The sequence below is a fragment of the Leopardus geoffroyi genome, chromosome A3 (assembly GCF_018350155.1).
Source record: "Leopardus geoffroyi isolate Oge1 chromosome A3, O.geoffroyi_Oge1_pat1.0, whole genome shotgun sequence".
Classification (NCBI taxonomy): domain Eukaryota; kingdom Metazoa; phylum Chordata; class Mammalia; order Carnivora; family Felidae; genus Leopardus; species Leopardus geoffroyi.
In genome coordinates this window covers 25,316,689-25,552,293 of record NC_059336.1, presented here as the reverse complement: position 1 = coordinate 25,552,293, position 235,605 = coordinate 25,316,689, and the positions used below count along the sequence as shown (strand labels likewise).

General features: G+C 43.8%; 5 protein-coding genes and 1 non-coding gene across 16 annotated transcripts; 3 read left to right on the top strand and 3 right to left on the bottom strand.

Moving 5' to 3' along the window:
* The first annotated feature begins 26,447 nt into the window (after positions 1-26,447).
* CBFA2T2 (CBFA2/RUNX1 partner transcriptional co-repressor 2) lies at positions 26,448-168,463 on the top strand. Of its 4 annotated transcripts, none has more exons than XM_045444873.1 (11): positions 26,448-26,645; positions 126,873-127,016; positions 131,720-131,961; positions 137,340-137,429; positions 141,918-142,099; positions 142,760-143,013; positions 144,024-144,109; positions 145,597-145,792; positions 154,647-154,715; positions 158,281-158,468; positions 163,601-168,463. In XM_045444873.1, exons 1-11 carry the CDS (start codon positions 26,612-26,614, stop codon positions 163,898-163,900), a joined length of 1,785 nt encoding a protein of 594 aa, XP_045300829.1. In that variant the 5' UTR covers positions 26,448-26,611; the 3' UTR covers positions 163,901-168,463. The 4 variants fall into 4 exon arrangements, with proteins under 4 accessions (XP_045300829.1, XP_045300828.1, XP_045300832.1 ...); XM_045444872.1 differs by having other exon boundaries at positions 26,458-26,645; positions 158,278-158,468; XM_045444874.1 differs by lacking the exon at positions 26,448-26,645 and adding an exon at positions 29,858-29,947 and having other exon boundaries at positions 158,278-158,468.
* Positions 168,464-174,597: 6,134 nt separating this feature from the next.
* On the bottom strand, positions 174,598-190,919 carry NECAB3 (N-terminal EF-hand calcium binding protein 3). 2 transcript variants are annotated; one of them, XM_045444869.1, is made up of 13 exons: positions 190,688-190,919; positions 188,688-188,712; positions 187,081-187,189; positions 186,060-186,085; positions 185,743-185,840; positions 177,711-177,847; positions 177,332-177,450; positions 177,147-177,226; positions 176,989-177,042; positions 176,362-176,474; positions 176,115-176,192; positions 175,529-175,620; positions 174,598-175,439 (listed from the first exon to the last, which is right to left on the bottom strand). In XM_045444869.1, exons 1-13 carry the CDS (start codon positions 190,802-190,804, stop codon positions 175,411-175,413), a joined length of 1,077 nt encoding a protein of 358 aa, XP_045300825.1. In that variant the 5' UTR covers positions 190,805-190,919; the 3' UTR covers positions 174,598-175,410. The 2 variants fall into 2 exon arrangements, with proteins under 2 accessions (XP_045300825.1, XP_045300826.1); XM_045444870.1 differs by lacking the exon at positions 176,115-176,192 and having other exon boundaries at positions 190,688-190,912.
* Positions 183,796-184,635, top strand: ACTL10 (actin like 10). Its single transcript, XM_045444871.1, has one exon. It carries the CDS (start codon positions 183,796-183,798, stop codon positions 184,531-184,533), a length of 738 nt encoding a protein of 245 aa, XP_045300827.1. The 3' UTR covers positions 184,534-184,635.
* A 1,356-nt stretch (positions 190,920-192,275) lies between the features above and the next one.
* E2F1 (E2F transcription factor 1) lies at positions 192,276-202,391 on the bottom strand. Its single transcript, XM_045444861.1, has 7 exons — positions 202,005-202,391; positions 196,592-196,682; positions 195,997-196,216; positions 195,022-195,174; positions 194,036-194,150; positions 193,719-193,941; positions 192,276-193,588 (listed from the first exon to the last, which is right to left on the bottom strand). The coding sequence occupies exons 1-7, from the start codon at positions 202,263-202,265 to the stop codon at positions 193,341-193,343; spliced, it is 1,311 nt and encodes a 436-aa protein (XP_045300817.1). The 5' UTR covers positions 202,266-202,391; the 3' UTR covers positions 192,276-193,340.
* On the bottom strand, positions 196,202-230,784 carry PXMP4 (peroxisomal membrane protein 4). Of its 7 annotated transcripts, none has more exons than XR_006703237.1 (5): positions 230,608-230,784; positions 223,517-223,579; positions 215,871-215,950; positions 196,592-196,682; positions 196,202-196,216 (listed from the first exon to the last, which is right to left on the bottom strand). XR_006703237.1 is itself a non-coding variant. In XM_045444863.1 (5 exons), the coding sequence occupies exons 1-5, from the start codon at positions 230,718-230,720 to the stop codon at positions 207,686-207,688; spliced, it is 537 nt and encodes a 178-aa protein (XP_045300819.1). In that variant the 5' UTR covers positions 230,721-230,784; the 3' UTR covers positions 207,479-207,685. The 7 variants fall into 7 exon arrangements, 6 of the variants coding, with proteins under 6 accessions (XP_045300821.1, XP_045300819.1, XP_045300823.1 ...); XM_045444863.1 differs by lacking the exons at positions 196,202-196,216; positions 196,592-196,682 and adding exons at positions 207,479-207,767; positions 220,232-220,430; XM_045444865.1 differs by lacking the exons at positions 196,202-196,216; positions 196,592-196,682 and adding an exon at positions 205,518-207,767.
* Positions 219,877-219,979, top strand: LOC123581724. The gene has a single exon (XR_006703965.1). It is a non-coding gene; the product is annotated as a U6 spliceosomal RNA (small nuclear RNA).
* Positions 230,785-235,605: the final 4,821 nt, after the last annotated feature.

Here is a 235,605-nt window from a genome sequence, read left to right as displayed (position 1 = left end):
AGGTGCCCCAAGTTGTTCTTACTTCTATGACTACTATTACCATGCTATCTTCCATGCCCACACTGTCATCAATTCCTACGGAGTCAACCTCCTAAAAACCTCTCAAAGCGGTCCTCACGCTCCATTTCCCAGGTCTGGCCCTGCCTGTCATCTCACACCCCTATTCTGGGCTTGTTAAAACACAGATTGCCGGGGCCCCATCCCAGAGGTTGAGATAGCAGGTCTGCAAGTTCCCAGCTGATGACCACACTGTGGTTCAAGAGTCACACTTTGACAACCTCTGCTTCTAAGCTCTTCCTAGCCTCTCTGACTCAGGGGTCATCCGCCTAACCCTTCTCCAGGCAGAGGGCTCGGAACTGAGGTGACTGGGGGGCTGGATTTCACTCACAGAGTCAGAGGCTACAGGCAGGGGAATGAAAAGGAGATTGGTTTCTAGCTCCAGGCTCAGACCTTCACCCTGGACTCTGCAAGGGTAATTTTAGGGCTTGGAAATCCTACATGCATCCCCTCCCCCGAGGGCTCTCCTCCACCCTGTTCCTCTTCCAATCCTCACCTGCAACACACACACGCACGCACACACGCACACTCTCTTCCACTCACTCCCTGCAGGAGTACCAACCAAGCTGTAGAGTGCAGAGGGAGCTCCCACTGGGCCCCGAGCCTGACACCCTCATGCTCCATCCAGAACAATCCTTCATCTTTTCCTCACAGATGTTTCACTCACCCTTCTCTCTGCTATAAAATTCCCTCAAAAGCATTCACTAGTAATTTTCCCAAATCACAGTAATTACCTTATTACTTTGATATTAATAGACTTCACTTGGCATCAGGGACCCAGTTGGAACCTGCCTGGACCCCGTGTGTGGGGAGAGATTCCTGGAGGCAGCCTGGCATCAGGGCCGGTCTGGCTGCATCTCTGTGGCTAGCCCCTGCTAGCTCCCTCCCCACTCATCTTCCCTCCCTCATGCGCTTGCCCAGGTCAGAGAACCCTGGAACCAGACTCCTGAGGAACAGTGGGGGTCAAATCATCCACTCTTCAGAAACCTAGAGTCACCCAGCAAAATAGAGGCAGCACCCAGAAGGGAGCCCAGGGCCCCTGGATCCTCAGGCCTGCCTTTCCTCCTTCCTCCCCTTTGCTATGCCCCAAGACAGATCTGACTTGGAGACCTTCCAAACCCTAGCCTGGATGAGGGGAGTCAGAGATGACTCCTTGTCTCCCAGTAATAACTAATACTGATTGACTACGGTCCATAAGCTCTCCAGGTGAAAACTGACTTAAACCTTACAGCCTATGAGGTCACTACTGTCATTTAACCCATTTTACAGATAAGGAAACAGAGTCCTGGTCAAGAAGGTTACACATGGTACCTGGGGAAGTCCTCAGGTGGATCTCAGGTGAACCAATCAACTACAGATGCCCTAGGTTCCTCCTCTCCTCACTCTGAGGACTTCCTGTCTCTAGCAGTATCTGCACCCTCTTTCTGAATCCCAGGATAATAATGAGATTAGCTCATATGTCCTGGGGGCTAACTCTGTACCAGATGATTTCCAGGTATTATCTTACCTCTCCCTCAGGACAGTTTTCTCTGATAAAGATTTAATTTAGCCCCGTTTCAGATGAGGAATGAGAGCTTCAGTGATCCCAAGAACTCACTCTCAGCAGCAGATCTGGAATTAATTGGGGTGAGGCCTGACTCCCAAGTCTATTCCCCTAACCATGAGACTCTTCTGCAAGCACCCTCCTCTCCAAGCTTTAGTTCCCCCATTGTAACAATGGCAGGGACCATTGACGAGGGCTCACTGAGTGCCAGGCACCAATTTGCCATAATCCCTACCTGGCCGGTTGCACTTGATCTTATTAGTGCATTTGAATCTGTGACCTGGCATAACCACGGGACAACACTGCCTTGGTCATACCTGCCCACTCTCAGGTGGACAATGAGTGGGTTTCCAAGTCCAAGGCTCTCCAGAAACATTGCTTGGGAAACTTCCCCCACAATTGGGATGGGGGAAGGGACCTTCTAGGCAGAAAGACTGCCCAGGGCAAGGCAGGCCAGGGCTGAGAGTGATTGGCAGTCAGACTAGGCCAACCACACCAGTCAGGGTGGGGGAGCAGTACAGAGGCTCCTTTGTCCGGCCAGAAGCTGCAAGGCTGCCCCATCCCCACCATCTGGCTCCAGCTCCAGCCCAGTGATGCATGATGGGGAAATGGGGGTGGGGGTGCTGAGGGCTGCCCACCTGCTCTGCCTCCTGGGATAAGCCAACCCAAGACCTCCCAGGCCCATCTGGCCAACACATCCCCAAGCCCTAACCACCCCTGGGGACTCCATTCGACAGGCTGAAATTGGCCGGGAGTGTGGCCAGCCTGTCAGGGTCACAGGTCACCGTTAATCTGCCAGAACAAGGGAAGGCAGGCGGGTGGGCACGCAGCCGGTGTGGGCAAAGCCCTGGCAGTTCCTGCCGTCTGTTCTGGTGGCTGTGGAGGGAGATTTTCCTCTTCTGGGAGTCACGGAGATGGGCTAGAGAGAACATCTAGGAAAATTGCGGATGCTCACATCTTGCTAGCTACCAATTGCGCTTCTGTGTGGGGACCCCAGAGAAACTCTCACAACGTGCTTAAGGTGTCATTGCAGCACTGGATGTGATAACAAAATATTTGCAATAACCTAAATGCCCAGCAATCGGGGACTGGATAAAATACAAGAACCTAGACAACCTTCCTCAATGTTACTCAACTGACAGGGACCGAGAAACGAAGCCCCCGATATCAACATGACTTGACGATCTGTTCCAGGAAATTCTTGCCTGGAAAGATAGGACTGTAAACCAATAAATAACTTTACTATTTGCCCCAGGAAATTATTGCAAACGGATTTGTTTGGGCAAACAGTTTGCTCACCTTGACAAATACCTCTCTTTGACAACAAACAGATGAAATGTGGTCTGTTTATACAAAGGAAAACTCTGTAGCAGGTAAAGGGAATTAACTCAAAATGGATGGATCTTGCAAACATAAGGTTAAGTGGAAAAAAAAAACCAATTTGCAGGAAGATGTGGGAAAAATATGATGAAATATGTGATGTTTTTAAAACACACAAATAATATTATATAGGACTGTAGTGCAATGTAAGTACACTCATAAAAGCAAGTGCAAGTGTAAAAACATTCATGGGATTTATGGAAACCCAAAATCTGAAGCTTTTGTGAAAACCACCAAACTCCCCTATGGGGAGGCAGGAAAAGCAGTGGGATAGAGGAGGAGTAAAGAGAAGGTTTCAATTGAAGCCATGTTTTACCGTTTTTGTTGAAAAGGAAAACAAAAAAGATCTGAAGTAACTTGATTAAAATGGTAGGACAGTATTTGATTATTTGGGGAAATAGGTACCCAGAGGATTTTTTTTTAATTTCCTAAAATTTTTTTAACTTCCTTTTTTTTTTTTTTTTTTTTTTTTTTTTTTTTTTTTACTTATCTATTTATTTAGAGAGAGAGAGAGCACAAGGAGAGGAGGGGTAGGCAGAGAGAGAGAGAGAGAAAGAGAGAGAGAGAGAGAGACAGAGAGAATCCCAAGCAGGCTCCAAGCTGTCAGCACAGAGCCTGACGCAAGGCTTGATCTCACAAACTGTGAGCTCGTACCCTGAGCTGAAATCAAGAGCTTGATGCCCGATCGACCGAGTTACCCAGGTGCCCCATACTTTTGTTGTTTTTAAGTAATTTCCATGCCCAATATGGGGCTCGGGCTCATGACCTAAAGATCAAGAGTCCCATACTCTACTGACTGAGCCAGCCAGGCACCCCAGAGTTCCTACTTTTAATTCTTTTGAATATATATCTGTAAGTGAGATTGCTGGATCATGTGGTAATTCGACATTTAATTTTTTTGAAAAATTGCCATACCGTTTTCCATAGTACCATTTTATATTCCCATCAGCAGTGCTCAAGGGTTTCAATTCCACATCCCTAGCAACACTTGTTAGTTTCTGTTTGGAGCGGGTAATAGCCATCCTTATGGGTGTGTGAAGTGTGTTTTTTTTTTTAATGCTAATTCCTTAATGCAAATAATCTTATGATTTTCTGTATTTAAAAAAATAAATGGAATTTAAGAAACAAAACAGATGAACATATGGGAAGGGGGAAAAAAGAGAGAGGGAAACAAACCATAAGAGACTCTATAAGAACAGTGTTGATGGAGGGAGGTGAGTGGGGGATGGGCTAAATGGGTGATGGGTATTAAGAAGGGCACTTGACTGACGTGGTGAGCACTGGGTGTTATATGTAAGTGATGAATCACTACATTCCACTCCTGAAAACAATATTACACTGTATGTTAACTAACTAGAATTTAAATAAAAAATCAAATTAAATTAAAAAAAGAAAACATTTCCAGAGCTAAAGGAAGAAAGGAAGGTCAGGCTCAGGTCCATGATCCAGGAGTTAAGTCTGTGTGGCATTAGACAAGTCCCTTCATCTGTCTGAACCCCCAATTTTGCCACCCAAGAAAAGGGAGGAGGAATAATCTCATTCCCAGAATTAAGGAAATAACCATTTTTCAGATGTTTGTGCAAAGAAAAAAATTTGGTCAGAAGGTCAACCGGTCAGCCTACACAAGTCGGGGAGCAGCATCTGGATGAAGACAATGGAAGCCCACTAACCCTCCACTGAGGACTAAGCATTTCCAAATTTTAAAGCCCTACCCATTATGCAAAAAAGGAAGTAGAGGCTCAGAGGGTCCAGGAACCTGCCTGTGGTCACACAAGGCAGAACTGGGATCTTTCCCCAGAGCTGAAACTCTAGGCCCCTACCATTCACTACCTTCTATGTGACCTTATCTTGATCCCAACAGTTCAATAGATTAGGACACTGCAGATCAGAAAGTCTGAGTAACTCCATAATAACAATAACCAAGATTTGATGAGCACTTGCCATGTGCTGGGTCTACCACACTACCCTTGGGGTCCTCACACCCTAGTGAGTAGGTATACATCCTGCTCACTGATTTGAAAATGGAGTCTCAGGTAAGTCAGGGCTTTTGCCCAAAGTCACAAAGCTAATAATGCTGGCCAAATATTGGTGTTTCGTCTGTCTGGCTACAGAGCTGGAACTCCCCATCCACGTGCAGAGGACTCAGAATTCGAAACCATAACACATTAGGACTCGAAGCCAGTGCACATTCTTGGCACCCTCTGCCTCCCAGGGAATAAAGGAGTTCCTCAGACCACTTTTCTGCTGTCCTTCCTTGTGTCTTTTTCTCCCTCCAAGCTGTGGGCACAGCCCAGGGAGGGGCCTCCCACGTTACTTGGAGTCTGACCTGCTACAGGTCCTTCTGGCATCGTGTGGGGGGCTCGCAGGGCCACAGTTTCTACACTATCTCTGAGCTTCACCAGTGGCACCTTCTTCCCAGGCTGCAGATGCTTCTACAGCTGTGTGAGCTTCATCTTGGTCTCCAGGGACCCCCAAAGCCTCCTCTCGGGACCAACCAGCCCCAAGCCAGGTAGGCTCTTGCTCAGTCACCAGGCATTCACACTTGCTTGTGGGTCCCGGAAAGAGCTAAGTCAGCCCACACATATACACATACCAAGGGGTGGCCCTGGAAGGGAGGCGGGTGGGGGGTGGGCGAAACAGGAGAAGAGGATTAAGAATACCTATACCATATCGTGATGAGCACTGAGTAATGTATAGAATTGTTGAAATCACTCTATTGTACACCTGAAACTAATATAACACTGTATGTTAATGAAACTGAATTTAAAATTAAAAGAAAAAAGAAGAAGAGATGCCTGGTTGCCTGGCTGGCTCAGTAGGTGGAGCGTGCTACTCTTGATCTCAGGGTTGTGAGTTCAAGCCCCACGTTGCATGTAGAGATCACTTAACGATAAAACATCTTTAGGGGTGCATGGGTGATTCAGTAGGCTGAGCGTCAACTCTTTTTTTTTTTAACTTTATTTTTTATTTTTTAAAATTTACATCCAAATTAGCATATAGTGCAACAATCATTTCAGGAGTAGATCCCTTAGTGCCCCTTACCCATTTAGCCCATCCCCCTTCCCCCAACCCCTCCCATAACCCTCAGTTTGTTTTCCATATTTATGAGTCTCTTCTGTTTTGTCCCCCTCCCTGTTTTTATATGATTTTTGTTTCCCTCCCCTTATGTGCATCTGTTTTGTCTCTTAAAGTCCTCATATGAGTGAAGTCATCTGATTTTTGTCTTTCTCTAATTTCACTTAGCATAATACCCTCCAGTTCCATCCACATAGTTGCAAATGGCAAGATTTCATTCTTTTTGACTGCCGAGTAATACTCCATTGTATATATATACCACATCTTCTTTATCCATTCATCCATCGATGGACATTTGGGCTCTTTCCATACTTTGGCTATTGTCGATAGTGCTGCTATAAACATGGGGGTGCATGTGTCCCTTCAAAACAGCACACCTGTATCCTGTGGATAAATGCCTAGTAGCTCAATTGCTGGGTTGTAGGGTAGTTCTATTTTTAGTTTTTTGAGGAACCTCCATACTGTTTTCCAGAGTGGCTGCACCAGCTTGCATTCCCAGAGCATCAACTCTTGATTTCGGCTCAGGTCATGATCCCAGGGTCATGGGATAGAGTCCCTTGTAAGTGTGGAGTCTGCTTGGGATTCTCTCTCTCTCTCTTTGTGCCTCTCCCTCCGTTTGAGCGCACACTCTCTCTCTCATTAAAAATAAAATAAAAAATAAAGTTATAAAATAAAATCAAATCTTAAAAAAAAAAAAGAGGTGGCTCTGGGTCATTCTGGCCTCCAGATTCCCAGCACTCGTTCCTGTGTGTGCCCTGCCCTTTTATCACCTCCTCCTTCCAGTAATCAGCTTAGACTTCTGGCATTCAGAGAGGGGGATAGAAACCAGCCTATGTTTTGGAGTCAGGCCTCAGGACACAAACCATTCTTTAAAGGCAGGGGAAAGAGGCCTGGGCTGGAATAATTATGAATAATAATCATTATTATAGTTAAACTAATTACAGTAACAAGAGAGCAACAACAGCAATAGCTAACCTTGAGAGCTTAGCTGACCTTGAGAGCTTGTCAGTATGCTAAACACACATTGTCTCACTCATTTATCTTAAGAATGCTGAGGTAAGATTGATTTCTTTCCATTTTGAAAAAGGGAAAAACCAAGCTCAGAGAGGTTAAGGAACTTGCTCAAGGTCACACAGCTGCCAGGTGGTAGAAACTAAAGAATGAAGAGACTTGGTAACCTAGACTTTACCCTGCCAGATGCTTCCTGGGGGGCTTTGAGAAAAGTTAAACCCTTTTAGAGCCTCAGTTTGTGCAGATGCAGAGGGGAAGAAAAGACGAGAGGACAGAATAGGAGCCGAGAAGTGTGGAGCTGAGACTCTGAAGGCCGTACACAAGTTGTGTTTCCACAATGTCAGCTTTATTCGGTCATAAAACAAGATTAACATAATTGTAAAGCAGGTTCAGTATTTCAAATTCAATGACATTTCACTATGCATTTAACTTGGCTTCATACAAGTCACACAAAATAAAGTACAATACAAAGTCATCCAACAAACATGATACAACATGGGTATGACACTTTTTGTAAAATATATATGAAATGAATTACTGAAAAAATAGTCACATGCTTGGATATCATAGCAATATCAAATTATCATAAAGGTATTTATTTATTATTTTTAAGTAAGCTCCATGGCTAATGTGGGGCTTGAACTCAGGACCCTGAGATTACAAATTGCATCTATGCATGTTATTTTTACCAGCTTCCCTGCTGCTGAAACTCTGATGTCATGGCTCAAAGGTAGAGACACATACCTTTGTGACTGTTTGTCTTACCAATTGGCTGGGTAAGGAGCAGGTTCCAGCTCCCAACCTCTACCTTCCTGCCACAGGACCCTTGTACATGCTATTTGTTCCCTCCTCCTAGGCATTATTCCTCCCTTCACTTGGTTAACTCCCACTGATCACCGAGATTTTTGCTCCCTATCTGCTTTCACATGTAGGTTTCCAGACTGAATGATTGATTTTTAAGTAAGCCCTACACCCAACGTGGGGATTGAACTCAGGACCCCAAGCTCATGGGTCACATGTTCTGCTGACTGAGCCAGCCAGGCACCCTGGGGAGATTTCCTAATTGATTAGAATTTCATGGCTTCAGAGTTTTATTAGTTAGAATTTCACAACCAGAGAATGCTATTGATTAGAATTTTATGGCACCAGAGAAGTATTGATTAGCCCCAGAATTCTATTACTTAGAATTTCATGACTTGAGAATGCTATTGATTCGAATTTTATGGCAGGCGTCTTGATGTTCCATCAATGCATGCTCCCCCCTAGACACCCACACAGATCCTCAGCTCTCTGCTCAAACTGTTACCTTCTCAGGAAGGCCTTCTCTTATCTTCCTATTTCAAATGGTCTGCCACCTGCTCCTGCTTTATTTTTCTCCATGGTGATGGTCACCACTTAACACATCCAATACATTATTTACTGCCTCCTGTACTAGAATGTCAGAAGCTCCACCAGGGCAGGGATTTTTATCTGTCTTGTTTACGGCTGTATCCCTAAGACCTAGAACAGTGCCTGGCACATAGCAGATGTTTGGTAAGTATTTGCTGAATGTTTACAAATGAATCAATTATATTCAATAACATAATGAATAAACTGTTGTAATTATTACATAAAGGTACCATGCAATCATAAAAAAAAAAAAAGTGACTGCCTCCCTTCTGTGCCTGACTCAATACTTCAACTCATGATGGAGAGGGGAATGTCTCGTCTCTCTCTAGTTACACCCCTCTTCCTAAGTCAGGGATCTCATCTGAGTCAAGATCTAGACTCCTAGGAAAGGAAAAGGAATCGAAATTAGTAGGTAGGTCTAAAAGGGGATACCTATAATCTAGAACCCCACTAACTTTTCAGACCTCAAATGTTACCATCACCTTTTCTAGGAAGATCTCCCTGATGGCCAGATTAACCTGGCTCCCTTGTCAAATGCTCTCCAACTTCCATACACCTGTTCACAGCACTCTGTACTGTTTGTATTTAGGAATAGCTAGGTGACTCTTGATATCTGTAGATAAGGATCACATCTGCTTTGTAACTTCTGCCTAGACCAGTGCCTGGTACACAGCAGGTGCTCCAGATCTGTTTGTGGAATGAATGCATGAATACCATAACACACTCTTGCTAGGATGGAAAGGGATCTGCTAAGGTCAATAGCAGCCAAGGGTCGGAGAAGGCCAGAAGGACCCTGAGGGGACTCTGAGTTTGGGTCCCCAGCCTCCCTCTGAGGCCATCTCCAGGGTAAGGGGTAGGGTAGGAGTGGGTAAACCTTTTCTATACACGGATAGTAAAACATAGGCTGCTGCTGTTGTAGCAATTAGTCATAGACAATATGCAAACAAAAAGTCAGCTGTGTTAAAAAAAAAAAAAAAAACCTTCACTTACTGGGGTGCCTGGCTGGCTCCTTTGGTAGAGCATCTGACTCAGGGCCGCTGAGTTCAAGCCCCACCTTGGGCTTGGGCGTGGAGCCTACTTTAAAACAAACAGACCAACAAAAAAACCCTTCACTTACAGACCTAAAATTTGAACTTCATATTAAGTTTCACATGTCACAAACAACATTCTTACTTTGGTCTTCTCAATAGTTAAAAGGTGTAAACACTTCATAAACAGTAAAAAACAGTGGGGCAGGCAAGGGGTATAATTTGCAAAACCCCAAAATAAAACTTTAAGTGGAAAGTAAGGGTGAGAGACTAAGATGAAAGAGGGAAGTTTTCTAAGTCCTCCATGCTGCACGAGTCTCTTAACCACTCAGAGCCTCAGGCTCCTCCTTTGGAAAAGGGAGAGAATAAAAATCCTTGGTTCCCTAGGTGGCCCTGAGGATTAACGGAGGTAACGCCTTGCCTCCGTTCCAAACAGGCGGCGGGTTGGGCCACTAGGTCACTACAGTTACTAATAATCATTATTATTATTACCACAGGGACTGTGGGAGGAGCAAATGGGAGGACGCTTGCAAATCCCCCAGCAAAAAAGTCTGGCATGAACGAGACCTCCATAGAACCTCCTAATTTCCTGTTTTCCACTCCCGCCTCTCATGCCACTTCTAGGTCCCTCAGGATAGACCTCTCCAGCATCCTCCACCGGCCGCCCAGGCTCTCCTGCTCCCCACAGGCCTTGCCCAAGATTGGAGAAGGTGCCCACAGCAGCTGGCCAGGGTATGGGAGAGGGCCGAGTGTGGAGGGAGGAGGGTTCTGACCAGGTCCCCCGCCCATTGTCTGAGCCAGCCCGCCCGCCGGCCAGCCCGCCAGCCAGCTGATGTCCCCAGTCTCCGACACCAGCTGGCTGGCCCCACCCCAACTCCCCCTCCTCCCAGGCCCTCCTTGTCACTCAGCCTCCGCCTGCCCCCACCCACCCACCCACAGCCTCGAAAGATGCTGGGTGTGACCAAAGGATCTGAGCTTTGTCCCCCAAATGGTAGGCTGATTTGCATTCCTTTGGCAATTTGCACACTCCATTCATTTGTAGAGAGCTAGAAGTTGCAAAGCCTGCAGGGGTCTTTGGGTTTATCTGAGTGGGGTTTGAAAATGTGATTTTGGGTGTTCCCTTTCAGCCTTCAGCACTTCCTTATTCTGGAGCATTGGCCAAATGATGTTGCCATTCTGATCCTCAGTTTCCTCATCTGTAAAATAGGGACAATAACACCTTTCCTACAGAGTAGTAGTGGGGTGTAAATAGGAGAACGCATGCAATGTACCTGGCACAAAGTGTATGCTCAACAGATGTTACTTGCTATATATCATCATATATATGTATAATAGAGCCAACTGTTAAACCTGTGCTGTCCAATAAGGCAACCACTAGGCACAGGTGGCTATTTAAACTTAAACTGGCACTTTAGTTCATCAGTCACACCCGTCACAGTTCCCTCTATAGCCACAAGTTCTGGTGGCTGTCGTACCTAGCAGCGTAGATATAGAACATTCTCATTACCAAAGAAAGCTGTATTAAACTGTGCAGATGCAAACCTTTCTAATTCTGGAGCTTTTCTCCCTTTCCCAAATAGGGCTCTCCCTAAGGCAGTCTTTCTCCCCGCCCCCTTCAAGGTAATAACCTTGGTGAGTGGGTGTTCTTTTGTTCTCTGCACCTGGGCAGGAGGGTGGAGAACAGGTGTGGAGCTGTGCCCTGGAGCACTAAGGGGGTGGGCGCAATTGTCCGAGTTGTAAAGCAAACAGCTGCACCCAATTCTGCCCTAGCCACCAGCAGGAGCCTCCTAGGGCCCGGATGTGGATGAGGGAGGGGAGACACTGGGAGTTTCGGCCCCTGTCCCTTCCACCTCCCAGAGGCGGCTTAAGGTCACACAACATGTCTGAGCCTGGGATGAGCAGTTTCCAGCACAGCTGACACCTGGGGAAGGTGTACCAGATGGGAGGCCCAGAGTGGGGGGGGGGGGGGGGGGGGAGGATTAGCAACCTCTCAACGCCAAGGCTCAGCTGCACCAGGGGCTGAAAGGCATAAATAGGTCACATTCAGACTATTTCAAACGATATGCATCCTCTGTGGTCCCACCTCACTTCAGGAGTTTAACAACCCATAGCCAGACATATATATTTCCATGTGACTGTCCACTGGCATCCCAAAGTCAACATCCTTGAACCTGAATTCTTGCTTTTGCCTCCAGGATGTGTCTGTTCATCCCGCAGCTGTCTCCACCCCAGGAGATGGCTGCCGCATCCTTTCAGTTGTCTGACTCAAAACCTTAGAATCATCCTTTACCTTTCTCTTTCCCATACCCTACAAAGGAACTATCGGTAAATCCTGTTGGTTCCACCTTTATTTTTTTTATTTTTTTTTTTTTAACGTTTATTTATTTTTGGGACAGAGAGAGACAGAGCATGAACGGGGGAGGGGCAGAGAGAGAGGGAGACACAGAATCAGAAACAGGCTCCAGGCTCTGAGCCATCAGCCCAGAGCCCGACGCGGGGCTCGAACTCACGGGCCGCGAGATCGTGACCTGACCGAAGTCGGACGCTTAACCGACTGCGCCACCCAGGCGCCCCGGTTCCACCTTTAAAATATGTCTTGAGGGGCGCCTGACTGGCTCAGTTGGTGGAGCATGTGACTCTTGATCTCTTGACCTTGGGGTTGTAAGTTTGAGCCCCACGTTGGGTACAGAGATTACTTAAAATTTTTTTTAATCTTAAAACTATAATATGTACATATATGATATGAGATATATGTATTTCATATATATATATATTGAATCCAACCCCTCCTCACCAACAGCCTGCTGTCACCTTGGTCTGAGCCACCATTGTCTCCCTCCCAGATGGCTGTGGCAGCTTCCCACCTTTGCCTCCTCCAGTATACCCTTCACCCCAGGGGCATGGAAATCGCTTCACTCCTGAGCTCCAAACTATTTAGTGGCTCTGAAATTCACCTGCAACAAAGTCAATTTCCTTACTGCTGCCTACTGAGCCCCATTTATAGGGCCCTGAACCCCTTGCCCAGACACATAGTTCGGTGTTCTTTCTGTGCCTTGCACACTCCTGCCTCAGGACCTTTGCTGCTGCTACCCTCTATCAGGAGCCCACTTTTTTTTTTTTTTTTTTAATTTTAATGTTTATTTATTTTTGAGAGAGAGAGACACACACACACAGAATCCGAAGCAGGCTCCAGGCTCTGAGCTGTCAGCACAGAGCCCGACGCTGGGCTTGAACTCACAAACTGTGAGATCATGACCTGAGCCGAAGTCGGACGCTTAACCTACTGAGCCACCCAGGTGCCCCTACCAGGGGGCCCACTCTTACCTCAAACAACTTCTAGCAGCTTTCTCACCTTCCTTTTTTTTTTTTTTTTTTTTTTTTTTTTTTTTTCCCTTCTTACCCTCTTACAGTCTTAGGAATGGAAATACCCTCTTCAGAGAAGGCTTTGTCACCTTATATAAAACAAACAGCACTCAGTGGGTCCTCATGCCTTTGTCTTTTATTTTTCGTCAGAGCACCTATCATAGTATTTATTGACTTGCTCACTGCCCGTCCATTGTCTGTGTCCTCTCACAAGAAGAGTGGCTCCATGGGGCAGAGATTTTCGCTATCTTGTTCACCGCTATATCCCCAGTACTCTGCACATAGTAGGAGTTGAGTCAAGGAAGGAAGGAAGCACAAGCCTTGTGCTAAGAACCATGTCAAGCACCTAATATGGCTATCTCATCTAATACCCATGACCCCTAAGGCAGGCACTGTTATTATCTGGCTGTGCAGATGGGGAAATGAGGCTCAGAGGTAATGACTGGTCCCAAATTAGCAACAGACTAAAGTGTGTCTCTTGTACCACTCCCTCACATACAATCGGAATTGACAGTCAGGGAGCTGTAGGAGACTGAATTTTGAGTGCCCCAGGTCATTTAGTTGCATCAGCACGACGTCTGAAACCTTCTACTCTACGAGTGGGCAACTCTTAATAGATGAGTCTTTTACATGTTCTTAGAGGGAGCTCTAAATCTCTGGGTTTTTCTTCTCTTTTAGTGTAGCTTGTGGTCAATTGTTTAAAGGAAAAAAAAAAGCAGCAGCAAGTCAGAGCTCTCTAGGGAATACTTGAAACCTTTCATATATGCTCCCTTCCTTCTGGCTGTCACATCCTTTCCCTGGTCTCCAAGTGGCAGCCCACTGAAAGGGTAGTGTGGCTGAGGTCTGAAAAGCTTAAGGGGACAGGTAAAGAAGAGGTGAGAGGGATGGGGCGGGAAGGGGGTCTGAGATACAAATAAGGGCCAGTCAATATAGGACTTTGTAGGTCCTGGTGGGCAGTTGGAATTTTATTCCCGAGACATAGAGGAGTCTTCGAAGTAGTTATTTTCTTTTTTGATTTCTTAGTGAGGGACAACATATAGAGCACAAATCCTAAGTGTGAATTTTCTCAAGCGCAGCACACCTATGTGAAGGTGAGCACGCAGATCAAGAATCAGAATTATCATCAGCCCCCAGAACCTTCCTGGAAGGCCAGTCTCGTCACTATCCTTCCCCCATCCTAAAGGTCTCCACTATCCTGATTGTAACAGCACAGATTAATTTTACTTATTTTTGAAATTGTATATGTAAATGGAATCACACAGTAGCTACTATTTTTGTGTCTGGCTTCTTAAACTCAACATTACGTGAGATTAATTTCTGTTGTGTGTATAGCAATAATTTATTCACTGTCATTGCTATGTAGTATTCCATTGCGGGAATATAGCACAATTTGCTTATCCTTATTCTCCTGTTGACAATCACTTGGGAACTTTCTCGTCTGGGTTCCTGTAAATAATGGTCCTATAATTGTGTATGGGTCTCTCATGAACAGATGTAAGCATTCCTCTCCACTAGCTACCTAGGAGGTATCATTACAGGGCAGGCATATGTTTAGCTTTTTTAGATACAGTTTCCTAAGTGGTTCTACTACTTATAGTCCCACCACCTGAGTATGAGAGTTCATGAGAGCTTCAGGTAGAGAGTGACACAATCTGTGTCCTAGTCCAACATCTATGGACTAGATGGCACTGTCTATGGCACTGTTTCATCGGATACCATCAGACACTGGCCCAAGGACCAACCATAAACAAGACCTCTGCCCCTAAGGAGTTCACAGCCTACATAGAGGGTTTAAAACTGTGCTCCAGGGGCTCTTGGCTGGCTCAGTCGGTAAAGACTTTTGATCTCAGGGTCATGAGTTGAAGCCCCACGTTGGGCATGGAGCCTACTTAAAAAAAAAAAAATTTAAAAAACAAACCTGTGCTCCAGTGGGATTTATGGGACCCTGTACAAGGGACCCTGTATTGTCTGGAAGGACCAGGGTACCCGGAGAAATAAATGGCAATGGAAGAAAATGACAACAGTTAGACAAGGACTTTAAGATTAGTTTACCTCTAGGCCTAAAGAAATTCCAGGGACCAATATGGGCAAAGGCCTGGAAGACAGTGCCATCTGGAGAAGACCAAGTATGGTGACCTGGAGTGAAAACATAGGTTCTGGGATCAGTCACCAGTTGTGTGTACTGAGACAAATCACTTGATCCTTGTGGGCCTCAGTCTTCTCATCTGATAAAAAGGATAATATGACAGCACTCAACCCAGCAGGACTGTGAACTGCGGCTTGAACTTTGCACATAGTACCTGACACGTAGGAAACATTCAATCAATGTAGCTGCTCTGAGTATTTCTGTGTGGCTGGAGAGGAAAGCAGGGAGGCAGAAGATAAGCGTAAGCGAGATTGGAGTGTGCATGTACAGCCTCGCATAGTTCCTGTTGGGCAATGAGCATCCAGTTAGCATTTAAAGGAGGCTGGAGAATGGGCAGGGAAACTACATCAGAGGTGAGTTGTGGTCAGATCCTCCAGCTGCAGAGGACAGTTAATGAAGGGAGAACCTTAGAGGCAGGAAAACCAATTAGGAGGCCTTTGTAATAAGCAGTGTACAAGTCTGCAGGTATGACATATTTTGCAATAAAATGTCTAAAGGGAGACCAAAAAAATAAAGAAGTGATGAGAACCTCCACCTGGACAGAGGAAAAAGACATGGATTCTGTGAAGTCAATGGGATGAAGCGCAGTATGGAAGGTGAGAGAAGCCAGCTTCTGTATCAGTGCCCCCAAGGCAGGAGATGCACTCCTTTGGGGTGGCATCCACTTCTCTTCTTGGGCACTTCTGAGTCTCATGAATTTACTTACCCTTCAGGGAGCAAAACTGGCCATTAGCAATGTATCACATTTTCATCCACAAATTTGGAAATGTTCTACAATAATTTTCATAGCCATTGTTAAGGTGTTGTGAGATGCGCATCCTCAAATACTGATGGAAACAGGATTTGGTAAAACTGTAAGCGTTGCCACTACTTGATCCAATAATTCCATTTTGAAAAATCTGTTCCTAGAATCAGAAAATAGGTATGACTGGGGGTGCCTGGGTGGCTCAGTTGGTTAAGTGGCCGACTTCGGCTCAGGTCATGATCTCAAGGTCCGTGAGTTTGAGCCCCGCGTCGGGCTCTGTGCTGACAGCTCGGAGCCTGGAGCCTGTTTCAGATTCTGTGTCTCCCTCTCTCTGACCCTCCCCCATTCATGCTCTGTTTCTCTCTGTCTCAAAAATAAACAAATGTTTAAAAAAATTAAAAAAAAAAGAAAATAGGTATGACTGATGCATAACGATGCTCAGTGAGGCATTATTTATAATAGAAAAAAATAAAAGAGCAGCAGCCTTAATGATTATGGGGGTCAGATTCTACCAAAAGCAGAGTATCCTATGACCATCCATTAAAGTAACATTTATGAATAATTTTTAGTGACATGGAGAAATGCTGTGTATAGAATAGCGAAAAAAGGCAGGATGCAGAAATGTGTTAACAGCATGACCTCAATTATGAAAATATACTCAAGAATAGAAAACAATTGAGAAGGCTGTACAGTAAAATGGTGAGAGCATTTACTTTTCAGTGTTAAGAATTAACACTTTCATTTGCTTCCTAATCTCATTATAGCACACGAACTCCTCACCATGAGTATGCTCACATTCCTCTTGTGATCATAAATAATAATGAATTTTAATAATACAACTCAGCTGGTTCGTCTTTCCTCCTGGGGGTTCTTGGACTCTTCAGCCTTCTACGGAGAAAAGGTCTTGCTTATTAGAAAAGCCGCAGCCATACCAAATATTTCTCCAGTGCACAGATAGGCTTTCTAAAGTGCCACGGACATTTCAGGCTCCTGTTTATCCAACAAGGATCATATACCTTTAAAGCGCTTCCCCTCACTGACTGTCATCTGGCCAGGCCTTGTGTTTATCATACATTAGCACAAGGGGCATGGCCAGTGCAGATGGCAGGCAGCATGCCTGTCTCCCTGCCACCCATCTTTATCCTCTTAATCACTAAAGAAAAACAATCACTTGGTTTGGACAAGAAACAGCCAGAGCCACGAGCAAATTTCCTTAGGTCTATCAAATCTATGATTCCTTCAGAAAGTTGCAAGAAAATGTCAGAATTCTGTTGTTGTTGTTGTTGTTGTTGTTGTTGTTGTTGTTGTTTTAATTTTAATTTTTAAAAAAGTAATATCTACACCCAACGTGGGGCTCAAACTCACAATCCTGAGATCAAGAGTCACATCCTCCACCAACTGAGCCAGCCAAGTGCCCCAAGAATGTCAGAATTGAATTCTGTCACCTAAGACTAGGCTTCTGACTCAGGCAAATTTTTCGGTAAGTCTCTTAACCTTTCTGAGATTCAGTTCCTTTGGATGGAAAACGGAGCTGTTACAAAGGTGAAATCAAATTCAGTTTATAAGGCTCCTGGCCCTGGGGCGCCCGGCGGTCTCAATCCGTGGAGCCTGAGACTTTTGGTCTCAGGCTTGTGAGTTTAAGCCCCATGTTGGATGTGGAAATTACTTTTAAAAATTTAAAGAAATTTTTAAAAAGAAAACTTATAAGGCACCTGGCCCTGACTCTAACTCCGAAATGTTAGTGTCCCTGAGGCCTTAGGTAACAAAATCAAGGAATTGGTACCTTAGGTAACCAATCAACCACAGGCTGATGCTCTGTGTCTCTGATGTTTCCAGAGGGCCTCTCTTCCCCACCTTCAACACACATACACACCCTACCATTTTTTAAGCAAAAATGATGAAGTAGTGAACCTGTGGAGACTAATTCATTTTCTCTACGTCTGAAATCAGACAGAACTTGGGAAAGGTATAGATTTGAAGTCAGGCCTACCCAGGTCTTTAGCAAGAAAATTTTATTTTCAAAAACAGTGGAATGTGGTATATCCAAACAGTGGAATACTACCTGGCAACAGAAAGGAAGGAAAATTACTGCTAGATACAACAACACAGGTAAATCTCAAAATCATTATGTTGGATGACAGAAGCCAGAAAAAAGAGTACCTGCTGTAGGAGTTCATTTACATGCAAGTCTAGAAAATGCAAACCAGCGCATAGTGACAGAAAGTCGATCAGTGGTTCCCTGGGTCCAGGTGCAGATGGAAGGATGGATTACAGCAGAACAGGAGGAATCTTACAGGGGTGATGGAAATGTTCTGTATCTGGATAGTGCTGGTGATTTCACAGATATATACAACTGTCAAAATTCATCAAATTGAGCCCTTTAAATTGATGTGGCTCGTTGTACATAAACAGTATGCCCCAATAAAGTTTTTGTTTCTTTTTTCCTTTCCTTTTTTTTTTTTCTAAGTAAGTTTCATGCCTAGCACAGAGCCCAACGCAGGGCTTGAAGTCATGACCCTAAGATCAAGAGCCACATGCTCTACTGACTGAGCCACCCAGGCACCCTTCAATAAAGATAAAGGTTTAAAAAAGCAACCATGGGGGAGCACTTGGCTGGCTTAGCTGGTAAGAGCATGCAACCCTTGATCTTGGGGTTGTGTGTTCGAGTCCCACATTGAGTATAGAGATTACTAAAAATAAATAAATAAACTTAAAAAATAAAAAAAAAAACAATCACAAGAGTTGGGGACGGGCAGAATGGGGAATAACTGCTAATGAGTATGGGGTTTCTGGTGCTGGTTACACAACTCTGTGACTACTAAAAACTACCATATTATATACTTTAAATGGGTGAGTGTATGGTATATGAGTCATATCTCAATAGAGCTGTTAAACAAAAATCAATCATATAGCTATAATGATAGAGATCAGAGTAGTGGTAACCTTTAGGTCGGGTATTGACTGGAAAGGGAAACTAGGGAGCCTGTTAGGGTGGTGGAAAATGATATAAGTGGTAGTTACAGGTGTTAAGCCTGAAATAATTCATTGAGCTGTATGCTTGAGGTTTGTGCATCTTGCCATACCTACACATTATACTTCAAATTGTCACTTTTACTTATTTTTTTAGCTTTAATTTAGTTTTTAAAGATTTTATTTACTTATTTTAAAAAAAATAAACTCTTTGGGGCTCCTGGGTGGCTCAGTCAGTTAAGCAACTGACTCTTGGTTTTGGCTCAGGGCATGATCTCACAGTTCACACATCGGGCTCTGTGCTGACAGTATGGAGCCTGCTTGGGATTCTCTCTCTGCCTCTCTGTCCCTCCCCTGGTCGCTCTCTTTCTCTCAAAATAAATAAATAAACTTTAAAAAAATTATAAATAAATAAACAAACAATTTGCCCAATGTGGGGCTCGAACTTATGATCCTGAGATCAAGAGTTGCATGCTCTACCAACCAAGCCAGCCAGGCATCCCTCAATTTTTCACTTTTATATTATTTTATTTTATTTTTTACATTTATTTATTTATTTTGAGAGACAGAAAGCACGAGCAGGTGAGGGGCAGAGAGAGGAAGACAGAGAATTCCAAGCAGGCTCTGGGCCGTCAGCTCAGGGCCCAGGACAGGGCTCGAAGCCAGAACCCTGAGATCATGACCTGAGCTGAAACCAAGTCAAATGCCTAACCAAGTGAGCCACCCAGTCACCCCAATTTTTCACTTTTAAATTTACTTTTGAAAAATTTACATAAAATTCCTTGGAACTTTAAAAAATGTACAGTTCTACGAGTTTTGATAAATGCATACAATCCTATAACCATCATGATAAACAAGATGTAGAACAGCTCCATCAGCCCCAGAATTTCCCTGTGCCCTTTTATAGTCATAATTTACCCCTACCATAAGTGTCTGATGACACAGATCTATTTTCTGTTCCCATAATTTTGCCTTTTAAAAAAATCCTGTAAGTGGAATTACAGAATATGTAACCTTTTGAGTCTGGCCTCTTTCTTTCTTTTAAGTACTCTCTACACTCAACCTGGGGCTTGAACCCCGAGATCAAGAGTCACATGTTCTACTGACTGAACCAGCCAGGTACCCTGAGTCTGGCTTCTTTGAAATTCATCCATATTATTTTGAGTATCAGAAATTTGTTTCTTTTGATCTCTACATAGTGTTCATTTGTATGACGAACGTACCACAGTCTGTTTATCCATTCACTAGTTGAGGGACATTTAAATTATTTCCAGTTTTTGGTAATTTTGAATAAGGCTGCTATAAACAGTCATGCACAGGTTTTTGTGTAAACATAAGTTTTTAGGGGCACCTAGCTGGCTCAGTCTGTGGAACCTGCAATTCTTGATCTCAGGGTCATAAATTCAAGCCCCATATGGGGTATAGAAATTACCTAAAAATAAAATCTTAAACAAACAAACAAACAAACAAACAAAAACCAGGGGCAGCCAGGTGGCTCAGTTGGTTAAGTGACCAACTCTCAATCTTGGCTCAGGTTACATTCTCATGGTTCCTGAGATCAAGACCTGTGTTGGGCTCTGGGCTGACGGCCTGGAGCCTACTAGGGATTCTCTCTCTCCCTTTCTGCCACTCCCTGCTCATGCATGCACATACCCTCTCCTGCTCTCTCTCAAAATAAATAAATAAACTTAAAAAACAAACAAACAAACAAAGTTTTGGGCACCTCAGTTGGTAGAGCATCCAACTTTGGTCCAGGTCGTGATCTCACGGTTCATGAGTTCAAGCCCCACATTGGGCTTTGCACTGACAGCTCAGAGTCTGCTTGGGATCCTCTGTCTCCCTCTCTGCCCCTCCCCTGCTGACACACGCTCTTGTACATGTTCTCTTTCTCTGAAAAATAAACATTTAAAAATATATAAAAAATAAGTTTTTAAACCAGGCTTGCATCCCCAGGATAATCCCAATTTGACCATGATGCACTTTTTTTTGATACTATCTTTTTAAAAATTTTATTTATTTATTTTTTAATTTATTATTATTTTTTTTTTTACATTTATTTAACTTTGAGACACAGCACAAGTGGGGGAGGGGCAGAGAGAGAATGGGACACAGAATCCAAAGCAGGCTCTGGGCTCCGAACTGTCAGCACAGAGCCCGATGCAGGGCTCAAACTCACAAACTGTGATATCATGACCTGAGCCGAAGTTGGATGCTTAACCGACTGAGCCACCCAGGAGTCCCTAAAAAATTTTTTTCAATGTTTATTTCTTTTGAGAGATGGAGGTGGGGAGAGAGAGAAAGAACCCCAAGCAGGCTCCATGCTGTCAGCACAAAGCCTGACATAGGACTCGATCCCATGAACTGTGAGATCATGACCTGAGCTGAAATCAAGAGTTCAATGCTTAAAGAAAAAAAAATGTTAAAAAAAACAACAACAAAAAAGAGTCCAATGCTTAACTAACTGAGCCACCCAGGCCCCTCTGCACTATCTTTGTTATATACTGTTTAATTCAATTTGTTACTGTTTTGTTGAAGATTTTTGCTTGTATATGTCTTCATCAGACATATTAGTCTCTAGTTTTCTTTTTTTGTAATATGTTAGCATGGTATTGCTATCAGGGTAATCTTGGCTTCATAAAATGAGTCGAAAATGCTTCCTCCTTGTTTATTTTCTGGAAGATATCATGTAAAATTGGCATTATTTCTTCTTAAATATTTGGTAGAATAAACCAGTGAAACCTTTTGGGTCTGGAGTTTTCTTGGCTAGGAAATCTTTAACTATAAATTTAATTCATTTAACAAATACTGAATCTGAATACCCCCCCACCCCACCAAAAAAATAAAAAATAATAAAAAATAAATATTGGAGTATTCACATTATCAATTTTTTAAAAAAAAAAATTTTTTTTTTCAACGTTTATTTATTTTTGGGACAGAGAGAGACAGAGCATGAACGGGGGAGGGGCAGAGAGAGAGGGAGACACAGAATCGGAAACAGGCTCCAGGCTCTGAGCCATCAGCCCAGAGCCCGACGCGGGGCTCGAACTCACGGACCGCGAGATCGTGACCTGGCTGAAGTCGGACGCTTAACCGACTGCGCCACCCAGGCGCCCCACATTATCAATTTTTTGAGTGAGTTTTAGTGGGTTGAGTCTTTTAAGAAGTTGGTCAATCTCATCTGAGTTACCAAATTTACAGGCATAAAACTTTTATTTATTACCCTTTCACTATTGGTGAAGTCTATACTAACATTCCTTCTTTCATTCTTTTTTTTTTTCCCTTCCATCATTTTTAAAATTGATGTTACATTGTTTTATATATATATATATATATATATATATATATATATATATAACAAATTGATATATTTGTTAGTCTTGTTAAAGGTTTATCGACTTTATTAATCTTTTCAAAGAACTAGAAATTTTGGTTTCATTGATTTTTATTCTTTTCTCACTTCAGTTGAGTTCTGCTTTTATCATTATTATTTCTTATCATCAGCTTGCTCTGGGTTTAATTTGCTTTCTCTTTCCAGGTTTGTTGTTGTTGTTGTCTATTTATTTATTTTGAAAGAGAAACAGAGAGAGGAGGAGGAGGGGCAGAGAAAGAGGAGAGGGAGTCCCAAGCAGCCTCTGCGTTATTAGAGCAGAGCTGACGCAGGGCTCAAACCCAGGAACAGTGAGATCATGACCTGAGCCAAAATCAAATGTCAGATGCTCAACTGACAGAGCCACCCTGCCCGCCCCCTGCCCCCCACCCTTTTTAAAAATAAGCTCTACACCCAACGTGGGGTTTAGACTCACGACCCTGAGATCAAGAGTCCCATGCTCTACCAAGTGAACCAGCCAGGTGCCCCACCACTGGACATCTTAACCCTCAGCCTTCTAACCCTATAATCTATTCTCCCCACAGGAGGTAGAAGCATATTTTCAAAATGTCATCAGGTTAGGCCACTAACCTGCTCCAAACCCTGCAAAATGTCCTGCTGGTCTTACAATGAAATTCACATGCTTTTCCGTGGGTGCCAAAGCCCTGCAATATCTGGTTCTGCCTCCGCTCCTGGACTCATTTCCCACTATTCCTCTCATCCACACAGCTTCAATCATATTGACCACTTTGTGCCTTACGTCCGGGAAGTTTATTTCCTACTCAGGGCCTTTGCATTTGCTGTCCTCCCTACCTAGAACACAATCGCTCAGATATTCTTATGATCTGATACTTCATTTCACTATGGTCTCATTTAATGTATCATTTCAGAGCTACTTTCCTGCCTACCACTATAAAATGATAATCCTCATACTTCTTGAACCATCTCTCTCTCCCTTACTCTGTTTTTGACATTAAGTTATACTTCCACTTGTCTGTTTCCATAGACTAAGCTGCATGTGGGTAGCAGCAGTACCTTATTGATTACTTTATCCTAGCACAAGGCTTAGCACAAGATAGGTACTTGATAAATATTTTTCAATGAATAAATTAATTCTTTCCTTTCTTGAATATACTTCTATGACCCCCAACAGTACGTGATGGGAGGGATCAAAGGGGAGACTAGAAAGACTGTTATTTGCAGTCTCACGGCCCCTTGTGTCTATCTCTACTTTAATATTTCCCTTATTTATTTAACAGATACTTATGGAGTTCCAACTCTGTCCCAGACACTGGAGATACAATGGTGAAAAAAGCAAAGTTTTTACAGTTCTCGTGGTCTACAGAGAATGATGTATAATAATTCAGAAATGGAGAAAATAATAGGTTATATGCCATGGAGAAGAGGTGCATGGTATTGTAGGAGTGGATATAAGGAGTTCTGACAAGTCTGGAGGGTTAGAGGGGGCTTCTCTGAGGGAGTACCAGATGAGCGGATACCTCAAGAGTATGTAGGAGTGAAGTGGGGGGTGGTTGTGTGGAAGGAGGAACATGGTTCCCACAGTTGAGGCTCAGAGTTCTGGTATACACTGGGTCTCAATAGGCCTGTCTGGTCAGCATGAGGGTGATGGAGATGTGGTCACAGAAGTAAGCCAGGTCTGGCTAGGCAAGGCAGGACAAGGGAGTCTTCTGGAAGTAGAAGGCATTGTTCTTTTCCTCCACCTCTAGAGGGCAGCCCACTTACTGTTCCAGGCCTGGAATCTTCCTGATCATGGGTTTCTAAATCAGTTTTTTGCTTCAAATGATTTTGAGAAGCACTGAATTAGGGACTAATTTCTCACTAAATGTTTGACAAATGAATTCATGCTTGTTGGGCTGAACATGGTGGCAAAACATTCTTTGTGCAGCCTCTCTGGGCAACCAATTTATAGTATATGATCTTGGGCAGTTAATTATCTTCCCTTCTTCCTTGCTTCCTCCCAGACTTAATTCAGCAAACATTTCTTAAATGTCTGTGTCATAAAAATATTTAAAATGTTGCACAGTCATTATATCCCAGATAGCCAAGTGCTAAGTGAAGGCAAGGCATTATACAGCAGGATTCAAATGGTAATGGAGTTAAAAAAAATTTTTGGGGGGCGCGAGGGGGGTGCCTGGATGGCTCAGTCGGTTAAGCGTTGTACTCCTGATTTCAGCTCAGGTCATAATCTCATGGTTCTTGAGTTCAAGCCCCACATTGGGCTCTGCGCTGACAGTGTAGACCTTGCTTGGGATTCTCTCCCTCTCTCTCTGCCTCCCTCAAAAAATCTTTTTAAAAGTAGTTTCCACATCCAACGTGGGGCTTGAATTTATGACCACGAGATTAAGAGTCACATGCTCTGCCAAATGAACCAGCCAAGTACCCCAATAATGGAATTTTTTTGAGCACCTACTATATACTAGCAACCTCAAAACATGAAGGATAGAGACTGGGAGTGGGGTGGGGGTGAGACAGTGGGTAGGAAGAGAAATTTTTTAAAAAGTGCATATAATAATAATTGCAACATTTAAAAAATGTACCAGGCACTGTGTTTTTCATGCAACAATCTTGTAAGCTATCATGAGCCACTTGCTGAGGCTCAGAAAGATGAAATGACTTGTCTGAGGTTGTATAGATGGTAAATGTGGAGCCATGATGTATATCCAGGCTCTGGTATGTGGGCTCTTCGATTTAACACCATTTTAGAGTAAATATAATATATAGGTGTTGAAAATTATCCAATTATCCCAAACTTGGAGTAAAGCAAAAGAATAAATTCATGGAACTCCAATTTGCTTTTCCAGTTCACAATATGTGTTGGAAACCCTTTCTTATTACCACAAGCAGACCTACTTTTTACATGTTGCACATTATTTTCTACAGTTTATTTCACTAATTCTCCATGTAGGACACTCAAGCCAATTTTTATTTTTGTTCTTATAAATAATTCTGATATAAACTTCCTTCCTATGCATCTTTTTGTGCACATAAGCAAGTGTTTCTTTGGGATGGGGACCCACAAATGGAATTTCCAACTCTAATGCATGAAATAGGGCAACTCATTGTTTTCCTGACTATAAGAGAGGTTGAACATCTATTTTTTTTTTTACACAACTTTTTTTTTTAAAGTTCATTTTTGAGAGAGAGACAGCATGAGTGGGGGAAGGGCAGAGAGAGAGAGAGGGAGAGAGAGAATCCTAAGCAGGCTCTGTGCTGTCAGAACAGAGCCTAATGTGGGGCTCGAGCTCTGGAAACCATGAGACCATGACCTGAGCCAAAACCAAGATTTGGATACTTAACCCACGGAGCCACCCAGGTGTCCCTGAACATCAATTTTAATGTTTATTAGCCATTCACATTTTCTTTTCTGTGTATTGTCTATTCATCCTCTTTGTTCATTTTTCTTTATTTTTAAGTAATCTCTATGCCCAACGTGGGGCTCAAACTCATAACCCTGACATCAAGAGTTGCATGCTCTACTGACTGAGACATCTAGGCATCCTAACCATTTTTCTATTGAATTATCTTTTTCTTCTTAATGTTTTATAGTTCTTTATTCTGAATATTGATTCGTTGTTGAATATGTTGCAAATATTTTATCCCAGTCTTTTGCTTGTAAAAGAAACCAAACTTTACTTATGGTGTCTTTGTACATGGAGGAATTTGGAATTTTTAATATTTTAATTTTAATTCCTGTTTTTGATTCTTTGGGAGGCAGCTCAAAGAATTGGGTCTGAAGTCAAAGTTTTGAGGATCCAACCCCATCTCTGCTTTATGTTAACAGTAACCCGTGGGCAAGTTGGTCGGTGGAAAAGCCCTTTCTGCATATATAGAAAAGGGAAAATAATACCTCTCTCCCTCATTGTGAGGATTGACTGGATGAGTGTATAAAAGTAGCACCTGAAGATGATGAAGTAATACAACGGTTATTATAGCTAACGGTTATTAATATTGTGATGACATTTTAGACATTTATAACAGAGTAGGCCAAAAGGGGGTAAGTGACTTACCCCATGACTTGTTCAGGGCGACAAGGCCTTAACCTGGAGAACTCAGGTGTGGCGCTGTCCCCTCCCCCCTAAGCTCCACCCCCTAGGCCCTTGCCTCCACCTCCCGGCCTGGGTCGCCGCCCAGGCCACAGCCGGAAGCCCAGTGCCAGACGAGTGGGCCTTGCGCGTGACAGGCGCGCGTGACACAGGGGAGGCGGGCTTGAGAAGCTGGATGCGCCGGGATAGGGCGGTAGGTTCGCGCGGAAGGGGCGGGGCTTAGCTGGAGCGGGTCTTGGGGCCGGGCTTCCGTGTGCGTTGGTCGGGCGGGCGCGCGGCGGGGGCGTGCCCGGGGGGCGGGGCGGAGCCAACCAGGGGGGCGGGGCGGCGCGCGGCCTAACGGCAGCGTTGGCGGCAGCGGCAGCGGCGGAGCTGGGGCTGGCGAGCTTTGCTGCTCCAGGTCTCGCGGCGGCGCCTCCGAGGGACCCGGGCCGCGGGTGGAGGCGGGAGGCGCACGGCGGAGGCGTGCGGCGATGGTGGGCGTCCCTGGAGCGGCCGCCTTCCAGCGTAAGCAGGGCGGGAAGGCGGGAGGCTGAGGGGGGCGTGTGAGGGGCCTGCTGCTCCACAGGCGCCAGCTCCCGAGAGGCCCCCGGCTCCAGGCCAGATTGGGGAAACTGAGGCCCGAAGCAGGGCGGTGGATCCAAGGTCACGCGGCGGGCCGGGCCTTCCCGGGTTCTCGAGGCCGCCCGGGCGCTTCCTGCGCGGCCCGGAGGGCTCGGAGCTCGCGATGCGAATGAAGCTGTGGGGACCGCGGCCTCGGAGCCCAGGCCGGGCCGGCGTCCATCGGACTTACTCGCGGACAAGGATTGTTTTGTCCTCCCGGTGCTGAGGCCACTGAGTGTTGTTTCTGGGGGAGTATTCCACACGCCCAATTTCGAGGGGTGTGCGGCGGGTGGGGGGGGAGGCGAGGATGGCCTCTTTGAGGGGGCCTGTTGAGTGCAGGCTCGGGGATCAGACTGCCTGGGTTCACATCCTGGCTCCCCGGCTCAGGGGATGTGACCTTGGGTCTTTCCTAACCTCAGTTCCATTCTGCAAAATGGGGGTGTAGAGAGCATTTCCACATCCCCACCCCCATCCCCTCCGCCACGGTTCTTGGGTTTGTGAGGCCAGTAGAATGCTTGGCACAGACTGGGACATACACAAGCGTGAAAGCTGTTATTACTGTAATCGCTGATAAATCTCATCCAGGGTGAACCTCACTCGGAAAAGCCCGAAATTGGGCTCTAGTTGTGTATTTGTTTTACGATTTTTGTCTTAGGTTAGTCCTGCTTTATGATCCAGTTGTTTTTCTTACCTCCATTTCTCCATTCCAGCATTTATCTAGTGTTCCTCCTAGAATTTTGAGATCCTGGTGTCTCTTAATAACAACAATAAAATTTTAATTGTTTCTCGTTACAATAGCAGTGATAGTCAACATTTTTTCAGCAGCAGGCATTTTGCATTCTATTCATTCAGTGTTTCTTAAATCATCTATTAAGTAAAAAGTGCCATTCTCAGCCATGGGAATATGACAACAAACTAGATGGACCAAACTCAGTCTTTAAGTTAGTTTGGGGAAGGGGAAGACAGGTAAATGAGGAAAGCAATAAATCCATTTTGCATGTTTTCTCTTCATTTAATCCTGGTGACAGTGTAAATAAGAGTTAAGAATTTCAATATGACCATTTTGCAGAGGATGAAACTGAGGAACAGAAGGAACCCTGTGATCTAGCCCCAGAGCCCACGTCCTTCACAAAAAAGGGAGACTTTACACAGCCTCTCTTCTTTGACACTCCTTAGATACTGGATTGAAGAAATGCAAAGTAGATGCATCCAGCAATGCCTCTTCATAATCAAGCCCAAAATCGCTGCTTTTCGTAGTTTGATCTGTTCTTCTTGGAGCTTATAACAAAAGAGAGGCAGAGCTGACCCTTTAGGTCTAAGATGCACCATCTCTGTGAAATGAAGGGAGTTTTAATCTGAACTTAAATGTTTTATGTCCAAATCTCTTTCATGCAATTTTTAGTTTAAAATATGTCCCCAAAGTACAATTTTAGTTCTATTATGTAACAAAGTTTTATATGTTTGTTTATTTTAGTGTTCCTAAGACAATTCTATATTATATTCTTAGCATACTTAATACACACTTTCTTTTAATCTGGAAGCATATAGTAAACTGAATTAAAATATTGAGAGGATTTTTTCTGTGAGGTTCCCGTGATACAGTTAGATTCAGCATTGACCATCTGCTAAGCTCCAGGCCCTGTGCTGGTGTAGGGCTTACAAAGATGAATAAAAGCAGACTCTTGCCTCTAGGAGCTTACCTATAGGCTTGATTGGCTAATGTTTTTAACGGAAGTGCCGGGCAGAGAATGTAGGAGCTCTGAGTCCTTGGAGGGGGGCGGGGGAGTAGTCTAGAGCATTGGCCTTAAATGTTTCTCCATGTTCTTTGTATTAGTAGATAGGGTTGAGTATGCACATACATGTGAATGTTTTAAGTTACAATTACATTGCTAACTAACTGTAGTCTATGTTAGGTACATTTTATAACATGCAAAAATAGACCTTTTTTGCAAAAGGATGATCTAAAATGTGAGTAGAAGTTCCAATTATTGTTTTTTCACATGTTGGTGAATAATAACTGGGTATCTTAGGGGTGGGGACCTTTGGTCTTGTGGTAGGACCTTCTTCTTAACCTCCGAGGTTGGTTGAAATTCAGTTCTGGAGTTGTGCTGAGGTTGAAATCTTGGGGTCCAAAATCCTATTAGCTTTGAGACTTTGGGCACGTTATTTAACCTTTTTGCGCGCTTTATTTTCCTCATCTGTAAAACTGAGTTGATGAGAGCCCCTGCCACATTTACAGTTTTGTGATGATCAGTAATATGTATGTGGTATGCATATGATAATATATGGGAGTACTCATACTGTGCTTGACATAGTGTTCTGTGTGCAGTTTGTGCCTGAGGGTATAAAGAAGACTTAGGATCTCACAGGCTAGTAGGGGCCCTGCACCTGTACGTGGATAATGATAGTGCTCAAAGCAAAGTCTTTTGAGAATACAGGGTTGGCATAACTAATGGTTCTTTGAGGGTCCAAGTAAGTTTCAGATAAGGAGTTAACATTTGGACCAGCCTAAGAAAAAGAGGGGCTTTTTTTCAGGAGGAGGAGGGGTGGACCTCTTGTGTGCTTGGTGAGTTGTTCTCCAGATCTGGACCTGCAGGGAACCTGATTGAAGCTTTTGTGTACCTTGTTGATAGGATAACAGTGAGTTCTGGCTGGACTTGTTCTGGCAGGGGCCAGATGGCAAGGAAGCCCATTCCAGAACTTTCCACAATACCGCAGCTCTTTTCTCTCTGGTGACACTTGACCTCATTCTGCCTTCTTAGTTATCTAAGAATATAAACTCCTAAATGTAAGCTCCTGCATTTTTGTGATCTTATTTTGCCTAACAAGGTAAGTGGAAAGTCCCTACGGCTGGAGAAAGGTCTGTAAATTATTGGACTTTCAAAGAATTGTGAAATTACAAGTAGAATGGTAAATGACCACACTTGCTAGTGAACAAACTTGATTACAAATATGGTAGACAGGCCCTGTGCCTTACCTAATTCAAAAGGGGTGAGAATTGTCGTGTTCAGTAACCCTTTCCTTATCTGGCATTTGTCCATTAGCATGAAAGAAGAGATGGGAAAGTTTACCTGAAAGACTTCCTGGAGGTTGAATTAGGTACCTTCCATTTGCTCTTCTAGGTCCTACTTTCCATCTGTTGCCTTTTCTCTGCCCTGGAAGGCTGACTTATGCGAACTACATCAAGAGCTTCCTTCTCATCTAAGGTTAGGGAATTTTAATTTCCTTTCTCCCTTCCTATGGGTGTTGCCTCTGGCTGGCTATTCCTTGATTGAAGATTGCTATTCCTCGAAAGGAGGGTTCTTTCTGCGACTCACTCCTTTGGATTTGTGAAGTTTTAATTTTCTTTATTCCTCAGGCTTAGAAGTGCTCTCACTAGTCCCAGGATACTACAGCTATTCCTTGTGATTATTACCTATTTGGTCCTGTTATTAAACCCTCCTTACTCTGGAGTGTGTTATCTTTCTTGCTGGGACCATGACTATGATTAAAACTTGTATACCTAGTTAATAGCATAACACCTCAGACTTTCACTTAGAGCTCACTCGTATTCTGCACATTCTCTAAACAAAGATACCTGTCTGAGCCCAGCTCATAAGCAGATTTTAAAGTTTATTTATGTGTTTAAGTAATCTCTATACCCAACCTGGGGCTCAGACTGAGGACCCCAGGATCAAGCATTTGCATGCTCTTCCAGTTGAGCCAGCCAGATGCCCCTTCACAAGCAGATTTAAAAAGCCACAAATCAGATGGAGAGATGGGAGGCTATCCCAGGTAAGCATACTGACAATGAGAGACAGGGTCTCATCCTCTCCTGTGGTCCTTAAGTACTATGCCACATTGATGCATTTAGTCCTTTTCGCCTAAACTATTGGATAAGAAAAAAAAAAAAAAAAAGAATACAATTAAAAGCACCATAATGTGTGACCACACAATCAAGACCTGTTAAATTTCAGTTAGTAGCCTATTTAAAAAGGCAGAGATAGGGGGCCTGGGTGGATCAGTCAGTTAAGTGTCCAACTTCAGCTCAGGTCATGGTCTCACAGTTCATGGGTTTGAGCCCTGCATCGGGCTCTGTGCTGATGGCTCAGAGACACTTCAGATTCTGTGTCTCCCTCTCTCTCTGCCCTTCCCCAGCTTGCACTCTGTGTCTCCCAAAAGTAAACAAAAAAACAAAAAAAGGCAAAGATGTGCATGATCGCATATCATCATACCTTGTCGATCCGTAATGGAAAAGCAAAATTTGGAGGCAGACTTTGGGTTTGAGGCCCAGTTCTGGGAAGTTTTTTAACTTCTGAGACTCCATTTGTTTAATCTATAAATGAGGATAATTCTTGCCTAAGAATAATAATAATAATCCCTAATAGTCCATGTTTATTTTGGGCCAGATGTCATAAACTTTTTGCCTTTTAATCCTCCACTCTTTTAGGTAGGTATATGTCCTCATTTTACAAATCAAGAAATTGACTCATTATAGAACTAATAAGTGACCAAGCCCAGATTAAAATCTAGATCTTTCTGACTGCAGAGGCTAAGTTGTTGACATTAAAGTAACTATTATTTAAAAATGTGTTAACTGGGGCACCTCACTGACTCAGTCCATGGAGTTTGCAACTCTTGATCTTGGGACTGTGAGTTCAGGTCCCATACTGGTGTAGAGATTACTTAAAAAAAAAAAAAAGTGGGCATCTGGGTGGCTCACTTGGTTAAGCATCTGACTTTAGCTCAGGTCATGATTTCATGGTTTGTGAGTTTGAGCCCCGTGTTGAGCTCTGTGCTGACAGTGTAGAGCCTGCTTGGGATTCAGACTCTCCCTCTCTCTCTCTGCCCCTCCCCTGCTCTCTCGCTCTCTCTCTCTCAAAATAAATAAATAAACTTAAAAAAAAATGTGTTGGGGTGCCGGGGTGGCTCAGTCAGTTAAGCATCCAACTTCGGTTCAGGTCATGATCTCACAACCTGCGAGTTTGAGCCCCACATCGGGGCTCCATGCTGACAGCTCAGAGTCTGCTTCAAATTCTGTGTCTTCCTCTCTCTCTCTCTCTGCCCCTCCCCTGCTCACGCTCCGTCACTCAAAAATAAGTAAACAGGGGCGCCTAGGTGGCTCAGTCGGTTAAGCGGCCGACTTCGGCTCAGGTCATGATCTCGCGGTCCGTGAGTTCGAGCCCCGCGTCGGGCTCTGTGCTGACAGCTCAGAGCCTGGAGCCTGTTTCGGATTCTGTGTCTCCCTCTCTCTGACCCTCCCCTGTTCATGCTCTGTCTCTCCCTGTCTCAAAAATAAATAAAACGTTAAAAAAAAAAAATTGAAAAACAGTTTAAAAAAAAAAATAAGTAAACATTAAAAAAAATGTTTTAAAAATGTGTTGGCCTTCAGAGTATCTGGCTAGCTCAGTTGATAGAGCATGTGACTTTTGAGTTGTGAGTTCCAGCCTCACTTTGGATGTAGAGAGTACCTTAAAAAAAAAACGTGTTGACCATCAATGAATGGGAAAAGCAAACCCCTGTTCCTACACTCGGTCACTGTGAAGTTCCTACATTTGAAAAGTCATTTAAGGGATACCTGGGGCGTTTTGTTGGTTAAGTGTCCAACTCTTGGTTTTGGCTCAGGTCATGATCTCACAGTCTTGAGATCAAGCCCTGAGTCCATCAGGCTGAGAATATAGCATTTATAAGGGAAGGGAAGCAGTACTTACAGATAGCTAAATATTACTGCACTACAGAACTTTTTCTGGTTGTTTCTCCCCTTTTTGAGAGTGATGTTCAGAACCTTTGTTGCCTCATTTCTCACCTCTATCCCATGGCAGAGTCAAAGTGAGCTGAAGGCGTTTAGAGTAATAATATTGCTACAAAACTTTACTTAGTTACTTGCTATCTGGATGTTAATTTAGAGTTGATATTTCAGTGAGTCCTTGTGTGGAATTTCAGTGAGTCCTAGTGTTAGAATTGGGTATAGGTTTTCCTATTAGGGACAAAGTTATCCTTTGATTTCAGTTGTTTTGAGAGGGTTATTGACTTTGGTTAATTGAAGAGTTGGGACTTCTTCACTTGATTTCTGTCTTCATCTTTGACTGTTGAATGCATTTGTGCTGGTTTGGAACCTGTTGGCTTTCCTACATACAAATAGATTCTAAAAGTAAGCAAATATCGACTTTAAGCTTGTTCTTGAGCCTGTCGTGGGACATGCAAATCTAGACTTTATGATTAGTTATTTGAATTAAAAAATGCTTTTAGGCAGAAAAGATCATTTAAAAGATAGTGTCCAATGAACGAATGCAGCACTAGGAACAAGATGGGTTAATATACTAATAAGTTCCAGGCTAAGGAAAGGAAAAAAAAGGAGGAAAGAGGTGTAAAAAAAAGATTTCTCACCTGCCAGTTTTATCCTCTTTCCTTAGTGTTAGAGTACTGTTTTGAGCCTCATATTATAGAAAGCAGTCACTGAATTGTAAAGATTTACTTCAATTCCTGAAAGCTTGAATAATGAGGGACAATCTCTCCCTGGTTATTTTTTCTACTCTGGTAAGATTACCAAGAAGAGGGGCCTCACTGTCGCTATACTAACTGGCCCCATGTGCAATATGAGCCAGTATATGTACATGTGACAGATCCTGTCTCTGGGTTTTATTATGGCTGGTTAAGTAGCTTTTTGCCTTTGTCTCTGGTTTCTGTCTCTGGCCCCTTGAAGGCCTTGAGGCTATCTGAAATTATAGGGGCTAGGGTACCATAAATTAAACTTGTGAAATGAGTCCATTGCAGATATATTGACTGAATGAATCTGACTTTTTTTTTTAAGTTTATTTATTTATTTTTGAGAGACAGAGCGAGCGTGTGCGCATGCAAGCGGGGGAGGGTCAGAGAGAGAGGGAGACACAGAATCCGAAGCAGGCTCTAGGCTCTGAGCTGTCAGCACAGAGCCTGATGCAGGGCTTGAACCCACGAACCGTGAGATCATGACCTGATCTGAAGTCTGACGCTAAACTGAGCCACCCAGGTGCCCCTGAATCTGACTTTTTTTTTTTTTTTTTAACGTTTATTTATTTTTGAGAGACAGAGACAGAGCATGAGTGGGGGAGTGTCAGAGAGAGAGAGAGGGAGACACAGAATCTGAAGCAGACTCCAGGCTCTGAGATGTCAGCACAGAGCCTGACGCAGGGCTTGAAACCATGAACCTTGAGATAATGACCTGAGTGGAAGTCAGGCACATAACTAGCTGAGCTACTCAGGCGCCCCTGAATCTGACTTTTAAGTCTTCTTTTGAAAAGGGTTCTTTGCTAAATTTTCTGCTGGGTGCTTTTCACTTAAGTCATCTCATGTAATTCTTGGAACAACCTTGGGAGGGAGTCAATATCTCTGTTTCACAGATAAGGAAATAAGACTCAGAGAACTTAAATAAATTGCCCAAGGTCACACAGTTAATCAGTAGCAGATGCACTGTTCAAACTTAGTTCAATCCTGGTGTTGAGTTTACTCATTTTACATTGAGATCTGAGTCCAAAATCCACTGTTTTTTACTATCACATGGCTTCTGCTTTTTGCCAACTAGACTAGAGGTTTTTAAACATGTGTTCCTTGGACCCCAGTGTTCCCTGAAAATGATTTCCCATCGTCTATCTTCAGCAACTTTCTTTGTCTACCATCTTCTCTTATTTAAAAATGCCCTAGGAATTGGAATGTGATTTAAAGACTACTACTGTACTAGGTCTTGGTCTTGTTCAGAGGTATCCTGATTGAAAGAAAAAAAAAAAAGCAACAGAAACTCTCAGCATCCTTTACCAATTCATCCCATATGTTTCCTGGTCTTAGCAGCGAAACAGATGATGGCAGTGAACATCAAAAGCCCAAGAAATGTCTATAGTAATTTTGCATGGCCCTGTGAGGAGCTGTCAAATGTGGATCATCCAATATAGTTCATGGATTTATGCAGTGAACCTTTTCTTTGGAACGTGTCCCCTTAAGATTTGACTCTGTCCTTCTATTTTGTATTGCCATAATTAAATGCAGAAACCAAAGTAAAATTTAGAATAACCCAGAGCTAGGTATCCTTCTGTCTGAATTTATAGCCTTGGAGTCGGCTAGACCTTTCAATTAAATTAGCTGATGGCGACAAATATGTAATCTGACCTCTCCAGCAGCTCAAGTGAAATGTTAATACCAGGCATAGCACAGCTCCCTTGACACACTACTTTGACCTTTTCCTCTCTTACAAATGTTTCTCTTATTCCTTTGTTAACTTAGCCATCTCCTTGCAGAGGTCATGCCTGCTTTTAATTTTTCAAAGCCACGTGAGAACAGACATTCACCAGCAGAAATTTATTCATTTTTACCTTAAATCCCTAGAGCTACACTAATTATACAGTTTCCTCTAATTCCCATGTATTTTTTAGCTAGTTTACAGTCTCCTTATCACTACCTGTTCTCTGCCTCCCCTCTCTATAAAATCTAAAATACCAGTGACATTTTTCTCTACCAAAAATATGACTAGGTTTTTTGGTCCTTAATTTTGAGAAAGTGATTATGTCTTTGATTTTTGTGTCTTTCTAGAGAAGTGGAGCCAATCTTGCAGGGAAAAGGCAGGCATAAAGCAAGCCCTCTTTGTGGCTGAGATTAAAGGTAGAGATGGTTTAGGAGAGGGAAGTTCTGAGTGGTGAGGTAACAGGAAGGGAAGAGGTGATGTTTTAGTTCCTCAGGCATTCATTCTCTAGCCTCCTAGAACTGCTTAGAGTTCAGTAGCTCCAGATTTTGTAAGCTTCACCTCAGTTTTCTCTTGGTGGGTTGGTCTGGCTAAGTGATTGTTGTTGTTGTCTTGTCTTATTTTATTTTATTTTATTTTATTTATTTTTGAGATTTTATTTTTAAGTAATCTCTGTACCCAGTATGAGGCTTGAAATCACAACCCCTAGATCAAGAGTTGTATGCTCTATTGGCTAAGCCAACCAAATGCCCCATTTTATTTATTTATTTATTTATTTATTTATTTATCCGGTATTTTTATTTAATTTATTTTTTAAATTTATATCCAAGTTAGTTAGCATATAGTGCAACAATGATTTCAGGAGTAGATTCTTTAATGCCCCTTACCTATTTAGCCCCTCCCCCTTCTCACAACCCCTCCAATAACCCTCTGTTTATTTTCCATACTTAAGAGTTTCCTCTGTTTTTGTCACCCTCCCTGTTATATTATTTTTGCTCCCCTTCCCTTATGTTCATCTGTTCTGTTTCTTAAAGTCCTCATATGAGTGAAGTCAAAGGATATTTGTCTTTCTCTGAGTGACTAATTTCGCTTAGCATAATACCCTCTAGTTCCATCCACATAGTTGCAAATGGCAAGATTTCATTCTTTTTGATTGCCGAGTAATACTCCATTGTATGTATATACCGCATCTTTATCCATTCATGGATGGACATTTGGGCTTTTTCCATACTTTGGCTATTGTTGACAGTGCTGCTATAAACATTGGGGTGCATGTGTCGCTTGGAAACAGCATACCTGTATCCCTGGGATAAATACCTAGTAGTGCAATTGCTGGGTCGTAGGGTAGTTCTATTTTTAATTTTGTTGGGAACCTCCGTACTGTTTTCCAGAGTGGCTGCACCAGTTTGCATTCCCACCAGCAGTGCAAAGAGATCATGTTTCTCTGCATCCTTGCCAACATCTGTTGTTGCCCGAGTTGTTAATGTTAGCCATTCTGACAGGTGTGAGGTGGTATCTCATCGTGGTTTTGATTTGTATTTCCCTGATGATGAGTGATATTGAGTATTTTTTCATGTGTTGGTTGGCTGTCTAGATGTCTTCTTTGGAGAGGTGTCTATTCATGTCTTTTGCTCATTTCTTCATTGCATCGTTTGTTTTTTGGGTGTTGAGTTTGATAAGTTCTTTATAGATTTTGGGTACTAACCCTTCATCTGATATGTCGTTTGCAAATATCTTCTCATATTCTGTCTGTTTTCTTTTAGTTTTGCTTATTGTTTCCTTCACTGTGCAGAAGCTTTTTTTTTTTTTTTTTAACTTTTATTTATTTTTGAGACAGAGAGACAGAGTGTGAATGGGGGAGGGTCAGAGAGAGAGGGAGACACAAAATTGGAAACAAGCTCCAGGATCTGAGCTGTCAGCACAGAGCCCGATGCGGGGCTCGAACTCACGGACCGCAAGATCATGACCTGAGCTGAAGTCAGACCCTTGACCAACTGAGCCACCCAGGTGCCCCAAGAAGCTTTTTATTTTGAGGAGGTCCCAATAGTTCATTTTTGCTTTGGTTTCCCTTGACTCCGGAGACATGTTGAGTAAGAAGTTGCTGCGGCCAAGGTCAAAGAGGTTTTTGTCTGCTTTCTCCTTGAGGGTTTTGATGGCTTCTTGTCTTACATTTAGGTCTTTTATCCATTTTGAGTTTATTTTTATGTATGGTGTAAGAAAGTGGTCCAGGTTCATTTTTCTGCATGTCGCTGTCCAGTTTTCCCAGCACCATTTGCTGAAAAGACTGTCTTTATTCCATTGGCTATTCTTTCTTGCTTTGTCAAAGATTAGTTGGCCATATGTTTGTGGGCCCATTTCTGGATTCCCTATTCTCTTTCAGTGATCTGAGTGTCTGTTTTTGTGCCAGTACCATACTGTCTTGATGATTGCAGCTTTGTAATACAGCTTGAAGTCTGGGATTGTGATGCCTTCAGCTTTGGTTTTCTTTTTCAAGATTGCTTTGTCTATTCGGGGTCTTTTCTGGTTCCATATAAATTTTAGGATTGTTTGTTGTATCTCTTTGAAGAATGCTGGTGTTATTTTGATAGGGATTGCATCGAATATGTAGATTGCTTTGGGTAGTATTGACATTTTAACAATATTTCTTCTTCCTATCGAGGAGCATGGAATCTTTTTCCATTTTTTTGTGCCTTCTTCAATTTCTTTCATAAGTTTTCTATAGTTTTCAGTGTATAGATTTTTCACCTGTTTGGTTAGATTTATTCCTAGGTATTTTATGGCTTTTGGTGCAATTGTAAGTGGGATTGATTCCTTGATTTCTCTTTCTGTTGCTTCATTATTGGTGTATAGGAATGCAACCGATTTCTTTGCATTGATTTTATTTTCTGCAAGTTTCCTGAATTCATGGATCCTAGCAGTTTTTTGGTGGAATCTTTTGGGTTTTCCATATAGAGTATCATGTTGTCTGCGAAGAGGGAAAGTTTGACCTCCTCCTGGCTGCATTTTATTTTATTTTTAAGAAAACTCTATACCCAGCATGGAGCTTGAACTCACAACCCTCAGTTCAACAGTCCACATGCTCTACCCACTGAGTCAGCCAGGCGCCTCTAACTTCGTATTTTGACATAGTTTCAAACTTATGAAAAAGTGCAAGAGTAATATTAACGTTCCTATATGCTCTTCACCCTGATTCTCCAGATGTCAATGTTTTACTACTTTTCTATATTATGATTCCATTTATATTGCATAATACTTTACCCCAAATAACATAATGTATATTTCCAGTAAACTAGGACATTCTTACATAACTACAATACACGTATCAAATCAAGAAATAATTAAAAAAATTTTTTTTAATGTTTGTTTATTTTTGAAAGACAGAGAGAGAGAGAGAGAGAACACACGCATGCATGAGTGGGGGAAGTGCAGAGAGGCAGACAGAGGTTCCTAAGTGGACTCTATGCTGACAGCAAACTGAGATGTCACAAACTGTGAGATCATGACCTGAGCTGAAACTGGCTGCTCAGTTGACTGAGGCACCTGTGTACCCCCATGATTATCTATTCCTGTTAGTTTTTCTTCAGTTACTATTTAATATTCTACATAGTATTTTCTTTTTTTTTTTTTTCGAGTTTATTTATTTATTTTTTTAACATTTTTTATTTATTTTTGAGACGGGGAGACAGCATGAACAGGGGAGGGTCAGAGAGAGGGAGACACAGAATCTGAAACAGGCCCCAGGTTCTGAGCTGTCAGCACAGAGCCCGACGCGGGGCTTGAACTCACAGACCGTGAGATCATGACCTGAGCCGAAGTCAGCCGCTTAACCGACTGAGCCACCCAGGCGCCCCTAAGTTTATTTTTTTTGAGAGAGAAAGAAGTACACACAAACCCTGTGAGTGGGGGAGGGGCAGAGAGAGAGAGGAGGAGAGAGAATCCCAAGCAGGCTCTGCAGGCTCTGCACTATCAGTGCAGAGCCTGACACAGGGCTTGAACCCACAAACTGAGATTGTGACGTGAGCTGAAATAAAGAGCCAGTCGCTTAACCAACAGCCACCCAGGCGCCCCCAGAGCATTTTCTTAGCCATACTTCCTTATATATATTGATAAAGATTCTTATTTTATTCAGTAGGTTATAATCTGTTGTTTATTGTGGTGTTCACATTATCCCAGTAGGAGCCCCTTCAAGCTAGTTCTTGTATCCTTTGGACAGGTTTCTAACATTCTTGGGCTACTACTTTACTTTCTGGCACAAAAAGGTAATCTAGGCTTATCTTCTTTCCTTTCTTTGAAAAAAAAAATATATATATATATGTATTATTTAAAAATATATATTTATTATTATTATTATTATTATCTTCTCTTTCTACCTGAGCCTTGGAATCAGCTATTTCTCCAAGATGTTTCTCTCATAATTCCTGTTAATGGAGAAAATTATTTTGAAATCAAGATCTGGGTGCTATGTGTGCTTATTGCTATGTGATAGGATTGCTTCTAGATTCTTTTAATGGGCAGAGCTAGGAAATGTATTCGTATACATACATATGCATATACATATACACACCCACCTCACTTTGTCTCTACTTATATCTATATATAATAAAAGTCATGAGTTTATACTCATGCCTCCAATACCAAAAGTTCAGTTGTTCTTTTTTTTTTTTAATGTTTATTTATTTATTTTTGAGAGAAAGATAGAGAGTGAGCAGGGGAGGGGCAGAGAGAGAGGGAGACAGAATCCCAAGCAGGCTTCGTGCCATCAGCACACAGCCCGATGTGGGGCTCGAACCCGTGAACCATGAGATCATGACCTGAGCCGAAACCAAGAGTTGATGCTCAACCAACTGAGCCACCCAGGCACCCCTAAAAGTTCATTTATTCTTTCTCTTTTTTGTATTTTTAAGTCTCTTCTCTTGCTAAGGGATAATAAACCTGACTCACACAATCTACAACATTACTTATTCCCCAATTTAGAATATACAGAAAGTGGCTTCAGAATTGTTAATCCATGTTTCTGTGAAATACCAACCAAGTGGAGTTCAGTTGGTAAATCTGTTTGTTTCCAGATTGTTGTCGTCTGTATAGTGGGGGTATATGGTTGTGTATTGTATTGAAAAGTTACTCTGGGGTAGCTCTTCAATCTTTTAAAATGCAATTCAATGTAATAGAAATGAGATGTGTACTTTTAGGAACAAACTTATCATTTAATGCCAGACGTAGGTGAAAAAACAATTTATGTTGTATGGTTTCATTGTTTTCTTGGTGCTTCTGTCTTAGTAAAATTTCAGAATAACTTGAATTTCTTAGTTTCAAATAAATTTCAGTATTTTTGTTCACCTTTTGGGAGAATATTTGATTGATTCTCAGCAATGGAGTGTTTTCCTGACTCTAGATGAATAGTTTTTAATTTTTAATTTTATTTTTTTTCAGGTAAATAGTTCTTAAATTTCATCTGGACCTAGTAATTTGCAGATGCTGACTTGTTGGTTTTGGCAGGTAGTGAAAATTCATTTTTTTTTTTTTTAAAGGCAGAGTGATTTGCTACTGAGTGATTTGCTTTTGAAACTTCAAAGAAGGAATTTTGGTGTTCCAATTTTTCAAATATGTTTGTAGGAGAGAGCTATAGTTGCCCTTCTGGAGGGTTTGGTATGGAGAGAAGAGAAGGAAGGAACTAGATGAATGAAAATCAAGTAACAGTGACTACAGGAGTGAGCACTGTCAACTGCTATTGGTTCCTTAGGAAGAGAAGCCCCTGCCTTGTGACCATAGCAGCAAAGTTCTCCAATACTGAGAGAAGAGAAAGAATGGTTTCTGTGAACACATGCCGTCTCTGGTAAAACCTCCATAGAGTGGTTTAAACCCAGCAGTTGTTGGGGCACCTGGGTGGCTCAGTCGGTTGAGCGTCTGACTTCGGCTCAGGTCACGATCTCGAGGTTCGTGAGTTCAAGCCCCACGTCGGGCTCCGTGCTGACAGCTCAGAACCTGGAGCCTGCTTCGGATTCTGTGTCTGCCTCTCTCTCTGCCCCTCCCCTGCTCATGCTTTGTGTCTCTCTGTCTCAAAAATAAATAAAAAACATTAAAAAAAAATAATAAACCCAGCAGTTGTTAGGTTTCACTGAAATGTCTTGATTTGAAGAAGTGCTGAACCACATTGAGAGTAAATATTGAGGTAATTAAATTCCTCTCCCCTTTTTCCCGCCAGATGTGTAAATGGGGTGGTTTATTTATTTATTTAATTAATTTTTTTTTATTTTAGAGAGAGGGAGAGCACATGAGCAAAGGGCAGAAGGAGAGAGAGTCTCTAGTAGATTGCATGCCCAGCACAGAGCCAGACACAGAGTCAGGCACGTGGCTCAATCCCACATCCCTGAGACCATGACTTGAAGTGCTGAAATCAAGAGTTGGGGGGCGCCTGGGTGGCTCGGTCGGTTGGGCGTCTGACTTAGGCTCAGGTCATGATCTCACAGTCCGTGAGTTCAAGCCCCACGTTGGGCTCTGTGCTGACTGCTCAGAGCCTGGAGCCTGTTTCAGATTCTATGTCTCCCTCTCTCTCTGCCCCTCCCCTGTTCATGCTCTGTCTCTCTCTGTCTCAATAAATAAACGTTTAAAAAAAAAAAAAAAGAGTTGGAAACTCAACCTACTGAGCCACCCAGGTGCCCCTGCCTTTTGTTTTTTTGTTTTTTTTTTGTAGAGTAAGCTGCTTTATGCCCAGTGTGGGGCTTGAAGTTAGGACCCTGTGATCAAGAGTCACATGCTCTACCCATTGAGACAACCAGACTGCTGCTCTTTTTTAAAATTTTTTTTATTTTTTAGAGAGTGAGCACAAGAGGGTTGGGGGCGGGGGTGGGGGGAGAGAGAGAAAGAATGAATCTTAAGCGGGCTCCACACTCAGCCTAACAAGGGGCTCCATCCCTCAGCCCAGAGATCATGACTTAAGCAGAAATCAAGAGTCGCACACTTAACCAGCTGAGCCACCCATCCACCCCCACTTTGTGTAATTTTGATGGATGTTGCTAAATTACTCTCTGGAGATAGTATACACTTTTTGTACTCACGTGAAGGTGTAGGAGATGGGGGAAGTTAGGAATGGACTGGGTTTCGGGGGGGTACTAAAAGCAGTTACGTTATTGGAAAATAAAGTACTAGGGGAAGAATAGCAGAAGATAAGATTAGAGAAGCAGGGAGGGGTCAGGGTTTTATGCTGGGATTTTATTCTATAGCTAGTGGAGAGCAATAGAAAGGATGAGGGAATGACATGGGTAATATAGCGTTCTAGAGTATTCTGGTGGTCGTAAGAAGATGGATTCAAAGGAGCAAGACAGGAAGCACCAAATAATTAGGCTAATGCAGTAGCCTTCTTGTCAGACCTTTTCATCTGTATTTTGGGTTTGGAAACCAGCCCTGTAATTCCAAGAGAGATACCTTATGCTAAGGGAGGTAGAGGAGATAACTTTAAAAGAGGAAGAGCATGTATCATTGAAGGTGTAGCAAGAAAGGCTTCACTAAATAGCTGCATTTTGATGGATCTTGGATTGGTAGATATGGAGAAATGGGATAAAGGAAATCATTTCAGGTCCTGAGAGATGGAATAAGCCAGGAGTTGGCAAACTTTCTATAAAGGGCCGAATAAATATGTTAGGCTTTATGGAGCATATGGTCTCTGTCACATATCCTCCTTCTTATTTATTTATTTTAATGTTTAATGTTTACTTTTGAGAGAGATAGAGTGCAAGCAGGAGAGGGGCAGAGAGAGAGGGAGACACAGAATCCGAAGCAGGCTCCAAGCTGTCAGCACAGAACCTGATGGGGGGCTTGAACCCAGGAACTATGAGGTCATGACCTGAGCCAAAGTCAGACACTTTAACAACTGACCGAGCAACCCAGGCGCCCATTCCTCCTTTTTTTAGTGTAGAACTTGTCAGCGACAGCCTTTACTCAAACAGGCTATGGGCAGGGTTTGAAGGGGGTGGGGTGGCAGATTGCTTTAGTTATCAACTCTTGGAATAAGAAAAGGCATCCAGCCTGGACAGTGCAAGATACTTAATGAGTAAAGGAGAGGAGTGTAGGCAGGTTGAGGCAGAACTGTGGAAAACTGAATGTTAGGCTAAAGAATTTATCCCTAGGTTAGGGGCATTAAAGAGTCACCTGTTACATTGACACTGATGGCGACATCTTGCTTAGTGCTGTAAACTTACTGTATTAACAGCTACAAAAAGTCTGTCTGGGAGAATTGCTATAGATGGTTGTACTGCACATTAATACTGCCACAGATTGCCATTAGCATGAAATACTGAGGTCTGACCTACTCACTAGGATGTTGAGTGGTTTAGTGAGTGGTTTAACATAAAAGAAGTTAAGGAGGCTGCAAGTTAGGCTGCTCCTAGCTGGTTCAGTCCATAGAGCATGTGATGCTGGATCTGGGGGTCGTTAGTTCAAGCTCCACATTGTGGGTAGAGGTTACTTAAAGAAAAAAGAAAGACTCAAGGAAGAAGAAAAAGAATAGTACAGCTCAGAATTTCAGGAATTATATAGCTGTTGCTAAACCTTTCAGTTTTTTGTTTTGTTTACTTCTGTTTTTTTTTTTTTTTTTTTTCAACGTTTATTTATTTTTGGGACAGAGAGAGACACAGCATGAACGGGGGAGGGGCAGAGAGAGAGGGAGACACAGAATCGGAAACAGGCTCCAGGCTCTGAGCCATCAGCCCAGAGCCCGACGCGGGGCTCGAACTCACAGACCGCAAGATCGTGACCTGGCTGAAGTCGGACGCTTAACCGACTGCGCCACCCAGGCGCCCTACTTCTGGTTTTAAAGAATAGGAAATAAATTGTACAACAGTTTGGCTGACTGATTAAACAGTTTCTTCAACTCTATACAGACTCTTGTAAGCTTTTGTTTTAAGCCTCTGGTTCTAGATCACTGGGACACTGGTTTTCTTTGGGGTGAGAGTCAGGATGGGTGGATTGGTGGTGTGATCAGAATTACTATGGGAGTTATTAGAATATCAATAGGGCACTCATATCTTGATCCATTCTTTGGGAGGATGTCCTGGAGGTTTTTGGAAATAGCCTCCCAGGGGATTCTCCACCATTTCTTCCTGGTTAACAGCCATCGTTTGGAACAATTTCTTTTTTTTTCTTTTCTTTTTTTAATGTTTATTTATTTTTGAGAGAAGGGGGGTGGGGAGGGACAGAGAGAGATGGAGACACAGAATCCAAAGCAGGCCCCAGGCTCCGAGCTGTCAGCACAGAGCCCAATGTGGGGCTCAAACTCACAAACTGTGAGATCGTGACCTGAGCCGAAGTCGGGTGCTCAATCAACTGAGCCACCCAGGCGCCCCAACCCCCTCCCTGTATTTATATTATTTTTGCTTCCCTTCAGTTGTGTTCATCTGTTCTGTGTCTTTTTAATTTTTTTTTTATGTTTTTATTTATTTTTGAAGGAGAGACAGAGAGAGAGACAGAGAGAGAGACAGAGCATGAGCGGGGGAGGAGCAGAGAGAGAGGGAGACACAGAATCCAAAGCAGGCTCCAGGCTCCAAGCTGTCTGCGCAGAGCCCGATGCGGGGCTCGAGCCCACGAACCGTGAGATCATGGACCTGAGCTGAAGTTGGACGCTTAACTGACTGAGCCACCCAGGCACCCCCCATCTGTTCTGTGCCCTCATATGAGTGAAGTCATATGATGTTTGTCTTTCTCTGACTAATTTCACTTAGCATAATACCCTCTAGTTCCATCCACATAGTTGCAAATGGCAAGATTTCATTCTTTTTGATTGCCGAGTAATACTCCATTGTGTATATATATACCACATCTTCTTTATCCATTCATCCATTGATGGACATTTGGGCTCTTTCCATACTTTGGTTATTGTGGATAGTGCTGCTATAAACATGGGGGTGCATGTGTCGCTTGGAAACAGCACACCTGTATCCCTTGGATAAATACCTAGTAGTGTAATTGCTGGGTCATAGGGTAGTTCTATTTTTAATTTTGTTGAGGAACCTCCATACTGTTTTCCAGAGTGGCTGCACCAGTTTGCATTCCCACCAGCAATGCAAAAGAGATCCTCTTTCTCCGCATCCTCTCCAACGTCTGTTGTTGCCTGAGTTGTTAATGTTAGCCATTCTGACAGGTGTGAGGTGGTATCTCCCTCATTTCTATTTTTTAAAGCAATTGAAATTCTAGAGTTTTTAAAAATTCTTAAGATTTTATTTATTTTTTTTTTTTAATTTTTTTTTTCAACGTTTATTTATTTTTGGGACAGAGAGAGACAGAGCATGAACGGGGGAGGGGCAGAGAGAGAGGGAGACACAGAATCGGAAACAGGCTCCAGGCTCTGAGCCATCAGCCCAGAGCCCGACGCGGGGCTCGAACTCACGGACCGCGAGATCGTGACCTGGGTGAAGTCGGACCCTTAACCGACTGCGCCACCCAGGCGCCCCAAGATTTTATTTTTTTTAAGTAATCTCTACACCCACCATGGGGCTCGAACTCACAACCCCAAGATCAAGAATTCCATGCTCTAGTGCCTGAGCCAGCCAGGCACCCCAAGATTCCCCAATTTTTATTTATTTATTTATTAAAAAAATTTTTTAATGTTTATTTATTTTTGAGATAGAGACACAGCATGAACAGGGGAGAGTCAGAGAGAGGGAGACACAGAATCCAAAGCGGGCTACAGGCTCCGAGCTGTCAGCACAGAGCCCGACGCGGGGCTCGAACTCACAGACTGTGAGATCATGACCTGAGCTGAAGTCGGATGCTTGACCGACTGAGCCACCCAGGCGCCCCTTAAAATTCCCCAATTTTTAAAAGTACATGTTGGTTGTGGCAGTGAAAGCTATAATACGCAGTGATCAAAGCCTTTTTGATTATAGCCCATATTCATAAATGCCAATTTGTAACTAAATGTGACAGGATTATCTGGATGGTTGATAGGGGTTTATAAACCAAGAGGGGTTTATTTAAACTTCTATCAAAAATGGAAAATGGGTATCCCATTAGGGTTGAATTGGTTGACTAGCTTTTAAGCTTGGATGCTGCTGAAGTTAATTTATTGTGTGAGAGATTAGCTGAGTGTGGAGTACAAACTTGTTTTAGGAAAAGGATCTCTTTGTAGGTTTATTCATTTGCCAGATCAATCCTGTTTATATGTGAACCTTCTTGATTCCAGGGAAAACAGGCAGACAATCCATGCCAATTAAATATTAGAACATGACAGATTGATTTTGATCCCACAGATTAAGGAGGAAAAGAAGGCTTCAGGTTTTATTAAATTTATCCTGAATGATGATATTTTAAAAAAGAAACTTTTATGGAAAGATCTGTCAGTAACAGATGAGTAAATTTTTCTTATTTAAATAGGTTCTTGTATTCAAATAGACGGTATGGCATATTGAGAAAGCATCTTTGGGTTTGTTTTCTCAACACGTGGATTCTAGTTTATAGGTGACTGAAGATGTGGCTTTATAATTCACTTAATCATGAGTTATATTTTATTTTTTTATTTTTTATTTTTTATTTAAAAAAAATTTTTTTTTTCTTCCAACGTTTATTTATTTTTGGGACAGAGAGAGACAGAGCATGAATGGGGGAGGGGCAGAGAGAGAGGGAGACGCAGAATCGGAAACAGGCTCCAGGCTCCGAGCCATCAGCCCAGAGCCCGACGTGGGGCTCGAACTCACGGACCGCGAGATCGTGACCTGGCTGAAGTCGGACGCTTAACCGACTGCGCCACCCAGGCGCCCATGAGTTATATTTTAAATGAAAATTATTTTTTTAAGTTTATTCATTTTAGGGGCACCTGGGTGACTCAGTTGGTTGAGCATCCGACTCTTGATTTTGGCTCAGGTCATGATCTCATGGTAAGATCGAGTCCTGCGTTGGGCTCTGTGCTGATAGGGCAGAACCTGCTTGGGATTCTCTCCCCAGTCCCTCCCCCACTTTCTCCCTCACTGCCTCGCTCAAAATAAGTACACTTAAAAAAAAAAAAAATAAAGGGGTGCCTGGGTGGCTCAGTCGGCTAAGCATCTGACTTCAACTCAGGTCATGATCTCGTGCTTCCTGGGTTCGTGCCTCACATTGGGCTCTGTGCTGACAGTTCAGAGCCTGGAGCCTGCTTTCAGATTCTGTGTCTCCCTCTCTCTCTGCCCCTCCCCTGCTCGTGCTCTGTTTCTGTCTCAAAAATGAATAAACGTTAAAAAAAATTAAAAATAATTAAAGTTTATTCATTTTTGAGAGAGCGCTTGAGTGGGGAGGGGCAGAAGGAGAATCCCAAGTTGGCTGAACTGTCAGCTCAGAACTGGACACAGGGTTCAATCTCATGACCTGAGCTGAAATCAAGAGTCAGACATGTAACTGACAGCCACCCAGGCACCCTGAAAATAATTTTTTAATAAAAAAATAATTTTGCTGTAGCTATTAATAGAAGGATGTTTAAAAGATAAATGAAATATTAGTTGAAATAGCTGTTTAGAAGATTGCTTGACAGTGTTAATCTTTTCCTGTAATTTTTCTCTCTTTATGCAAAATTTCTAAATAATTTTTTAAAGTTTATTTATTTATTTTGAGAGAAAGGGAGAGAGAGATCAGGGGAGGGCCAGAGGGAGGGAGAGGGAGAGAGAGAATCCCAAGCAGGCTCTGCACTATCAGCATGGAGCCTGATGTGGGGCTCGAACCTGTGAACCATAAGATCATGAACTGAGCCAAAACCAAGGGTTTGGATGCTTGACTGACTGAGCCACAGTGAGTGCCCCTATGCAAGGTTTTTATTAAAAAAAAAAAAAAAAAATCATATGGGGCGCCTGGGTGGCTCAGTCGGTTAAGCGTCCGACTTCAGCTCAGGTCATGATCTCATGGTCTGTGAGTTCGAGCCCCGCGTCGGGCTCTGTGCTGACAGCTCAGAGCCTGGAGCCTGCTTCAGATTCTGTGTCTCCCTCTCTCTCTGCTCCCTCCCCTGCTCATGCTCTGTCTGTCTCAAAAATAAATAAAAACATTTAAAAAAATTAAAAAAAATCATAAATGTACAGCTCAATGAATTTTCACAAACTGATCATACTTATGTAAGTGCTATCCAGATCAAGAAATAGAACATTAACACTATATGCTAACTAACTTGGATGTAAATTTAAAAAAAAAGTTTCAAAAGACTTTCACACACATTAAAAATATTTCACTCATCAAACCTATTAAAAAAAAAAAAAGAAATAGAACATTAACAGCAACTACTTGAGAAGCTCATCTCTCACCTGCAAGTTACTGTCCTTCCCTCTCCCCCAGAGTAACCAATATCCTGACCTCTTCACCATTCATTATTTTTAATTAATTAATCTATTTATTTTTATGCAATATTTTTATGTTTCTGTTCTACTGATTGTTTAATTTATTATTATTTTTTTTGATTTAGAGAAAGAGCTCGCACAAGTTGGGGAGAGGGTGAGGGAGAGAATCCCAAGCAGGCTGTGCTGTTAGCACAGAGCCTGACATGGGCCTCGATCTCATGAACCATGACATCATGACCTGAGCTGAAATCAAGTATCAGATGCTTAACTGACTGAGTCATCCAGGCACCCCAGTTCTGTTTTTTGAAAAAATGAACATGATATATAAATAATCACATACTGTGTTTTCTTCTCTATCTGGCTTCATTTGCTCAACAATAATGACACATGTTCTTGTGTTTATAATTCCTTCTCATTGCTGTGTAGAATTCCACTGTAAAAATAGACCACAGTTTGTCCATCCTGTTGTTGATAGATATTTTGATTGTTTCCAGTTTGGGGTTATTAAGAATACTGTTGCAGGAACATTCTTCTATATCTGGGTATATGTATGTATGTCTTTCTGTTGGGAGTGGAATTGGAGGGTCACTGATTATGTGTATGTTTAGCTTTAGTAGATAACTGCCAAAAAGTTTTCCAGAGTTGTGGTATCAGTTTATACTTGCATCAGCAGTCTGTAAGAATTCCATTTGTTCTACATTTTCACCAGTCTTTTTTTTTTTTTTAAGTTTATTTATTTATTTTGAGAGAGCAAGTGGGAGAGGGGCAGAGAGAAAGGGGGGGAGACAGAGATTCCCAAGCAGGCTCCGCACTGTCAGTAAGGTTCTCCACGTGGGTCTCAACCCCATGAACCGTGAGATCATGACCTGAGCTGAAACGGAGAATCAGATGCTTAATTGACTGAGCCACTCAGGTGCCCCCTCACCAGTCTTTTAACATTTGCCGTGCCTCTTCTTTGTACGAGGTCCGAGGGAAGCAGTAGTGAACAAAGTGAAGCCATCACAGATCTTGAAATTTAATGTGATTAAAAATATATCTTATACCCACTTGTTTAGTATAGTTAGGTAGCAGTAAAGTATTAAAAGGTGTGTTAGATAGAAGAGGGTGATGGGGAGTGCTATCAGTGGTTGAGAAAGACTTCTGATGAAGTGCCATTTGAGCAAAAATCTGAAGGAAATGAAGGAAGTAAGCTAGCCATGTGGACATCTGGGAGAGGAGGAGTCTGGACAAAGGGAATAGCAAGTGTCAGTACCCTGAGGTGAGAGCATGCTTGATGCATTCACAAAACAGCAAGGAGGCTAGTAAGACTGGAGCACATTGAATAGGGGTGACAGTGGTAGCAGCTGATCTCGGGGAGGTAAACAGGGCCAGACCATAGAGAACCTTAAGAGTCATAAAAGGATTTTGGATTTTCTAAATGAGACGGGAAGCCTTTGAGGGGTTTTGAACAGTGACAGCCCCTTTACCTTTTAAAGAGATCACTCTGCTCTTGGGGAAAACATTCTCCACACAGCAAGAGCGGAAGCAAGAATGTGAATTAAGAAATTACTGCTGTAGGCCAAGAGAAGGGAGGTTGGTGGGTTTGGACTAGAATGTTAACAGTTGAAGTAAGAAGAGATAGTTGGATTCAGGATATTTTGACGGTATGGCTGATATGATTTGCCTCAGTGGATTGGACATGGGGGGAGGTTGTGTGTCAGTGGTGACTCCCAAGATTATTGGCTTAAGTTGCTAATTTGCTGATTTAAAGAAGATTGGGGCAATGTTAGGAACCCCAGGTAGGTTTGGGATAGGATGGTGAACCAAGAATTTGTTGGGACATTTTGTATGTGAGATATCTGTTAACTATCCAACTAAAGATGTTGAGTAGGCAATAGGATATGTAAACAACATGGTGAATGAAAATAGAGATTGGATCTAACATGGCCTTTGGAGTGATGTAGAGGGAACAGATAAATTCTCTTTGTCAGTTGAATACTTATAAAGCTCCTTATTTAGCATTTAGATTGTACAGACTTCTATTTTTGTGAGACTTATTCGACAAGGAAGTAAAATATTAGGAATTTATTTATTGAGAAAGTTCCTGGGTATTTTTTTGAAAGATTTATGATTGAAATTTATTAGACTTTGTATAGATTTACTCTAGTCTACCACAGTTTCTGTGTCTGTTACTCTGTGTAAAATGATCGTAGCTATAATGACCTTAGAAGGTCGATGACTTGTATACAGTAATTTATACATATATTTCGTATAAAGTACATTGTGAATATCTGAAGAAAGCTTTAACCATATAGTATTTTGCATTGTATTTTAGAGCATACTTGTAATACATACAGAAATTGAAAAATCATAGTAATTTTTAAAAAATTTATTTACTTATTTTAGTTTTTTATTTTTTTAAATTTTATTTAATGTTTATTTATTTTGAGAGAGACAGAGTGCAAGCAGGGGAGTGGCAGCGAGAGAGGGAGACACAGAATCCAAAGCAGGCTCCAGGCTCTCAGCTGTCAGCACAGAGCCTGATGCAGGGCTCGAACCCATGAACTGAGAGATCATGACCTGAGCCAAAGTCAGACGTTCAACCAACTGAGCCACCCAGGTGCCCCTAAAAATTTATTTTAGAGGGAGTGTGCGAGTGGGAGAGAGAATCTCAAGCAGGCTCCATAGTCAATGTGGAGCCCTACGTGGGACTTGATCCCATGACCCTGGGATTATGATCTAAGCCAAAATCAAGAGTTGGGACACTCAACCAAATGAGCCACCCAGGCACCCCGAAAAATCATAGTTTATATGGGGATTTCACATACATTATTCAGTGCTCAAAACATCCTGTGAATTGAGTGGTATTACCATCTACAGTTTATAGTTGAGGAAAAAAGACTGAATGGATGATGAATTGACTCACTCAGGGCCTGTCTTCTCTGATTATGTAGAAGAGACAAGACCTGAACCCAAGTCCTAACTCCACAGCCATATGTAAACTGACACAGTTTCTCAGCTATGTTGGATGAATGATCATTTTATAGTATTCTGCTTTGACGGTAAAATTTTTGAAAAGTATTCTACAAAAGTAATACAAGACATTCTTACAAGAAATTTGTATCAAATAGAGTAAAAAGTAAAAATTCCCTTTCACCTCATCACTGAAAGTTTGTGGGTATTTCCAGACTTTTTTGGATACCTTTACATATACATCTGTAATACATAAGTGTACAGTGTTTGGCACAAATGGAATCATACTATATGTAATATTTTGCAGAGTCTTTATAAATTTCTGGTCAGACCGGAAGTCCACAAAATTGTTTTGTCAGATCTTTGCTTTAAACAAGACCAAAGATATTTATCTCTTCAGGTGTTTTTGAATGTTGGAATAAATTTTATGAACAACAGCAACATTCAGTATTTATTTGTTCAGCGTTAATAGATGCCTTTAAAGTGATCACACCTTTCATTTCAGTGAACTTTCCAAATGCTCTATAAAAAGGCAGATACATGAGGGGCGCCTGGGTGGCGCAGTCGGTTAAGCGTCCGACTTCAGCCAGGTCACGATCTTGCGGCCCGTGAGTTCGAGCCCCGCGTCAGGCTCTGGGCTGATGGCTCAGAGCCTGGAGCCTGTTTCCGATTCTGTGTCTCCCCCTCTCTCTGCCCCTCCCCCGTTCATGCTCTGTCTCTCTCTGTCCCAAAAATAAATAAACGTTGAAAAAAAGGCAGATACATGATTGTTTCATGAGGTGGCCAACCACCATTCAAACCTTTTTCCCTTTCTTAGAAAGTGCAGGCTTGTCCATTTTGGGGCAGTTGCGTCTTGCAGATCCACCTATTACCTGTGTTTGTAGATGAGCTTATAACTAGACAGAAATGTACTGGAAATGTAAAAAATAGGTCCCTTATGTTATTGGTGACAAAGAGGGTGAAAAGCTTCAGGTGGATCAAACTCTCCAGGCTGCTTATAGAAGCTTTGCCAGTTTTCATCTCATCGCTACCACAAAGATATTTTGGGGATTCCCCCCCGACCACCATTTTTTTTTTTTTTTTAATGTTTGTTTATTTTTGAGAGAGAGCGAGAGTGGGCATGTGTATGCAGGTGCGCGTGCAAGTGGGGGAGGGGCAGAGAGAGGGACAGAGAATCCCAAGCAGGCTCCTTGCTGTCAGCTGTCAGCGCAGAGCCTGTCGCTTAACCAACTGAGATACCCAGGTGCCCCTTATCCCCCACCATTGTAAACTAATACATATGACAGATTATGCATTTTGCTTTAAAAATCTAACTTAAAAATCTAACTTAATGATGCATTCATCAAATTGTAATCAGATTCCCATGCTGTTCATATTTTTCTCAGAAGGAAAAAGAAATCGAACTCCCATTGTGGGATAAGTTCAACATTTGCACAAGACCTGCTTTGGGCCAGTCAGGGAATCAAGGAGGCAAATTGGGGAGATAACGAAGTAGGCTCTTGCTGGAGACTGGACAGACCAAACAGGAAATGAATTTGTATGTGTTTCAGAATTCCAGAGTAATGAAGCTGAAAAATGTCAAGCAACTGGTAAATGTATGCTTATAGTAAAATATAAGGAGGGATGGGTACCTGGGTGGCTCAGTCAGTTAAGCGTCCGACTTCAGCTCAGGTCATGATCTTGCGGTTTGTGAATTTGAGCCCTACATCGGTCTCTGTGCTGACAGGTCAGAGCCCGGAGCCTGCTTCAGATTCTGTGTCTCCCTCTCTCCTTGTTCCACCCTCACTCTGTCTCTCTCTCTCTCAAAAGTAAATAAAGATAAAAAAAAAAATGACTAAATAAAACATGAGGGAAAAATTACTATATGCAGTATACACTTTGGTGTGCATCTCAAGCATCTGGAAGACTTGTTAAATGTAACATCTGGGACTTCACCTCCCAGAGAGTTAAATACTGGAGGTTGGGACAGGGCCCAGGAATCTGCATTTTCACCAGGCTACCTAAGTAAGTCTCATAAAGGTAGTCTAAAGACTACTTTGGGAACCATTGCCTTAGAGGGTCTAAATCTGACAAAAAGACCATCTAAATCTTGATGGAAGAAGCATTACAAGGAAGGAAAACTTATAGGACACTTTGTGGTAAAGCGATAAATGAGAAAGTATTAGGGAGAGAGATTAGTTAATACTGACTGAGGTAGGGAGGAGGAGGGACTGATGTTTCGTTTTTTCCTCCAGCGCATATATCTTTATTTTTATTTATTTATTTAAAAACTTTAATCTGTATACCCAACGTGGAGCTCAAACTCATGACCCCAAGAGTGAAGAGTCACATGCCCTTCCAACTGAGCCAGCCAGATACCCCCAAGGCATATGTCTTTGATTGCTTTTTATATACCAGATAATGCTATGTTGGCTTTAGGTAACCAAGCTCTCATGTATTCTTGGGTTATCCCTAATTTCTAATATTTCACACCATTTTCTCCATAAGCATCAAATATCCTAAAAGATACAACTTTGCAACATTCAAACTAACTCATGGACTATGGCATGAAATCATTGATCGTCTCATGAGTGTTTTTATTTGCTCAGGAAATGATCACTGCTTTTAGTTTACCAATAGTAGTGAATCTTCTTCAATGGGGAGAAAATAATTCTGAGGATTTAAGTAGAAGTTAATTTAAGGTCCAAGGTTAGTTGTAAAGTTTCTTTTCTTTTTTTAATTTTTTTTTTTTTTTTACATTTATTTATTTTTGAGCAACAGAGAGAGACAGCACAAGTGGGGGAGGGGTAGAAAGAGAAGGAGACACAGAATCTGAAGCAGGCTCCAGGCTCTGAGCTGTCAGCAAAGAGCCCGATGCGGGGCTCCAACCCACAAACCGCAAGATCATGACCGGAGCTGAAGTTGGACTCTCAAGCGACTGAGCCACCCAGGCACCCCGGTTGTAGAGTTTCATTTCTCACATGATTTTTATTTAGCATTATCCATTCATTTACTCTAGTGACACTATTTTTTTTTTTTCTGACACTATTCTTAAAAAGTACTGGCTGCTGGTGGTTAATGAGCTCGTGTTACTAGGATTATCTTACTATAAATGTTCTAAATTAAGGAGTTTGGGCAGTGGCTAATGACTACATTTGTAATCTAGGATTATCACACTTTATAACAATTCTTTGACATTATTATTTGTTTATTTTTAAATTCTTTGATGTTATTGTAGTTTCTTTAACTTTGTTATATTTTTATTTTGGGAATGAGAGGCATTTTAGCATGCTATAGTTTAAAATGATGTTGATCTTAATCTGGGCAATAAATGAAAATGCTGACCTGGGCTTGCCTGATCTGCAGCTAGCATTGTTCTAGCAAACTGCATGGAATGGATGTATAGAACCAGGTGTTTTACTTAAGCTGCAGCTGTACCATCTGTGGGAGCAGGTGGGCAGAATCAGTGTCATCAGGAAAACACAGCTGGTAAGACTTAGGAGAAGAGCTAATTGATTGCTTTTCCTCAGCTACAGCTCTTTCCAGTCACATACACCTAAGGATAGCTTTTTTTTTTTTTTTTTTTTTTTTTTTACCTGCATACAGGTGTTGACTCTGGTCGGGATAACAACAAAAGTGAACAAAAAAAGTGTACATTGGCTGTGTTTTAATTGGATTGGCACTGAGAAAAATAAACTTACAGATTATTTTTTTTTTAATTTTATTTATCTTAAGTAATATCTACACAAAACGTGAGGCTCAAACTCATGGCCCCGAGACCAAGAGTTGCATGTTCACCTGACTGTGCCAGTCAAACATCCCACCTCGGTTTTTTTAAACCTTAGTTTTAATTTTTTTTTTTTTCCTGAGAGAAAAAGCATGAACGGGGGAGGAGTAGAGAGGGAGAAAGAGAGTAAGAGAGGGAGAGAGAGTCCCAAGCAGCCTCTGTACTGTCAGTGCAGAGCCTGATGCAGGGCTCAAACTCACGAACTATAAGATCATGACCTGAGTCGAAATCAGGATCGGATGCTTAACCGACTGAGCAACCCAGGCACCCCTAACTTTAGTTTAAACTTTTGACTTTAGTTACTTCGGCATATTTCCAGCTCATTTTATGAACTTCTCTGAGAGAGTTCCTTGTAAGGACAGCTAAATGTATGAATAATGTATATATACTTTATGGCAGGCTCTTCTCTCTGGAGAACTGAGAAGTAAGCAAAGGGCTTTTTATTAGTCAAAAAAGAGCAAAATAAAGGTCACAGATCACATGCAGTTTGAAAGGAACAATAAGAGGGAAATACAGGCTCTAGAGTCATAGATTCTTGAAAGTGAGACTAGAGAGCAATCATGACCTTTGTCCCTAACTATTCACTGATGAGAAAGATCTATTCATAGATCTAGAGAAAATACTTCTCAGTACCAGGGCTTGATTCCTTAGAGAACTGGGTTAAAGTTCAAAGTAACTTCAATTCTCAAATCCAGTGATATTTAACAAAGAAATAGCAGCATGAGTAAGCCTGTTTAAATAGGGGAGCAACCGGTTATGTACATAATTTCAGATCGTCTGGGACTACAAACTAAAATGAATCTGGGGACACCTGGGTGGCTCAGTCAGTTAAGCATCCAACTTCGGCTCAGGTTATAATCTCATGGTCTTGTGAGTTCGAGCCCTGAGTGAGGCTCTGTGCTGACAGCTCAGAGCCTGGAGCCTGCTTTCAGATTCTGTGTCTCCCTCTCTCTCAGTCCCTCCCCTGCTCAAACTCTCTCTCAAAAATAAACAAACATAAAAAAAAATAAAATGAATCTGCATTACATTGTTGTTTCAGAAACAGTCATACCATTAGGTTGCATGAAGGGAAAACTTAAGGTTTAACTTCATATTTACATACCTCAGTTTAAGAGACACACGTCGCCAGCATTTGAGACCGTTCAAAGAAGATCCCTGGTTAGGATTAACAAAAACAGTTGAAAGATTCAAGAAGCCATGTCTGATGAACAGAAAGCACAGAGGATGGATGAGCCTGTAAGGGTCTTTTTTTTTTTTTTTTTTTAATGTTTATTTGTTTTTGAGAGAAAGCACAAGTGGGGGAGGGGCAGAGAGAGGGAGAGAGGATCTGAAGCAGCCTCTGTGGTGACACCAGAGGGCTCAGCAGAGAGCCTGAGCCCAATGTGGGGCTTGAACTCAGGAACCGCGAGATCTTGACTTGAACTGAAGTCAGATGCTTAACCGACTGAGTCACCCAGGCGCCCCGAGCCTTTAAGCATTGTTTTGCAGCAGTTGCCTGATTGTATACTTACTTTCTTTAGAACTAGACAGGAAGGAGCAGGCATCATCAAATTTACCTTAGCCATGAGAAAGTAGACAGACATTATGTATCCTGGGAACTAGCAGCATCACCTGGGAGCTTGTTAAAAATGCAGAATCTCTGGGCATCTGGCTGGTTCAGCTGGTAGAGCAGGCAGCTCCTGATCTAGGGTTGTGAATTTGAGCCTCATGTTGGTGTAGATTACTAAATAAATAAATAAACAAACAAACTTAAAGAAATTTTTTAAAGATGTATTGGGTTAAACCATAGACTTTATACTGAATTAAGATGACTAATTACCATTTGCCAAGAGCATATTTTAAAAATGGGATGAAAGAAGTTTTACTTTTTTTTTTTTTTTTTTTTTAATATTTACACTCTTCTTGAGAAGAAGTAAGTAGTAGACTGAGGATAAAGGGAAATGATATCAATCAGCCTGAGCAAAAGCATAGTAACTAAATATGAAGCTAATGAGGTTCCAAGCAAGGAAGGTAAAATGGGAACCACCATGAAAAGTATGGGTTATACCAATGTATAGCTTCCTTTTCTTTATTTTTTTGAGTTTTATTTATTTAAGTAATCTTTACACCAAATGTGGGGCTTGAACTCACAACCCAGAGGTCGAGAGTCACATGTTCTTCTGACTGAGCCAGCCAGGCACCCCAGTGCATGGTTGTTTCTTATTTCTGCCTCTTATGTGCAAGGTTAAAGTGAAGTTTTATAAAAATTATTCTGCAGGGAAGCCAGAGAAAAACATCTGAGTATTTGACTTCATCCACAAATATAATTTATTCACTCAACTCAAATATTTATTGAGTCCCTCCTATGTGCCAGGTACAGTTTTGGGTTTTAGAGATTCTAGAGCAGTGATCAGAATGAAGGGCCTTGCTCCCCTCAGGTTCAGTCTAGTGAGGGGACCACTGATAACAAGCAGACAAATATGTATGGTGCTAAAGCCCCAGCTGGAGATGTATGCTATAAAGAAAAAGCAGGCAAAGGGAAGACGGTGGGAAAGGAAAGTTATGGTGAAGTGTGTTGCTTTTAACATGGAGTTAACTTTGAGTATCTTTTGGTTTACGAGCTAATTTAGTTCTCTAGTCTTTTTTTTTTTCTTTCTTTTTTTCCCCCATGTTATCACCTGTCTCAGGTTTGGGAGCCAGCTTTGGTTTTAAGGCCACTAAAATATTTATAGGTATTTTTACTTTTTGGGGGGGAGCGCGTGTTATTTTTACTTTTTGATTCAGAGGATTAGGTGTAATTCAGTGCCTGGCACATAATTGGCATTTAATAAAAATTGGAATGTTTCCTAGTAAACCTCAAGTAAGATCTTTTATTAAGAAAATAAAAATTATCCTGCCGTGAGTCACACGGGCTAAATTCTTGGTTGGGTAGGAAAGGATGTGGAACCTAGGTAGATTAGGTGACCTTTACATGACTTTTTAAATTTATTTTCTTTTGTTCCCTTTTTCATATTATTGTGACTCTTGAATCTTTGAAAAGGTTGCTGGAATCCAGAATCTGAAAGTTTGAACAGAGAAGTGGTTTCCTCCCACTGCTGCTTACGTAACCAGCAGCTAGATGGGTATGGCTTTGGAAAAGCTAAGGGGTTTTCAGACTGTGGGTTCTTGAGTGATTGGTAACATTTCTCTCCCTTTGTTGTTGTTGTTTTCTTCTGAACTTGCCTAGGTGGGCATGCTACATACTTGTAAACGTTCTCTTTTTCAAATAAAAGAATTTTGTTGCAAATTAATTTTAATTTTAATTTTTTATTCCAGTGTTCGGTTACATCCTTAGAAATACCAGGATCAATTTTAATAGAGCAGTGTGGGCTTGGAGGAGGGTTAACTGTATGCTTTCTGTGCTAGAAATTAGCTGATTAAGTTACACATAGGTAACAAAGTATGATAAGGTACAATATATACATATTTATATATATATTTTTTCGGTATTAATTTGAAAAAGTCATATGTGGGGTGCATGTGTATAAGTCAGGAAATAATGTGGAAGGTAGGGATTTTTTGGTAAGCAGCTTTATTGAGATATAATTCACATATCATGTTCTTATGAAGTATACAGTTTAATGGGTTTAGTATATATGTAAGGTTATGCCACCATCACCACTGTATACCAGAATATTTTCATCATCCCTGAAAGAAACCACATGCCCATTAATAATCACTCCACTGTACCCCAATGTTTATAGCAGCACTCTCAACAATAGCCAAATTATGGAAAGAGCCTAAATGTCCATCGACTGATGAATGGATAAAGAAATTGTGGTTCATATACACAATGGAGTATTATGTGGCAATGAGAAAGAATGAAATCTGGCCCTTTGTAGCAACGTGGATGGAACTGGAGAGTGTGATGCTAAGTGAAATAAGCCATACAGAGAAAGACAGATACCATATGGTTTCACTCTTATGTGGATCCTGAGAAACTTAACAGAAACCCATGGGGGAGGGGAAGGAAAAAAGAAAAAAGAGGTTAGAGTGGAAGAGAGCCAAAGCATAAGAGACTGTTAAAAACTGAGAACAAACTGAGGGTTGATGGGGGGTGGGAGGGAGGGGAGGGTGGGTGATGGGTATTGAGGAGGGCACCTTTTGGGATGAGCACTGGGTGTTGTATGGAAACCAATTTGACAATAAATTTCATATATTAAAAATAAATAAATAAATAAAATAAAATTGAAAAAAAAAAATCACTCCACATCTTTCCCTTTCCCAGTGCCTAATCTACTTCTGTCTCTAGATTTTCCTGTTCTGGATATTTCATATAAAGTATTAGAAACATTCTTTGTTTGGCTTGAATTATATTTAAACTCTCCTGAATTAATTGTCATTATTTAAAATTGGGGGAACAATGCAACATGTGGCCTTTTGTGACTGATTTCTTTCATTTGGCAAGTTTTAAGGTTATCCATCTTGTAGCATGAATCAGTACTTCGTTCCTTTTTTTTATACTACATTCCTTCTTATGGCTAAATCATATTCATTGTATGATACACAATTATCATTATAATCAGAATCAGTTTACAGATTCTATATTTGCAAATTTGCCTACTTTATAAAATGTATTTGTAATCCCCGAGCTAATATTTAATTGTCACTTAGTGGTCATTTGTGGACATAATCAGGGTAGCAAAAATTTTTGAGTCCCTGAACACTTATCGACAGCTGAAGCTGAAGAAGGTGATGCTCTGCCTTTTGCTTCAGCTCTCATACTCTAAATCAGTCTTTTTAATGGTCTATTTAGTGCTGTTTTCATTTCACATTTTTGTGCTTTTTGTTGGTGGTTTTGCTCTTTAAAATGGTACCCAAGTGTAGTGCTAAGTGCTGTCTAGTGTTCCTGAGTGGAGGAAGGCTGTGATAAGCCTTAAGGAGAAAAAATGTGTGTTAAATAAGCTTTTTTCAGGCAGGAATTCTATTGTTATTGGCTCTGAGTTCAACGTTAACAAGTTAACGGTATATATTAAATAAAGTATCTTTAAAAAATATATATACATTAAAATTTTTTTTAATGTTTATTTTTGAGAGAGCGTGAATGGGGAAGGGGCAGACAGACATAGAATCTGAAGCAGGCTCCAGGCTCTGAGCTGTCAGCATAGAGCCTGATACGGGGCACGAACCCACGAACCATGAGATCATGAGCTGAGCTAAAGTCAGTTACTCAAACGACAGAGCCACCCAGGAGCCCCTTTTAACTTTTTCTTTTCCCCACTAGGAATTTGCACTGTGCCAACAGCTCAGTTATTTTCACATGACATTTCTTGCTCTTTTTAATAACTAACCTTCTATTCCTCTTTCAACTCTAGTTTAATAACTGTAGAAGATCTTCCCATCCCTTTCCGTTTTACTTTGTTCTCTTTGTGAATGACGGAAACACAAAACAAAACAAAACAGGCTTAAGATTACTCCCAGTACCTTTGTGTGAAGAAAGCAGTAATACTTAAAAAAGTGTTGTTGTTTTTTTTTAATGAAAATAGAGATTTGGATATCACTTAGGCCACTGTTGCAGGGGCAGAAGAGGATATTAAGCAAAGACTTAGAGGTGGGAAAGCACAAGATATGCTTACAAAATGGCAAATACTCTCATTTTTGCCAGAATGCATCTCACATACTGTTACTATATATCCTCCTTATCTTGTGTCTGGGGATTTTGAAAATGCATTTTTGTTGGATTATTGCCCTACTAGAAAAAATTCTGATCTGTTGCAATTCCACATTTGAAATTGCTTCCTTTTGGATTCCTTATCCTTAGATCTTCTTAATAATTTCTGTGGTTACACTGGGTCTGATCCATTCCTGTGCTAAACGAAAGCTCACAATCACAAAACTGTGTAGGCATAAATGAGAGTCATATGGGAGTGGTGTAAAAGGACCTCTAGGAGTCTTCATATGCCTGGGTGGGCGAGCTGAACTAATAGCTCCCAGCAGTCCTTCTGAATCAGACATTGTGGAGCCAAGAGTCTAGCATTTGGAATTCCACTGCCCGTGCGAAGGGTCTGTCTTTTATCCTCCAGACCACCATTTGTTAAATGGCTAATGACCCAGTGGACCTGTTGACAACAAGGGGGGAGGCTGGCAAAGATCACATTTAAAAAGGAAAGGAAAGTTCAAAGGTAGGAAAGTAAGAACAAAAAGGGTTTGATCATATCTTCACCTACCTTTTATTTTTTAAGAATTTACTGTGGAGAATTTTGAATATACACAAAGTAGAATACTGTAGTGAACCCCCATGTACCCATCCTCTTAGACCAGTAAGCTTGCGGTTTCCACACTTAATCAAGGGAAACCAGAACTCTGGTGAGCCTTGGGTTTGCTCTAGGCCTCTTTAGGTCTTGTCACCTTTGGCTTTATATCATCAACCTCTTCTTGGTTTTAGCACCTGTTATATACAGAATACTGTGTTTCGGCTTTGTGATGAGTAGGACATCTATTAACCTCTAATAACTTAAGGAACTAAGTGCTGTTGTTCAAGTATAGTTATGAGGGCAGAAAAGTGTAATTAATTCTATCAAGGGAGCACAGTGAGGAGGGGACTTAGGAAGGCTTTATTGAGAAGGTGGCATTTGGGTTTACTGCAGAAGGGTGGGGCACAGGGTTAGGGACTGGATCCCTGATCCAGACAGCAGTGTAAGCAGTCAGTTAGCTCTTTTCACTGGACTATTTAGAACATGACATTTGTGTTACATTTATGACAAGAAAACTTTGGATAAACTTACCCTCCTTGTTTTAAGCAATTTAGTTTCAGATATTTTCTCCTAAACTGTGTGTCTCCTTGAATGCTTATCATCAAGATGAATTATACAAGGTGTGTTTGATTCTTTTGAGAAATACCATTGCAGAGCAAGCTGAGCCAAGTTTGATTGTCTGGACGGGACCCATATGAGAATATGCGCTTTGTCTGGATCTCTTATTTCAGTTGTATTTATCAGTGAAATAAGGCAGGAGAGCAGTCTGACTTTTGCATTTTCAAAAACTGACTGGCCAAGGGGAATGTACATACCATGAATAGTGTGTTATAGATTAATGAGGTATTGAGCCAACCTGGCATCTTTCTCTGCCTTACGTTCTGTCCTCTGCTCTTTCTCAAGGAACGATTCCTCTTTGTGTTTCAGACCCATGTTTCTGACTGCCTACAGATGATGTTTGGCTTATTTCAGTATCTTATATCCAGATGTTTGAGACTGCATGGAATCCTCAGGGATCTATCCACTTGTCTCTGAACAAACAGTACTTCTTCCTGACTCTTCTTAAACCTTTATCCCTTTTTTTCTCTTCCGTATACTTCTTTGTTCTTTGAGTTTTTGAGGAATTGAGATATAATGGACACACAATAAACTGTACTAAACCTTTTAAAATGTACAGTTTGATAACATGTATACACCTGTGTGAAACCATCACCACAATCAAGATAGTGAACATGTCAGTCACTCCCAGAGTTTCCTCGTTCCCCTTAGTAATCCCTTTCATCATGCTCCTGTGCACCATTTCTTTTTTTTTTTTTTTTTTTTTTTTTTTTTTTTACTTTTTAAATTTATTTTTGAGACAGAGACAGAGCATGAACGGGGGAGGGGCAGAGAGAGAGGGAGACACAGAATCGGAAGCAGGCATCCAGGCTCTGAGCCATCAGCCCAGAGCCCGACGCTGGGCTCGTACTCACAGACTGCGAGATCGTGACCTGAGCTAGAGTCAGCCGCTTAACCGACTGAGCCACCCAGGCACCCCTCCCGTGCACCATTTCTAAACACTGATCTGTTTTCAGTTATTGGAGATTAGTTTGCATTTTCTAGAATTTTATGTATATACATATTTACCTTTTATATAAATGGAGTACTGACTGTATTCCCTCCTTCCTTCCCTTCCTTTTTCCTTCTGGCTTCTTTCAACATAACATTTTAAGATGTTGTTGTATGTATCAGTTGTTCATTCCTTTTTATTGTGGTATTCCTTTGCATGGATATGTCACATTTATTTATTTTTGATTCATCTCTTGATAGATGCTTAAGTTTCCAGTTTTTGGTTATTACAAATGAAGATACCTTTTAAATACATAGGAGTGGCATGGCTGGACTGTTTGGTAGATGTAGAACTTTTTAATTGCCAAAATATTTTTCCAGATTTTTTTTTTTTTTTTTTTGAGAGAGAGAGAGAGAGAATATGCCCATGAGCTGAGAAGGAGCAGAGAGAGAGGGACAGAGCATCTGAAGCAGGCTTTGCGCTGACAGCAGAGAGCCCGATGTGGGGCTCGAACTCACAAACTGAGATCATGACCTGAGCCAAAGTTGGATGCTTCATCAACTGAGCCATCCAGGCACCCCTCAAATATTTTCAAGTACTTACCATCCATGTATCTTATGTGGAGGGTGAAATGTCTATTTAAAACCATTTACCCATTAAAAGAAATTGACTCTTGGGGCACCTGTGTGACTCAGTAGGTTGAGCGTCCAACATCAGCTCAGGTCATGATCTATTTCATGGCTCGTGAGCTCAAGCCCTGTGTTGGGCTCTGTGCTAACAGCTCAGAGCTTGGAGGCCTGCTTCAGATTCTGTGTCTCCCTCTCTCTGTGCCCCTCCCTGCTTGCTCTCTGTCTCTCTCAAAAGTAAACATTGAAAAAAATAAAAAATAAATAAATAAAGAAGTTGAGTTCTTTATTTTCTTATTACTGAGGTTTGAGAGTTCTTTGTATATTTTGGGTATAACTCCTTTATTGGGTACATGGCTTGCAGATATTTTCTCCCAATCTGTGGATTGTGTTGTATTCTCTTAGTGTTTGTTTGTTTGCTTATTTTTGAGAGAGACAGTGAGCATGAGAGGCGGGGGTGGGGGGACAGAGAGAGGGAGAGACGGAGAATCCTAAGCAGGCTCTGAGCTGTCAGTGCAGAGCCTGATGTGGGGCTGGAATCCATGAACTGTAAGTTCATGACCAAGCCAAAGTCAGACGCTCAACTGACTGAGCCACACAGGTGTCCATCTCTTAGTGCTTTTGAAGAGTAGAATCTTTAAAAAATTTTTTTGAAGTACAGTTTATTTATTTTCTTTTACATGCTGGCTGTTCTTTTGGTTTTGTATCTAAGAAATACTTCTTAACCAAAGTTTGCAAAGATTTTCTTTTATGCTTTTTTCCAGCAGTTGTATAGTTTTTGGTTTTACATTTAGGTCTGTTACCATTTTAAGCTCATTTTACATATGGTGTGAAGTATTTATCAAAGTTTACTATTATTATTTTTTTGCAATGAATATACAGTTGTTTTAGCAGCAGTTTTTGAAAAGACTATCCTTTCTCCATTGGATTGCCTTTATACTTTTGTCAAAAATCAGTTGTCCATATATGTGTGGGTCTATTTCTAGACTCTATTCCATTGATATGTTTGTCTTCTTTGTATGCCTGTACCACACAGTTTGATTTACTATAACTTAAAATTGGGTAGTGTTAGTCCTCCAACTGTATTCTTCTTTTTCAAAGTTGTTTTGCCTAATTCTAGGTTCTTTGCATTTCCAAATAAATTTTAGGACCAACTTATTGATCTCTACAGAAAAAGCATGCTGGGATTTTGATTATGATTTTCTTTTCTTTTCTTTTTTTTTTTTTTTTTTACATTTATTTAGTTTTGAGACAGAGAGAGACAGAGCATGAACGGGGGAGGGTCAGAGAGAGAGAGGGAGACACAGAATCGGAAGCAGACTCCAGGCTCTGAGCCATCAGCCCAGAGCCGGACGCCGGGCTCAAACTCACAGACCGCGAGATCTTGACCTGAGCTGAAGTCGACGCTTAACCGACTGAGCCACCCAGGCGCCCCTCTTTTTTTTTTTTTTTTTAACGTTTATTTATTTTTGAGACAGAGGGAGACAGAGCATGAACGGGGGAGGGCCAGAGAGAGAGCGGGAGGTACAGAATCTGAAACAGGCTCCAGGCTCCGAGCTTTTAGCACAGAGCCCGACGCAGGGCTTGAACTCACGAACTGCGAGATCATGACCTGAGCCGAAGTCGGACGCCTAACCGACTGAGCCACCCAGGCGCCCCTGATTATGATTTTCAAAAGCATTGAATGTTGGGTGGTGGGGAGAATTGACTTCCTGAACAATACTGAATCTTCTCATCTATGAACTTCATAGATCTCTACATTTATCTAGGTCTTCACTAGTTTTTCCTAACCGTGTGTGTGTGTGTGTGTGTGTGTGTGTGTGTGTGTGTGTGTGTTTAAGTAGGCTTCATGCCCAGGACAGAACCCAAAATGGGGCTTGAACTCACAACCCTGTGATTAAGACCTAAGCTGAGATCAAGAGTCAGACACTTAACTGAGCAACCCAGGTGCTCCTTTCCCCGGAATGATTTAAAGTACAGGTTTTAAACATCTTTGTCAAATTTATCTCTTAAGTATCTCACAATTTTTGATACCACTGTAATTGTCTTTTTTTTTTTTTTATTTTTTTTTTTAACGTTTATTTATTTTTGAGACAGAGAGAGACAGAGCATGAATGGGGGAGGGTCAGAGAGAGGGAGACACAGAATCTGAAACAGGCTCCAGGTTCTGAGCTGTCAGCACAGAGCCTGACGTGGGGCTCGAACTCACAGACTGAGAGATCATGACCTGAGCCGAAGTCGGCCGCTCAACCGACTGAGCCACCCAGGCGCCCCAATTGTCTTTGTTTTTAATTTCAACTTTTGTTTGTTCATTGCTACTATGCAAGAATACACTTGTTTTTTGTTTTTGTTTTTGTTTTTTTAATTTTTTTTTTTTTTTCAACGTTTATTTATTTTTGGGACAGAGAGAGACAGAGCATGAACGGGGGAGGGGCAGAGAGAGAGGGAGACACAGAATCGGAAACAGGCTCCAGGCTCTGAGCCATCAGCCCAGAGCCCGACGCGGGGCTCGAACTCCCGGACCGTGAGATCGTGACCTGGCTGAAGTCGGACGCTTAACCGACTGCGCCACCCAGGCGCCCCTACACTTGTTTTTTGTATATTGACCTTGCATCCTGCAACTTTGCTAAGTTCACCTAAATAGCTTTTTTGAGGATTCCATTGAATTATCTACACTATCTGTAAGTAAAGACAGTTTTTAATTTTTTTAAAAAGATTTAAGTAATCTCTACACCCAACGTGGGGCTCAACACTGAGAGTTGCACACTCTATCGACTGAGCCAGCCAGGTGCTCCGACAGTTTTACTTCCTTTCAGTTATCACTTATTTTACTTATTTACTTCGTACCAATGTTTTCTGTGTTGTCACTGCTTCAGAAATTCTGTCCTTTTCCATCCCTTCTTGTTATCTTCTTGGTCCTAGGCATTATCATATTGTATTTTTTGTTTTTGTTTTTAATCACTTAATGCAAGTCTAATGCCAGACATTCTTCTTGCAGAGTGGCTTTGAAAACTTGCCTTCAGAAAACGCTGGTTTCTTTCTGTTCAAGGCCATATCATGGTTCCCAGGTATCACTTACATGAAGTCCTAATATATTTATCCCTCCACTTTGGGATTTTTTTCTTTCCCTTCTTGGTAATAATTGACATCTATGTTCCCCAGTCCAACTTATTACAGGCTGGTCCCCACCCAAAAAGCATATAAGGGGTGTGTGAGCATCAGAGTTGAGATTGAGAGATTTGGTTTGAATTCCTGCTTTGCCACTTAATATTCTTGTAATCTTGGGTCTTTAACCTCTGGTTACTGTGTACTCATCTGTAGGAATAGAATAACATGAGAAGTTCCTCACAATATGTTGTGAGGGTTAAAAGAAAGAACATAGGGGTGCCTGGGTGGCGCAGTCGGTTAAGCGTCCGACTTCAGCCAGGTCACGATCTCGCGGTCCGGGAGTTCGAGCCCCGCGTCAGGCTCTGGGCTGATGGCTCAGAGCCTGGAGCCTGTTTCCGATTCTGTGTCTCCCTCTCTCTCTGCCCCTCCCCCGTTCATGCTCTGTCTCTCTCTGTCCCAAAGATGAATAAACGTTGGAAAAAAAAAAATTAAAAAAAAAATAAAAAAAGAAAGAAAGAACATAGTAATGCTAGCTGTGTGTCTGGAACATAGTGTGTGGGTAGTCAGTAAATATTTAGCCTGGCACTAATGTGAGTACTGATTGAGAGAATGAATGCTTGCTTGCTTATCTTATTTCTATATTGTCATTTAAGCTGTTAACCTATCTCAATGTACCCTCTTTGCTTTTCAGATTTTCTGAATTCTGAACTCATATTTCAGGATCAGTGAAATCTATTTCAGTTACTCATTTCCCTGCATTCTTTTTGTTTCCTCTGCATTCTTTTAAAAAAAATTTATTATTATTATTTTTTTATTTGAGAGAGTGCGCAAGCAGGGGAGGGCAGAGGGGGAGAGAGAGAATCTTAAGCAGGCTCCAGGCTCAGTTCAGAGCCCAATACAGGGCTTGATCCCATGACCCTGGGATTGGGACCTGAGCTGAAATCAAGAGGCAGAGGCTCAAACAGCTGAGCCACCCAAGCGCCCCCTTCTCTGATTCTTTACAATCCCTGTTGAATTGACATCTTACTAAATTTAGGATTGGGACCTTGTGAACATCTTTGCATTCATCAAAGAGCCTAGCACAGATATGTCATAGATGCTAAAATAATTAGTTGATTCTACACCTAATTTAGGAGCAGTGCAACAAAATACTTTGTAAACTTTGTTGGTCTTTTGGATGAGATTAAAATTTTAGGGGGAAATACATTGAATTTTATATGATATAATGGAAATGGTAGAAATATTTTTATCTGATTAAAGGTAGCTTTAGGGGTACCTGGCTGGCTCAGTTGTTAGAGCATGTGATGACTGTTGATCTCAGGGTCCAAGGATCGTAAGCTCCACGTTGGGCCTAGAGCATACCTAAAATAAAAATTCAGGGTGCCTGGTGGCTCCGTTGAGCATCAATGACTCAGGTCATGATCTTGCAGTTTTGTGAGTTTGAGCCCCACATGGGGCTCTGTACACTGACCACATGAAGCCTGCTTGGGATTCTCCCTGTCTCCCTCTCTACCTCTCCACTGCTTACGCTCTCTCTCTCAAAATAAATAAATAAAAACTGTAAAAAATTCTATAACAATAAATTGAAAGAAAAAAAGTATAATGGTAGCTTTAAAAGAATAGTAATTAACATGTATGTATATATTTTAAATATTTATTTTGAGAGAGAGAAAGAGAGTGCCCCTGCACTAGCAGGTGAAGGACAGAAAGAGGGGGAGAAAGAGAATCCCAAGCAGGCTCTGAGCTGTGGGGCCCATTCTTACAAACCATGAGATCATGACCTGAACTGAAAGGAAGAGTCTGAAGCTTAACCAACTGAGCCACACAGGCGACTCTAATATAATGAGCTTTAAACCGGAAGATGATACAGGTTACTTTTACTCGTTGTGTTAAATATCCACAGCAGTTATTCAAAGCTGTTAGAACTTTCCTTAGTACTTTGAAAAGAAAGTATGTTATTAAATTCTTGACAACCAGGATACTTGCTGAAACACCTAACTGGCATATGGCTGGCTGTCCAGTAAGTCCTGATCACCATTCACATTGTATTCTGGAGTTGTGCTCTAGGGGGTGCTATTCACATAGAATATAATGTGAAATGGAACCGTAGAGTTGTAGAAATAGGAGGTACTAACTTCTTGCGTTTAGCTCCAATATGTCAGTACAGCAACCTGAAGATTGCTGAGAGCTAGAGTTTCAGATGCACTATGGGACACTAGAAAGAGATCTGGGTTCTGGAACCCTTTGCCAACTGACACCTCAACTTCCCCCTGTGATCAGATGTCTTTTGATTAATATTTTTTAATTTAGGTGATAGGCTGAAGTCAGAAATGTGGCCCAGCACTGAGGATACTAAAGGTGGCAGAGTTATGAGGTTGTTGAGAGGTCAAGTAAAAAGCAGTTTAGGCCAAGATTACAGTCCTGATTTTCGTTTAGAATGCAAAAGAAAATCCACACACCTGCCCCATCTCCATTGGCTGGAGGTTGACTGGTCATCATTCTTAAGCTGTACTGTGGATATGTGGAAGGGACTTGTAATTGATGATTCACATAGCTGAGAAAGGAAAGAAAAGAAGTAGTTCAGTTCCTTAGATGTAGGCCTTCCTAGGGCTGAGGGTTTGTTCCTGCTCTTGTCCATTGCTAAGTAGTAGCTTGATTGTGGTGGACAAAATGGCCTATACATTCTATTCTAGGCTGATGCCCTGCCACTTTGATATGCTGTCTGCATGAAACCGTTTGGTTTTTTTTTTCTTGTCGTAGTTTTTTTTCCATTTTCCTTGGTTATAGGTGCATTTCTCCACAAATCATTTCATGTTCTTTGCTTAGCTGGAAGAGACTTTCTCTGTCTTTTTGGTACTTTTTACTTTATATCTCAAATTACTAATGTAGTGCTATAGGTACATTTATACCCTACTATATTACAAGCATATCAAAGGCAAGGACTTTGTTTTAATTATCTTTGCATCTCTTAGCCCCATGATTTCTCAGATTAAATTTTTTTTAATGTTTATTTTCGTTTTGAGAGAGAGAGAGACAGAGCATTAGCAGGGGAGGGGCAGAGAGAGAGGGAGACACAGAATCTAAAGCAGGCTCCAGGTTATGAGCTGTCATCACAGAGCCCGACAGGGGGCTAGAACCCACGAACCGCAAGATCATGACCTGAGCCAAAGTCGGAGGCTTAACCAACTCAGCCACCCAGACGCCCCAATAAATGAATAGAACGGAAGCAAGGTAGAGACACATGGTCCCTGTTCTCGTGAAGTTTACAGTTTGTGGTTTGCTTTCTACAAATAAATGAAATTAACCATATTTTCCATATTTTTTATTCAGTTTAAATACATGTAATTAAAAATCTTTGTAAAATAATAGACATTTACATGTTGAGAAACGGTATTTATTAAAAAGAATGGACTCTTGAGTTGTGCTTTAGAATCAAATGAAAACTTATAAAACATTAAAATAGAAAAGCCATATACCAGAAAAGGTGATGACATGAACAATCTTTGAAAAATACTATTAGGTCACTTTGGTTCTTAATTCAGTGCAGTAGAACATTTAATTACAAAAATGTTCTATGTCCTTGCAATAAAGAGAAATGTTTTGGCTTATAAGTGGGATTCACAAATCAAATGATTTTAGTTCTCATCGAGGGTTCTTTTATTCCTTTATCCTTTGTAATCTACCATAAAAAAATTTCTAAATTTCATTTAAACCCCAAATTCTGTGGTAAAAATCAAATATGGAAGACTTTTGAACAAATATCCAGTGTTGAAGGAAACGTAAATAGTAGATATATTGATGCCAACTGAGGAAATATGATTAGACTTAGTCAATAAATAAATCTGTTAACATAATCTGCCATGTGCCAATTTAAATAATGAAAGCATTACTGTAGGAGGAAGTTTTGTTAAATGTCCTACAAGGCCTGAGTCTTCTGTGCATGCCTACCATGTAATAGACTCTTAATAATTGGGAAATAATAAGACTGAATTTTCTGCCTCTTAAATTGTTTATCTGAGGGAGAAGGTAGTTACTCATACATAAAATGTTAATGGGACTGCTAACATATCTTTTCTATTAGTGACTGACACTTTTTCCTCAATATTTGCAGTGATATCATAATAGAATAAGCATTTCTGTGATGGTTTTTATATTTAAAAAACTAGGATAATTAGCACAGGTTATGAAACTTGACCTTAGTGGCCATACTCTAAAAACTAAAGGAAAAGCAATTTTCACTTGGTGTCTATTTTGAATTTGTTTACTCCAAAAAGTTACTTTAGCACACCAAGCCTTGTTTGGATGTATGTTCTTTTCAATTAAATTTTATCACTTCTAACAGCAAAGAAAAACAAGTTGATATTGCCTCTCTGTTTTAGAGCCAGAATTTGTTAAAAGTGTGAAATATTAATGTTAAATGCAGGAGAATAATTACAATGATCTGAAAATTTTATAGGGATTTTCCAGTAGGATGTATGAATTGTATATTTATCTGGATGTTCAATAGTTATTTTACAAAAGTAGAAAACTATTAACCTTACTATTTGTGTCTCCAACAGAGATGTTGACTGTGTGCTTCAACTACTGAATGGTTTAAATTTTCATGTGTTTCGTTTTTCCTGTTCTATCAAAAGACAAGAAATAAAAAGTCAGTTTGGCAGAAAGTTAATTTAGGTGCATAAAACACTCTGTATAGGCACTCCTACTGTTGAAATGAAGGAATTCTGACAAAAGTAGTTGTAAAAATCTCTCTGAATATTTTCCTACTAACTTTTGTTAATAAAGCCAGAAACACTTTCCTGAAGATATAAAAAGAAGAAATAATCCCAATAGACAAAGTGGGAAATTTATAAGTAAAGTAGCATCTCTGGATTATTCTGGCTGTTGTATAAATACTAGGCCTGTTGTGTGTTTTAATCTTCATCTGTAGGTGTGCTTTTATCTTGAGAACTGGGAATTTGGGTTACTTAACCACTTGTCATGGTCTTTGGACTTTGGTTTCTTCTGGGTAATAGGCTTCAGTAATAGATATACTTACTAAGTTATTCTAGGTTTTTCAGTTACAAACCCTATATATAAAATTCTATTTCAACTTAAGGATGAATTAGGAAAATGACACCATGAGAACACTAGAAGAACATATGTAGGTGTATGTTTTTATAATCTTCCTAACATGACACAAAATCAGACAAAATACTGATAAGAACATAATATCAAAACAATCAGGAGAAATTATCACTTAAATAAACTTGGTTAGAGTCGCACTTCCAGAATGGTAGGGGGGTAAGGAACTTGGCAAATTCCCTCCCTCCAAGACAGATTAAAATTAGGCAAAATTGTTTAAAACAAACATTTTAAACTTGTACTGGACTGTTCCCAGCAGTGTTATTCAGTAACCAAAAATGGAAACAATCCGAATGTCCATCAGCCCTGCAATAGAGTATATAGAGTGTGGAATATCCATCAATAGAATACTGCCCAGCAATAAAAAGAATATTGGTACATGCTACAACATTGATGCATGCTACAACATGAACTTGGGAAACATACTAAATTAAAGAATTCAGACACAAAAGACAACATCTTATATGATTCTACTTATGTGAAATGTCCAGGAATGGCTAAATTAGTTGTTACCTTGTATTGTGGGTTTTAAATAGGGTTTCCTATAAAGAGACATAAGGAAAAAAAAAAAAAGAGAGAGAGACATGAGGGATCTCTGGGGTGACGGAAATGTTCTAAAATGGGATTGTCGTGATGGTTGTATAGTTATATAAATTTACTAGAAAGCATTAAATTGTGCATTTAAAACAGATGAATTTGGGGGCATATTGGGTGGTGAGCCCAATATGGTTAAGCAGCCCAGCTCTTGATTTCAGGTCAGGTCATGATCTCATGGTTGTGAGATCAAGCCCCACGAGGAGCTTGCCTAAGATTCTTTTTCTCTCTCTCCCTCTTACCCTTCTCCCAAGCTTGTACGCTCTGTCTCTAAAAAACAAAACTGGTGAATTTTATGGTATATATTATGCCTCAATAAAACTCTTATTTTAAAATGTTTTTTTTCTTCCCCCACCCCAGAATGGCCCTGCAGATGGCATTCACCTAGATGGCTGTTGCTTTCAGCTTATTTAGTTTAGGTGTTTGAGAGCTTGGTGCAAGCAGGACATAGAATACTGGCTTTGTTGTTTAGGGTTCTTGTTGTGATCTTAGGCACATCAAAGATGCCAACCTTATTTGTTTTTAAGTTTATAGAATAGAAATCAAGAAATACCTAACTTAAAATCTTATAGGAACTTTTGCTCTTCACATAAAACCTTCTGAAACATAGTAAGAGCCGTGCTCCTAGTAACTTTATAAGTGTAATGCTCTATATAGTCTTTGCAAATAGGAATATGCCTCTAGGATGAATGATACCTTATTTGAGACAGCTGGGGCAGCAAAAATGGTCACAGTGTTTAGGAAAACCAGTACTGGGCTAGTAATGTTTAATAGTTGTTAGCAAAGTAGTCTTAAGATTATTAAAATGTTTTGCCATTTCAAAAACCAATAGCTGTCCCATAATAATTCTTAAAAGAGAACATAGTTTGATATGAATACACTGTAACTATAGGAATCTAATTCAACTATTTCAGAACTTATTCTCCCTCTGCCCTATTTTAATTAAATAAAAGAGCTAGATTCAGTTCTTTCTAAAGCTTCATATTCAGTGGTTTGATCCTCGAATTTGTGTTTTAAAGTTTATTTATTTTTGACAGAGAGAGAGTGTGCAAGCGTGAGCTAGGGAGAGGCAGAGAGAGAGAGGGAGACACAGAATCCAAAGCAGGCTCCAGGCTCTGAACTGTCAGCACAGAGCCTGATGCGGGGCTCAAACTCATGAACTGTGAGATCATGACCTGGGCCAAAGTCAGATGCTTAACCAACTGAGCCACCCAGGTGCCCCTTGAATTTGTGTTTTAAACAAATGGGATCTTTTACTTTATTTTTCCAACAAGTAAGCATTGAATATGTTGATCAAGACATACCCCTGCCCTCAGAATAGTAATGGAGATTCTGGGCAACCAATAACTGAAAATCTTATGTACTGATGTGGTATGATGTACTGTTCAGCTTCTCGGATAGCACTAGGTGGGGCGACCGTCAACTCCGCTTGCTTGCTTTGGAAATCATCTCCCCCAAAGGGAAAACCCTTGAGATAAGTCTTTAAAGATGAATAGTTTCCCAAACGTGTAGAGAAAAGCTTGATAGAAGTGTACATAGTGAAGGAAATTGGTTGGTAAACTGATTTGGGTAGAATAACTGGTTGTGATCCCTTATGCCTTAGAATATAGGGGTATGTGTTGATTTATTCCAGCAAATGAAAATTTCGGCTTCATTTATTTGCTGTGCTTCTGATTCATCAACTTTTAAAAATCTGCTGTCACAAATTGAACTCTTGATTTTAAGTGATGACCCACAGCTGCCGCAGTCTGTCTTGTGTCCCATAAGGGCTTGTGACTCAGACATTAAGAGAACTGCTTTTCAGTTTTGTTTTCAAGATCACTTGTGAATTTGACTGCTTCTCACTTTTTTTTTTAAGTTGACGCAGGATTCTTCTAAGCTTCGTAATGTTAAGTGTATAAAGCAAATAATCAGCAAATTATCAAGTTCTTAATAACTAATAAAACAGAAATCTGTATGTTGTCATATAAATTGGAAAGTTAGCATACCTTATTTCTGGAGAGCCCCAAACCTCTTTTATTTTCCGATTATTTAACTTAATGATATTATACACCACATGGTCAATCAGTTTAAATAAGACAAAGAAACAAGTTTAAGCAGGAAAGAAACAAAGCTGTACAGGACCTCATAACACCTCATCCTCACCTGTGATTTGACAGATGAATGGGTTAGTGATTTAGATCATTCATTTATAGCTGAATCTGAACAGGTACTCTTTCTATTGAATGATGAGAGAAAATCAGTGTCTCCTAAAATGTTTGCTGTAAATGACCTAAAAAGCAAGACACTCCATTTTCTGATAAGCCATATATTTCAAACTTTAAACATTTGTTACCAAGCCCTGTGGAACTGAAAGGTGAGTGTGACAGCCTTTGACCTTGGAGGAGTTTGCAAGATTATCTGACATGTAGAAACTGAGACAAATTGGTCTATGTTGTCTGCCTGCCCCCCTCGACAGTGTTCTATGTGGTCTGTCCCCTTGCTTGTCATTCCTCTTCATCTTCCTTCTACAGGTTTAATGCTGTCTAGTCATACTCCTTCCATTTCCTCACTCTAGCCATGCCACTTCCCAGACATTCTGTTCCCTCTGCCTGAAATACTCTTCATCTCCTTTAAAAACAAAAACAAACAAAAAAACCTAGTTCATGGCACAAAAACAGACACATAGACCAATGGAATAGAATAGAAACCCCAGAACTAGACCCACAAACGTATGGCCAACTCATCTTTGACAAAGCAGGAAAGAACATCCAATGGAAAAAAGACAGCCTCTTTAACAAATGGTGCTGGGAGAACTGGACAGCAACATGCAGAAGGTTGAAACTAGACCACTTTCTCACACCATTCACAAAAATAAACTCAAAATGGATAAAGGACCTGAATGTGAGACAGGAAACCATCAAAACCTTAGAGGAGAAAGCAGGAAAAGACCTCTCTGACCTCAGCCGTAGCAATCTCTTACTCGACACATCCCCAAAGGCAAGGGAATTAAAAGCAAAAGTGAATTACTGGGACCTTATGAAGATAAAAAGCTTCTGCACAGCAAAGGAAACAACCAACAAAACTAAAAGGCAACCAACGGAATGGGAAAAGATATTTGCAAATGACATATCGGACAAAGGGCTAGTATCCAAAATCTATAAAGAGCTCACCAAACTCCACACCCGAAAAACAAATAACCCAGTGAAGAAATGGGCAGAAAACATGAATAGACACCTCTCTAAAGAAGACATCCGGATGGCCAACAGGCACATGAAAAGATGTTCAACGTCGCTCCTCATCAGGGAAATACAAATCAAAACCACACTCAGGTATCACCTCACGCCAGTCAGAGTGGCCAAAATGAACAAATCAGGAGACTATAGATGCTGGAGAGGATGTGGAGAAACGGGAACCCTCTTGCACTGTTGGTGGGAATGCAAATTGGTGCAGCCGCTCGGGAAAGCAGTGTGGAGGTTCCTCAGAAAATTAAAAATAGACCTACCCTATGACCCAGCAATAGCACTGCTAGGAATTTACCCAAGGGATACAGGAGTACTGATGCATAGGGGCACTTGTACCCCAATGTTTATAGCAGCACTCTCAACAATAGCCAAATTATGGAAAGAGCCTAAATGTCCATCAACTGATGAATGGATAAAGAAATTGTGGTTTATATACACAATGGAATACTACGTGGCAATGAGAAAAAATGAAATATGGCCTTTTGTAGCAACGTGGATGGAACTGGAGAGTGTGATGCTAAGTGAAATAAGCCATACAGAGAAAGACAGATACCATATGGTTTCACTCTTATGTGGATCCTGAGAAACTTAACAGAAACCCATGGGGGAGGGGAAGGAAAAAAAAAAAAAGAGGTTAGAGTGGGAGAGAGCCAAAGCATAAGAGACTGTTAAAAACTGAGAACAAACTGAGGGTTGATGGGGGGTGGGAGGGAGGGAGGGTGGGTGATGGGTATTGAGGAGGGCACCTTTTGGGATGAGCACTGGGTGTTGTATGGAAACCAATTTGACAATAAATTTCATATATTAAAAAAAAAATTTCTAAACAACAACAACAAAAAAAACCTAGTTCAGTTTTCAAGTTTCACTTCATCCAAATGTACTCATATAATACACCTTTCACTAACCCTCCCTGTACCCCCTGATGTGAGGCCAATGTTTCCATTTCCTTGTGTTTTTTTCCTTTATCTCCAGTGCTTCGAATAATGCCTGGCCCACAATAGGTGTGTGAATCTTTCTAAAGCTACCCTATTGGTATAAGTCAGAGTTCAACATAGTTTTTTATAAAGGGCCAGATAGTAAACATTTTTGGCTTTGTGGGCTATATGATCTCGGTCCCAACTGCTGTTGTCATGGGAAAACAGCTACAGAAAGACAGTATGTATGGGCATAGTCTTGTTCCAGTAAAACTTTATTTACCAAAACAGTAAGCAGGCTATAGGTTGCTGATCTCTGCTATAAATAATCATCTCTTTTTATTATTTTTTAAAAAACTTTTAAAAAGTTTCTTTATTTTGAGAGAGAGAGAGAGAGCATGAGCAGGGGAAGGGCAGAGAAAGGAGAGAGAATCTGAAGTAGGCTCCATGCTCAGCAGGGAGCCTGATGTGGGGCTCGAAATTACAAACCTTGAGATCATGACCTGAGCCAAAATCAAGAGTTGGACACCCAGCCAGCTGAGCCACCTAAGCACCCTTGATTCATTTTTAAAAATGGAGTTTTTAATTTACATGTTATGCTTCATTCCATTACTGTCATTTCTTGTGATGCTCAAATTGTCCCATAATTGACCATAGCAGCTCCTTCTAACTGGCTTCAGTATCTTTTTGACTTATCTCCATCATTTCTGAGTAGTCCTTTACTTTCTTGGACAAGTTGTTGGAAGCTTCTCTTGTACTTTCTCTTGCCGCCCCCCCCCCCTCCAGTATCAGCCATTTCTCCAAGGAGCTGTTGGGGTTTACTAGAAAACGTAGCTTAGAAATCAAAATCTGGATATAATATGTGTTCATTGCTACAAAGTGTAGTTGTTGCTTTTAGACAGACTCAGCAGACAGCTAGGAAGTGGAGGAATGTGTTTGTGTTTCTGTGTATTTTTTTAAAACTATTTATGTATTTTGCGAGGTGGGGGAGGGGCAGAGCTGGAAAGAGAGAATCACAAGCAAGCTCCGTGTTGTCAGCGCAGAGCCCGACAACAGGGCTCAATCCCATGAACTGTGCAAGATCGTGACCTGAGCTGAAATCAAGAGTCAGACACTCAACTGACTGAGCTACCCAGGTTCCTCTCTATGTATACTTTTAATGTGGAAATATAAATATAACAAAAATCCAGTACCCCCGGTATATCCCAGTTTTCTCATAGGAGGACATTAAAATAAAAAAAAAAAAAATAACCCCTTTACGAATTCTGTTGTAAAGCAACCAGTGTAGCAGTTGCATTTACTATTCTGGATGTATTGCACCATCGGCTTCTCATCTTTTATTTATTTGTTTGTTTGTTTGTTTGTTTTATTTTTTTAAGTAGGCTCCATGCCCTGCATGGGGCTTGAACTCACAACCTTGAGATCAAGAGTTGGAGGCCTATCACCTGAGCCAGCCAGGTGCCCCTCATCTCTTATTTTTAAAAGTTGGTGTATCAGGGCGCCTGGGTGGCTCAGTTGGTTGAGCTTCTGATTTCAGCTCAGGTCATGATCTCTCATCATTTGTGAGTTTGAGTCCTGCATCGGGCTCGGGGCTGTCAGCACAGAGCTGGATTTAGATCCTCTGTCCTCCTCTCTCTCTGCCACTCCCCTGCTTTCTCTCTCTCTCTCTCTTTCTCTCTCTCTCTCAAAAATAAGCAAACATTAAAAAAAAAAAAAGTTGATGGTGTATCAACTCATGATGTGGTCAGTGAGGTAAATGAATATTTTGGTACCACATTAAACCTCATGTCAGACTTCAATTCCTTTTGTCTGAGTTACTTTAAAAAAATTGTCCCATCCATCTGCCAACCTCACCCATAATTTGGCATACTGCTTAAAGAAATCCAGTCTTTCTTTTTTTTTTTAAAACTTTATATTGTGGAATATCAAACTGCTCTTAAAATGGACCCTCATGTGCTTTTGGCTCCTCTTGAAATCTTAGACCACGTATAAACTTTTTAGTAAACGTTTCTGTATGTATCTCTTAAAAGATAAGGACTTTTCTTAAAAATAGTAGCAAATCTATTATCATAGCTAAAAGAAATTTTAAACAATTCCTTAATATAATTAAATATCTAATGAGTTTTAAATTTTTCCCAGTTATATCAGGTTATTTTTTTATAGTTGGTTTGTTCAAATTGGAATCCAAATGATGTTCACACATTGCATTTTAAGTCTTTTCTCTTTTAATGTATAGCTTCTACTCCAACTTCGTTCCCCAACTTCCCCCTTTTTTCCTACAAATCTGGGTTGTTTGCACGATAGATTTTCTCACATTTTGGATTTTCCTAATTGCATTCCCATGGTGTCATTAACATGTTCCTATGTCTCCTCAGTGTTCTATAAGCTGGTTATTAGATCTAGAGGCTCAATCAGACTCAGATTTACCTTTTTTTCAAGAATGCTTCATTAGTGGTATGCTTCCATTAGGCACCTTAATGTCCATATATTTCTCCTCATATTTGTGGGAATTGATCATGACCTACATTAATGGTTTTCATTAGAGATTAGCAAAATGATTTTGCAAATATAGAATTTTTTCATTTTCGTTGAATTATTTCAATAGGGTTTAGTTTTCACCAACTATGTATTTACCTAGAGGTACAATTCACATTAGAAAGGTAGGTATAATCAATTCACAAGTTTCAGAATAATGAATTGGTTTTCTAGTATCCTTCAAACAGTGATCAGTTTTTTATAAGCACTATTATGAACTCATGAATTCTGACATTTTGCCATGTTTTGATCCATTGCAATTATTATTTTTTATTGATACTCAAATTATCCCATCTTAGTTAGTGGGAGCCTTTTCAAGTTGGCTCCTGAGTCCCATGGACACAACTCCAGAAGTCTTTGGTAACTTAATTGCTTTCTGACATGACAAGTTTTATACGTTTCCTACCCCATACCTGGAGTCAACTATTTTTCTAAAGAGCCTGGCTTCCTTGTAGAGGGAAATGGTATTCAAAGTCTATATCTGGTGCTAGAAGCAAGAGAACCATTTTTTTTTTTTTTTTAACAACAATAAATATTTACACTCATGTAGTTCCTATGGGCCAGAATTCCTAGGCAATTTAGCTGGTTGGTAGTGGCTAGGTATGTGAGCAAGTTGATGCTGGCATTGACAAGAGATTTCAATTCCTTACCATATGGACCTCTTTAACTTAGGGCTGCATGAGTGTCTTCATGACATGGTGGCTGGTTTCTCCCAGAACCAGTGATCCAGGAAAGCCGGTGGCATCCTTTGATTCATTTTCCTATTAAAAAGTAGAGTTTAGTGTTCTGGCTTTGGATCCAGACCACCTGGTGGGGGGTTAAATAACTAAGTTACTTAACTCTTTTTGTGCCTTATTTCCTTAGCTATAGCATTAAGATAATGATAATACCTAACTTAGAGGCCCGATAATACAAGGTTTTTGTGAAGATTCTGACAATTAAAACAGTTTCTGACACTTAGCACTTTTGGGAAGCACTTAGCCCACTGCTATTGCTGCTGTTACTACTACCACCACTGGGATGAACTAAAGACCCAAAACCTAGTCAGTAAATTGCCCTTGACAGAAATAGTCTTTCTTCCTATTTGCCAGCAATTGCCATGACAGAAAAATCGTTTACAGATTCCAGATATTCGAAGTATGATTGAAGATTAAGGGTTAGAGTATTATAGCCACAACCTGTTTGATTATGTGTATGGAGGATGTTTCATTCCTAATCTGTGTTCGCAGAGATTTTTAGTGCAGGATATGTGTTCATATAATGTGACCCAGGAAGCAGCCAAGTTACCTGCCCCCTCCCCCACCCCCCGCGCCCCTTAAAACTTTTTATTTTAAAGTACGGATTTGTAGGAGGTTGCAAGAAAAAAAAATGTACAGGGAGGTCCAGTGGACCCTTCACCCAATTTATATCCCAGTGGTAACTATAGTTGAACTATATAGTACAGTATCACTTTTCAGTGATAAATTTTCACTCACTAGAAATTGAGCAGCTATATACTAGGTATTTCAAGGTATTAAGTGATTAAAACTGACCTTGAGCAGTTCAGTCCTTCTTCTCTGGGTTCTCATTATTTTATTTCTAAAAATGTTTTTTAGTTTGGCTCTTCATTGTTGACACTTGCATTAGCAGTTTCTTTAATGCCAAACATTGTTATTTTTCACATTCCTATTTGCCTTGTTTTAAAACAATTTTTGCATTGTGTCCCCATCTTGCATTTATAATCTTTACAGCATCAGAACCATGTTGCCTGCATTGTCTTATTTTAATCACGTGCCAGTTTTGCAGTGCTACCAAGTCTGGATCTGAGAGGCAGCTTGTGTGAATCATTTACATACATTTCTGTTTATATTCCCCAGATTAATTTGCAACCTTACATTTTTTTTATCCAATTGCATGGTTAAAGCAGAGTTTTAATCATTCATTTTAAGAAGAAATTTGTCATAAGTAGGATTTTAAAACTGGCTCAAAGAGCAGAAGCTATTAAACAATAGCAGAAACCAGACAATATGTAGGACTTTAAATAGTAATTGTTAAGCATTTGAATGTTCCCAAAAATATGAGTCTGTGTATCTATGTGTGTCTCTACATGTTATTCCACTAGGGACTTGCACAGATAGGTTTTGCACAATATCCTTGCTGTTATTGTCAGCCATAAACAAATTACACGTATTTAACAAGTTAATGTCAGATTGGCCAGGAGCCACTGGGAGGTGTGTACTTAGTGACATCAGCTGGCAAAGAGCCCTAGTAACAGGGAGGGTTGGAAGGATAGTGAAGGGAGAGGGAGCAGGAGGGAGGGAGAAAAAGAGAGAGACAGAGAGACTGACTGTATCTGGGGATTCTGGCAAGGTGAAGAGCTGGTCTGTTTGGCAGGACCTTCCCATCTGGGATCCATCTGTGTTTCCCTGGAATGGGACAGGCAGCTCTAGTCAGTGAGAAATCGCAGATGTGAGAGAGCTGACACATGTCCAGCTAATGAAAGAAGGAGGAAGGCTGGTCTCAGATTGGGCTTTGAAGATTAGGAGGAGGAAAAGAAGAGCTTTTTTTATATTTATTTTGAATAAATTTGGTATATTAAGAATCTGGATTGTTATAATCTGGTCATTTGGGGTAAGTACCTTTTAATTCAGTTTTAGGGGCTAATGTGGGCAATTCTCTGCCTTTCAGAGCTTTTTACTTATTTCAGATTAATGTCATGAATTGTTTTATATTTGTTTAGCTCCTCAGTGTTGATTTGATGCTTCATTTGGTCATATTTCTGTATCCTTTTTCAGTTGCCACCTTTATATTTGAATGCCATGCTATTTTGAATGGAAACTTGAATCAGATATAATATGAATTCTATGGCTAGGAAAGTAGTCTCACAAATATTTCTGTAAAGTATTCTACATAGAGTCTGTGATATGTTGAGGGAAATTTTTTCTCCCTTAGTATGCATAATACAAATAGGCAGTGTTAAAAAGATGGCTCATAAAATACTCTTCCTTATTGTCAGATTTTATTTCACTGTATACAGGTAAATTACAACTAAAAGAATGACAGAAAAACTTAGCAGTATCTTTTAATTGTAATGTAGTTGGCTTTTTTTCTTCATTACATTTTACCCCATACTGATTTCTTCTATTTACTTCCTACGTTCAAAATAAACAAGTAACATCACAAATCTGACTTGAATTGTGAGTTTGGAGTAGTTTTGTCATAAAATAAATTCACATGTACATAGCTACTGTATTCTATAGTGCTTGTTATTTGTGCAGCATAATTTAGCTTTTTGCTATTTCTGTACATTGTATGCATGTCTTCCAGGCCTCCAAATGCAGATAGCTAAGGGAAGAGCATGGGTTTGGGAGTTACACATACTGTACAGCCATTTTTTACTAGGCTTTTGGTCTCAAGCAAGCTACTTACTCTCTTTAAGCCTCTATTTTGTGCACTTCCTGCCTGTTGTCATTATTGGGTAAATTTGGCACATAGAAGGCATTCAAGTTAGTTTCAGAAGTTTCTAGATATTCATTATTTTCCTGTGATTCGTTCCTAAACCCTTTGCATTTTTTTTTAACATTTTATTTTTCAAATAAAAATACCCATACCCAACGTGGGACTTGAACTCAAACCCCCAAGATCACGAGTCCCACGCTCCACCTATTGAGCCAGCCAGGTGCCCCATAAACCTTTGCATCTTTAACTTCAAACTCTCAGGCTAAGAATGAATCTTGCTTAGGACTCTAGTTTTCAGGGTACCTTCCTCTCACTGTACCTACCTCCCAGATCATCTGTATCTGTTATAAATGTTATATGCTTTCTTTGTTAAGCCTTGCTATGATTATAAATGATTTGGAAAGCATTTTAAGTATTGTAATGTAAATAAGCCTGTTATATCAGAATAGAACTTCCGAAAAAGTCAACAGGAGTGAGATACTGAATTATATTGCTTTGTTACAACACTGTTCAAATTGTATTTTTTATTGTTGAAAATTCTACTAGTTCTCAAATAGGGACTTAAGAAAATACATTTATTCCTTAAAGTTCTTCAACATTCACTTACGTCATTTAGGTAATTATTTTAAGAGGACAGTACAATTCAGTTTTTTCTTTCAATTTTACAGTCACATTTCTTGAGGTGGGGGAGACTTTTTAAAGGAATCTTTTTATATAAGTATTCTGTTTTACCAGATTGGCTAAATGATTTAGTAAGAATATTCAAGCTTTGGGGTGCCTGAGTGGCTCAGTCAGTGAGCGTCCTCCAACTTTAGCTCAGGTCATGATCTCACGGCTCATGGGTTTGAGCCCTGCATCAGGCTCTGTGCTGACAGCTCAGAGCCTGGAGCCTGCTTTGGAGTCTGTCTCTGTCTGTCTCTGCCCCTGCCCTGCTTGTGCTGTGTCTCTCTCAAATATAAACATTAAAAAAAAAAAGAAAAGAATATTCGAGTTTCTGTTTTGATAAGTGAAGGGTTCACCATCTTGTTGGACTTGTCTAAATATTTGAGAGGATATATGGAATTTACATGATAGTCCTTCAGTGAGCAAGCACTTCTGGGCGCCCTGGGAGATGTGCTCCTTGTTTCACTGCTGAAGTATAGCATAGGCTGGGTCTACTATGAAGCGCTTACCAAAGAGATTTCCATATGCTGTATGTCCATACTAGGAATACTTTTGATGCTAGAGTTTCAAGAAGCATTAAAAAATGGTAAATGATATACATTATAATATGTGCAGATCCACTGATTGCAAGTAAAGGTGGTGGATTAAAAGTCCTTGCAGGACCCACACAGTTCAGGAGAGTAGCTGCTTGTTACTGAGGTAGTAACCAAGATAATCTTTGAATTGAATACTAAGGAAAATCATAGTACTTTCTGAAGACCATGAAAGCATTGTGAGAAGCTTTACTGCTGTGAAAAGAAGAAACTTCCTAAATTGGCTTCCAGGAATGACCCAACCAAGGATTTTTTCATATCAAGGGTCCATGTTGGACTGAAGTTATATAATACAGTAATGTCAGTAAACTGGAGTTGGGGATAATGACATTTAAATTGCATCTTTGAAATATCAAGGAAGGATGCATTTTGAGTTTGAATGAACATCTTTTATACACAACTGGAAGAATTCAAGTGAATCTGAAAGATTGGTTGAGTCAGTTCATTGAAGGTTATTTTAAGGCCACACTAGAAGTGTTCATAAGCCCCCAATGATGACCTATAAAAAGTGTTAGGATTGAAGAGGATCTTAAGGACAATCTAATCACAAAATGCATTATTTTATAGGTAAGGAAAATTGATGGAAGGGTAGTAGAGTTGTAAAAAGTCTGCTTGGCCTAGTTTAATTACCCTACTTGGTTGTTGAGCTTGGACTGGAATTGTCTTCTGAGTTTTCAGGACATTGATTTTACAAACATTTTTTTTCTTTTAAAAAAAGTTGTTTGTTTTTTAAATGTTTGTTTCTTTTTGAGAGAGAGAGCAAGGGGGGGATGGGCAGAGAGAGAAGAGGACAGAGGATCCCAAGCCAACTCTGCGCTGACAGCAGCAAGCCCGATGTGGGGCTTGAACCTATGAACTGTGAGATCATGACCTGAGCTGAAGTCTGATGCTCAACCGACTGAGCCACCTAGGTGCCCCTACAAACATTTTTTTGACTGTCGTATGTGATGATATGGTAAGGGATAAAAAATGTCACATAGAGGAGATAGAATGTACATGAATGCAAAAAAGTGGGTAAGTCCTGACGATTAACTCAGGCAATCAGGGAACTTTCACGAGGGACAGTATTTGATCAGAACTTAGGACAGAAGCATTTAGACTTCTTGTCCAAAGAAGCTTGGTGGGTGCATGGAAAGGTTCACTCACTTTCCATTAGACCCCGGTGCCTTAAACAAGACTCTGTCAAATGCATAGCTACACAGTGTTAATTTCTACTGTTCTTTCCATTATGCCTGGCTGTTGTTATGTTTCCAAATCCAAAAGTAATTGCATGGTTCTGAGATATTTATCTGTCTATATCTATGTCTATATCTGTATTTCTATCTATTTCTATCTACCTATCTATAGATAGATATACACATATCCCCCACCTCTTTTTTAAACCAGGAAGATCTAATTTAAAATTTCTTTTTAATGTTTATTTATTTTTGAGAAAGGGACAGAGCGTGAGTGGGGGAGGGGCAGAGAGAGAGGGAGACACAGAATCTGAAGCAGGCTCCAGACTCCGAGCTGAGGTGTCAGCGCAGAGTCCGATGCAGGCTTGAACCCACAAACCACGCGATCATGACCTGAGATGCAGTTGGATGCTCAACCGACTGAGCCACCCAGGCACCCACAGGAAGGTCTAATTTAAAAGGTTTCTACTCTGGACTGTATGGGTTAATTTTCCCTCCAAGTTGAAGTCAGTAAATATAGGAATTGGTGATGAGTGTATCTTGCAGAAGAACAACCCACTGTAACTGGCTTTTATATTTTCACTGGTTGATGGGCTTTCCAAACAGTGTTTAACTTTTAAGACTTATGTGGCATCACATTTATTCTGGGAAACTTAAAATGCACATGGATTTGCTTTTCTAAAGCATGCCTAAACCTGCAAAAGCCACTTTTTGTGCTTTGTTTAAAGCAACTACTGGAAATCCTGATATTATCCAATCCTGAGCTGCTTGTTGGAGATGCCTACCTAGCTAGGTGGGGCGCAAGTCTGTATAGAGTACATATGTACATGTGTCTGCACTTGCTTCTCATAGCTGGAGTTCTGAAGTAAATACAGTATGTATTTTCATTTGGTTGTGGTAGGGCTGGTGGAGGAAAGGCAGTGAATAGATTGCATATAGACTTTGGCTTTAGGCTATGTAACCATGAGCTGATTTAACCTCTAAGCCCTAATTTCCTCACCTGTAAAACAGGTAAAAATACATGTTATTGTGATTTAACAATAATTAAATTAAGAATAAAATTAGAAAGTAGTAAGCATGATGCCCGCTGCATGAATACTGAATAAGATTTATCTTTCCATATGATTTTTCTTAGTTCCCCTTAAACATCAAAGTAAACCAAAGACTTAGTTAAAATGTGTTTTTTGCACATTTTCAGTAAGTCTCTCTTCAGACTGACGAGGAACCAACCCTGCTTCCTTAACTAATTCTTAGTCATGGGAGAAGGGTGCGTGTAGAGAATGCAGCAGCCTTAAAAACTCAAACCTGTTGCTGTGTGGCAAGCTGTTAATGTTTAGGGACCTTGCGTTACTTACCCTGCTGGAAGAGCTGGGGGATGGGCCGCTTGGAGGGTGACAGATGTGCCCTCTGCTGCCGGCGGGCGCGTGCCGGCTCTGTCCCTCTGCTCCCAGCACCAGGTGCAGCCATTGTTCTGGCTGGTCTCTCTTCATCCGGCCTCGTCTGTTACTCTGCTCTTTCTAGCTCATTGTTTCTGTAGGAAATTAGCATTAAAAACCCATCTGAAACCCCCATGTCCCTCAACTGCAGGTGACTGTTATTGGCCCCAGCTGCCACCCTTGCGCTTGATTACTTCCATATGGGTCTGTGCAAAGAAGTAGTAGCCATTTATTGATTTCCACCACAACCCCCACCTCTATTACTCAAACTATAATACCCTGAAATCTATTAGACCCCCAATAGGCTGTATAGCTCAGTTGGCACTACAACTGTGATGAACGTTTTACAAGCAAAACTAATTACACCCTCTTTCTCCCCCTTTACCACCTCCTACCTAAATATTAAACGTAAAAAAACCAGAGTGTTGTAAGTGGAATAGTAAATCTTCTAAATGTCTGGAGATGAATCTGTTTCTGAGTGGTAAAGCTTTTTAGACTTTGGATGGGCTTTTATGGAAAATTTTAGTCATTGGTTTAAATATTTCATACTACACTCATAACATTCAAGCAAACCATGCCCAGTAAGCTTCTAGGGTGGGGGTGGGGGACACAGAAGTTTTGGTCATTTGCTTTTCAGTTTATTAAATTTAATTGGGGTGGGCAGTATGTTAGGAAAGGGGCCTAGTTTAAAATGATAATATGTTTTGTGGGAAAACTGCACGCAGTTAGAATTAGTTAAATCCTTTAATTTTGCATTTTGTTGCTTGACTTCTATGTTTGCACAAATGGTTGTTCCAGGTTATTTATTAGGATAAATACCACAGCGAGGAATTTGATGTCCTAGACTTCTTTTCTCCTTCATCTGTAAACAAATTTAAGTGTTCTATTTTGGTTATATTGGTCTAAATCAAGATTGTAATCTCAAACAGGTTACCAGGCTTAAAACCCTAAATTGAAATTGTTATTGACTCCTGATTGTGACCTTGACAAAGTCACTACCGAATCTGTCAGTGAACAGAATCTGGTACTGGTAGCTTTTACAAGTAAATAGCCCAGAAAATCACAGGGGAGGTAATTGACTAAGATCTTTTGACTGCTCAATGTTTAGCTGTGCAACCTGGTCTTAAGGTAAAATCTTGAGTTTACAACTTTTCAAATTAAGTTTTTTAATAATTCTGACATTTAAAGTAACAATTTCAGTATTTTAAACTAAAATTAATACCACAGTATTAGCTCTGTGGTACTTATATCATAATTAATTATAGAATTTAAAGCCATTTCTGTTAGGAAAATGTCTTTTTGCCTTTCTTCTCCTCCTCCTCCTCCTCCGTTTTTTTTCTTTTACTTTCTCTTTGGGATTTTGAGTTTTAAAAGGTCCTAGAATTTGAAGAGCCCCTGGCAGCCAGCATTGTATCTGACAGCTCCTAGGAAGGCAAGCCTCTAGGTAAGGTGGTGTGATTACAGTTAGAACAGATTAGGATCTGTAGTTTTTGAGAGTTTTTGAGAGATTTTAAATTTGCTGCCTCATTTAAGCAGTGGAGATAATGGAAGGTTAGAGAGGTCAAGAAAGGGGAGAGTTGAGATTTGAAATAGTCTCCTGACTCCCAATTAAGTGCTTTCTTTTGAAGTTTGGAGCTAGTAAAAGTTGGGACTGATTGTGGTAGGCATGATATTGCATCAGATATTACTGTCTCAAGGTGTGTGCAAGTGGTCTTGAAAGTTTTTTCTTTTTGTTGCTCATAAAGAATGGGGTTTTCTTTTAGTGGCCTGGCGAAAGAGAAATAGAGCTCTTTTATTCGTTCATAGGAAAAGGAATCTGCAGTCTAGTGTGAGACTGATTTTCTCTTCATCCCATTTAATGAGATAAGTTGTCCATACCCTTCCTGGGTCTAATGCCATGATGAAGCTGACAGTAGCTTTTTTTGTTTTTGAATGGGAACTGTATATTCAAAAGCACAGCATACTTCTGTTGCCCCAAGAAGGGAAGCATGGCAGATAGCCACCTGGACTTTGATTGCCCAAAGAACAATAGTAGAAACTCTTCAACAGAACTGGGACTGGTGAGGCAAATGAGGTTCCCCAACAAAGTTTGAGGCACTCATTCCCAGGGTTGGCTCTGCACTGAAATTTTGGGCCCGAGGAAGCTCACTTGCCACCACCCTCCCATCCTGGTTCTGCTTTTCAATAATGTCTAAAGTAGGAAGAAGATGCCAGGCTTAGTAATTGATACAGAAATGTTTTCTGTCTTTATTTTGTTTTGAATTTTTCTTCCAATGTTAATTTTTGAGAGACAGAAAGTGTGAGCAGGGGAGAGGCAGAGAGAGAGGGAAACACAGAATCCGAAGCAGGCTCCAGGCTCTGAGCTGTCAGGACAGCTCAGCTTAACCAACTGAGTCACCCAGGTGCCCCATCCGCCTTTATTTTGGAAAGTGAATAAAATTAGAAGTGTATCTGGGGCAGTGCTCAAGCTCACCTGATGTGGTGCTCGAGCTCACCCAGTGTGGGACTTGAACTCACAAACCATGAGATCATGACCTGAGCCAAAGTCAGATGCTTAACAGCTGAGCCACCCAGACGCCCTTCTGGAATCACTTCCAAACACTTCAGTACAAGTATTTGAAGGTCCTTCAACTTTTTGGTTTGTTTCTTTTTAGTGTGTCACTTTATTCTATTTTCATGCATTTTGCATATACACGTCAATATATACACTTAGCTGGACAAATGAAAATAGTGGGTGAGTTTGAAGATAGACTTTAAGAGGCTATTCCATACTCCATATTTTCTGCTCTTTTGAGGGTGCCTGCTCAATACCTTTTAAGTATACTCTACAATCTCATCTTCCTATGGCTTTATCCACACCTATATGCTCATGACTTTTAAATTTATGTCATTTTTGGTTTTTTGTATTTTTATTTAAAAAATGTTTAATTTATTTGAAAAGAGACACAAAGAGGGGGAGAGAAAGAGTCCCAAGCAGGCTCCACACTGTCAGTGTAGAGCCCAGTGAGGGTCTCGATCTCATGAACTGTGAGATCATGACTTGAGCCAAAATGAAGAGTTGTATGCTCAACCAACAGAGCCATCCAGTCGCCCCTAATTTTTTTTTTAAATTTGTTTTTAATGTTTATTTATTTTTAAGAGAGAGAGAGGGCGCCTGAGCAGGGGAAGGGCAGAGAGAGGGGGAGACACAGAATCTAAAGCAGGCTCCAGGCTCGAACTCACGTCAGGAACTGTGAGATCATGACCTGAGCCAAAGTTGGACGCTTAACCGACTGAGCCACCCAGGTGACCCTGCCCCTAAATTTATCTTTAAACTATATTTGTATTCAAAAAAAAATTTTTTTTAATGTTTATTTACTTTTGAGGGGTGTGGGAAGGGGCAGAGAGAGGGAGACACAGAATCTGAAGCAGGCTCCAGGCTCTGAGCTGTCAGCACAGAGCCCAGCGTGGGGCTCGAACCCATGAGCCTGAGATCATGACCTGAGCCGAAGTCAGACATCCAACCGAGTCACCCAGGTGCCCAAATCATATTTGTCTTTTGAGCTGTGATATCATCTTACTGCCTAATGAACATTTCCATTTGTCAAACTTGTGTTGTTCATATATGTTGTTCTTATGCTAATTTTTCAATCTTACTGGTTTTTAAGAAGATGTATTAAAACTTTCCACTGTGATTGTGTATTGTTCATTTCTCTTTGCAATTCTATCAAAATTTTGTTTTTGAACGTGTGTTGTTGAGTACATACTTTGTTCAGGATTATTATATTTTCCTTGTGAATCATTCCTTTATCATTGGGATAATGACCTTTTTTGGGGGGTCTGCAATCATGCTTTTTGGATTGAAGCCTATTTTCTCTAATATTAACATTTAATACCTGCTAATCCATTTGCCTTTTTTCATCATTTTTTTAACCTTTCAGTATTGCTAGGGTTTAGACATGAGTTATATCAAATGAGTCTTATATCAAATATTTGGATTTTGTTTGTTTGAATTCAGACTAGAAATATTCTTTTACTTGGTAACTGATCTATTTATATTTAGTAGGTTACTACTATATTTACACTTCTTAGTATCATTTTAGATTTTATTTTCCTTTTAATTCCTTTCCTCTTTTCCTTGGAGATTGCAAAATACTTTCTGTATTTTTTGTTTGGATGTTACCTTTCCATTATTTTGATGGTTACTCTTAAAACTTTGATGTGTATACACTACTTAAAAGTCTAAAATGTCAATTAACATACTCATCTGTTTTTTTGTCTTTTTCTTTTTTTTTTTTAACAGAGATCTTAGAACACTTCAATTATCTGCTCATTATTTCATGTTTATTATAATTTTTCCTTCTTGGTTAATTTTCCTTTCTGTCAAACTACCTCTGTTAATAGTTCTTGAAGAAACAGTCTATGAGTAATAAACTCTTTTTGTTGGTCTGAAAATATCTTTATTTCACTTTTATTTGAATGATGATTAACGCAATTAGAGAGTAAGGACTTACAGTTGTTTTCCGTCAGCACTTGAGAGTGGTGATTTCTGTTGTTCTGGAGATGTGAAGTTTCTTCCAGTTAAGCTGGTTTTTGTTCCTTTGTTGGGTTATATTTTTCTCTGTGGCTACTTTTAAGATTTTCTTCTTTGGCTTTGGTGTTCTGCAGTTCTATCATGGTGAGGTTAAGTTGTGGATTTGTGTTACTCAGGACTTGGGGTACTCCTTTAATCTGAGGATTTGGGTCTTCAATTCTGGAAAATTCTTGTCTATGATCTCTTTGAATAATACCTCCTTTCCCCCAATCATTTGCTTGTTTATGTCTTTCTAGAATTTTCCTACATATATGTTGGATCCTCTTATGTTATTCTGTTTCCTCTTTTGTATTTTTTTACCTTATGTCTTTATACTGCATTCTAAGTGATTTCCTCTGCTCTGTCTTCTACTCCACTTTTTATTTTATTATTTTTTTCAAGTTTATTTGAGAGAGAGAGAGAGAGCACACACATGCAGAAGGGCAGAAAGAAGTCCAGGCAGGCTCCTCGTTGTCAGCACAGAGCCAGAATGGGAGTGTGGGACATGTCCTAAACTGAAATCAAGAGTCAACCAATTGAGCCACCTAGCGCCCCTACTGTTCCACTTTTAAACTCTGTCTGACATACTCTTCAAAATGTTCATTCGGCATTTCATTTCTAGATATTTATTAAATTCTCTTACAAATAGGCTTTTAAAGAAGCCCATGTCCAGTTCACTCATTATATTCTTTATCTCCTTAATGATTAAAAAAAAATTTTTTTAACGTTTATTTATTATCGAGAAACAGAGAAACAGAGCATGAGCATGGGAGGGGTGGAGAGAGGGAGAGACACAGAATCTGAAGCAGTCTCCAGGCTCTGAGCTGTCAGCACAGAGCCCAATGCGGGGCTCAAACTCACAAACCGCAAGATCATGATCTGAGCTGAAGTCAGACACTTAACCGAGTGAGCCATCCAGGCGCCCGATCTCCTTAATAATTTTTTAAAAGATTAAGTGAAGTGTAATTTATATAAAATTCGTTTTTTTTTTTTTTAAGTTTATTGAGAGAGAGAGAGAGAGAGAGAGAGTGAAGAATCCCAAGCAGGCTCTGCACTGTCAGGATGGAGCCCAGTGTGGGGCTCCATCTTGGAACCATGAGATCATGACCTGAGCCAAAATCAAGAGTCAGATGCTTAACCCACTGAGCCACCCAGGTACCCCTAAAATTCATTCTTTTAAGGGTATAGTTTTATGAATTCTGACAAACACAATCATATGGCTACTACCAGAGTTGGAGTAAAGAATATTTCCATCACCCTCAAAAAACTTTCTTGTTCCCCTTTTGTAGTCAGTCCCCCTGCCTTAAGTTCCCTCCAGCCTCTGGCAAATACTTATCTGTTTTCTGCCCTTTTTTAAAAAAAATTTTTTAAATGTTTTTTGTTTATTTTTGAGAGAGAGAGAGAGAGCGTGTGCACAAGCAGGAGGGGGCAGAGAGAGAGGGAGACAGGATCTGAAGCAGGCTCTGGGCTCTGAGCTGTCAGCACAGAGCCTGATGCAGGCTCACACTCGTGAACTGCGAGATCATGACCTGATCCAAAGTCAGACACTTAATTGAGCCACCCAGGCACTCCTGTTTTCTGTCCTAGTTTTACCTTTTCCAGAATATCATATAAATGGAATCATAGGGTATGTAGCCTTTTGTGTCTGGCTTCTTTCACTTAGCCTAATGCATTTAGGATTCATGCATGTTACTGCATGTATCAATAGTTTGTTTTTAGGGCTGAGTAGTATTTCATTGTGCAATAAAGTGACCAACTTTCCCACCTTGTCCTGGTCCTCAGAGACCCCTTAAACTTGCTTTTCTGTATGGATTTTAGATAAGGTCTATAGATTAGAGAGTGCTACGTTATTAATGTCAGTTATTTTGGTCACATACTGTGGTTATATAAGCAGATATCCTAGCTCTTAGCAATTATGCTATGAAATATTTATGTTTATTTATTTTTGAGAGAGAGACAGTGTGAGCCAGGGAGGGGCAGAGAGAGAGGGAGACACAGAATCTGAAGCAGGCTCCAGGCTCTGAGCTGTCAGCACAGAGCCCGATGCAGGGCTCGAACTCACAAACTGTGAGATCATGACCTGAGCTGAAGTTGGACGCCCAACAAACTGAGCCACCCAGGTGCCCCTCTGCCCTGAAATATTTAAAGGGTAGGGGTTATGATGTCCGCTTACTTTCAGACAGTTGAGACAAAAAACTGTAGAATGAGTGGTAGAGTGAGTAGATGGGTAGATAGGTAGGTAGGTAAACAGATAACGATAAACAGAAATAGGTAAGTTAATTAGTGAAATTGGGTGAATGGTATGAAAAGGTTTCTTTGTACTTTTCGTAAAAGTTTGAGATTTTTTTAAGAAATACTTCTAAGTTCAGATAAAAGAAATAGATACAGTTAAAAATAGAGGGTATTGATAGTTTAGAGCTGCCTAACGAAGTAAACTGAGCTATTGTCTGAATAGCATAAACAAGTTAGCCTAGGGGATACCAGATGTAATACTATTCCAGACCGAGGAAAGCAGTGCAGAGGTCTTCTGGTGGGAATGAGCTTGATATGGGTCAATGGGTAGAACAATGGCTAGTATAGCTACAGGGTAGTAGATGAAGAGAAGGTAGGAAGTTAGATAGGAAACAGTTCCTGTAGACTTTTGTAAGCCAGGGTGAGGAATTTGGATTTTATTCTAAGCATGATGGGTAGCCATTGAAGGGGAAGTAACATGACCTCGTTCATATTTTATAAAGATCACGCTTCCTGTGGTATAGAGAGAATTGTATGGGGGCATGGCTGAAAGCAACACAACCAGAAGTAAAAAAAAAAATGACAAGTTTGGATTAGGTTCATGGTGGTGGAGGATAGCTGGTTTGGTATGTTTTGGGGGTAGGTTGAGTTTTCTGAACTTGTTGATGGAATGAATGTTGAGAGAGAGAGAAGAGTGCTTTCAAATAATTATCACATCGGCCCTCATTGGTATTCACCCATTCATTTAAATACTTACGTGCTCATTCCCCTGTGTGCCAGGCACTGCTGTAAGGCATTGAAGTTACATTAGTAAGTAAAGCAAAGCCCCTGCCTTCATGGAGATTAAATTCTATGGGAAAGACAGTTAATAAAGATGATTAATAAGTAATAGATATGTAGTCTACAATATATATGTTTTATGTATTTTTTAAATGTTTGATATGTATGTTACAGAAATGAAGTGCTAAGGAGAAAGGGAAAGGGCTTAAGAATGAAGATCCAGGTTAAGTTGAGGAAAGTATAGAAAGGGTAAGGATAGTCCCACCTTTTAGGTGGTGATTTTGAGAATGCAAAGAGATGATGGATATACAAGGTTCAGCACTTTATGTGACACTGTGCTTCTCATCTTTTGAGTCAATACTATGATGAAGATTGAGGATGATAGTTCCTTGTGCGGTACAATCTTGACTCTACTGGTGATGTTGCATTTATCTTTTTGAGCGTAGGCAGTAAATCACCAAGTGAGAGGCTCAAGAATTTGGGGTAAGGTTGAAAGAAGTATAGCTGTCAGTGAGGCCTGGAAAGGGACATGTGAAACATAGAGTAGAAGACTAATTTGATAACAAAAATCTGCTCTTCTCTACAAATAATGTACAAGGTCTTTTTACTTCAACATTCACCTGTATCCACATGGGTTTTGAGGTGGTATGTGATAAAAGATATAAAAGCCCTTAAAACCAGCAGAGGTTCAAAGCCAAGGAATTTGGGGAAGGATCCTTAGTGAAATGGAGCTATTGCCACTCAACCATACACTAACCTTTTAGCTAAAACAAAAAGTAAGAACACCTATCTAGAAGAGTCTTTTATCCTAGCTTAGTGAATCAGGAAAGATATGCCGTGAAGAGGTGATATCCAGGCCAGCCGTACATGTATGAATGAAGATTAAGAAGATTAAGAGAAGAGTTCCACAAAATATGAGGTCAAAAGTGGAGAATAATAAGCCTATGGAGGTAGTGAGTGTCTTAATTATACAGTATATTCTATGCTGTGTCCAGGAGCCTCAATTTAGGAACAATGTAGAAAGCAGGATTAAGACTCTTAGAGTCTGTTTTTTTTGTGTGTGTTTTTTTTAAGTGGGCTCCACACCCAGCATGGGGGGCTTGAACTCACCACGCTGATACCAAGAGTTGCATGCTCTCTGGATTAAGCTAGCCAAGTGGCCCTGTTTTTGTTTTTAATCAGGGAAGTGTGACTTGATTGACATTTTTGATGATGGAAGCTTCTGGGCAAAAAGTGAATTTTATAGGTGTTGTTTTAGAATCAGGGAGACCATTTTGAGATGATTACTATAATCTAGGCAAGAGATGGTGACAGTCGGAATTTTGTCTGTTGAAGGTTGAATAGAGGGCCAAAGGGTTTTTTTTTTTAATGTATTTTATTATGTTTTGAGTATTTATTTTTGAGAGAGAGAGAGAGAGAGAGAGAGAGAGAGAACAGAGCATGAGTGTGCAGGGGTACAGAGAGAGGGAGACACAGAATCTGAAGCAGGCTCCAGGCTCTGAGCTGTCAGCATAGAGCCTGATGTGGGGCTCAAACCCCTGAGCCATGAGATCATGACCTGAGCAGAAGCAGGATGCTTAACCCACTGAGCCACCCAGGCACCCTGAGGGTCAGAGGGTTTGAACTGGATTGGGGGAAGGGTGTGATTCAAAGTAATGATTGGTTTTAAAATACAAATGAAAATGAAAAGACTGAGCTGATCAGTTGTTGGTTTTAATGTGGCCTGTAAAGAGTTTTTGTGCTTGCTTTCAAGGGGAGGTTTAAAAAGGACAAATAAGCTTGAGTGCTGTATGTATTTTATTAGACATCTGGGGGTGGCAAAATAATTTCTGAAATATTTCTAGCAACTTTATTTTCATTTTTTATCTGCAGGACAAAAAAGTAAATTCTGGGGTTCTTTTTGATTAAATTAGCAAACCATATGGTGTTTACACAGACTGACTGCTCTGCGAGGTGGCTGTGTTATTTTTCTCTTTCAGGATATGATGCTTTACCTGATGCCAGTGTTCTGAAACATTTATTTTCTAATGAACAGTATGTGAAACAGTTATTCTAGTCATATTCTTTCTTTATTTCATTTATATTTTAAAATTTAATTCCAGTGTAGTTAATATACAGTGTTCTGTTCGTTTCAGGTGTACATTATAGTTTCCATATATTAATCAGTGTTCCTTATGTTAAGTGTACTCTTAATAATCTTTACCTATTTCACCATTACCACCCCCCCCCCCCCCCCCCACCCTCTGGTAACCATCTGTTTGTTCTCTATGGTTAAGAGTCTGGGTTTTTTTGGTTTCTCCCTCCTCCCCCCCCCCCCTCCTTCTTTCTTTTTTTCCTCTGTTCATTTGTTTTGTTTCTTAAATTCCACATGAGTAAAATCATGGTATTTGCCTTTCTCTGACTGGCTTATTTCACTTAGTGTTACACTCTGTAGCTCCATCAATGTTGCAAATGGCAAGATTTCATTCTTTTTTATGGCTATATAATATTCCAGTGTATGTGTGTTTGTATACACGTAGAGATAGATATATATATTTATCTATGTATATATCTATCTATCTATACACACACACACACACACATATATGTATAAAGATGTGGTGTACATATACGTAGATATATATAGATATCTACATATATATATATATCTACGTATATATCTACATACACATATATACATATATGTAGATATGTATATATATACCACATCTTTTTTCTTCATCTAACGATGAACACTTAGGTTGCTTCCATAATTCAGCTATTATAAATACTGCTGCAGTAAACATAGGGGTAACATGTATCCTTTTTATCTTAATGATTTTTTTTTGGACAGAGAGCACATGGGCACACTCACAAGTGGGGGAGGGGCAGAGAGGGGACGGGAACAGAGGTTCCCAATCAGGCTCCTCACTGACAGCAGAGAGCTGCATGTGGGGCTCAAGCTCATGAACCCCAAGATCATGACCTGAGCTAAAGTCGGACATTAAACTGATGAAACCACCCAGCACCCCCATGAGCGCACCCATGTATCCTTTTTAGTTAGTGTTTTTGCATTCTTTGGGTAAGTACCCAGCAGTAGAATTACTGGATGATAAAGTAGTTTTATTTTTATTTTGTTTGAGGAACCTCTGTACTGTCTTCCACAGTGGCTGTTCAGATTGAATTCCTAGCAATAGTGCATGAGGGTTCCTATTTCTCCACATCCTCGCCAACAGTTATCGTTTCTTATGTTTTTGATTTTAGCCATTCTGACCCATGTGTGGTGGTATCTCATTGTGGTTTTGATTTGCGTTTCCCCAATGATGAATGATGTTGAACGGCTTTTCATGTGTCTGTTGGCCATATGTATGCTGTTGTCGTCGTCGTCTTCTTTTTTGAGAGAGAGAGAGAGAGAGAGAGAGAGAGGATACAAGTGAGTGATGGGCAGAGAGAGAGAGAATCCCATGAGGGGCGGAAAGAGGGAGAGAGAGAGAGACAGAAGTGGGGCTTGAGCTCATCCAAAGCGGGGCTCGAGCTCATGAACAGTGAGATCATGACTTAACCCAAAGTCAGATGCTTAACCGACTGAGCCACCCAGGTGCCCCTGTATGTCTTCTTTGGAGAAATTTCTGTTCATGTCTTCTGCCCATTTTTATTTGGATTATTTGGATTTTTTTTTCTTGTGTAGAGTTATGTAAGTTCTTTATATAATTTGGGTTTTTGTTTTTAAGTAATCTCTGTGCTGAACGTGAGGCTTGATCTCAACTCTGAGATCAGGAGTTGCATGCTCTACTGACTGAACCAAACAGGTGCCTCATCTTTATATATTTTGGACACTAACCTTTTATTGGATATGTCATTTGCAAACATATCCCATTCCTTAGGTTGTGTTTTAGTTTTGTAGATTGTTTCCTTTGCTGTGCAGAAGCTTGTTATTTTGATGTAATCCAGATAGTTTATTTTTGCTGTTGTTTCCTTTGCCTCAGGAAACATACCTAGAAAGTTGTTATGGCCAGTGTCAGTTCCTGTGCTCTCTTCTGGGATTTTTATGATTTCAGGTCTCACATTTAGGTCCTTAATCCACTTTGAATTTATTTTTGTGAATGGTGAAAAAAGTGGTCCAGTTTCTTCTTTTGCACATAGCTGTCTAGTTTTTCCCAGAACCATTTGTCGAAGAGTCTCTAGTCATGTTCTTTCTGGATGCCTCAGTTGATGTCACCATTTGTGTAGTGTTTAACTCTACTTTTCTATTAGTTTAATATTTTATAAAAATTAAATCTGCACTATGGGTTTATACAGGGCTTTTCAACCTTTTCCCATCACAGCATACCGAAAAATTGGTAAGTTCTGATTGGCCATCCCAGGCTGAGGAAATCAATACTTCAGTATACCCAATCATTCACACCTCTTCACTGTTTCTTGGATTATAGTTTGGGAAGTTCTGCTGTAATAGAAGAGGTATAGAAACCTTTCTGTATTACATTTTAGTTAACTGGAATTAGGAAAAGAGTTCTAGGCTATACTGTGTATCAGATATGCTAGGTAGTTTCCAAGTGAAGAGCTCAAGGAACCCTGTGGGCTAGTGGAGAGAGACAGGCACAAAAAATGGTGGTACAGTTTGACAAATGACATCGCACAGACATTTGTAAGGAGCTGCGAGAGTGCAGATGTGGGAAAGTTTAATTCTGTCAGAGTGCAGTTGAGGAGTCTCTAGGTGGGCTAATGAGATGAGGTTTGAGTTGGGCCTTAAAGTAAAAGTTTCGAAAGTGCCTGAGACAAGGAAGGCAGGGCAATTTGTGGAGAGGGAACAGTCTGTTTTATAGATTGTATGCCTGTTTAATTTCTATTGGAGATCTCCTAATAATCTATAAGTAGATGTTGGAACTTAGAAGTTTACTGTGATGGCAGATACGGTTATTCACCCTGCCAAAGTGCCCATCTACTTTCCATTTATGTTGTTTGGATTCAGTCCCCACTATAATAATAGCCTTGTATTTGCATTGTGCTTTTAATTTTGAAGGCTTTTTATCTTCATAATAGCCCCCCCAAGGGACGGGGAAATAAAAACCAGGTGGTAGTATTTTTATTTTCATGGAGGAAAAAAGTAGGACATTGTCATCATATCAGCAATTTTTCCCCAAGCTTGTTCATTAAGAGGCAAGGATATAAAATCTTGAAGAGAAATTTCTATGACGAATATCATTTCCCAGATAAGTTGTTTTTCTTTTGCTTGATTCCAAAGGGTGCTGCCTAACAGGAAGAACCTCTCACAATTCTCTGGGCACAGTCATAGTGCTGACTGATGGGGCGGTGACCTGGAGGGAGCCAGCAACGCGTATAGCATGGCTGCTGATCACAGAGCTAACAGCCTGACATCTGCAAGGTGCAGCTGTAGCCTTTAGCGGCAGCATATTCATATCTGTCTTCCTACTTGCTGAAGAAGCATGGGGTTTGGAGGAAGAATGCAAGATAAACCATTCCAAACATAGAGCGTGCTTCATCCCTAGAACTTACATTCTGTATTGGGTGGAGTTGTTCATGAGATCCCATAGTTGGTACTTTTCCCAGTTCATTTATTGCCATGTTTATTCCATCTTTCCCATACCAATTTTAGTTTAATGCCAAAATAAGATTGGGCGATCTGAACAGATGAATTGAGTGGGTGCTAATTGCACTACTAAAATGTTTGCCAAAGAGATCTTATTTTCTAGCTGGTTTTGACTTGTTTCTATCCTTCAGCCTCTCTTGGGAAACACAGTAGAATACCTGGTTATATTTTAGGGTGTCATCATGAAAATGGTAATTGTAATGAGCAGTGATGGCTATTGACCCTTTATATTTGTGCCTATATGCCTCTAGGTAGTATTTATCTCTTTTTCTAAAGGTATCTGCATTTTTGGAAATACTGAAGGAAGAAACTTTTTAGGTCATTGATTTTGAGGATCTATACTGAGAAGAAAAGGATGATCTTGGTGTGGAGCCAACATTTTCAAAATTGTGGTTTAATTTTTCTTACTCCTTGAGCCCATTCATTCGACAGACTGGGCCTGCTTTGTCAGAAGCCTCTCTGATTGTCAGTGGAGGTCATAAATGGGTGCCTACGTGATAACTTCTGCTTCCGTGTTCTAACTTTACCTGGGCCTACATTAGCTATAGACTCTACATTTACCTTCACACATTTTTGAAGAAAGAAACTGTATAAGAATATGAAGTCTCTTTGCACTAAGATCAATGTTCATTTCTTTTCTCTTATTAAATCCTTGGCCACAGTGTACAAACTTGATGGAATTCTATAATAATTTACTCTTTCAGCATCATTCAGTGTAGATTTCTTTTGGTATAGTTATGGGCTCTGGAGTCCAACAGAGCTATCACCTCTTAGCTATATGACCTTGGGCATGATTTAATTTCCCTGAGCCTTATTTTTCGGCTGAGTAAAGTGTTAATCATGATGGTATGTCCCATTGTTTTGCTGTTGTGTAAATAAAATATTAACAGTGTTTAGCACCAATCTTTGCACATAATAAATTAATGTTATTTGCAAAGAATAAATGGAAATGGAGAGTAATGGTAGCTGTTATTATTATTGTAGTTGCTTCCTGACTTCTGTTATCTTTCCACGCAAGAAGGTTGCCCTACTCAAATATTAGGTACATTGGAAATTTGCTTCATTATCAGTATGGATTAAGAAAAAGTGTATTGTGGGGTGCCTGGGTGGCTTAGTCGGTTGAGCGTCTGACTTTGGCTCAGGGCATGATCTCGCAGTCAGTGAGTTCGAGTCCCGCATCGGGCTCTGTGCTGACAGCTTAGAGCCTGGAGCCTGCTTCAGATTTTGTGTCTCCCTCTCTCTCTGTTCCTCCCCCAATCACACTCTGTCTCTCTCTGTCTCTCAAAGATGAATGAATGTTAAAAATAAAAATTAAATTAAAAAAAAAAGTGTATTGTGTTCATTAGTATCTGAAGAAAGGCTTTTAAATCAGTTTTCCTTTGTTATCAATTGGTCACTGTTTACTGCTCTAGAATAGACTAGATGGCTGCATAATACAAATAACATCAAAATGTCACACCTTAATATAAGCCTAATTCAGACAGTTGCAGGAACAACGTAAAACCAAAAATAAATGGCTCCCTGCCAACACACATACACCTGACTTTTTTCCTTTACAGCTAATTACTTTGGTGTTTGTACATCAATTCAGATTTTATAAAAGCAAATTTTTACACATCTCTAAAATTTTGTAATGCTTTCTAAGGCAATTTGTATGATTGAATTGATTTACACTGAGTGTTAGTTTCCTTGGAAGTATTAGGTTTTTTTTCTGTTTGCTTCGTTTTAAGTTTTTTCCGTTTTATTTATTTGAGAGAAAGCATGAGTGGGGGAGGAGCAGAGAGGGAGAGAGACAATCCCAAGCAGGCTCTGTACTAACATCACAGAGATGGATGTGGGGCTTGATCTCACGACACTGGGAGCATGACCTGAGCCAAAATCAAGAGTCGGATGCTTGACCAAGCAACCCACCCCGGTGCCCAGAAGTGTTAGTTTTTTTTTTTAAATAGATCCATGGAAAATGGTAGAGTTGAAAAGTCAAGGCTATGAGTAGATAGAAAATTGGGACCTAAGTTGAATATGGAAGTGAAGTAGACAATTACTGTTTGTTTGGGAAAAGAATGATAACCAAGGAAAATGAACTTCTGCTTGCAACCATTTGCTACTACTTTCCCTTCAATCATGTCTTTCGTACTTTTTGTATTAGCAGGTTGTGGAGTTGCTGTACTGTCGTGTCCCACGAGGCTGGCACAGCAACCCTCTGCTTGCAATGCCTACAGCTATCATCCACAGGGACCAAGCACATGGCGTTGTAGTGTATTTCCAGATGTCCTTCTGTCTGGTTGGATGACTTAGAGCCTAAGCAGGGTGTTTGCCCTAGAATAGGAGAAGAATTGTTACTTTGGCATAAGGCCCTTCCTGGCAGCATTCCCACATCTGTTATTGATTAGAAGTGAATGCTGGTCAGTCAGGATGCAGGAGTGCTGGTCTGATTATCAAGCTTACCCTTCAGGATGAAAAACTGCAGGAAATTTGAAGGATGGCATAAGCTGGCTCTAAAGAAGTGCTGAAAGAAGACCCTTTCATAGCTATTGTACCGAGACCTGATGTGCAGCCTGAGTGATTTCCACATGCCAAGGAGATATCCTACCGTCAGAAGCTTCCCTTAGACGAGGGCAGCAGAACAGGTGGTGGATAGCCTTTGGAGCTGATTTTTCTTAAATGTATATCATTCAAATAAAATGCACAGATACTATGTTCTAATAAGTTTTTTTTATAGTTACTTTTGTGTAACCATAGTGTTAACTAAAATTTAAAACACTTAGATTTACCAGAAAATTAACCTCCTGCAACTAATATCTCATTTTTCTCCCTGTATTTCCGTTTCTTTAAATACAATTTGTTTGTTTGTTTGTTTGTTTGTTTGTTTAGAGAGGGAGTGCATGCGAGCAGGGGAGGGGCAGAGGGTGAGGGAGACAGAGAATCTTAAGCAGGCTCTACATTCTGCATGGAGCCTGACGCAGGGCTGATCTCAGGATCCTGAGATCATGACCTGAGCTGAAATCAAGAGTTGGATGCTTAACTGAGCCACCCAGGTGCCCCATCCCCCTATATTTCCATTTCATGTCAAAGGAATCATGTAGTGTGTATTCCTTTGTGTCTGGTGCTTGTGTTTTTGAGTTTTATACAATATAATTATATGAATGAGTGGCTTGTTCCTTTTTAATGTTCTTGGTATTCCATTGTATGGATGTACATCAGTTTATCCATTTACCTGTTGCTGGACATTTGGGTTGTTTCCAGTTTTTTGCTAATATGAATAAGACTGCTATAAACATTTTTGTAGTTTTTGTGAACATTTGTTTTAATTTCTCTTGGTAGAATTATTCAGTCATTGGGTAGATATGTGTTTACTTTTATAGAAAACATCTAGGCAGTTCTCCAACAGTCCAAAATGGTTGTACCTTTTACACTCCTCTATCAGTAATGTATGAGAATTCCATACGCTTCATATCCTCCTTAACATTTTTTATTTTAACTATTTTAGTGATTGTGTGATGGTAGCTCATTATGATTATAACATGCATTTTCTTGATGATTAGTGATGTTGACTACCTGTATGTATTGGACATTGCTTTATCTTCCTTTCTGAAGATACATTTGTTCCATCTAAATATTATCTATTCAAATCTCACTTTCAAAAATTAGGTATTTAAGTTTTTATTGTTGTTGTTTATTGTCAGAATTCTATATACATTCTAGATAAGAGTCATTTGTTAGATATATGAGCTGTGAGTAATTTTTTTTTTAATCTATGGCCCATCTGTCCATTTAAAAAAAAAATTATTTTTTATTCTTTATTTATTTTTGAGGGAGAGACAGAGTGTGAGCAGGGGAGGAGCAGAGAGAGAGGGAGACACAGAATCTGAAGCAGGCTCCAGGCCCTGAACTGTCAGCACAGAGCTGGACACAGGGCTTGAACTCACGAACCGTGAGATCATGACCTGAGCTGAAGTCAGATGCTCAACCGACTGAGCCACCCAGGCACCCCGCATCTGTCCATTTTCTTAATGGTATCTGCTGATGAGCAGAAAGTCTTAATGTTCATAAAGCCTAATTTATCAATTAAAAAAATTTTTATGGCTTGCATTTTTGTTGTGTAACCATCCAGGTTTTGTGTGACCATCCAGGCTTTGCTTACCATAAGGTCATGAAGATACTCTTCTGCTCTGTTTCTAGAAACTTTCTTCATATTAGTCTGTAATCCATGTTGAAACAGTTTTTGTAGATGGAATAACAGTATCGAGACTAGTTTTTTTCTATTTGAATAACCAGTTTCAACAATACTTGTTATAAAAAGACTTTTCTTTCCTCGTTGAATTGATTTGGCACTTTTACTAAAAATCAGTTGCCATTGAGTAGTTTGTTCTCTAAGTTTGTTCTTTTTTGACATTGTTTGACTGTTCTGTACCCTTAACATTATCACATAAATTAGCTTATTGGTGTGTTTTTCTCTCTTTTTTGCTTTTTAATGCAGAGATAGTCTGGAATTTCTAAAACTTTTACAAAATCAGGAATATACATTTTATGCAATTTCAATAAAAAATTGCAGAGTAATATTACTGTACAGTATAATTTCTCTGTTATGTTTAAAATACATATTTATAAAAGTATGGAACAAAGTATTAAAATAGAAGAGGGCTTTGTGTTATCCCCCAATGGAAGCAAGTCCAACATTTACCTTGTTTTTATTTGGATTTAAATCAAGGCTGAAGTTCTGGTCCTAATTTCCCATCCTAATTGGTTTTTAATCTAATAGTCTTATTATTGAAAAAACTTGTATAGCCCACTAAGAAATACCGAAGAGTTGACTTAAACAAATTAAAAAAAATTAAATAAAGATCAAGTGTGTACTATGTTCTGGCCTTTGGACTTGGCACTGGAATACAGCAGTGATCAAGAGGCTCCAAATCTCAAGGGGCTTACAACATGAGAGGCAGAGGCTGGCCTCTTCTGAAACAGAAATGAACAAATTATAAATCAAGCATTTGGGATCTTTTTTTTTTTTTTAAAGTCTGGGTATTCTCTCTCTCTCTTTTTTTTTTTTTAATTTTTTTTAACGTTTGTTTATTTTTGAGACAGAGAGACACAGAGCATGAACAGGGGAGGGTCAGAGAGAGAGGGAGACACAGCATCTGAAACAGGCTCCAGGCTCTGAACTGTCAGCACAGAGCCCAACGCGGGGCTCGAACTCACGGACCGCGAGATCATGACCTGAGCCAAAGTCAGACACTTAATCGGCTGAGCCACCCAGGCGCCCCCAAGCATTTGGGATCTTGTGATATGAATGAAAGTTTCTTGATGTTCTTTATTATGTTACAGCTGATAGATGTGTTAAAAATATCACCCCCCCCAAAAATATCACCCAAGTGATATACCTTGGGTAGGACTCATCTGCAGCATACAGCTACCCTTGCTAACTTTTGTATTTTCTTTTGTTTGTTTGTTTTTAATTTTAATTTTTTAATGTTTGTTTATTTTTGAGAGAAAGAGACAGAGCACAAGCAGGGGAGGGGCAGAGAGAGAGGGAGACACAGAATACCAAGCAGGCTCCACACTGTCAGCACAGAGCCCCATGCAGAGCTCGAACTCACAAACTGTGAGATCATGACCTGAGCTGCAGTCGGACCATTAACCTACTGAGCCACTAGGCGCCCCTGTTTTTGTTTTTTAATGAAAATATGTCCTGAGGCCTTACTATATAGTATGAACATTGGGATGACTGAGTATGTATATCCATGGTTTTGTCAGGTATGTAGTTACCTTCTAAAATTTTCGTGGCAAAGATTTGTTTTGTACCTGTGATCAGTATTGTGACTCAGGTTCTTTGTTTTTGTTTTGGGTTTTTTTTGGAGGGAGGGGTGTTTTATTTTAATCCAGAGGAACCAGAGGTGTTAGCCTATGTTTTAAAACTCACATTTGATAGTGGTACAAACAGCTGTCACACTGAATAATTGTCAAGTCATTATGAGGGTTTCTGTTGCTCACTAATCTAGGTATAAATCTGGATTTTTAACCACATGTGATGGGTAAAAATTAGTTCTTGGGAGAGTTTATGCTGTGTAGGCCATCTGTTCCTACAGATGAACAGAATGAAATGTTAGCCTTAAAATTTGCAAGCCAGTGAACTAAGATGTATGATAAGGTGGGCTGAGTGAAGTTTCTAGAGAAGACACTTGAAACTTGGCATCTGTGTGCAGATGACCATGGAATTGGTTGCAAAAGGAGTAGTGTATGTGGCTAATACCCTTTATTTGATGGACAGGAGTCTTTGTTTTTAACTGATTCTCCATGATGGCCATCAACCTGTTTTATCATCTAACACAGTATGATTTGATTGTTTTTTTAGAAGATTCAGGTAAATTTTCCCTTTTCTGTGTGCCTCCACTCCCAGTCTACTTGAGGTCCCCTCCTTTAATTCTTATCACCTAGCTATATCATTAACTCCTTTGAGGGTTGGAATTGTAGCTTCATCTTTGCATTACATGCACTTAGTACAGTGCTTGGGTCATGTTAGTCTTTCAGTGATGATTGATAAAATGAATCATCATTGCAACTTCTTGCTTTAGGAATGACAACAACTTATTTTTTCCACATTCCCTTTCAGTTTTGCCTATGAATATATATGCTTTTTACGTGTTATTTCCATGAGTTTTTTATCTCTTGTGCCTCCTGTCAAGGCGTTTTCTACGTTGCCGTTTATTTATCTGTCATGATTTCAGTGAAGAAATAGACCCAGACTGTGCATTGTTTTCGTCATGTAACATTTGTAATTAGATTACAATTTTTTTGTAATTTGTAGTTATAATTAGATTGTTGATTAATTAGATTGTATTGCCATTTACCAATCCTCTATATATATAAGAGCACTGTTGCATGTATTTGAGCAATCTGTTGTTTCAGTTTAGCCATTACTGTAAAATAGTCACAAGATAATGGGCCTATTCCCAGGGCCACAGCCCAAGCCCCTTATCCTTGTTTGGTCTCCTTTTCTTTGGACAGAGTAACCCGTATGGTTTTATAGTTTAACGTTCTTCAACTAATTGGGGAGATCCAATTATTTCTCTGAACCAGTATTTTGATCTAATGTTTGATTAGGTTTTAGAGAGTATCTTCTTTTTTTTTTTTTTCAACGTTTATTTATTTTTGGGACAGAGAGAGACAGAGCATGAACGGGGGAGGGGCAGAGAGAGAGGGAGACACAGAATCGGAAACAGGCTCCAGGCTCTGAGCCATCAGCCCAGAGCCCGACGCGGGGCTCGAACTCACGGACCGCGAGATGGTGACCTGGCTGAAGTCGGACGCTTAACCGACTGCGCCACCCAGGCGCCCCTGAGAGTATCTTCTTTATTTCTGAGTTATGTGTACATGAAAAGTCTTAGTATTTTATTTTAAGTAAATTGTATTTAGTAAATATTTTTAAATCACCTTGTTTCTGAAAAAGATAAAATCACACACGCTTGAATGAGTTATTTGTTGAATTAAAATAATAAATCCTAGAGGGATGTTGGTTAAATATATTTCAGTCCTAAGTCACCTTGTTTGGATTTAGGTGGTAACCAAGTCTCTGCTAGCAGTGTATTTAGAAACCATTTCATCAGATATATTTTTCTGCAGGGAGTTCTGTTGTAGTATGCATTCATTTTCAGTACTAGAACACTCAGAGGACAACTGTCTCAAGGTGATAGGAGCACTTTCTTGTACCCCCTCTTGTACCAACTGTATCATGCATTTCATTGTGGACTTGCTCTCTATATTCCTTCTTGATTGTGTGCTCTTATCTTTATCATTAGGTTTAAGTGACATTTTAGGTTTAGATTTTTTCCTCAGCCCATTAGGTAAACTCTAGCCAACTTCTACAGCTGGCTTCCAGGTAGGTGTAATAGAAGTAATAATAAGAATAATAGTAGATGATGGTGGTGATGGTATGTTTTGTAAGTGGTTTGCAGTTTAGAACAGGATTATTAACTTTATTTCCTGATGACAAAACAGGTTGGACAGAGAGGCCCGCTTAACTGCCTATTTTACTTAGATGTGAACCACTGTTTTAGATGTACTTACTTGTTTAAGCATTTACTGGGTACCCCCCCCCCCTCAAAAAAAAAGGTAGCCTTTAAACTCACAATGAGATTTTGACAAGTTAACTGACATGCCTTTGGTCATACAACCAAGTTACTGGGATTGTATCCTAGGACAGTTGGGTTAACTAAGAGCATGTTTTTACCTATTTATGCCTCAGGAAGAGTAGGACTGGGGTCTAGGGCTTCTGACTCTCAAATTTTGGTTTTTCTGTCATGCTTCCTATTTCAAATAATTTGTCCCATTGTTCCTGACCCTAACTGCTTGTCAAAATTTTGGTTTCAAAAATGAAGTCATGGTAACTAGATCATATTGCTTCTGTGTGAAGAAAGACTTCACATGTTAGGAATGCTTGGCAGCCCAGAGGATGTCTTATAATTCTCCTGTAGAAAAGGAAGTTTAGTGAGAGAGCAAATGAGAATATTTTATAAGCAGTGTTCCAAAAGGATTCGAGGAAATTGGTATTTACCCATTATTCCCACATGTTCTCAATTCCATTTTTGTGTTCCTTTCCATACTCTGACTACATGTATTTGTTTTTTTTAAATAAATAATTGTAATTGTATTGTACATATAATTTTTGTAGGAGGCTTACCCACACAGTTTTGTGTTGTATGCATTTCCCCAAGTGTTGAATGATTTTCATAATTATAATTTTTAATGCTTTCACAGTTCACATTGACATGCGGTTCCGCCATTTAATTAACCATTTCTCTGTGGTATAAATTGCTTTTTCCCTTGAGTTATTTTCTAAGGACATATTCCCAGGAGTGAGGTCACATAGTCAAAGTGTATGAAACATTTTTCTGGCTGAGAAATCATTTTTTAACCACACTAATTGAATGTCGGTACTTTAACATACATTTATTTCTGCGCTTTTTCTTCCTAGTACATTAGTAATCGGATACTGTAACTAATGGAAGGTAACAGGCATATAGATAAAGCCTTACAGTTTGAACTGGAAATACATCATAATTTTCTCCCAAAATTCACTATCCCATTTCGTTATGCTTTGCCAGAGTGATGGAGGACTGGCTGAGGAAATGTGGAGAAATTGCTATTAAAACCTTGGCCATGGTAAATTGAAAGTAAACTTCAGGAGAAAAGATTAGCTATAGAAGAAAAGCATGATTGCTCTTTGTGGTTGGCTATTGAAATAAGAGTTTAATCCTTTTGTCCTTTGCACACCAGTCTCTATTTGATATGTGATATTTGCCCACTCCCCTAAAAATGTAGCTAATTAATGGGTATGGTACTTTATGTTGTAATTCTGTCAATACTGCAATTAATTGTTATCATTTTTCACTTATTTTAAAAATGAGTAAATGAAGGTTCCTGTTAATGTTCCTTCTTTATTTACTCAAAACAGTGGTATTTGCTCATCCTATCTTCTATGAAAGTTTTTTTTTCTTCTATGAAAGTTTTAAGCAGAGATGGGATTCATGAAAACCATTTATATTCTGTAATAGATTCTTGCATTGAGTTTGAGTTCAGAATAGATAAAATCTTGAGATCCTTCACAGTCAAGAGTTTCTAAGTAATCAAAAGTACTTTGTGGAGCGTAGAGGGCCAAGGGGACTCATAATCAGGAAGTAAAGATAGAAAGGCAGCTCTGAATCAGGATAAAGTCCTGTGATCCTATAGAGGTATGTATTTGACTATTAATTTTTTTTCCTTAGAAGATTCATGATTAGGGCACAGAAATTCAAGATTATTCTAGTTTGAAGCTGGAAACTGGATTGCTAGCTTTCTCAAAGTACATAGGAGAGTCTACCAAGAATTGTCTTTACCAGATCTAAACTTCTCTACTTAAATGTAATATTCTTTGCCTTTGCTGATTGAAATTAGTTTTAATTACATTCCCTTAGATAAGTATGGAAAACATTTTGGATGTTTCCAAGACCAAAGTTTAAATCATTTTACATGTACTTCGTTTTAACTTGTTATGTCTGGGCTGTTTTGGCATTTAAAGCCATTAATCTTAACTCACAATTTCTGTCCCAAGACAAATGAGAGGCAGATGCTCACATCTGGACCATTTGTTCCAAACATTGTTTCATTCACATAGTTTAAATTGCATTAGAAATTTTGATAGTGATGAAATCAGGAATTTAGAGTGAATCATTGGGTCTTTCCATTGAATGGGGAAGATCGTAACTTCCAACTTAATATAGACCTATAGACTTAAATATTTTTTGTGGATATTATAATTTACAATATGCATTGTTAGTCTGTTTTAGCTTTCTTAAAGTGTTATTTAAAATGATAAACTTTTAGGGGCTCCTGGGTGGCTCAGTCAGTTAAGCGTCAGGCTCTTGATTTCAGCTCAGGTCATGATCTCATGGTCTGTGGGATCGAGACCCACATCAGAGCGTGCTTGGGATTTCCTCTCCTTCTCTCTGTGCCTGCTTGCATGCGCATATGCATGTGCTCTCTCTCAAAAATAAATAACATTAAAAAAATTAAAATGATAAACTTTTAGAGGGAAAAGTGAACACTTGAAGTATTGTCTATAATTAGAATAGAAAGTTAGGTGTAAATAAATAAATGTATATGTATTTAAACCCAAAAAGTACCATTGCTATTCAGCTCACTGTATTTCTTTCTTGCCCTTTCATTTCTGGCCAGTTTGAAAGACTTAAACTGCATTATCGTTTCTTTTATTCCTTGGTTTGTTATAAAGAACAATACTGTATGTAAGAGTAACACAGCATAATCAAACAAGATGATCCCATAATGCAGGGATAGTTCAACATTTAAGGACCTATAAGGAGAAATAAACTATCATTTTAATAAATAGATCCCTTCTCCTTATAGAAAAGCTTTCAGCTTAATCAAAACTGAAGACCTATTTTCAGTAAAAACAAGTAAAAGGCCCCAAGTTTTTGGTAGATGGAAACTTCAAGGATATAAATGCAAAACATACTCTTTAAATTAGAGCTCACACTTAAAGATGGTGAAAGGCAGTAGAGTTTGGTTTGGGCTGTGGGAGATGCACAAATGAGAGAACCCGACCTACAGTTTGGGGGTTGGAAGTCCAGCCAGACACAAAGAACACAAGGAGGCTGTGGCAACACCTCCCCTGGTCTTTATCTGATGTGGACATAAAGACCACATCAGATCACTTCTCCCAGATTCATTGTAATAAAGCATCTCAGCAACATATGCATCTTACATTCCTCAAAGATTGAGATCAATAAAATGATTAGTTAATTGAGTTCTCTTTACATTTACCTTACTTTCTGGAAAGGAAGAATAAAGCAAAACTATCCTGCCCTTAATTGCTCAACCTTAATTGTGTGAGGTCATCATTGTCCAAATTTCCCTTGAAAATGACAAAAAGATGAATTTGTTACTGTGGCTTGGGGTCTCTGCTAGGTTGTTCTATTTTTATTTAATTTGATTGTCAACAGCAACCCTGGCAGCTAGACAGTATTGACTGCATGTTACAAGCAAGAAAACAGACTTTGAGAAGGAACTATTCCTGCTATCAAAGAGCTAGACAAGGGGCACCTGAGTGGCTCAGTTGGTAAAGTGTCCAACTTCAGCTCAGGTCATGATCTCACGGTTGTCTCCCTCTCTATCTGCTGCTCCCCTGCTCGCTCACTTGCTCTCTCACTCACTCTCCAAAAAAAATAAAAAAATAAACATTAAAAAAAAAAAAAAAGCTAGACAAGTAGCAGAGCCTCAATTTGAATCCTGATCATCTGCCCGAATCTAGAGACCGTGTATTTTTTATCAGTATATCATATTCCTCTAAAAGAGCTGTCCAAGAAAATATAATGCAGTCCACAAATAGGGGCCACATATGTAAATTTTCTAGTAGCTTTATTTAGCGAAACAGATGAAATTAATAATATAGGTCTAAAATATTTCAACAGGGGCGCTGGGTGGCTCAGTCTATTGAGTGTCCAGCTTCGTCTCAGGCTATGATCTCACTATTGGTGGGTTCGAGTCCCGTGTTGGGTTCTGTGCTGACAGCTGGGAGCCTGGAACCTGCTACGGATTCTGTGTCTTCCTCTCTCTCTGCCCCTCCCCCTGCTCATGCGCTCTCTCTCTCTCTCTCTCTCTCTCTCTCAAAAATAAACATTAAATTTTTTTTAATATTTCAACATATAATCAGTATTAAAACTTGAGATGTTTTACATTCCTTTTCTTTAGTACTAAATTTTGAAACTTGATGTTATTGTACTCAGTATATTTCAATCTAGACTAGCCACATTTCAAGTGTTCATTAGCCATTTATGGGTAATGGCTACCATATTGAGCAATGCAGCTCTATATTGTGAAATCCTCTGCAAAAATCTGTACCTTGAAAACGTGAATTTGTGTAATATTATAGAACGAATCTTTGCATTACACATGGATTTGCCAGAAACTTTTTCTGAATAACCAGAATTTGGAGGATATTTGTTGACATGACTCGAGGACATCTACTCATATACTCAAAAATGTCTATAATCCCATTGTCCTGTCAGAGAACTTCCAGAAAGTAGTTAAAAGAAACCATCAAACCTTTAACTAGTTTTTGTTATTTTTTTAAAGGACTTGTTTTCCAGAAAGGGGGTTTAATAAATAAACTGTTAGAAACCAGGTTGAATCAAATACATAGAATTTCCCCCCCTTCTTGGCATCCTGTGGCTGTAGGTGCCATAGGAATATATAGTTTGGAGGTTTTGCACAACTATTTGCTTTTGATTACTCATGATGAGATAGTTTTCTTCAAATATTTGACAATGTTAAGACCCCTGGAAACAGAACTATTAGTGACCATTGCCCAGAACTACTTCTTAGCTGTCTAGCAGTGGCATGTGCTATTTTTGTAGTAAGGCAAACTGCTCAGTGCCCAGAGTTCCTTAACAGAAGCTGGTATCAGCCATTCAGGGAGGTTGTCCAGACCTTCCCATTTTGGAAGACAGCTTGATCTTTGGTCTCTGATATACTCCTGGCTCCACAGTTCTGTTTTTTGTTTGTTTGTTTATTCTTGAGAGAGAAGATGGAGTGTGAGCAGGGGAGATGCATAGAGAGAGGGAGACACAGAATCTGAAGCAGGCTCCAGGCTCCAAGCTGTCAGCACAGAGCCTGACACGGGGCTCGAACTCATGAACCACAAGATCATGACCTGATCCAAAGTCGAACACTCACCCGACTGAGCCATGCAGGCGCCCCACTGCAGTTCCGTTTGTATGGTTATCCACCCTAAGGCCGAAATTGACAGCCTTCATCATCATACTTCAGACTGGAAAAACATTTGAATCAGCTCTTCAAATATTAAAGGGATATGGATCCAATTTGGAACCCTAGCACTGGCAAGCTGTTTATAAAGTTTGAGGAATAACTGTGTACAGAAAATAAAAACATTTGTACATCCAAGTTAACGGAGCATGGTCCTGTGATTTAGAAAAACAATTTTTTTTTACGATTTATTTTGAGAAAGAGAAAGTACGAGCAGGGGAGGGGCAGAGAGAGAGGAGAGGGAGAATCCCAAGCAGATTCCACACTGCCGGTGCAGAGCCCAACACAGGGCTCTAACTCACAAACCATGAGATCATGACTTGAGCTGAAGTGAGACACTTACCTGACTGAGCCACCCAGGCGCCCCAGAAAAAGTTTTTTTAAGTTACAGTTAACTTGGTGGTTACCTTACTAATATTTGAAAGATAGGGCTGGGTACATATGCCTTTGCATTGGATAAACGTTTTTACTTACTAGAATATAATTAAAATAGTGAAAGTTAATAGCCTTTACAATTTAATATTTTCAATCTGAAAGGATAACAGCCGTGCACGCGCGCGCGCGCACACACACACACACACACACACACGTATATACAGGGGAGGATGGGTATTGAGGTAAATTTAGCATCTTTGGGATGTAAAAGGCTATTGAGAGAGTTCATATGAACAAAAGATTTGAAGTCTGGGAGGATATTCCCCAGCAGTTTAAAAACAGATATTCAACTTCTCTATCGTTAATAGAATTAATTGCTTATGATTTATATAACATTATACTGCTTTCATTTATGTGTAATAATGCTTTAGTAGTATGTATATTTTTGAGGGGTGATTTTTAAGTGGTACTGATGGAATCATATAATTTTATCTTCATACTTAGTCTCCCTATTGTTGAGTTAAACTATATGAAATTTTAAGATAAATGGAATAGTTTGTGCTCTAGAATTAGAGTAAGCATAACTTGCTTATACTTGTGCTATTAATACTGACATCATGCTTCAACAGAACCAATAGCATAATTACCTCTTATGGGTCCCCCCCCCCCCCATTCAACCAACAATTGTTATGAAACCACTATTCTTGAGCTTGTAATATCCTAGGCATGGTGACAGATGATGAAAATAAGGACCAACAAATTGGAACAAAAGTATCGGGGAAGATTTAAGTGTAACTAGAGAAAGGAGATGGAAGAAGTTCTAGGAAATAGAGATGGTATGACCAGAGAACGACCATGACCTAATAGGAGACCAACCTAACTGGGATGTAGAACTGTTCATGAAAATGGATGTGGGCAAGTATTGGAGTTTAGTGACTGGGAACCATGAAGGCCAGTCTAAGGAACAAAAGACACAGAGATTCTTGAAGAAATGGCTGCTGTTAGGAGAGTGCATAATAGTCTGAAACCCGGAGAGAGTCTAGTTAGAGGTAAAAGGGACTAATCTAAGGCAGTGGTTCTGAGAAAAGAGAGAGGTTGAGAATGAAAAGGTAGAAGTGACAAGTCTGTACTGACTCAATGGAAATAGGGAGGTGTGAGAGAGAAGAGAATTCAAGTCTAGCCAAACTTGAATGTGCTACTTTGGATCATTGTGATTCAGTACTGCCTATTCTAAGTACTGAGGGTATTGTAAAGAAATAGATGGGGCATTTATTTCCCCCAAAATGGGCATGAGTCAAGCAAACAAATGCTTGATTGGTACAATGATAATAAATGTAATGAAGAGAATAAATTACAAGGACATGGGATGGTCTGGTAGGGAGAATGGAAAGCAGCTTCAGATAGGGAAGCTCTCCCTGAGAAAAGTGACATTAGTTTTGACTTCTGAGTGATAAGGAGTGCAACAACTTGGGGGAAGCCAAATCTAGGCCAGAGGGATAGCCTGAGTTAAGTCACTGGAGCACAGATGCATCAGTAGATGGAACCAGAGGGACCAGCTGTGTGAGAAATTTTTATCAATTTTCCTGCTCTCCGGAAAAACAAGTAAGACAGATTTTTATTTAACCAGGACTGCAGTTAGCTTATCCTTTGACTGTCTCAGATCTCTCAGTTACCTGATTTGGACTATATGTGTTTGGCCAGAATAATAATGTTTCACAATGTTCAGAGGTCAATACTCAGTAGGTTTAGATTGTGGTAGGGGTAACCTCCACGGGAAGGCGAGATGCAAATCAAATGTAGTTTTAAGTCCTTTCTGTTCATGTGAGAAATATTAACTTGGTGGAGACTTGAAACAGATGGTGTGCAGTTAGAGTAGATAACTGTATTATTCCAAATAAACCATTGCTGAAGCTGGGAAGCAAAAATCCATATTTCACTTTTTCCTATTGACATTATCAAGTCAGCTGTGTTGCTGCTGCGTTTAACTTGCATTAAGCTTATCAACAGGGTTTGATGTTGGCAGGCAATTCCAACATATCTTTAAATATTAAAGTTATTAGCTTCAGAGGAGACCTGTTAGTTACTTTCAATATATAGTTACATAATGATTGTTAATACATTACTGATGGATAGCTGTCTAGTAGTATCTTGTACTTAGTGTAACAGCACTTCTCAGTGGTTACTGTAGGGCCTTTCCTAATCTCTCTTTCCTCTCGGTTACAGAGAAGGAAAGCAGGATTGTGGAGTGACTTGCCCAAGATCCCACAGCTGATTAATTGTGAGAACAATCAGGATTCAAAGTCCTATCTCCCAGTTGTATTCTAGCCTTCTTTCTTCTCCATCAGAGGCGTCAGGAAAGCAATTGTGGCCAATACTGAACTCATCATCTCTCCTCTCCAATGTACTGTCCCTCTTGTGGCCTCTGTCTTGGTCACTTGTCTTATCTTCCACATCTAATGAGTCAACAAATCCTATTTATTGTAACTCTAAATATCTTTGAAATCCAATCCCATTTCCCCATTCCTGTTGCTACTCCAGTCTCAGGCCATAATCATCTCTCATTATAACAACCGTGTAAGTGGTCTCTTCCGGCATTATGATCTTACTATTTTTCCTATTGCAACGAGTGATTTTTCTTTTCTTGTGAAATAGTTCAAGCTTACAAAGTAAGAAAAAAAGCACAGCATAAAAAACACTCATGTAACCACTCTTAGCTTTATCAAATTTTACTGATTTTTCTTACTTATGTTTTGCTTCTAGTATTTCAAAGAATTAAGCCATTAGGAGATGCCTGGGTGGTTCAGTTGTTGAGCATACACCTCTTGATTTTGGCTCAGGTCGTTATCTCAAAGTCATAAGATTGAATCCCCTTTGGGATCCGAGCTCAGTGTAGAACCTGCTTGAGATTCTCCTTCTCTTTCTCTGTCCTCCCCCCACTTGCACACACTTTCTCTCTCTCCAAAAAAATAAATAAACCATTGGAACTACAGTTTGTACCACCTGATTCATGCCCTTTTCTTCCCTTTGCAGTAGTCATCATCCTGGATTTGATGTTTTATTTTTATTTTTTTGTATTTCCCCTGCCCCGGGGATCATGACCTGAGCTTAAATTGGTATCTAGAGTCAGCAGCTCAGCCAACTGAGCCACCCAGCCACCTCTTAAATTTGATGTTTATTATTCCCTTGTTTTAAAAAAGATTTTACTATGTATACATATGTAAATGTACCATATGTAGATTGATCTATTACCATACGTAAATTTTTATGGTTTTAGGCTTTTATTAAATTTAAAAAAATTTTTTAATGCTTTATTTATTTTTGAGAGCGAGAGAGAGACAGTGTGAGTGGGGAGGGGCAGAGAGAGAGGGAGACACAGAATCTGAAGCAGGCTCCAGCCTCTGAGCTGTCAGCACAGAGCCCGACGTGGGGCTCAAACCCATGAACTGTGAGATCATGACCTGAGCCGAAGTTTGACACCCAACCGGCGAGCCACCCAGGCGCCCCGAGGCTTTTATTAAAGTATTCCTCTATCCGTATTTTTCTTGCAGTCTGTTCTTTTTACCTAATAATACTACATTGTTTGGGGATTTATCCTTTTAATACATAAGATCTAGTTCACTTATTCAGTAGTACTATTTCATTTGTGAATATGCCTCAGTTTTGTTGCTGGACATTTAACATGTTAACTTTTGTACCTAGATTTTAGTATTTGCTCATCAAGTTACACTAAAAATCTTGCATGTAATTAGAATTGCATTGAATTTATACATTAAAATGAAGAGAAAATAATGGGGACAAGTCTTCCCATCCATAAGCATGATAGATGTAACTATTCTTTTTAAGAAGGAGACTTTTTTCTCTTTAAGTTTATTTGGAGAGCGAGTGCATGTGGGTGTGCACAGGAAGGGGCGGAGAGAGAGAGAGAGAGAGAGAGAAAGAGAGAGAGAGAGAGAAAATCCCAGGCCAACCCCACACTGTCAGTGCAGAGCCCCCACAATGGGCACAAACCCATGAACTGTGAGATCATGACCTGATCCGAAATCAAGAGTCAGATACTTAACCAATTGAGCCACCCAGGGGCCCCTTAAATCTCCTTTTATGTCTTTTCAGTCAACTTATCTTCTTCATAAAGGGCTTATGTATTTTGTGTTAGGCTTATTTCTGCGTTGTTTATAATTTTTATTGTAATTCGTATCTTTTTGAAATTAGTGTTTGTTTGCCAGGATATAGGAATGCAGTTCATTTTTAAAATATTGGACTTCTATCTAACAATCTCGCTGAACCTGCATAATCTAATAATTGGATGGTTAGATTCTCTTGGTTTTCCTTATAGAAGGTCATCTAGTGTGTATAAAATGACAGTTCCATTTCTTCCTTTCCTATACGTATTATTTCTTCTTAACTGTTCTGCTGTGGCTTGACTGGTGAAAAATGTTGAATACAGAAGCATTGATTTATCTTCTTTCTGAGCTGAAAGACATTGCTTTTAATGTTTCATCAAAAAGTATGACATTTTATAAGGATTTTTGGAAGAGAACCTTTGTCAAGTTAAGGAACTGCTGTTCTATTTCTAGTTTTGTTCATATTGAGTGGAAATTGGGTCTTATCAAATGCTTTTTCTGTAATTATTGACATGATTTTAAGGTGTTTCTTTTAATCTGTTAATATGGCGAATTTTTCTGTATTTAAAAAAAAATTTTAATGTTTATTTAATTTTGAGAGAGAGAGACACACACAGAGCATGATCAGGGGAGGGGCAGAGACAGAGGGAGACACAGAATCTGAAGCAGGCTCCAGGCTCTGAGCTGTCAGCACAGAGCCTGACGCGGGGTTCGAACTCATGGACTGGGAGATATGACCTGAGCTGAAGTCAGACACTTAACTGACTGAGCCACCCAGGCACCCCTCTGTATTTTTTTTTTTAACTTTTTTTAAGTTTATTTGTTTTGAGAGAGAGAGTGCACATGAAGGGCGGAGAGAGAGAAACCAAAGCAGACTCACACTGTGACATTGTGGAGTCTGATGTGGGGCTCGAACTCATGAACCATGAGATAGATCATGACCTGAGCTGAAATTGAGTCAGTCACTTAACTGACTGAGCCACCCCGGCACCCCTGTATTTTTTTTTTTTATGTTTATTTTTGAAGGAGAGAGAGAGAGAGAGAGAGACCAAGCATGAGCAGGGGAGGGGCAGAAAGAGAGGGGGAGACCCAGAATCCAAAGCAGGCTTCAGGCTCCAACCTATCAGCACAGAGCCCGATACGGGGCTCGAACTCATGAACCATGAGATCATGACCTGAGCCACCCAGGTGCCCCTTACTGTATTTTAAATATATAAAATTATGCTTGCATTCTTGGATAAACTCAACTTGATTGTGATTATAGAAAAATACACTTCCATATTTGGTTTGCTAACTTTTACTCACCTTTATTGTGGTATAATTTAGATAGAATTAGCATATTACAGTCATAATGTAAAATATTTCCATCACCATAAAAAGATTTATCATGGGGGTGCCTGGGTAGCTCTGTTGGTTATGCGTCCATGCCTTAATTCCAGCTCATGTCATGAACTTACCATTCGTGTATGGAGCCCCCAGTCAGGCTCTGCGCTAGAGCCTGCTTGGGATTCTTTCTCCCTCTGTGCCCTGACCCGAGTGTGTTCTCTCTCTCTCAAAATAAATACAAATTTTAAAAAATTAAAGAGAGGATGTATCTCGCCCCCCTAATGTGCCTTGTTGTAGTCTGTTTCTTTCCATCGGTCCCAGACAGCCACTTGGCTGCTTTTTGTCCCTAATTTTGTCTTGTCACAAAGTTTTATATAAAGAGGGTAATATGGTGTGTAGTTGTGTTGTGTGTCTGGCATCTTTCACTTAGTCAAATGCTCTTGACATTCATCTATATTGTTGGATATGTGTGTCCATAGTGTTCCTTTCTGTTGCAGTATTATAATTTGTGTTTCTTTGATGACTGGTATGCTGAGCATCTTTTTACGCCCTTATCAGCCATTTGTAGATTTTCTTTTGGGAATTGTCTCTTTAAATCTCTTCTGTTCATTCTGAGTTGCTTGTTATTATCAAGTTATTAGGGTTATTTGTATAGTCTTCATGTCTCTGTGTCTGGGATCAGAGGGCACTTATAGAAGATAGAGAAAGGAGGGATGACTAGGGGAGAAATTAGCATCCTCATGAAGCAAGTGATCCTTCACAGTTAGGTAGTCATCTTTGAGGTTCTTCTCTTAGTTATAGGTCTGTCTGTTTTTGGAAGAACATCAAATAACTAGCATCATTTTTGTAACTCCTCAGCTAGCTCTGACCTCAGTTGTTAGTATTCTGTCTTTAAATAACGTTTTCTTTAAAAAATAATTTTCCCTGTTTTTAAATAAACTTTTCTATGTTATTTTTCTTGGAGGTCAGTACGTAAATTGTCTTTATATCCAGTCTTAAGAGAATAAAAATGTTATTCAGATGAACCACTTCAGTGGAAGCTGCAAAATAGATTTTATACGCATAGAAATAAACTAAGAATTAGAAATTTAATTTGTCAGTTTTTTAATCAGCCTTTGCAGAGGTCAGTAAACTATGGCCACTGGTATTTTTGTAAATAAAGTTTTATTGGAGCACAGCCACACCTGTTCCTTTTTGCATTGTCTAGAGTGTGCTGTAACAGCAAAGTTGAATACTTGTGACACACCATATATCGTCCACAAAGCCAGAAATATTTACTGTCTTGGCCTTTGCAGAAAAAATTTACTGATCCCTGAACTATAAGAATGTATTCGATAAATTAACTTTATGTATTTAAAAATGTGGAATGGAAAAAAAATATTTTCCAATCTATTTTTAGTATACAGTAAAGTATTAATTTTGTTTTAATGGATCTCTCTGTCTTCAAGATCCCTTGTAAAGCGTCATTTGGTCATTTCTTACTTGAGTCCTTATGCCTCAATTTTTGTTGAATGATAAATTATCTGTCATTGTAAACAGTTATTCCTGGCTGTCTCTGCATGTGAAGCCTGCATGTTATTAGAAAGTTGGATGTGTTGTCAGGTTCATGGCAGAGCTACATGGATGAGAAATGTTCATCCTTAAGCAGGTGCTATGCGCACAATTTAGCCAGCCTTACAAGCCTACAAGTGCAACAGTAATTTCGATGTTCTTTCCTCTAACTTTAGCAGATTAGAATTGTCAATCTTGGAAATGTTTCTCATCTGACAGTTATGCATTCAGAATATTTCCCTATTTTTGGCAATGGTTAAAGAGAGACTGTAGACAAGGAAATCTTTTTTTTTCTTATGTTTTCCTTGGTTCTGATCCCAACTTTAGGGGCACTATTTAAACCATATCTTTCATGATTTTGTCCTTAAGTGCTACCTGCCAAGCTCATGTAGCCTTCCCACTGAACTGCTTATTGCTCTGTAAAGACGTCCTTGGCCTTCACACATGGTAATGTTTCTACTTTTTATTTTCTTAGTACTTTGCAAACGTTTCAATATATATGTTTACCTTAATCAAGGCCCTATCTTCTATTGTCTCTTTCCCAAAGCCTGGCAAATACAGGATAGTCAGTAGCATGGGATCTAGAGAGCCTCAAAATTCAGCTACAAATGATAACACATAATCCAATTATTTCTCAATAGAGGATTGTTTAAATAAACTGTGGTACTTCCACACAGTGGAATATCACGCATCTGTTAGCAACAAAAGGTTGTGGAATTAAGCATTGCAGGACATATTTTGAAATTGTAAAACAAAACAAAAGAAAAACAAAAAAACCAAGGAGCAGTACAGTTTGTGGTATAGATCCGTTGCCTACTAGTCTACTGCTCTGCAACAAACCACACTAAAACCTAGTGGTCTAGAACAGTGTTGATTTTTTTGCTCATGACTGTGAGTCAGGCAGTTGTTCTGCTTTTGGTTGTTCTTACTTATTCGTATGTCTGCAGTCATCTAGCTGCAGACCAGACTCCCTAGGATAGGCTCTCATGTGTTTGGGGTCAGCTGGCCTTAGCTCAGACAACTCATCTCTGTTCCATGTGGTGTCATCCTACAGCAGAGGAGTCTGGATTTGCCTTCATGGCTGGGTCAGGATTCCAAGAGAGGCTCAGAACTGGTACTCTGTCACTTCTATCGCATTATGTTGGTCAAAGCAAGTCAGAGGCTCTAGCCAGATTCTGGGAATAGGGAAATAGATCCCACTTCTGGATACATTGCAAATGGGGTGGATGCAGAGAGGCCATTACTGGGGACATTCAATTTAACATCATTATGCTTTCTTTTTATAAACAGGGGTGGGATAGGAATTTATATTCGTGTTTACTCATTTGTGCATGGAGAAAGAATGGAAAGATACACAAGAAATTAATTAAAATGGTTACGTGTGGGGCTCCTGGGTGGCTCAGTCATTTGGGCTTCCGACTTCGGCTCGGGTCATGATCCCGTGCTTCGTGGGTTCGAGCCCCATGTTGGGCTCTGTGCTGGCAGCTCAGAACCTGGAGCCTGCTTCAGATTCTCTCTCCCTCCCCTCCAAAATAAATAAACATTAAAAAAAATTTTTTTTTTGACGAAAATAAAATGGTTACCTTTGAGGTGGGGTAGGTAGGGACAGGAGCAACAGATACTTCTTTTTTTTCTTTTTTTTTTTTCTTTTTTCAAAGTTTATTTATTTTTGGGACAGAGAGAGACAGAGCATGAACGGGGGAGGGGCAGAGAGAGAGGGAGACACAGAATCGGAAACAGGCTCCAGGCTCTGAGCCATCAGCCCAGAGCCCGACGCGGGGCTCGAACTCACGGACCGCGAGATCGTGACCTGGCTGAAGTCGGACGCTTAACCGACTGCGCCACCCAGGCGCCCCCAGATATTTCTTTTTATATCATGCTGATTTCTGAACCATATAAATATATAGAAAAGAAAATTAGGTGGTTTTGCCTCTGCCCCCAAAGATTTAGAGGTTTAAAAGGTTTAAACCTTCCCATAGTTTCTTAGTAAGGAGTCTTTTTTTTTTTTTTTTTTAAGAAATAGAATGACTTCCTTGGTCAACATGTTTGAAGTGATCAGTATTCCTGTTCTATTGATCTGAAAGATCTATATTCACCTCATTTTTCTCAGTGATGATAATCAGGAGCACTTGACCATATCTTCTACCCAAAACTCAGCATACATAAACATCTCAATGGTCAAATAAAATTATTTATTTTAATAGATTTGTAATCTAATTCAAGTAAGTACGTACTGTATGGCCATTATTATATATGTTATGGTACCCCTCACAGAACCTTGTTTTTGATGTGTTATCCTAGGAACACATGAGGAAAATCATTACCACACAAAACTAGTAAGTGATAAAGCATTTTTCACATCAAGTTCACCTTCTTTTACCTAAACATACTTTTTCCTTGTAGCCCTGGGAGTTTCTCTTCTTTCCAGTAGTCTAGGAAGTCCTTCTCCTGACATAATTGCATTTTTCTTATCTCATATTTATACCTCTTCTATTTCTTTTCTGTTTTCTGCTTTAAAGTAATTTTTTAGAACTTTTTAAAAGCAGTTTAGGGGCACCTGGGTGACTCAGACGGTTAAGCCTCTCCAACTGTTGATTTTGGCTCAGATCATGATTTCACGTTTCAGGGGTCCGAGGCCCTGCATCAGGCTCCTCGCTGATGGTGCAGAACGTCCTTAAGATTCTCTCTTTCTCTGCCCCTACCTGGCTTGCGCTGTCTCACAATAAGTAAATAAACTTTAAAAAAAAAAAAAAGTAAAAGCAGTTTATAATGCTTTGTAAATACTTTTGTTTATGGGCGGTTTAACATACAGGATTCTTCTCAAGTAATATTTATCTGGGATGTTTGTGTTTGTGTTCTGTATTACTTCTCTTATAGAAGTGTTCTGCTCTTTAGTTTCATGTCTGATTCTTCAAATTCCTGTGTGAGGAACAAAAGCTCTGCTGTCACACAGAGAACTGTTCATTACTGTGTTCTCTGTCTCATCAGTTTTCTGTTTTCATGACATCCACATCGTATTGCACGATGGAGACCTAAAATCATCATCCAGACACACTTTTTCATGTTTGCTCTTCTTTTAGTTCCACTAGTGATATTGGAAATGCATGTGGTCATGCATTATTATTATTAATTTTTTAATGTTTCATTTTGAGAGAGAGCACATGTGCCTGCTCGAGCAGGGGTGGGGCAGAGAGAGAGGGAGGCAGAGGATCCGAAGCAGGCTTCAGGCTCTGCACTGACAGCAGAGAGCCTGATTTAGGGCTCGAACCCACAAACTGCGGGATCATGATCTGAGCTGAAGTCAGATACTTAACCGACTGAGCCACCCAGGCGCCCCTCGAGTTTTATTTTTTAAGCCATATATACCTAAGTCTTCAAAATAACCAAAGCACAGACTCAGAGTGACTAAATGAGTTACGCTGAATCTTAAAATCTATGTTTAGAATCAAGTTGAACCTTTATGACAAAAGTAAGGGTTATTTTGATTTTCTTGGACTGAAGACTTTATTTCTTTTTGATATTCCAAGCAGTGGTGTTTATGGGTTCAGAGTGTCACTTGAGAGAAAGGAATTTCTTCTCTTTGCACTATATCTAAGGTTCTCTGGCATTGAAAAGATCTCAAGATATGGTTGGTTTTTTCAAAGAATTCAGCTAGAATATAAAACATGAGTATCTGTTCCAAAAAAATTCAGAAATGAAGTCACTGTAACAGTGATGACATAAAGGCATGGCACAGCCAACAATCAGAGGGTTAAAATGCCTACTTTGGAATGTACCCCTTATCCACCATTTGAGCAGCTGCTGTATTGTCATGTTGTAAACCACTTGGATAGATCTCACACCATGAAGTGCCTTCATGCCACCCAGCCTCCAATAAAAATACCCCCTTACATGGTACTTGGTGCTTTTGCAGCTGTTAATTCTTGAATCATTCCATGTAATCTCGCTGAGGTTAGATGGATTAGCTGTTGATAGTGTACCCATTTTCTATGGAAATATTAACTCGGTCATGGTCACATAGCTAGTTAGGTGGTATATCCAGAACTTGACACTAGGCTTCCTGTTTCCTAATCATCATTTCTGTTTACTGAGTACCTTCTCCAGCCAGCACTAGTTGAGGCATTGTTTTTTACCCTCACCTGTTTCCTACCAGGTAGGTCTTATTACCTCTTACTTTACATTTGTTAGAAATGACCCAGAAAGGTGAAATGATTTAATAAAAGTAATGTAGGTTCTAACAGAATGAGAATTCACATGAAATTTCTCAGCCTCCATACCCCATGTTTTTTCTACTAGTCGATGTTATTGAAACATGAGCTACAACACTAGTGTTGCAGATTTATGAGTAGTGATGTGAACAAGAGATGTGGGTAGTTTCAATCTGTAAACGGTACACTGCGGGGTGGGTTTTGCCCAGTATCTAAGCTTTCACTTGGTGTATAATTCAGTGTTCTGCAGTTGGGCTCCTCTCAGTTTTTCATTCTGCCAAGTGCTGAATGTTAAAACACATCTTGCTGTTACGTCCTCCTCGGGCCTTTGGCGCCCTTGCTGTAAAGGCAGGTGGTCTGAAGAAAGGCTCCCTCTAGGTTGTTGCACACTATACACAACACATTATAGTGCGAGACAACTGTCAGTTCCTTCCTTCCCCTCTCCCCCCACCCTCCAGAAAGCTGGGCCCCAGATGGGAGAGCTGGAAACATGTCAACCATTCTCTGAAGGGCATTGAGAAAAATACTGTCAAGAAGAAAAAGGCAAACGCAACAGCTCATTAGTCCACTAATCAGACAGGACGACCATCAATTTCACAAAGAAAATGTCCTGGACAGAGAGATGGGAAGAGCTGGCAGAGTGCTGCCCACATGGCTCTCAGAGAGCCGCACATTTTTGTCAGGGGTTTTGTAACTTGAGGACATTACTTGATAGACTTTATGTATTCATTAGATCTCTTTCCAAAATATGACCAATGCAATCTGAAGCATAAAAATAATATTTGGTGATATTTTCCTCATTAAAACATGCTCATAAATGTGCAGAGATGGGCTTTTTTGCCAGTGTCATGAATGTATTGTGTCTACAGCTATGATCTCACAGAAAGAAATCTTTGGTTTAACATTCTCATTTGAACCTTTGGTGTATCCGTGTCTTGTTCTTTAAATTGAATTCAACAGTTATTGGAGAATAAATACATGGCACTTACATGAAAAGCCTGGAGTTACCGAGAGGAACACAGTTCAGTTTAAAGATGATTATGGTGACCCTGGTCCTATTATTAACCAAGTATGTAACATGTTCTTTTTAATGGGGGAAAGTAACTGAAGCTGTTTTAGAGTATTGCTCCAGTCCTGTTGATACTAGTCCAGACCTATTTCTCATGTCATTAAGTTTAATCTGTCAAATTTCTTTTTCTGGAATTTGTTGTTCCCTACCGTTATCAAACAGCTGCTTATGAATTGTCCCCATGGTGAACTAGCCTGTACTTTGTTTAGATTCAGCTCTACTTTTCATCTTTTTAGATATTGTACATCATAAATGACATTTGCATGATTGATGTCAGGGATGTTGACTCCCACCTCTTTTTCCCTGCTTATCCCTAGTTAATATATATAAAAATTTAGTACTTTGTCATTTGTGGTAATTTATATACAACTGATTATGATTCTGTTTCCCTGCTGTGCAATTGATGCCTACTGGTCTAGACAGTCCCACGTTAGCTTTTTTCCCCCTATTATTTGATGAATTTATAAAAAAGTTAAAAAAACAGTGCATTTGAGACAGGCTGAATATGCAACCTGGTTTCTTCCTTTCTCAGCCACTATCTTCACTGTTTTAGTTTCCTATGATTGCCATAACAGAGGTCACAAATTGGGTGGCTTAAGACAACAATAATCTCTCACTGTTCTGGGGGCTAGAAGTCCAAAATCAAGGTGTAAGCAGGGTTGGTTCTTTCTTGGGACCTCTGAAGAAGAATCTAGTCCATACCTGTCTCCCAGCTTCTGCTGGTTGCTGACAGTCCTTGGCATTCCTTGGCATATGGATGCATCACTCCCGTCTCTGCCATCATGGTCACGTTGCCCTTGCATTGTGCAACTACGTCCATCTTCATGTCATCTTCCCTCTGTGTATGTGCCCCTTCAGCTCTTCTTAGGAGGGTATCATTCATAATGGGTTTAGAGCCCCCCTCAATAATCCAGGATGATCTCCTTCCAAGATCCTTAGCTACATCTTCCAAGACCCTTTTTCCAAATGAGCATATGTTCACAGTTCAAGGTAGTCAGAGGTACAGTCGTCCTGCTCCCCCAGCCTTTAACCACAGGAGATACATTCTAAGACCCCAATGGATACCTGGAACTGCAGATAGTACCAAATCCTAAATACATATTATGTGTTTTCCTATACACATAACCTGTAATAAAACTTAATTTATAAGTTAAGCACAGTAAGGGATTAACAATAAATGAAAATAAAATAGAACAATTATAACAACATACTATAAGTTATGTGACTGTGGTTTCCCCCTGTCTCACCCCCTCTATCAGAATATCTTATTGTACCGTACTTACCCTTCTTTTTGTGATGATGTGAGACAATAAAATGCCTGCACGATGAGGCGAATGACCCAGGCATGATGACCTTATGTTAGGCTACTCTTGCCCTTCTGACTCTCTACCCATCAGGATGATCATGTGTTTCCAGACCATGGTTGGCCACAGGTAACTGAAACTGTGGAAAGTGAAACTGGCTGAAAGGGAACTACTGTAGATACCTTTCCATACAGCCTACTCAGATATGCATCTTCTTAACTTCTCAGTCCTCTAGGAAAATATACTGGTATTTCATATTTCATATTTCAAATTACTGTTACGATTTTTATTACCTTGTGGACAACTCTGACTTCCATTCCTTTTATTCTCTCTAGTTGGTGCTGAGAAAAGAGTGCCAGCAATGCCTGGATCGCCTGTGGAAGTGAAGATACAGTCAAGATCCTCACCTCCCACCATGCCACCCCTCCCACCAATAAATCCTGGGGGACCCAGGCCAGTGTCATTTACTCCAACAGCATGTGAGACCTCTTAATTTATTTGGGTTTGTGGTTCAGGGTGACGTTTAGATCTAAGTGACTGGCTGCTATGAAGCCTTCTGCGTATGCTATTCAACATTTTCAAAATAGCTGTAAGGTATTTTATATCTACACACACACATATGTACATATACATGTTACACACACATGGTTACTTCTTTTATAAATTGCTTTTGCCCTCTGAGAATAGTACTTAGCTAATTTAGGCATTTGAAAATTTAGTGGTATAGATACTTTGTTTTCATACTCTGGCTATTAAGTAGCTATTTTAATTTCTTGGCTCTAAAATGAATTTAAATTATTATATTGCTTTATAGGAATCAATGTAAATTTCATATAATTACCAAACAACTTCTAAAACTATTCCAGGACTACCATGGTAAGGCTCTTGACAAAAGAGAATGAATATTGTATTAGTTTGCTAGGGCTGTCACAACAAAATACCACAGACGGGTTGGCTGAAACTCACAGTTCTAGAGGATAGAAGTCCAGGATCACGGCGTCAGCAGGTTTGGTTTCTTCTGAGGCCCCTCTCCTTGGCTGCAGATGGCCACCCTTCCTGCTGTGTCCTCCCATGTCCTTGCCTCTGTGCATGTGCATACCTGCTGTCCTTTCCTCTTATAAGGACAATAATCATAGTGGATTACGGACCACCCACATTACCTCATGTAACCTTTAAAGGCTGTGTCTCCAAATACAGTCACATTCTGAGATGCAGGGGATTAGAACTACAACATAGGAATTTGTGGGGGGGCATAATTCAGTCCATAAGAATTACATTAGCCAGGGGCGCCTGGGTGGTTCAGTCAGCTAAATGTCCAACTCTTGATTTCAGTTCAGGTCATGATCTCACAGTCATGGGATCAGGGCCCACATACAGCTTTTGTACTCAGTGTGAAGCCTGCTGGGAATCTCTCTCTCTCTCTCTCTCTCTCAAAATAAATAAACACTTAAAAAAAAAGAATTACATTAGCCAATAAATACATAATAGATGTTCAACTTTGCATCAAGTTAATGCAAACTAAAACCCAATGTAATACAAGAATGTTCAAAATGGAAAGTAATATCAAGCTTTGGTGAGCATATGGTGAGCTACCTGAACACTCCTACATTGTTTGAATGTGAGAAAATTATTTGGTAGTATTTTGTAAAGTTGAATTTTTACAAAGCCTGTGTAACTCAACAATCAGTCCTATATGTATAGTTAAACACACAAACAAAAGTCAAAAGAAGACCCAATTTAAAATCTAGACTTACATGCATACATACTAACTTGTGTGGATTGTTTTTTAATATTCTTTTAATGTTTATTTATTTTTGAGAGAGAGAGAAACAGGTCATGAGCGAGGTTGGGAGAGAGAGAGAGAGAGAGGGAGGTAGAAGATCCTGAGCTGTCAGCACAGAGCCCGATGCAGGGCTCAAACCCATGAGCCACAAGATCATGATGTGAGCCAAAGTCGGACACTTAACCAACTGAGCCACCCAGGTGCACCTTTACGTGTCTAGATTTTAATCTGAATTTTTCTGCCTTTCTGTGCCTGTGCATGTTGACTCTCACAGATACTGTGCCTCATAGAGCAGAGGACACTCAGTGTTTATGGAGTACCCACAATGCATTAGAGCACTCTGCTAGGCACTATATGCATTTTCTTATTTAAATGCCTTTACATAAGCTTACACACTATCGTTGCTCAAACATGTACGTTTTTTGTGTTTATTATTTTAAAAGGCAAGAGAGTCTAAGCGGTACGGCTTTAATAGAAATTTTAATTATTATATTTTAAAACATTTGAAATTGAGTAAGTGGCAACTGTAGCAGTCTGGAACTAGAAATGAAATGAAGTTTAATATCCTTTTTAAAATCCTATTTTCGGGGCGCCTGGGTGGCTCGGTCGGTAAAGCGTCCAACTTCAGCTCAGGTCATGATCTTGCGGTCCGTGAGTTCGAGCCCCGCGTTGGGCTCTGGGCTGATGACTCAGAGCCTGGATCCTACTTCCGATTCTGTGTCTCCCTCTCTCTCTGCCCCTCCCCCGTTCATGCTCTGTCTCTGTCTCAAAAATAAATAAACGTTAAAAAAAAAAAAATTAAAATTCTATTTTCTATTTCAAAGTTCTACATCCTTAGATATAGGTGCTGTCTTGAAATGAAGACATTTAAACCTAGGCTGTCATTCAGATTTCAAGATACAGACAATAGGAATAGATATATCTGCACGTAAATTCAGCCCTTTTTACCTCCATATTTGACTACTTCATTTTACTTCAGAAAATGTGCTCATATGCTTTCACTGAAGAGGTCGTGAAAAAGCAGCGTGGCTAAAAGCACAGTAATATATTCCATTTATGGATTGCTTCAAAAGGGGCAGCTCTCCAATGGCAATTGACCTTTCTGTGAACACAAAGAAACAGCAGACCATTGCAACTAATTTTCTGGATTGCTGAGGTTGAGTATTGAGCTTTCCTTTCCAGTAGTTCTAGTGATCTCTTTTAATGAAAGATACAGAGGACAATTCGCCCTTTCTTTCTTAGCCTGTTAGTCTTTTATGTAGTGAATCATTCAGCAGCTTTTTCCTCAACACTTACACTTTGCTAGCTAATGAACAAAGCCAATCTATTTATGTATGGTATATACAGTCTACAAAACTTAGTATAGTATATACAGATATAGAACATAGTGTTCATTAAGAAGTGCACAGTCTTGGGGCACCTAGGTGGTTCAGTCGGTTGAGTGGCCGACTTTGGCCCAGGTCAATCTCATGGTTTGTGGCTTCAAGCCCCATGTTGGGCTCTGAGCTGACAGCTCAGAGCCTGGAGCCTGCCTCAGATTCTCTGTTTCCCCCTCTCTCTGTCCCTCCCCTGCTCATGCTCTCTCTAAAATAAACGTTTAAAAAAAAAAGTGCACAGTCTGTTAAGACAGTGCAAATCTAGAAAAAGTAAGTAGGTACCATAATGGAAGTATCTGTAGGCAGCACAGAGAAGAGTTATTAAATCTATCAGGGTTTACCTTAATGTGCAGCCACAGAATCTGTTAAAGAATGTTTCTTGATACAGGTGATACCTGAGCATGTATAGGATGAGGAAAAGTTTGCCAGATCAAATTTGAATCTGGATCAGTCAAGTAGTAGGAACAGTATGGCTGACCAACTATGACCGGCATGAAGGCAGAAGGAGGGACTTGGAAGATTTTTCATGATTAATGACTTGGTGTTAAGCCCAATATAAGTAAATGGTCAGTTTTCTAAGTTAGGTAAAGATTAAATAATTGGGCTCTTTTCTTATGTTTTTTAGACATACGTTTTTTTTTCAACATTTATTTATTTTTGGGACAGAGAGAGACAGAGCATGAACGGGGGAGGGGCAGAGAGAGAGGGAGACACAGAATCGGAAACAGGCTCCAGGCTCTGAGCCATCAGCCCAGAGCCTGACGCGGGGCTCGAACTCACGGACCGCGAGATCGTGACCTGGCTGAAGTCGGACGCTTAACCGACTGCGCCACCCAGGCGCCCCTAGACATACGTTTTAATTTCATCTTCCTAGATGTTCAAGCCTGGGTATGATTAAGTGAAAATCTATTGACGCTTAGTCACCAGGTAATTTTATTTCACCATTCAGTGAAGAAGGAGAACTTAGTTCTAGGGTGGTGTTGCAAATTGAAACTAGCAAGAAATGAGTAAGAACGATGGGGAAACAGTAATTAAACTCTCATTAATCAATCACATGTATTATAATTTGAGCAGAAATTGGTGTGTTTTCCTGGGTAGTGTCTAGAAAATGCTTTATTGAATGATCAAGAATTCGGCACTGTTAATATCACACTGTTGGAGCAGAGAGAAACTGTGATGGGCATGAATATTCTGAATGGTCCAAGAGATGTGTACCTTATATACCTTTTTGCAGCAATAGGTCATTAAATCTATAGCCTAGAAAACATTTCTCACTTCAACAGAACTCTCTTTTCTTTTTTTTTTTTTTTTTTTTTTTTTTTTAAATTGTTTTTTTCAACGTTTATTTATTTTTGGGACAGAGAGAGACAGAGCATGAACGGGGGAGGGGCAGAGAGAGAGGGAGACACAGAATCGGAAACAGGCTCCAGGCTCTGAGCCATCAGCCCAGAGCCCGACGCGGGGCTCGAACTCACAGACCGCGAGATCGTGACCTGGCTGAAGTCGGACGCTTAACCGACTGCGCCACCCAGGCTCCCCAACAGAACTCTCTTTTCTGATTGTCTGTTCACATGCTACATTGTAACTGATTGCTTAACTTCTTTGGAACCCTACGATCAGGAAGGAGATGTCACATGAAAGGTGTGCATTTGTGCGCGTAAGTGTCCAGTACACTGGAAACACGTATCCTACCAGACTCAGCTTCTGCAGTACCTGTTGCAGGAAATCTTTACCTACCCCGGCCCCATAGCAACTATAGTTAGATAGCCTTTCTCCAAGCTCTTACAGCACTCCGTACTCTTATTTTAACATGTCTGTGTTATTCTGTTAAGATTTTTGACCTGGTAGTCTGTCTTCCTATGTAGTAGTCTCACTGAGGGCAGAAACAGTTTCTTGTATATTCTTAATATGTGCTTTACAAAATTCAAATGAATAAACGAAGGTTAATGCAAACAGGAAGAAATTAACAAAGATCTGTGTGTTTTACACTTAAACAGAGTCTTTCATTTTGGCTTTCTTTTAGTAAGCAATGGCATCAACCATTCTCCTCCTACCCTGAATGGTGCCCCATCACCACCACAGAGATTCAGCAATGGTCCTGCCTCTTCCACATCATCTGCACTAACAAATCAACAGTTGCCAGCCACTTGTGGTGCTCGGCAGCTCAGCAAGTTGAAACGCTTCCTTACCACACTGCAACAGTTTGGCAATGACATCTCACCTGAGATTGGGGAGAAGGTGCGGACTCTTGTTCTAGCACTGGTGGTAAGTACGGCATCACTGTCCACAGCTATCTGAGTACGTGGCTCAGAGCCAAAGCCAGCAAACCTGGAGCAACATGGCAAAATATGCAGACTAGATTAGTTATTATATAACTCATATAAACCTGTAGAATTGTGGATTTCAATTATGGGTAACAATACTTATTAAGGAAACAAATCTATAATGTTTACCTTATTATTTCTTATTACGTTGATTTAATTCCAAGAAACAGCTTTGAATTCGTCGTCAACTGAATTTCAACAGGCTACTGAGGTTCAACCAAGCTAATGCAAGGTTTTGTTACTTAATATATTCAGTGCCTGGTGCATTGTTTCCAAACCTGAGAGGAAAGAAAAACAGGGAGTTTAAGTTTCAGGATAATAGTTTGTAAAATTGTAAGTCTCGTGGTTTAAATAGTGTCAAAGGGATTACATTCTTCAGCTCTTCATGCAAATATAGTTTCTGTAGAATTTTCAAACCACACATAATTTTTCTTTGTACAAGGAGTATGGTGAACCCATGATGGTATAAGGCAGTAATTTCTGACATAGACAGCTGGGTGGGGTTTGCGTATCACTGTATATAAGGAAAGTACTGACAGTTCCCTGTGTTTGTAAATTGAATTCTACAAGATTTACCTCTTGAAAAAGCACCTCATGGTTCTGCATGTTAGGCTCTACCTATGTAAAAGTGAATCACGTTACTAAGCCTTAATGCTGTAGTTCTCAAAGTGTAATCAGGGACCCTTGAGATTCCCCCAGACCCTTCCTGGAACTTCTGAAGGCGAAAATTATTTTCATAATAACATTAAGATGTTCCTTGCATTTTCATTCTTACTCTCTAAGGAGCATACAGTAGAATTTTCTTGAAGCTGCATGATACAGGCTGTTGAAATGGATTCAATGCAGAAGCAGATAAGAGAACCCAGTTGTCTTTTAATAACCCAGATACCAAAAAGATTTGCAAAACTGTAATTACAGTGCCATTCTTCCTACTACATTTTTGGGGAAAATACAATTATTTTGAAATGGGTTAATAATAAATGGTTTCCAAATTCTGAAGTTAATTATTAATATTGGGATTATTGATAGATATAACCCACATAAATTAGAGGAGTCCGAGGCTAAAAAGTTGAATAACTTAACAGATTTCTCAGTCTAGTGTAGAAGAAACAACTTTCATACAAGGCAGAAGGTGATAAATGACTTTTTCATCATGTCAGATTTAATCCCTTTTGCTTTTTAGAGCTGTTAGGTTGTTCTTTTTTTTTTTTTTTTTTTTTTTAAGGTTGTTCATTTTCATTGCTACATTATATAGTATTTTATTGTAGGAATACAATTTGTACTTTTTGCTCTTGATGGGCATTTGAGTTGTTTGCATGTTGAGGCATAGTCAAAGAACCTAATACAACCCCCAAGTTCTGAAATTTCTTAAAAGAATTCACAGGACTTGGCATATAGCTGTGCTCACAACTAAGATTTATTACAGAGGCATAAGGTTACACAGCTGGATCATAAAGGAAAGAGATACTGTTGGAATCTAGTGGAATCCATGTGCAGGCTTCCTTATGCTCTTCTCTTGTATAAATAGTCACACAGAGCTCACTCTTCCCCCAGCAGTGAAAATGTAGTGACATATGTGTGATGCTTCTGCCCAGGAAAGCCTATTCGAGACTCCATGCCCAAGGTTTTTACTTGAGTCTGGGTACATAGGCAGTCTTTGCCAGCACCTGCTGAAATTCCAAATTCCCAGAAGGAAAAATCAATGTTCAGCAGAAACCGCAATGTTTGCAAAAACACTGTCTGGGCACAGTGAGCCACCCTTATCAGTTAGAAAGGTTTTTTTAATTTTTGTTTTTAGGGGAAAAATGTTTTTGGTCAAATTTTATGCTACTAGATCTAGAGTAATAAAATTGGGCTTTAAATGTCAAAATGAGTTTGAACATAATTGTAAGCAAAGCAGACATCAGAATGTCATACCAATTCTAGCAACAGATTTAGGCACAACTCTGTATATATATTTTTAAGTTTATTTATTTTGAGAGAGAGAGAGCACAGGCAGGTGAGGGGCAGAGAGAGAGGGAGAGACAGAATCCCAAGTAGGCTCTGCACCATCTGTGCAGAGCCCGATGTGGGGCTCAAACTCTCAAACTGTGAGATCGTGACCTGGGCCGAGATCAAGAGTCGGATGCTTTACTGACTGAGTCACACAGGCGCCCCAGCTTTAAGTGGAGTCTAAGGTTGAAGATAATTTCAAGAGTAAAAGAAAAAATGATAGCCCTCATTTGCAAAAAAAAAAAAAAAAAAAAAAAAAAAAAAAAAAAAGAAAGAAAGAAAAACAAAAGAAGTCCATTTTTTTTTTAAACTTCGTTTTTTTGTTTTTTGTTTTTTTTTGTTTTTTTTTGGTTTTTTTTTTTTTAAATTTTTTTTCAACGTTTATTTATTTTTGGGACAGAGAGAGACAGAGCATGAACAGGGGAGGGGCAGAGAGAGAGGGAGACACAGAATCGGAAACAGGCTCCAGGCTCTGAGCCATCAGCCCAGAGCCTGACGCGGGGCTCGAACTCACGGACCATGAGATCGTGACCTGGCTGAAGTCGGACGCTTAACCAACTGCGCCACCCAGGCGCCCCATGTTTTTTTTTTTTTTTTAATGTCTTATTTATTCTTAAGAGAGAGAGAGAGACAGAACAGGAGCAGGTGAGCGGCAGAGCGAGGGAGGGACACAGAATCTGAAGTAGGCTCCAGGCTCTAAGTTGTCAGGACAGAGCCCGATGTGGGGCTTGAACTCCTAGACTGTGAGATCATGACCTGAGCCGAAGTTGGACACTTAACCAACTGAGTCACCCAGGCGCCCCGTCAAAATTTTTTTTATAGCTGAAGAAGTATTTGTATGTACATGTAACCAATTGTGTCCTTTAAATGGCCATTCTCAGGTTAATTTTTTTTTTCCCAATGATAATCATCAGTAGGTGGTAAAAATACGCATAACAACCAACTTACCCAGTTTTAAGTGTATAATTCAATGATTTACGTGTATTGTTGTGCAACCATCACCACTATCCACCTCAGGAACTCTTTAAATCATGCAAAACTGAAACTTTGTGCCATTAAACAATAACTCCCCATCCCTTACTTACCCTTCAGTTCCTGTCAACCACCATTCTACTTGACTACTCTAGCTACCTCATATAAGTAGAATCATACAGTATTTGTCTTTCTGTTGCTTATTTTGCCTAGTGTAATTATCCTCAAGGTTCATCCCTGTTATAGTATTTATCATATTTTTCTCCTTTTTTTGGCTGAAAAGATTCCATTGCATGTATATACCACATTTTGCTTTCATCTTTTGATGAAATTGGTATTTCATCAGCAATTGGTATTGAAACTATGAATTTAATTTGATATACTCTTTTCTCTAAAAGGAAATATTTTTAATTTTTACCGAATATTAGTGTGATTATATTTGGAAAATCCAACATAATTTCATATCCAGAAATAAGTGCTGTTGTACTTGTCTTTTTAGGCACTTAAGATACTATATAAGTGTGTGTGTGTAATTTCCATAAATGGCTTATAGGAAAGCATGCTGCTCTTTTTCTGGTTTTTCATTTCACAGTATATTGTAAACACCTTTCCTTATTAATGCATATAGTCTTTCCTGTTCCCTTAGTGTTCTGATGTATGACTGTACCATCATTCTTTTTTTTTTTAATTAATTAATTAATTTTTCTTCCTCTAAAAAATTTTTTTTTATTTTATTTTTGAGAGAGAGAGAGAAACAGAGTGTGAGCAGGGGAGGGACAGAGAGAGGGAGTCACAGAATCCGAAGCAGGCTCCAGGCTCCGAGCTGTCAGCACAGAGCCCAACGCGGGGCTTGTACTCACAAACCGTGAGATCATTACCTGAGCCGAAGTCAGATACTTAACTGACTGAGCCACCCAGGCGCCCCATGTACCATCATTCTTTTTGAATATTTGAATATTTATGTTTTTTTTTTTTTTTGAGAGAGAGAGAGAGAGAGAGAGAGAGAGAGGCAGGTGTGAGTGGGGGAGGGCAGAGAGAGAGGGAGCCCAGAATCCAAAGCAGGCTCTGGCTCTGAGCTGTCAGCAGGGAGCCCCATGTGGGGCTTAAACTCATGAGACATGAGATCATGACCTGAGCTGAAGTCGGATACTTAACTGACTGAGCCACCCAGGTGCCCCTTCTGTACCATCATTTTTTTTTTTTTTTAATTTATTTATTTTTTTCAACGTTTATTTATTTTTGGGACAGAGAGAGACAGAGCATGAACGGGGGAGGGGCAGAGAGAGAGGGAGACACAGAATCGGAAACAGGCTCCAGGCTCTGAGCCATCAGCCCAGAGCCCGACGCGGGGCTCGAACTCACGGACCGCGAGATTGTGACCTGGCTGAAGTCGGACGCTCAACCGACTGCGCCACCCAGGCGCCCCATGTACCATCATTTTTAATGCAACTTCCTGGTAGTGGACCTTAATGTTTTCTGTTCCTTATTGTCAAGAAGCAGTATTGTGTTGATAAATAATCTGTATGGTACTTGTTACAGCTTTGAACCATTGATGATTTTATAAAATAAAATCCCTAGAAGTGGTACTTGTTCTCTCAGGGAAGCAAGAATAATGCCCAGTTTTGTTCTTTAACTTGGTATTATACTATGTTTTAGGGAATTGAATAAAAATATTTTGTGAACTTTGAGGAAAATATTTTTATTTGTACATTCACCTGAGCAGAGGAGCTAAGAACCCTATTTAAAGCTAGACTTTTGAAAAAATACATGGGAAGTGCTAATAACCTTACGGGAAATAACTGCAACCTTCCCAGTGGTTGTGTGCCTGTTTCCAGGTTCTCTCATATGCAGGCAGACCACTTGAAGGTAGAAGACACTGATTGTTTTGCCTTGGTTTTTTCATTTGTTTTTAAATTTCTTTAGAATATTTGGGGAACTGATGCTAGGAGGAGGGCACGATCTATGAAGAAGTGAACTTCAGAAGTTGATATCCTGGACTCATTCAGGATTGTTCCATCTGGGAACATTGTAGGTTTGGTTTCTGGTACCCAAGGTGGCTTGCCATGAGCTCCTTGATACGAGAGACCTGAGTGCCTTCTTCACAAATGCTGAGGAAAGCAGTAGCTGAGTACAGAGAACAGTTTAGGTTTAGGGTATTAAAGAAAAGAAAATCAATGAGGCCACACTTTATTCCTAAAGGAAACAATTTGTTTAACCTTTGAGAGGGATCTGAGTTTACAGTGGCGTTCTTGGGATTATCCTTTTCCTTGATTTAAAAAGAGTTAGCACTATTAGATTTGTATTGGGGAGACAGTATCCAGTTTTGGAAATTGACAGTGTTATTTGTCTTTTCAGAACTCAACAGTAACAATTGAAGAATTCCATTGCAAGCTCCAAGAGGCTACAAACTTTCCTCTTCGTCCTTTTGTGATTCCATTCCTCAAGGTAATTTTTATAATTACTGAATGTAATTTATCTTCAGCATTTCCTCAAGTTTTCCTGCTGCTGATCCCTGTTCTGTGATCTAAGCCAGGGTAGCTTGCCACACATTTTCATATCTTTATTTTATTTGAGTCTCCTAAGAGGAATGGGAGTGTGGTCTGCAGGTATGCCTTATTCACACTTGGTAGGATGGGAATTACAGAAGCCTTGAGTTGTGGTCCATATGCAGATACTGCTGATAACACATAATAGCAGGTGGGGAGCAGGAGGTGAGTGGGCTGAAGGTGAGTGTGTGGATGGTTTGGAGGCTGGGCTTTTAGCAGAGAAAGTAACTGAACATTAAATCTTTTGTTTGTGGCCAGTGGGGAAAGTGTGTGTGTTTTCTGAGAAGGCTGTCAGACAAAGGAGAGGCCTTGCACTTCCCACTTATCCTAAGAACAGAAGAGCATACAGAAAGACAATGTTGCTGTCTCCCCAACCCCAGTTAGTCTAGCTTCTGATTAGGTCCTCTGGAATTAATGTTCCCTAGAACATAACTTTTGGGAGATGTTGTTCAGAATTGTACTTACCTGAGAAGTAAGGCAGTATTAAATTTATATGTAATATGCCCTTTAAAAAAAGTGTTTTATTTCAAAATAATTTCATACTCCTAGAAAAGTTGCAATATGGTACAGTAAACTTCCTGTATACTGTACCACCGTCTCTTTAGTCACATTCTCTACATGTTACTATTTTGTCACATCTCTATTATTATTTTGTCTTGTAATTATTTTTTCCCTCATATATTTGAGGGGTGCCTGGCTGGTTCAGTCAATAGAACATATATATGACTCTTTATCTCAGGTGTGCAAGTTGGAGCCCCCAAGTTGGGTATAGAGATTACTTAAAAAATAAAATCTTTTGGGGCACCTGGGTGGTTCAGTCAGTCGAGCATCTGACTTCGGCTCAGATCATGATCTCAAGGCTTGTGAGTTCGAGCCCCACATTGGGCTCTGTGCTGACAGCTCAGAGCCTGTAGCGTACTTCAGATTCTGTCTCTTTTTGTGCCCCTCCCCTGCTCACGCACTCTCTCCCTCTCTCTCTCTCTCTCAAATATAAATAAACATTAAAAATATTAAAAAATAAATAAATTTTTTTTAAAAAAAGAAATATTTAAGAATAAGCTGCAGACATGATACATCTCAATACTTTTTAGTATAATTAACAAATCAAGAAATTAACATTGATAAAGCACTATTATCCACAGCCCTTATTCGTGTTTCACCAAATGTCCCGCTAATGTCTCTTACAGTGAAAGAAAAGCTTTTTTGTGTGGTCCTATATCTGATACAGGATCACATCTTGCATTTCATTGTCATGTTTCTCTAGTCCACTTTAATCTGAAATAGCTTCTCAGACTTTTATGACTTTGACAGTTTGAATGTTTCAGGATAGTTATTTTATGGAAGGTACTTCACTTTGGATTTTTCTGAAGCTTCCTCATGATGAGGAACGGGTTATGCATCTTAGGCAGCAAGAGCAGGTTAAGTGGTATCACTGCATTCTCTTTGTAGACGTAGATGTTAATCTGTCTTCTAATTGGTGATGTTGACTTTGATCACTTGGTGAAGGCAGTGTCTATCTACCATGCTTTCCCATGGTAAAGTTACTGCCTTTTCCCTTTTATACAATAATGTTTAAAAACAACAAACAGCAACAAAACAGGTAACATTCTGACTAGTACCAATAAAAGATGAACCTGTGTCAAAGATTTTCGTTAACTCATTAATGAAGGAATCAATAACATGTTACAACCAGTTCAGGGGAGAATCCAAAGAACAGACACATTTATATAGGTCAGGATTATTGATATGAATGTGCAACCAGAAGTAAAATTGGCTTCTATAGAGAGCACAAGGGAAGTCATTTGAACCTCTATTGGACATAATTTTATTCATGTCCATAGATAGTAATTATTTTGCATTGGTATCATTTATCTATAACTTGCCAAAGTATAAAGTAGCTCCCCAGCAGTGAAAGACTAGAGTCAAATACCAGGGTGTTCTAGACCAAGCATAGTTTGGAAACCTGTGACCCCCAGACCAGCTCACCAAATGGTTTCATACAGCCCTAGAGAGAAGAATTTGCTTGTTTGTTTGTCTGTTTGTTTGTTTTTATACTCTACACCCATGTGGGGTTCAAACTCACCACCTTGAGATCAAGAGTTGAATGCTCTACTGACTGAGCCAGCCAGGTGCCCCAAGAAGAATAATTTTTACAGGTGCACGTTTATAATCGATTTGTAATAGGAAACACTGACTCTGAGCCCCAGTTACGCTAAATGTTATCCTCAATCCAGCCCCCAACAAAATGCATTCCATTCTTTTCATTAGTAGGAGACTGATACTACAAAAAATTATACTCTGTTTGTTATCTGACCTTTTTTATACACTGTTTGAGACCCACATGATATCTTCACTTTTGCATCTTGACTCACAAAGTCTAATACACCCGGCCAAATAAATATGCCCCTTTTACCTGTATTTCTGCCTTCACTTCCTAAAAAAAAAATAATAGCATCAGAGAGATGGGTCAACTTATTGAGGTATTGTTACCAGTTTTTTAAATCTTTTAAAATGAGAGTAGAGCAAACAAATAGGAAAATGCTTTAGGTGTCAGGGGCCCAGGCTGTGTGTGGCTCTGTTTTGATAGCATTGAAGCTTTGCCTCAGTCTGTGGTGCCTTTGTAGCCCCGAAACAGCTGTGCTGCTTCTATCTTGGTCTCTTTGCTGTATGTCAGAGCCAACAGACAATTATTTCCCCTAAGACTCCGGAACCAAGATTTGTGAAATTTGTGTTAATAGGAAATAATTAGCATTAAAAAAAAAATTCATCAAAGGGCACATGTCACAGATGTAAAAGATATTTTACACAGTATTTTTTTCAGTTAAGATTTTTTTTTTTTAACAGTTGTTATAAGATGGAGGCTATAGAACAGACTTAAAAAGTATTTTATATTGTCACATTCCCTATTCTTAACTCTGTTGTTTTGAAAAACAGCATGAGATAGGTCGTTATGGCAGTTTTTTGGCTAACGTTTGGGTTTTCTCAATTTATTTCTGCTTTAAGAGAGTCACTAATTATGGTGCCTGCTAAATTAACCCTTGGTAAAGGGGTGACTACTCACATCTATTAAAACTCTCCATTTACTTGTTCATCTGTTTCCCTTGAGATAAAGACATCATTTATGTGCTCAGTCTGAATTGTTCTTAAATTTGGGAAGAAAAGTATAATTCTTTATTTTCTTTTAATAAAAGGAATATAGGAAAAGTACATTTTACATATGAAGAGTGAAGTTTAGAGATATATAGGGTTTGTTTTATGATTTGTCCCCATTAAAGATTTCTAATTTTGAGAAGGAAATATAATAAGTACATAGTTAATTATCCTTTTACAAAATAAGGAAAAAGAGACCCCTGGGTGGCTCAGTCAATTGGGCGTCTGACTTCAGCCCAGGTCATGATCTTGCGGTTCGTGAGATCGAGCCCCGCATCGGGTCACTGCTGTCAGCGTAGAACCCACTTTGGATCCTGTATCTCTCTGTCTCTCTCTCTCTCTCTCTCTCTCTCTCCCTCCCTCCCTCCCTCTCTCTCTCTCTCTCCCTCTCTGCTCCTCCCCTGGTTGTGCTCTCTCAAAAATAAATAAACATAAAAAAAATAATAATAATAAGGAAATAGATCCAGCTAGGGTACCACAATAAGAAATCGATTTTGCCCCTGGGTTACCTGTGTGTCGTCTGAGCTTAGTCTAAGGCTTGTTGCTATCATTTACATCACTCCTGATACTTTCTTCGAAACCCCATGTTCCTACCAAGCCAAAGTAATTACCACTTCCAGAATTCCATGACAGCTGTCATAGAGAACACGAAAAAAAAAAGTTGAGCAGTCCTGTCAGAGACGAGTTGGAATTTGACAGAGAGAATCCACGACTTACTGATAATCATAGAGGAAAGAGTGAATTTCTTCTACCCCTGTGTACATGATACTAATTCTCTAACTGGCCAAAGTCTTGAAAAATGTATAAATTTAAAAAAATTTTTTTTTTTTTTTAGTTTTAAGTAGACTCCACGCCCAGCGTGGGGTTTGAACTCACAACCCTGATATCAAAAGTCGTATGCTCTACCCACTGAGCCAGACAGATGCCCAAAAAAATGTATAAAGTTTTAACTTCTTACATTCAACACCTTCACTGAGCTTTGACTCTACACTAGGCCACAAAGGTAAATAAAGCACAGGCTTCCTGTTGAGGGGATTTACACCTTGTGGGGGCAAGAGACAAGGTAGCCAGTAATTCAAGTTCAGTATTTTAGATGTCACTTTACTCTTAGAGAGGCATATAAAAATCAGGCTGATGAGAAGGGCTTTTGTCTTGTGTCGTCATGTTTGTGAAAGTCTGTTGTGTGGGGCCCAACACCTAGAAAACTGCCTTCCAGCCCCTACCTCTTTTTTTCAAGGCCAATCTGCCCCTGCTGCAGCGAGAACTGCTGCACTGTGCTCGAGCCGCCAAGCAGACCCCGTCCCAATACCTGGCTCAACACGAACACCTTCTGCTCAACACAAGTATTGCGTCACCTGCTGACTCTTCTGAGCTGCTCATGGAAGTACATGGAAACGGAAAGAGGCCCAGTCCGGAGAGGTGAGCAGAGAAGTGCTTTGTTGTCCTTGCTTTTCTGGAATTACTCTAAGCTTCCTCTTTGCTTGTGAAAGAAAGAGAATTTAATTACTGTGGTTATATATAGGTATGGACTCAGAATTTCTAAGGTTGGCTTTGTGCTGTCCCAATATCAGAGACCAGAATGTTTCTCAAATCTATAGGTGTGGCTCCCAGATACAAATATTTTCCAGAAATTCTTCAGATGACTCTGTATACCCCTGGTGAGAGATTCTGCTCTAGGGCATTCTATGGGTGCACTGCTCCAGAACCATCAGAAATAGAATTTGTCCAAAGCATTTTTTCTGATGTGTGAAGTCTAATAATAAGTATAACAATTAGTAATTGTTACTTGGTAATGAGTCACCTTTACTTTGAAGATTGAAATTGTGTTAATTTATTCTGGAAATTTCAGTATGAGTGAAAGTATTAGTCAAGGAAGCAATATTTTAACAGTGTTGAAAAATTTGTTTTCTGCCTGGCCTCTGGAGACATTTCGTTCATGCCTCATGTCAGACCTTTCCTTATCATCTTCCTGTTTGGGAAAGTACATAGCACAATACATAACACAGAGTAGGTACTCAGGACATGTTTGTATGAACACTTGTGTATGGGCTAAGATATGTACTTCCGGTTCTTCTAAAGGAGGGAAGAAAGCGGTTTTGAAAGAGATACAATTCCTCCCGAGCCTCCTGCCAAGAGAGTGTGCACCATCAGCCCTGCTCCCCGGCACAGTCCTGCCCTCACTGTGCCCCTCATGAATCCTGGGGGCCAGTTCCATCCTACTCCTCCACCTCTTCAGCACTACACGTTAGAAGATATTGCAAGTTCACACCTGTATCGTGAGCCCAATAAGATGCTAGAACATCGAGAAGTTCGTGATAGACACCACAATCTTAGTAAGTGACATGAACAGCATGGTAATGGTTGAAATTCAGATTGAATCTTTGCGTTTCTTTCCTACTCGGTTATAAAGCAAAATAATACAATCATCGCTTTTTTCCACTGATAGATAAAACAATATTATACATAAAAGGGAATGTTAGAGTTGTATTGATTTCATTTGAAATTGATCTCCCTTCATACTTTGTTACTGTTATTCTTATATTATAGAAGTGGGACTCGGTAAATTTTAGGAAATACACAGTGAAATTTTTTTTTTAATTTTTTTTTTTCAACGTTTATTTATTTTTGGGACAGAGAGAGACAGAGCATGAACGGGGGAGGGGCAGAGAGAGAGGGAGACACAGAATCGGAAACAGGCTCCAGGCTCTGAGCCATCAGCCCAGAGCCTGACGCAGGGCTCGAACTCACGGACCGCGAGATCGTGACCTGGCTGAAGTCGGACACTTAACCGACTGCGCCACCCAGGCGCCCCCACAGTGAAATATTTAAGGATAAGGAGATACCACTTTTTCTTAAATGGTGCAGAAAACTAGAGAATGATGAAACAAATCAACTAAAATATTAACATTTTGGAAACTGGGTGAAGGATATATGAGAATTCTTTTACTATTCTTGCAGTGTTTCTCTAAGTCTGGATTTATTTCAGAGTAAAGTGTTTTTATCTTTTTTTTTAACTGATCCATTTTGAGAGAGAGAGTGCAAGCAGGGGAGAGACAGAGAGAATCACAAGCAGGCTCCACCCTGTCAGCACAGAGCCTGACATGGGGCTCCATCCCACAAACCATGAGATCATGACCTGAGCCAAAGTCGGACGCTTAACCTACTGAGCGTAACTTTTTGTTGGTTTTATGTCATTTTGTGGGTTCCACACTCCCTTCCTTGTGAATTGTTGCCCTGGTAGAGTGCTCATAGGTGGTATGGATGTGTTCTGTATTTACTTGGTGGAATTCTGTATATTATATTCTTCCTTCTATCTTCACATCTAATCTCTAATTTCTACTAGGTCTAAATGGAGGCTATCAAGATGAGTTGGTAGACCACCGTTTGACAGAAAGGGAATGGGCTGATGAATGGAAACATCTCGATCATGTAAGGATCTTACAGTGTATAATTTTCCTATTACATTTAATTCTTATTACCAATAATAATAATAGAGTATATATGCCTGAAGTGAATTTAACCAGAGCCACAGTGTCTTTGCCATAAAAACTTGATTTATCAGGGCACCTGGTTGACTGAGTCAGTATAATGTTCCACTCTTGATCTCAGGGTCATGAGTTCAAGCCCTTCAAGCCCCATGTTGGACCTAGAGCTTACTTAAAAAACAATAATAAAACAAAATTGAAAACTTGTTTTATCTACTACTCCCCTAGCTAAAGAGCTAAGAGTAACTCTCAAATCTTTTTGGTGGGTTAATCACTTCAGGATATAACCAAGTTAAGTCATATAGTATAAGGGTTAAAAGCAGAAGTTTGGGAGTTCAGGTCTCAGCTTTGCTACTTCCTACTTTGTATGATGGATGAGTTGTTTTACCATTTCTAGCCTTAATTTCTGTATCTTAAAAAATAAAGAATACTGTTGTTGTTGTTGTTGTTGTTTAATGTTTATTTGTTTTGAGAGAGAGAGAGAGAGAGAGAGAGAGAGATTCCCAAGCAGGCTCCACACTGTCAGTGCAGAGCCCGATGCAGGGTTCCATCCCACGATCCATGAGATCATGACCTCAGCTGAAATCGAGATTCAGACGTTCAACCAACTGAGTCACCCAGGCACCTCAAGAATACTGTATTATTTGAATTCGTAGGGTTGTTCTAATATGTAAGGTGCTTACATAGGATCTAATATATAGGAAATGCTAAATAAATGGTGCTTCTCTAAAAACAAATGAGAATTCATGTCCTAAAAGGGAAGAAAAGACATACCTGCTTGAAATATACATACAATAGTTTTTCCTACTTGAGTGAAATTGTCTCTGAATATTGTTTCTCTGATTGCATTCTTAGGCAAATCTCCAGCTTATCAGATAACCTGATGTGTTTAGGCAGAGATATAATGTGGTTTCACCATACATAGTGTTTAAACGACTATATTATGGTGAGATTCTGGCTGAGATTCAACCTGGAAGAATCCAAAAAGGATTATCTTGTTGTTGTTGTTTTTTTTTAATTTGTTTTTAATGTTTATTTATTTTTGAGACAGAGACAGAGCATGAACAGGGGAGGGTCAGAGAGAGGGAGACACAGAATCTGAAACAGGCTCCAGGCTCTGAGCTGTCAGTACAGAGCCCGATGCGGGGCTTGAACTCACAGACCACGAGATCACGACCTGAGCCAAAGTCAGACGCTTAACCGACTGAGCCACCCAGGTGCCCCAGAAAGGATTATTTTGAAATCCAAAAAAAATTATTTGCGTCTACATATTTAAAAAGAAGCTGTTAAGAATGGCTTTCATGTGTTGACTTGATATTGCTGATCTGTAAGATACTTAAACCTTCCTTCTTTACATTTTACCTATCCTTAAATTTCAGTATTGGTTGTTTCAAAGTCCTAATCTTATCTCTGACTTCCTCTCTGGCTTAGGCTCTGAACTGCATTATGGAAATGGTAGAGAAGACAAGGCGCTCCATGGCAGTCCTGCGGCGCTGTCAGGAATCTGATCGTGAAGAACTCAATTACTGGAAAAGACGATATAACGAAAACACAGAGATGAGGAAGACAGGGAGCGAGTTGGTCTCTAGGCAGCACAGTCCTGGGAGTGCAGATTCTCTCAGCAATGGTAAGGGGAGGGTCTCACCTAAGATGGCAGAAAGACGGTGCTAGATGGTGGAGTTAGAAAGACTCAGGTGATTGTGAAGAGAATGATAAAATATGTCGAGGACTCAGTACCTGGAATGTTCAAGAAATACTGTTTTTCACATGGATAATGGGAATATTTGTCATTTTGTTCTGTTTGTAACTCCCTCTATATGTACTAGGTGGTGATCAAAGAGTGGTTGTTAAAGTCAGCCTCGTTGAGTGTCCCAGGTACTCACATACATCACATTTACTCCTCAACAGTAGCCCTGAAAATCTAAAAATGTTCACCTCACCTTCCCTCCTCTGTTTCCCACTCCCCAGTCAGGAAGACACCATTTATCAACCTCTGTCTGGAGGCCTTTAGAAAAGTTTTACCATACCTTTACTATACCAAGCTGGGTTAGCCCATCTTGTCTTTTCTCAACCTGAAGCAGCAGAGATAAGAACAACTGTTCTGTCAGTCCAGGGTACATCCAGGACACCACAGCCGTTTCCCCAAAAATGTTCCATCACAATCATCTAGTAACTGAAAAAGTGCCCTATCCAAAGACACAGACAAACGAGGGGCTGTCTGTGATCAGACTTTCCCCCAACTACCCACTTCAAGCTCCCTCTTCTCATCACGGAGAATGAATCACTTATCATGACAGACCTAGCATGTTCCACAGAAGACAGCTGTTAGTCTAAAAAAGGCTTCAAGGGGCTCCTGGATGGCTGAGTCGGTTTAAGCATCTGACTCTTGGTTTCAGCTCAGGTCATAATCTCAGTTTGTGGGTTCGAGCCCCGCATCTGGCTCTGCACTGACAGTATGGAGCCTGCTTAGGATTCTCTCCCTCTCTCTCTGCATCTCCCTTGCTCACTCCCTCTCCCTCTCTCTCTCTCTCTCAGAATAAATACGTAAACATTTTTTAAATAATAAATACAAAAGATTTGAGCAAAAATGGGGCAAAGACATTGGTAACCAAAGGATCCCATTCCCACCGAGATGACTCTTAGGGCAACCATTGATTAGCAGTGTTGTATGGAATATCACAGCAAGACATCAAAGAATACTTGTAGCTACACTGTGATTACTTTCATAAAGACTTAAGAGCTCAGGACACCTGACTGGCTTAGAAGAGCATGTGACTCTCTTGATCTCAGGTCATGAATTTGAGCCTCATGTTGGGTATAGAGATTACAATCAATCCATCCATCAATCAGTACATACATACAAACAACTTCAGGGCTCATCCTCAAGTATCCCTCACCATCTAAGCCTTCATGAATAGTTCCTATAACAATTTATAGAAACATCCGAAGTTCACCATCCAAATCACAAACCTTCCACCAGTCAGTCTGCATGTGTTTAGCTAGGAGGCATCCAGTGCAGAGTGAACTGTGGTCCTGAGGCGGCTCTTCTCCAGCCAGATGGCAGGTCTTGCTGGGTCATTTAAATATTGTTTTGCATTACTCTCTACTCATCCTTTTTTTTCTTTCTTTTCCTTAGAGCACACAAGTGTGTGCACGAGTGGGGGAGGGGCAGAGAGAGGGGGGTACAGAGGATCTGAAGTGGGCTGTGCACTGACAACAACAAATGCAATGCAGGGCTCAAACTCACGAACCATGAGATCATGACCTGAGCTAAAGTTGGATGCTCAACTGACTGAGCCACCCAGACGCCCCTCTACTCATCTTTTTCACGCCTTACTTGAGGGTTTAGCTTGAGTGACTGCATGTTCTAATTTGCCTGGGACAGCCCCAGTTTATTTCAGTTCTCCGGTCCTGATTATTACTAGCACATCCCTCACTCTCAAACATGCGGACAGTTGGGGTGTGAAATTATTTTGTCACTGTAGGTTTAGCTCTCCATGGGTCCCAGTTTCCTTCTCTCTGGTGTTTCAGGCTGACTTAAATAATATCTTTCAGTATGTGCATTTATGCATAGTATACATATTTCATATTTTTATTTCACTGTTTATTTCTCTCATAGCACATTTGTTGCAGCGTAGAGAGAAAGCATAATTCATATCCTGAATAATCCTGCTGTTCAAAATGTGGACCAAAACCATTCCAAAAATGAATTGTTACTGGACCATGATGACCTCAGGAGCTTGCCACAGCACATGCTGGGCACGGTTGCTGACTTTGAGAGAAGTCCTCTACGTTACGCAGTGTGCTTAGAGACATGGTGCTTATGCATATCTCTTTATGGACCATAGAGGTTTATAGACTAGCATTTAGAGCAACACTGTTCCACACTGGGCAGTACTCTTGGGCATATTATACAGACATACCTATGACTTTTAAATAATTAGACAATTTGTGGTTTGTGGGTTTGTTTTGAGTTTTTTGTTTGTTTTAATAATTCGTGTTTTAAATGCTTAGGGTGTTGTAGAAATCCCTGACGGATTATTTGCTTAGGATTTAAGTGTTTTGGTGGTTTGGAGAGAAATTGATTGGAGACTGGATAGCATTATTAGTTTTCCCATTGAAAATAATATAGGTTCCCTCTATCTGAACATTGGTGATTCACAATATATTCAGAGATAGATTTGGTTCAGACGATAAGGGATGCATTTTGGTATCTTATTTAAGGATGCATAAATAGTTAGGAAAAGCATAGGGAAAAATCAGAAAATCATTATCACAGAGTTCAAGAGAATGGTTTTCTCTGGGGGTGTGAGGCGGAGGCTGTAGGTGATGGGGAGTATAGAGTGAGCGCTCATCATCTCTACCACTGGCTCTTCTGAGGACAGGATTGTAGGTCTGGCTAGTATCATTTAAAAAGGACTGTGGTTTACCACTACTCACCTCTTAGGGATTTGGGGTTGCTGGAATTGTCTTTCTTGACCTGTAGGTTTATAGTATTCACTTTATCATTTTTCACCAAATCATGCATTAATATTTTTATGAACTTGTTAGTCATCTAATCCAAATCAGATGAGTTCCAGAAATTGTGAACAGAAAGTGAAGATAAAGTAGTTACTGAAATAATTCAAAAAAATTATCTAGAACTGAAAGGCAGTACTCCGGCTTGAACCAGTCTGCCAAGTAAACAACACTGGAAAAAACAAGCATCAGTTATTATCATAGAATGTTCGAAGATGACTCTGAAGTTATTTTAACTTAGACTTCTGTGCTAGACCAAAACAGTTAAATGTGTAACAACCTACAATTTTTCAAAAAATGCACCTCCTATCTACCCTTTATCAGGGTGTCTACCACAGTTGAGCAGGCTATGCCCTAACACAGGGAAGTAAACCAGAAAGTGGAAGACATGGAATTGATTACACTAGATCCGACCTGAGAAGGAGAACAGAAGGCAATCCCTAGGCTAGTGAGGGAGGGTCCCGAGCAACAGGGTACAGCAAGCCGAGAAAGCAGTTGAGGCTGGAATCGGCCAAAAGCTTGCTGGAGATTTCTTCTAGAAAATGAAATTTATAAAATGTCTACACAATAGAAAGAGAAGGTGAGATTGAATTAGAAACAATTACATGGGAAACTTAGCATATGACTAAATAAGGCAATTATTACCTTTTTTTTTAATGTTTATTTGTTTTTGAGAGAGAGTTGGAACATGAGCAGGAGAGGGGCAGAGAGAGACAGGGAGATACAGAACCTGAAGCAGGCTCCGGGCTCCAAGCTCTCAGCACAGAGCCTGATGCAGGGCTCAAACCCACAAACCACGAGATCATGAACTGAGCCGAAGTCAGATGCTCAACTGACTGAGCCACCCAGGCGCCCCTCAATTATTAACTCTTAAAAAAATAAAAACTTGTTCAGGAAGATATAAAGATTCATAGAACCTGAACCACATGACCCACCTGTGATTAGTATTTACATTAAGTATTGTAAATGTTGACTACGGGTATAACAGAATTTGAGTAGATCTCTGTTGCGGGGAATAGAAGAGGAAGGAATTGTGATGGAGTGGCGGTGGGGGTTAAAAGAGAGTGAAATGTCTGGTCAATCTGTAATGCCCACAACTGAAAAATCAGAATGTAGCAATACTGGAAGAATCAGCTAAATAAAGACACTTTACCTTTGTACAAGAGAAAATGTATCTGACTGACAGAGAGGTAGTGCTCCTGCTGTGGTTTGGAAAACCTTAACCATGAGCACCAGCTTCTAAGTCAGGCACTTTTCTTTAATGGTTAACCCTCAGTGCCCATTAGATCCCACCTGGGGACTTTTGGAAAAAATTCCTGATGCCCTGGCCCCACCTCAAGATTCTGATTTAATTGGACTAAAGTGGGACCAGGGCTCCCAGAATTGGGAACCATTCCTTTATGTATGTTACCATTTAATTCCCAGAACAGTCTTTCAGAGTAAGTATCATTTTTTAGTTGAAACTACATGGCTCATTGTAGAAAATACAGGAACTTATGAAGAATTTATTGGCTCATCATCCCACACTGAAGAATTTTGAAATGTATCTGAGAATCCTGTTACAACTTTGTATTATTTCCTTGAAAACATAAGTTCATATTAAGCATGTTCTCACTTCATTAAAGATTTTATAAACATAATTTTAATCACTATACAGTATTCTAACATGTATATACCTCATAATTTCCTTATGCCGTTTTTGTTGTTGAACATTACATATTGTTTCCTTGTTTTATTTTTGTTTTTCAGTGTGTAATCCAATATTTACAATTTTTCATATGTAAGGATTTTCAAACATCTTGCATTTCTCTCATAGGATATATTCTCAGCTATAAAATTAATGGGCTGTGAATATAGGCATTCTTGTATTTGATCTTGGTTTTGTTTTTGTTTTCTCCCCCACCCCACCTTGGTTTGTTTTTGATCGATGGGATAGCTAATATTTATGGAATCAAATTCATCATTTCCCTTTATAGTTTGTTACTTGACCTTGATCCCTATCCAAGGTACAACAAATTTCATCTATGTTATATGCACGTTTGTGTGTTTGGAATTAGCTCACTTAAAATTTCCCAAATTGTTTAAATTTTCCTATTGATTAACTGATGCCTATCCTTTAAATATTGAAATGACGTAATTATCTGACGCTACATTTTGTTAAATACTTCAGTCTGTTTTCTTCATTAATCTTTCTCTTAAAATTTATTTGAGAGAGAGAGAGCCGTGTGTACAAGAGGGGGAGAGGTGGATAGAGAGAATCCCAAACACGCTCTTCAGTGTAAGCACAGAGCCCGACAAGGGGCTCAAACTCAAATTGTGAGATCATGACCTGAGCCAAAATCAAGAGTCAGACACTTAACCAACTGAGCCACCTCAGCATCCCCTTCATTAATCTTTCTGACTATATCACTTATCAGTTATAGTTTATCTGGGCTCTATACTGTGTTCTAGCCATGCTAAACCTGTCACGTGTATTTTCAAAACTACCTATTGAGATATAGGAACTATTATATTCTTTTACAGATGACAAAACTGAGGCTTAAATAAATTAAAAAGTTGGCCAAAATGGTCATATTATAGTTAAGTCAGGATTGTAAGTTTGGCATTCCGGAACTGGCACACACTCTTAGCCATTATGTTATACCACTTCCCAATATAATATCAAACTTTTAATTAGTATGGCATTAGGTTGTGTTTTGATATCTGGTAATGCTGGATCCACTTCATTTTCTTGGATATTTTGTTTATTATCTAAAATGAATTTTTTTTAATGGATTGCATTGTATAAAAGTCAAGCAATATAGAACATATAAATTGTGAAAATCCTGCCGCCACCCAGTTTTTCTCTCCTGTTCCCATAAGTTCACTTATTAACAAATTAGTCTGTTCATACAGAATTTTCTATGCATATACTTAAAAGAACATTTTTCCCAGTTTTTTATTTTGAAGTTACCCAAACACAAAAATGTTAAAAGTGAGCACTCATATATATGCCCTATACCTAAGCCATTTTCCACATTGGCCATATTTGCTTTACCCCATTATAGATTGGCAGATAGGTACAATCTCCCCCAAATATTCATGACACTAGCCTTAAATGTTTTGTTCTACTTCTTCTAAGAACTAGAGCATTCTGGGGGCACCTGGGTGGCTCATTTGGTTGAGTGTACGACTTCAGCTCAGGTCATGATCTCACAGCTCATGAATTCGAGCCGCACGTTGGGCTCTGTGATGACAGCTCGGAGCCTGGAGCCTGCTTCAGATTCTGTGTCTCCCTCTCTCTCTCTCCCCCTAACCAAGTCACATTCTGTCTCTGTCTTTCTCAAAAATAAATGAACATTAAGAAAAAAAATTTAGAACTAGAGCATTCTCCTACATGACCACAATACCATTAGTTGCCCATTTCTGACCCAATTTACTTGCATTATCTGTCTGGCCTTTGATTACAATAGCCTTTGAGACTATAGAGGTTTTTATTTTTTATGTTTGTTTTGTTATTATTTTCTTAATTTTTAATGTTTATTTATTTCTGAGAGAGACAGAGTGTGAGCAGGGGAGGGTCAGAGAGAGAGGGAGACAGAATTCAAAGCAGTCTCCAGGCTCTGAGCTGTCAGCACAGAACCCAACGCAGGGCTCGAACTCACAGACTGCGAGATCGTGACCTGAGCTGAAGTCGGACACTTAACAGAGTGAGCCACCCAGGCGCCCCCATATTTATTTTTTTTGAGAGAGAGAGAGAAAAAGAGCATGAGTAGGGGAGGGATAGAGAAAGAATCTCAAGCAGGCTCCATGCTGTCAGCATGGAGCCCAACATGGGGCTCAGACTCACCAACTGTGAGATCATAACCTGAGCTGAAATCAAGGGTCAGACACTTAAGCGACTGAGGTACCCCAGGTGCCTCTGACACTCTAGTTTTTTTAGTGAACCAGCTGAAAATACTGATTTCTGTTCCTTTCTGGGTTAGAGATACAAAAACAGTTCCTCTGGCTTCTGGAAATGTCATGAAAATGTCCCTAGTTTCCAGCTATGTCCTGAGTAAGCTGAGAAGTTCCTTTAGGGTCAAGTGCATCTCACCTTTTTCATCTGTTAGAGAAATAAAATGCTGGGACCAGGCAGATATAAAGGATATGACCAAGGCATATTGCTAACCGAAGTGAAGTGGCTTTTCTTTTGTTTGGTCAAGACTTCCCCCATAGCCCCACAAGTAAACAAGTGTTTCTTCTGTTATTTAATACCAACGGCAGCTTGTCTATATACTCAGACCTTTTTTCTCACTGATTTTCCTTATTGAAGATTCTGTTGAAAATGACCTAGTGCCTTCTCTAGCTTGTGCCACTTTGATTCTTCTGATCCTAGATTTTTCCCTGTATTTATTTCATGAATCTCATCCTTGAGTTTCTAGGTATGTGACAAATGGCTGCATGAAACAGGCACCTAACCTGTGTTGAAGAGAGCCCTTCCATTTGTATTTTATTGACAGTGCTGGTAGCTCTTCTAGAGACCTCAGTGTCACAAAAAAGTATTAGTCCTATCAATATTTTAAACTTCTGGGATTGCTTCTTGTGGTGATAGAAATGTTCTGAAACTAGATAGTGAGGATGGTTGCACAACATTGTGAATATACTATGGGGCACCCGGGTGGCTCAGTTGGTTAAGCGTCCGACTCTTGGTTTCAGCTCAGGTCATGATCTCGTGGTTGGTGGGATTGAGCCCCAAATCGGGCTCTGTGCTGACAGCACTAGAGCCTGCTTGAGATTCTGTCTCTCCCTCTCTCCCAGTGTGCGCTCTTGTGCTCTCTCCCTCTCTCAAAATAAATAAACTTAAAAGATTGTACTGGATGTCTCTGAATTATATTGAAAATGGTAATTTTATTTGTATTTTACACGATTTAGAAAAAGCCTCCCTATCCCCTCCTATCTCTGTAGGAGATATAGATGTAGGTTCTTTGTGCTGATAGCCCCTGGAATGGGAGAGATCCTTTCCCTACCCCAGGGAGTTTCCTGCCTCACAGCCAGTTCCTAGACATTCCCGTGAGGACTAACCGTTTTAGAAAGCTCCTTTGGCAAACATTTCATGCCGGGCCACCCTCCCCTGTCAACTGACTGGTCCCCTGATTCCTCTTTGCATCATGGTTTGGTGTGTATTCAGAGCATAAAATTGTATATTAGCCTCAGTAAAACATAAGGAAATGGAGAAGTCTTCTGGGATTGACTCCTTAAAAAATTTTTTTAACTCAGTGGAACCACTTCTTATAAAACACTATATCTTAAAAATCATGATAAAAAAATATATATACATATATATAAGTCACTCTCCACCCTTAGGTCCTTCACAGCAACCCTGTAGGTCGCCTCCTTGGGCTACATTTGAAATGCACTGTTCCAGATCAGAATATTTTCTTTACTACTTGCTTTTTATTTGTTTGTAAGCATTTTAAGAAACTTTGAAGGAAACTGCCTTAAATCACATGTAAAAACTCAGAGTTGCCAAGAAACAAAAGCCATATTCTCTGACATATCTACAGAGCCGCTGAGAGAGACCTGTGCATGATGGGAAGTTAAAATGGATATGATATGCACACATACATATGCATAAGTATCTGTAGTTATTTTTTAGGGAGTATCATAAAAATGCATACATGTTCATAGGGAAAAGATAAGAACATATAGATAAGAGAAGGAAGTGAAAATCACTTTTAATCTTACTCCTTTGAATTGGAATACTGTTACTATTTGAGGCACGCACACACGTGCATGCATGTATGTGTTTTACAACTAAATATTAAGTATACTTTACTATCTGATTTTATCCCTTATCAGAATAATTTTTGCACTAAGTGAACATGTATCTTCGAATCTATGTGGTGAGTGAGAGGCGCTATTTTTCATTAAAAATTTTCATAAAAATAAAACATGTTGGTTATAGACAGCTTCTAACCCTGTGCTATTTATCTCTTCTGTAGATTCTCAGCGAGAATTCAACAGTAGGCCAGGAACAGGATATGTACCTGTGGAGTTTTGGAAAAAAACTGGTACGTGTCTGTCTGGTTCTAGATCACATATACGCACTAATTTGTGCGAGCATGGAGCACAAATTTGGGGGCTCCCGCCTCTCCTTCCCCAGCTTTCCCATACATCTGGACTGCCTCTCACGTTACTTTGCAGGTCAAGAATTTGGAATGACTCCCTACAGTCTGTCCAAGTCCTTTGCACACCCTTCTGCACCACCCTGAGGCATTAAGTAACCAACTTTTCCTTCCCTGTTTATATGCCTTATTTCTGAACATATAGCTCAGTTCATTTCTGCCTGTTTTCACTCAAATCTACACACACTATGTCCACGCACTACCACATTTCATTCATTCTGGTCTTGGAACAGCCCCCTGCTTTTCCTTTCACCTCCATTGTCCCTAACTTTGTCAAGACTGTTCTTGGTGGACCTTATTTTCTAGAAGACTAGAGGAGGGTAGGTCTGCCTATTGTGATAAGATGGGGCGGTTAACACCATGTCCCTAATCCTGCCCTTGTCCAGGTATGAGCCTTCCTCTCCTTTTTTTAAAATTAATTAATTAGTTAATTCATGTGAGTGTAGAAGGGGCAGAGAGGGGGAGAGAGAATCTTAAGCTCTATGCTCAGTGTGGAGCCCAACATGGGGCTCGATCCCACAACCTAGGATCATTACTTGAGCCAAAAACAAGAATCGGATGCTCAACTGAGCCACCCAGGTGCCCCGAGCCACCTTTTCCTTCTAGCCTCCCTTTTCCAGTACCATTTTTTTAATTGAGGATTTTCTTTTTATGTTTATTTATTTTTGAGAGAGAGAGAGGGAGACACAGAATCTGAAGCAGTCTCCAGGCTCTGACCTCTTAGCCCAGAGCCTGATGCAGTGCACGAACCCACAAAATGCGAGATCACGAACTGAGCCAATGTCAGACGCTTAACCTACTAAGCCATCCAGGTGCCCCAGATAAAATTTACTTCTACAAAAGTTAATACCTGACCTTCACAAGACTCTTCTAGAAGCATCAAGACCGTAATAAACAAACAGACAAAAGATAGGAACAAATTGTGGAAAATAAGAATAGACATACTATAGATTATTGTTCTTACTGGCAATCAGGAAGGTACAAGATGGGGGCACCTGGGTGGCAAGGTCGGTTGAGTGTTTGGCTCTTGATTTTGGCTCAGGTCGTGATCCCAGGGTGTCATGGAATCAAGCCCTCCACATTAGGCTCCATGCTGAATGTGGAACCTGCCTAAGATTCTCTTTTCCTCTGCCCCTCTCCCTTGCTTGCACTTTAAAGATTTTATTTGTAAGTATGGGGCTTGAATTCACAACCCTGAGATCAAGAGTTGCATGCTCTACTGCCTGAGCCAGGTACCCCAGTGCATGCAAATTCTTAAAATCATTCCTGTTTCATGCTTTTGAATTCTTCCTTTCAAAAGCATGTTATCAAAATTTATTTTGCCATTAAAAATAATTTGCAAAACTACATAGGAACTTGGAAAATCTTTGCAGTTGGAAACAGGGAAATATATATCATCAAGAAGTAGGATAGAATTATGGGAAATGAAGAGGGTAGTTGTTAAGGTAGAAAGATTACCATGTACAAGATCTCGATAACTAATGATTTCCTGCCTGCGAGATAACGTTGGGTTAACTATGGTTAAGAGCCAAAATTTGGTGTTGAACCAGCTAGATTTGAATTCTTCTTCTGCTATGGTGTCATCTGTGACTTTAGATGACTTTACTTTAGCAAGGTAGTTTTTCAAACTCTGACTCTTATTGATTGTCCTTAACCTGAAAGGAAAAAAGGTACTTCGGGGCATTGTTATGTTGGCTTAAGACACCTATATCTGGTAACTAAGAAGAGGCTTATGATGGGTAGCTGTGGTGGGCCACAGTGGACCTGTCTGGATACCAGGAGTAAAGGAAGCACAGAGGTCAGTGTCAAGTCAGTTCAGCATTGTCCCTTGCCCTTTGCAGTAAAAATGTCTTTTTTTTTCTTTTTTTTTTTTTAACATTTATTTATTTTGAGACAGAGAAAAAGAGGGAAAGCATGCACGAGTGGGGGAGGGGCAGAGAACGAAAAGGAGAGGGAGACACAGAAACCAAAGAAGGTTCCAGGCTCTGAGCTGTCAGTACAGAGCCCAACACAGGGCTCAAACTCACAGACCGTGAGATCATGACCTGAGCCGAAGTCAGACACTTAACCTACTGATCCACCCAGGCGTCCCAGGTTTTTTTCTTAAGGCTAGAGTGATAAGATCGAAGCCTAGGATGGCAGCCTAGAACATTCTTTGATTCTTTGAGCCTAGGCCATGTGAAAGAACCAAGCCGTAAAGGAGTTTCCTTAGGCTTCTGGGTTTTCCAGTTGTGTGGACTCGGGAAGGAGGTCATTCACTTGGGGAACTTAGAGATGAGGCTCAACGCGAAGAGTATGCCATTTGGAGTGTCCGTTCTGTGGAGACCAAGCAGGATGGCAGTGATGGGAAGAAGTGATCAGTAACCAAGTGAGGCGAGGGTGACTGGACCGGGCTTTGAAACCCAGACTCCTGGCGTGCCCAGATCTGTATCTTCAGCCTGCGCTTCTCTGCCAAGTTCAGTCCTCTAACCCTAACTGCCTCCTGGACATTTGTGTCTGGACGTCCCAGAGCACTTCAGTCTTCTCACTAGCCTCCACCTGGCATTTTGCTTACTCTCCGTTGCATCTCATAGCACTAGCGTTCTCTACCTTCAACTTCACCTCCAGACCCATAGCTGCCACCTGCCTCATTCTGCCCCATCCCTTCCTCTGTGCCACTTGCTCCCGCCTAAATTCAGTCTCTTCTGTCAGCTGAATGTCTACTGCCTCAGCCTCTCCCAGGCTGTCTCTGCCTCCAGTCTTTTCTCTTTGCATAGAACCCTTCAGGAGTTCGAGTTTTCTTTAGAAAAAGGGCCAAAGTCCTTAGCATAGGATGTGAGACTTGTCCAAAAATTCATTTCCACTTACCGTCTCAACCAGGACACGTTTTCTTGATCCTCCCCTGCCACTTGTAGAGCTGACCACTTTTCTACTTGAACACAGTTAGGAGAATATGGAGTCCATCTTAGTCCTCTAGGTATCCCCAACCCATGGCACAGCGCCTACTTCCATCTACACACCCAACAAATGAATACACGAACAGGCAAGTGAATGTAAGAATAAAAGTGAAAGAGTATGTCGTATGTTTCACCCTCTGTAATTTTGTTTTTTTTTTTATTTTTTTTAATTTTTTTTTAAATTTTTTTTTTCAACGTTTATTTATTTTTGGGACAGAGAGAGACAGAGCATGAACGGGGGAGGGGCAGAGAGAGAGGGAGACACAGAATCGGAAACAGGCTCCAGGCTCTGAGCCATCAGCCCAGAGCCCGACGCGGGGCTCGAACTCACGGACCGCGAGATCGTGACCTGGCTGAAGTCGGACGCCCAACCGACTGCGCCACCCAGGCGCCCCAACCCTCTGTAATTTTGGAAAAGTCCTCTCGTTTCAGCTCTGTCTCTTCTTGAAGCGATAGGGAGTGGGAGGGGAAAGATTTCTCGGCCAGTTAATTTTACTGTCACTTTCTTCTAGAAGAAGCTGTGAATAAGGTGAAAATTCAGGCCATGTCAGAAGTACAGAAAGCCGTTGCCGAGGCAGAGCAAAAAGCCTTTGAAGTGATTGCAACAGAGAGAGCTCGGATGGAGCAAACCATAGCGGACGTCAAACGGCAGGCCGCAGAGGACGCCTTCCTCGTCATAAATGAGCAAGAAGAGTCAACAGAGGTCAGAGTCCTGCTAGCCCTGGGGACTGGGGACTGGGTCTGGGGCAGCTGCAGTGACCAAGCTCACGGTTTTCTCAAGTGCTAGGCAGTAAGACACAACAGTGCTCTTGAACTACATGAGTGTAATTTTTATCTAGTACCAGAAGAATTTTCTTTCTTAATTATTATATTCTTAAACAAATCGGCTCATTTTATCAGTTTAAATGTTGAAAACTCAGCCTAAAGACAGAGTTTGTGGAATTGCATGATTATGGTGACTACCATTGACTAGTGGGCTCACCGTGTGCCAGAGACACAGAGTTAAGCATGTATGTTGCCTTTTTAATCCTCACTATGACCCTGTAAGGTAGGTATTGTTGGGTTCCGATTTTCCCAAAAGGAAATGGGAGCTTAGGAGGATTTAACTGTCATAATCCCACAGTGCTAAAGCCAGGGTGCGGGGGTAAGGAGATGTGGGGCCCTCTAGCATTTGGTCTGTTTATAAAGAAGATAGTTCTTTTATGGATAAAGTGACAGATTGGGCAGATGTGCCCGCCTCTTCAAGACCCCAAGCCCAGGACTCAGTGATGTTTGTACACTGGATACAGGATACTCTTGTACTGCAGTGAGGACAAAAGTAAACAAACTGGAAAGAAAAAAGCATATGACACAAACATCATAACAGTCCTTTGGAATGTAAAGTTCTGTAACTTTCATTTCTGTCATCTTTCAGCTTTGGGATGAACTTTAAGTCCTGAAACAACCCTGTTTCTTTAAGTAGGCAGATCCATCTGCCAACTGAGAACATAAAGAACTGGGTGGGGTTTTGTTGTTGTTGTGTTGTTTTTTAAACTAGAGAAACAGGGGCCCCTGCGTGGCTCAGTCAGTTGAGCGTCCGACTTTAGCTCAGGTCATGATCTCACGGTCTGTGAGTTCAAGCCCCCCGTTGGGCTCTGTGCTGACAGGTCAGAGCCTGGAGCCTGCTTTGGATTCTGTGTCTCCCTCTCTCTCTGCCCCTCCCCCGCTCGTGCTCTGTCTCTCTCTCTCTCTCTCTCTCTCTCTCTCTCTCTCTGTCAAAAATAAACAAACATTAAAAAAATTTTTTAAACTGGAGAAACATTACCTCATCCCACGTAAGTGATCCCCATCAGCGTAGCAGTGCCAGGCATGGCTGTGTAAGGGTGAACGTGCCTAGGCATTACGTGGCTATCACAGAGGATGTTGGAAAATTCCTTGTTGTAGCACCCTAACAAGTGCACTGAATTGTAAGAAAATGATTCCTTTAACCCTCTTCTTGCCTTTCTCCCTGGCAGCTTTTTCTTTAGAATTGTTTTTGAGCAGGGATATCTCTGTGGTATTTACTTCTGTATCTGTAGCTGTCTATTATCAATATCATTATCTGTTCATATTTACCTGCTTTTATATCTGTGTTTACTTACCCTTAACTGTGTCTGCCTCCAAAAAAAGGAGTGTAACATTTTGGCTGAGAGCATGAATTCTGGATCTAGACTGCATGGTTTAAATCTCAGCTCTCCATTTATAGCATTGGGGTGTTGGGACCTGTAATTTTCAACAGTGCACAAAGAGGCCTGCAGGTGAGGCATGCACCAGCATCCATCCCAGGCAACTTTCCAAAGCAGGGGAGTGTTAGCAGGACCTACGCTGTGTGTTAGTTTGCATCGGTCCAGATGGGCTGAATTCCCTTTATCCCATCCAGAAAATTCTACTTGAAGTCCAGCAGGCATCTCTGGGATTCTTGTTCATTCTCTGAGAAGTGGTGGGGTATAATGGAGGTTAAGAGCCCTGAGTTCTAGTCCCACTCCCCCCTCACACTGGCAGTGTACCATACCTTAAGGACTCAGTTTCCTTCTCTGTATAGTGAGTGTTGTAGCAGCTCCTGGCCTGCTGATCTCATAGTTTTTACAAAATATAATGAGATCAAAATTGTGACTGTGCAAGTGTTTTTAAATTGTAATGCACTGTGTAGACAGAAAGGATTTTGTTATGGTGTAAAAACACAGGTATAAGCTGTGGCAGCTCCGGCTTTTACAGGACAGCTGTGTCCTCTGAGGCCAGACCCTAAGAGTCTGTTCTCGGGCACAGGGATGCAGTCAGATGTGTCCTCATCTTTGCCAAAAGACACCTTCTGTCCTCGGCCTGGATTTCCTTGCAAACCTAATGAGCTAGCTATTGACTGTAAGATGGGTAGTCGGTTCTCCTTTGGGCCAGGTTTGCAATAAGGTCAGGAAGGCCTGGGAAGGATCCCAGGGATTTTGATAAGCCCCAGGTCATTCTGGTACAGGTGGGTCCCCAGGCCACATTTAGAGTACAGGTATCCCCTGCTTTTTGAAAGTTCACGTTACGCCTTTGCTTTTACAAAAGATGTACGATAGTACCTGTTTTCACTTGCCAAAAGAAGTCTGAGGAGGATTTTCACTTTTATGAGAAAAGACAAAAAGCAAAAATAGCATTCAGCATTTGTTACACAGTGAGCTGTTCTAGAAGCAGCACACGCCCTGAGCGGCAAGAGTGGCCCTGCCAAGCTCCTTCCTTGGGAACTACACCCTCAGCAATCCAGCTGTGAGAGCTTTGAACTGGGTTTGTGAGCATCTGTGCTTTATCTCTATTTTGTGCATCCATTAGCAAGATGTGTCCTAAGGAAAAGCCTAAGAGAAGTTATTTTTTGGGTCTGGAAATTTTTCCATGTAAATTAATGCTAATTGCTTTTCCACTTTCCACCATTTCAGCTTACAGAGGTTTCAGAGGAAGGCTCCACTTCCAGATAGCAGGGGAACCCGTAATAATGGCATAGACTGATCTTTGCTTAACAAAGGAAATTCTGCAGTCCCCTTTCTGACTGACTTGGCCAGTAACTCACAAGGTTTATAATGTCTCCCCACTTGCTACAAAGGACTGTTTGCCACATGTGTCCCTCCAGCATTGAGGAGTGCCGACCTGAAGGGCAACTGCATGTACAATAATACAGTTTTACTTTATATCTTGGCAAAAAGCCTCATGATTGTCAGGGGGGAGAAGCCACAGGAAAAGGGAACCTACAGTATCCTTTTTACTCTAGCTGCTCTGGCACTAACCACCTTGCTCTTGCATTCTCTGGTCCTGCCTCTGTGGGGGCCAGTTACCTTGTTTTATTGTATCCCATAAATTCAGAAATAATCTATTTTAAATATATAAGGGCAGCCAAGATGATAAACTAGTGGTTTAATACTCTTTCCCCATTTCAGGAGCGCCTGGGTGGCTCAGTTGGTTAAGTGATTTCAGCTCAGGTCATGATCTCACCGTTCAGGAGTTTGAATCCCGCATCGGGCTCTGTGCTGACAGCTCAGCTGGAGCCTGCTTTGAATTGTGTCTCTCACTCAAAAATAAACATTAATTTTTTTTTTTTTTTTTTTAATATTCTTTCCCAGTTTGAGATGCTCTTGCAGGCTTGGACAGAACTAGTAGAGGCTCTCCCATTCGGCTGGGGCCAACACAGCAGCCCCACGTGGGCAATAACCGATTTCTTCCCCACAAGTGATAATGTTCCGCCACAGCATCACTTGGGGCCAGCCTACCGGGCTCAAAAGGATGAAATTCTCCGGAACTGTAGTTTGCTTGAGGTTCTGTAAATGTAACCTGGGAAAGCCATCCGTCACCTATTCTGGTCCTCTGTTGTTGGTGCTGGGCAAGTTTGGGCCGTCCCGAGTATATTTCCTGACAAGCCAGTTGTGTTTGAAGGGAGTCTGCAATCCTTTGTAAGCTCTTCAGAACTAAACTTGTACATTGAGTCTGGCTGAGCCAGGAGGTCCAGGTTCCAGGCTTGACACAGACACGTGATCACTTCATAGCCTTAGGCACGTCCCTGCCTGCTGGCTCTCAGTGTCCCATCTGCACAGTGCAAAAGGTGGGCTAGGTGGCACCACGCACGTGTCTGTTGTTTAATACTTGAGCAAGTGTCAGATTTCACTGGGGATAGTGTCTTTCTTCCCTGAGGAGACTACAGAGTGGTCAGGCCTGGCCTCCGGCCTCCGGCCTCTGCCATTCTGGAGAACCTGTGGAGGGGGAGGGGGGTGCCGGCCAGCTGGTGCTCAAGTCCTTTGTGACACCTGACAAAGCCTTGCCTGCTCGTGGTAGTTTCATCTGGCCAGTGCCAGAGGATTTTTCTCTTGTAGGTGGGTCCTGAAGGCGTCAGGGGCAGGCTCACTGGTGGGGTCCTCATGGGAGCCTAAGGGAAGAGAGAGTTCCAAGGGGCAGGTGCCAGGAGTCGCACTGGTGTCAGCTTTCTTCATGACGCTGCTTTGCCTTGGCTGACTGGGGGAAGCCCAACGCTGTCTGTTCAACAACTGTTCGGCGCCTTTCACGACTGCTCTTTATAGCGCTAACCAGGTCTCAGCGTGGCTCATCCCTTCTGGTGGAATTAGTTCTCTCTTGGTTGGTGTTCTCCCTTCCTCACCCCTACCCCCATGCATCTCTGCTAAGCCCCAGCAATACCTGCCCCTTCTCCGGCAAGTGGAAGGAGTGGCAAGGAACCTTCCGGGCCGCTGAGTTCTGAGGAGTTGTAGGGCTCCCTTAAACGAGCCAGAAGCAGTCCCGTGACTCCCAGCCCACCCCTGACACGACAGATCCCTGACGGAGAACAGGCACAGAGGAAGTAGCACAACTACCCACTCTTCCACGCCCATCCTGGTCCCCTGACAGGGGACTTTTCTTGAAAGGATCAGGTGTTGGTGGTGGAAACACCCAAGATCATTCCTCTGTTGGGAGGAGCGAGAGAAGAAACATTACCTAAACACACGTCTGCATGCGTGGTATCGGGGACCCCAGGACAGAGTTTGGTTTGGTCGCTGAGGATTAAATGGGACTCAAAACAATGAGTAGGTACCTTTGTTGGGCGGTGTGAGACCTCCCACCTGCCCTCCCCTGGCACCCTTCGTCTTGCTGTCCCTCCGGCCTGTGGTAGGTGGTTTTCCTCACAGATGAAGGAGATTCAGAGAGGAGTGTGTGTTTCCCACGCACGAGCAAACCGCAGTAGAGGCGGGACAAGCACAGGTACACGTAGCTCCAAATGCCGCGCTCTCCCCATGTAGCACAGGTGACAAATGATGATAAGCCTGCCCCACGAGATCCAAGCAACTAACCCGAGCCCGTGTCTTGCAGAACTGCTGGAACTGTGGCCGCAAGGCCAGCGAGACCTGCAGCGGCTGCAACATCGCACGATACTGCGGCTCTTTCTGCCAGCACAAGGACTGGGAGCGGCACCACCGCCTCTGTGGCCAGAACCTGCACGGCCAGAGTCCCCACAGCCAGAGCCGGCCACTGCTTCCTGGAGGGAGGGGCTCCTCGGCCAGGTCCACCGACTGCAGCGTGCCGAGCCCGGCTCTGGACAAGACCTCGGCCACCACCTCACGCTCCTCAACACCTGCCTCTGTGACAGCCATCGACACCAACGGACTTTGAGCCCCAGACTCACTTCCCTCTGATGACCTCACAGCACGGCAAACCATGGCACAGGGGGCCCGGCTGTTTGAACCAGTGCAGTTAGCTGTTGGGTCATCAGCACGGAGTGAAGTGGAGGCAGGAAGAGTGCAAGGCCAGCCAACACTGCTCCACAGCCCCTCCGGACACTGGCCCCAGTTTCCTGTCTGTGTCCTTGGGGGAGCTAGTGTGCCAGTCTCTCTGCACACAGGCAGCTAGCCAGAGCCGCTCCTCCTTCCTTGGCTTCCAGGTTTGTTCCCGTTCCAGCTGAAACTGGCGTGGCCGTCCCCTTCTCAGTATAGACCACCAGCTCCCCTCCCTGCCTCTCCAGGCAGCAGACCCGTCAGAGGTGCCCGGTCGGGCTGGAGGGGGCTCGCCCCACACACTGCCGCCTACTCCACCGTCCTCCTGCGGCAGAGGCCCGGAAGCTGACAGCAGGCCGTGGAGGAGATTCCCTCCGACGGGGGTGGCCCCTCTTGCCCTGGAACAGCTCCTTTAACCCCATTTCCACCCTCAGCAGATGCCACTGACTAGCCCCCGCCCCCGGACATGGGCAGGCAGAAGCAGCACTCAGGACCCTCTCTTCAACCCTGCTGTTCAGACTTGTTAAGAGTATCAGAAATCACAGGAAATAAGTCACCATTTCACTAAAAGCACCCGTAATAATGAAAAACAAATAAAACTTCCTCCAAGCATCACAGATCATTTTGGACAAGATTTTCCAACCTGGCTTGCTACTTTAGTTTGGGACCCATTTTTTTCTCTCTTACCTGATTTTGCTTATGCAGAAATAGTTTCCAGCGCATGGATTGGTCTGAGGGAGAAAGACTCAACTGTGGATAGTCTGTTCTCTCTGAGCATGTTGGCCAAACTAGTATCGTCAAACCATTGAATGGATTATCTATTGGAAATGCAGAACCTTTTGTCACCGCTTGGCTGTTTGCACAGTCGTCTTGTTCTGTGTCCCTTTTATCTCAGACCGCGCACGTCCAGATCACTGTGTGGATCTTCTCGTGGTCTCTCTTTGGCCCCTGTTAAGCTCTGGTTGTCCCATAGGATGTGATGTGTTGTGGCTAGGACCTGCCTCAGCAGTCAAGGCCTGCTCACATCTCAGCAGCCTTTCTGGACCTGAAAGAATTCTTCAAACCTCGTCCATAGTACATATGATGTCAGTTTATTATCAGGCATACAGTCTCGGTTTCCTTTATGGTGTCTATTTGATACCTTCCCTCTCTGAGCTAAGAAAAGGTCTGTGAAATGTGACAACCATTTTGAGAGAGGCTTACCAATTTTCCTTCCCATCATCAGGAAGGTTTCTAGATTCTTACCTGGCTCTCCAAAGGTGATATCACCTATACCTCTTTTAAAATATCAGGAACTGCCACACACATTCTTCCCTGCCATTTGTGTTTTGTTGGGAGCACAAGGACCCTGACTCTCCCACTCTCCCCCTCCAAGCCTCCAGCACCCTCTTGCCCCAAGGAATCTGTTGGGGTGAGTTGGTTGGGCCTGCTCCTGGCCCGTGAAAGCCCAGCTTTAGATGGCTACCTTCTGTGCGCTGACCAGAGGGAAATAAAAGCTCTGTCTCATCAAGGAAAAGTGATTAGCATAGTAGCGTTGTCCTCACATACAGGGGTATCTTACTGCGAGAACTTCTAAGTCCCTAATTTACCTAAAGATTCTGTATCTTGCAAAGGAACTCAGTACCAGGCACCTTTAAAATACCTGGATTTCCAGTGCATAAAGTAAAGTAAGATATTCCCAGAGAATGAATAACAGAATAATGTTATCCATTAAACTGGAATTCCTTAAACTGCAGCTGTTGGTGGGGCATCGGGACCAACAGGAATGAAATTAGTACTCCGGGAAGGACTTGCCTACATTTACTTGAGACATGGGGTATCCCATGAGGAAGTCATAGAGCCTATGAATCAGAGCAAGAGAGTATCCCGTGGTACCCGTTGGGTCTGTCCCCAGGTCACTGCCTTTTCATTGACAAGATGTACACCTGGACAGGTTCTTTAAATCTTCAGTTGGCCACAGGACCAGCCAGGGTAGCCCAGGTTTTTCCTGGTTGGAATAAAGAGCCAAAAGCAGGGCCCACCGTCCATTTCTGTAGCTATGGTTTTAGTTTAGTGTGCGGGTCCTAGGTGGCTGTCGTGGGCTGTGGTTCTACTGACAGCTGTGTTGGCAGAGTTACTGTGGTGCTGTTCTAGGCCGCTTTGCTCACCCGCTGCCCAGAGGCCAAGCTGAAAACCTGGGTAGTATTCCACACTGTAGTTCAGTTCTCAGACCTTTTGCTGTTCATTTTGGTCACTTTCACATCTAGGTTGGTAGGGCATCTGTCCAAGACTTCCTGTTTAGGTGTAAAGAATCCCTTTCTTCAGCTCCCTCCTCTGAAATTCTGCTGTCTGGTTGGGAGAAGGAGGGGCACTGCCTTGGGGTGGGCAGGGAGGGGGTGGAAGGGGCAAGGGTGACTGAGTCCAGCTTCCCTACTTGGTCTCCAGTGTCTGCTCACCATCCCAGCCACCAGGTTTGGAGTACAAGTTCAGGCTTCCCGCTTTCATCTAGTTAGGCTTAAAATAACTTGATACAGTCAAGCTACTTAGAGGACCAATCTTCATAGTTAATATTGGGGGGGAGAAAGAAAAGACAGAGGGGATGGGAGTGGTGGTACTGGAGGTGTCGGGGCGGTCCCGGGCTCTTCAATATTATCGTAGAAATGAAAAGCAAATGTGACATGTGCCTGCCCACCCGTCAGAGCACATCTGGAGGATGAGGCCAGTGTTCAGCATCGCCCACTGAGGGACACTGAGAAGTGACGGGACTTCACTGTCCTCTGCTTGCGAGAAGTGGTTGCAGGAACCAGGGAAGGCCAGGGTGGCCAGACTGGGAGCCACCTTTAAATGTTCGGAGGGATGATTGAGGGCTGAATCTTCACACCCACCCTCAGTCGCCCTTTGGGTCCCCACCACCTGCACCATGTCTGACTCTGCCCAGTGGTGAAAATGGACTCAAGAAGAAGTTGGCTAACTCCACCTGCTCAGGAGTAGGCAGCCTACCCTAGGAATTGTGATCGTGAATGGGACTTCCGCTTTGGAGGGTCCCTGCAGCTCCAGGGTGGGCCTCTAGCACATGTGCTCAGGCACAGGCATGTGACCCTGAGGTCACAGAGCGAGTGGATCTTGGACAGTGCTGAGTCCTACATGTCTCAGCGAATCGAAGTCTGGAAACCAGACGCATCTACCCAGCACAGATCGGTGTCATGTTGGCTGCAGTGTGGACATCCTTTGCCCATCTGGGCCTGCTAGTCCACCAGGAACTCCTCACTTCTTGGGGTCAACATGAACATCTTCAGCTTCTAGACAGAAAATCTACACTTTACTCTCTATGGCCTTGTTCCAAAGTCAGATTGATCCCCAGGGCTGTCACCTGCTTGAAAGGGTGTAGACCTTATTCTGGATAGTTCCAGAAGCTATCTCAGCAAGTGGAGTTGGAGGTTCAGCAACACTATTGGAATTGTGTGGTAGTGAGTTCTTCACAACGAAATAATGACCAGGTAGCCATTTGTCCTGGAAACTGTAGAAGGGATTGTGGATTGAATGAATCATTTAGAACACATCTTCGAAGCTTTCTTCAGAACTGGTGTCAGAACCAGGTCAGTAGACCAAGCCAACTTAGGTTCTTTTGTTTTGTTTTGTTTTGAAGCTATTTACAGAGAACTGGGTGGTGGCATGTTTGAACCAAATGTAAGAAAAGCCACAGGGACCTGGACTGTTCCAGCATGGGCCAGCCGGCCAGGTGTCCGGGAGGAGTCTTGTCTGGGTTGGGGAGGGGGAGCTGGGCGAGCTATGAATAGGGCCTTTCTGGCTCTCTAAGTGTCTAGTTCTTATGAAACCAAAACACTGACTACCTGCCTCTTTGCTCACATGCATTGACACGCTCATTTCCAAAGATGATGGTGCAGGTGACCTTTTCCATCGTGAGCCAGGAGAAGGTTGGGAGACCTGAGGGTGGACCTTGCATCCCCCTTCCGCTCCACAGCCCCAGAAATGGCACTTCCCTGCAGACCCCATCTGGTCAGGCCCACAGCTGCCCAGTGTACACTCGTCGATGCTTATACCAAATAGGGCATGTGCGGCTGGTGGCTGGCGGAGGCAGCCCCGTCCCTGCATTGGAGTTGGCGGAGAGAAGCATAGGTGAATGATTGAAAGTGCTATTTGGCTCAGCGGCCTTTGGTCTACTTTCACGGCTTTCCAAGTTCCTGATGAGGCTACAAAAGCTCCATCCATAAAAGAAAGCCAATAATGTAAATAAAAAAGTATGCCTCCGAGCGTGGACTTTAAAGGGGGATGATGAATGTGAAACCACCCACAGGATGCGGTAGTCTGGTTTTTCTGTGCTTTGTCATTTTACTCTGATAGCGATTTTTGTTACTTAACTCTGTGCATAACTTATTTAATGTACTGTATAAATGAACCAAAACTGTTAAATATGTATTTAGTTTGTTCTACTTAAAGTAGTCAATAAAAAGGCTATATTCCTTTTCTGACTCGGGCTGGAAGGGGACTGGGAGGGCAGGTGGTATATCCACCGGAAGACATCCTTCCCGCAGGCTTCCACAGACGCTCCCCCCTTTTGTGGGGCGGGGGTCTCCAGTGGTTCCGCGGTGGCCTAAAGAGCACCCCAGGGAGTGAAAGCCGGAGGTACTGCTGAGGAGACCAGCTGCTACACCTCTGGGCCGCCAGCAGAGGAGCCCGGCCCCGGGCCCAGCCAGGCTGGGTGCTGGCTCTGGGCCCCCGGCAGGGGGCAGCGACAGCTTACAGACACTCCCGGTTCTTCACTGGGGAGTGAGCTTTTGGGACAGAAAGTGAAAAATAGGGGAGTGGCCTCGGAGCTACTTTTTTCTAACAGCTCTCACGTAGTTCCTTAGAAAGTTTTCACATACCAGGACTTGTGAATATTCATTCCTGTTCTTCTTACACGGATGTTAAATCACGTGAGTTCACGGTTTCCTTCATGCTCACTTGCTCAGTGGGTGTAGGATTTAATCGGGGTTATACTTTCATGGACTCTTCGCCTCCTGTCAGGTAATTGGATCGCCTTCAAGGTTTCCCTGTCCAACATACTAAAGTGAACATCTTCCTCTGCCTGCTTTATTTCTTTGGGATAATTTTCCAAAGTGGGAGTTCTAAAACTGACCATTTCTTGCATCCGTGGAGAATACGTTCCGACTGCTTTCCTGAAAGCCCACCAGCTTGTGGTGCCCCCAAGCAGGCCGTGTGTAATACTTTCCATGGCTCTGAGGTGGTCTAACCAGCCGTGACGTGACCCAGATTGGTGCAGGCACACCCGTGCACACCTGTATGTATGGAGTCTTAGGCTGTCAGTCCAGTTTCCTGGCTAGTGACCCAAGTCCTCACTTCCCAGGGCCCTGGCCCCATCCTCCCTCCTGTGGCCCAAATACCCATCTCTGGCCTCTGCCCTAGACCTACTTCGAAGCGGCCTTGCCCGAAGAGACTTGTTGACACCAGCAGCTTCACAGGCCCTCAAAAAGCAAAGGGAGTGATCTTGGGGTAGGGGAAAGGGCCGGGCCATGGCCATGGCCCCACAAGACAAGGTGGCGGCCTTGCTGCGTGATCTTTCACGCAGATGGTGCCAACTGCCAGTCTCTTGGCAGCTGCCCAGCGCTGCAATCCGGCACCTAGAACAATAACAGGATCTCAGCCTTGTGACTGCCAGCCTCGCACAAAAGCACATTTGGTAGACAAGTCAGCAATCCACAGCCTGCCTTAGCTCTGAAAAAGAGACCCTCGGGACTCCAGTGATAGTACAGTAAAATAACTATTGGCTATAGAAAGTCTAAGAAATTGCCGTTATCATAAAAAAAAAAAAAAAAAAAAAAAACCCAGATGCTGGATAAATTCCAATGAATGGGCTTTTAGCTGCATTGCTGAGGTCACAGATGAGGAAGTCTAGGGAATCCCCAAGGGCCAGGACAAAAAATTAGAAGAGTACAGCAAACCAAAACCACAGAGGTAGTTGAACACAAAAGAGGAAACCTGTACTGCCTTGGGTCAGGAGAAATTTCAAGAAGGTGGAGTCTGAGAGGTTAATTGCCTCTAGGGGCAGTGTGAGGCTCTGAAGGGCTTTGATCCTCTACAAAATGCAGAAGCAGATCTGGGGCCAATCTGTCCACCCAGGTCACTCTGGCTTTCACCTCAGTGAAAAGGCAAGCAGGGAAAAATCTGCAAAGGGAACTATGCAGAACTCTCTGCCCGTCTGAAGGATGAGAATCTAGAGACTCCTCATGTCTGCTCTCTCCTGGGCTGAGGAATTAAGATAATTATAAGCTTGCAGGTATCTCCTGGTGTCTGACAGAAGCAAAAGTGAAAATCCTCTAGGGAAAAAAACTATCAAAAATATAAATCATAATATAGCAACCAATTATAAAGTGTCCAAAAAAATTACTGAACATCTGAGGAAATGAGCCACTATGAGCAAGAGTCAGCAAGAAGAGTAAACAATTGATTTAGACCCCAGGAACTTCAGATAATAGTACCAGATACAGAATGTAACTATGAAATCTCTAAAGATGGTGCTGGAAAAAAGTGAGCACAAACTAAGAGACTAAATAACAGGCAGATGTGAAAATCAAATTCTGGAGAGGACCACTCTGCAGAGTAAATACCCTGCACTACCGGACAGCATAGTAGATGAATCTGAAAGCGGGTGAAGCATAGACAAGGAGATGGAAAACAGGAAAAAGTTGTTCCTTCCGGAACGTGTCGAGCGGAGAGCCCTTTCAAATTTTACCAAGCGTGGAGTCAAGGAGCCTACTGACTTCTCTCTCAGCATGAAAAGGGAAATAATTGGCCTGAGATGATTCGACCTCAGTATAAGCAAATTGCATCGATCTGAACTCCTCTTGCCTGTCAGTGCTGGTTTCTTACTGCTGGGTTTTTAGGGTCCAGAGTTGGGTTTATCCTCTCCTCAGCTGTCCTCCCTCCCAAGAGGGTTGCGGGGACCCACAACAAACCACCCACCGACCCCTCCCCCATTCCCCAAGAGAGCTTCACTGTCTTGGGTGCTGGGCGCCCTCTTGTGGAAAGAGCCTGACTTGCTCCCTCTGTTGCCTCGAGCCCGCAAGCCAGATTCCTCTCCGGTGCGCACCCCAGCAACTTTTCCTTTCTCCTTTGCAACCATTTCTGCCTTTCCGCCCCATGAGTTCGGCTAACATTATCTGGGTGCCTCCTAGGGAGTTTCGGAAGTAAATCAACCCCACCACCACCTACCTTCGGATGGCTGGGCCCTGAATAGCCCGCACCAGGTCAACCCTCCACATTGCGCTGTGCTCCCATGGCTCTTCCTTGCTGCCCCATCTGCCATCCTGCAACCCCAAGCCTTGGCCTCCTTCCTTCCTTCCTTTGTTCTAGCTGCCACTGTCCTCCAGCCATGCTCTGGCTTCCATTGCTAAAGGATGCCTGGGATCTCCCTCAGCTTTGTTCGTGCTTGACAGCAAGCAGCTACTGGTGCCAGGGAGTAAGTCCGGCTATGACTTGGAGCAAAGTGTTTGCTAGCTGAGCTTTCTTCTTTCTCTTTAAATTGGGCATGCTAATGATGCCCACACCATTGAGTTGCTGTGAGGTGAAATGTGATGATACGGGAGTTGTCCCAGCACGGGGCCTGGTGCCCAGGACCCTCGGTAAACAGAGGCTGCTCTCATAGCCTGCTTCTCCCTCTGCCACTATGTGATTTCCTTGAGAGGATCCATCTTTGCCCCAGTATCCTGCCTGGAGCATGGTGTCTTACATATGTACTTGTTTTGAGAATAACTTCCTGGGGGCACCTGGCTGCCTCAGTTGGTAGAGCATGCGATTCTTGATCTCGGGGTAGTGAGTCCAAGCCCCATGTTGGGTGTAGAGCTTTGGAAAAGTGTGTGTGTGTGTGTGTGTGTGTGTGTGTGTATCCGTGTCTTCCTGAAGGCCCACCTAATTCTCAGGTCCTTTGTTTTGACGCATCAGAGGCTGTGTTAAGGGGACTTGGTGTGTTTCCCTCTGAGAGCTGGAGAGCAATGACAGCCATTTAGACTGTTGCTGTCTCTCCCACACCTGGCCTGGCACTGGCCCAGTCACCAGAACAGGTTTGAATGTGTACAGGTGAGTCACTGGCACAGGTGGGAGAGGTGAGGAGGCAGGTGCAGGGAGTGGGTGGAAGGGCGGGGATGGCAGCTGGTGGAAGGACCCAGGAGCTCTCCCAGCTTCAGTACTCTGCCTGCCCTTGACCTGGGTGCTGTCACCAGCTCGGGGCATTTCACCGTCCCCAGCACCTGCCACAAAGCAGGTGCCCAGTGGCTGCTGAAATGAGATGAAGAGCCACCAAGAGCAGGGCATTGAGGGCAAGGGCTGGAAAGGTGACCCAGACCTGATGGCTTTGACCTGCTACTTAAAGGCTAAGGCGGCGTTTCTGTGGTGGACAGAGGCAGGGGTGTGGGGGAGGCCAAGAGGGAGTGACAGGTCACAAATAGCCCAGCTCAGCTTGTGTGTGTTTTAGGGAGAGGAGGCTCCACAGAGTGGGAGGGGGGGCTGATTGCTAAGGGTCTTGAATGCCAATTCAAGTAACCAAACTTGATCTTGATGCTGAAGCCAGTGTGGTGCCATTGAAGGGTCTTAGCCACAGGGGTGTGGTCCCCACGTCAATGTTTTGAAAGCCCTTTGTTTCTTATGGAATGGATTTGGGGCGGGGTGGGGGGGGGGGATGCAGATGGGAAGCCCAGTGAAGAGGCTGCCACAGTCTTCTAGGCCAGAGGTGATGGTGGACACAAGCTGGGGGTTAGGGTGACTACCGGATGGAGATGAAGGTGGGCTCTCAAGAGGTAAGTAAACACGACATAAAGGCTTGGCAACCTCCTCTGTGCTCCTGCAGGCTGCCGAGAACTTTGTTCTCCCTGTAAGCTCTAACTCCAGTGTCGGGTCTACAGTCCAGCCCCCACAGCCACCGGACATTCCTGACGGCTTCCAGGCTGCCCTGTTACCTGCAGGCCATCGTGCAAATTCCCTCTGGTCGGGCCCCCTGCCTCACCTCCAATCCCTTACACTCCATGGCTCCACCTCTGCTCCCTTTGTGTGCCACGTTCTCCCTCCCCAACCACCCCTGTCAGAGACCCCAGCTCAAAGCCGGGACACCACCCAGGAGGCCACCCCCGACCCTGCGGGACCGGCCCGCTCCCCTCCACCTGCAGCGCCCTCCCCAGCACCTGCCAGCTTCCGTAAGGGAGGAAGGCCACCGCCAGGTGAGGCGGGCAAGGGCGAAAACCCTCCGGAGGCACTCGCTTCACAGGTGTCAGCTTGAGGATTTCAGCATCATCGTTCGAAGATGCCAACGGGAAGTGTTTTTTAGTGTTGAGGGTTTGCTGTTGCTGTTCGTGTGGAGGAAATGGAACAGAAGCAATTAGAACCTAGGACAGAAAGCAGGACTGTTTCCTCCCGGATGGGCTTCTTGTCTAACCAGGACACCGAAGCCTCCTCAGGCCGCCCAGAGCAGTGCGGCACCCTCTCCAGGTGCTGGCTGCCCTCTCCAGGAACCGCAGGGAGCCTGCAAAGAGGCGTGGCGGGGTACAGCCCGGCACGGTGCCGGCCAGCGAGCCACCAGGGACCCCCGTGCTGGGTCTTTGGCCCGGGTGGCCAGGCCGGCGGCATAGCTCTGCGCCCCCCACTCACGGGGAGACACCTCAGGGAAGACCCTGACTAGAGTCCCGGGCCAGGACGTCCATCTGAGCTGTCTTCCTGGCACCACTGGGGCACTCGGAACACCGGTGACATGTCAGCCCACTGGCCAGTCACCCCCGGCTTAAAACCTACCACAGCTTCCTCAGCATGAAGCACCTTTGAGGCCCTGCCGCCTCCTCACTTTCGCCTCAGCCCACTGCCCCCTCACCCCAACCTCAGCCCGCTGCTGGGCTTCCTTCAGTTCATGAGGCAAGCTCTCCTCCCCCTCAGGGCCTGAGCGTGTGTTTCCGGCCTAAAGACTCCTGACCCCAACACCTTCCAGACCAGGTCAGAGGCCATCCTTTGCTCTTGTGTTGCCAAGTGCCTCCCCTTTAGAACCCATGGCTGTGACAGTCGCCTCTCCCCAGATGGCCCAGAGGAGGGCCCCCTGGTGCCTGGATGGACCAACTTGGCCATTTTGCACCTGATTCTGTCAGGTGACATGGGTGGTGACAAATCCAGTCTGGAAGGGGGGCCGTGGGGAGGAAGGTTCTGTCAGGGGACAGAACTTCTCACAGGCATGCAGTTACACTATCTGGGATTCCAAGAAGGTTCTGTGCCCCCAACTTCAGACCACATCATGTTGGCAATGAGGGTGGTGGTGAAGCTAGGACAGCCAGCTGACTTTCAGGGGGTTGAGAGCAGAGATCCAATCCAGTCTACCCCCTTTCCCAGACAAGGCCCAAGAACCAGGGCTTGTGAGCCTGAGGAGGTCCTGAGTTGAGGAAACGGAGACGAGCTGTGATTTAAGTTATCATCATCATCATCATCATCATCATCTGTTCACAAGAGAGCTCAAGATAGGAACTGACTGATTCCTAAGGATAGGTTGTCTGCCCTAAATCTCTCGTCTGAGATGCAAACCAACCCCAGGGCCTGGCCTTCTTGCAGAGGGAGAGAGAGGACACAACACCAGAGGTGACCACTGCCTTTATTGCCTCTGTGCTGGGGTCTTGGGCTGGGGTTTGGAGGTATCTGGGGGGAGCAGGTGACACTGGGCCCAAATTATTGCTACTTGGCAAGGTCACCTTGGGACTTCCCATAGTGCCCTGAGTGTGGGTAGGCATGAACATGCAAAATATATGCAAATGACATGCAAACCAACCCAGGATCTTGCCGAGGTCTCTGGTGCAGCCAAGGGTGCTGGAAGAGTTGGAAGCCTGCTAACCCAGGAGGGTGATGGGGACACCCAGGTCCTTACCCCACACTGCAGACGGATCCGGCCCAGCCTCAGGGGTCGAGGTTTGGTGGTGGGGGGGTGGGGGTGGTGTCCCTGAGCATCAGCCCTGGTTCTGCTGCTGGCTGAGGAAGAGCAGAAGCCTGGCCCCAAGACAGCAGGAAGAAAGCAGGGTACCCACTAGGCAGCCAGACAGCCGGAGGCCCACCCAGAGAGGGAGGCGACCTCCTTCCTCTGTGTCACACAAGGCTGGGACAGAGGTGACCAAATCCAAGCTTCCTGAGCCAGGCAGAGGCCAGAATGCCTCAGAGGCCAAAGCTACAAACAATAAAATACACTGATAAATAAATAGAAAGCGAGCAGCCCAGTCCCTGATCCCTGGGCTGAGAGACTCTCCACCAGCTGGGTCTGGGGCAGGGGGACCTTTGAGAGCCCGGCCCCAGTTCTAAGAGTGGCAGCGTCCTTGGTCTTGGTGCTGAGTCGACCAGTCGAGAAGCTCCAGAAGGAGGCAGGTAGGGCCCCAGGGCCTTGGCTTATGCAGGTCAGGCTCAGTTATTATTCATAATCCACCAGGAGGCTAGGGGTCAGAGGTTGAGGGTCAGAGGCCATCAGGGGCCCACTGCCACTCTGTAGGGCTGTGGAGCAGGGTCGGGGGCCACAGCATACCTGGGAAGAACACAGTGGTGAGGGTGTCTGGAGCTCGCAGGTGGTCAATGAGGATGCGCTGGAAGGCCTTACTGCAGGCGGACTGCTGGTGCCTGGGGAGGGCCGTGGAGTGACCTGAGGCTGGAGCTGGTCCCTCGAAGAGCAAGACCACCCACCCCCACCCTGTCCTACTGTCTGGATTCAGATCCCGGTCCTGCCTCACATTGGCTCTGAGCCTCGGTTCTCTCTCTGTGAAATGGGGACAATAGTGCCTACTGTACCGGGACACTGGGGGGATGACGTGAAATAATACGTGGGTGCTTGGCATAGACCGTGGCACGGTGGTAACAGTGTGTATTCACTGAGTGCCCGCCATCTACTGTGTTCCTGCCATTGTGCTCAGCTTTTCATACGCCATCTCGTTTGGCTCATAGAAGGGTAGATCTATTATGACTCTCATTTTGGAAAGATCGCTGGGGCTCAGAGTGGATGAGTAACTCTCCCAAGGTTACACAGCCAGTGATTAATAGAGGATGATTTGAACCCACGCCTGACTCACTCCAGGGCCCATACTCAATAAACTTTAGCTTTCAGATACCATTCATACCTTCTCCAGGAGGCCTCATCCTGCCAGAACTCATATAGGGTGAAAGAGGCATTGTCCAGCATCTTCTGGGCAGACACACTGTGGGGCCAAAGAGATGGCCAGGCCAGGCCCAGGCTACCACCACCACTGCCCACCCAGCCTGGGTGTCTGACGGGAGCCTTGGCCAAGGACGCCCAGCCCCAGCACTTTGCCCTGCTCACCCCCCTCCCCTGACCTTGGCCAGCCCACTGGCCAGCTAGGGACTCACTGCAGGCAACGGCTCTGGGCCCCTGTGAAGTCCACATAGCAGCACAGGGCACGGTGGAAATCCTGCAGGGCTTCCTCTGCCACGTGCACCTGCCTCTGGGCCACGAGGATGTGCTGGCAAGAGAGGCAGCCTGGTGAGCCGGGGTGAGGCAGGGCCCAGGGGAAGGACTGGCTCTGGCCTTCAGGAGGACTCCGCCCTTCTTGACTTGCACCAGCCCCGCCTACCGTGAGGTCAAGCTCCTGCCCCAACCTGGCCCCCAGCATCCCTGCCTCCAGCCTCTCCTCATGGCCAAGATCATTGCCTTGATCCAGCCACTGTCCCCCCCTCCAGCAGCATGCCACCACTTCCCCCTCTAGCCTCCACCCACACACCACAGACCCAGCTTTCAGGAACGCAGATGAAGTGAACTAATACCCAGAGAGAGACAGTGATTTCTACAGGGTCACAGAGGAAGGGCCAGAACCCAGCACCTGCCAGGCTTGGGGGACGAGGGCTGGGCCAAGCCTGGGAAATGGGCATGTGTGTAACACAGAGGCCAAGCAGGCAGCAGGCCCCGTGAAACCCCTCATTTGATGAGCACCTCGTCCTGGCCCAATACCCAGTTGCCTGTCCCTCTCCTGGACTCACCGAGCCAGGCCCCTTGGTAAGCTCCTCTTCATGCAGGGGTTCCAGCCGGGGGGCCTACGAGGGACACAGAGTGTGGGCAAGGCCCCCGGTGTGTGCCTGGCTTATGTAGATTCCAGGAAGAACCTCCCCCTTGGGGCACTGGCCACCTGGTCACTCACCTTACACTCAAGCTGGTCAATGAGCTCCTGGAGACGGTTGACCTGGAGCCGCCACTGCATCTCAGCTTCTGAGCTCTGCCCTGGGGTGGGACACCCATGGGGGCAAGTCAGGCATGGGCCCCCTCGGGTTGGGAAGCCTCTCAGGATGAGCTGAGGGGCAGTGGGTGAGTGGGCACCGGGGGCACCTGTGTCCGAGGAGCCAGGAGACCAGGCGGGTGACCGACTGACGCTCCGCGGGGCCCTGCGCCCTGCCCTCCGGCAGCCATGGGGCCTGCTCTGTACCTCCACGCTGTCTTCATCTGACCTAAGAGAAGTGGAGGGTCAGCCCATTGCTCTCAGACCCACAGGCCAAGGACTGGGGCCCCTGCACAGGGCTGGGCCTGGGTGGAGCAAGACAGGCTTCCTGGGACACTGAGACCCAGCCAGCCGCTCCCTCTCACCCCTTCTTGGCCTCCCTGTCCAAGAACAAGAATAATGGGCTCTGGGATGCTGGAGCGGCGGAATGTGATGAAAGCTGAAGGCCCTGGAATGTGGAGACAATGACCAGCAGGGCACCTCACATACCGTGGGCCACGGGCCTGGGCCTCCAGGGTATCTGACGCCCCTTCCAGCGAACTCTGCAGGGCTTGTAGCTGGCTCACCGTCTCCCGCAGTAGGAAGCGGGTCACAAACTGGTCCACCTTGGAGGCCCGCTCATATTCCTGGGGGCAGAGGGAGCATGCTCAACATATCCTGGCCCCAAGCATATATTTCTGAATGGGGAGCCACTGTCCTGCTCCCCTACCCTTGCCCATCCAAGCAATAGTACAGCATGAAGAGCAGAGAGCGTGCAACCAGAGCAGGACCGTTCTGGGACTGGGAGCAGGGCCTGGCCTCCCTTCCTGGGAGGTGTAAGGCCACCTTTACAGGGAGGCATCTGCCATTTTCTGGGCCCTAAGGCCCCTTCCCTGTTGGGCCACCACCTTTAGCCAGGCTGGTGGTGGCGGGGGGAGAGAGGGGGGTGTAAGGCAGGTCACATGGCATCCGAAGGCATGAGGCAAAATGATGGTGTGATGTGGCCCCATGCTCACCAGTTGGCCCTAAACTCATGATCTATGCATGCATTCATTCATGCACTCATCCATGCAACAAATACTTAACTTCTACTAGGAGCTGCAGATACAAAACAGCCGGGCCACTGTCCTTATACACATAGCACTGATTCCTACATCACTAGCCTCCACTCAGCCCCTCCCAATGTGGGCAGAGAGACAAGGCCGACAGGCCAGTCCCTACACTGCCCATTTGAGATGCTCAGAGACTCTCCAACTACCTTCGCCTCCTTGTGCCTTAGTTTCCTCACCTAGAGAACAGGGAGGATAATAGCCGTCTCACCGAGCAGTTGAAAAACTTCAGTGAACTAATTCCTACATAGGACACAGCCCAGGATGGGAGTCCTGAGAAGCCAAAGTCCAGGTGCTTGCCCACCCTCCACAAAGGGCTCCAGAGGCAACATCCATCAGAGGCTTCATTTCTTTCCATGACCTGCCTCTGCTCAGCCATCAGATGGGCCCTGCTGGGCCAGGCTCATGAGCTGGGAGGCAGGAACAGAATGGGGGCCAGGTGCTCTCACTCTTAGGCCAGTGGTTTCTGCCCTGTCTCCAAGCCTCATTCTCCAGACTTCCTGGCCATGCTCTGAGCTCTCTGAAATCCTTCCAATAAATTCCCTTTTGAGCGCTTAAGATGGTTGATCGAGTCTCTGTTGCTTGCAACCAAAAAACCCAGCTGCCACAAGCACCCTCTGTGCCATGCCCTGTTCCAAGCAGAATTTCATTTAATCCTCATAACAACTTATAAAAACCATAATGGACCCCATTTTGTAGATGAGAAGACTGAGGCCTGGAGCAATTAATTACCTTGGGCCAAGATCACACAATTAGTTAGTGGCAGAGTCAGAATTCAAACCGGGACCACAAAAATTCCTCTCTACTCACCACTAAGCGCCTTACAAGCATTGCCATATTTGTGATTATCAGCCCAGTTTTGCACCTGAGAAACCAAGGCCAGAAGTCACAGCCAGAGTAAATGGAGCCAAGATTCGCCTGTGGGTTCTGGGAGGAGGAGCTTAGAGCCTACAGCTGGGGAGGTTGACCTATGAGGTCACAATGTGGCCTCCCCAGGATAGAGTGGGGACAAGAGTGCCCCTCCCCCAGCCAGAGGGCAGGGCAGAGGCAGCATGGGCTGTGGCCTCCAGTGGTGACCAGCCCTGCCATGGGAAACAACAGTTCTCACAAGAGAACCAAAGTGCCCAAGCAGGCCTGCAGGGAGAGGCCACCTGACATGGACAAGGCTGGGTGGAAACAGCAGTTCTTCAGCCATCTCAAGCGGAAGAAGCCAAACGTGAGTGCCAGGGTGTTAGGGCAGGTGGGAATCAGGGGAACTCGAACAGGTGGGCAGGAGGGGATGCTGGGATTCTAGGCCCTGTGGGCATAAGTCCGAGGCGCATGGAAGGGCTTGGATAACCCCTCTGAAGATGGCAGTCCCAGGAACCCACGTGGTGTGGTTGGGTCCTAAAAGCCCAGAGGGAGGGCAGGGATTCAAGCAACCAGGAGAAATTAGGAGACGGGAGCCCAGGAGGGTGGGCCGGAAGGGATTCTCCCAACTCCCCACAGAGAAGTAGAGGGTTCTGCGTGGTGAATCAGCCTTAGTTGGTACCGCAGGGGCTATAAGCACAGGGAGGTCCTTTATGCCCCCTTTCCAGCTCCCAGCCTCAAAACATGCTACTTTTCCCCTTCTTCGAGTGAGCAGAGGCCCTGGAGGGGGTCCGGGTGGGTGAGAGTCCCGCTACTAAGGCTGGGAGGGCAGGCAAAGATCCCATAATCGCAGACGGTTTAAGTCTCAGGAGGTCAGCTACGGTGGGTGAACGTTTCCAGAGGGAAGGCAGGTGTCCTGGGCAATGGGACCGGGAGAGACCCACTCCCGCCCCCGAGCACGGGAGGAGAGCGGGAGTCCTGGAAATGTAAAGGGGGCAGAGTCCTGGGAGACTGGATCTGGGTGGGTGAGGATCCTCAAGAAGAAGGTGCTGTACGCTCTTCCCCCTCACGCTCCCGCCCCGCCCCAGGCCAAGATCGTGCTACTTTTCCCCTTGGACAAGCAGCAGCAGCAGCTATCCGACGTGGCGGCAGGCTCAGGCGCGCGGCCCGGGCGTCCAGGCGAGGACGCGACGGGCGCCCCCGTGGGCTCCCCGGCGGCGGCGCCCACGCTGCGAGGAGCGGGCGACTGCGCTGATCGGCGCGAGGGCGCACGCGCGCGAGAGATGAAGACGATCTTGGTCCTGCTGCTGCTGCTGGACGCGCGGCTGCAGGAGAGGCGCTGCGCGGCCGGCGCGCCCGGAGCGGGGGGCGGGGCCAAGGTCGCGCAGGGCTGGCAGCGGCTCTACTCGCGCCTGCTGACCGACGTTCAGGCGAACCGCGAGGCCGACCCCGCCGAGGAGCAGCCGCGCAAGCGGCGCCGCTGCCCTCGCCCGCGGCCCTGAGCGCCCGGCCCGTGGCCCAATAAAGAGCGCATAGCACCCCTGGCGCCTGCTGGCTCTGTCTGAGGAGGCGCAGAGCTGGGCGGGGGTAACCGGGCCGAGGGCGAGACGCGGATGATACGGTAGGACTGAGGGCCGAGCAACGGCAATGGCTTGGCGCCAAAACCGAGCCTTCTCCTTCCTTGTGACCCAAGCGTCAGAACCCCTGCCCCCAGGTGGGGAGGGACACCCTGCCACAGTGGAGGGAAGCTGTTTTCCTCCTCCAACTCCAGGCCCGGGTCAGACCTTCAGGTTTGCAGGCCCAAGGGAGGTGAGTTTGGGCAAACCCCGGTGTGGGCACGCTAGGAGGAGGGACCTGCCTCCAGCCGAAACCTAACATCTTCAAGAGTCCTCAACATCCACAAGTCCTTCTTAGGCAGGGGGCGGAGGCAACAGACACCACCATCCTGGAAAAAACTGTGAGGGTCCCACGGTCAGCTGGGCTGGGGCCTGAGACTCACATTCTGCCTGTGAGAGCACCCAGGAGGAGAGGCTGGGGTCTGGGGGCTTCTGACCCCTCACTCCTACCCCACTCTGCTTGGTAACCCCCAAGCCACCTCATCACTTGTCCCTCACCCTACCTTGTGCCATCCCCTTCCCCACATTGCAGTCAGAGACTTCTTCCAAACCACTTAGCTGTCTGTAGGACAGTTGGCTCTGCTGCTAAGCTCCCACTGATTTCTCCAAAGCCCAGAGGGAAACGCCCAAACTTATTGTTGTCAAATGCAAGCTCAGCCCCCAGCCTTAGTCTTTCCCTCTAGGGCTTCTGAGTGACTCATATCCTCACCCTTGCTCTGGCTATATTGCCACTGTGGTCTCCAACGCAAGGTTCACCTCCCTAATCCACCCAGGAGAGGCCTGGCATGTTATCTGTGAGAAAGACCCAGCTACTTCTCATTTTCCTGGGCTCCAAACCCAGCTCCAGACCTCAGTGCTGCCCCAGCCCTACCAAACCTGTAGCCAGCCTTCCACTGGTGACCACCTCAGAATGTCCCAAAGGGGACAGATGCAGCAGGGGGTGAAGGTCCCAGCTCATTAAAGACACAGGCCCGGCTTCTGCTACAGATGCACTTCCGTTAGTGTCAACACAATCGACATCCCTTCCGTATCCCCTGCGTCAGGCTGGAGGTTGCATGACCCACGGCATCTCCCCAAATGCTTATAAAAACATACCCTTTCTTGCCATCCCTGTGGTTACAATCAAGGTAACCATGTCCTTCAATGTGGCCACACATCCTGGCCATACGTGATTGGCCTAGGCTGGTCCTATCAGCCTCTTTCCTGGGACTGTAATTCAGGAGATGTGAGAGACCGTTTTCTACGTGAGCATGCATGGGCTGAAGCCAGTCTTCAGAAGAATAAAACAATGCAGAGCCTGTACACATCCTGCAGCTAGGCCCTGCGTCCAGTCCGTTCCTGAAACCTGATTTCATCTTTGTTCTTGGCGTCCATAAGGCCTACAAGATCCTTGTAATCAAATCCCTATTTTAGCTTAAGCTCAGTTGAGTAGGTCTTCTACTTGCAACCGAAATGGTCCTAAAGAGAATAATAGACTCTGCAGAGACTAGAAGTGGCCTTTTCCCTATGTGAGGATTATTAGTACGTTCTGGAGGAAGAAAGTGAGCCCAGAGAGAGATTAGGACTTGCTCAGGGGGGCACAGTGAGTCATCTTCAGAACTGAGTCACAAACTCCTCGGGTCCACTGGAGTCCATACATGGAAGCCCCTGCAGGTAGGGTCCCTATGTGGGCTGCCTGGGCCCCTCAGGGCTGAGCTCACATAGGTCCTATGAGTGGCTACAGATCTGTGATTAAGAGCTTTCCCTTCAGCATGAAGGAAGGTGGGGAGGGGGGAGGAGACTGCTGCACATCGGCCAGAGTACTTCGGATAATCTGAAGCATTCTGGTTGTGCTGGACAGCTGAGGCCAGATCCCCTGATGCCAAAATCACTGCTCTTGGCCCTGTCTCAGGAGAGAGGATGGGTCCAGGGAGTTCTCATGGGAGAGGTCTGTGGAATACAGCAGGTACTGAGGACTGAGGTCACAATGAGTCCAATCCGAGTTCTTTTCCTTCCTTCTTTGACCACCCCATCTTACCTTAAGTCAAGGCCAAGAGAGAGGTGCCAGGAGACCTTCTGGGGCTCAAGGACTGGGCTGGACTCCTGGGTCCCCAAGTAAGGATATATGTCCGGAGGACACTGCCACAAGGCCCCATCATTGTTAGAGCCCTGCTGCTCCCAGAGGCTTCTCATCTAGAAGGATTGAACGAGGCCCTCTCAACATCTATGTCCACCAGGACTGAGGGGGCGGAGCCACATAGCGGAGGCTCGTCCTCAGTGGGGTGGGCCTGGTGCAAGGTGGGTCTTGAGCCTTGAGCCACAGGAGGGCAAAGAGGGCCAAAAGCGGCCGGAGCCCGCAGGAGCGGAGACTGACGCTCAAATTAGTGGTGGGTGCTCGGGCCTGTGGGCAGCGCCAAGAGCTGAAAAGAGACGTCCAGTCTGGCCGGAAGAGTGGGAGCTCAGGACCAGAGGCCGGAGCCAAGAATTGAGGGCGCTAGTTCTGTAACCAGAAAGGCCAAGACTAAGGCCTGGGGCCCGAGCCAAGAGCTGAAAGGCGGGCCTCCAGTGAGGCCGGGGGCGGGGCCTCGCGAAGGGCGGGGTCGAGCCGGGAGAGGCGCTGTGGCGTCGGTGTCCTGGAGGTCCGGGAGCCGCCGGGTCCGTCGGCCGCCCTCGCTGGGCCGCGTGGCGGTGGTGGTAGACCAGGGCTCGGGCTTCATCAAGGCGGGCTTCGGGGGCGAGCGCCAGCCCCGCCTGGTGCTGAAGAGCTCCAGCCTCGTGCCCACCTGGGACCGGCCGGTGTGTACCCGCGCACCCGGCTGCGGGCTGGCGGGCGGCGTGGAACGGGCGCACCCCATCAAGCACGGCGTGGTGGTGGACTGGGAGGCACTGGAGGGGCTGTGGGAGCGCCTGCTGGTGGGCGGCCTGCGGGTGTGCCCGGAGCAGTGGCCCGTGCTAGTGAGTGACTCGCCGTCGGCGCCGTCCGCGAGCCGCGAGAAGGTGGCCGAGCTGCTGTTCGAGGCCCTGGTGGTGCCTGCGTGCCACATGGCCAGCACGGCGTTGTTGGCGCTCTGCTCCACTGGCGCGTTCAGCGGGCTGGCCGTAGAGGCAGGTGCAGGCGTGTGCCACGCCACACCCGTCTATGCGGGCCACTCGTGGCACGAGGCCACCTTCCGGCTGGACATCGCAGGCAGCACCCTGTCGCGCTACCTGCGGGACTTGCTGGTGGCAACGTGCCCTGATCCATCGCTGCGGGCCTTGCCCCGCAAGGCCATCACACAGCTCAAGAAGCGCTGCTGCTATGTGTCGCTGGACTTTGAGGGTGACCTTCGTAACTCTGACCGCCACCATCCGGTCAGTTTCTGTTTAGGCAACGGGTGCTCTTTCTGCCTCAGCAGCGAGCGCTTCCGCTGCCCGGAACCCATCTTCCAGCCGAGTCTGCTAGGCCAGGCCGAGCCAGGACTGCCTGCACTGGCCTTCCAGGCACTGCAGAGGGTCCCTGCGACTCTAAGGACGCGGCTGGCGGATACCGTGGTGCTGGCCGGTGGTTCCACGCTTTTCCCTGGCTTCACTGAGCGCCTGGAAATGGAGCTAGAGGCGCAGTGCCGGAGGCACGGCTATGGGGCACTGCGGCCTCACCTGGTGGCCAAGCCTGGGCGTGGCACAGCAGTGTGGACAGGTGGCTCCATGGTGGCCTCCTTGCGTTCCTTCCAACAGCGCTGGATAACCCGGGCCATGTACCAGGAGTGTGGCTCCAGGCTGGTGCACGAAGTGTTCAACTGAGTCATGTTGGACTGGAGGGGAGGTGCCACATGAGGGGCACGGTGGGCTGAGCTATAGCTCTATCAGAGGCATTGAGTGCCAAATAAAAGTCTCAAGTGATTGGAGGTGGCAGAGTCATCATGTGCTGATGGGTCACTCCTACCCCTTACTGAGCCAGGAGGAGGTGGTCGAGATCCCAAGGACCCTCACTTTGACCTGCAGTTTGGATCTACCATAACCAGTGCCAGTTCAGAGAATACCAGTCCAGGTGCCTACCCCCAGGGCCCCGTTTCCATGGCAACAAGGAAGATAACACTCCCACTTGTGTCCAGGCCACAGATATGGAAATTATCACAACACATCAACTGCTCATCATGTACTATTTGGATTCCCATCCTATGCCAAGCCTCAATGGCAGAAAACCTACTAAAACCCATGGAGAAGCAACCAGAAAAGGAAGCCCTGTCCTTAGCTGATCATTGACTCACTGAAGGCCTCAGTTTCCCCTTCTGTAAATATGAGGTCACACACAATCCTCACTGTTCCCTCCTTGCCTCCTTATTAAGAGCTATGGGACAAAGGGAGGTGGAGACATTTCTTGAAAGAAACATACAAAGGGAGGGGTGGCTTGTGTTTTTGAAGTTGCTCTCCAAGAGCCTAGAGCCCTGGCTCTGAGCACTGTTTGTGATTGTATGCACGTGTGGCCACGCATGCATACAAACACTTGGGTGCTACATGCCTGCCTGCCTGCCTTACACATGTCCTCAGGCCAGGCCCTGCCCCACCAGGTTCCACACACCAGCATGGGCCTGTGGCTGTGTGTGAGTATGCCCACCTCCCAGCCCATCCCTGCTGGGTCCTGGGCTTGATACCCCACAATAGTTAGGTCTGACCAATAATAAAAACAGCAGCAGCAGGAGCTCCAGGTAGCAAGTGGCTGCTGTGTGCCAGGCACAGCTCTGGGTGCTGGGAATAGAGAACACGAAAGGCAAAAATCCCTGCCTTCATTCTCATTTCTCTGTCACATCAAATGTATGGAGCTCTATTATTATCCCCAGTTTACAGATAAGAAAACTGAGGCCCAGAGAGATAAAGGTACACAGCCAGAATGTGGGAGAGAACCCAAGCCTCTAGCTTCACAGCCCTGAGCCATGACAGTAGAGGCTCCCATAGGACAGCAGACACCCCTGCCCTCATTCCAGGCCCTCCACCATCAACCCCTCCACTCACCAGCTTGGTGGTGTCCATGGCAGTGAGCACGGCACAGTTCAGTGACTCCAGTGCGGCCAGCACAGGCCGGTAGACACCCAGGTGTTCTGAGAAATAGTCTGCAGGCAGAGAAGGTGCTCAAAGGTTCCCAGACCACCCCCTACTCCTGCTCCGCGGCCTCATTTACCCAACCTGGGATTCCTCAACAGCCAACCAGGCCTCATATCCTGAGGCAAGCCCATCTTGTTCCATTAGGAGAGAAGGAACAGCCTCCAAGGAACATCATGCCCACCTGCCCAGGGGCGCCAGGAGACCAGAGCTCCCGTGGACCTACTCACCACACAGTTTCTCCGTTTCCAAATTGCTGCAGGAAAAAGAGGAGGCACGCTTCAGTCCCACAGACTTAAGCTTGGTGACCTGAGATTTTGAAGCCAATGTTCCTCCCACTGCCCACCCCAGCTCAGCCTGATGAGGAGGCTGCTTCTGCCTCCACCCAATTTAAGCTGCTCAGTGGGCCAATGGGGGCAGCAAGGGTATTACTGAGGGCGAAAATTCAGACCCACTCTTGGCCTCCAAGAGGATCTCAGGACCAGGGAGAGAAATGTGGACACAGGCCAGAGAGGAGTATAATCAGAGCCGGGAAGGGAAAACCAGGTCTGGGGAAGTTCAGAGAAGGCCTGGGGTATTACTTGGTAGGTTAGGGAGGACTTCCAGAAGGAGGGTGCTTAAGTTAGGCCTTCAAGGACAAGGAATTTGATCGGAGTGTCTGGTGGTGGGGAGGTGGCAACATTGCAAATAAAAGGTCCAGCCCAAGCCTCAGAGTAGGGAAGGGCATGGAAGCCTTGAACGCTGACCCAGAGTTTAAAATTTATTCTAAGGAGATGTTGGGGGAGAGGGAGGGACAGCTGTGTATGTGTATGCACCCATGTGAGGAAGCATGGGGAGGGAAGCATGCAGACTCCTGCTAAGGCCCGTAGATGTGGGAGCACACATGGGAAGGTATGTGCGAGTTCATGAATCTGCATCGATGTGTGGAAGCAGGTGAGGCCCAGCTATCCTCAGGCATCCCCTTGTCCCTGCAGGAAGCGGGAATGGGGAGGGGGGTGGGGGGACACCTGTGGGCTGAACCACGGCTGGTGACTCAGACCAGGCTATTTTGGGGTCCCAGCTGGAAGGAGTGTGATGGACAAGGCTGGAGCCAGGGAGGGAGTGAGTGGGCGGGTAAAGCTGTCATCAAGCCCTAGCACCTCTCTCCCTATGCAACCCCCCATCCTCCATAAGGAGGCAGGGGACACCGTGGGGCTGGGAGAGCCTAGCTTCACATCTACACCCAGCTCACCCACCCGTTCTCGTACTCACTCAGTGGAGGGCCCATCAATGCCGCTGAACAGTTCCCGCAGCTCCCCAGGGCTGAGAACCCCATCAGCAAAGTAATTCTGGAACTCCTCAAATGAGAGCTTACCATCATCTGGGGTGGGAGCAGAGAGCAGAGCTGGTATCCCTGACCCCTGGCTGCACCCCTGCCACCAGCTTCAGACCCCCTAAAGCTACTTGGCCAGGTGGAATGGAATTGAGCTTGGGGGGACTTGGCTGTTGGGGACAAAAGAGTCTCCAGGGGTGCCCACTTAAGGCAACAGGGTCCACTCTTTAGGCACCCAAAGGACAAGGCAGCACACACATGGCATTGCATAGGGACTCAATAAATGCTTGCCAAATGAAGAAGCAAATGGAAAGCCTGGGACATGGCCAGGTCATGGCAGAACCTAGACATCACTCAGAGGACTTGGGGGCTCAGTCTCTGCCCACCAAGCCTGGCTCCAGGCTGCTCTGTACCCACACCCTTCACAGAGAAGCCGCCAGGAGGCAGATGAGATCTTCCTTAGAGTTGGAGGCCCTGCAAGAAGCCGCAGGCTGGCAGGCTCAGGAGGGAATGCCCTTCTCTTCACAGGGGCTATGGAATAGTCTAAGAGCACCAGGGGGATGGCCAAAGACACCGGGAATTTGCCTGTAAGGTCTCTAAGCAGATGGGGTTGGGGGAGCAGAGCTGGGGGGGTGGGGTGGTCTGAGCCTCCCCAGACAGAGTGCTATGATCCAAATGTGTGCTGGCTGATCAATGGGTTGGGACACGATCCTGTCTCCAGGAGGGTGAAACACCAAAGGCTCTGAAGACCCCAGATGGAAGTAAGGCCAAGGCTGACTGGCTGCCTCAGCTCAGACCCTCACCTGGCCAATCAGGACACAGTGGGCTGCTCCAAGTTGTGGGCAGCAACTTGATCGTGGGCTCCCTTGAGGGCTCCTGCTTTAGCTTTCAAGGTTTTCCCAAACCAGGGTCTGAGACTGCCCAGGACCCAGAGCAGGGGAAGCTGATTCCCTGGACCCAGCAGCATCCTGTGCAAGCCTTCCCTGGGTCCAGGTGGTTAGTCATATGGGAAGTTACTGAGCCCTCTAAAGATCTAACAGCACAATCCCCCACAGCCTCATCTCCATCACCCAACCTTTCCAAGCCCCTCACGCAGGAAGCTTGGAACCAAGCATCACACAGACCTGGATTCAAGGCCCACCACTTAAAGGCTGTGTGACTTCAAGCAACCTGCTTCACCTCTCTGGGCCTGTGCTCCTTAGTCTGTAAAATGGGATGAAGAATTCCCATCTAGCTGTTGGTTGTGAGGACAACATGAAATCATATGGAAGAGTTATCCATACCTGTGCCGGGGGCATTGTGGGAGAGTATGCCCCCACCTCCAGCCTCTGGCTAAGCCACATTCCCTCCACTCTCCATCCTGCCAAACTGAATTCCAAATGGCACCCCCTCTGGGAAGGATGGCTTGATTGATTCTCCTGATTTGGGTCTTCCCAAGATTTTTCTCCATTCTAGACTGTGCTCCCAAACCCGTGACACTCCCCTGAGCCTCCTTGATGGCCCCCACCCCTCCCCACACTGTAGACTCAAGGGAAGGCACACTCACCATTCTTGTCTGCTCTGCGGAAAACCTGGAGGACAAAGGGGCACAGACGGGAGCTGTGAGTGCCGCCTAGGAGGCAGGATGCCCCCACCCAGCTCATCAGGGCCCCAGCTGGCCAGCCTACCCCCCCACAACCTTGCCTTTCCTCTTGCCCAGCCTGGTCCTAAACCCCTGCCCAGATCAGCCCTGTGGGAGGCTTTCCAACAAGGGGAGCACAGGAAGATCACACAGCAGGTCTCACCACTTGCTCACATTTCCTGCAGGTCCTGGCCCCACAGGGGGTGCTCCACACCAGCTTCCAGCACCCCCACCTCCCACACCCAGAGGCTACCCTGGGTTCTGTCTGAGGTATGAGCCCTTGCCACAGTCCCAGCTTGAAGAAGGTGGGGAAATGGGCCAAGTTCCTGGGCACTACTTGTCCCAGACCTGAACCCCTTAACTCTGCAGCATGGCCATGGTCCATCCCAGACTCTGCCCACTCAAGGCTCTTTCCCTGTGTGCTTAAGACCCTGATATGCAAACAGTGGCTAGTCCTTTCTTTGTGGGTGTCTGGGGTTAACCATTCCAGGGCCAGGGCTTCTTATGAGGCTGATTCAGTGTGAAGGCCTTGGACAGGCTCGCACGCGTGTGTGTGTGCATGCACACACATGTGCAAAGGGGAGTGGGAGTGGCAGAAAGCAAGGGTGAACAGATTGTATTTACAGAGAAGCAGAGATGAAGAGCAACAGAGGCAGAAAGGGACAGAGTCAAGATGTGATCAGGGACCAGAGACTCCCAGGTCATCCAAAGCAGCCCAGCAAATGGGGAGACCAGCACACCTGGCAAGGAGGGGCCGGCCAAAGTCTGGACAAAGAAGCCTTAACAACTCCAGGTCCTGAATGCCACTCCTCTCCAGCTGTTACCTCTGGGTCAGTGAAGCATTGGGATGAATCTAACCCCTAGCCAGAAGCCTGACTCAGAGGTCTGCCACTGTCTCGGGTCACACAGCAGCCCAGTGTGGCCTGGCTGGGGCAGATGGAGATGGCAAGAAGGGGTGCTATGCTGTGAATGAGGGCACCTGGGGCCACACTCAAACAAGCCTCTGCCTCTGTGTGATTGTGGACATGTTCCTAACTCCTCCGGCCTTGGTTTTTCCATCTGGGAAGCGGGATGGACAGATTCCTTCCATCCAGGACTGCGGTCAAGGTGCTGAGTCACTGGGGGCAGCGGGGAGTGGACAGGAGTGCCGTCTTTCCGTCTTTCCCACAGGCAGAGACCTCTGAAGCTGGGGGCGGGGGGGTGGGGTAGTGAATGGGCCAGGATGGATGGGGCTGAGCACTAGGGGAGGAAGGGGCCTGAGGCAGTGACTGAGGCCTGTCTAGGCTGCCCTTAGTTGGTGCCCCTGGGGGCGCTGCAGGGCCACCTGCCACACACAGGAGGGAGGTACAGACCACTGTGGGCAGTCCTGACGAACTATGGGACTCCATGGCCCCTGGGTCAGATCTATGGGACTCTGGGATCAGCCCTGGATCAGCAGTCTGGGGGGCTGTTTATTCTTCCAGCCTCCCCTGACTGGGTCAGCCCAGCCTGGGATTGCTATAGAGGGGACTGCTCCTGTGATCAAGTGTTGACAGCCCCCACTGCATCAGACACATAAATGGGGTGGACTGGGGTGGGGGGGGGGGGGGCAGCAGGGGCAGTGACACCGAACCAGGAGATAAGGAGAGTGAGAGACTGAGAACGGACACAAAGGAAAGGAGACAAAGATAAGGGAGAATGGAGACAGCAGGGTCAGAGAGAGATGGTGAGAGGCAGAGACCCAGAGACAGAAGCAGGGCCCCAAACAGACCTGGAGAGAGAGAGAGACACTGACAGAAAAAGAGACAGAGACGCAGAGACGGGGGTAAGGAGAGACAGCGAAAGACTGAGAGCCCAGCGAGACACAGGGAGAGAGCAGACAGACCTGGAGAGACTGACAACCCCAGGGCTAGAGAGCCTTCGCCCCCTGCCCGCTCCCCACTCACGTCCTGGAAGAGCGCGTGTCCGGCGGGCCCGGCGGCAGGCACGGGCGCGGGGGACCGCCGGGGCTCGGGCGCGGGCGGCCGGATCAGGCACACGGTGAGCAGCCCCGCGCACGCCATGGCGCCGCCACCCACTCGGCTCGGGCTGGGCTGCGGCTCCGGGTTCTGGACGCCGCCGCCTCGGACTCCGGGGGACGCCCGCCCATCGGCGCCGGCGCGGACGCCCGGGGCCCCGCCCCCCGCGGCTCCACCCCCCCGTCCCGCTGGCCGCGGAGGCCCCCTCCCCGCCCGCCCCTCTCTAGGGCCTCGCCTTCCCGACTGGAAAGGCAAACTCCAGCCTCCAGGTGGGCAAGAGCTGCACAACGTAGAACTCCCAACACCTTTCGCCTCTGCAGCTGTTACCAGAGGCTCCCGGAGGGTTGGCAACTGTGGAGTAAGGAACGACCCGAGGGGTCACTGTCAGCCGGCACTGGCTGTGTAAATGACAAGTGACGGTCTGCTTAGGAGTACTACACAGCCAGCAACAGAACAGAGGGCTGCGCGGGGCGGGGGCACCGAAGGCAGGTCCCACACCACTGTAGGGTCGACAAAGCAAACTGCAGAACAGACTGACACCTTGTGGGTAAGACCTGCAAGGGACTTCAGCTGAGCGTCTGTATCCTTTTCTGCAAAATGGGGGTAATAGTAGATACCATATAGGATTGTTGTGGGGACTCACTGACTGTAAAGGGCTTAAAATAGGACCTGGCTCAGAGAAAGCTCACCTAAGGGTTAAACAGATCCGTGCGGATCGCCTCCCAGTCACCCTCCTCTCCCCTTTCAAACTCAACTCAGTCCTTTTTACCCTCCCCTCTGCCATTCTGGCTCCTCTTCAGTTCATCCAACACATAGCAGCCAAAGGGAGCTTTTAAAATATAAAACAGGGTATGCCACTGCTATCTCAGGCTCACGAGTGAGTCCTTGTCCCCTGAATAACCCCCAACACTGAACTTCTCTCCACTCTAGCCCTCACGTCAGAACTCCACACTGGTTTCTCTGAGGTCCTCTGTGCCCCTCTCTCTCCTGCCCTGGGGCCTTTGACCACAATGCCCTGTCTGCTAAGTGGGTTCTTATTTTCCTCCTCAGGTAACTATCCTACAGCTCTCAGCTCAAGCATCACTTCTTCCAGGAAACCCTCTGATTTTCCCATTTGTGTCTGTTGGATCTCTTCCAACAGATCCCAAGAGTCCCATGAGGGCAGGGAATGTGTCCCCAGAACCTGAAAGAACCTGACACATAATCAGCCTGTTGTAATTATTTGTTCCAAATTTATAAATGCCCAGAAACATCTGGAAGGAACACAGCAATCAGAGTGGCCTCTCTGGGACTGGGAAAGGGAGGGGAGTTCACTTACCACTTCACTGGATCAGTTTTTAAGTTAGGATAAAAATGGTGATGAAGTCTACCTTTCTTGTGGCTGGGAGGCTCAAATGAAATGAAACCAAGCAGGGGCAGGGAGTGGGGAAGTAGACAAGGGGTGTTTTCCCAGCAACCTTTACCTCTCCCTCTCTCAGATTTGCTCCCAGAACACAGTCCCAAAACCCAGCCCAAACACCATCAAAATATTTATTAAAACCAAAGCAAGAGGGAACAGAGCAGTTAGGAAGGCAAATCAAAGTGCAGATTGGAGGGTGGGGCAGAGCAAGAAGTGGGGTAGAGGGGGCACTTCAAATGCCACAGGAGGGGCCCCTGTGGTCTGGGCTAGGAGCAGCCCTTCACCCACCCCTCCTGCCCACCCTGTCAGTGAAGGTCCCCCACTCACCTCTCCCATCTCACATCCATCCTGGGGGGGCAGATGGGGTCCTGCAGTGACCCCCTGGGAAGGGACCACCCCCTCAATCCACCCATGGCTGTCAGTCAGTCAGTCTGTCTCCCTCCCTCAGTATCCCAATAAATAAACCGCTCAGGCCTCAGCTCCTTCGGAGTGGGGCAAATTACAGCTTAGGGACCCCCGCCCTCGCTCAGGCGTATAGGGAGTTGGGGCATCAGTCCCACATCCTTCCTACCCTTAGCTGGTGCCCCAGGCTTGCCAAAGAGGCCTTGATAAATAAATAACGCTCCATTAAAGCTTCGATCAGAAAAACCTTTTAAGACGACAGAAGTGCTCTCGCTGTCCTGCAAACAAGCAGGCCAAGGCCTCTCCACCTGGCCTGGTCAGCACGCAGGATTCTGGGGGCAGGTGGCCACCCTGGGCCTCGTGGGGCCCCTGGAGCAAGGAGACCAAAAGTGCAGTTAGAGCCCCCACCACGCGCACACATGGACTCATGCACACACACGTGGACACACTGGGGCGTGTTTTCAGTGCACGCACAGATGTGTTCACCTTCATTCCCCGGTACATGCACACACACATGCTCACACACCACTCACCCCGTGTACACACATGTTGGGTGCTGGGTGCATGCACATACACACCACAAACAGAATCCTTCCCTTCCTGGCTTGCTCAGCCTCCTGGCCATAGCCAGACTCCAGAGCTAGAAGCTTCCGGAGATAGGGGAGATAGGGTATAAATTAAACATTTCCAATCGGGCTGGGGGGACGGCCAGGGGCAGGGGGCTCCAGGGCTGCAGAGACAGGGTGGGATCTCAGGAGGCCCTGGTCCCCCGAAGCCCCGTCAGAAATCCAAGGGGGTAAGGTCCCCAAAGTCACAGTCGAAGAGGTCTTTGATGCCCTCACCCTCCTCAAGGCCAAAGTGGTAGTCGAGGGCCTCGTGGGGAGGGGACAGGCTGATGAACTCCTCGGGGAGGAGGCCGGAGAAGTCCTCCCGCACATGCTCCAGGAGCGAGTCGGCCGCCACCAGCGGGGACAGGCGGTCCTCATCCACAGGGGCCCGCAGGCCACCCATCCGGGAAAGCAGAGGTTCTGGGGAGATGGGGGAGCATCACAGGCCGGGGACGGCCCGCGGGGAGGGCAGAGGGGGCTGTCACGCCTGCCCGCCCAGCTGGGAGAGGAGCCCAGACCCACCCCACCCAGCCACCCACCCTTCACCCACCTTGCTCCAGGCTGAGCAGGGACTGGCTGGGATCCGCAGCAGGGGATGAGGAGGGAGATGATGGTGGTGGCACTGTGGTGGCAGGGTCAACTGCCCTGTCCTCCTCCCCAGAAGCTGTCCCCTGGGATGAGGTCTTCCCAGGGCTGATCCCGCCTGCACTCTCCTCAGGGCACAGGAAAACGTCAATGGGGCCTTGTTTGCTCTTAAGGGAGATCTGAAAGGTCTGGGTGGAGGCAGCAGGCAGGGTATATTGAGGCTCAGCTGACCACCAGCCCACCCCAGCCTGTCCTGGTCAGGTCTGGAGTCCCGAGTCTCACCTCTGAGGAGTCTATGGCTTGGAGCTGGGTCTCTGGAGGAGCCTTAATCACCATAACCATCTGCTCTGCAGGGTCTGCGATGCTACGAAGGTCCTGGCAGGTCACGTAGGCCAGGGTTGGTGGAGTCAAGGACCACGTGATCTATGACCTCTGGGGCCACCCACCCAGAGGATTCATAAGAGCCCACACCTACCTAGTCTCTCTTGTCCTCTCCATCCCCCACCCCAGGGCCTGGCACATAGTTGGTGCTTGGGCCTATCTCACACCTTGAGCCCCAATTTCCACATCTGTACAGTGAGACCATTCTACCCATCTAATCCCAAAGTAATGATGGTTGCCTGCAATAATTTCATGTAAGTTACGTAAGACAACTCCAGGCCTGGTGCTGAGAATTTATTCTGACCCATGATCTTGGTGTCAATTGGTGGCTGTCTCCAAAACTTTTAAACATAATTTGGGTATTTACTAACAAAACAAAACAAAACAAACCCCTTATTTGAAAATAAAGTTTCTAGGGACGCCTGGCTGGCTCAGTCAGTGGAGTGTGCAACTCTTAGTCTTGGGGTTGTGAGTTCAAGCCCCATGTTGGATGCAGAGACTACTTAAAAATAAAATCTTAAAAATAAGTTACATTTTTCTAGATGAAAGACAAACAAGAACTTAGATCTCTAGCTATGAAGCTATGGCCATGTACTGAATCACTACCAAATAAATGTTTACTATTGCTTGTACTAAGTTTTCTTGTTTTAATCTGTGCAATTTCAGAATTGATTACTTTCCCCTTTTACAGATGAAGCTGAGGCTCAGAGAGGTTAAGTAACTTGTCCAGCATAACAACAAGTAAATGCTGAGCCCAGAACTTGCATCCAAAGCCAGAGCCCTCTCCTGAATCCAGGGCCCAGGGTAACCTCACAGTCCCACTTGGATGGGACGCCCACCCGCCAGTCCTGTCCTCCATGGGGGCCATCCCAAAGATCCAAGGATATCGCTGGCTGTCAGAGTCCTCAGAAAGCAGCCGCAGCTGGGCGGTACAGATATGGATGAGGTGGTCCAGCTGCCGCTCACTCTCCTGCAGTTGCCGGAGGTCCTGGGTCAGTCCTTCAAGCCGCCCACCGATCCCCACTGCTGCATGGCTGCCTCTGCAGGAGGCAAAGAGAGGGCTTGTAGCTCCTGGCCCAGGAGCCCAGACCCTCAGCACCCAGTCTGTTGCTGCCTGTTCTGTGAGATCTAAGTGAGCCCTTGTCCCTCTCTGGGTCTGGCTTCTCGCTGGGAAGCAGCAGAGGGCTGAACTGGGCTCCAAGTCAGACTGGCAGGGGTCTAAAGTTGGGCCTGAATGTCTGTAAACACCAACATATCCCTCACAGGGGGCAGGATAAGTAAATGATGGTGCAGGCATACTGTGGAATACTATAAAGTTGTATAAAAGGATGAGAATGCATCGATGTACAGGCGTGGAAGCACTTCCAAGACATGTGGTCAAGTAAAAAGAAAAAAAATGATGCAGAATGGAATCATCTGCTAAAAACTGAAAAGGCAGATGTGTCAATGAGAGAGTAGGATGGCCGGGGGGAGAGGAGAGGAGAAAAATAAAACAAGAATTAACAAGAACAAAACAGATGTGTTAGACAATCCCATTGATGGCAACAGAGGGCAGAAGAGTGATCACCTAACGGTGTGAGGGGTGGGCAACAACTGGGAAGCGGCACAGGGAACTTTCTGTGGTGCTGGGTATGTTCTTTATCCTGATCTGGATGGTGGCTCCCCAGGCAAAGAAATACATGAAGGTGCATTAAGCTGCATGTGTGAGATCTGTGTACCTTCCTCTACTCCCTAAGCCCCAGTTTCCCCAGCTATATGACAAGGATGCGGGCAGCCACGGTGGGTATTGCTCTTAGCTCCTCCAGGCTGGTCCAGCCCTGTGCCTCAGTCTCTGCCTGCCCTCCTGTTTGGCTGGTACCTACAGCCACTGGATGTGATTCTTGGACTTCTTGGCAATGAGCTGGATGCCCTCGAGGACATTGGTGATGTCATAGATGCGCCGTTTCTGCACCTTCAGCACCTCAGCCGCCCAGTTCAGATCAACAACACCATCAGCTGAGCGGCTCAGCAGCTCCAGGAAGCGTTTGGTGGTCAGATTCAGCGATGTCTCATAGCGTGACTTCTCCCCTGGGGATTTCACACCTGGGGGTCCAGGCGAGGTGGCTCCCTCAGCACCCCCCCCACCCCAGGCAGGCCAGCCTTCCTGGCAATGCAGGGCAGAGGGATAGGGGTGGGAGGGATAGATGGCTCCTTCCCCTTGGCAAAGCTGACAGGGAGGCCCTGGGGCTGCCGCCTGCCAACCACATGGCATTCCTTTTCTGGCTGGGGAACTCCCCACCCCCCAGGGTTTGGAAAGCCATGCCGGGCGGCCACTCCAGCTGCCCCTCAGGGCCTCCAGAGGCCTGGCTCAGGTCCAGGCCTGACAGCCAGAGCTCACTTTGCAAGCATATTTGTCTGTCCACACCCCCAACTTGGGCCGGGTCAGGGGGCCTGCCCCAGCCCAAGTTCTGTGGGTACCTTTTCCTGGGTGGCGGCCTCTGCCCCGGGCTGGCCCGCTGCTCTCGGCCAGGTACTGATGGTCAGTTTCCAGGTCCAACCTCCGTTTTACCTGTGATAGAAACAATGGGATGATGCCCAATAACCAGAAGTGAGGCCAGAATAGACCTAATTTAGGGCTTGGTGCTCCTGGGCCACCCCTGCCCCACTTTCTCTACCAGGACATCTAAGTGTGTGAGGGATCCCAGGGGACACAATCCTACCACACAGGACAGATCACTCAAGTGGAGGGCAGAAGACCCGAGTTCAAGTTCTAGCTCCACCACTACCTCCCTGGGGGCCTGTGGTGGTTTAAAAACATGTCTGCAAATTTCTTTTTTTTTTTTTTTATTTATTTTGAGAGAGCACACGCGCACACGAGGGAGCACGCATGCACACACACATGCACAGGGAGGGGAGGGGCAGAGACGGAGAATTCCAAACAGGCTCCACGCTGTCAGAGCGGAGCCCGAAGCGGGGCTCAATCCCACGCACAGTGAGATCATGACCTGAGCAAAGGTCAAGTTGCTTAACCGACTGAGCCACCCGGGCGCCCCTGTCTGCATATTTCTTGGTACTCTTCCTTTCGAAAGACAGGGCCTAATTCTCCTCCCCTTAAATATAGTTCTGATCTGGTATCTTGCTTCTAATGAGCAGCATGATGGAAGTGGTGACCAGTCACTTCTCAGACGGGGTCTGAGATGCACTGGAGCTTCCTCTTTGTTCTCCGAATTGGACCGTTCACTCTGGGGACCGCTGCTGCCATGTCACACAGACCCAGGGGGACAAGGAACCGAGGCTTCCTGCAGTAGCACCACCGGTGAGCCTGGGAACAGGTCCTCCAACCCTCGTCATGCCTTCTGATGATTGCAACCTGGCCGGACGTTTGGGCTGCAACCTCAGAAGAGATCCTGAGGCAGAGGCACTGAGCTAAGTCTCCTCTGAATTCCAACCCCACCAGAACTGTGTGATAATAAATGCTTGTTTGTTTTTTTTTTAATTAAGCTTTTAATTTCAATTCTAGTATAGCTCACATACGGTATTGTATTAGTTGTTTGTTGTTTTTATGCCATTAGGATATAGGTCCCTCGGGCGAGTTGCCTCCTCTCTCTGGTTTTTGTTTGAACATGGCGGCAGCTGGTGCTCACACATGCTCTGCATGTTCAGTCCGTCTTGTGGGACTAGCAGCACAATAATGGCCCCATTTTACAGATAACGTAACTGAAGCTCAGAGAGGCCCAATGTCATACCGCCCAGAAGCGGCTGAGCCAGGATCTCCACCCAGAACACCCCACGGGTTAGTCACCCACACTGGAGGATGGAGTCTCACAGGCCTCTCAAGTGCAGCCTGACCCAAACCAGCCATACCCCTCCTTCACACATAACCCCAGCTAGAACCTTCGGCAGCCATGCCCTCATCACATGAAGTTGCCAAGAAAGCCCATCACCACAGCCACTATCTCCTCCCATGTGGACCACTCAGCCATCTCCCCACCTCCATCTGTCCCTCTCTACCCTAGTGTCCACCTCTGCCACTTCTCCACCTGCACTTCTGCTGAGACAGGTCTCTAAGCCTTAGCCCATACTGGTTCCTTCCCGGGAGTGCCCTCACCTCCCTCCCTCCTACTCTTCACACCAATTCCTTCCACCTCCGGGGGCAGGCACCTTCCCCATCACTTTCTGATCCTGCAATAGACCGGGTCCCTTTGCCCACTGAAGTGCCTCATACCTGATCTTTCCCCACATTATCTCTCAATACAAATTTCTGCAGATGTGTTTGTCTCACCTGGAGGGCAGGGCCCCCTCGGAGGCAGGCACTGGGCCTAAATAATCACTGGATGTAGTGCCTGGCATCAACTACTGTTTATTATATGAACCTCCACACAGACCCTCCCTCTGACTGCACATTCACAGGTTCCCTCAGGTGTCCCAGGGACAGAAGCACTCACATATGCTGAGTGCCTCTTGTGTAATGGGTACTGCTAAATCATTGCTTTGCCTGCATTCGGTCATCAAAGCTTCTGCCTGGACCTTGCAAGCAGAGGCCATGATGACTTCCACTGCCCGAGGAAACTGTACCTCGGAAAGGTTGCACAGACAGTGAGAGGTAGGGCCAGGATGAGTCCTAACAGGCTGGCACTGAGCCCACGTTCCTATCTACCATGAGTCCTGCCTCCCTAGAGCCTAGTCCAGAACCTAGCCCCGAAAAGCCAACCAGAATGTACCTCCTCTCCAGCCTTGCCCCTGGCGCCTGAACCTAGCATGCTCCTGCCAACGGCACCCCTCCCCTCCTCTTCTCCCTGTTCTGCAGGCCCCTGCCCCACCCTGAAGACAGGTCAATGCCACACCCTAAACCAAGGCCTCAAGAAAATGTCAATTTCTACCACTGCTCTCTAGAGATCTTAGCACAGGGGCCTGGGAAGGTAGAGGTGAAGAAACACAGAACACTGGCAAAAAAAAAAAAATCTGTACAGCTCAAATACCCATCGGTGGAAGGGGAGGCACAAAAAGTGTGGCTCATTCAGCCCTTAGAATACCACACAGCTGTCCAGGACTGAGGCAGGGTGACACAGAATCCTCTCGAAGACATAATGACAAGAAAAATGTTAGAGGGCAATGCATTTGTATGATCCCTTTTTGGACTAAAAAGCTCACGAAACATTTTTCTCCAGTTTCTAAATATCTAAAATATTTTTTAGAATCCATTCTAGGAGCCAGCTCTGTATGGTGTGTGGGTGGGGGACAATCATGGGGGACTGTTACCATATCTGTAAGGTGTGGATGATCCACTGTTTGAACACAGAAATAAAGGAAAAACTACAATTTTTGAAATTTAAGAAACAGAAAGCTGTCACAACCACCTTAAAAAAAAAAAAAAAGAGGCTTAGGAAAAGAAAACAGAAGGAAAAATGGATGGGGCTGGCATTCTGCCCCCTTCAACTTTTTAGTCTAACTCTTTTTCTGTAGTAAATGTGTATTTTCTTTAAATGTTTATTTTGAGAAAGCGAGCACGCACACGCGTGGAGTAACGCATGGGGGAGGATCAGAGGGAGCAAATCCCAAGCAGGCTCCAAGCTCAGTGCCGAGCCTGACGTGGGGCTCAATCTCACCCCAGAGATCAGGACCTAAATAGAAATTAATTTCGAGTTGGAGGCTCAACCAACTGAGCCTCCCAGGCACCCCAGTAAATGTGCATTATATTTAATTTGTTTTTTAATAGCCATGACAGGATAGAGGTGGACAGGAAGGGCCTGGAGGAATGGCTGAATTGCATAGAGACTTGTACACTAGAGATGCTCAATGAATGCTCACTGATGCAGAAGCTGAACCTGTAGCTTGTTTCAAAGACTGTCCCAAACAAATGCCAGTGCAGAGGGTCAGTGGAGGCCACAGCTCATATGGCCAGTGGCTACCCAGAGGTACAGGAATTGGGAGGTATTGGAGGGCAAAAGCTGGGCCCATGTTTCTGGGCTTTAGCTCCAGGATGGTGCCAGCCCTCGCCCCTACCATCCACTGACAGGAAGTGGCTACTATCACTTAAGTCCTGTTGAGGGCAGAGGTTTTTAGTTGCTTGTGTCTAGTACCTCTTGGGTGTTCACTAACTCAACAACAGCTGAATGAATGGAATGCTCAGGCTCACAGAGGCTGCCTCTGACACCACTGGGGGTGGGGTGGAGGGCATTTCCTCAGCCCAGTCTCTGGCAGTCCCTCTGAGCGTGGAGCTCAGCTTCTACAGCCCCAGGCCTGCTAAGTACTTATCAGTCAGCTAAATGCAGTTTTCATGTCCAGGACCCAAGCTGGCACCGGCAGAGACAGGCCACTGGGATATAGGTGACCCACCCCTGGTAGAATCCTCCTCCTTTCTTTCACCCATTAGAAGGGTCTGTGAACTTCCTTCGCCCTCTATTAGCATCTCCAGGAGGCAAGGCATCTCGGTGGTTAATTGGTTAACTCAGGAAGTTTGGACTGGCCCCACCATTTCACTAAGCTGAATGACCTACCATCTCTGGGTCTCAGCTTCTCTATCTGTAAAAGGGGATGGTTGTTGAGAATTAATTGGGTGAAGTGCTTGGCACAGAGCCTGACACACAAAACAGTCTCAAAACAATGGTGGCTCCTATTGTTATTATTATTAGCATCTTGGTGATTCCGGAAGGAAGGCAGAACTGGGCATGAGGCCAAGGGAGTTAGGGGAGACTTGCTGGGATGCCTCAGGGACCAGCTGCCACCCAGGCCCCCATAAGCAGTTGGACAGCTTCCACCTCCTTGCCCTGGGCTCTGCCTCACCCCTCCCACTTGTTCCAAGCCCCCTGCTGAGACCCCATCCTGCCAGGCTGGCCTGGCCCCTGCTTGCCTCCCAAGCCCCACCTTCACCCACAGGCTCTGCCAGTCAAACTGGTATCCACACCCTGTCCTGAAGCCCACGGGTCCAAGCTCTGGGCCTCTACTCCCTTCTTCCCTGTAATTCAGCCACCTCTTCTGTGCCCCCCCAGTCATGAGCCTCTTGCTGCTCCAGCAGCACTTTATCAGAGCATCTCCCTGGGATGTTTCCTCTCTCCGGGCACTGGGGGCTTCCACTCCAGCTCCCTGAGGCCCAGCCCACCCAGTACTTCCCTGGGGGCCTAGGGGTCTGCCTGTCTCATTAATGAGGTTCCATGGCAACCAGGGCCTGTGAGGGTGGAGGGTGGCAGATGGAAGGACAGGCAGAGGGAGGGGATCAGCAGCTGGCCCAACCACCCCGCCCCTGCAGAGAAGGCCTCCCAGCCAGGAGGCCTGTCCCCAGAGGCCCAGGCCTGCACCTGGCAGTGGAGCATCTAGGCAGGAAGGAGGGTCTCCTCAATGACTCTTCAAAAGTTTGGCTCCAGGACACCCCCCCTTCACCTCCCCAAGGCGCCGTGGCCACTACCCCGCCACGAGTTCTGGTCTGAAGCCAGCAGGCCTCAGTTCAAATCCCTGACCCGCCACTTGCAGCCGTAGGACCGGGGGCAAGTCACTTCCCCTCTCTGGGCCTCAATTCAAGATGGGCACAGTGACAACACTGAGCTCACAGCATGGTTGTGAGTTTTAGCTGGCTCCAAGTCTGCCAGAGACCTGGCATACAGGCAGCGCCAGCTGAATACACGTGGGCCATTATTATCACTGAGTCTGACCCTCGAGCGGCTCTGGGAAGCCGAGGCCCAGAGCACAGAAGCAAACGGGGACTGGCCCGAGGTCACCCCGCACCCCGGGGCGGGGCCCGGAGGCCCAACCCAGGCTCGGCCCCGCCCAGCCCGGGAGCCTCGGCCCACCCCCCTCCCCCGCCCCCGTTGCCTCCTGGCCAAAAACCGCGCCCCGCCCGGGTCAGCACGGGGGTCCAGACGCGCACTCGGCCCAGTGTCCCTTGTGTTGTCCGTACCGGCGGGCGGCCGAGTGCAGGGCGCGGCGCGCTGGGTGTGGGCCGGGGCGCCTGCGGCGTGGCGAAGAGCAGCAGGTCGGGGTCGCGGGGGCCGGCAGCGGGCGCGGCGGGACCGGCGGGGGCCGGCGGGGCGCTGGCGTCCTGCGCCGTGGAGATGATGACGATCTGCGAGGAGTCGAGCAGCCGCAGCGCGCCGGCCCCGAGCAGGGCCTCCAGCGCCGGCGCGCATGGGCCGCCTGCGGGGGCCCCGGCCACGGCCATGGCGCTCACGGCCCGCGCGGCCCGGGTGGCAGGCGGCGGCGGCGGCGCGGGCCCATGGCTGCAGGCCGCGGCGAGGGCTCGATCCCGCTCCGCCCCCGGCCGCCGCTGCCTGCAAAGTCCCGGCCACTTTTACGCGCCAAATCCTTTTTGCCGCGAAAGAGCCACGAGCCGCGGAGCGCTCCCATCATTGGCTGTCTGGACTGTGACGTGGGCGACGGCGACAGCACCCGTTGGCTGCAGCGCACCGGACCGGCGGCGGTGGGCGGGACGGGGCGTCGGCGCGAGGAGGCGCGGCCAATCGCGGAACCGGGCGCGCGCAGGCTTTGTCGGGGCGGTGCCAGGAGGTTTCGCACTCCCCGCCCCCAGCGGGGACTGTCCCTACCCCAGGCGTGGTGGCCAGGTTCCCGCCCCGACTCATCGCATCCTGCTGATCCCTGTGTGTGGAGACCTTTAGGACAGAGGGTCCGTTCTACACTTCTCACCATACGCAGACCTCACGTGACCCCCAGATTCCTCCACCTGTAGCCCCAACAAGCTCGGTCTAGATAACTAGCTGCTGCTGTTCCGCGTTTCTAGCTTCTCAAGCCCATCTCCAAAGTCCCAGCTGCTGCTCCCATCCTCAACTTGCCCCACCTATATATTTACTTTCAAATCCTGCACCTGCCTTGTCCTTGTCAGCTTGAGCAGAAGGGGGCTGCTAGAAAATGGGGAGGGACATCTGGCTCAACACAGCTTGGGGCTTTCCTATAAGCCCCCTTTTAGCTGGAATCTTCAATAGCCAATGCACAGCTTCTCCTTGAACTCATTCATTCACTCCTGTATTCAACAAACGTTTTGAGAGTCTGCTTTGTGCCTCATTCCTAGTTCAGACTTTGAACAGCTCAGTCTAGTGAAAAGAGGAGGAGAGGAACAGAGGTAACAAATGTTTACAACATGATGAGGAATTTCCACCATTAACTCCATGTTAGATCTCACAAAGGGAGGAAGTGAGGGTGCTGAGCATGAAAATGCATTTAATCCTGAGGCCCTGTGACCTCTCCATCAGCCATTTCTCTTTGCTCAGGTCAGCTGATTTAACCAATATTGTCCTCTTCTCTGTGCCAGGCCTTGTGCCAGCTCTGAGGGCAGAGATCTGAGACTTGATCATTTCTATGAACTTGCCTGCCATCTGGTGGGGATGACCCACAGGGGAAAAAAAAAACAAACAAAACAAAACAAGTAATACACAAACAAGGATCAAATCCTGAGGCCCAGAATAAACATGACTTCCTCCAGAGACCCCTCCAGAGTCATATTCACTGCCGCCATTGCCCAATGCTGCCTCTGTTCCAGCACTGACCACACACTCAATTTCTCCATCTGCCTCTCCTACCAAGACAGGGAGCTCCATTAGGGCCTCCTCCCAACACTGGTCGGCCCAGAGCAGATGCTGAGAAAGGTTAGGAAAGAAACAGCCTGATGCCTGAAGCTACCCAGCATACAACAAGGAGGCCCTGTCTCTCCAGGAGTAGTCCTTAGGCACCAGGCTTCAGAATTACCTGGGCACTTGTTACCTTTGGGCCCACCCCAGCCTTGCCAATTTAGAGTCTCTGAAGTGCCCAGGAATCTACACTTTCACAAGGACTACCCTACCCACCCCACCCCTCAATTCCAGGTGATTTTTATGCAGGTTCACGTTTGAGAACAAATAGTATACCTGTATAACCAAAATGTGTGGTGCAGCCTCAAGTTATAGCCCCTTGAGGACAATTCTCAGCTCCAGTTTCCTCATCTGTAAAATGGGCGCTTTACCTTGGCCTCTCCCAGGCTTGCCATGAGGATAAGAAGTATAAGGGAGCTGAACGTGTTTTATAAACTATGAGGTGGTTTAGGTAAGCAGCAGGAGTTTCCTAAGCAGTTTTTGAAATTGCTCATTGTAAATCTTAGATTGTGTCAGCATTGGAAGGGACCATAGAGACTGCACAAGCCTCTTGCTGTAGAGATGGGAAAACTGAGGCCCATTCGGGAGTAGAGACCTGTGATGCCAGCCAGTGATAGAATCTGGCCTATGCTGGATTGCCAGCCATGGGATCATCCTGTTCCTTCTCCCCAGATAAGCCACCATTATTAGAATGGTAGGTCTCATTTGAAATAACCAAGCCAGACTCTGACAGAGGGTAAGAGAAATCAGCAACAGTCCCATTCCAGATGGGAGTTTCTTTTCTCCATATCTTCCCAAAGGGTCTCAATAACAGCAACATTCTCTTTGTAAAGTCCTCTCATACCCAATAGTCACTCAACAAACAGTTATTGAGCACTTGTCATACACCAAGCACTGTACTGGTTGCTGGAGAAGGAAGACAGATGTTGTTATTGCCCCATTTCATGATGGACAAGCTGAGGCCCAAAGGGCATGAGCTTACCTAGCAGATGAAAGGCTATTATTCATGCTTGGTGAGGTCAAAGCTAGAGGTTTACCAAAGCCCTGCTCTCCCCAAAGTATTCAAGTACCCAACCTCCCAGGTAGAATCATGTGCCCTTCTTCCCACAATCCCTCCTGTCCTGCTGCAGCAGAAAGGAGGGAAGACCAGAATTCCCAGTGTGAATTCAAGGAAGAGATAAGGTCCTTCTGTATCTATTAATACCCACTTGAAAGCAGCAAAGGCCTGAAAGATGGGCCCCTTGGCCTCAAGCCTGGGAGATACTGATAAGGCTGTTCTCAACATCAACAGTTCTCTTCTGGCTGGTAGGCTTCCAAAAAATCCACAATTACTGGGCAGCCACTTCCAGTGATGATATCCTTTCAACCAATAATCCCCTAAGTGAAGCTTATTTATCCACATGGTGCAGGAAGAAGGAGGCTCAGGGAGGGCCACTCGCAGCTCAAGGTCAGGGAGCAGAAATGAGATGAGAACTTAGCCTGTTCCGTGGCAAAACCCTAGGGCCTGCACTTTATACCTCAAGACCCCCTATAAATACCCCACGAGCCAGGTTCAGGTCTGTCAAGATTATAATGTGCGGTTTCCAAAAGGTATTATGATGGATAGTGGCCTAACTTAGTAGGCGCTCACCCCCATCATCACATCTCTACCAACATCTAACTCTAAAAGAGTCCAAAGGTGTGGAAGCTCCTGGGCCCATGATCCTCAGTGTGGAGACATCTTTCCTTTGAGTTTTTCCAAGAGGCAGGATTGTGCAGAAGTGATAGCATGAACTTCTAAATCAAGTGGATATAAATGGGAACATTGGTCTGTGTGACCCTGGACAAGTCAATTCACTTCCACAGATATTTATTGAGCAATTGTATCAGACATTCAATCTACAAGATATTTATTGAGCAGTTCTGTCAGACATTACGCTTAGGTGCTGGGGAGACAGCTGGAAGCAAAACTGACCCATCTCTCATACCTGGAGCTCACAGTCCAGTGGGAGAGTCAGAATTATTTACGTGAACGTGTACAATATGCTCATTAAGAAGTTTGACAAACACCACAAATAATTCAAGGCTATTTATTCCACATACACCACCTCACCTAAACATACATTCTTAGGTTAAAAAAAAAAAAAAAAAGTCTCCAAACATGAACATCCCATCATTATAAGGAGTGCATAATTGGGAGAAATGATTCTGTGGTGACTGACTTTTATTAAGGGGCACAGAGACATCCATTGTTGAGTTCTGGCAGAGGGAGGTGGGGAATTTTATGTCTGCAACATCACATTTGTCTCAAATGATCCCTCACTGCTACACTGAATTCTCTGACTGACAGTTTGCTGTCCCTGGAGATGTTCTGTCACCATGCCAGTTCTGGTTGTGTCTGAACACAGGCCTCTTACCCATCTGAGAGGCCATCAAACACAGGAGCAAGCTGCAGGAGTCAGACCCCAACTACGTGGCTTGGCTAGATGACCTTGAGTAGATGATTTATGCTCTTAAAGAGCTCGCCCCATCTGTACAAAAAGGGGCAAAGTCTCCTTCATAGGATGGGTGTCCGGGTTAAATAAGCAAACAAGCGGATTTGCAAACTGGCTCACAGGTATGGTTTAATTTGCCCACAGGTTTGTTTTTTGGTTTTTTTTTTTCCCCTGAATTGTGAATTAGTTTAAAATTTTCTTAAACCGGAAAATGCTATATAAAAATTCAAATGTCTGGCTTTCCTTTAAAACCGTAATATCTGGCAACACTAGCCATGCCATCACAGTGCTGAGCAATTGCTGTTGCCCCATTTCACCAGAGCCTTGACCCTCTAGGCCACCATAGTCCCTGTATGGCTTGCCTCACCTAGTGACCTTACTTGCCCTGCCATCTGAGTTTGCAATCCCTGATGCCCGTGCCTGGCAGAGAGTAAGCGCCCAATAAATGTTAACTAGCATTAGTGATATTCTTACTGTCGAGGAACTAACTAGCACCTGCACAGCCCCTCTGTTTTGCAGAGAAGACATGGGCGTGGAAGAGCAGAAAAAGTGGGCATTCATGGTGAAACAGGAGACACGGGGCTTGGTGCCAGCCAACAGTTGCCCAGCTGGATGGCCTTGGCCAAGTTCTTGGTCCATCCATCAGTCCATAGTTCAGTAGGGTGTGGGTCAGAGGGTTCAAGGTACAACAGTGCAAGTGGACAGGTCCCAGGTTGATAAGCCATCCTCCCTTCCCCCAAACCCTACTACCCACTGAACTCAGGCTCTGGGGACCTCTCTTCCCTTCAAAGCTCACCCAGTGTCACTTCCATTCTCTACATCATCTCCAACCTCTGAGAAGGGATGATGCTTTTCCAAGGAGAGGGGGGAAACCAGACACAGTAGCTGTGCTTGCCCGGACCAGAGCTGCAGTGTCAGTAAGGGACCCTTAGAGGGGAGGGGCTCTGTTTTTTCATGTGTAAAATGAGGATGACAAAAATAGTGTTTACCTGATAGGGCTGTTGGGGCATTAAAGTGCTTAGGACAGTACCTGGCACAGAGAGAGGGCCCAGTAAATGTCAGCTGTTATTAGGAATGAAAGATGAACCACTGAGGCAGCTTGCCTACATCTCCTCTCAAGGAGGCAAGGAAAATCGTTCTAGGGAGGCTGCAGACTGGGAGAGTTTTCATCAGGCAATCCCTGCACTGCCCTCCAAACTCTGGTTGGCACAGATAGGCACAAAGACAAGGAGAAAAATATGTTCAGAGGGCAATGAGGTGTGTAGATGAGGCGATCTCATAATTCCATGGATTCTAAGACCCCCCCCCCCCATATTTTAATACCTCTGAAACTGAGGTGCATCATACAATCAATGGCCTGTCCTAAATTTTTCGTTGGTAGCTCCTTTCTTTCTCAGGGGCTCAAAATAATGTTGTAACTCATCTTTGATGGTGTCTTAGAAGTAGTGAGATCTAGTGTACAAAACGCGCTGGGCACCGTGCCTGCCATGTCACAAGCCCTCAGATTATTCTCATGATCTTCAGCATCACCAGCACATTCGAGGTTGGCCATGGTGGAGCAAGCGGCTTTTCTTTCTTTCTCTCGTTTTCTTGCTGACACCTGCTGACCTGCATTTGGTCGGGGCGGGGGGGGGGGGGGGGGCGGGGGGGGGGGAGGTTGACAGGCACATGGCAAGTGCGGTTAGGGAGGGGAGTACGGAGGGCTCAGGATAGGAAGAGAAAAGCTTTTTCTAATATATTAAGATATTCAGAAAGGAGGAGCCAGGGATTTTTGTTGTTGTTGTTGTTGTTAAAAAAAAAAAAAAAAAAAAATCCCTGCTGGAAGCCAGAGTTATATATATGCCAAACAGGCCAGGAAACCCAGCAGGCCTCCTAGAGCTGGCAATGAACCGAATCAGGGGCATTGTGTCCAGGCCACTGGCTGGCTGAGGGGGCATTGTTAGGGCCTGGCCCTGTCTGGGAAGAGGGGGCTGAAAGGGGCAGGGGGAGTGTGTTCCATGACTCCCTGGGGAGTAACAACAATTGGGGCCAGCTGGGAAGCCCGCATGCCAGGGGCCCCAGGGCTGTAGGGGGCTGAGGAGGCAAGGGTGGGGGGGCAAGGTCAGGGCTTTCCTTTCTCAGGTGGGGGGGGCAAGGCCTAAGGAGGAGGAACATGGGGGTCATTCACTATACCCCTCTTGCTCCCCCCGCCCCCGGCCCTGGGCCACAAAGTCTCTCTCCAAATTACATCCCACATCTGTCCACTCCTCTCCACCTCATAGCCCCACCCTGGTCCAGGCTGCCATGGTCTCTCACCCAGACCATGACGTAACTTCCTTACTGGATCCTTACTGCCAACCTGGCCCCCTACACTCTTCTCCACTTGTAGCTAGAAGAATCTTTCCAAAATGTAAATCGCATCATATCACTCCCTTGCTTAAATTTGCCAGAGGCTGCCCGTAACACTTAGAAGAAAACCCAAACCACTTATTCTGCCCACAAAGCCTGCCTGATGGGCCCAGCCAGCTTCTCAGCCTCCATCTCCAACACTCACTCCAGCACTCCAGCGCACCCCCACCCTGCACTCTGTCCCAGCCACACGGGCCTCCTGCCAGGCCCTGGAATGCTTTCAGCTGGTTCCCTCCTCTGCACACTTTGCAGATCCTGTGCTGGGAACACCCTTCCTCTGTATCTCTGCTCTCTCCTCACCGTGGATCTCAGAGAGGCCTTCCCTGGAAAACAGACCCTCTTGTTCTCCCTTTCCACGTCATTCTATTACACTGCCCTGTGCTGTTGACTTCAGAGCACCCACTGCTCTCCAAAATTATCTTATTTGTGTATTCATGTGCCAGCCTTCCCTCCCTTGACTCTAAGCCCCCGGTGAGCAGGAGCTGGCTTCTTCCATTGCCGAGTCCTAGCGTCCAATGTCACCAGGTACTTGGTACTGGCAGAGACTCAGACAACATCACCCAGTACTTTTATTATTCCCGTGTTCAGGGCTAGGTTAAGGACAGCTGCCATGTGGTCAGGCTGAGGTCACTCTCAAACATAAGTTCTGAATCTGTGACCCATGAACCCAAGTTGCAGGAACTTGGACAGGAAAAAAATATTACATCTATTAATTCACCAGCCTCTGACTGCAATGTAACATCTCCTTCAACTCCATGCAGGCAACAGACCAGAGGCAAATTAGCAGCACCAGGACTTTACCAGCAACAGAAACCACAACTACATCAGTGCCCTGTCACAGCTGCTGCCGGATCTGGAGGTACTGTTTATGCCTAATGCACCTGTGAAATCATGACACTTTTAGATCTGCTACTATTTATTTAGTGTGCTAAAAAAAGAACGTATAATACTAAATCACAAATTTAAAAATATTTTTTTTCAACGTTTATTTATTTTTGGGACAGAGAGAGACAGAGCATGAACGGGGGAGGGGCAGAGAGAGAGGGAGACACAGAATCGGAAACAGGCTCCAGGCTCTGAGCCATCAGCCCAGAGCCCGACGCGGGGCTCGAACTCACGGACCGCGAGATCTTGACCTGGCTGAAGTCGGACGCTTAACCGACTGCGCCACCCAGGCGCCCCACAAATTTAAAAATATTTTGATAATTAACTCTATAATCAATATAATTCTTGTCTTTTGTAATCCTATGCATTTTATTTTTATTATTTTTTAAGATTTTATTTTAAAAGATTAAAAAAATTTAATGTTTATTTTTGAGAGAGAGACAGAGACAGAGACAGAGAGAGAGAGAGACAGAGCATGAGTAGTAGAGGGGTAGAGAGAGAGGAAGACACAAAATCTGAAGCAGGCTCCAGGCTCTGAACTGTCAGCACAGAGCCCGATGTGGAACTCAAACCCACAGATTGCGAGATCATGACCTGAGCTGAAGTCAGACGTTTAACCAACTGAGCCACCCAGGTGCCCCTAAAAATAATTTTTTTAATGTTTAGTTTTGAGAGAGAGAGAGAGAGAGAGAGAGCAGGGCAGGGGAAGAGAGAAAGGGGAAGAGAGGATCTGAGGCAGGTTCCATGCTGACAGCAGTGAGTCGGATGCGGGGCTCGAACTCACAAACTGTGAGGTCGTGACCTGAGCCAAACTCGGACACTCAACCGACTGAGCCACCCAGGTGCCCCAAGATTTTATTTTTAAGTAATCTGTACACCCAATGTGGGGTTCAAACTCACAACCCCAAGATCAAGAGTCACATGTTTCATTGACTAAGCAAGCAAGGCACCCCAATAATCCTATGTATTTTATTTATTTTTAAAGTTTCATTTATTTATTTATTTATTTACAGACAGAAAGCGTGAGCAGGGGAGGGGCAGAGAGAGAGGAGAGAGCAAGAATCCCAAGCAGGCTCTGTGCTGCCAGTGCAGAGCCCGACCCGGGGCTCGAACCCAGGAACCATGAGATGATGACCCGAGCCGAAGTCACACACTCAACCGATTGAGCCACCCAGGCGTCCCTCCTATGTATTTTATTTAATGGGTTTAAATACAGCATTCTGAGAAGAGTCCATAGGCTTCACCAGATGCCAAAGGGGTTCATGACACACATTAAAAAGACCCCCTAAAAAGGAAAGTCATAAGAGCTGATGTGGTCTGGCCCTGATCCTTCCCTCAGCTGACATCCAGCCCATGAGGACAGTATGACGGAGGAAGCCTGGAAAAGCAATGGGAACAAGGTTTTGGATGGAGACCCTATGACCTACATTTCCATTTTGCCTGTTTTCCCGTCTTGTTTGTGAAATCGTGACACCTGCAAAGCTCTGGGCACGGAGACCTGGTGCAGAAAGCAGGGAACCCTCCATGAGGAAGCGTCTCTAAAAACAATGCCAGAAGGGAGCCCAGCTTTCCCTCTGTCGTCCACCTGGACCCCTGCGGCCTGTAGCTCATGAGCGAGTCCTGCAGGAGACTCTCTGGTTAAAATGAAACCCCTCTTACCCAAATGCTCTTCAGGGCTGAAGGAAGACACACTCTTTCCCTATCCATCTGGAACATGACAAGGGGAGGGGAAAAGAAATAACGTTTCTTTTTATAAATACCCTCTAATTCGTTAAAGAAAGCAGCCCAGCTGAAGTCACAGATTGTGGCGACATGGGGTTCGCTCTGGGGGGTGGAATGCGTGCAGCACGATGTTCTGGTTTAGGAGAGCATCAGGTTCAAAGCTTGATTCTTGTAAACCCGAGCAAACGATGGAGAAAGAAACACCATCTCTAGAATTCTTTCTGGGGCCTGCGACGTAGAAGGGAGCAGGGAGCAGGGAGCGTCACAAGAGGCAGTTTCTTGGCATCTTGGCCTATGAATCATTGCTCTCACATGGGCCTCACGGACCCATCTCTGATTTGAAAGTGGAGCAGCAGAAGGCCCCAAATTAACCTCAGTTTTGTCCTTTCCCTTTCACTGGGAGCTCCATCGGCCTGAACGTGGGGTGTCACCGATGGTAATATCTGGATATCTAGGGAGGTTCACCTTTACACTGATCACAGTAACAGCCTGCCTGAGGGGGTGATGGGGTAGAGTTGGGGTGGGAAGCAGCTCAGAGAAAGGGCTCACTTTCATATGAGATTATTGATCAAAGGGAAACGGAACACGCAGAGGACAAGGAAGAAATGCCAAAGACTTGTTGAGATGACAGTGTGATATAAAGTTTCTCATAAGACAGGAGTGCCCGGATGGCTCAGTCGACGGAGCATGTGACTCTCGATCTTCGGGTTGTGAGTTCGAGCCCCATGTTGGGTGTGGAGATTACTTAAAAATAAAATCTTTTTTTTGGGGGGGGGCGCCTGGGTGGCGCAGTCGGTTAAGCGTCCGACTTCAGCCAGGTCACGATCTCGCGGTCCGGGAGTTCGAGCCCCGCGTCATGCTCTGGGCTGATGGCTCAGAGCCTGGAGCCTGTTTCCGATTCTGTGTCTCCCTCTCTCTCTGCCCCTCCCCGTTCATGCTCTGTCTCTCTCTGTCCCAAAAATAAATAAACGTTGAAAAAAAAAATTAAAAAAAAAATAAATAAATAATAAAAAAAATAAAATAAATAAATAAAATCTTTTTTAAACGTTTCTCACAAGACAAAGATAGGTGGCTGTGTACAGAATATCTCAGAAAGGCTGTACTAGTAAGTGCTAACAGTGAATGCCCCTGGCAAGAGAGGGGGTTTGAGGGTGGAGCTTGGGGGTACGAAGGAACTTGACTTTTCCTTGTGATCTACCTTTTGTACTGTGTGAGTTTTGCTGAAAAATTATTTTGTATAGTCTTACGTGTCAGAAGACTTCATAGGAATGTGGCAGGTCCTTAATAAACACATTAAACCATTGTACTATTTCAGGAAGTAGCATTTATAGAGTGCCTACTGTGTGCCAAGGGCCCTTTGGCAATGCTCGTTTTACGGATCTTAGGAAATGGAAGCTCGGCTAGGAGGGAGCCAAGTGGGGACTCCTCCCAGGTCTGCTGGAAGCCAGAGCTCTGCTCCTCAGCAAGGACCACACAGCCTTCTTCCCTGGAGTGAGCAGTTGGAGGCACCAGATGCTCTGGCAGGATCCAGAGAGATGCCATCTGTGAGGGAAACCTATTCTTAGAGAGCAGAGACAGTCGCTGGTGTAGCCGGCCAGGCCCCCACAGCAGTGGGGGGATGCTAGGCAGGCACACAGCCAAGGCTCTACCTTTAACTGGGGGGGGGGGGTAGGACAGGCTAAAAGTGGGGGGTACTCAGTTCTTAGGACCACACTTCCTCCTACGTTGGGATGCTATATTAGAAATAACAGCAAACATTTATTGAGTGCTTACTTTATATTCGTCATGTTGTTTAATCCCCCAGGCCATCCTGTGAGGGGAGTGCTATCAGAATGCATATTTTACAGATGAAGAAACAGAGGTACAGAATGGTTAAGCCATTTGCCTAAGGAAACAGGGCTGACTGAGCCCAGGCACTTTTGCTGTCCCCAGTCGGCATGTTATACGGACTCTCAACCTGCTGCACTGGAGGCCAATTTTAGTTTGGGTTTCCTCAATAGCAGACCCCAAGACAAGGATTTCAGTGCAAGTGGTTTATTTGGGAAATGGTTCCAGGAAGTACTCATAGGGGCATGACGAAGGGAGACAGAGAAGGGAGTGTTATCAAGCAAGTGACCACTGCGGGCAGCCCGAGTTCAGTCCCGCTGGGGAACTCTGGGAGCCAGTGTGGAGCATGTGCCTCGGAGTTACCCTACCCGGTGATAATGGGGGGGGGGGGGCATTCATCAGTCATTGGTTGAGGGCTGCTCCTGGGATGTGGTAATCCTCCAGACCTGCTGTGGGGCGACAGAGCAGACTCCAGTAACAAGAGAGGGCCTTCAGGCAGAGACACAGGGATGGCAGGTGGAAAAGTTGGCTGGTGTGCGGTGAAGTGGTAAGTTGGAGGAGATATGGGTGCAGCACCCCCAGCATCTGCTTGCTGATGACCACCCCTCTCCCCCGCGTAACCTTGGGATCTCATTCAGCCTCCACAGAGTGAATTCAGAGACCTTCCAGATCACCTTCTCCAAACGTGTAGTACAACACCATGGCTGAGAACACTGCTATTGGCATCAGATGTGATGCCACCATGATTACCTAACAGCTCTGTGACTCAGTTTCCTCACTTGTAACAAGGGATAATGGCTGGTTGCATATCATTCCCTACTGCCTCGTTACTCAAGGTATGGCTTAGACCAGCAGCACCACCAGCGGCACCTGAAAGCCTGTGAGAAGTGCAGAACGTCTGGCCCTACCGCAAACTCACTGAGTCAGAATCTACATTTTAATAAGATCACCAGTGACTCATGTGCACATTTCTACTAGTAATTTCTAAAATATAAAAAGAGACTGAAGTATTCTTACTAGACCAAGGGTCTCAAATTGGTGGGCCATGGACCAAATCTTCCTGGAGACCTGTTTGATTTATCCAGCACACTGATTTTTAAAATCAGACTGGCCCGTGAGTCTCCAGTTGACCGTGTCCCCACCACTCCCTAGTGCACATTTTCATTTATGCCCCTTGCCAGGTCCCTGTGGGCACCTGAGTTTGCACCCCCGGCCTGGAACCGATCCTATAACCAGCTAACGTTTGCATAGCTTAGGTTTCTAAATTTAACATAAGGCACTGAAAAAAAACCCATGGGCTTTGAACTCAGACAGCTCTGGGTTCAAACCCTGATTTGGCCATCATACTAGTTGTATTACCTTCAGCAAGTTACTTCCCCTTTCTGATCCTGTGTCTACATCTGTGAAATGAGGATCAGAATACATACTCGCAAGGTCACTGCATGGATTAAAAATAATATGTGCAAAGCACCGGGAGGAAGTAGGAGCTCACTAAATGGAAGTAATTAGTAGTAATAGCAGCTGTTGTAGTTATACAAGTTCAATGAGGACACCCGCTGTGTTTTATGATTATCCTCATTTTACAGGAAACTGAGGCTCAGAGAGGTTAAGTACCTTCCCCAAGGTTACATAGTGGTGGAGTGGGGACTCAAACCCATATCCCCAGCTCTGTATCCGCACTGTCCACTAGAATTTTCTGTAAGGACAGAAGTGTTCTATATCTGTGTAGCCACTAGCCACATGTGGCTGACTGAGCACTTGAAAAATGACTGGCCCAAATTGAGACATGCTATAAGCATACAACACATACGTGACTCTGATGACTTAGTACAAGAAAAAAGAATGTAAAATAGCTTGTTACTTTTTATATTAATTACATGTTAAAATGATAAAATTTTAGAAATATTGGGTTAAATATATAATTAAGATTAATCTCACCTGTTTCTTTCTACTTTTTTTAATGTGGCTACTAAGAAAAGCTTTAATTACATATATGGATCCCATTGTGCTTCCACTGGACAGTGGAATTCTAGAGCTTCTCCAAAAGAACACCTGAGCAAGGAATATAGTATTTTCTAAAAACATATTTGCAACCCACTGCCCACCAGCAAGGAGCACTCTGTTACTTAAGAATGATTGAAGACCGGGGCGCCTGGGTGGCGCAGTCGGTTAAGCGTCCGACTTCAGCCAGGTCACGATCTCGCGGTCCGTGAGTTCGAGCCCCGCGTCGGGCTCTGGGCTGATGGCTCAGAGCCTGGAGCCTGCTTCCGATTCTGTGTCTCCCTCTCTCTCTGCCCCTCCCCCGTTCATGCTCTGTCTCTCTCTGTCCCAAAAATAAATAAACGTTGAAAAAAAAAAAATTAAAAAAAAAAAAAAAGAATGATTGAAGACCGTACACACCAGTAAGAGACTTCAGGGCCCTCCTGTGATGCCCAGAGGGGGTGTCTTTCCCTGGTCTCACAGAAGTCAGCAGCAGAGCTGGAATCATGTCCAAGGCTCCACAGCCTGAATCGCCACTTGGTCCACCGCTTGGGAGTACCTAACGGGACTTGGAAATCAGTGCTTTTGCTTCAGCAAATGGAACCCTGGGACAATAGAATCTGGAGTCTGAGAACCATGATCTTGAGAAGAAGGATCCACTGGGAGGATTCACCGATGGAGCCAATCTCGGGTGCAGATGCCCCCATAAGCACCTTGGGAGCACGTTACTTTGAGGGAAGGCTTTTGTTGTAGAGGAGGAAGTCTGAGATATCGTGCCATACATCGCTGTCCTGATACAGGTAGGTCATGGAGGACTGCAGTGAGGGTTGTAGAGTGCACTGGTGGTACTCAAAGAGCCACAGCACCAGCCCCCACACTATCCCAGTGAGCAAAGGGGAAGGGTCCCACCTGGGTTCGGGAATGTAGCCCTTCTCCACGCCGAGGCGGCACAGGGCAAACAGGAGTCGTGACAGCAGGTACATGTTGATCTGCAGGAAGGGAATGACAGGGGATTACAGGAGGGCCCAGCCACTGGGAACCTTCTCCCCCTGACCCGTGCACTGGGGCACCTACTGTGCAGAGGACTAGTGTTTTTCTTTTTTTTTTAAGTTTCTTTATTTAGAGGTGCTTGGGTGGTTCAGTCTGTTGGGCATCTGACTCTTGGTTTCGGCTTAGGTCATGATCTCATGGGTTCATGGGATTGAGCCCCATGTCAAGCTCTGTGCTGACAACACTGAGCCTGCTTGGGATTCTCTCTCTCTCTCCCTCTCTCTTACTGTCTCTCCCCCACTTGTGCTAATGCTCTCTCTCAAAATAAATAAACATTTAGAAAAGTAAATAAATAAAGAATAAAGTTTTAAAATTTATTTTAGTAATCTTTACACCCAATGTGGGGCTTGAACCTATGACCCTGACCAAGTTCAAGAGTCTCATGCTCTTCTGACTAAGCCATCCAGGAGCCCCTGGAACAGTGTGCTGGTATGCAAGGTGATTTGAAATAGTATGTAGCGGGTATTTTAACATTGCTATTCATTTCTTAATTTATCATTCTTGTTAATTAAAAATTTTAGAAAATAGTGGCACCTGGGTGGCTCAGTTGGTTGAGCGCCCGACCTTGGCTCAGGTCACGATCTTGCGGTCCGAGTTCAAGTCCCATGTCAGGCTCTGTGCTGACCGCTCAGAGACTGGAGCCTGCTTCAGATTCTGTGTCTCCCTCTCTCTCTGCCCCTCCCCTGCTCGTGCTCCCTCTCTCTCAAAAATAAATAATCATTTAAAAAAATTTAGAAAATGAATACATTTACATGTTTCAAAACTAAAAGGTAACTTGACACCAAAAAATACAATGCGCGCGCGCACACACACACACACACACACAATTAATAGGTTGGATCTTATCGAAATTTAAAATTGCGAAAAAAATAAAAATAAAAATAAAAATAAAAATAAATAAATAAAATAAAATAAAATTGATTGCGAAAGCCCCCATGAAGAGCCTGAAAAGAAAAGCCACAGGTGAGAGAAAATATTCACAAACACATATCTGACAAACTGGTATGTGGAATATATTTAAAAAAAAACTTCTTAAAAATCAACAGTAAAGAAAAGAAACAATCCAATTAGAAAATAAGCAAAAGATGAGAACAGATGCTTCACTGAACTGGTTATACAGATGGAAAATAAGGACATGGAAAGATGTTCAACGTCATTAGCCATTAGGAAAATGCAAATTAAAACCGCAATGAGAAGCACTGCACACCTATCAGAATGGCTAAAATTAAAAATGTGATCAACCAATGCTGGCTCGGATGTGGAGAAAATGGATCATTTGTATATTCCTGATGGGAATGTAAAATAGTACGGTCCTCTAGAAAATAGTTTGGCAATTTCTTAAAAAATTAAACATGCAGGGGCACCTGGATGTCTCAGTCGGTTATGTGACCAACTCTTGATTTTGGCTCAGGTCATGATCTCACAGTTCGTGGGTTTGAGCCCCGCCATCAGCGTAAGAGCCTGCTTAGGATTCTCCCTCCCTCTCTGCCCTCCCCTAATCGCATGTCTGCATGTGCGTGAGCTCTCTCAAAAAAATAAATAAACTTAAAAAAAAAAGTCAATCCTCAAAGGTTACATACAGCAATGACTCTACTTCTAGAACATTTTTGAAATGACAAAATTTCAGAAATGGAGGTCAGAGGGGTCAGGGAAAAGGAGGGGTAAGAAGATGGTGTGACTAGGATTCCTAGGCCTTAGAAGTTCATAAACCAGTGCCATTTCTTTTATTTATTTTTTTTAAGTTTATTTCTTTTGAGAGAGAGTATGCACCCACACAGCAGGTGAGAAATAGAGACAGAGGGAGAGAGAGAATCCCAAGCAGGCTCCATGTTGTCAGTACAGAGATCTACGCAGGGCTCAAGCTCACAAAATCTGAGATCATGACCTGAGCTAAAATCAAGAGCTGGACACTTAACCGACTGAGCCACCCAGGCGTCCCAGACCAGTGACATTTCTAACAACAACAACAACAAAAACTGGGGAAATTTTCTCAAAATACAAAATGCTCATATCCACAGACTCCACAATCCCATGTTGAGGAAATTTCAGATGGATTGACAGACAAACGCCCAAAGACGCAGACTGCAATGTGTGTGTACTGGCAAAAGGCTAGAGACCCCCTTGTCCATCCAGAGGAGATTGGGAAAATCAAGCCTGGTCTATCCACCCAATGGAGAACTTTGCTGATGTTAAAAAGAATGAGGGATTGACAAGAAAGGTTTCCAAAATACATCATTCTGTGAAGAAAAAGTGTGGTGTGATCTCATTGGAGGAAAACTCCTGATATGTTCAGACACAAGCACAGACAATTTCTGAAGAGCACACAAGACACAGTTGAAGTGTTCATGGACAGTGGCTGGACAATTAGCGGGGGGTGGGAACTTTCTTTTAAATCCTTTCTTTTTTTAAGTTTATTTATTTTGAAAGAGAGAGAGCATATGCACACGCACAAATGGGGGAGGGAAAGAAAAGAGGGAGGGAGACAGAATCCCAAGCAGGCTCTGCCCTGTCAGATGTGGGCTCGATCTCATGTCTCACCAACAGTGAGATTATGACCTGAAACGAAATCAAGCGTCAGACGCTTAACTGACTGAGCCACCCAGGTGTCCCTTTTCAATTTATTTTCTAGTTTTATTGTGACCATACCCCAAGCGCCTAGGAGTATGCCAGGCACACAGGGGTGCTTAGTCTGCATTTTTTAAAATGTGAAAATAAAACATTTTATAATTTGAAAGTATTTAATAAATTTGAGGGAGGCAAAAAGAGGGGCTGCCAACTTTTCACGATGACCAAAAAGGACTTAAAACAATAACTAGCATTTCATTTCACAAAAAAAAGAAGAAAAAAAAAAAAAGGATTTTAACCTATAAAAAGGACAAGTTAAAGAATAGATCATTCTTCGAGCATAATATGTTATGTTTTATGGGGCGCCTGGGTGGATCAGTCGGTTAATAAGTTATGTTTTATGGGGCGCCTGGGTGGATCAGTCGGTTAAGTGTCCGACTATAGCTCAGGACATGATCTCACGGTTTGTGAGTTTGAGCCCCATGGCGGGCTCTGTGCTGACAGCTCAGAGCCTGGAGCCGGCTTCGGATTCTGTGTCTCCCTCTCTCTCTGCCTCTCTCCCACTTATGCTCTGTCTCTCTGTCTCTCTCAAAAATAAGTAAAATGTAAAAAAAAAAAAAAAAAAATTTTTTTAAATAAGTTATGTTTTATGAATATCTTACTCCAGGCCAATTTAAAACTTTTTCTTTTAATGTTTATTTTTGAGAGAGACAGAGACAGTGTACAAGCAGGGGAGGGACAGAGAGAGAGGGAGACACAGAATCTGAAGCAGGCTCCAGGCTCTACGCTGTCAGCACAGAGCCCGACATGGGGCTCCAACTCACAAATGGTGAGATCATGACCTGAGCTGAAGTCAGATGCCTAACCAACTGAGCCCCCCAGATGTCTCGTAGCCACTTTTTTTTTTAAGTAAGCTCTACACCCAATGTGGGGCTTGAACTCATGACCCATGATCAAGAGTCATATGCTCTACTGACTGAGCCAGCCAGGTGCCCCCAGAGTGGTGGTGTTTTTTTTTTTTTTTTTCCGCATTTCACTGCACAGTGTTTTTTGGTTTTTTGTTTTTACAACGTTTATTTTATTTTTGGGACAGAGAGAGACAGAGCATGAACGGGGGAGGGGCAGAGAGAGAGGGAGACACAGAATCGGAAACAGGCTCCAGGCTCTGAGCCATCAGCCCAGAGCCTGACGCGGGGCTCGAACTCACGGACCGCGAGATCGTGACCTGGCTGAAGTCGGACGCTTAACCGACTGCGCCACCCAGGCGCCCCTGGTTTTTTGTTTTTAAATTTTTGCTCCAGTGCTCGCTTCGGCAGCACATCTACTAAAATTGAACAATATAGAGATTAGCATGACCCCTGTGCAAGGATGACACACAAATTTGTGAAGCGTTCCAGATTAAAAAAAAAAAAAAAGATCTTTGTTCCAGAAAACAGCACACACACTGAGTTTTGGGAACGATGGAATTTCAGCAAGCCGCTTGCTTGGTTTACAGATAAGGAAACTGAGGAGAAAGTGACCTTCCCAAGGTCACACAGGGACTGGTGAATCACAGACCCTTGGACCTCTACCTCTTTGACCCCTACCTGGACCACGTCCCTCCCACCCCCCACCCCACCCGCAGCCCAACCCCTATCCTGGGGCAGGGTCTTTACCTGACTGTTGATGTTACTGTTATCTCTAAACACCAGCAAGGCTCCGATGAAGGCAGCCAGGAACGAGTGCACCTGGTAGGTCTCGCCCTGCACGTGGGACTGCAGGGCACAGAGCCCCTTATAGGCGAACACAAAGCGGGCCAGGTTCCAGGAGTGGGTGTACGTGGCCTGCAGGACGGCCCGCAGCTTCTCCTGGAGGCTGCACAAACACAGGGAGCCCCCATGAGCACAGGCCCACTGTTCCACGTTCACTCACTGGGCGTGCAAATGTGAACCAGGCGAGGAGCTCACGGCCACTGCTCTTTCAGCCCCAGGCCTCTAGCTTCCATGTCGTGGGGGCTGCTGTCCCATTGGATTCAGGCCTTGACTCCATGCCACTTCCTCAGAGGGCCCTTGCCTGACCACCTGACTCAAAAGAATGCCCATCATATCCTGTCCTCTTTTCCTTCACAGCTTTTACACCAGCTGACACTTATATGCTTGTTTATTATTTCTCCCCACTCCCACCCCACTCCAGTGCAAGCTACTGAAGAGTGGTGTCTACATCTGAACAGAGCCTGGCACATAGTAGGTACTCAATACATGTTTTTTTGGAGTGAGCTGTGAAGACATTAATGAGAGAGTAAGGGACAGCCTACTATGTACTGGAGCTGGGGATACGATTCTGAGGGAAAGTGCTTGCTGCCTTCATAAGATATACGATCTAAAGGGAGAGCATAAATAATCATGAAGCAAGGGTCAAATTTCGACCTTGACCAGAGATGATCCTGGGATCTGAAGGATTGATGAGGTGTCAATGAAGTCAAGAGGGGAGAGGACTTGCATCCGGGCAGAGGGATCAGCACATGCAAAGGTTTGGAGGAGGGACAGAGAGTAAGGAATAAAGGGACAGAGAGAAGCCATCAAGGCCTGAGCAAAAAATATGGGGGGAAATGATGTGGGGAGAGGAAGGGCCATGCTCTTCTGTCTTTATCCTGAGAAAAGTACACATTTAAGTAGGGAAAGGATTCTATTTATCTTTTAAAATTAAGTCACTAGGGGGCAGTGAGGAGAACACAAGGACAAGGGTAGAGTGTACTCTGGGAGTCAATTCAAGGATGACACAACCAACCTAGAGGCTAGATGAGGACCTTGAAGTGGGTCAACTGGAACCTGTGGAAATCGGCCAGGTGAGTGGGGACAGCCAGGAGTCAGCTGGCTCTCGCCTCACAGGAACACAAGCCCCGTGTTGCCAGTTCTTACTCTTTTTTTTTTTTGAGCAAACTCTATGCCCAACATGGGGCTGAAACTCATGACCTCGAGATCAAGAGTCACATGCTATAGTGACTGTGCCAGCCAGGCATTAATGCAAGAAAGCTGGATTTCCCAGTTATCAAGTGTTGGTGCTAATCTTGCCTTCAAAATGTTTCGAGAGTCTGACCACTTGCCTCTCACCTACACTGCCACCACGAATGTCTGGGCCACCAGCATTGTTCCTCTTGATCACTGACTGCTTTGTTCGCTCCTCTATCCCTAGCACCTAAAATGGTGTCTGGCACATAGTAGATGTTCAATAAATATTTACTGTTTGAAAGAATGAGTTCAATTTTAAGAAAACGGAGAGCAAAAACCAAAACTAAAATCAGCGAATCAATAAATAAAGCAAAAATACAAGAGGTGTGAATTCGAGCCCCATGATGGGTATAGAGCTTACTTAAAAAAAGAAAGAAAAGGGGCGCCTGGGTGGCGCAGTCGGTTAAGCGTCCGACTTCAGCCAGGTCACGATCTTGCGGTCCGTGAGTTCGAGCCCCGCGTCAGGCTCTGGGCTGATGGCTCAGAGCCTGGAGCCTGTTTCCGATTCTGTGTCTCCCTCTCTCTCTGCCCCTCCCCCGTTCATACTCTGTCTCTCTCTGTCCCAAAAATAAATAAACGTTGAAAAAAAAAAATTAAAAAAAAAAAATAATAAAATAAAAAAAAATAAAATAAAATAAAAAAAGAAAGAAAAGAGCAACCCTAAAAAAATACAAAAAGGGAAAATCTTGTGAGCTGGATTTGGCCAATAGGCTGTCCATGTGTACTTCTTATAAGCTCTAGGTGAAGCTACATACATTAAAAACCAGGCCACAGGGGCGCCTGGGTGGCTCAGTCGGTTAAGTGGCCGACTTCGGCTCAGGTCATGATCTCACGGTCAGTGAGTTCAAGCCCCGCGTCGGGCTCTGTGCTGACAGCTCAGAGCCTGGAGCCTGTTTCAGATTCTGTGTCTCCCTCTCTCTGACCCTCCCCTGTTCATGCTCTGTCTCTCTCTGTCTCAAAAAATAAACGTTAAAAAAAAAAAAAAGTTAAAAAAAAACAAACCAGGCCACAGACGCTTAGTTAGCTAAGTGTCTGACTCCTAGTTTCGGCTCAGGTCAAGATATCACGGTTTATGAGTTTGAGCCCCACATTGAGCTGGGATCTCAGCTCTGTGCTGAGAGCATGGAGCCTGCTTAGGATTCTCTCTCTCCCTCCCTCTCTCTCTGCCTCTCCCCCGCTCATGCACGCTCCCTCTCTCTCTCTCAAAATAAATAAATAAACTTTAAAAAGAAAAAAAGCAATGGTTCACCCAAGGAGGACCCATGGCCAAATAAATCTCAGCATTAAAAACGAGGCCACAGAGTAGTTTCTGAGAAGTGCAATGAGGGGAAAGTCACAGGGGTTGGAGGAAGACCAAGAAGTTTGAGTAAGGGAGGGAGGTCATGGACAGTTTTCCCAAGGAAGTAACCCTCATAAAATTGGTATTGGTTGCCAGGAAGGAAATAAAGGTAGGGCAGAAGAGGAAAGAGCATGCCCGGCAGGGGGTGTTGTATAAGTAAACGTGTGGAGGTGGAACCACATGTGGCATGGCAGCGAGTCCTATGTGCCAAGGGCACTGCAGGCTGGATGTAGGGGAAGAGTGTGGGGATGCAGCTGAGACCAGGCAGCAGGGGGCCTTTTTTTAAAAGTTATCTTAAAGTTTTTTTAAGTCATCAGTATACTTAATATACACTGTTATCTTCATTTCAGGTGTACAATGTAGTGATTCAACAACCCCATACATCATCCAGTGCTCCTCGTGGTTAGTTGCAGAGGGGCTTTTAAGGAAGGAAGTTGGGCTTCTCTGGAGGATCGTGGGAGCCAGGGGAGTTTTTGAGTAGCAATAATAGATCAGACTCGTACTTGAGATGGTGGTGATGGGGGATAGGCTAGACCTAGCTAGGAAGCTAGTGCAACCGTCCTGGTACTGAGGGCTGAACATACTCTCTCCCAGTTTGAGGAGGGGGTGGGTACCTGCCACTCCGGAAGAGAAAGGTCATGACCAGCGCGTGAGGGGCCCGGATTTTGACTCCGTAGCTGCAGAAATGAAAGGAAACAGTTACTATGGCGTCACTGCCTCACAGAGTCTCCCTGGGCAATCTGACTCCTCGCCCCCTCTCCAAGCCTAATCCTAACATCGTCCTGGAAGGGGAGATAATGCTGGCTTTCAGGTTAGATCTGGGTTCAAGTTAGATCTGGGTTCAAATCCCAGTCCTAACACCTTCTTGTAGTGTGGCCTCGGGCTTGTTATTTAACTTCTCTGAGCCTCAGTTTGCCTAACAGTAAAAGGGGATGTCAGCCTAGAGGGCTGGTTATAATTCCAATGAAAGGGGACCATGTGTGTCAAAGGCCTCCACCAGCCTCACCCAACTGGCTGTGTGGAGTTGCTCCCTCGGTTCCACACTGACTTACCATTGCAGCCAGACTCATTTTTTTTTAAAGCATAAATCATATCACATCCCAATTTAAAAGCCGCCAATACCTTTCCCCTACTCACAGAATAAAATCTGGGCTCTTCCCACAGCCTTGAAAGTGCTGCAAGATGTGGCCCCTGCTTACTTCTCCTACCTCTTGCCCCCTATTTCTCCTGCTCCATCCAACCCCCCCTGGCCTTTCTGTAGGTCTTTGGACTGCCAGTTTCTCCCCTGCCTCTGGGCAGGCTGTTCCCTCTGCCCAGACTGTCCTTTACTCCTCATGTAGCCACTGCTTCCTCAGCTCTCAAGTCTCAGCTGGGGCCTCTGTGGAGGCTTCTTTTTTTTTAATTTTTTTTTTTTTCAACGTTTATTTATTTTTGGGACAGAGAGAGAGCATGAACGGGGGAGGGGCAGAGAGAGGGAGACACAGAATTGGAAACAGGCTCCAGGCTCTGAGCCATCGCCCAGAGCCCGACGCGGGGCTCGAACTCACGGACCGCGAGATCGTGACCTGGCTGAAGTCGGACGCTCAACCGACTGCGCCACGCAGGCGCCCCGTCTGTGGAGGCTTCTTACACAACAGCCTAGGTTAGGGTAATATCTGCATTGCCACAGAGCCCCAAGCTTCTCTGTGGTACTCTACACTCCTGGGTTAATGATTCAATTTCTCATAACTACTTATTCTATTCTAATTATCTCTTTCTTCCACTAGACTGTGGGCTTCGTGAGGGACTGTGTTTGATTTGTCCTCCACAGAGTCCCCAGCACCTTGCATGGTACTTCACATATAGCATGTGCTTAGTACATGATGGCTGACTGATTCTGGAACAACCTTTAATTATCTGTGAGGGAAGGTAATTTCTAGAAGGTTCTATCTTCAGCTTGGTTTATCTTAAAGTTAATAAGTTCCCTAAAATAGTTGCTGAATAATATAATTCCTTCTACCTGTTCAAAATACACCTCTTTCCAACTATTATAGACAGGAGGACCTGAGCTTTGTAAAACCGGATTTAAAAAATAAAAAACACTGGAAAGAAATATGCCACAATGTTAGCAATGTCCCCAGAGCTGGAGAAGTAGGCGAATTTACTTTTATCTTTTAACTTTTCTATACTTCCAAAATGATCTATAATGATTAAGCTTTGCTTTTAAAATTAAAGCAACTGGAATAAACATTTTTTTTAAAGTAGGCTCCATGCCCAATGTGGGGCTTCTTGAGCCCATGACCCTGAGATCAAGAGACACACGTGCTATGTACTGAGCCAGCCAGGCATGCCGAAATAAATTTTAAAAGTTACAAGCGTCCGACTTCAGCCAGGTCACGATCTCGCGGTCCATGAGTTCAAGCCCCGCGTCAGGCTCTGGGCTGATGGCTCAGAGCCTGGAGCCTGTTTCCGATTCTGTGTCTCCCTCTCTCTCTGCCCCTCCCCCGTTCATGCTCTGTCTCTCTCTGTCCCAAAAATAAATAAACGTTGAAAAAAAAATTAAAAAAAAAAAAAGTTACATAAAGGCCTCTTTTTAAGACTCAAACCTCTTCCCCTGACCCTTCTTGTACTTCCTCATTTGAGCACTGGGGATTGTGTGAACATGAATACTTTCATCCTCATTGTTTTTCATTTATTTTTTAAAGATTTTATTTTTATTTTTTATTTTTTTTTTTATTTTTTTTTTCAACGTTTATTTATTTTTGGGACAGAGAGAGACAGAGCATGAACGGGGGAGGGGCAGAGAGAGAGGGAGACACAGAATCGGAAACAGGCTCCAGGCTCTGAGCCATCAGCCCAGAGCCTGACGCGGGGCTCGAACTCACGGACCGCGAGATCGTGACCTGGCTGAAGTCGGACGCTTAACCGACTGCGCCACCCAGGCGCCCCCCTAAAGATTTTATTTTTAAACAATCACACCCAACATGGGGCTCAAACTCACAACCCCAAGATTGGAGTTGCATGTTTCACTCACTGAGCCAGCGAGGTGCCCCCTCTGTTTTAACTATATTCAAGTGGGTAGTAGAAAGGAAATACTGTAGTATTTGGTGCCAAAGCCCTGCCACGTTTTACTGTGTGAACTTGGATAAGTTACTTAACCTCTCTGAGCCTCTCTTCTCCCATCAGTAAAAAGTATTCTCCATTTCAGACTTGCTTCTGGCAGTTAAGGACGTAGCACATGTGAAAGTTCTAGTCTCTTCCTTCTTGTTCTTGACTGGACTCCCTCTTATCCCACCAAGTTCTCCAGCTGCCAGGCCCTGATCTTACCAAGCTACAAGGTCTAAAAATCCTTGGCACAATGACCATGACTACATATTGTCATATGAGTATCTGTGACTGTTCACCACAGGCTTGTTAGAAACAGCAAAAGAGGGGCGCCTGGGTGGCGCAGTCGGTTAAGCGTCCGACTTCAGCCAGGTCACGATCTCGCGGTCCGTGAGTTCGAGCCCCGCGTCAGGCTCTGGGCTGATGGCTCAGAGCCTGGAGCCTGTTTCCGATTCTGTGTCTCCCTCTCTCTCTGCCCCTCCCCCGTTCATGCTCTGTCTCTCTCTGTCCCAAAAAAAATAAATAAACGTTGAAAAAAAAAAAAAAAGAAAAGAAACAGCAAAAGACTGGAAGCGAACCCATGTCCATCCACAGGGAGCTTCTGGATAAATAAACAATGGTCCCACCACTGAGTGGAATACTACACAGATGTAAAAGACGGAGGCAGCTTTATGTGCACCGCAGGATATATTAAAGCACGATGTGTAAAATATAAAGTTGCATCAAACGAGGTAATTCTTCCATAAATCTAAAATTATTTCAAAATAAAACTTGTCTTGGGGCACCTGGGTGGCTCAGTTGGTTGAGCATCTAACTTCAGATCAGGTCACGATCTCGTGATTCCTGAGTTCAAGCCCCACACTGGGCTAGCTGCTGTCAGCATAGACTCCACTTCAGATCTCCTGTTCCCCTCTCCCTTCCCCTTCCCTGCCTGCGCTCTCAAAAATAAATAAAAATATTTTTTAAATAATAAAATAAAAAAGAAAACTTGTCTTAAATGTGTGGGGGGGAAATATATGTATTTGTTTGTACGTGTAGAGAATACTTCTGGAGGGAGACATGAGACTGGGTATAGGTGTCACCTCCAGGGAGGGAGACTGAGTGATAGAAGAATGGGGTGAGCAGGCCTTCATAGCATCTACCTTTTTTTTTTAAGTAGGCTCCACACCCAATGTGGGCCTTGAATTCACAACTCTGAGACCAAGAGTCTCATGCTCCACTGACTGAGCCAGCCAGGCATAGCATCGAATTTTTTATGCCTTTTCTGAAAGTTACGTAATTAAAAAAAAATTTTTTTTAAGTTTTATTTATTTGTTTTTTTGAGAGAGAGAGACAGAGTGAGTGGGGGAGGGGCAGAGAGAGAGGGAGAGAGAGAGAATCCCAAGCAGGCTCTGCGCTGTCAGGATGGAGCCCGATGCGGGGTTCGAATTTACACACCGTGAGATCATGACCTGAGCCGAAACTAAGAGTTGGACTCTTAACCGACTGAGCCACCCAGACGCCCCGAAAGTTACCTAATTTTTAAAAAAGATTTTACTATTAAGTGATCTCTACACCCAGTGCGGGGCTCGAACTTACAACCCCAAGATCAAGAGTCTTATGCTCTACCAACTGAACCAGACAGGCACCCCTAACGTTACCTAATTTTTAAAATATAGGGGTACCTGGGTGGCTCAGTCGGTTAAGCGTCCGACTTCAGCTCAGGTCATGATCTTGCAGCTTGTGAGTTCAAGCCCCGTGTCAGGCTCTGTGCTGACAGCTCAGAGCCTGAAGCCTGCTTCTGATTCTGTCCCCCTATCTCTCTGCTCCTCCCCTGTTCACTCTCTCTCTCTAACAATTAATAAACATTAAAAATTAAAATATATATACATATATATAAATTAAATTTGTAAATGTGAACAAGTTGAAGCCAGTGTTATTGTTGCGATGGCCATGCTGAATTGCTTGTCTCCTGCCTAGCAGTGGGCAGGGCCCCCATCTTGGCCACAGCAAGCTCTCTGGCACACCTCATCCAAAGCCATGTCTCTTTCCCTTGAACAAAGAGGCCCTCAGCCTCCTCCATCTCACCAGGGTGAAAAGGGCCCTTGCTTATACCCCAAACATAAGTGGAATAGTGCCCCCACCTCCGTATATCTGCCAGGTCTCATTCCCAAAGCCCTCAAACTCAGGTGGGAGCCAGTTACTATCATTCACAGGATTACTCTATGTCCTGAAAAAGGGGGGTGCCTGGGGTTTGAAAGGACTTACAGGACATAATGACAGGTTCAACATGATGTCCAGGAAGAGCCTGGTCTCAGCAAACTAACATTTAGGGAGGACATTTAGGGGACAGCCAGGACAATTTGACTATTAACTGGACAGTAGTCAACACTATAGATTATTATTAATTTATTAAGTATAATCATGATAATTAGCCATATAGGAAAATGCTCTAATTTTTAGAGATGCACACTGACATATTGAGGAGTAGAAATCACAGTGAATTCAATTTTACAAAGCTTATATGTCTTAGTCGTCCAAGACTAAATGGATAGCGTCTCTGAATGGATAGCGTCTCTGCACAAACCGCATATTCTTTTCCCCCTCCAGGCCTTTGTTCAAACCATTCCCTCTGGTTGGGATGCCCTTCTCCTCCTGGAAAATTCTAACTCGGCCTTCAAAATATCACCATCACCTCCTCTGTAAAGCATTCCGGGCACTGCCATGGTACTTTAATGATGAATCTCATTAGGACCTTGAACTCTTGGTCCTTACAGATGGGCATGGTGCCTTAGCACTAAACAATAATGGGATCACTGCCTTAGATCACTCCGTTTGAGTGAGGCTGTTTCCATTTTACAGAGAAGGAAACTGAGGCCAGAAGAGATGAAGGCACCCAGCTTTGAAATAAAGGAACTAGGCCTGAGAAGGGCCTGATCTTAGCAAGTGCCTGCCCCGGCTGGGAAGGCTGAGACAACAGGAACAACTGGGTTGAAAGTATATATACAAAGCTAGCATTGGGAAATGCCCATTGCTGCTTTGTCCTGAGAATAACTTGGCAAAGGGCCACTTATATTATCCCATCTTAGTCACACCTCAGCATGGCTGATAAAACCTTCAGGCCCAACAGGTACCAATTCCACCTGACTCTGGGTTTCCAGAGAAGCCAAGAGCCTGGCATTGGGATCAGGCATCTCTGTGTTTGAATCCTGGCTGTGACACTGGCCAAGTGATGTGACCATAAGTAATGAGTTTACCTTTCTGAGCTAGTCTTCTCATTTGGAAAATGGGGACAATTGCAATTCCTACCCTGTACACTTGTACATTCATTCAGAAAATGTTTGAGAGCATCCTATATACCATGTACTAGGAATACACCAAGGAACAAAGTAGATAAATATTTCTGTCCCTATGAAGCCCACTTTCTAGTGAGAAAGACAGAATATAAAAACAGGATACATAGGTGAACTTAGTGTCAGATGGTGACAAATAGTATGGAGAAAACTTAAGTATGGGAGGAAGTGAGGAGTTCAGAGATGACCTTATTGAGAAGGTGACACTTAAGCAGAGACCTGAAAAGGTGACGGTGTGATCTAGGCAGACGTCCTTGTATGTATGTGTATATGTATGTGTACATACACACACACACACACACACACACACACACACACACACACACCAGCCAACAGATATATATACCAGGCACTGTGCTGAGCATTTCACATACACTGATTCAATCCTCTGACAGTATGATGTAAGTATTATTATCGTCCCCATTTTATAGAAATTGAGGCTTAGAGAGGCTAAATGACTTGCTCCAGATCACACAGGTTGGTGGCACCAAGATTTGAACAAAGTTAGTCTCACCACCATGCCATGATGCCACTAGCATGCCAACTCCAGGAGAACAAATCTTTGGTTTTTTCTGTTGTGTCCCAGTTCTGGCACAGTACACTCTCAATAAATGACAACAGTTATGCATGAGTTTTAAAGGAGGGGGAGCTCCCCTCCAGTTACCAGCCAGGTGAAATGAACCCAAGACCTCCTTTCCAGCAGATCTGATGGCCAAGGTGGAATCAATTTAATGTCGAGCAAATATCTGCAGCTTCTTTCACAGTTGTTCTCATTCCTCAGGCTTATGCCTTAGGAGTTCCCTGGGCAGGACGGGGACTTGGCGCTAGAGTCATACAGATAAGAAGTGAGAAGTGGGATATGAGCCCATGGGCTCCTTAATGGTGGGAGCATAGGCAGAGGGCACCGCTGGCCTGCTAGAGGCCAGTAGCCACTTCTCACTGTGCAGATGGGACCGCTGAAGCCAGGCAGACCCAAGGACACATAGCGGGGTATGGGGGGTGGTGTGGGGAGGGGTGGGCCAAACGAGGGGATACAAGGGCTGGCGTGGGAGGTGGTCAAGGGGCAGGTTGCAAAGCATGTAGAGCCCCAAAACAGCTTAATGGGAGCCCCAGCTCAGAAGGCTCACGGAACCCCAAATCCAGCGCCCACCGCGCTGGACACCTCGGTAGACCGAGGCCTAGGGAGGCTGCTCAAGGGCACACGGCGTTGCGGTGGGCCCAGAATCCACTCCTCCGACCCCAGCCGGACCCACCCTTCAGCCCGGGCCCGGCCCGACCGCCCCACTCACACTGCCCCGTTCCGGAAGCCCTTAAGCATGGCCAACGCAGCGTGGTAGCGGCGCTTGCGCAACAGTGCGTTGACCGCAAGGAGCAGAGCCCGTAGCTGCGGCGGGACGGCCATAGGGACGAGGAGACAGCGCAAGCAGCAGGACCAGCACTGGCAGGGTCCGGCGGCGCACCTTGGAAGCGCGGGGCGGAGCAGCCGTGCCTTTGCACCCATAGGCTCTGTCTGCTGTCACTCTTAGGGGAAGAGCCAATCAAATGGCCCACTCATCTCGCATGGGGAACGGGATGTTGGCACTCCTCCCGAGTAGCGTCTGATTGGAAGAGTTGGAGAGCTTGTAACCAATCACAAATGGGCTCCGCCCGACCGGCCCTAAGGGGGCCAGAATCCTGAGCCCGTATTTGTCCCACCAGATAGACTGTAGACCGTGGTTGGAAGTAGGTGGGTCACCCGTGAGTTTTCAAGGAGGCTTCTTGAAAGAGGAGCTGCCCTCCCTAGTATTGGGATAGTGACCCTGGGAGGAGCCAGACCTCACCTTTACACATGACAGTTCTGATTGGATAACAGTGATCATAGCAAACTTGTCAGAGCATAAATCATATGGCATCTCAAAGGCTTCCATTTATTCTTCAAATCCAAACTCCTTCCCACAACTCACAGGAGAAGACTGTATAATCTGGCCCCTGCTTCCTTCTCTAACCTCATATCCTGTCACTTGCCCCCTCACTCATCTCCAGCAAAACTGGTAAGGATGCCATTCCTTGAGCATGCCAAGAATGCTGCTGTCTCAGCGCCTTTGAATTTGCTATTTCCCTGACTGGTATGCATCACCCCCAGTTCTGCCCATGGCGGGCTCCTTCACAAACGTCAGGTTTCAGATCAAATGCCGCCTCTTCAGAGAGGGCTTCCTAGATGCCCCATCTAAAAGTAGCACTGCCCTCCCTTTTATTTTCTTCATATTAACTCTTCACTCTTTGAAATTATTTGTTTGCTACAAGTCCATCGTCCATTGTCCCTACCAGGTTGTAAATTCCATGACAGCAGAAACTTTGGCGGTCTTGTTTTCTGCTGTAACCCCAGCACTTAGCACATGGTGGGTGTCCAACATATGCTTGTTGAAGCAATACAGTTTGGGGTTGACATCTCCCAGAGCACTGGTGGGTAAAATTTATGTATGTTACTATATGGAGTTGTCATTGGATAACAGCTACACATTGAGTGGTGGCTATGGCTTGTGAAGGTGCCGTATGTGGTACTTGGGCCACGTGGTATTTATCTGGGATATTATTGCCTGAGTCAGTGTCAGAAGATGGTGTCAGAGGTTAGTAAAGGAGGAATTATACTTGACCTATTTTATCACTGAAACTGGATTTTGTTTCTTTTCTCTCTTTCTTTCTTTTTCTTTCTTCCTCCCCTTTTTCTTTATTTCTTTCTTTCTTTCTTTCTTTCTTTCTTTCTTTCTTTCTTTCTTTCTTTCTTTCTTTCTTTCCAGTAATGGTGGACTGGTTTATTCAGTTAATCCTCTGAAAATAGTGGCAATGTTAGATAACATTTATAGGTGGCTATCTTGTTGTGTCTTCACATAGTCTTCCCTCTGTATGTACCTGTGTCCAAATTTCCTCTTTTTATAAGGACATGCTGGATTAGGACCTACCTATATGATACATAACCTCGTTTAATCTTAGTTACTTCTTTAAGGGCCCTATCTCTAAATATAGTCACATTCTGAGGTACTAGGGGGTTAGAATGTCAGCATATGAATTCTTGGGAGACCAAATTCAGCCCATAGCAACTACCATGTCTTGCTATCTCCTACCAATAACAATGAACAAGATGCCAGGGCCCAGTACTGCTATGTGTGTCCTAATTTCCTTTCCCTTGCAGCTAGGAATCTGGTTTAAGCTGCTCATGATGTCTCTCCTCCCCACGGAGAAAGTTTACTTTTCTGGGATGGTTGGAGCACTCATTGTGGAGAGCAACACTGGAAGTTTCCCAAACTTTCCCTCCTCCCTGCTTGGCTCCATACCTAGAATTACTATGTTACTTATACCAGGACTCTCTAAGCTGTGATTTGATTCTGTTCAGTGCCAATCAGCTGGTCCCAGGGAAATGGGACCTAGGACTGGTAGATTTGGGTGGAGGAAGAGATGAAGGCGAGGAGCAGAAAGTTCAGAGCAGGGGGCAGCCTGAATGGGGAGCCTGCTGGAGATGGGTTCAACATCCCTGAAAGCTCATTCAGGTGTTATATCAGTCAGGTAGTCAAGTAAGGAGCATTTCACAGGTTACTCTGCATCAAGCTTTGAGTTCCAACCAACCAGAATGGATCAAGTGCCTCCCCAGCTCAGAGAGCTCCTTTTGATGGGGTGGAGAAACGGGGGGTTTCCAAGAAAAGCATCACATGACAGCAGTAGTACCAGGTACTGTGAGAAACTGGAACAGCAAGGGAGGGATGGATCCCATCTAGGCAGATCAGGGAAAGCTTTTTAGAGGGGGCACAAAGGCAAGCTTGTGGTGTCCCAATGAGGGTGGAAGAATAGCATTTTGGTAAGAGAGAACAGCATTTGCAAAGGCCTGAAGAGCAGATAAAAATCAACGATATGCATATGCACCCGGATATATGAAAATGTATGGAAAGACTTGTGTTGGTGGAATCTTTTACTGTCCAGTGCCTCCCACCATGCTCAGAACTAAACCCCAACCCTCACGCTGGCCTTGTCTGTCTCTCCATTTTCATGTTCTTGTATCCATACCTCACTTATCCTCAGTTGCCCCTTTACAGTCCTTGGCCTCCTTTCATTTTGGCCTCTGAGTCTGCCTTTGCCCAAGATGATTGAGCTGATAAGCTCTGCGTGTTTCCTTTTCTCCATATGACTTCATCTCATTTCTCAAGTCCACCTCCTCAGAGAGTCCCTCCCTGACCACCCAGACAGTAGTTTCCTTTCCTCCAGGAAAAAAAAAAAAAAAAAAAAAAATATATATATATATATATATAGAGAGAGAGAGAGAGAGAGAGAGAGAGAGTCACAGAACATTTCTCTCTCTTTTTTTTCTTGTTACAGCCCATCTTGCCTGCTGGACGATGACTCCATGAAAGCAAGGATTTTTGTCTTTTTATTCATGGCTGTGTCCCCAGTATCTAGAACAATGTCTAACACAACACGTACATAGTAAGTATTTTAAGTTATAGTTAACCTTGAACAACACAGGTTTGAACTGTGCAGGTCCACTTTTATGTGGATTTTTCACAGTACAGTCCTGTAAATATTTTTTCTCTTATTTATGATTTTCTCTCTCTTTTTGTAAGATTTTATTTTTTATTATTTTTTTTAAGATTTTATTTTTTAAAGTAATCTCTACACCCAACTCAGGGCTGGAACTCAACCCCAAGATCAAGAATCGCATGCTGTACTGACTAAGGCACCCCTTTAAAGATTTACTTTTTTAAAGTTTTTATTTATTTATTTTGAGAGAGAGAGTGAACAGGGGAGAGGCAGAGAGAGAGAGAGAGAGGGAGGGAGGGAGGGAGAATCCCACTCATGCTCCACACTGTCAGCTCAGAGCCCAACATGGGGCTTTATTTCATGAACTATGAGATCATGACCTGAACTGAAATCGAGGGTCAGACACTTAACCGACTGAGCCACCCAGGAGCCCTTAGTTTTATTTTTTAACTAATCTCTAAACCTGACGTGAGGCTCAAACTCACAAGCCCGAGATCAAGAGTCACATGTTCTATGTACTGGACCAACCAGGCACCCCTCTTCCTTAAGATTTTCTTAATAACATTTTCTTTTTTTCTAGTTTACTTTATTGTAAGAATACAGTATATAATACATATAACATACAGAATATTTGCTAACCAACAGTTTATGTTATTGGTCAATAGTAGGCTATTAGTAGTTAGATTTTGGGGGAGTCAAAAGTTATACACAGAATTTTCAACTGTGTTCAGGGTTGGTGCCCCCCCGCCATGATGTTCAAGGGTCAATTCTAATTAAATGAATGTGCATGTATTAATATATTACTTAAATAATTGTTGAGAAGCTCTTGAAGGGGAGAGATAATGAGACTCTAAGGCCATTGGATCAATGGTGATGTTAAAGGAAAGACATGGAGGAGGAAGCCTGGCCTCACTCCTGCTAGAGAGTCAATGGGAAGGAGGGTTTAGGGCTTGAGGAGGGTCCTAGGTCTCCAAGGCTCCCAGGAAAGAGGGTGAGGCATACAATCTGGGAAAAGGGTAGGTTCTCTGTGGTGGACATTTGCTCAGGGCTTGCTGTGCAGGGGAGAATAGGAAGGAGAAGGGGTGTAGTGCTGGGGGAGACAGGTGGTATTCTGGGTAAGATGGGGAGTTCACCAGCAGAAATGAGCCTTGAGGGGGCGTGTAGACAAAGGATCTGTGAGGCAACTTATCAGGAGCAGTGGCTGGTAATGTTCCACAAGGGTAAAGTACTCTTGAACAAATATTTTTTTTTACTTTTAGGAGTTAATATATTTATTTAGTGAATATCAGAAAATGAAAGTTGTGATTTTTACGGTTATTGCTTTAGATGAGTCTAAAATAGGTAAAAACAAAAAACAAAAAACAAAAAACAAAAAATACAAAAACAAAAACAATGAGAACATTTAGAGTCAGATCCATGGTAGTCCAGTGGGAGGATTTGGCTACATTCATAGGAGAGAGAATGATTGATGGCACCTCTCTGGTTTCCTCTCCCCGCCACACACTCCCCAACTCTTCCTTGTGACCCAAGTATACTCCTTTGGAAACACTATCACACCTTGTTATTAAGTAATTTTTAAGATTTAATGTTTGTCTGCTCCCTCCATCCCTAACTCCATGGGAAAGGAACACTGCATCCAGGAGGTATTATAGGACTAGGTGCACAGTAAGCCCTCAGTGGCTGATGGAGCATGAACAAGGAAGAGAGAGGGGCGTGAGATGGGGGGAGGGAGGGAAAGGGGGAATCGCTGGAACACCTGGATAGGCTTTCTATAAGGCTGG

Bases quoted from the DNA above. Each gene is read 5' to 3' on its own strand.
- NECAB3 (XM_045444869.1), bottom strand. From the start codon at position 190,804: ATGGCGTGCGCGGGGCTGCTCACCGTGTGCCTGATCCGGCCGCCCGCG. The intron at 186,086-187,080 runs GTGAGTACGAGA...TTTTTCCTGCAG, and splicing joins ATTGATGGGCCCTCCACTGA to CAATTTGGAAACGGAGAAAC. The intron at 175,621-176,114 runs GTATGAATGGTA...GGCCCTCCCCAG, and splicing joins GATGAGGCCTCCTGGAGAAG to GCACCAGCAGTCCGCCTGCA.
- CBFA2T2 (XM_045444872.1), top strand. From the start codon at position 26,612: ATGGTGGGCGTCCCTGGAGCGGCCGCCTTCCAGC. The intron at 26,646-126,872 runs GTAAGCAGGGCG...TATTCTCTCTAG, and splicing joins TGGAGCGGCCGCCTTCCAGC to TTGGTGCTGAGAAAAGAGTG. The intron at 154,716-158,277 runs GTACGTGTCTGT...ACTTTCTTCTAG, and splicing joins GGAGTTTTGGAAAAAAACTG to AAGAAGCTGTGAATAAGGTG.
- ACTL10 (XM_045444871.1), top strand. From the start codon at position 183,796: ATGGCCAGCACGGCGTTGTTGGCGCTCTGCTCCACTGGCGCGTTCAGC.
- E2F1 (XM_045444861.1), bottom strand. From the start codon at position 202,265: ATGGCCGTGGCCGGGGCCCCCGCAGGCGGCCCATGCGCGCCGGCGCTG. The intron at 196,217-196,591 runs GTACCCACAGAA...CTGGACCCCCAG, and splicing joins AGGCCGCCACCCAGGAAAAG to GTGTGAAATCCCCAGGGGAG. The intron at 195,175-195,996 runs GTAGGTACCAGC...TGCCTCCTGCAG, and splicing joins AAGAATCACATCCAGTGGCT to AGGCAGCCATGCAGCAGTGG.
- PXMP4 (XM_045444862.1), bottom strand. From the start codon at position 230,720: ATGGCCGTCCCGCCGCAGCTACGGGCTCTGCTCCTTGCGGTCAACGCA. The intron at 220,431-223,516 runs GTACCCACCCCC...GTGTTTGTGCAG, and splicing joins TTTCTCTTCCGGAGTGGCAG to CCTCCAGGAGAAGCTGCGGG. The intron at 215,951-220,231 runs GTAAAGACCCTG...CCCTTCCTGCAG, and splicing joins ACAGTAACATCAACAGTCAG to ATCAACATGTACCTGCTGTC.